Source organism: Stegodyphus dumicola, chromosome 2, assembly GCF_044657685.1.
Source record: "Stegodyphus dumicola isolate Sdum_Otavi_A_Nest chromosome 2, ASM4465768v1".
NCBI classification, from domain to species: domain Eukaryota; kingdom Metazoa; phylum Arthropoda; class Arachnida; order Araneae; family Eresidae; genus Stegodyphus; species Stegodyphus dumicola.
In genome coordinates this window covers 41,130,474-41,370,404 of record NC_140769.1, presented here as the reverse complement: position 1 = coordinate 41,370,404, position 239,931 = coordinate 41,130,474, and the positions used below count along the sequence as shown (strand labels likewise).

The 239,931-nt window shown below is 31.8% G+C and overlaps 1 protein-coding gene across 2 annotated transcripts; it reads right to left on the bottom strand.

Moving 5' to 3' along the window:
* Positions 1-11,953: 11,953 nt before the first annotated feature.
* On the bottom strand, positions 11,954-218,791 carry LOC118190972 (sodium/potassium/calcium exchanger Nckx30C-like). 2 transcript variants are annotated; one of them, XM_035361770.2, is made up of 9 exons: positions 218,577-218,791; positions 195,117-196,199; positions 79,640-79,742; positions 68,294-68,577; positions 65,345-65,542; positions 62,523-62,666; positions 55,379-55,498; positions 45,297-45,433; positions 11,954-26,828 (listed from the first exon to the last, which is right to left on the bottom strand). In XM_035361770.2, the coding sequence occupies exons 2-9, from the start codon at positions 195,960-195,962 to the stop codon at positions 26,579-26,581; spliced, it is 2,082 nt and encodes a 693-aa protein (XP_035217661.1). In that variant the 5' UTR covers positions 195,963-196,199; positions 218,577-218,791; the 3' UTR covers positions 11,954-26,578. The 2 variants fall into 2 exon arrangements, with proteins under 2 accessions (XP_035217661.1, XP_035217655.1); XM_035361764.2 differs by having other exon boundaries at positions 68,285-68,577; positions 218,577-218,789.
* Between the last annotated feature and the right edge of the window lie 21,140 nt (positions 218,792-239,931).

Genomic DNA, 239,931 nt, shown 5'->3' with positions numbered 1-239,931 from the left:
GCAAACTGTTCTGTGAAAAGTATAGCATTTAATTCCGTTCAGAATGAAATGTTGTTTTAAAATGTATTCTTTTCACATAATTAGGACTCTGAAATATTGTAGGAAAAAAATATACATTTATATGTATATTTACGACTCAATTACAAAATATTTACATCCGATCGCCTCAAAACCCACTGATCTTAATGGTAAGACACTGAATGTTTCAGTCACCACGAAGAGATAGTCAGTGCTTCAAAGCAGTGTAAGGGGGAACCCAGTTAGGGCCTCTCCTTCGTACTTCCTACCTCCATGGTACAAACAGGACACTTATAATTCCGCTGAATTACATCCAACAAAATTTCTTTCCTTCTTCCTCAACCATTTAAAAAAACACCTTTCGCTTTATTGTTCTATGCCACCAAACACCCACTTTACTATCGGCAGTCATTTTGCGATGCAAAGCACACAATACGCGACGCACTTTCTAACTGACATCCAACAAATATTTTCTCATCAGAAAAATTCACCACAATCACGCAACCAATTACGTCATAATAAGGTTTCCATAACATTCAATTCTTAGGTTACCATACATGAAACAACAGCTTAGCGACAAATGAAACAAAAACTTAGCGATAATCCAAGGGACAACACCCTTAACCTTCACCTAACTTAACCTTCACAGTTTTTTGTATTCGATCGATTAGACTACATTCCTCCCTAATTTTACGAACTTTTTGTAGAAAGCCACATTAGGTCTTGAGATTTCTAATTGTGTCTCGGTAATTAGTCCAGAAATGATCTCGAATGCGAAGCAACTTTTCATATACGGTAACAGCTCTCTCTTCAGTAATAGTTCTTATGAGCAAATTTTTGTTAGCAGTAGCATAGCTTAAATAACGGTAGATAAACACCTCCAGTAATAAGTCTCATTGTTTGATTTTGAAATTTTTCATTGTTTGATTTTGAAATTTCTTGAGAACTAGCTCACTTTTCGTTACGAGTGATTCACAACAATATAGAATCAAAGGTAATACGAATGGCTTATAGGAAATATTTAAAGTTGTTCTGGCACTTCCTCACAAGAAGCCAGCCAAGCGTTTCTATATAGCCAGTCTTTGATAGGAGCAATCTATAAGTGACTCTACATGTAGTCTCGAATTCAACTTACTATCAAAAATAACTCCTAGGTATTTAAATTAATCAGCATTTACATTCCAAGCATCTTTAAACTTCACTTCAGGGCAGAGTTCCTAATGGATCAGTGAGAAGGATTGGACGGCAGTTTTATCTAAATTTACTATTATATTATTTTCAGTGTATCAGTTTGAAAGTACTGTCATGGATTGATTCAGTCGCTCCTCCATCACAAGCTTTGCATTACTTTTGGTGCCTGAGTTCAGATGACTACGTCATCAGCAAATAGCCATGGACCTTATAAGAAATAGACTAACCCAGTGGGCGGGGCGCGCGTCACCGACATGTCGCCAAGAAAGAGTTGGGACGATCTGGTTTACTTTAACATTGAAACCTATGGCGTTTGTATCACATAACTCTTTTTAATTATTAAATATAATACGTTGTATAGTGATGAGATTATGAAAGCACAAGTTTTTTCCAAATAGGATTTAATATATCTCATTAAAGCACTTTTTATTGCATTTCGCGCATTTTTTTCACGCGTAATTCTTGTACAAACATCTTTACTTTGGTAAAACAGTATAAACTCTAAGCACAAAATTTATGAACTTAAGTTTGCGTAAAAATAAAGTAAAATTACATAAGAATGATACTACGTGATGCTTTGAAATAAATAAGGTAAAATTAAACAAGATCTGATAATTCTTTTTTTAATTTAATGAACATTTTCAGACAGTGATTTTCCAAACTATAATAACATTACAAAACGATCATATTCATTTGATTATATAATCATTAAATTATTAACATTAAAGTGGATTAGTTATTTTAATAATTCATAAAATTCGGAGCATAAAATTTTCTGAGCGTAATGAAGGAAAAAAAAAAGATAAAATAAAATCTAGAAGCACTCAAATTTTATATTACGCGCAAAAGGACTCTTTTTTTAAAGTTTCGTGTGTTACCTATAATTATTGAATATCATGTTCTTCGCCATATACATTTGAAAACAGCATATCTTTAGAATTTCCGCACTGGAGATAAAACTGTTATTTTCCGTACAGTGCTCGCTCTGAACTCGTTGAGTTTGTTAATCAAAAAGTCGCTAAAGTTTTACAAAATATGAAATAGATTAAAACAAATTCTAAATTCTGCCGCCCAGATGCCCATGTTCGAGTGGAGGATTACATTATTGAAAATTTGATGCTCTAGATACCGTCGTTTTTGTCACAGTGCGAGAAACATACATGTATTCATGCAGATTCTTCATCATTTAATTTCTTTAGATATAATACAGGGCGATAATATTTGGTAATAACAATTTGCAAGGAGACATGGACATTTATAGTAAAACAGCGCAAAATACCGCTTCGAAAGTAACAGCCTTTCTAGGCTACTGCCCCTTTGGGCTAATAAATTAAATGACCAGTAAATAAAAAAAAAATCTTATGCAGAACTAAAAATAAATTAAAAAAATAATCACTATAAAATAGAAGCAAAATTAATTATTAGGGTTAAATATAATTTTAATATTAGAATTAAATGCATAAAAATTTTTAAGGAGTCAAAAGTGTTTATCACTATGATGTATTATGAAATATAATTGAAATAAAATTCCTTTATAGAAATTGTGCTATAATACTCATCTATAATTTTAAAAAAGCAGCACAATTTAGACTTTTAAACAAAACTTTCAAAAATTCGTTTTTAAATATTTTAGTATATTTTACATAATTACACCAATAAAAAGCATAAAAATTGCAAGAGAAAATTGCTTGTTTGAAATTTTCTATTAGTTCAAATTTAAAATATTATTTTTTAAAAGAAATAGTTACAAATTTCCTTACAGGATAGGAAAAGCTAAAATAATATCCAGCCCTGAAAGCATGCAATAGCTTTATAATTATTTGGAACGTTAATTAAGCTTGATAAATATGCTACATTTTTAAAAATCAATCTCATTTTCAAAAATAAAAATATGTAGAAATCCAAATTTGTGAAATGAGACGCTACAACCAGCTTTCTCTTGACAATTATACACGCTGCAATAGGCAACCAATGTTAAATTTCTGCAAGTCGTCCCTACTCCTCATGATGTGATCAAGGTGACAGGCGGCAACGCCTCAGACGAAGGAGAAAACCCGTTTGGGTTGGTCTATTTCTTATAAGGTCCATGCATGTTGGCAAGAAAGAGTAGGGAGGTCTGGTTTACTTTAATACTGAAAATTATGGCGTCTGTATCACATAACTCTTTTTAATTATTAAATGTGATACGTTGTATAGTGATGAGACTATAAAACCCACAGGTTTTTCCAAATAGGATTTAATATATCTCATTAAAGCACTTTTTACTGCATTTCGCGCATTTTTTTCACGCGTAGTTCTTGTACAAACATCTTTACTTCAGTAAAACGGTAAAAACTCTAAGCACAAAATTTATGAAATTAATTTTGCGTAAAAATAAACTAAAATTAAATAAGATTGATAGTACGTGATGCTTTGAAATAAATAAGGTAAAATTAAACAAGATCTGATAATTTTTTTAAAAAATTTAAAGAACATTTTCAGGCGGTGATTTTCCAAGCTATAGTAACATTACAAAACGATCATATTTATTTGATTATATGATCATTAAATTATTAACATTAAAGTGGATAAGTTATTTTAATAATTCATAAATTTCGGAGCATAAAATTTTCTGAGCGTAATGAAGGGAAAGAAAAAAGATAAAATAAAACCTAGAAGTACTCAGATTTTATATTACGCCCAAAAGGAACATTTTTTTAAAGTTTTGTGTATATGTGTTTGTATAATATCGGTAACCCTTATTTATTGAATATCCTGTTCTTCGCCCGTAAACCACATACATTTGAAAACAGCATATCTTTAGAATTTCAGCACTGGAGATAAAACTGTTATTTTCCGTACAGTGCTCGCTCTGAACTCGTTGAGTTTGTTAATAAAAAATTCGTTAAAGTTTTACAAAATATGAAATAGATTAAAACAAATTCGAAATTCGGCCATACATGTATTCATGCAGATTCTTCATTATTTAATTTCTTTAAATATAATACAGGGCGATAATATTTGGTAACAACAATTTGCAAGGAGACACGGACATTTATAGTAAAACAGCGCAAAATGCCGCTTCGAAACTAGCAGCTTTTTAGGCTACCGCCGCTTTGGGCTAATAAATTAAATTAACAGTAAATAAAAAAAAATCTTATACAAAACTAAAAATAAATTTAAAAAATAATCACTATAAAATACAAGCAAAATTAATTATTACGGTTAAATACAATTTTAATATTAGAATTAAATGTATAACAAATTTTCAGGAGTCAAAAGTGTTTATCACTATGATGTATTATGAAATATAATTGAAATAAAATTCCTTTATACAAACTGTGCTATAATACTGATCTATAATTTTAAAAAAGCTTCACAATTTAGAATTTTAAACAAAACTTTCAAAAATTCGTTTTTAAATATTTTAGTATATTTCACATAATTACACCAATAAAAAGCATAAAAATTGCAAGAGAAAATTGCTTGTTTGAAATTTTCTAGTAGTTGAGATTTAAAATATTATTTTCTAAAAGAAGTAGTTACAAATTACCTTACACCATAGGAAAAGCTAAAGGAATATCCAGCCCTGAAAGCGTAAATAGCCTTATAATTATTTGGAACGTTAATTATGCTTGATAAATATGCTAAATTTTTAAAAATCAATCTCAATTTCAAAAATAAAAATATGGAGAAATTCTAATTTGTGAAATGAGGTGCTACAACCAGCTTTTTCTTGACAATTATACACGCTGCAATAGGCAACCAGTGTTAAATTTCTGCAAGTCGTCCCTACTCCTGCGGATGTGATCAAGGTGACAGCCGGCAACGCCTCAGACGAGGGAGAAAACCCGTTTGGGTTAGTCTATTTCTTATAAGGTCCATGCAAATAGCAAGCAGTGAATACCTGGAATCGCTTTAGGGCAGCAACTACATTATCGATGTAGATGTTAAATAGAGTGCTGCTGTTTATTGAGCCCTGTGGAGGGTCGATTGGTAAGTTAAAATATTTGGAATAGCAATTTTCATATTTAACTTTATAGATTCGTTAGTCTGTAAAGGACCTTATCCATTTTAGCATCTTTACCTTAGTTCTCATATCAAGGATTTCTTTAGCAAGCTTTTTTCGCTATACCGTATCATTTGCCCCTTTAAAATCAATATACACTGCTGTTAGAATATTCCTTTCATCTAAAGCATCTTTAATAATTTAGCAAAACTTAGTAACTTAGTTGAGCGATTCTTGCGAAATTCATCCTGTTTTGGAGGCATTAACCCATTTTCTTCAAGGTGCCAATTCAATCTCTTGGCTATGAGTCTTTCCATCGTTTTGTGCAAAATACTTGTACGAGAGATCGAGAGAGAGCTGGATATATGACTAGGATTCTTATATTTCTTTCTTTAATTGGTATAACAGCAACTGTTTTCCGTTGTGACGGTACTAATAACGTGTCCCAGATCCGGGCGAAGGAGAGTAAGATTTCGCTTAGATGCCTGAAGAATTCAGCATGCAGACAATCTTCTCTCTTCTTCATCCTTAAGCATTTCAATGCATAATTCAGTTCCACCTCATTGAAATGGACATTAAAATATCATGGGCATTAACGCTGGTTAATACTTTATCTTTCAATACTTTCATGATATAGCATGATATTTTTCTAGCATGTGCTCCTTTTCTCTGTGTTTCTGCGTAGGTTCGACCGAATGCGTTAGCTATGTCTCTGTCTGAAGTCAGAACTCTACAATTTTTAATAACTGATTCTTTTTTCATGTGAGACTTTTTGTTTTGTAGAATTTCCATAAATCTGTATCTATACTATCTTCTGTAAAGTTAATGTGTGAGAAGAAATTCTCAAAAGCTCTACGCTGAGGTTCCAAGACATTCTTCTTAAAATCTGCTACTTATTTTCCCCATGCTTTGATGTCGCTAGGATTTTTTGTTAGTTCAGTGTTCCTACTAAGGCGATCACGTTTTTTCCTTCTTCCTCCAGATCGCTAGTCTACAAGCTCCTAAAATGTTCCACTTCTCTCCTTGGGACACTCAATTTAACGCAGCGATAGATGACTTTATTTATTTCTGCAATTAATATGCTAGGTTTACAATTAAAGTCAAATTTACCCTCATGTATTTCATCTCTAGTTAAGTTTCGAAATTTCGTCCAATTAGCATTTTTAAAATTCCACGATTTCATAAACTGAGGGTTCTTTTGCTAGTGGTTTAGAATTAATGAAGCACTTACTTCTCTGTGACCTGACTCTGGGCCTTTAATAACTTTTCGTTTTGTAAAAAGGACCAGACCATATAGATTATAGCTACATATATGACACCCAATGAGAGTTGTAGACACAACTACTACTCCCACTGTAATAGATATAACTGTGGAGGTAGCTAGAATCATTGATTAATTCTAGCGCAATGGTATTTAAGAAGTCTTCAAGTTCTATACATGTAACATTTACATCTTGATAGCCGCGGAGAAAAGGGTATGCCATCATGTTTCCTATAATAATAGTTTATTTTTTTTTTTTTTGAAGAATATTCAAAGTAGACAGTTCTGGCTGGCTTTTTGGAGGTATATAGATTTCATAGATCGTGAAATGAAGACCTGCTTTCGAAGCATTTTTTTCAGTATTTTCACTGTTATCAATCATCTCCCCCATTGTTATATTATATTTACAAATCTAAAAGCTTGCTGTAAGATTTCTTCTCACTCCTACCAATATTCCGCTATCAACTTTCCGATATTTAGGGAGTAGATAAAAATTATAACCTGTAAAAAAAAGGGGGATAGTATTTTAAGTTACGTGTTGTGATATTTGCTTCCATAGTTGCAAATACATCTTTGTTTTCCTTATTTAATGTTTAATTTAAGTCAGTCTTCTTTGGCTGGGACATCCCATCTGTATTCCACTGTAGAGCATTCAGGGAAACTCTCCGATTACTTCGATACCTTCGTAGGAAAGATAAACGTCTATTAAACGTGCTAAAACTATAGACCATTTTGACGATAAACGTTGGCGATAAACCTAAGTTTATTTAATTTATTTTTATTTTGACGATAAACCTAAGTTTATTTAAAGTAGAATTATTTTAAAAGAGTAAATCCATTCTAGTAAGTTATATTTTGAAAGATGTTTTGAAGTAACTTGAAAGTAATATGTTAATAATGTTTTAACGGTGACTGGAATTAAATCATCATGATGAACAAAATTTCAATTGTAAAAGGAAAATTAAATTAAATGCATGTAATCATTGTCATTGATCGGAAATTAGTTGACTTTTCAAGGGGAACAAACCAACTCCCGTTCAATGAACAATAATTAATAAATAAATACGTAAATACGAAGGTGTTTCGTCTTTACTCGAGTAATAAGGTTAAGCCAAACCGGCAATTCTAGTCAGGCCAAATATTTCCGCGAATAGAAGGGATTATGAACCAATGCTGACACTCAAAGAACTTATTCCTATGAAGCATTTTAGCCAGTTCAATTTTGAGTGAAAAGCAATTTCTGCAAGGAATTCCGAAAAAATTCGAGTAACCGTCACCCGACACCCCCGTGTTTATGCATTTGAGTTCTATATTATTTGTAAAAATTAAGCATTGAAAATTGTCATTATGAAATACTAGAATTCAAAGTATAAAGTTGAAATAAACATAGAAGATTACAAAATAAGATAAATAATGCAAACTTTGTAAAAACAAATCAAATAATATAAAAATAAAAAATATAATAAGAATAGTGAATGTACATGAAGATATAAAGGCCAGAAAGAGTATTAATTAACTTACATTCTTTCTAGTGGGGAGTCGGCAAAGTGTTCTCTTCGCGTCTGACTCAGAAGTGTAGGGTGTCCGAAAAATTCTTAGCGGCAGCGGGGGCTTTGAATAATATCAGTAAGGCTTGGGTGAAGTAATTTATGGTAGTGGGTGGGACTCGGAATTCTTGAGGGATGTATTATGTGGAGTTCTTATTTGAATGAAACTGTATGTTAATATTTTTTTCAAAATACTAGTGAATGGAAATTAATTAATTTCTGGCTAATTGTCGTGTCGAAATGATTAAGAATTTAAGAAAGGAAAAAAAGGAATTTTCACTGTCTAAGAGCTATTAGACAGACTAAAGATTATGAAATAGGCCCATTTTTTAGTAACAGCATAGTATAAAAGCACGTAAGTATTGCTATTTATCGGAAATTATTTCACTTTTGATGGGGAACAAACCAGCTCCCGTTCAATGAACAATAATTGATAAATGTTAAGGTGTTTCGTCTTTTACTCAAGCAAGAATGGTGATGCCAAACTGGCAAATTAAGTTAGGCCAAAATTGTAGCTCCGTGAATTGATGGGATTTAGAACCAAAGTAGAGTACCAAAGAACTCATTCTGAATGAAGCATTTTCGCTAATACAAGATTCTTTATAAATTTTGAGTAAAAAGCAATCTATGTAGTAAAATTTACAAAATACTTGAGTAAATATCCCCGACACCTCCGATTTTATGCATGTTAATTAAAAACTATTTGTATAAAAATTAAACAGTTGTAATCTTAATTGGAATTATGAAATAAAATTCAAAGTAATTGAAATAAACATTAAAAAATTAAGAAACAGCATGCTATCTTTGCAAAAACAAATCAAATGATAAAAATTGAAAAATTAATATATATATATATATATATATATATATATAATAAGAAAAATGTGAAATGTACATGAAGATATAAAAGGCCAGAAAATGCATTAATTAACTTACGTTCTTTCTAGTGGGATGTCGGTAAAGTGTTCTCTTCAGTGTCTTACTCAGAAGGGGTGTGTGTTCGAAATTCCGTTATCGGCAGCCGGGATACTTTGAATTATTTCAAGCGGCAAAACTTGTGAGAAGTAATTTATGGGACGTGGAAGGGACTAGGAATGCTTGAGGGACGTTTGTTGTGCGTGAAAACGTCTGTGAAAACGTTTTGAATATACTAACTAGTGAATGGAAATTAATTAATTTCTGGCTAATTGTCGAGTCGGAACGAGGAAGAAAATTAGAAAAGGAGAAAAGTAATTTTCATTGTCAACGAGCTATTTGCCAGACTAAAGATTATGAAATAGGCTCATTTTTTTAGTAATAGCATAAGAAAAATCTGAAAACAATTAGCTTTTTACATTATATACAGTTTTGTAATTACACTATGTACAAATCCTCCAACTGATAGTCATCCAAGTTATACCGCCTTCCCAGGTTTAGGAACAAATTTCTCGCTGTAGATGTACCATTATCTGTGCAAATATTTTTAATACGTTGTATTTGATTTATTATTGTATTACAATAACTTTTTTGGAGATGTTGGAAGTCCAATTTATTAATTATCTTACTTTGCAGCTATTGCGCAAGTATTAGAAAAACTTGTTTTCGAACTAAGTGAATTTAAGATCATTCAACATTATATATATATAACAAATATTCTCTATTCGTGTAAAGCTAATTTAAAGTTAATTTAAATTTAAACTTTAAATTATGAAATTTTAATTGCATACAAATAAAAGATTAATTATTTGCTGCGAACTAATTTTACTTTATTTTTATATTTATTTTTATGAATACATGGAGATATGTAAAGTAAGTGAAAGCTTGTAGTCAAAGCCGATTTTAATATTTATTTACTTTTGCTGGTAAACATCTTGAAAGCCAACACAAATAAAATTGCGTCTTTACTTGGAGAACCACATTGAAATTTCCAAATCGAACTACAATTTTGAAATTAGTTTTTGAAGACAGACGAAGCAGCAAGCTATCTAGTAAGAGAAGTGAAATATGAATACTAAGAATTTAAGATGAAATAGGTTCTAACCTAGAATTTACAGCTAAATGTGTGAAACCTTGAGAACTGGTAAGCGAATAATCGCTTTAGTTCAGGAGACAGACACGTAAACTTGAGAAGGGTTAATTACCCTTTATTGCTAGAAATAAAGTTTACAGATGGTCCTCTCTCAGGACGTACATAGAAAGCCTCCACTTGGGCTTGAACTAAAGAATACTAAGAATTAAAACTTAACTAATGCTTAACTAAAAGATATAGGCGAAGCTATCAAATTTCTACAAAGTTGGTATTTCTACAAAATACTAACTAAACGGCGAAGCTATCAAGGGCCTGAAATATGGCCGAGTGTAGCAGCGATTCTTAACTTTTCGACTAACGCGAACCATCTAAATAAAAACTGAAAACCTTACATATCACCGCTAATTTTGCAATGATTATTTTTTAATTTCTCAATAGAAATATGAAAAATAAATATATTGTGCCATTGGCTATTTGTATTAAATATGCATACATAAAAATCATTTTAGATTAAAAATGGGTTACCATTTGTACAATTTGGTACCATTATCGAAATTTAAGTTATAATACTTTTATCTTAAAATTTAGTACGAAATTCGAGCCTGCTTAAAAGAGACAAATTTCTTTGTGTCTGGTCTTATTTAATTTAGTTTTAACTGTAAATTAGGATCCAATTTTAACTTTGTTCTGTATTTAATTTTTAAATATAACATCAAAGAAAACCCTTGTTCACACAAATAAGTTGTGCAAAAAGGCAATAAAAATTTAATACCTTTATTTGAAATGCCTTAAGTTATTTTTCGGTTCAGACAAAAGTTAGCAAGTATATTATTTTTTAAATCTTCTGTTCGAGTTCGATCACAGGAAATTTCCATCAATTTTTGTTTTTCTTCACGAGATTTTTGAATTTATGAATTTAAAAATACTTTTTCTTTGCGTACCACCGGTTGAGAACCCCTGGCTTAGAGAGAGTAAAGCCAAAAGGCGAAAGCGCGCTAATCAGAATCTCTGGTTCTCTAACGAAATCAGTGGAACTTCGACTTTAGTACTGCTCTTCCTTCATTTGCATTTAACTGCGATGCAACACGAAACTCCATGTTGTATTATAATTTAAATATTTTGATCACCTTTTGACCTTTAGATAATAGTTTTAATTTCAATTTTCGCAAAAATGCAGTTTAAGATTTTTTTCTGGGATTTGAGGGTCGCTTGTTTTAATTTTGTTACAGGGGAGTTAATTTTTGAAATATTAATAAGAAAATTTTTTCTGTAAGCTGACGAAGATTTTCCTTTTGTTCTAAATGTTTCGTTTCTGAAAGTTCTAATATATTACTTTTTTTTTTTTTTTTTTTTTTTCGTTTCACATTCTATGAGGATACTTCTCGAGAATTATTTTTTTTTCCTTCAAATTCTCGTTACGCACTTTATCACGTTTATAATTCATGAATTTAGTAAATTTTTGTATCATTGTTGGACAATTTGGTTTCAGAATCATTTGAAGTTAGTTCATAATTTTCATTATCACTGAAAAATCCTACATCTTAAAACTGAATTCTGAATTAATGCTCTCATTCTTTCAAAAGTAACTTTATTTAATGATTTCTCGAGTCTACCTTCTTGATGCTATTTCTTGAAGAAGAGAATATGATAAATTTATTTTAGGTTCTTTGTTTAATAATTGTCTTTTTTGCAGTCCAAGATTACGAAGTATTAGTATTAAATTAGTAATAAAATATTTATTACTAATTTAATACACTTATTAAATTAGTAATAAATGTAAATAGATCTACTTTCGCTAATTTGAAGCAGATGTACTACTGTAGTAGTTACATGTTATTGCGAATTAAATATATTCATCATCACATTTGCTAACGGATTCAGAAACTTGATTTGTTTTACGTTATAATGGTGATCATTTCAAAAAAAGAATAAGCACGTCATAAGTTTAAAAAAAAGATTTTTATTATTCTTTCCATTCTTCAGCACCAATGATAAAACTCGTGTCGTATCATTCAATAAATCTATAACATCAAGATGTTTAGAAGATTAATGAATATAAGTTTCTCAATAATGCCTATATAATAGCTGCACAGTCATGAGGAAAAATATATTTCTACACTTTTATTAAATTAGTCATGGCAAGATTCGAGGAAAAATTGAAGAAAAAAGGCCTTTAAATGACACGACTAATAAAAATATAAAATTTCATGAAATATTTACCACAGAATAAAATTTCACATCTATTAGAAATAGACTATCAGATCATGCATAAAAAGGTAAGATTTAATTAAAATGATTTAGATACTAAACTTTATAAATATTTCATGAACAATAAGAGTCATCGAATCTTACCAAGTTAATAACAATTCTGACAATTTGGAATGACCTTACACATTACACTAATGTGTTCTAAATGAATGAGGGTAAAGGTTTTCAATAACATACACTTGGAATTTTTTCAAATAACCATCAAGATATTTTTCCTTTTGTTTGATATCAGTATACAGTTAACCTAAAAACATTGCATTGAATGTACCATTTTATATATTAAATCTCAGTTTAGAAAGAGATCACGTGAAATTACAGTCTTACTCATCATATTACATAAAACTTAGTTCAGATATTTACTGTTCATTATTTTATCACTTAATATTTTTTACATGTTCTTTGCTTAATTAGATACTAGTTAGAACCTTTATGAAAGCGAAAGCATTGGGCCGAAAAACAGTCATAAAAATCTTTAAATCAAATTTGTGAAAATTATTTAAATCATATTTGTGAAAATTCTTTAAATCATATTTGTTTTATCATATTTGTGAATCTTTGAATCATATTTGTGAATTGTTTTTAAAGTTGTAGCAGATTTGGCACTAGAATCTAAGGCATTTAAAAGATATGAAGGGTGGAAAAGCTGAAGTTGTGACGAAACAAATTGTCTTTTCTTAGTATAGCATATCAGTGACCATTCTTATTATATCACGGAGATTAACTCTTTCATTGCTTTCGGCATTTAGAGAGACACTAGCATTCATTCATAAAATGCTAGAGGCCGATACTGTTGGAACTCTGTTTCGCCAATACCATTTAAATGTTCTGAAGTGTTTTAGCCATTAGATCTTTCATTTAGCAATTTATATTATTGTATTATTATTATGCATAGAAATGTAAACGAAAATATCAGTTCATTTGCAGAACAGCTATCATCTGTCATATGTATGCAGTGCGTATAAATTCTGCTGCGAAGTATTAGCGAGATACAATTTAAACGCCTTCTTTTTATATTGTTTCGACTCTTATTCATACAATGTTAAACTTTTAAGGATCGCATGTAAAGGAGCTTTCACATGTACAGCATAAACTGAATCAGACCACATAATAGCCTTTCTCAAAGAAGTTCTTGTTTTTAAGATAAGAAGCATCAGATAATTTTACATAATTTAATTAGTAAATTCAGGTTTCTGTGAGTGTTTGATGGAAGACAGACACTAAAAATATAATGCAGTTAGAATAAATGCCGACTAGTTCTTGAATAGAAAGTTAGACTTGTCAGACAGCTACAATCTGGATTCAAGCCTTCAGAGACGATTAGAATTAATAAATTGATTAAACGAATAACACTAGATGTCATACTTTTTTCCTGTAGTCAATTCTGATTAAGACAGAGACCACAAGGAGACTGCGTTTTCCGGCATTTAGAAGCCAATTTTTTGTAGAAAACCTTTCATGAAGAATATCCCTTTCAACAGTCGGTATTTGTGCACTTGCTTAGGTAAATTACCTATTTAGGACGAGAACTATCATCTTATCAAGATACTTGTATGTTCATCACGACCAGGGAAAAAAATAGAACTCCACCGATTTATATTGGATTAATACATATCTAAATCAGGAATACTAAGGCGCAGCAACTGTCAACTGAATTCGATAGTCTTGTAACTGTTTTCATTAAGGTTATGGTTTTATACTTCTTCGAAGTTTTAAATGCACTTTCCCATTTGAAAATTGTATTCGTCTTTAAACTTAAGTTTCTGAACTACTTATTTAAACTAAATGGTAACTTATTACTGGGAAAACTCTACTTTTGCTTAGTTTTGAGAAATAAATGTAGAGCTTTACAGCCAATGGGCTTGCAGAAAATGCAGTCAGTTAATGCTGTTTAGAGAGCTAACTACAGAGAGCACATGTATGCTGAAGAAGTTCTGGAAATATAAAATTCGAAATGGGGAAAGACAAATTTAAACTACAAAGGAAAAAAATAAGAACATCTTTTATAATGATATAATTTTGTAAAAAAAGTTTTAAAGTTCTAACTTTGAAATTCCGAATTCGAAATGAATGCTTTTGATAACTTCGATACAGGAGATGCACATTAAAACTCAACTTTGGTAACTGGTAAAGTTCTAACTTGCTGTATCCAAATAACAATAATAGTAATAATAGTAATAATAATAATAAAAGAAAATTTGTGAGTTATTTAAAGTAAAATCCGCATTATCAACATCAAATCATATTAACTTTTGTTTATTTCAGGTTGCGACAAATTCGAAAGCTTAAGTTCAAAAAGAGGTATTGATCAAATTAAATGCAATTTAACGAACTGAATATTTATTACAGCATTGTGTTATTACCGTCATATGGAGTCACTGCGTTTTTGAATTTGGAGTATAAAATGTTTCAAACACTATCTGATATTTTTCAAGCTCCTTCATAACTTTTGAACCTTGAAATGTGTAAATAATTTCCTTTGAATACTATAAAATTCTTTCACCATTATAACAATAGTTTAAGATTTAAACCCAAAAGTCACGATTCAAAATTGTGGTTCCTTTAGATTAAAGAGCCAAACCCTCTAATCAGTCTTAATTTGCGCTCTACAATTTAAATTGTTCAATTATATACGTGAAGCATTTGCATCAATTTATAACAAACCGAAAAAAAATTTGCATGATTCAAATCAAATTCTTTAAGTTACAACATTCCCAAAAGTATTATGTAAATAATATTCCTCTTTTCTGTAGTTAAATTCACGATTAAAATTTGCTAGAAACTTAAGAACCATAAATTTTTACTTCATTGTGAAAGCCTGTGTCATTATGAAATAAATGAGTTTTGGAAGATGAAGCTTAGACTAGATCTTCGTTTTGATTTCTGTAAAAATTAATTTAATTTTAAATAATAAACTTAATTATAGAAGTAGATTTATCATATAATGATGTTTTGTTCAGATTTAATATAGAAAACCATATTTGAAAGATTTGTAAGAAAACAAATGAATCGTTTGACTACTGAAATAAGTATGGCTAATCGGATATGTATTTTATTTATGAAACATAGTGATAATAATGTTGGAATTGCCCAATAAAGTGATGAATGTAAGATTCATTGCTTTGCTTTGTCATCAAAATCTTATTTAATGCATAGCGCATTGAATAAGTTTGAAAATTTTTTTATAATATATGACAAACATCAATAGCATTAAATTTTGAAAAATATTTACATATACATATCACGATAAAGGTTTTGATTTTTGGTAATAAAGAAGGCATTACTTTCATTCCAAACTTTTAAGAAGGTATTTAAAGGCACCTTCTTATGCATAAGATAAATTTCCATATTTTTCGGTACATATTACATAAAGTGTGCAAAATCATATACTAATTCTTGTTTATACACATAAAGTTCAAATAATGAAAATTAATTAAGAATACACACCAAAAGTTAATAAAACGAAGGACAGATTTCATTTGATTCTAATCATCTAAAATCAATTCATTAATAATTTGCATAATAGAAAGATTCACTACAATCTACTATTCAAGTGACTGTTAAACAAATATCAAATTTCAACTTCATAATGCGATAAAAATATTTAACTTTCGAGTATCAACTATCTAGAATTGGGCTACTAGACTTGTAAATGGATGCGCTAAATACATTTAAGTATATAGTAATAGACTATATTTTGTACACACGTTAAACATATTACATATTATATAACTTGAATTATAATTTATATGCAAGCTAAATCTTCTATAAATTTCAAAATAAAATATTAGTAATATCCTTAACAAGAGTCAAAAGTTTGCTAAGTAACGATGCAGTACAAAGGCGTTAAAAATTACGGTACTATGGAATAATATCTGTATGAAAATATGTGATAAAGACAAGTTCAATATATATCTGGTCAATAGACAATTCTTTTCCAGCGCATTTATAAGAGTTCAGAGAACACATACGACATATATTCACATGATATAGCTCCTGAAATTTCATTCAAAATAGCACAACAACAAGAATCCAACCATAAAGCACATTATCATATCATATCTTCACATTATCACAAAGATGTTTCTTTTATGCAAAAAAGACATTATATACGATCAGATACTCTCCTAAAACACATATCTCATAAATGTAATAGCTCATTTATATACAAAATAAATAAGTTAACGATAAAGGTGCTGGAGAGTAAGCTGTTACCGACTGGTGGCTTTATATCATTGTGTTGTGTTATACACTTTGTGGTGTTTTCGATGTTATGAAGTAGTTGCCAAAATGTTTCTAGATTTTAATGCAGTGGTTCACTTTCATACACGCATCAGTTCTTTCTTATTGCTTAACATCGTAGCAACTCTAGTTTCAATAAATAGAAGCCCAGTTTTATGCATTAGATATATTTCCTATACACTACAACGAATCTGAGTAAAATAGACATATATATATATATATGCATATATTAAAATGACTCCACATACGGCAATCTTCAGATTTGGACTTGAGTTGCTAACAGTTAGCTACATAAATGATTTTTAAAGATAATATAAAAAATCACGGAGGACAATTATAAATAAATAGACTGTAGTTTTCGATTTTAAAAATCCATAAATAAATTATTGCAAGGAAATTAGCAGAACCATAAAATGAGTAATATATAAATATGTATATACATATATGTAATATCTTGATATCCACGAATGATATTTTTTCTAGTGGCTAGACAAATATAAACGGACGTACAACATAATAATAACGCTATGATTAAACTTTAAAAGTTCGAATATCATTGAACATTTCGTTTTTCATTCTTATTCTGTTAATTTTGATTTTCCTCAATTAGAATTTCTTTTATTTGCAGTTTTTAACTTTCAAGATTTAGATTTAAGGGAAAAAAATAAAAATGATTATCAAGAAGGCACAAAATTGAAAACTTCACTAATAATTACCGAGATTATTTCGTTTTACTCACGGGTTGTGTTTTATGAAACGCAACCCACTGGTCAGAGTTTCATAAATTATAAACGTTTACGCTAGCTTTCTCAACGTCTTGCTAGAATAGATTATTTCTCATTTTCTGGGACTCGTAACGTTTAGAGATAAAGAGTGATTTAATTTTGTCGACTTGAACAGCCAAAGTTAAAAAGTATGGAGTTAAGACAATTTCTACTATGTGGGCTGCAACATCGCCAAGAATTTGCCCTGAATTTTTAGCTTTTAAATATACAATTGGATTGAGAAGCTACTAGAGTTTCCTAACCTGTTCAAAATGCAAGGGATAAATATAACTTCTCATTACACTAGAAAGACGACTTATCGACAGTGAAAAATATCGAATCACAAACTTTGAGAAAAACAACAAGAAAAACAGTGTATTTAGGCACATTTCGTTCCTTTCAAGCACATTGGAATATATGTTTTCATGATTTTCCTAAAAATATATCTATATAATAGTATGGGGTACGTTTCATAAGTTACATCCTGCATATCGCCATCATAATGTGTCACATTATTCTGTGTCATGGGTTTGATATCATAAACGTTTCATTCTTGAGTACTAATTTGTTTATGAATGTTTCCTATATAACACTAAGTATCTAATAACACATTAAGGTAATTTTCTTTAGCTCCTTAATTTGTATTTAAGATATTTTAGTATGAGAAAATGATCTCCCATTCATACTCTGTTATTTCGATTTTTATTTAGAATTTAAGAAAGTCTGATAATTGTAAGCTTTTGGGACGACTAGTTGTACAAGTTAAATTGCTTTTTTTTTTTTTGTTTGGCAACAGTATGTCTTGTCTATTTACTTATATAATAAAGTACTCATCAACATAATATTGATGAAAAATATAAGTATTTTACTCTTTCAGTTGTTTAACATGGATTAAATGAAATACATCACAGCGGAAAATATTTTAAACAGTTATTTATCTTGTGTAACGAGAAGCTTATGCACTGCCATGAAGTATCCTCAGAAGAAACTATGAAGTTTCTTTTGAATCTAAAGCATATAAATTTGTTTTATTTGCAATAATCTTTTATTCTAAATGAATTAAACGCAAATCGTACGCACAAGGACTGCAATAGTCTAACGTGATTCTAAAATTCACATAATGTACACGTCTTGCTTAGTTAAAGTGATGGTGCGTTACCGCATATTAAGATCACATATTTACACTCACTCAGAAGTAGGTTGATACTTCTTATTATAAATACAAAAATCACTGAGTACTGTTGCAGCTAAACTAATTTCTAGATGAAGGGACTGAATAAAGTTGTCTAAGCTTTACCTTTTCAAAGAGGGAAAATCAGAGATTACAGCACTATTTCTAATAAAAAGATCTGAGCTTCCTGAAAGCATTAAAACCAAACTCTGAATAAGTTTAACAATATTTTTTTTTATTTTTAGAAAGATTAGTTAAGTTTCTTTTCAAGGTTGTTAGGGTTGGATTATGAAACATTATAGTCATTTTTAGATTAACATTAGGGATTTGAAACATTTTAAAATATGATCGTTACCTAGAACGTTAACATTGCTTTTCTTTAAAGTTTTAACATTCAGGACTTTAACAGCTACTTTACTAAATTACTTTTTAATTTTTTCTACGTAGTCAAGCATTAGCTGTTTATATAATATACATATATACATAAAATGTGCCCCATAAGTCTCTATACACAGGGAAAATTAGTACTTGTTCATATCAAATTTTAAGCTGAACATATTGAGAAACAAGAACATATCGATCGAGTAAAGAGCCCGATCTAGTACGATTACTTCCTGCTAAATTAAATCCCATCTCATTATAATATATGGCTGATCTGCCCTATCGGTATTCTTGTATTGGTTGCTATGTTTCCGTTAAATGATTTTCAAAATCTGAAAATGGAATTTTACTTGCAGTGACAGTTGAAAGGGATGGAAAATTTCTTTCAAATGCAGTCCAGCTTTTTTTTTTATGTTAAATGCCTAAAACTCATCAGCAAATATTGGATTTATTAACACACTCTGTTGGATAAAATTGTTAAGCTAACTGAGTATTGCAAACTTTTGTGTTTTCACTATAAAAACTGAAGATTAGATTTAAAGCAGCAGACTTCAGCAAAATTAGATTTCTCGAATAACTAGAAATCGAAAGTGTGAGTTCTCTGCTTTTCAGCGTTTAATTTTCATGTTATACTATGAAATTGTTGCATTTACGGTGCTGTCTAACAGGTTCAAAGTTTTGAATTTACCTTAAATTACCTTTCATTACTGATATGTCCCCAACACAATAATTTCACCTTTCGTCTTGGTTTTGCATTTCTGACTTCATATATGTCACAACTTATTTTTTCCAAATCTAAAAACTTATAAGCTCCGTACGGCTTTCCTTTGAGCATCATGCAGATGTGCACTATGCGCTATGGCACGATTTTCATTTCCATGAAAAATGTAAATAAATAATATATTTTTAAAGTGAAAACGTCATATTCACTTAGTTTAACAGTTCCATTTAAGAATTTCCTTATATCGTAATTCTCAAGAATTCCAAAAGTTTTCTTCATCCTTCCTTTTGTCATCTCCAACTCTTGGCTTTTATCTTACTTTTTTCTATTTTTTCCACCGATCTTATTATGCTATTATTTTAAGTGCTTATGATTATAAGTGCTTCTTATTGTTCTACAGCATTGGCAGCAAGCGCTGGATAATCCTCAGATATTTTAATGATTTATTAGAAATATTCTTATTCTTCTTGCCAGCCTATAAAATTTAAGGTGATCCATGCATCTGGGTATATGATGTCCTGAGTAATTACAACCTAATGAAAGCGCATTGTATTAAAACATATTATTTCTCCTTGTATATGGAGACTTTTGTTACGCCTTGCCTACACACACACACACACATACACATATGTATACATATGTATTCTTCACAGAGGAATTTCTAAATATTTACTATAAAGTTTTATCAAAAATTTCATATATTTAAAGGCCACTAAACTGTTATTGCAGTGTAAATTTTGCTCCTTTTACTAACTTTTCTTCCAATTTTATTACTTTTCAGTAATAATTTTCAAGAAAAATATTTATTTTGGGGTTATACCATTTATCGATAACGGAGATAAACAATCATGAAACACAATGATGCAGTGAAATTATTCACATTAATAAAATCTAACGGCTTTTTAACTGACTGCATCACATTTTATAAAATACTGCTTTTACTCACGTATCCAGTCTATACATTACTCTGTTATAGTTTATTAATATTTTGTTACAAATTACAAAATCTGGAAGTGCAATTCCCTTTTAGAAGAGCTTTTTAATTAGCTATTTACTTATACACTTAAATTTAAATTTTGGGTTTTATAACTAAAGGTTTTTAAAACGTGCTTCAGAGGATGCAATTAACGTGAACAATTAAGATGCAAAATAAAGAATAAGAAGGGAATTTATGTTGGATATTATGTTTATAAATCGTATAGGATTAATCAATAATAAAATCTTGAAAATATATCAATATAGGTGTGCTGATGACAACTACACTAGAATAAGTTTTATCTCTAAAAAGCAATATTTTTTTATTTTAAAGTTCTAGAAGGGTATTAAAAGAACACAGCTCTGGAAAATTAAATTACTTCTCTTATTAAGAATTATGCAAAGATTTATACTAACTGGTTTATGTTTAAGCTGAGCTGTCATTTATAAATAACGAACTAATTTTTAATTTCCCTTAAGAATGATCAACTTGCCGATATTGATGATTATTGTCGATAATTTCAATTTTTAATATATTAAACGACGATTAGCAAACAACTAGTACAAAACCAAGTAAGCGCATTATTTCTAAATTTTCCGATAAGTAATCAAGAACGATAAAATATTAATAATTTTCCCCTAGCTTTGTTTTAAAATACTTAAATTCTTTGTAAATTATTTGCAAAAATTAACAATACCTATTTTAATAAGCCAAGAGATTTTCATTTGGAAATGAAGATTAACAAAGGTGCTTTACTTCATTGATAAAAAATTACTTCAAATTTCCCTGATGATAGAATAATTACAACTTTACTACCACATCGTCAGCAAACATACCAAAAACAAGAATCTGCATTATGGGCTTTCTATTCTCACTTAAATACCTGTTCGAGGTTGTTTTCGTTGTTCTATACTGAGCCAAAAGATTAGGACGCATATGAGAGAATTATTGTGTAAATAATCTTACTCGAATTTTATGAAGATTTTTAAAATTTCCACATTTAAACAACTTTCTTTTAACAACTGTTTAGCAGATTCGTGCTTTCAGCGTGCTGACATTACATCTTCAGTTAATAAGTAAACAAATAATTTAAAAATATTATACACATTCAACACACACGCATGAAGAACATGGACAGTATAAGTAAATAGAAATTTACAAATTGGGTACAGGAATTAACGCTACATGAAATATATTTTCCTATAAAGCTTTACTAAGATTTCAAAAATATGCAAAATACAAAAATCTCTATGCTTATATTTTATAAATACTATTGTATATCTAATGTAAAAGTGCTTAGATCGAACTTCAGCAGAGATTCATTTTCGAAACTAAGTGAATATTGATTCGAAACATTTCGCTAAGTAATAATTTAAATAGTAGTTTATTAATGTTAAAACAGTGTTAATTGATTATTGTGGAATTCTTTTAAGCTCTTTAAAAAAGAAAAAGATGAAAACATTTTTATTTGATTCGATTAAGGTATCAAATGGATTTAATATTTTTGAGTATTCTAAAGGCGAACGCATATTTAGGTACTTGTTTATAATTTTTGTAATTTGATATTTATTTGTAATCATTTGTTTAATGGCATCACTGCTGAAGTCGAACAAAGCTATTTAACATCAATCAGAGTTCTCACTTAAGCTAAAGGATCATAACTTTATCCCTTTCACATCTTTTGCTTTAGGATCTTCATGAAAAGGCCAATCATTTTAAGATATTTCAGCAATTTTCATATTAATAACTGATTCATGAAATAAATTAAATAATGCAATTGTTTTTAATGTTTCTATTTTTTTATTTATGTTATAGGTTAGTGATATATACATGACACATTAAGCTATAAATCCGAAGAAAGCGCTTATGTGCATCGTATTCTACTGTAGGTGCTTAAAGCTTACGTAAACAGTGGTGGCATACGAGAAACTGCTTCAAGCAGTCAAAATATTTATGGGTGTTTAAAACAATGTATAAGGCATGAAATGACCAGACTTTCCTGGAAGACCCAATATTTGTACTAAAGTATAAATGGCATATACGACATTTTTTATAACATTGATAAAAACATAAAATAATAAAATAACAGTACCTATAAACTAGAACGAAACAGCAAATATGAGGTAATACAGTAGTATGCACTAAATAAATGCAGGTATAGAGTGCTGAATAAAAGAAAGCTTTTAAATTTTATGAATATATAAAATATATAAAAGACAAATATGTGAGGCTGTGATTTAAAAATTCAATTTTCAAAGACTCTGTAACCATAACGGCATTATTTGTACCTATGTTTTAAAACATCGAATAAACAATGAAGGCATTATTTTGCTGGAATGTAAAATTTAACTTATAATGGTAAACTTATTATCAAAGGCATTAAATTTCGTCATATAGTCTTTATATAGTCTTTAAATTAATATTTTGGTAATTTTGAGCTGTTATCTTCAGAAAATAATAGCAAATTTTCTTAAGGATCTATCACTTCAAGAACTATATATATGTTGTATAATTTTTAATTCATTTCTGAGGATGCATTTAAGTACATATAGGTATCAGAAAAGGATGGTTCCAAATAACAGTGAACATAAGAGTTCTATATACCTATACAAATGTTTTATACATTTTATCTTCCTCAATTGAATGGCACAAAAGAACTGTTTATGATATATATTAAAAACACTTTAGTCCCGATGTCTAAAAGTAAGATTTTTGTCTCTTTGTGCAACAAAATGCAACAAAAATCGTTTGACCAAACGACTTTCTGTCCATTAATGGAACAAACAATATATTGTGCATCAATTCGCTCTGCAAATATTTCTTTTGGTTAATTGGTCTTTTATTTATTTAATTTTAGTTTTACACAGCTGAACATTTTCTGCTTGAATAGTTTATAAAATCGCAATTTATAGTCTTAATGATTATTAGAGTCAGTAAAATATGTTTCAGTAAAACTCAATAAAATATATCTTAATTTTAAAATTAAATTAGCATTTAACACACAGAAAAAATTAATTAATTAATTTTTCTTTCTGGAAAATAAAAGAATGTAAGAAGTGTATCTATATATGAAGATATGAAATTACAAAGCATATCGATATATGGAAATTGCTCTAATTGCTTTTGTATGTTCAAAAACGGTTAATTTGTCTTTTCAGAGAATATAAATTGATGTCCTTCTTTTCATGAATTAGGCTGATTATGGATACCTCTAATAATGTAAATAAAATTTAGGAAAGATTTAAAAAAAGTTCTGCTTGACATATATTGTGCATATGATGCTTGCTGTATTGCACACCATATGCACTTGATTCTTCCAATTTTGAAAGTGAATCACTATTTCATTCACATCATGTTTTTCATGAAATTTTCCTCAAATTAAAAATTTTTCTTTACAAAGAGCGTGTCCTTCTTATAGTGCCTTAAAGTAGAGTCAATGTCTAAGAAATCAAACGTTTCGAAATTTCATAAAATTTCTATCACATGTACCATTATAAAAAATATTCTCAAATTTAATGAGCTTTACCTTTATTACTTATATATTAAACTTCTAATTTATCATTTCTAAAAAACTAACTAAGTAAATAAAAAATACTTTTTCTTATTTTATAGTTTATCTTCCCAATAAAATCTCGAAACTATGTTTTATTGTTAATAGTTGCAAAACGATTTCTCATAAATATAGGGAATTTGCTGTATCTTAAAACAAGTGGTATTATGTTTAAGTAGAATCCTCTAGGAAATATTTTGTCCCTTGTAGAAATGAAAATAAAAGATCAAGTTAGTTAAAAAATTGAACTTTTTTTACAAAAACACATGCGGGAAAATTTATGAAATTTCAAACTGTTTGATTTCCCCGATGTCGATTATAAACTATTGCTTCTCATGATTCTTTTTTCAAACAATAAATTGATTTATACTTCATTATCTAATAATTTTCACTATTAAATAATGAAATAATTTACAGCAGCAACAATGTTTGCATGTAAAGTGTAAGCAGAAGTAAATTACACAATTCCAGCAAAGCCTCCAGAAAGACAAAATTATGGTAATAATGCAAATTCAAAATGTAGAAAAAATTAATAATAGATTGTTTATAGAAAGAATAAAAATTTTCAACGAATTTTCAACAAATTTAAAATTTAATAAAATACTTCAGGAGGCACAATTTAAGTTCGACTACTTTGATTATTAATATGAGCTTTAAACTAGGGAAATTGTTATATTTAAATTAAAGAAATGTAAAAGTAGTAAAACATGTTTCAAATGACATAAATTTCTCTCTCAGCAGAGCCATCTATTTTCAGAAAGGATAAGATCATCCAGGATTTTGTAAAAACACAAGTGTCTCCTGGAAAAGTGCTAAGGACTGAGTTTTGAGAAAATTTTTTGTTCATTACTAGGGAACAATAACAGAGTCTTTGCAATCTTGTTTTCAAGTATAATAATTATAATACAGTTATACTAAAAAGAGAACATAAAGAATTAATTATGTTCTCTACAAACATAAAATTAGTCCTTTGTTATAACGCAACAGGTCTGGATCTAGAGAACATAATCTAAGTTACCTCCTGAACAATTTAAATGCTCACGTTCATTTCATATCAGAAGACAAGAAAAACTGCTTTTATGTGTTAAGATTAATGGCTAAAAAGCAAAATACGGAATTAATAATAAACAATTGCTGGCATTAGTTCATTTAAAAATACTGCTAATTTTAGTACATGTAAATAAATGAATAATCAGATTCAAAATGAAACTCGACGTCGTAAATGCTAAAATATTCCTTGGAACTTCGTAACAGAATTATCATCTAAGCCAAATGAAGACAAAACGTTTGAAATTACTACATGTTTTAAAATAATTACAAAGAGTAGTAAAACTCATGAAACGAAATACGCTTTCTTGAGATAGAGATACTTTGCAAAATGTGCTTAGGCATTTAGCTAAAATGCAGCTAAACTGAATGCGGTTGTTCGTTGCAATGAACTGCTGAAGGCACATTTTTACAATTCTGTCTTTTTTAACTTAATATTCGTGATCCTTTATTCAAAGTTATGTTACGAGAGTTGACACGTTACTGAGCATACCATTAGTTCAAACTCACTACACTGTAACACATGGACCTCTTCTCAATACCATAAAAGGTGGAGGGGTAACTTAATATTGCGCTCTCTAAAAAGAGAGTGTAATATCAAGGGACTCCCACTAAAGTACACTCTCTGAAACATTTTACTGTATGATATAATAAAAAAATCTAACCTCAGCTTCTTCTGGTTGAATTCTCTTTTTAATAATTCTAAAACACATACACGCATATACGACTTATTATTTATAAATGCTATCCATAAATTTAAATTATCCTTCTTTACTGATAAATTACTGAATTATTACAACTGTAATCGTGAAGATAATTGCATAATTTGTTGGACAGAGTACAATGTTGAAATGTTATACGGGCTTAAAATGTCAGCCCAATAATTTTGTAATGTGAAGTTTCTCCATTAAACCCGGATATTATAAAAATTATATTTGTGTTATTTTTCAGGATTGTATAAAAATGTTAAATTTATATTGACACAAAATAGGACATTTGCTCCATATTTTAGATATTTTTGATGTAGAACATATTCACTGGCATATTTTTTAATTTTTATTTTCGATGCTTTGAAATTATAAGTTATGCTAATTATTTTCACTTCTTAATTTTCATAATTCCAGGAAAGGAAGTTAAAGATGCAGTTTCCAGTACCTGCATTTTTTAAGTGAAAATTGTTAATTTGAGAGAAAGGGATAACATATTATTTAATTATTGTACTCCAGTATAAGTGGAGTTCGATGGTTATAAGTATTTGGCAGAAAACTGCTTAGGTACGATAAGCAGAAAATATATCAGAATAAGTGAGAAATCATAATTTAAGAACAAACGGAAATCTCGAAGGTTTTTTTGGCCCGTTAATATCTAGATCCTGACCTGTACCTTTAGACCAGTATTTGAATCGTTCGACAAAGAATAATTACATAACCGGATAAGTAAAGTAGTCCTCATTTTCCAAGTAGTGCATCGCAACTAACAATACCATACTCGAGGATCAGACTGCAAGCGATGAAGACAAAATATAGCAGGAACATGACCATTGCCAGACCTACATTCATTTTCCATTTGAAGGCTGCGATGGAGATAATGACGAAGAGCAGCATCAGGAAAAGAAGGAGAAGAGAACATGCCATGCCCGAACTGCTCACATGTACAGGACCAGAAATGAGGCAAGACAAGAACCAAGGGAGTGGCAAACTGTAAGAGGAAAAAAATTCTATTTATTAAAATTTTTCATTGCATTTTAAAACCAATATTTGATAATTATGCATTTATAAACAGCCAGTCATTATTAAATATTTTGGTTCAAAATTTCAGTCGTACATTGATAAAGCTATCTTCTAAATTTTACATCGTTATAAATATAAGAAAAGATGATAGAAGTGTTTTGAAGCATACCGCCTGAATTTATAGGATTATAAAATGAACAATTTGCAGTTTTTAATAATTCTACATTTTCCATTGCTTTCAACTAATTAAATTCGGTACTTTTCCGTTTCGCCGGCGCAAATCTCGCCAAGCAGACTTTATTGGCGACAACACACAGTATACAGATAAAAAATGTTAACAAATAGTTCTAAGAAATTTTTATTTTTATTTCGAAAGCATAAACATTTTAATATCGTTTAAAATTTTGTAAAAAGGCAATAAATAAAGCCGATAAATCTGTAAAAAGACATTAATTTAAGAATTTGCTAGATGCTTTCATGATACATCATTCTGATTCGCCGTTTTATACCATGTGATCCCACGTAAACTATGCTACAAAAATCTGATTCTCTCAGTAATTATCTACTTTAATTTCAAGTTAAATCTTAATTTGGAATACACATTTAAATGCAAGAATTATTTCAATTCGTACGAATAGCTTACTCAGAAAGTATGTAAAACCGCAGTGCTTTGCTTCGCTAGTGCATTCTCATTAGAACTGATGAATTTCGACTTTTCTATATTTTCGCCTTCAGATAAGCAATGTGATTACATCCTAATCAATTAATTACCGCGAATGGCCTTAGGGCATAAAATTGAACTATCTGGGCAAAAATTCTATGTAATTGTATGCCAGTATTGAAAGAAACAATCAATCTGATATGAAATGGCTGTGACTTGTTTTAAAAATGAGGCGTAAAAGGTTACCGGCGAGGACATTCCGTTTGGCTTCGGTTGTACCATTTTTGGCGACTTTATTGCTTGCGCCGGTAAAATGCTAAAGTACCTTAAATTCTCATAGTACAAATAATGAAGTAATTGAAGAAATGTTTTGAAACTTTTTGTACTAATCACTTATGTTTAAATAAACTTATAACTATTAAATAAACACATGATCTTATGTATGACACATGACATTTATGTATATTATTAATGATCAATTAAATAAACATAACGGTATACTAAGTATTAAATTCAAATGGTTATGCCGAAACAACATTAGAAACTTATTTTACTAAACATAAAAGTTGTAAAAATATTCATAAAAATTATTATTTGAATATATTGCATATCACATAAATCAAATGTATTATAAAATTATATCACTGAGATATAAAATTAAATAAAAATTAAATAATGATGTAAATTACAAACAGTATATTTATTGCACTTAAATCGCTCAATTGTTAAAAGGTTACAGTTATAATCTGAAAGACAAAGGTCTCAAATCCCATGAAATGAGAATACTAATAATTAAATAAGTAGCGTGGAAGATAAAATTAAAAACTTTATGTCTTTTGGAATAACAACACATACTAGTTTGTAACGAATTTCTCGGCCTCGAATCCCTCAGTTGTGAAAAAGCATATTCCTTGGATTTGGAGCAGTGAAACAATGTATTTCTGTTATAACTACTTCGAAGTATTTTCTTTCTAGCCTTTGCTACTTAAGATTTCTGATTCTTGTGGCAGATTAATTAATAAGCAGTCAGATCACTACGCCTCTATCACAGAAATATTTTGTAATCCATATTGGCCTGAAAACTTGTCCGTCCATAGTTCCCAGGTATTATATCGGTGGTTGTCAATTGTTCATTTCTGTGCGGTTTAAAGAAACGTCATACAAAGCCTATTTCAATACTGTTCGAAGGAGCATCTACTGACCTTCAACTTCCGATACAGTGACTACAATTCAGGGAATAGCCTAAAATTCCTCATCTTTCCATGGAATTCAAGTTTCTGGAAAAGTATGTGAGTTCAGCAGACATTCCCATAGACTTCACGTGTTTACAGCCTTGAAGAATGAATGTAGGAAAGCTAAATGTGCATCCAAATAAAACGAAAAGTTGGTACTTTGAAATCTTCAGGCAAAAACATCCTGAAGAAAAAAGAAATCGCCTCAGAATTTGGGACACCTGCAAGTTCTCTTGCAACCATAATAAAGAACAGATAAATTAACGAAATATTGAATGTGGAAAGTAAAACGTTCAAAAATCGGATTACACAGATTTAGAAGAATGTAGGCGAAAATATTTAAGCAATGCCAGAATTAAATATTTTTAACTAGAGGATCAATGTAGCAATTAAATGCTGCAGATTTTGCTAAGGTTCAATGAATACAAATTTAGTAATGGATGGTACGAAAATTTCAAAAGAAACTAATCTTGAAACTGCATTTGAAGATTTCTTCTGCATAAACATTTCGGTTGAAGTGTGCAAGACTTTAACAGAATTCAATATTATGGCAGATGTAAAGTCTATGTCAGATTATGACCATGAAGACAAATTACAGAAAGATTATTAAAAAGGTTATGGAGAAAGAAGGAAAAGATCTTTTCAGAACCCTCTGAAAATATTGGTTCTGAATTATTCGTCTCGATTTTTATCTTACAGAACGCTATCTAATCAGCTGAAAAGTATGAAAAAGGACCCAGTATTATTAATCAGATTATTTTTGAGATGTGCTGTATCTGTACTCTTATTTTTGTTAAAGTACGTTGTACTCTGCTTTTCTTTCGCTACTTTTTATAATTAATGTCATCTGTAGCTGTTTATGTCATATACCTGACCAAAGAACTTAATTTAACCATTAAAAAGCTTGTAATTTTAATTTAAAAGCTTAATTAAAGGCATAATATTTCATATTTTTATTAAAGCATTTTCCATATTGTTGACTTTGAATGCACTATTACTCTAAATTTATCAGAAAGTAAAGCTTCATTATCTAAAAAACTCTTTTTTGGCGATTTATTTTCTTCCCGCAAGATTCGAGAAGTTAAGGCTGGACTTTGTCACAAAATATGTGAAAAAAAGGTACAATCAATTAAATATAGAGTAAAAAAGATGGTACTGTAATGCGAAATAAATTCAAATTTCAAGTTATTAGACATTTAATATAAGATTTTCAGAATTTAATCAATCAATAATTACTTAAAATACATAGTGGAGTTTAAAAGCAACAAATACATTTTTTCATAATGTAAATTTTCTGTTAATACATATAATTAAAAAATGTAAAACATAGTATATTTAAATAATAATTTTTATGACGTTTGCAGCATCGTTGTAATTAACGAAATGTCCCCAGTATTACGTATTGTGCATCTTGATACATAATTGTTTTGGTTTTGTAATAAACATTTCGTCATTAACATTTATTTCTAATGCAAAGTTTCCGTATTGCTAGCAAACCAGAAACTCAGTTTCCTTTTACTTACTTTTGTAGAGGAATTTAATTTCTTTAATTTCAGGATTTAAATAAACATAAAAGAGGAAGAAAAAATGTTGTTGTTATTTCAAAAGTAAAAATTCATTTATTCCGGATAAAAATTAATATTTTATAAACATAAAATGTATATGATACAGCTAAAAAAGAAACGGGCTTAAAGTTAATTTAAATGTTACATTTATTAAACAAATTTACTAAAGTACGTCGTGTGATTATTACTACATAGAGTTACACCAGTACATCTTATATACCCCTAAGTGTTCATGCATCATAAAATATTGCAGTTCAACAACTCTATGCATAAGAAATAGTTAATTACAAATGATAAAATAAATATTTGATCTGTAAATAAAAAATCTGCTGTGGACACTGTATGGCTTCTATGGACCCATTAAATTATACACATTTTTGCTGCACTTCATTTAAACGCATTCCTCGAACCATTCTAACTTTATTAACAGATTTCTCACCGCAAATCGAACATGCAAATTTTGAAATTAAATATCGTGGTCAGTTTTTTGTCGTACGGGAGTCAAACTTCTTCTAAATTCATTTTTTCACAACGAGTATAAAACGTTCCCAAATATAAATATAGAAAATTGTTTTAAAAAAAATCTGATTTTGTCAAAACATGAATATTTTCGTCATTTAAAACACTACTGTAACTTAGAAGTCTCATATACAAAATTTCAACATTCTACGGGTAATCGATTTTGAGTTATGCGAGATGTGAGATACATACATGCATGCATACGTACATAAGTACAGACGGAAAAAAAATGCACTTTGAATCCATGTTACAACCCATTTTGGAAAAAACAGTCTTTTGCTCTGTTCATATGTATGGATGTCAAGATTTCTGTTGAAATATAATACCCAAAACTTTTTGTGATTGCAATAATTAATTTTCTACGTAGAAAGAAGTAAAAAAAAATCTGAATTAAAGAAATATCATAAAATGTAACCTAAATCCATAAAAATCTTCTAAATATGCTGCTGTTGTGACTAATCTCGTTTGTCTGAAATTAGAGCAATCCTACAAAATTCATCATTCAAGTAGTCAACATTGCGCCTATCGTTGGGAAGAGCCCAGGGCACCATACAGGTGACCATACAGGGTTGTATGTAGGGTACCTCGTATGGTCACCATACAGGTGATATATACAATACGAATTTACATACAGGTGACAGTACGAATTTGCTCAGCTCCGACCCCCAATTCTAAAGGGCAGCACCCAGGGAGACTCCCACCCCTCTTCCGCTAACAACAACTTTTCGAGAGGACTTTCGGATCGCCGCATATTTTGAGTGCCCCCATGCCGCACAAACACTATACATCCATGCCTTCTCCGGGATTCGAGCCCGGGCCTTTTAGTACGGGAGTTAGAGTCACTAACCACTATCCGGGTAGGGCGGCCTTACTAAATATGTTTATTACTACTAAATAGCATTATTTTTTCAGTAAATAGTTGTGTAATAGTCGCGTAGTTTCAGTAAATAGTTGCGTAGTTGTCTTTCCCTTTGAACGCAGTTTTAATCAACATTTACTGCTTAGTTAGTTTAAGTCACAAAAGAAACTCTTAATTACTGTTTAGTCACGTACAATTCTATAAAAGTTCAATACTTTTGAAACATATTCTCCTAGTATTGAGGAGCAGGGGGAGCATTAAACTGCAGTTATCTTATACTTTACGCCACTTTGGTTTTACGAAACTCTTGAATTAGTAAGGTTTTTAATTAACGAAATCAGCAAATGTCTTTCACATTTACCCAAAAAAAGGTAAAAAGCAAAATTATCAGTTATCACATATTTGTATAGCAATGAATGAATTGGCGAATTGAATAGTGGAAGATATTATGTTTTCATCCATATTTTGGTTCGGTATCTTCGCCGAGGCAATTCGACAAATGCTAGTATTTTGCACAGAAGTATACAACAGAAATTTTATACAGGTCAAATAATACAGGTATGTTCGCCAATGGCAAACATACCTGTATTATTTGATAATGTTACTTTCCACTGTCAGAAAATATCTAAGCTATATATATTACAGAGGACAGCAAAATTTTAATACTATAATTTAATACTATAATTTTAATACTATCTGTATTAAACTATAATGTTAGCAGACGATTTTAAAGTAAAATATCTGCTTTGGAGTACAAAACATGCAGATAACAGAGTAGAAGTAGTTCAAGGTTGCAGAAAACTTTTCCATTTGTAGCAATCTCCAGATTTTGCCAATTTTGAGGTACAAAAGGTACTCTTATATTACTTCAACAGGTATAGTGATTGATATGAAATTCAACAGGCTTATTAATTCACGGACCATAATTATATCGTATTCAAAATTGATACCATAATTATATCGTATTCAAAACTGATACCATAATTATATCGTATTCGAATGTACTTAACGAATGTACTTAACGGTATCAAGGACCTGATATATGAAAGGGATAAGGAAAACATTAGTGATTCATGAGATTTAGATTTACAGATCATAAATATTTCGATAGAAATATCACAGTTGTGTAAAGTGACAATTCCTAAAACTCATAAATGCAATAAAAACGTCAGTAAAATAGATCCGTAGTGAAATCAATTACTTTCCACACACACACACACAAATACACACACCCACAAAAAAAAAAAAAAAAAAAAAAAAAAGGGGGGGGAAACAAAAAGAGCATTTCGCAAGCAAATTCAACGTTACTCAGGCGAAACTAAAGTTTAAGCATATTATATAAAACAGAAGCAGGGAAATATCATTTTGGAATAAGGAATTCTAGGTATATTATTCATTTATAATTGGGAGGGAATGTTCATTCAGAATCCATTAAGGACACGTTTGAAGTTGGCTAAATATCAAACCTAAGTCTACTTACGATTAGCAAATTTAAATGCCAAACAGAAGAATCATCACAAATATGCAATAAATTATTAAAATGATCACTAAACATAATTTTCTAAACGGTAATATTGAAGAGCTATAGAAGATTACAGAAAAATAACTTGTAAAACTCAGAAAAATTTAGAGACAATTGAATATAAGGTATTTACAAAAGAAACGGATATGACTGTAAGAAATCATGGGAAGAAAGGGAAAATTGAAATGACTTAATGTTAGAAATCGTAAATTAGCTAAGGGTAATAGATGAAGGTCAATTAAATCCTAAATATTTTAAATAACTCTTTAGTAAAAGACGGTTTTACAAAACCATGGAGTCTAACAACCTTTCAAAGACTTTGTAATTTAGCTTTCCTTCTGTTTAATCTGTTTCTGATGCTGCGAAGAATCTTACTGTTCTAAAAAGGAAAATAAATAGAAGCGTCTGTATATTTGTTTTATTAACTCTTGACTTCAAAATGGCATTTAATCTGTGTCGATAATTATTACCAGGCTCATTGACGTAACATTTTATTTAATAAGAATAATTTAAAATTATTTATCTCATTACAAGGTTAAATTATGATAGGGATAGATATTTGCTAAATGTATTTTCTAAAAGATACGTAGATAACTTGCTTTAATTATAGCGTGTAGTAGAAATTACACAGGGGTTTGTCTAGATAAAGTAAACAAATGGAGCTTGAAGTAAAAACTGGATTTCAGAACAAAACAAATTTGCTGTCGACATTACATGGACTTCGAATATACGGCCTATTAAACTATACATGTTTTTTGCTCCCCTTCATTTAAACTTATTTCCTCAAATTTCGTTAGAGTTTTATCATTCAATCAATTCAATTCTCACTTTGCTGCAAGACAAAAATACTCAAAACATTTTCATTAAAAATTGTAAAATACAGTAAACCCTAAAACGCTAAATGCAGTCAAAAACAGTTTAAAAGAATTTTTTGGAACTTAAATTAGAATTTCTGCGCAAAAACTGGCAATTTTGCCAACTGACAGAAAGCAAAATTTAAAGTCAACTTTCCCACTGGGCAAGATGACACTGAGGTTGATGCATCAACTGGCTTAATTCAGTATACTACTAAGAGTTCCAAATGTAAGCAAATAAGGCCTAGCGCAACTTAAACTTTTAAATTGTTGATAATTCTACAACTATTACATGCAGATTAACTAAACGTGCAAAAACCTTAAACATAACATAACAACGTTAATCAATCACTTTTAATGCGAGAAATGTACGATTGACCATCATATGAAAATTCAAAAACAGATCTCAGCAAGCCGACTAAGAGAGTGGGTATACTTCTCCGAACTACAATTTTGATACTTAATTTGCCAGTTTGGCATCATCATTCTTACTTGAGTAAAAGACGAAACACCTTCGCATTTATTAATTATTGTTCATTGAATGGAAGTTGGTTTGTTACCCTTGAAAAATCAACTAATTTCCGATCAATAGCGATAATTACTTGTTTTTTAATTTCTTTTTGAAATTTTGTTATTTATGATTTAAAATTAAGTCCCTTTAAAATGTTTTTTTCAGGAATTCTACTTCCTACATATAGGTTCCCTCTTTTTGATACATTCTAATAAATTTATAATAGGAGATAATATAAAACCATATTTCTTTAGTAAATATATATATATATATATATGTTTGGTGAGGCCGATTGCAACAAAAAAGAGAGGTGCACAACCAGATGCTACAGTAGTCCCGTATGCAAAATTTCAACTTTTTACGGTTAATCGTTTTTGAGTTATGCGAGATATATAAATACGTACATACATACGTAAGTACAGACGTAACGAAAAAAATCTCTCCTGCATCCAATTTGAATCCATTTTAAAATCTGGTTTGGGAAAAAGTGTCTTTTATTATGTCCGTATGTATAAATGTCATGGGGAAAAAATCGTTCAAATGAATATTTACTTTGAAATATGATACTCAAAGCCGATATAACTCTAATATACTTAAATAATATACTTAATGAGCTATGTGGGCTTCTTAATTAATGATAGACTGTTAGTTTATTATTAAGAAAATTTAAAGGCAAAAGAAGTGTGAACAAGTTACTTCAAAGCAAATAAAAAGATTTGCCCCAATTTTAAAAATTGTTCCAAGAATCCTGACAGAAAAATACCTAAAAACAAGTACATTTGAGAGACGGATGATTTTTCGAAGTTTTTTGTTCTCTATGATGCTCTAACATTGATTTTATTAATAATAAATTGCCGAAAATAGAAGAATCTCCTACTAGCTATTCTTGGACATGTAAAATTATGCCAATAGCGTGAATGAAAAAACGTGCGTTGGAATGTGAACACGGAAAAACATTAAGTACGGAAAGCATGAAGAACGAAACGTCATTTTAAACACGAAATATGTACTAAAAATAATGTTTGATATTTATAAAAAACTGCTCCAATGACGACGAATTTATTGACTTACCTATCGGAAGATGCCGGGATGTCACGTACTTTGTCTATGAGACGCTATTTCTGAAGATAAGTTTTTCAAGAGAGTCAATCTGAGTCTCGTAAAATGAGATCCGTCGCCGTTGCGATGCTTGTTTTGCAGGCGCCATTCATTGAAGTGATTCTTGTAAATATGAAACATGTCTCGTAAATGTCTGTGATTTAAACAAAGTTTTATTTTCTATGTTCCTCGCACTTAGTTTCCGTTCGCACTTAGTTCGTTTCCGCATTCATTTTCCCCATTCCATCACATATTGTATTTCGAAAATTGTTACTTTTGGTATGTTTTGGTAATCCTTAAAATTGTTGTCGTAAATTCTTGTATATGAGAATATTCAGTATTGTGTTTAACTAAAGCTGACTACTACCAAATGCCTTAATAATAATAATAGATACAGAAATGATTATTAATAATGACAAAAGTAGAATGGCGGTTAAAAATTGTTAAGAAAAGAGACATAATATATCCAAATAATTTTAATAATTTGAGTCAATGTAATGATATAGTAATCCGTATTTTCATAACTTATGTATGAGTTACATTGTTATACAATAATACGTTAACAATGTATATATTTAATTATTACAATTATGCTTTGTTAAATTGTTATTATGTGAAATCTTTTCAAAATATTATGAATATGTAATACTCATAAAATATACATTTTCACTATTTCGGATTAGTTTGATCTCAAAGCTATGTTTCTGCATTTATTCTTACACCCAAGTCTGCACTCTTCTTCTAGTCATGTCCAGTTGGCCTTATGTTAGTTGGCAAGGCCAAAACACCTACAACGGAAGGTGGAGTGTTCTTACATTTGCGCGGTGAGCATTTCCCTCTCAAGTGTTTTCTGTGAATATCTTACGATAGTTAGTAGGATTTCATATTTTTGACCGATTATTTTATCATTTTTGTCTTTACCGCAACTTCCACTTTCGTTGGTTCCTACTAGGATGCAAATTAGTTAATGCAGTAAATACAGAGTTCTTTGGACTGCGATCACTAACCATCTCGCAACTATATTCTTCCAGATTCTGAATTACTTGAATCGGCTTTAACTTTGCTTGCCGAAATTGATTGTGTAAGTTGAGGGCTTGAATCTTCTGTGCAGTGAAACTTTACTCTGAGATTAAGACGGGGTGTTAAATCACATTACTCTCTTCACGGAGTTAACATCAAAAGTGCAAGTTCGAACAAGCTCTTTTATGCATTCTAACTAACATCCTTATTTACTTAATTATGCAATAATTATGTGCTCTTGTGGTACATATGTTTAGAATGCCCAACTAGAAGTAGTAAATTCATGGTTCGATCCCCGGCGAAGTAGTTAATTTTTTCTGATTTCAGTTCCGAGAAACCTAATAACAGTTAATTTAGATGAAAATTTGTGCCTGAAATCTTTCATATTAACTAATAGCACTATTTTTGCACTAATTAATGTACAGCTGTATATGTAAAATTATATACAATAAAAAATAAATTTTAAAGTATATTGAGTTACCTCTAAACGCTAACAAACGTTTGAAATTTTGCATCCATTAATTTTTCAAACTTAAAAACTTTTTGAGGAGCTCAGTAACTATAAACTGGTGAAACAGTTTTTTTTACAGCCTGTCTAAGGCCCACTTTAGTAAGAAAAGGAATACTTCATTTATAGTAAATTCCGCCATTAGAGTGTGCGTTGAAAAATAATGCTCATGTCCATTAGCTTATAATTATGATACCATTACACGCCGAACAAGTACTAATTTAGAAGCCAAACAACAAAAATCAGCGTTATATTTTCAAATTTTCACAGGACTAGTTTCGATGGTTTACCGAACCATCATCCATTAGCTTATATCCATTGATCAACATGGTTAACGGATAACAAACCGCTTTTACTGTGCATATTTTGTTAAAAGAAACTTTTGATTTGAATCATGAAATTGATCAATTAGCATTTACAAACCCTTTCTTCTAGAAAATATCGTTTACCTTCTTACTTAATTAGTTATTTTCTATATTTTCAAATAAAATGAAGAGAAATAAATTACATAATTGTAGTACCTCTCTTAAATTTTCTAAAACTACATCTTACAAATTCGAAAAGAATTAATTATAAATCTGAGACATAAAAAGATAAGTCCTGGAATTTTCTCATTTCGTTGTGAGAAGACAAACGCAGGTGCTGCTGCTGACAACTTAAGCTACTTTTTTTAAAAAATCGAAATGGAAAGCAAATGATATGTTAATCTTTACGTCCGTCTGATTAAATTATATTTATTATTTATAGTTTTTAGCTGATTATTAGGAATTTTGCACCACGTTTATACTTTCTTTCCCTTTTTTAATATTAATTAATTATAAAAAGAAGAAATAGGGTAATAAAGATTTAAATATGGTAGGAATCACTCCTAAGCTTGTGTAAAAATTTAACACAGCTAAGAACATTCTTTTTGAAGAGATTAACTGGTATTTGGAATGACAACAGACCATTTTAAGAAAACTTAGATATTGTGCAATGGCATAATTCTTATTTTCACAAGAAAAGGACTGATGTGAATTTAGTTTTCATTTAACTCCTACACGATCAAAATATCAGTTTCGGAAATGGGGTACAAAAGTATAAGTTGGGAAAAAATTCCAGGCAAATGCTCTAAAGTCTAGAACATGTAAACCACAACACGGTATGGACATACTGCGTATCAGAATATACGCCAAATTTTAATAAGTTGTCAGAGAATATTAAAAATCAAATATCTCATTAATAGCAAGTTAATGACTTAATGCAGTGCTCACTTAATGAAGGGTTTGACAGTCTAACAGGTACGTTTTCTTGCATTAGTAATTAGTTTATTAGTATGTGCTCTTTTTTGCTTTCTAATTTGAAATAAAGTTAGTTTAAACCTAACCGAATTTGCGTTTAGTTATTGGATAGTCTTTAATTTTTTGTGGGTTTGTATTAATTTTCCTTAGTATTTGGAACATACAATCATCCATTAAAATCACATATGTTCATGAAATTGTTCTTTTTCCAAACATGAACTCTACCAGTCAATGCCAAGCCAAATAACAACTTGCAAACGGATACGTTAACATCTCATTGATTTATTCGCTATATATATTTATATCTACCGAATAAAACAATCAGTTCCTCTGAAATTTGAATCGTTTCTTTTTACATGCATAAACATTCCATTTACCGCATCTGAATTTCATTCTTTCGGTTAAAAAGGAGCTTTTGTTTTTAATTAACCCAAAAGGGGCTGCTAGTCTCGAAATGGGATTTTGCGTTGATTTCCTATAACCCCCGTATCTCTTTTCAAATTGATGCCACCAAATATATCGCCCTGTATTATTTTTAAAGAAATTAAATAATGAAGAATCTGCATGCATTTCCTAACACTGTGAAAAAACAACGTTGTCTAAAGCCATCAAATTTTGAATAGCGTAGTCTTCCACACGAACATATACACCTGAAAGCTCGAAATTTGAATTTAGAATCTGTTTTGATATTTTTTTACGTTGTTTAAAAGAGTGGATTTTTGATTAACAAACTCAGCAATATGAATGAGAGCAATGGCAACACTGTTGGATATAAAACTTTTTTTCCTCCAGAGTGCGAGACAGTTGCCATTTGGAAATTGTAAATATTTGTCTTTAAGTTTTAATTAACAAACTCGGCTCTTTGAAAGCAATGTGTCGCCAGTAGCCAGAAATGAAATACTTTTGTATTCTACGTACTAACGTGTTGCCATTCAGTAAAGCCTAAGAAACTTTCAAATTTAATTTGAAAGGTCATTTTGTAAGAAACTAAGTGAATTAAAAGCAATAAGCATAATTCCTAAAATATTTTTTCTAATTTTTAATGTGATTGATTTAAATAAATATGTATTAAAATCATGAGATGTTTAATCAGAAACATTAAATATTTTTATGAAATGACACTAGAAATAATTATATACTTTTATACTTTTTATTTTTTATGATAACTAATTTAGGCGGGTGGTCACGCAAACAGCTAGTTTTTAAATAAATATTATAACGAATACAAAAATACATATGACAAACTCTGACACTCTATCGGGAATTCTAATGATATGCTTGTTTATAAGTATTTTGTGATTTTGCTACTGAACTGAATTTAGTGGCATAAGTGCGAAAAACGTGAAACGTAAAAAAAGTTAACACACAAACGTTAATGATAAAAATACAGAAGAAAGTTAAGCTATTTTTCCTAAGAAAACTGAACACTGATATGATAAATTCAGAAAAGACTGGAAATTATTCTAAAATGTATGCCAATATGTAACACTGTATCGGGAACTAAACATATGCTGATATGCGTTTAAAATTTTTGTGAAATTGAATTACATGTTGCTAAGAGCCGAGAAAATGATGCTTAATAATAAAGCTAAAAAGACAATAAAAAAAGGGTTAGGAGGAGTTAGTGCAAGAGTAAACTTACAGTCGGCGAGCTCAGCGACTGAACGAGAGAGTAAGAAGCCTTAGCAAACCCTTTGAGCGACAGTTAAAATTTGAAAACTTTAATTTTTGTCTTTTTAATTTTTAGTCTTAGATTATACGGCATTTCTATTAAGCATTTGAGCTTGATTTGTTTAAATATATTTATGTTTTATCTGTCTAAGGAAACAACCGCATGAAATTTCAAAATTTCAAGAAATTATATCGAAGAAAAATGTTTAAGAAAATTGACAATAAATGGCAGCAAATGCAACAAATTACCAGTCATTGCTCCTAAATGAATACAATGATTTGAATGCCGTTGTTAGCTGTTTAAAGTACAGCCAACGTTCTAGACATCTCATAATTTTATGAGCAAGATTTAATATTCTCGAAGATATCAGAAATAAAACCAAAGCGAATTATTGATTTTAACGAATTTTTCCTGATGAAGGCAATATTACAGAGCAATAAGGGCAAAATATATTTGAGATTTACATCTAACCAACTTAATAACTGATTAAAGAACTTGCCTTAACTAACATTTCTTAAACTACTCCGATACAGCAATCCAAATAAAGTTCTGCCAAAACTTCAAAAGTAAGATAATAAATCTTCCTTCGGGAGTCATATCGGTAAGTTTCAGAAACATTTCGGAGCGACACCGCTTATTTTGTCAATCGATATCTTTCTATAGAACGTGACATCTTCCCTTGGTAGGGCTAATGGATGACGCATTTACTTGCTAGGGTCAAGGTCCATAACGAAAGCAAAATACCAACGTACAGGTTACGTTGCAGAAAAGAAATTGCGTTTGTAACTGATAAGCGGGTTTAAGCACGCTAAAACAAGTGTCTATATCTTCTCAGCTTGCAGTGAAAGAATAACAGTATTCTCTATTAATCATGACCTAAATGGTAGCTACTAAGTATTTACGGTTAAATACATTTAAACTGGGAAATAACAAAAATTTGATATTACTTTATGCATTAATTTTTTTATTTAGAAACGTGGTGTATGTAGATAGTTCTCAATTTTATGTTTAAAGTGCTTGCTAATAATATAGAATTTTTGGAGTAAAGATTGGGGATTTAAGAACATTGCTACATCGAAAGAAGCTTAATTTATTAAATTTCATAATTGAAACAAAAACCATTTTTTAGCAGTTCGGGAGAAAAAATATTACAGAGAAGCGAAGGGATAGTATTAATATTTTTCTAAATTATAGAAAACTTTTATTTTCATAACTGTTATTGAAATTAATATTATAGCAACAATTATACGAATATTTTGTATACCATGTGCATAAATTCTGTTTTGTATTCTAGTGCAGAATTTTACTTATGAATTATTCCTTGTACGAAGTAAAGCTGTTATATTTTGGTAAATTGGGCATTTTTGCTTTATTATGTTAAAAATTATTGAATTATGTTGTTCTTATCTTCTGGTTAAGGTTTTTATCTTCTGGTTTAGTTAATCTGCATGTAATAGTTGTAGAACTATCAACAACTTGAAATTTGTTTAAGTGCGTCTAAGACTAATTTTTTTTTACTATAGGATCCATATTCGTTTCCATTTGAAACTTAGCAGAATAGTTAATTCAGCTTCTGTACCTTCAGTGTCTTTTTGTCGAAGGGGACCAAAAGTAAACTTTCAGTTTTGTGCATCGAAAAATCTGACTTCTTGCCCGCTGGCCGAATTGCTTGTTTTTGCGTAGAAACTCAATTTTAATTGTAAAAAAATGTTTTAAAAATTGATTTAATGTATTTGGTGTTTCATATTTATCTGTATTTTTAAATTTTTAATGAATATATTTTGACGTTTTAAATATTTTTGTCTTACCGCGAAGTGAGAACTGAATTAATTGAATTTGAAATATATCTGTAATGAAATTCGAGGAAATAAGTTTAAATGAAATACAGGAAAAAATGTGTATAGTTTAATATTCCGTAAAAGAAAGTCATGAAGCGTATACATCAGATTTTTTATTTTTAAATATACTCCGAATTCAGCTCTTCGTTTGCCAATTTTAGTTAAATGCTGAAAACAATGAAGTGTTTAGTGTAACTAATTCGCCAAAGCTAGTGTAAATTAGCACATCATAATTATTATATCGTAATTTAGTATCTAATTTGAAATAAGGTAAAGAAATAAAAAAGTACAACTTTATCTCTTGAATTTAATGAATATTTTATTATTTTCCTGCAAGCAGTAAATACTCTGCGAGTAAGAAATTATACAAGTATTATACTTGTATTAAAGCTGCAAGCCAAATACTATAAATTTGATTGTAGCATTAAAAAGTATGTGTGTTTTATAAATATTCAAAGAACTATGTTAAAAATTAATAAAATGATTCACAAATGAGAAATTTACTTATTGGTATTATTGGATATAAATTTATGACGCAAATGCTTTTTACCTGCATGCGTTTTCTTATAGAGTAAACATTCGTTTTCAGGCGCATTTTTTCTCGTTAAAAAGCCTATTTACTTAACAATAAAATTTCATCCTTATCATAAAATGAATATTAATTCTTAGAAAATGTGCACTTAATGAAAACTTAAGAGATTTTTACCATTAAACTTAAAAATTTGGTAATGGAGAAAAAAAGTCTTTCTTGCATTCTTCTTTATGCTTCTTATATTTAAACATCACGATTCTTACCTTACTTCTTGCTTTCCTCCTTCTTTGTTTTAAAGATTATCATTCTTACCTTATTTTCTTTTCTACATCATAAGATGCCACCGCCCTTTCTATGCTATCTTCACCTAAGACAATCAATATATTTCGGACGCTTTTACACATTTTAAGTGTAATTTCTTTGCAACAAAATTGTTCGCGAGTGTTGGGCAACCTCCATTTCTCTACATGGACTCCACCATGTAAAATCAGCACCCAATAAAAGTAACCTTGAAGAATGCAAGACTTCAAGCAATGTGCTTCATCTAGCTTCATGCCATGTGCAACGAAGCTATGTGCTTGATCTGTGCTTAGCAATTAGGATATGAACATTTAACGATTGGGAATCAGCAGCTTGGTCCGGTGTGTCGCGTTTCAATTTTTTTCTGGGCTGTGAATGGAGAAAATTTGTAAATTCATGTATCCCACATGTCAACAGTCTACTGCGGTAGCTTCGTAACGATAAAAGACTAGATAGAATGTATTTGAATCTCTGATTAAAAGGTTTGTTGCAAAGTAATTGTACGTACTCAATCATTTTTATGAATGTCCTACATTGAGTGAAAGTCCTACATTCCTTCTGGTTGTAATACTCTCTTCTAACAGGACAATGCACAGTTGCACAAATCTACAGGCACCACATTATGGTTAGATGAACACTTATTTGAGCTTAGAGTTCTTTGAAGTCACCCGATGTCAATGTTGTCAAACATATATGGGATACATGCAACACGCTGTGAAACATAAAAGTCCTGCATCTCCGAATCCAATGCAGTTATGGAAAATTCTGCATAAAGTATGTCGTTCATTGTTTTTAAAATATTCCTTTTTCACGCTCAGTTCTTTAGCTGCAGTTCTATGGTCCTATGAAATCTGGTACATCAAGTACCAGTTTTTTCTTAATACTTCCCGGGGGTCGACGCAGAGCACTCTGTACAGTACTGGCTAGGATCTGTACCTGGACAGTCTCGGCCACAGGGGTATAAAATTTATGAACTTGGCGGTTCCCGATGGTCCATGGGGTAGATCCTATACTCACTCTTCATGGGCCGGGAGATATAAGTCCTCATCCAACAGGGTATTGGTAGCCAAATAGCAAACTGGACCGTTGAGAGTCTGGTCACTGTTGGCCTTGGTATTCTATGTAAAGCCTAAGGAGAAGGGCATCCCGCGTAGTGCTGAGAGGTAGCCAAAATGAATGGCCAGTCATCGTTCCAAGTTGTCATCAGCCCACCCCACCTTGGTCTCGGTCCGGCCGGGACGGTAGTTTTGACTGACCTGTGTTTAGCGCTGGGATTAGCTAAACTTGAGTGGAGCCTAAAATTGTTGGTGTCTGAAGGATGTGGGACCCTGTGCCAAGCAGAGTATCTGACCATCCTTAGGATAGCTTCTGACTGATTTATCAGTCCCTGTAGTGCTATTAAGTTAGCGAGGCAGGTATAAATGTAGTTAGATAATACACCACTGCAGTTGGTGTACTGGTGTATTAAGTATTAGTCTGATGTACTAATTTTAATGCCACTTCAGACTACTGAGATTACTTTTTTAAAATATAGAATACATATTTATTTCTGAGTAATAAATATGTAATGACAGTATGTTGACTGAAAAGCTATGAAACGGCAGTTATTGAAATCACTGATTGTATGTCATTTTCATATACAGTCCCTGTTAAGTTTCACTTAAATGTGGTTTTACTGTATATTCAAGGATGATATAAAAGGATAGGAAAGGTGCACTCATTTTTCTCTAAAAACGTAAGAAGACTCCTGCTTAAAATTTTACAGAATTATTTCTCTGAAAAAGTGAAACTGAAAAAAAAAAAATTATTTTTTAAAGAAGCATTATAATATTTAAATAAACATATGAGTTCTTTTAAATAAACATTAGAACATTAGATGGCATATTTGGAACTTTAATTTTTTTAATGATCAAAATATTGCAACAGAAATATTCTAATACACTTTTGTTGCATATAGATTTGTTTCGGTTGCAAGATTCCTCTTTTTGACAGATGCAAATGATTATAACCCTAAAGTTCCTGATTTGCACGAACATTCACTGAAAGTTTAACTTTAAATCCGCATAAAAAATGTACACAAAATGTATACAAAATTAAAATTTTCAATCAGGAATTACAAAATGCAAAAGTAAAGCAGACATGCAGCATAAAATCTGATACAAATGAAAAATCGCAGAAACAAATGGTTATAATTTGTGAAAATATGTTGCGTTCAAAATACGTGCTGTAGTTTTCATATATTTCGTAGAAAAACTGTGAATAAATGCATTACACATTGAATAAAGACGGAATAAAAACATACTTCTCTAAACATATAGTTGCTTAGAAACATGTTTTAGATTTAAGTAAAAATTTTCTTTTTAGCTGTTAGAAATCAGATTAACAGAATTTTAACATCATGCACAAAAGCTACTTGCATTTTCATTGCGGGTATGTATTTGGTCTTTAATGTTACAAAAACCTACCCAACAGCCACATCAAAGATGTTGCTTCCAACGGAACTGGATACAGCCATGTCACCAAATCCTTTGCGGGCCACTAACACACTGGTTATGAGATCCGGAATGCTGGTACCGGCTGCAAGGAATGTTAAACCCATAACCTGCGAAGGTGAACGAAGCAAAAACCAATTAATCTTTTAAAGTATCAAAACCTATTTTTATAATATTCATATGTGAATGAATTATAGTTAATAAAAACCTTCATAAACAGCAAAAATAAATATCACATTTAATGACAGTTTAATTATTAGTGCAATAAAAATTACTTCAATTCAAAAGTTATCTGTATTTTGGCACATAATGCGCTTGGAAAACCCAGCCTAAGAACTTAATATTTCGTCTTGATCTGCGTTATTCTGAGTAAAACGAAATGCGTTTTTATTTATTTATTTCGGTGCTACTTTGATAGACGGTTGCACGGATTTTGGCGATTTTTTGGCGATATTTCTTTTGACGAGTAATACAACTTATGGTAAACCTATTGCTGAATAAGTTATTTATGGTAACCGATACTTTGTTGTCATTTTATTAAAAAAATAATGCGTTTTATTATGCATAACTTCCGCGTTTTAAATATTATTTATGGCTTCTAAATATTAAAAATCAATTTAATTTTACATTTTATTTGAAATAAAAATTTTGTTGTTTATAATATTTTATATAATTTTATGTTGTGGATGATGTAATCAATGACGTCACCTTACTTAAAAAGTAATTGGTTTTATTAATATCTATAAATTTAATCTAATGTTTTAAACATTATTTATGGCTGTTAAATATTAAAATACAATTTAATTTTGCATTTGTTTTAAAAATGATTTTATTATGAATGATTATTTAAATAATTTTAATTCTATGCGTGATGTAATCAGCTCCCTGATTGGTTACTGAATATTTGTGCATTACCGCGCCATATTAAAATTTTATTATTCATCTCTTCGAATTTCTCGGATTTCAAATGGAATGGATATCTCCGTTTCGAAGACGAATGTTGTTATTGGTAATTACCAAGAATTATTGGTATTGGAATAAAAAAATTGCCCTTTGAGACTATATTTTGGCCAACCTGTCTTTCCTAATCAAAGATTTATTTATAAATTGTTAATAGCGTCAGAGGAAATTTTGGAGGAAATCTCGCTAATTGCTTCTTCAATGAAGTGCGAGATATTTGGATAACAGATGAAGATGGTTAAAAGATCCGATTCAATTATGATTTCGATTTTTTTTGTTGTACTTATCAATAAACAAGAGGTTAAATTATTCAAAAAAATGTAAGTACATATTTTTCTTTTTTTTTTTATAATTGTATACTTCAATTTTTGTTAAAAAAATTAATACCCTATTTTCAAAAATTGATGAGATAATTATTGTCACATATGTTTTAATGTTAATTATATTTTATATAACGTATTTTAAAGTATTTGAATTTAATAATATTCTAATTCTTTTAAATGTTGGTAGGATGGTTTTTAATTCGATATTAAATTTCAGTAATATTTTAATCTAATTAAACGTTGGCACAATGTTTTTATAGCGGTGTTTTTATTCTCTTTTTTGCTATATGAAAGTAATAATAGCCTCACTTTAGTACTTTATACTCATAGTAAATGTATTTATTTACACTTGCCTGCCATCTTAAAAAACGACATTTTCAACAAAAAATTAATCCATTACTTTTAACGATATTTATTTTATTTTTTAAGTTTCGAATACTTTACTATGCGTAAAAACAGCGTTTTTCAAGATGGCTGATGATTGTAAAAATCGCGCCAACAATTGCGCCAACGTAAATCGCCAAAAATCCGTGCAACCAGCTACCAAAGTAGCACCTTTATTTCCTATCGGTAGTACCCGATGGCAGTTAAGTCAACTTGAGAGTCATGTATCTAACAACAGAGAGAACGAAACCACTGTAATCTTTCTCTGATAACCATGTAAAAAATACGATTCATAGTCATACATTTTTCAGCCTGATGCGATATGGAACCCACATAAAAATTTCCATAGAAAAATAAACTAATTCACTCTCATTATATCAGCAACATTAGCCCTCAGTTTTTAATGATTTTCGTCTTTCGAATAATAAATGGTCACAAAAGTTTCTAATAATAAATGGTCAGGTTCCTTCCAATATTTCACCTATATTCAATTCTAGTCGATTAAAGTAGTGAAAAATTTATCATAATTGAATTGAAATGAATAACTCAAACAAAAAACAGACACACATTCTTCTTTATATAAATAGATTTCGTAAAACTTACAAATTTTTTATTAATAATACGATTTGAAAGCGAGCAGTAGCAAAGCTTTTATTACTTAAAGGAATTATCCAAAATATAAAGATGAACTACCGATGCCTTTTATGCGCACATGTGTGAATTATGAAAGTAGTGCCTATGATTTTTAGAAACAATTCACACGGAAGGATACCATATTTACTTTGTTTCTTTCCTGAAAGGATATAAAGAACATTATTTCACGTCGTTGTTTGTGCAAATTGTGTCCATGATCATGTTCGTAGATGATGAATGGAGTGACAAAAATTCTCTTACTTTTAAAACAAGTCTGGCGCTCGTGACAGACATCTTGCCTTTACTTACATATTCGGAGAAGATTAGTGTTTGTAAGGAGGAGATGCAAGCTTGGATGGATGTAAACAATGCTGCTCTCTTTGTAGTACATTCTCAAGATGATGATAATAGGTTATGTACTGAGAAAAGAGTAAGATGATGATGATGAGCCATGGAGATAAAAACGACATGCAGACTTTCTTGCTCTGCGTAGAAGGAAGCTGACAAAGGATCGCAGACTTTCAGAAGATTTCCCCAAAAATATTCCTCTATGTCCATACATGATGTTGTGAATGTTCATTGTAAACACAGTGAATATTTAAAACGGCAATCTTATAAGCAAGCATATATGTGAAGTTTCATGACATTATGTTAAGAAATTCATAATCTTCAAGTGATAATAAATATTGCAATTATAAATGTTTACTTTTGTTTTCCTAACGTATAAAATCATGTTCTGTGTTTTAATTTTAAATAATATGCATCATTTTCAATATTATTTACTTAATTTCGGAAGACACATCATAAACGTTACATGTCATCACAAAATGTGAGCAAGTAAGTTCTAGAAACACACATTCAGTTACCCGAAAAAAACCTCTTATCCGGAATCGGAGTGATCCTGTAGCTGCCGGTTAAAAGGGCTTCTAGAATTCCATTAGATACTTCCAAAACAATCAGAGACTGGCATTTTGAACGAAACTGAGAGACAGCTTTTGTGTGCTTTACCCTAAATTAAAAATTCAACTTTACTTTAGGTAATAAATTCAGCTTTCTTTATGATTTTAATTATACGTTTGAGTTTCATATTGTTCCGAATTTTGCATTCAGTTAGATATTTTTAATAGATTTATAATTAAAACTGTTTTACTTCCCCGTGCAAAGCAGTGCGTGATGTATTTTAAGAGAAAGCTACGCAGGAAAGTTAATACAAGAGCACGTGCCTTTAATATTGAATAAAAGTTTATCTCGGTAATTTATATTTAATTCGAATAAATGTAATTGACTAAATTATTAGCTGCAGCCGTAATTCTACTCTTTTTCCTTTCCAGAAATTGCTAGAACTATCTCGCGTGGCCGATTTAAAAGGGCTATAAAATCTGGAGAGAAACATCTCAGATCAGTAGTAGTAGTTGTTTAGATAACTGTTGTTTCTTGATTGTAAAGAATTCGCAATAAGATCGGATTAGCTTTCTATGCGCTTTGGATTGCATTCTATTTAATGTTTTAGTAGTTTAAAACAGGGTTTCTTAAACTTTTTTTCAGTCGCGACCACTTTTTATTTCTGAGACTTGTTCGCGACCCCCAGGACCCATAATATTTACAAAAATTTTGTGGGACACCATAAGTATTGCGCAAATACGACACACGCGTGAGTGAAAGTAAAAGAATGCGTCGAAACGTTTTCGTTTTTTTCTTTGTCTGTATTGTCTTATCTTTATCTATTTTCAGATACATTATGTAAAAAATATTTGACAATTGTAAAATTATTATAATAACTTAAAGAAACTTCAAAACAGCTAAAATTTTTGGCGACCTCCTGCTGCAGGTCCCACGACTCCCAAGGGGTCGCGACTCACAATTTAAGAAATCCAGGTTTAAAATATAGCTACTGATTATACTGCGAGATATTGTGATATTAAACTAATTTCTTTGAGGAAAAATCCAGCGTTTTATTATATTTCTTGTGATAAGAATAAATTTTATTTACTTCTTATCGGACTTGTGCATTCCATCTATTACGAACCCGTACGCACGTAACAATATTTAATTATTTACAGGTGTTAGTTGTACATTATTTACAAAACCGCCAACGTCTGAGCCGTAAAGTCGCTGAACACTGGTATTTTGGTCTGGTGCTCCAGCTCCGGCGAATGGGCTGGCTCTATGTGAGTTTTCGTGGCCTTCCAGATATGTAACTTGTATACGAGACAGTTTCCCTTAGAAAGTCCTCCACGAAGACATCCCTTCGCTAAGGTAGATAGCCCTCGATTGCTTTGCCATAATCAAATAAACCAAACCAAATAATTTTTTATAGGTAATGAACAGTATAGGGCTCATACTGGAATTGAAATTGGTAAGCATAATTAAAAGCATAATTTTTTTTTATTTATAAACCTCGGCTACTAATTAAAAAATTGCAAAAGAACGCGAAATTTATCTTAAGAATCGAAAGAGTAAAATTTTATAACTTTTGCAAAAATTTTCTTCATTTGTTTCATAAATTACTGGCAAAATAGAAACTTTGCTAATCTAAAACTCATACACCTATTCTTTTCATACTTGAAAAGTCTGTCTGAGTCTCTTTACGTTACATTACAATATCCTGGCGTTTATTATTTTCGCGGTTTGGCAAGTGCTACCATTAAAAAATGCAACAGATCTTAACGCTAGAAATGTTTTTGAAAGAAACTTCCAAAAACTCTAGACTGTCCAGACGAATAGCCCAATGTTTCCATTAGGTGAAACACAAGATCTTCAGTTCTTTTCGCAGGCAGTTTCGCAAATTGATAAGAATGCTTTCATTGGGTAAGACATAAAGGTATTTTTAATTTAATGAATCTGCAGCTATTTAAAAAGCAATAAATATACGTAAGTAATAATTTAAATCTTTATTTTATTTTTAACAATAAAAGCTATTATATAAAATACTTTATTACATATTATATTACTTACTTCGGTAAATAATTGTTTGATTTTTTAATGACGTAAGAAGTTTCTACGAGATAAAGTAATTTTTTAATTATTTTTAATTGTCGAGTTTTTGATATTTTAGACTAGTACTAGAAACAGGTTATGGTGTTTGGTACCGAAATGCTTTGTTCTCATTTTCTCTTTGGCTTTTGCAGCCAGAGAGAAAATGAGTGATACCAAATTAGTGAGGTTAACGATAAGAAGATGACATTAAAAAATAAATCTGAAGTTCTTTGAAGTTTGGAACTAAAACTTAACGCCTTCGGGGAATCCAACGAACTGAAATCCGTAAATAACCAGTCTAAACGGTCAGTAATTTAGAAATGAGAATTTCTTCCTTTTACAATATTAGAATAAATATTTGTACCTTTCTAGAGACTGATTTAAACTCCGATAAAATTAGATAAAATATGTGCATAGCATTAAATGTTTTAATTGTTATCATAATAGTTATTAATTCGAACTTTAGAGTGGTCGTTTCAAGATATAATGAAGCATGTCATTTCTCCGAAATCTCCTCAGAAGACCTTAATTAAAACCAGCCTCTTTTGAAATGCTGGTCTCAAATGTCGCATTAGGGACCAACCAAGTAATCTCTAATGCGACATCTGCTTCCATCGATTTTTTAAAGAGGGTCTACATCCTCTAGGTATGGAAGTAAGAGAATAATATATTTGAAGGACTTTTAAACAGCCTTTCAAAGTAGTGTCCGAAATTACAGTAGCTAATTTACCTATTATTTACAAAACGAACTGGACTTTAATCCTCCAATTGAATAAGTGTTTGGCTTCGAAAACCAAATTTTGTAAAACTGGAATAACAAAAGGATTATAATATCACACATAATTTTTTGGATTACAATATCACAATGTTCCTGTTACTTTATAACCAGATTCTCTCTCTTTGAAATATACTATCTTAATTTCTTTGAAATATTTCAAGATGAATATATATATCATAATTTATTTATTAAAGAAATATTGATTATATTATCTCCTAATATTAATTTTAGTATATCTAAAAAGAGTGAACCCATAGGTAGGAAGTTTAATTCCGAAAATTGTTTTAAAGTAACTTGAATGTAAATGGTTAAAAATGGATTACGGGGACTTGAATTAAATCATGAATAACAAAATTTCAATTGGAAAAAGAAATTAAATTAAAAGCAAGTAATTATTGCTATTGATCGGAAATTAGTTGACTTTTCAAGGGGAACAAAACAAACTCCCTTTAAAGTCGCTGCAAAAAAGTTAAGACCCCCTGAGTCCTAACTTTAAGTACTCCTAGATACGCATATGTAATGTTCCGAAGTAAAATATTTATTTTCAGCGTACGAAAAGCTAATAAGTAAGCAGTTAAACGATTTCTAAGTGATGTATTTATCTGTAGGTTATTAAAATATAATTATTAGACAATTTCAACATAATATTCCAAATATATAAAAAAAAATTAAAAATAAAATAAATAAATAAACTATTTTAAACAACATATACAAATTTATCCTTAAGACTATTAAGTAGGACCAATTAAATGGGTAGGTCGTACTAATGAGGTCCTTGTGTTGATATTTTCCCATTAACATATTAATATCTAGTTCAAATTTTGTGAAAGGAATCTGAGTATTTAATGTTTGTGCAATTATTTTTAGCTTTAAGCATCAAAAGATGACTTTAAAAAACTAAATTGTAAAATAAAAGTTTAAAAAAACAGGAAAATGGACTGAAAATTGCGAGAAAAGATAATAATTATTAGTAGTATAACTTAACAAATAATTAATAGTTTCTTTGATCATTGCATTTTAGATTGGTGATTTTGTAAGAATTATCATTTAAATTAACCAGTTATTTATGATTTAGATATTAACTGTGACTTCTCGCTTTCGTTTTCCAATAAGACTGTAAATTACTGATAAATAATAAATATTTATTTGTAACTTTAAAATATTTAATTATTTATTTAATTATTTTAATCGGAAGGGATCAACTGTACATCTGCTTAGCCCAGGTGTCGTCACTGCTCATATGTACTTATGAAAACACAGCTAGCTCAGATAAAACTGTAGTGTTTGGCTGTTCTTTTTAGTTGCAGATATTTAAATTGTTACGCCAGTGAGAAGTTTGAGACAACTTCGCTTTAAATTGAACGTGCAGCACTTGATTACTGACTTAATTTAAAATTTGAACTTATTGTTACCTTAAGTTATATCGTCACAAGTCGCTGACTGATTTGTAAGCAGCATTTATGTCAATCCAATAATTCTAATTTAATAAAAAGTTTATTAAGCCTTCTCAAGACTGTGCAGTTCCGTCTAGACATAGCAATAATTTGCTTAAAGTCTAGTTTGAGCTACCAAAACAAGTCTAACTTAAAATTATTTTTTTTAATTGGAAGGGATCAGCTGCAAATCTGCTAAACCCAGGAGTCGCCACTGCTTATAAGTACTTATAGAAACACAGCTCACTAGAACAATAAAGTTCAATAAACAGGGGCAATAAATTTCACCACAACGATACCAATTATTCACCACAAAGTGGAACGACTACCTGTGACGATTTCTAGATACTTTGGTACTCACATAATGACTTTTTCTTCGAAAATTTCTATGGAGAAAACTTTTTTTAACGTCATCTGACCAAGGTCTCAAAAAATGCCAGTATCTTCGAACACCAGATTTGTGGACATTTATATGCCACTATTTCATTTTATTGTTACTATTAAATTTTTACTATTAAAATATTTATTAATAATATTTTATCATGAGCCTTTTGATTTATATTATGGACCCCCGAAATACATTTTTGTCTTGTGGGCCACGGCTGAGAAACGCTGAGATATAGAGTTTTCAGCCGAATTTCTCAGAGAAGTAAGAAATAAAGTTAACTGAGAGTTAGCCGTTTACACAGCAGAAAAAAAAAAAAAAACAATCTAAAATAATTAATGCTCTTATTATCTCAGCATTATAAAAGCAATTTCAGATCAGCAAATTATAAATTACAGGGAAATTTTGAAATTCACATTTCATTTTGGTTATTCTTTACGAGAATTTTCAAAGAGAAACACTGCTTATCAAACTATAATTTGAATAAAAACAAATTGCCAATGACATGTCCTATTGTTGAATATCTTACATAAACTGAACAAAGTTTATAAAGTTTATAAACTGAGAAATAAAAGTTATAAAAGTAAATTGAGACATTATTGCTAGTAAAGCCACTGGAAGTTATACCTGATTTTTTTATGTCGTATTACACAACTCCCTGTTCGATATGAGTAATCGAAAACTGAAATCCGCTAACCATTTTTTGTTTGGGATTGGGATAGCAGTTTGGAGTTCAATAGTATTTAAAATATATGAATATGAAATGATATTAAGTACAAATGTCTCCGCCGTTTTTTTTTTTTATCAGAAATAGGGCATTTATTGTGAAAGAACGGCATGTTTATGTTTTATTCAAAGTATTGTTCATCTTTAGGCACTACTTTTCTCATCTTTCTGGCAGCATACGGATACCGCCTCGGAAGAACGCTTCATCTTTCGAGGCTATCCACAAATGAACCCAATTTTTGGTATCTTCATATGATGTGAAGCGCTGCTCTGACAAACCATGCGTCATCAATCGAAACTAGGAATAACCAGTAGCAATGTCTGGTGAATACAGGGGAAAGGTGAAAACTTCTCATTTGACTGTTTCCGGGTAAGTTTTCACTGGTGCTTCAAGATGTGAATGAGCATTATCGGGCACGGAGATATAATGTTGTCATGTTTGGAGTAGTAGTGGGCGTATTTTTTTTTTAGTGCTTCGCTCACTCTCATCAGTTGTGCTGGGTAGAGAGCCTCACTAATAGTTTCATTCGGTTTGAGCAACTCATAATAATACATTATACCAAAATGATCCCACTCATACACAATATGAATTTTTTTCCATGAACATTCGGCTTGGCTGTCGATACTGAAGCACGGCCAGGTAGTCCTCATGATTTTGCCTTCTTTGGGGTATCGTAGTGGATCCATGTTTCATCATCAGTGCCTATACGATGTGAAAAATCCTTTCGTTCATGCCTGGCAAGCAGCATTTTACCCGTACAAAAATCGGCGTTCAACGTTTCACGGCTTCAGTGCATACGGAACCCGATTTCTTTGCTTTTGAATCATTCGCAATGATTTTGAACGATGCGAAATTGCTTATTGAATCACTCTTAATGTAAGCGCAATTCCTACTTGCGTTCGACACGAATCTTCATGCAATTAATGTTACCATTCCGCGTATTCGTACACTTTTATCCTTCCGCTTCGTTCTTTGTATTCGACGTCAAATTAATCGTTCTTAAACTTTTGAAATCAACCTCGCCATATACTTCTACAATAAATCGATGCGCCTCAGCTGCAAATTTCTTCAAATTAAAGAAGTAAATCGAAAGTTTCCGCAAATGGAGCTCATTCGGCTAAAAACGCACGAAAAAAATATATGATGCTGATATTTCAAGGTTATTTGTTAGCAGATGTCCAACGTTACGATATAATGCTTTATACCAGACATTTTAAACATAACTTATTGGTGGCGCCATTTTTTCCGAACGGCGGAGACGTATTTGTACTCCAGATACAATTCGAAACATTTGCATTTAAACTATATTTTTACATCTGATTAGATACTAAAAGAAATAGTTTAATACAAAATGCTATCAATAGAAATATAGAAAAAAAAAAAAAAAAAAAAAAAAAAAAAAGGTAAAGAAGGGTGAATAATTTTAGTTCTTACTCAAGTTAGATAAACAGCTTACTTCATTGGGGATTGTCGCAGTTTCACCCACAAGAGATGCCCACCAGACCATAAGATACGAAAAGATGGCAATCCATAATATGCTTCCAATAAAAGAAATGTAGAAGTATTTCCTTTTTTCCTGAAACAAGACATCTCCTTTTTTATTTCGAAGACACTAACAGAGGAGTTTTTATTTCAAAGACTATTATTATTATTAAAACTTAACTTATAAGTGCAACAACTGCAAAAATTAATATAAATATCTTAGAATGAACATTGATGGAAATTAAGTACCAGCTCAGTGTTCTATGGACAACTAACATACATAATTTCATAGTAAAAATTCTGATGTGTACACCACATGACTTCCTTGTACGGAATAGTAAATTATACGCATTTTTTCGTGCATTTTCTTTAAACTTATTGGATTTAATTATATTTACTTCACCGACAGCGCATAAACCACAATAGAATAAGTGCATTCTTTAAAATTCACTCTATTTGTTTACCATAGCGACACTCTGGCGCTAGGTTCACTTAACAGTATTATATTTCGTTCATATTATAACTCAGAATGCACAAAATTTGTATCATTTCAAGAATCATCTAATCGTTGCCACATGTTCTATTCAAGTACTATAATAAAGCTAGAACGATGTATAAAAGAAATTAAGCAAACAAAACAAAAAAGAAACAGTTTTTCACAGACGATTGAGCATTTCTCATTCAATTAATTCAGTTCTCACTTCGCGACAAGGCAAAAATACATAAAAACTCAAAATATCTCTACTAAAAATGATTAATTATTAAAAGTTAAATTAATAATTAATAAAAATTAAATTATTAAAAATTAAGTAAATCTTAAACACTTATTTCCTCGAAAAAATTCCAGAAAGCATGACTTAATTAAGCATGACTTAAATCGCAATAATAAATGAAGGCGTTTATCTTTGTTGTTGCGAAGTTACGTTTCTCTAGATTGGCAACAAATTCACTACTCAGCTGTTTCAAATGTAAACAAGCAATGGCCGCCATCAAAATAGGCTTAGCGGCACTTAAACAACTTTTAAATTGTTGATAATTCTAAAAATATTGCATACAGATTTACTAAAGGCATAAAACCCTTAACCGGAAGATAAAAACAACATAATTCAATCATTTTTAAAGAAAAAAAATGTACAATTTACAAACATATAAAAGTAAAGAAACTGAGATCACTGAGCCGGGTAACAGAGTGGATATATTTATAAATATATTTATATACGTTTTGCGCGGTCGATTGAAACCAAAATACAAGGTGCACATCTACATGTTATAGTAGTCCTATATACAAAATTTCAACGTTCTGAGGCTACTCGTTTTTGAGTTATGCGAGATACGTACGTACGTACATACATAAATTCTCTTCAGAATTAATTTTAAAGCAGTTTTTTAGTTTTTTTGGAGGAAAAGAGTCTTTTATTCTGTCCTTGCGTACAAATATCACGCAAAAACATTGTTAAATTGCATTCAAAAGCGGTCCATACTTTCGTTGAAATATGCTGCCAGAAGCTTTTCGCGATTACAATACTTCCTTTTTACTTCGTACAAGGAAGTAAAAAGCTGTTAATACTTGCAAAAAACATCATATATTTCTATTGCATGAATACAGATTTTATCAAACTATCCCAAACAATTCATTTTTGGAAGTTTTTAATTTTGTAGCAACGGAGTGTTAATGGAGACGTGTGGATTTCGGTGTAGGCTGAAAAAATGTCACTGATAAGAAGTATAAAGGATACGTGAAAATAAGAAGTACTTCGCAAAATTCGATACGGATGAAATATGAAATAAAAAATACTAAATTCAAAATTCTATTCATTGATTTTTTAAATAAGCAAATATATAACAAATATTTTGCCAAAAAATAATAAACATCTTAAAAGACAAGTCAATCTGCAGCAGTTGCTGCGAATGAATGTATTTGAATATCGAAGCAAATTACTTGTCACGAAATGCGAATATTTTAGATAAGCCAGTGGCTTAATCTTTTAACAGTGTTTCATAGGATGTTTTTAATAGTAATCCTAATTTCAGTCTTTACTGTCTTATTCCGTTCTGTCTATGGCGCGGACATTCTCTCTAAAAAACACGAAACAATCCAAAGCAAAAGGACGGGAAGAAACATTGGTAAAATATAATTGCATAATTATTTGATCGTTTAAAATATAATCGCATAATTAACTCATTGTTCGCACGGCCTTGTTAATAAAATTTTTGGCACGGCCTTGCTAATAAAATTTTAAGAAATCAAGATCCACTTCTATCAAATTTCGAATCAGAAGTACAGATGGAGGACAAAATAATGCGAACACCTGTGGAAAAGTATGATGTATTTCACACCTGCAGTATAGCCGCGCCACCTGCAACAGAAATCTACCACCTAGTGAGCGTGGAGAGAAAGGTATCAGTCTCTCAACAGCAGTCACCTGCGTTGCATGCTTCGATCGAACTATCTGTGAAAAGTTGAATTGTCAGACCTGTCAGAGTTCCAAAGAGGAATGATACTTGGAGCGTATAAGTGAAGCATCGGTTACGGAAACAGCAAACCTTGTGGGTGTGCAAGGAGTATGGTATTAGCCGTTATGAGAGCGTATACGAAAGAGGGTAAGACGACGTCTTCAAAGCACAACAGTGGCCGAAAGTCAAAGCTGGCAGATAGGGATAGACGGGTCTTGAAGCGCATAGTAGCCCGAAAGCACAAGCAATTGTTATCCGAGATAAAATCCGAAATGAACAGTCATCTCCAGGACCCCATTTCAACAAAAACTGTCAAAAGGAAACTTCATGCTGCGAACATTTATGGCAGAGTGGCAATGCGTAAACCCTTGGTGACAGCGACTAATGCTTTCAAGCGACGCCAGTGATGCAGAGATCACAAAGGCTGGCCCCACAGTAGTGGCAACAGGTAATATGGTCAGATGAATCTTCATTCCCCCCCTTTCAGATGACCGGACGCGTTTATGTCTGGAGAACAACCAAAGAAGCGTTTCATCCTGACTGCCCCTTGCCGACTGTGAAGCATGGGAGAAGGCGCCATTATGGTATGGGGTGAGATAACTTGGCGCGGTCTTGGGCCACTTGTTATTCTGCATGGGAGGATCACATCCAATCACTATCTAAGAATTCCAGGGGATCATCTCTATCCTTTTGTCCAGACTGTATTCTCTGGTGAGCGACCGCTTTTTCAAACAACAACGTCCCTATCCACTTTGCTAAATGTATTCAAGAATGGTTCGAAGAGCCTGACGATCTAATCGAGCAACTCGCTTGGCCCCCTCAGTCTCCGGACTTGAATATTATTGAAGATTTATGGACATATTTGGAATCCAAACTTCGTTCCCGATTTCCACCTCCATCCGAACTTTCGGAATTAGGGACCGCTCTGCAGGAGGAATGGCTTAATATTCCTTTAAATATTGTCCATGATCTTTATGCATATATCCCACGTCATATTCAATCTGTACTTCAGTCAAAGGGTGGTCCAACCCCCTATTAATAAAGATTTTCCATTATTTCACACGTGTTCCTATTATTTTCTCCTCCATCTGTAAGCAGGGTTACCATATGTTGCTGAAAGTCCAAATTGGTGCTGTGTTTTATTCAAGCATTTTTTTATTAATACCGATAAGAGTTAAATAAGCATCTTTTCTAACAGTGTTTCGTAATATATAAATATGTAAATACATACTGCAGATTATTTTACCTTTTTTTGTACTATTTTACCGTGTTGTAGGGCTAAATTGTTTTTTTTTGTTGACTGAAGAAAAAAACTTTCCAAGGATACCAAGTAGTATTTCCTTCAGAGGTTAACAAATAGATTAGTGCAATACCTTTCAAAATGACTGAAATAGGCGCTAACAACTTTATCTCTTTTCATGTTTGAATTCCATTAGATATGAATATCAAACTTCGTTTATTTTTAATTAAGGGGACGGTGGACTTTAAAATAGATAAAAATCAACAAAAATATTGAATTTGTTTTTTTACTCCCATATACGTAACTACATCGTATGCAAAAGACTGAATTCAAATATTCTTATTTTTACAGAAGTTACAAGCATTTAAAATGTGTAAAAAACATAAACTTTGCCCTTTAAATTTTGGAGAAAAATGTAAAAAAATGTATTTCAACAGTTTTTTACTGATGTAATAATTTATATATTTGCTCAAAAGAAGTGTTTACTTCTGAGAAAAGGCTAGAAATGTCAGTATTAACAACTATTAATGAATTTAACTTTGTTTATGTGAATGCTCTACGCTTAGAACAGGAGGAAACAATCTTGTTTTTCCTACTCGTTGCAAAAAAGGGTGATCAAAATCGCTTGAACCAAAGCAAAAATAGAAGTTTACCTGCTTGGAAAAAAAAAGAAATAGTAAAAAAATATTGTAAAGTAATTAAAAGATAATGTAAATAGTAACAAATGAAGCTAAAACATATGATGCGAGTGAATTTTAAAGGTTTCATTGGATATAATGCATAAATTGTTTCTACCTCTAACTTCGAATCACGCACCAATTTGCGATATGTTTATTTTTCTCATATTAATATTATGAGACTAAAAATAGTTAAGCGATACGAAAATGTTATCTAGTGTTTACATATTCATATTTAAAGTTAATTTGCTGTTTCTCATGACCATGTATTAAAGGTAAGTTTGAAGAAAATCTTTAAACGCGATTTTCTCAAAACAAAATTTTTAGCAGTTTGTATGTCTTTAAAATGCTCCCTGAGTCTCATTTTTAGTTAAAAATGAATTATATTTGGAAGAAACTATCTTATTATATGTTACAATAGATATGTGTATGCATTTTTGGATATGAGGTTATTAAGAAGTTCAAACTTCGGATTATGTTTAACAAAAGGTGATATTTTCCCGAAAACTAGGTTTAAGGTGATGTGTTGTATATGGAGGTGTAAGTGTTATGAGCAATCTTACTGAGTTAAAAAGAATTGCTACAAATTAAATTCTCTTGTTGTTCTACACTTATAAATAATGCAGAATTCTGTTTTTACATGTAAAATTTTGTAAACGTGTTAATTATTAATATATATGTTGTAAGGACCTTATTTCATTCTAACCAATTATTTTTAGTTTGACTTTCCTTTCCCTCCTGATTTCAGTTTCCTGCTGGAACGTAAATTTTTCAGTGACGTGGTATGCTAATCTAAACGTGTTTCAGAAGCAGTATTTAAGATGCATTTCAAGAGTTCGAGATAAGTAGCAGCGGAGATAGTTCCAGATATATGCTGAATTGTTTGAATTTAGTTCTTTAGTCGGTTTAGACACCTTTCAGTTTATGCTGATATTGCTAGGCTCGGTTTTGCTATGTGCAGCCGATTTAGCGTTAAACTAAGGAGCCAGTCATTAGCCATCTTAATTTAATGCGCATTTTACATTTTTATTTTCTGTTAATTTAGTTAGTCACAAGTGGTGGTGAATTGTGAGCACCAAGTGCATTTGTTTAATTTAGTTTAAATAAAAGAGGTTATTTAAACCTTCTTCTGCAGTATTTATTCTTCAAAGATATAGCAAGTATTCGCTACTTCGTCTTCTACGTAGAGTCTACATTTTATGCTACCAAAGAGAGTGAGACTCTATAATGTGTCTGAGTTAATATTACTCAGATTATCCATATTTAAATAAAAAATAGCCTACTTCCTCGATTACGCCAAATTCTTGTTTTAATTTTGCTTGAAATATTTAGGTGCATAATTTCTGGGAATCAAATTGTTTGTTTTCAGTTTTTTTAAGATAAAAATGCAGGATGAATAATATTAAATATAAATATAAAATTTTGGAGTTTAAACATATTGACAGAACTATTATAAATATTCAGTTATTAATGATGAAACTTAATATAGTTTATATTTTCGTATTCATTTGACAATACAGGCTAATTTTAAAATAATAGGTTTTCGAAATTTATGCAGTTAAAAACGGAAACTTATTTTAGCAAAGCTTTAGAAATGCGAATACTAATTCTGAAAGTGCACTTCTAAGCGATTTTGGATTTACAGACCAGATTCAGAATTACAAAAAATATTAGTGGTATAACAAAATGCTGGTGAATGATGCATTCTCCTTTTCTTTTCAAACAACCGATAAATATCGTGGAAAAAGTATAATACTTTGATTTACTGCAAATTTCATCTTTTGCATGATTTGCTTTGGTCCATATTTATTCAAATTCAGCTGTACAATACAGTTTCCGTCATTCCATCTAGTTTTAAAGTTTCGAATGTACGTTCTTCCCCGGGCATAATGAAATACGGTATATGACTTATTAGATTTGACAACTGTTTTCAGAAACGTATTGGTGCCGGTACCGCAGATCTAGATTTGATGTTGGTTAGCTAAGTGTTGCAATAAACATCATCTGCGAAAGTGAAATGTGAAAGAAAAATGTCACCTTCAAAATGATCCTTTCTGTGCTTTGACCATGCGTGTTATTAGCTGACACACTGAGAAACCTTCACATTTAAAAACAAAATATATTTTTTTAAGATAAAAATTTATTTAAAACTTTGTTTATATGCCTATATGTTATTTCAATATTAAGGTTTAAAATTTAATTTATCAGACAGTCGTCAGTGCTTCATAAATGCTTAGAAATTTAATTATCTAAGAATTAAATAAAAAAATAAGTTAACATCATTTCTTTTTTTTAAATTTAGCCCTTTTTTATAGTTTTCCACTTTTACCATATGTAATTTTCAGCATTATTTGAGAATAAGGTTTTACTTTTGGTTTATGAACTACAGTAAGGTTTTACTTCTGGTTTATAAACCACAGAAACATATAAGTAAAACTAAATTAAAAAAAAACTTTATATAACTAGAAAATTTATAATTACAAAGCGAAAATAATAATAATTAAAAAAATACGTGACATTTTTTTTTTTTTTTAAATTAGAAAACTTGTTGCTCTCAAATTTTTCCTCTTCATTAAAACCTAATATGTCTTTTGAATATAATTAATTCAACATTTGTTTCTGAATTAATCCATTTTAAAACGTAAACCTCAAAATGCATATAAAGAAATTTTTTTTATACTTTTAAATCACCACTATTCCACAAAAGGCACAAATTTAATAAATGCTTTAAGAAATGTAAGACTTACTGGTTTTCTTGTATCAGGAAGTGTTAAATATAAAGGATATATTATAGGTGCTAGCAAAACGTAATTTAACCGTTTATGCCAAGTATCTGGCCACGAAAGGTCTAGTGGTTTCTCCCCATCCTCCTCTTCAACAGGCTCTGGAGGCTGCAATGAAGTAAACAAATGAAATTTTTAAAAATATGTATTACTGTATACACGTTATATACGTTGTTGTTAATTCATAAATTAAGGCAATATATTAGAATTTGAGTTGAAAAATAAATTTGAAATGTTTCAGATTTTACAGGTCTCCCAAAGGGATCTTTCACAGTTTAATATGGTTTTTCGGAAGAGACTATCAAGAGAGATGTACAAGGTAGTTTCGCGAACATTTTATAGGATACTAGATGAATATACATTTAGTTTAACATAAGAACATTATACATCTTCTGTATATTTGAAAAGTGAAAAATATATAACGTAATTCTGTCAAAATATTTAATGCGTTTAATTAATTGAGTCCAGAATTAAAAGCATATCTGTTTAGCTAAATCAGATTTAAAAAAAAATCTTAAGAACTACATCTATTGCTTTTTAATTAGTTTATTAAGCTATAACAAACAGATTATATTTGAAATATAAATATCTAACATTTTACCAAAAGGCAATAGACTCGGTTAAAAAGTGAAACAATGCATTTACAGCGAATCAAAGCAAAATCAAATTTTGAGACAAAAACTCTTTCGGGCTAAAAATAAAAAAAATAAAAAAAACTTATAATCAAATTTCTAATTCAGGAAATTAAAAGAAAATTGAAAATGTTTTGGTATTAAAACTGAAATTTAAAGCCCGATTTTTATGATTTTACTGCTCTCTTGCTGCCTAACCAAGATTGTGCTTAGTGACACCGACTGCCGTAAGAAGGCCTCTGGGTCGAATCTCAGAGAAGCCATGGATGTTGGTAAATGTTAAGTGTCTGTGCGCCATGGAGGCACTCTAAATTTAGGACGAGCCGAAAGTCCTCTCGAGAAATTGGTTGTAGGAGAACGGGGGGTGAGAGACCCTAGAATCCATCCCCCAGCAGTTCTTTTTCTCAAAATGGGGGGCTGAACTGATATATGGGCTGTCGGGCTGTCAGATATATGGTGTGCAAGTCTCTTGACAACACAGACGTATTTGACTCCTTGCCACGATGAATGTCGTGGGCTTGTGCTGACCATTGTCAGACAAGTGAGAGTGGTAACAACAACAAATGATTTCTTGAAAACTGTGGATGCGATTTATTTAAAATAATATTTAAGGCTACGTATCATAACCAAATCGCGAACGAATAAAAGCGCAAAATATCATTTAAAGTATTAATTCTGAATACTTAAAGCAAAATCCGGCTTCTTGGTCAATATTAATGTTCATCAAAAGCAGCTACCATGTTTATTATCGGGATTCTTACACAAAGTATACGGTACTTTGAATTTATAAATCTAAAATCATTCTGAATAGTATAGTTAATACTTGAGGAATAAGGTTACAACAAATTCAACCATGTCTGTCAAAATTTGGTCAGAAGGGTAGTTAAAATTTCTGTACTTTCGGAAAAAATTGAAAATTACTATCAAGATTACGCAATAAGCAGAAAATGTCAAATTTCTGTTGCAGAAATAAGTGTCAGGATATTCTCAACCCATTCTTCTATAACCGAAGAGTTATCGTGTACTCTAGCTAATTAATGTACTTGCCCCTTCATAGCGATCGATATTCACCTTTTAGCAGAATTTATTGCTTATATAAATCTTAGGCGTGATGTAGCGAGAAGACCACCTCTTGGACAAGTATTTTATGTCTTCCTCTTACGTTGTTCATTTCTGGGAAAATAGAGAAATGAATTACAATCCACAAGCGTTTGCCACAGACCACTCTGGTAAAGCTTTCATGCTCTTTTCTGTATAGAAATCAACATGGGAATATACTGATGTTCATTCTTGTTAATTTATTATTGCTCAAGAAAGACGATAGTCGCAAAAGTGCATTTGTTAAATGAAAAAACAAAGATGGACGTTCTGTTACTCACTTAAGGGCCTTGTATTTTTTCGAGTGGTTTGTTAAAATGCATATTTATATCCAATATTTAAAAGAAGTTCGATAGGACACTCGATTTAAGCTGTTTATACATTTGTCTCAAACATTAGTTATAATTTATGTGAATGACAAATTAAAGAAAAGTAGAGTATTTAGTGCGACAAATGACAACTAATTAAATTTGTGCTGTTTACAATTGATTTCTCTTCGTTTAAAGTAATTAATTATAGCATAGTTTCTGAAAATTTTGTGTTTCAGTTTTCAAACGCTAGACAGAAGAATAAGAAATAAAAAATATTGTTATTAGAGTAAAACGTAAAAATTTTAGATTTCAATAAACTGATGAATAATGTTTCAAAATAATTGGTTACCGGTGAAATATCCCATTACAATTAATGTATTTTGTAGCTCCTAGACAATATACAGCATACACAGCGCAAAACAGAAAATGGGACAGCTCTGTATCTCCTATTCTACTGCGCCGATTGACGAAATTTAACTTGCGTTTTTCATCTCTCGAAAGCGCGATTTACAGTATATTTAAGTATACTTCAATTTTTAATTAGAGTAAGACTCCTGAATTTTCACAGAACATGGGCATTGGTAGTATATGTTAAAAGTGCATCTGTACTGTTTGCAGTAAAATTTAACCTTGCAAACATTGTTAGGTAATAAATTATAAAACGTTTCACGTAGAAAATAATATTTTGCTGCTTCAGTATTTTGAAGTGGTAGAAGCATTTCATTAAGATTCATAATTAACTTACCTGTGATCCAACGGAGTTGGAATGGGGGATATTTTGATTTGAATTTTGCATCTGAATTTTAGATTCCGATGGCATGACAATGTTGACATTCTGGGTGGAATCTGTATGACTTTGAGGTATGCTGTTGACGGAATCTGACCTGAGGACAGCTCCATCGCCAGGGTCGCTACGAATGCTTCTCGTCATATTATTTGCTGTCTGAAATTTCAAATATGTAGAAGGGGTTTTCAAATAGACTTTGATGTAATAATGACATTGACAATAATTGTTATACACAGTTACACATCAATAAAAATGTTTATAAATATTTTTAAAAAAATTTTATAAAAATCTCTCAGAGAGAATAAATGGTGAGGGTTTTGCTCGAAATTAAAGAAAAAGATTATTTACTTATTTATATTTATTTTTTATTTCTGAATAATTAAATAATTTTTTTTGAGCAGGAGAAATATTGCTCCAACTGTCACGGATGACAGTTATGGTCATACAATTACACTGAAATTAGAATAACATTCAAAATTATTTATTCAAAATAAGAAATGCTGTTTTAATCGTCAGCGACAGTGTAGATATAGAGCAAAGCCTATGTTCCTTATAATTTAAACTAAGCATTTCTACGCCATTGAAAAATTGATAGCAGCATTGTCCTTTCAGAAAAGATTTAAAAATTGAAGAAAAATTTTGATAATATACGTTAACATATGTAAAAAATATAACGCTAAACTAAAAAAAAAATAATACATTCATGTAAAAATATAATACTATCGAAATGGAAAAAAAAAAAAAAAAAAAAAAAAAAAAAAAAAAAAAAACTGCCAGGAAACTAATTCTGCTTCTCTTGCAAGACATCACATTTAAAATAAAATCTGTAAGAAATAACAAAAGTATTCCTAAATTGAACTGATAATCAGATGAGTTAATAACTTTAAAATTAGCTTTCCATTAATCGACAGCTGTGTACATGGCAATGGATTTACTAGTTTATTATTTTATTTCATATCTATTTACATTTTACTTATTAATTTATTTTATTACGCCTCGTAGGAAGTTAATTGTTTGAAAAAATTGTTATTTATTTTTTTAACGTACGTAAAATAAAAAGTTATACACGATCAAGGCCCCCACAACCGAGAGGCAGAAGAAAGGAAAGCTAGAAGCAGTCCTAAAAGTGTTTTGCCTTTGCGTAAAAACAAATGCCTTTTATTTAGCTTTCACGTGGTCTCGCATATAAGCGATTCTCAGAGTGAGCATATTAAGCTTTGATTTGTCTTTTAAATTTAATAAATTTATTGTTTATTAAGTTAAATCCTTATTTTAATTTTCAAAAATAGAAATAAATGCTTTTCTAAATTAAAAAAGCATTTAATTTATAAATATCCAACTGATCGTTTTTTTAAACATTTTCAACTTTTTGTGATTAACAAAAGATTAGAGTTGCCATTATGCGAAAAGAAAGACGTTTAATTTATCTTGTATACTCCTTCTTGCACAGGCATATCTTAGGGTGTTGCTATTCAAAAAAGGTTAGATCTTTATTTATTTATTTAAAAAATTTAACCAGTCAGTTGATGATTAATAAGCTGAACGATTTAAAAGTAGAAAACGCATTTCTTAATAATTTGCGTTTTTCCTTCTCTTTTTAATAACTTGTATAATTCATACGGATTAAAAATTTTTTACTAATATGACATTCAACTGATAACTTTTAAGAGCTCCTGCAGCTTTTGTGTGATTATAAAAAAATATTTAAATTCAACTAGTTAAGTTAATAAGAAACATATTTAAAAATGAAATTAGTTTAAAAATTTTCTCATTTAAAAAGTTTTAAAATATTATGTTAAATATTAAAAAGCATTGTTTTTGTAAATTTTAGTAGTAAAACCTTTTTTGAGATTTAAATAATTTCAAGGATTCTTATTGCAAGTCTTTTTTTTATTTATTCAATTATTTAATTTTTTTGCTAAAGATGGTAATTTTAAGTTATATGCAGAATACTTGCAAAGACGAAATAGTATTTTACTTAATCGAAGCAAAGAATTTGACTGTAGGTTTCCAGTAACAAATATACACTTAAAAATACTCCTTTATTTTGGAACCTGAATATTTCCTTGCTCATGGACTTTATTAGATATCATAAACAAATTTATACCTTTCGGAGGATTCCAAAATAATCTGATTATTGGATTAAACATTAAAATATCAGAGAATAATCTTCATTTCGGAAACTGTTTATGATCTCAATTTATAACTTTAATAACATTTTTCCGTGACTAGCAAAACTGCTTTTGCCGTCTATCAGACAGCTCTTGAAGAGGCACGAATGTAAAGAGGAAACGAAAAAGGGTTGTTCCTAGGAGTTGTTCCGAGGAAGGCAGCAAGAAGTAGCTGAAAATATTTGTTCCATTACTGAAATTTCGCTCAGCGAATGAACATAGCAAATAATAGGAATACATGCCCTTTTTTAAATTCCTCCTATTGGCTCACACTCTCCCTATATATCTTTTTCAAATTTTCAATCGTTAATAAAATACTTTTTATTCATCCACTCAAGTTCAAATGCATTTTTTTAAACTTGTAGTGGATGACACTTGATGTTAACACAGTTTTTTTACATATTAAAGCTAATTCTTACTTATTTATTTTTGTTTATCGGAACTAAAGATATACTGTTTATATCGGCACTAATGATATATTAATATAGTTTCATAAATTAGAAACGAAAAAAATATTAAAAATCTAAATAAAATTTTTCTTTGTTGATCTAAGTAGGATTAATTTTTTTTATATTACTTGTTAATATATTAACTGAGTTTTAATAATAAGATTAAATAATATTCACATGGTTTGTGATAAAATATGCATCTAAAATATTAAAACATACAGCTATTTAGATAATTATTGAAAAGAAGAAAAGAATATATAAGTGAAACAGAAGCTGACCCAAATTACCCGGACGTTGCTCGTGGGTGACATTTCGACAGGGGGCATCTGGCCATCAGGTGCCCCCTCACCCCCACCCACATTCGATGGCATGATATGCCCACTTGCAGATTCTACCATTGAGGGATGAGCACCGTGCGTGCAGTCGGGACATTCAGAGCATGCTGGACAAGATACGCTGTTAGGAACTCCCTTGCCTGTCATTCCGACAGTCCCATTGGTCTTCTGGGCTTCCAACAGTACCCTTAAGGAAGCAATGGCATGCAACTGATTGGCTTTGTCATCCAATTTACCTGAAAGAAATTTCTCAAATTATTGGTCATAGTTTATAAAGTAAATTAATTTATACTTTGTAAAATATCTGACATCAGAATTTTGACAGAAATTTATGGACTTATCTTACTATCGGGATATTTTTATTTTCTCCCTAAATACACATTTAAATTTTAATACGAACATTTATAAGGATGTTCTGTAACTTCAATACATACCTAATCCATAGTCTTGAAAAGTAATTGTGAGGAATTTTAGTCATAGTGATTAAGCTAGATTATGAAAACACTACATACAGTATATTTCAATATTTCTGACAAAACTGCGGTAGTAAAACTGACATTTCCTCCTCTCATTAATTTTATTCATAAGATTACTGTGTGTTGCAGCAGGTGAATAATAGATAACTTTATAAGACATATTATTGCTAATTCGATAATTACTTCGGTTTTGAATAATCATACATCTAAAATATGAAAAAAAAAATAAAACTAATTTGTCACGAGCATTTGCATTCCTTTAAATATTTTCCATGTTTTCATTCATGATATTTTAGAGGGCATTTCTTATTGCCAAGTGTAGTAAATTCTTTTCTTTAAAACATCTTATACAAAAGAGAATAAGGAATAAATTTTTAAGGCTAGCACAGTTAAATAAATATTAAAGCAATAAATTGCAGATAAAGGTTTAATTAGTGCATATTTACGACAAAGGATACTAGAATTTGTCAAAATCAATACCTAGCAAGAAATTTTAGAATACTTGAACGCTTTTTATGCTTAGCTAAAAAAAGTGTTTCTAACAATTGATTAAAATTATTAACAAAAATCAAAACAAAGTACTAACAAGATAAACTTTCTTTGTAATTTATTTGCTGGTGAAATTTGTGCTTTTTGTTGAATTTATTGTATCGAATTTTTAGCATATATATTTGCGAATATTTTACTGACTTTAATGAAATTACATTACATTGATAAAAAATTATCTCGGAGCAAAGAAAAAATGCACAACTATTAATGTATAATTACTTAGATTGACATTCTTGCAAAACAATTTATGACAATTTAAGTGGGAATTTCAACTAAAACGGTTTTTTTTCTTTAAACTTCCTGTTTTTGCAAATGATAAAGATTTTAATTTGTAATTCCTTCAGTTATGCACAAGTTATATCTATTAATATAGGTCTTAGTTATTATGAATTTTCTGTTTGGTTATTGTGAAATACATTTCCATAAGTCGAAAATGTGGCCTAAATAGTGAAAACTACCCTAGTAGTGACTAAATTAGAGTGAATTACAATCTAGATCCTATAAACGTAACAGCACTTTGCTAGTTATTATTTATTTGAGAAAAATTGTACTCAGAGTGTGCATGTTATGAAATTAGACCGGCGTTTTTATTGATAGGACTAGTTAACCTGCTTTGAATCAATAATTGTTCCCAATTTATAAAACCATCATTTATTTAGAAATTTATAAAACCATCATTTATTTAATGGACACATAAATTTTAATAGCGTCTCTTTTAATAAATTCCCTTCAATAAGCATAACTTAACGTAACTTCATTAAACGTAGCAAAGCTTGTTTCGATTTCAGTACTTATTACAGTTACCGAAACTTTTAGCTAAATTATTTTAAGCAGTCTTTCGAATGCAAATCGGACTATAATGTTCTAAATCTCGTGAACATATCAAAGGGTATCCGATTTTAAGTACTACAAGCTGTTGCAAAACGAGAAGCCATTGAAGCAATCATGGCTGTAGCTCATTATAGGAATGATGTCTCTTTATGTTGCTATAAAATTCTAGAGGTTACGCTCGAGAGTTAACGAAACAGTATAGGGAGTCAATAATACAGAAGATTTCATATGCGATGAAATACAGTACCGTTTTCTTATTTGATAAAATGAACCATAGCTTTGAAGCATAATAGCTCAGTAACACCGATAAATTTGAAGTATAATAGCTTAAAATAACACCGATAAATTGAAATTCCGTATTCCACCCAGAACAGCGATTAAGTAAACAAAACTGAATTTTTTAAATTAAAACTGAATTAGACCACAAAACTGAATTTTTTAAAACATTCGTTAATTTCTTTGTTTGCTATTAATTTATTTATATTAAAAATATTTCAGAATGAAAAAATTATTTATTTATTAACGTAATACACACAGAAGAAGCTCAGAATCTGTCTTTAAAATTAATGAAACTAATCTGTATTGTATTTGAGGTCAAATGTAAAAGATCTTAACGTATGTTCACATTGAATCATATAATGTATGAGTATTTAAAGTTTAGCAATAAAGTACCTTCATAGTATTTCAGTTTATTTTGTAAAAATTTTTAATTAAATTTAAAAAAATTGTTTTAACTCTACTAACTTTTCCTAGTCGTTTCTATCTGGATCAACTCAAAATATATGCATATTTGCAAATTTAGTAAGTGCATATGAGGAGAAAGTGTCAAGATACAGAAATTAAAAACTAGGACTGCCCAGTTGCGTGATAAAATTCTTGCGACCTTCCATAATATCTTCATTTTTTAGCTGTTATTTTTAGCTGGCAAAAAATTGCTTCAAATAACTGATTTAAAGTAATAAGAAATAAACTTCTGTTATGACAACTTTTCCGTGTTTAATTTTTAATAGTTATGAGTAAAGATATAAAAAAACCATAACCATTACTCGTAAAACTGGCATAACCATTACTCGTAAAAAAAGTTTATCCAGTTACTTTGATGGAAGTTTGAATGTGCTAAAATTATGCATTGCTTATTTATTGAGAAAATATTATAACTCTCAGTTGCTTCAAGTGGCAGAGGAGCTTTAAAACATATTTAAATTTGATTTTTTTCTAAGCTCTTCTTAAAATATTTTTATTTCATTTTCTTTCCAATGCATTAATTCTTCATACTGAAAGTAATTTTTGCCTGAATAATGAATCATAAACGACAGCATACTCAGTTTGTTTAAAAGGTTCTTCCGTGGATTGGCAAAGATTGAGAATCTGCATTCTTTCCTCTGAATAACAAGTTTAATATTTGACAATTATATGGCACTAATAATCAGAGGCAGATGGGGCTACCGCAAATTTAGGGAAACGTTCCAAAGCCCCGGTGGCCCTAACGTCTCCTCACCACCTGATATCGATGGTTTAAATATGGATGAACATTAATCATAACTGTAGGATTCATGCAGCAAAAAACAATAAACTCTTTGGAAGGAAAAAAGATTTAATGGCATTCCGCCTTTCCCCCCCCCATGACAGAACACATAAACTCTTAGTAAACATACTAAAGCTATCGTCTCAACCCTGTTGTCATTACAGCTTCGGAAATTCATAACTGTTAGATCTAATGTTTTACTTCACAGCCTAACAGCAAGGAATTTTCCGATTCCAATACCCCGAAGATTTCCGTCATCCCATGGTGTTGGGGCTGGGAATTTCAGAATCGCGGATCTGCAGAAAATCAGAAATAAATTCGATGCAATAAAACATATTATACATGTTTTTATGCTTTTAATATAAACCGTATACATCCTGCATTAAGAAAAGCAATGGAATATCAGAGACCAAATATCTGCGTAGGAGAGCTGGATATATTTACTAACGATTCGGGTTATGACAATGGAATTGGTCCAAAATATGAGATTTATTTGTTTGGTATGTAGACTACGGCAAAATTAGACTTGAATCTTACAATTCGGCTACCGTATTTGCTCTTAAATAGATTGATGAAAACCTGACTGCAAAAATATTAATATATACGTATACAGACTCACTATCTGATTTGCAAGCACTAGTATATGCTGATAATAACTGATATTTTGGTCACATATATAAAAGATCTCCTTGTAAAAATTGAGAAAATATATGAAGTGAAAATGAACTGGGTGAAAACTCATACTGATGTCATAGGCAACAAGAAGGTCGACATGCTGGCCAAAGAGGCAACTATGTTTAATGCCGGGAATGCTTTCGGTATTCAAGCATAAAAAAGAATTATTATTGGCAAAATCAAGGACTTTTATTATGATTGCTGGGAAGATAAATGGAACCTTTCGGAAAAAAAAGAAAGATTATTTGTTGAAGTTTGAAGTTTCTAAAAATATGATATGCGATTTTGATTACAATCAAATAATTACTGGACACAGGTTCTTCTCGGAGTACCTGAAAACATTTAATTTCCAAAATAATAGTCCTTGTAATTTTTGTAGTGCTGAAGACAATGCACGACATTTTGTCGAAGACTGCGTATTTTTGCGACATGCTAGAAAAAAAACATGGTAACATAAAATAATTCTATTGCCACAGAAAGAATTTAGATTTTCAAAGGAGGGGTGGATTTTCTTTCTTTATTTCTTGTGAACTATGTTTGTAAGAAAAGTGAGAGTAGTATTTTAGGTTTAATACAATTTTCCTAAACTCGTGCAGCTACTTAGAGTGCTCGAAGTGTCAAAGTGACGGCTATTAACAAGCAGAAAAAAAAAAAAAAAAAAAAAAAAAAAAAAAAAAAAAAACAATGCGAGCGATTGCTTGAACAGTATTGGTCAACACTGTGTCAGCATGGAACATAATTCTTAGGTGCACTTCGGTATCGCGACCGAAGGAGAGGCTTCAAGGAGGAACGAATGGACAGCTATTGCTCTTGTGACGCTGAATCTCTGAAAGTTGCTGTTTCCATTTTATTTTGCACTTATTTAGCAGTTATCCGCAGTATCTAGCATGAAGATACATTTATTTCGAATTCCTTCAGCGAGACAATAAATGTGTAATTGTAAATTTAAAAAAAAATCCATTTATTCGTTATTTCATACATGAAATTGGTCGGCAAAACATTTTCAGTCATCTTGTTTTAAGTGCAGCAAAACTCATGTGACATAATAGAAAATACCACTGGAAGCCTATTGATTCATTCTAGAAGGACTTCCTTCGGTTTCGATACTGATGCGCAGTTATAAATTATTCCAGCAAGAATTGCTGCACATACCGCTGTAATTTCTTAACGAAAGACCTTTAGTACTTTAGTATAACCGATTTCCTGCTCTGCTCGACGTTTATCAAGGTCCTTCAAAGCCATTTTGATTTACGATCATGTATCACAAATCACATATTACATTATGAGAGTACCGAGATGTGCTAAGGAAAAACGCTATATTGCATATTGTAACGATAATTCAATTCACCTTCGGAACCAATAATCAGATATCATCTGTTAAATTGTGCATTTTCTGACGGACTGTGTATTTATATTTAATCCATTACATCTTTAATTTTCTATATTTATTTCAAAATTTAAATTCTCTAAATTTCCCATATTTACGAAAATTAGCTAGTATGTGTGCATGAATACATATATGTCTATTATAAACGCGTTAAAAAGTTTTAAAATTAATTCACAAACGAAACCTTATTAATTAACAATCAACCTCATTAAAAATGCAAAAATAATAAAGTAACTAAAATATTTCAAAAATGTGCATAATTACACTCGGTGAACATAAAATTAGCCTGCCTAAAAAAGGTGAAGGTACTTAGACAAGGTGAAGGTACTTAGACAAGTAAAACAGAGCAAGCCAGACATCATTTTCCTCAAGAGTGCAATATTATCTAATCTTATTCTGTAGTGGATAAAATTAAGCAGACAATGATAGTTACTATTAAAGTCATTTAATTAAATAACATTTAAAATTCAACAAGAAACAGTTCCAACCCTTAAACGATCGAATCCTAATTATAATGTGTACCACACTTTCCTACATTAATCATCAACTAAATTACATTTTCAAGCAGCACTCAAATTAGCAGATTAACCTAAGTCCTGTTAAAAGAAAGAAGTAAAATTTTTTCATTTCGCAGGGAAAAAATAGAGGAAACATTTTATGTATTTGCAACTAGTTTAGCTTCTAGTTGAGGCTTTGCATGTTTAGACTGCGTATTTTTAGGTTTAAAAAAGTTAAAAATTAAACATTTCATTATAAAGTGAATAAAGAAATGATGTTTTTATTATGAACGTGAATTTTAAACTTCAAGTCACATTCTCAAACGAGCCAGTGAAAAAGATCCGTACATCAGCTATGTTTTGAATAAGTAAAAGATCTCGACTGTGCTTAATTTTGTGGCAGAATAATATTACTACAAGCTCCTCATCTATTGTTTTGCAATGTTGTCCTGAACCAGATCGTTTGTAATAGGTTTTATATGCTGTATCTCTACGTTCCGAGAGTTAATTTTTAAATTATTAGGTCTGTCGTAACTCTTTATTTTTAAAGAAATCATGTTAAGCCGATAAACTGGAGGAAATTACGAAATCCAGAGATTCGTGAACAAATACACTCGTATGCAAAATAAAGAAAATTCGCACATTATATCGAATTTCTGTGAAACTAATGGACACATTTTAATGAAATTTGGTATTAATATATATTTATAACAGAGAAAGAGATGTATCATTCAAAAGCCATTTTATGTACACATAATTATCAGTAAAGCTCCTAATGCAGGGATCTCAGAAATCAATGTTGTGATATCGAACTGAAAATAAGTCTAACATGGAATGTGGTCTCCTCTCATACCCTGATAGCAGCGTGATGGAATCAGGACTTAGAGACCCAGGGCCCATAGGCACTTGACATTTGGGCCCTCCACCATCTCGAAGCTATTTTGGAAATTTAGCAAATTAAATGCACTAGTACAGAACATATAATTTTCAGAATTCAGAATAATACAGTCTATGTTACGATAGTTATGCTATTCTATAAAATTCATAGTAGTACAAGTTTTGAGACTGGTTGTTAATAATAACAATAGAGTAAACATTATTTTGTTTTTGGTCGCTATGGGTTACCAGACTAGCAGCGTTGAGTCGTAGTAGGCAAGTAGCCACATTACTCCCCCTCCAGTGCTACCGATACCTTATAAATACTTTGCGTTGATGCGAACTCGACGTCCCGAGCGTGTTCTTGTCGTAGCATCTGATAGGTCGGAAGTCGTGATTTCTGTCGAAGGCTTCGAACAGCTTGCACTGAAGTCTGTTGGAGATAGATGTGGTTCTTGAGAAGGAATTTGCGATGGTGAAGACATATTCTCTCCAGTGGCTTCTGGTGTCCAGATAAATGGCGGCTTAAGACGGTCGATACTAACGACGATTTCTTTTTCGTTGACCAAAATTTGAAATGTTTTTTCGTTTCGAGCTAGCACTTGAATGTGGCCCTGAAAATTGTGGTGCGAAAGAAGGCTTTAAAGCATCAAATCTGAGAAAACATGAGATGAGTTTCTAAGTTCTTTTATGCACGAACAGAGTTTGTTTGCAATAAGCACTGACAGGCACTGGTTTGAGGCACTGGCACAGTTTTGAGATGCAGTTCTTAAGCTCATGCATGAATGTCACAGAATCTACATTGCAGGTAGATGGATTGACTGAATGTACGAAATTCCCAGGCAAACGGAGATTAGTACCATATACCAGTTCAGCAGAAGAGGCATTCAGATCCTCTTTTAACGCTGATCGAAGATCTAGAAGTACAGTAGGTAACACATCAATCCATTGTAATGCAGTGTGACATCGAATTGATTGTTTGAAGGAGCGATAAAATCCCTCGATAATTTCATTGGAACTTGGATGGTAGAGGCTTGTTCTCACTTTATAAGTGCCCAAATACTTAGTTAGTGACATGAAGAGTTGGGACTCGAACTGACGCTCCTGGTCAGTAGAAATCTGCTCCGGAACTCCAAATCGAGAATCCAAACGGTGTAAAATGCCTTTCCCACCGCATCAGCTGAAATATGTACCAAAGGAACGGCTTCGGGCCAGCGATTAAATCGATCAATGCAAGTAAGAATATAGGAATATCCATTAGAAGGCGGCAATGGGCCGACCAAGTCGAGGTGCACGTGATTGAAAAGAGATGAGGGCAAATTAAAATTTTTAAGTTGGGTTGTGGTGTGTCTGACAATTTTAGATCTTTGGCACTCCAAGCACGAACGTGTCCAGTTGGATATGTCCTTTTGCATTCTAGGCCATACGAAATGGTGCTGTATCAGTTTCCTCGAAGCCTTGATGCCAGGATGTGACAGACGATGTAAGTGACTAAAAATGGCATGGCGAAACACGGAGGGAATATAAGGTCGAAATCTTGGATCCCGAACATCACAATAAAGTGATTTTCCAGGTGACAGCTGCATAGGATGCAAGTTGAGATTGGTGGAAGATTTGCTTTTTAAGAGGGTTTATAATTCTGAATCCCGGTATTGTTCATCCGCAAGGGCAGCAAATTTTATTGGCGACAAAAAGGCGGTGGCTTAACTGCCACTCGCGCCAATTGTGAAGCAGCATCGTTGTCAACCATTTGTTTTAACCAAACAATAGGAACCGCTCGTCCGTTGTCATGTTGTATGCGAGCTGCGAGCGAGATGAACGACCGTATCTCAACCATCGACACAAGAAGGCCAGCGAGAGGAGAGTAAACTCAGGAGGGGGTAAGCTAAAAACTTACATTCCTAAGTAGGCGAATCTCGCGTACGCACACACTGCGCAGTGAAACAAAATTTGCTTTCTGCGCAATGTTTGAAGTTGACAGTTGGCGCAGAGTACGGCTTACAAGAAAGAGGGAAAACGAAGAGGCCTAATTCTAGATTTGTTGCGCGCAGGGCTGGAAGTTATATTTTGAGCACCCTGTTTTGACAAAATGTAGTAAAAATCTTTATTACAATATTATTTTCAATAAAACTTTTTGATAATGCAAGCCAGGATTTTGAGCTTATGTAATGATTCCACCAGCGGAGCCGGGGCCTTGTAGGACTAGGCAGAAATCCCGCACTGGATGGAATACTGGACGGGAGGCAGATGAGGAGTTTCTGCAGCAGTCGATCACATTCGAGAAGTAGTTTTCAGGTCTTGGAGAAGGATGGTAAGATGCAATCACTCTCTCAAGAGCGCCCCGAACATGCATTGTAGAATTTAGGTTAGGAGATCTGGCTAGCCAATCCATGTAACGAATATCCTCACTTTTCAGGTTACAGTCGATCATTTGAGTCCCATGTGGACGAGAGTTGTCGTTCACTAACAAGAACCCAGGACCGACTGCACCCCTGAAAAGTCGAACGTAGGGGTCTAAGATCTCTACTCTATACCTCATACCAGTCGGGGAATTTTTGTCAAACACATGCAGGACAGCGTAGCTGCCGAATATATGCCTACCCAAACTATCCCTCTCTGCCCCCGTAATGATCCTTATCCCCAATAAGGAAAGATGGTATCATGTTCCAGGCCCTCTCCAGACACATTTACGGCGAGAATCAGCATCCAGGTTGAATCTCGCCTTATCTTTAAAAAGCACGGTGCTCCAATGAAATCTGGCCCAAGGCGCATATTTTCTTCACCATGTTAAAACTCGCTCTCTTGTATGCTTCAGTAAACTTCTGGCAAACAGCCCAATCTTATGAGGCCCTCGGGCAACTGCAGACCGTGAAACTAGGATTCCAGTGGCAGCATACAATACATATGAGAGCTGTAAAGCTGTAGCAATCTTGTGTCGACGAACTAAAAGTGCCAAATAACGATCCTTATTCATCGTTATGGATCTTGGTGCCGACCTGGTCCAATCTTCTCGATATGAATCAAGTGTCATGAAACTGTTCCCACAAATTGCAGATAACTTTGGGCACTACATTGAGAAGTCACCTGCGCTAGCTATTGGTCTGAATTCTCCGTCTCATTCCGTCATCCTTACATTAACGGTTGCTTGTTTCACCTGATACCTTCTAAAATTGACCAAACTCTTGCTTGAAACACAGCGAATGTCGGCACACAAATCGTCGAAACCCTCGTACAATTATATTCTCTTCACTATTATAAATCTGTAGACACGCACGTGAAAGCTCACGTATTTGAATCTGAATATTTGCATAATTTTGTTGGCGGCATAATGAATAACATTTGCTTGAATATCTTTGGTAAAAATAGACATATTTGCAAATTTTCTTAATTTTGCACCCGAGTGTAGAATTGGGTATAATTTATAATAATATTTTAAGCTTAATGTATGAAGTTCATTAAAGTTGATTTAGATTGGGTTTATTAATGGAATGTAACAAATATTTTTTAAAAAATTTCACCTACTACATACAATATTGTTAAATTCAAATAAATACTATAAAAATAATTTTAAAATTAAAATTTGAATAAATACTCTTAAATCTCATTAGCCAGGCTACAAGCAAACAAATAAATGACAACCATTTGCAAGCATATGGCTGATAACCATACCTTATGAGTATTTAGAAGTAGAAGTTTTAAATTCACACTACATTCTCTAATTACTCATAACGAAATTATGCATCCAAGCAGATATATGATTAAATTGTATTTTCACAATATATTAAGCTTACATATGCATTATTAAGTTTACTATGAAATCCGTCAGTGCTTGGGTATTTTTGAGAAATTATATTTCATTTCTACAGTTTTCTACCTATCATGCTTTCTACCCTCGTTGCCCTGATTTAAACGAAGGTAGTGTTTTGCAAATTACATTTAAAGAACATTTGGCGTTTTGTAAAATGTAAGACGAGTAGAAGTCATAGGACCGAATTATTAAAAGGAAAATTTAGTTTAGCTAATTTATTTACATAATTTAGTGGATTCCAAACTGTATTCCGAAGAAACTTGGGGCTTTTTACGCTTAAAATTATAATGGAATAATGAGTTTCATTTCATTTTAAACATAAATGTTTGCAACATTAATAAATTTTTAATGCTATTTTGACATTTATTTTTCTAAAGACGATAGAGGTTCTAACATGTTCGAGTCGAAACGTGTGAAGATAAAAAAAGACATAAAGTAACCTCATAGCTTCAGTAAAAAGACATTTGCACAATTCTTGAAGAGTGATGAAACACAACTATATTCTAAAATTATTTTAATAATTAACCACTTTTATCATGTTAACGAATTTTCATATTTCACAAAGCATTATAAGTGGTAAAATATGTATAAAGTATTGATATCATCAAAAAGGCATGTTATAAATTTTTTGGGGGATTATAAAATATTCAGGATCAAGTTTGTCTGTAACTTACCATCATGCAGAGGATCAATTGTGTGTATCATCAGTTGCAGAAGCCCCGATCGAAATTTGCTCCCTGCATGCAACATTGGTGTGCTCATCTTCCGTTTCGCCATCTGGTGAAGAAAAGGGCATAATTAATATTATATTATGCGTTAGAAACTCGGAAATTCGTGTAAATCGATGTAATACGTTGCCTGAACTGAATTAATGAAGCAAACAATTAACTCTCTTGGTACATAAATAATTTAATATTACGTTGATCAGAATGTACTGCAATATTTTCGTCTATAAAACACTCTTCTAAAATTCACACTTTCTTTTACAGGCCGTCAAATATTTGAAACTGCAGTACATCTAAAAATATCTTAACTAACTGGGATCACAACTCAGACAGATATTTGAAATATCCACATAATTTCCTTAATTTGTAGGCTAAATACATATTCACTGTAATGCAAGTTAAGATATTTTTTTCATTTATTCATTTTATTCCGAATAGATTATTGAGCTCCAAAAGAAGAACAGGAAATCTGGGTAACTATAAATTAAAATTGTTCATCTCTTAAATCTTTGTACTAAAGAAGGATATTTATTTTATTTAGTTTCTAGATATTAAATAGAGATAATTTAATAATCTTTCGTTTAGAACACTTTCGACGTATCAAGCTCATATACTGAGAAACGTTGATTTAATACTTTTGACATTGTAAGATATACATGCTAGTAGTTTGAAAGTTCTACTAGCATGTATATCTTACAATATAATAAGTTTTCTAGTAGTTTGAAAGAAACACCGTTCTTATTATTCAAATGAAAACTAATGAGCAGTTCATCTACTAATAACAAATAATGAATGCATAAAATTTGCAACGTAAGACATTGCTTTAAAGGATTTATTAGGCTTTTTGTGTTTGGAAAACAAAGAAAACATAAAGGTTTTCTCTTCGCCAGAAAATATGCTAATTATTTTGTTTCCAAAACTCCTAACATCAAAGAAATTGCATCCAAATGATCTGCAAGTAGGTAATTAATATTCTAAACAGTTTCAAGATGTTATTTTGAAATTATCTTCTCTGAAAATAAAATTTTGCTTCCTTGGGCTTTTAATCTATTAATGAAATATCAGAAATTAAGGAGAGTTCATGTACCTGTTACCAAAAAAAATTTTTATCTAAATAATTGCACGTGAAAGATAGATTATAAATATAAAATCTTTTGATGTTTTTATTTTGCATGTAAAATATTAAGCTTTGAAATAAAAATCTATAAATACAGACCTCAAAAAGATTACATTTTGCTAAAATTATGAATACGTTTCCTGATTAAAGTCAGTGACAACAGTTCAGTTTTAAATTAAAATAGTTATTAAAATATTTTATTCTATGGTACTTAGATCAAATTATGCAGTTTTGAAAGAATTTTAATCAAATAGATTCAATATTTTTGTCTAAAAAAGATAACAGATAAAGGCTAAAAATTAAAACATGCGCTTTATCATATGAACAATGGACATGGAAGATCTTATACGTTACTATCCTATATATGAATAGATGTTATTTTTAAATTAACTGTATATTAAAAAAATAATTCATGTCTAAACAAAAACAAAATTTTCTGTGATAATATATGAGGTAAGGTTTTCTCATAATTGATAATGACGATGGCTAGAAAAATAAAAATTTCAAAAATTAATGAAAAGAATGCTATAAATAAATGAATTTATCCTAAATGTGTAATGCAACTCTATAAAAATTTTCTGAAGATGAGGATTATTTAAGGAGATTGGTATCAAAGATAAAGGTTCTATGCTTTTAGAAAGATAGCATTCAGTGGTTACCCTTTGCGTACATATATATCGTATCCATAAAAGTCCTTATGCGACCTTCATATTTGCAAACATTGGTCCAGACATGTACTTCCAGTTAAAAAAATTTTTTGAATGGCAAAAATACCCATGTTTTGGCTCTCTGAAGTTTAAAATATCAGTTTTGTAAAAATTATGAAATTTTACATTTTAATGTTGTCTCCTAGTTTTTATCGTTATAGTTAATAAATGCTGACAGTCATCATAAAAAGTAAAATACAAAACGTTTGATACTTGCTTGATACAAAAATTCAACAATACATTTAATTTTTAAAATATTCAAGTAATGTTTTCTGAAAATTCAGGTACAAAACTATATAATTCTCGCACAAATGTATCTAAATTTACTAACGACATAAATTATACCTAAATTATAAATAGCAGATATCTAAATTATTTTGTAATTAAAAATGAAATATTAGTTCGGAAAAAAGGTTTTGAAGTTAAAAAAATTAAATGAAGAGTGTCAATAGGCAGACTGTTGTGAAAAGTTTTGATGAGCGCAAGCTTTTTTTCAAAATGGAGACCTTATTCACGTGCTCTTATGCAATTTATATTTTAGAAAACGGTGGCAACATTCCAGTATTGGCCCTGGCATAAATCAACTCGCATTAATTAAATATACACATATTTCAGCATAGTTTTGTTGTATTACTATTAAATTATAATCTTGCATAAGAATAAAATTGTTTGTGAATATTACTAGCTTATTCTTAGGATATGAATGCTCACTAATCATACGTGTGCAAATGCTTTAGGCATACCAAATGTAATAAAATTGTAAACTAAAGAAGATTGCATGGTATTAAATCACAAAGGAAGATATTTGAATAACATTAAATAGAAAAAAATCTGATGTGTACACCACATGATTTTCTTGTACGGAATATTAAATTATACGCATTTTTTCTTGCATTTCACTTAAACATATTGGATTGAATTAAATTTATTTCGACGCTAGCGCATAAACCACAATAGAATAAATGTACTCTTTAAAATTCACTCTATTTGTTTAGTATTCACTCTATTTGTCAATAGCGACATCATACGTGTCAACTATGATGGCCCTAGGTTCACTTAACAGTGTTCATATATATACAGTTCATTCATTTTTTAACTCAGAATGCACAAAATTTATATGATCTTAAGAATTATCTAATCATTGCCACATATTCTATTCAAATACTATAATAAATCGAAAACAATGTATAAAAGAAAGTAAGTAAACAATATCAAAAAAGAAACGTTTTTTCACAGACGATTCAGTATTTCTCATTCAATTCATTCAGTTTTCACTTCGCGACAGGCAAAAATGCATAAAACTCAAAATATCTATATTAAAAAGGGGAGTAGTATATAAGGTATTTCTCCCACTTTCCTAGCGTCCTTCGTGGTGTAGTGGTTCTGCACGCTGGGCCGGTATTCCAGAGGTCCGTAGTTCGATTCTCGGAGAAGGCGGTTGCATATTTTTTAACTTTTCTGCTTCCAATTAACCTAATGACTCTACAGATTGGCAACAAGTCTACTATTCTGTTGTTTCAAATGTAAACAAATATGTCCGCCATGTTATTTAAAAATTAGGCTTAACCGCACTTAAACGGCTTTTAAATTGTTCATAATTCTACAAATATTGCTTGCAGATTTACTAAAGGCATAAAAACCTTAACCGAAACATAAGAACAACATAATTCCATCATTTTTAAAGCAAAAAATGCACAATTTACAAACATATAAGAGTAAAGAAACTGAGATCACTGAAACGGGTAACAGAGTGGATATATATATATATAAATATATTTAGAAATTGTAGTAAGCTCGCCTAAAAGTTACCAGGAGCTGTTGCTCCAAAAAGTTCAACACGTTTTAAAAAATTAATACATACGAAAATCAAACCATTAAACGTGTAAAACATTAAAAAACAGATAAAAAATACAAATCAGATAAAAAAGTAAGCGGAAAATGGTAAATTAGCCCAACTCGACTTCCAAACTGGCTTTTCAAGGGAAATTTAATTTGTTTGAACGTCGAATTAAGCTAACCCCATTACGCGTTTCGCCAAAACAGACAATTGAAACTTTTTCGCTACAAAAATTTTTTAATTTAGACAAAGTGTCTTGGAAAATTTTATTAGTCTCAATTCTCTGTTAGAGACCACTCTGCCACCACTTGTGGCACCAAGCGCGTGCATCTGTTCATTTTTAGTCACCAACACTTGTGGCTACTAAATTAATTCATCACCACTTGTGGTTACTAAATTAACAGAAAATAAGAATGTAAAATGCACATTAACTTAAGATAGCTAATGACTGGCTCTTAGGTTAACTAACGCTAAATCGGCTGCACATAGCAAAGCCGAGTCGGTGTCGAACCCCGACTAGTTTCAAACTCGCAGAATAAACATCGAAACTAAGTCCGCTACTACCCTTTTTGAAATCTTGAAATGTACCTTCAATACTGCTTCTGAAACACATCTAAATTTGATTACTACTATAAAATTTTACATTCCAGCAGGAAACTGAAAGCAGAAAAGAAAGGAAAGTCAATTTAAAAATAATTGGTTAGAATAAATTAAATCCTTACAACAAAACTGATTTCGTTTTTAATTTAAAAAATGCCCAAACATATGCGTCATTTAAAACATTTGAATAACTGACAGTATGTGTCTAAGACTAACGATTAATAATGTAAAAGCTACTTAAAGGCTTTAATGGATACAAGACACTTTCACTGAAAGCATCGCCCGTAATTACACAGCCATCCCATGTTCAGCAGTAACTTACAAAGTACATAATTTATTCATTCACGTAGTTATTAATTCAATGAAAGCATATATAATTTACGAAGGATATGAGCTGTATCTAAATTCGCTTATACAAAGAAACGCATACGCGATACATTATTAAAGCAACAATCATTCGCCTACTCGAAAACAAAATTTATTACGCAGTACGATTGTTCAGTTTTTATTTCTTAGTAATCTACACTAAGAATTTCCATTAGATTTTGGAAAACTGAACTTGGATATGCCTTCTATTTCAACACAGTATAAGTACTGTTGGTCCTCGAAGAATTTCAGAATACTTCCTCTTTCCTATGCATTGGAACAAGAAAGGAAAAAGAAAGAAAAAAGAACTATTGAATCGAATACTAGACCATAAGAAAAGCAAAAGAAATGCCACCATTTTTTGTCTTAATTTATAGAGACAAATTTGAATTATTTTATAATAAGAATTGGAATGAAGCTAGTAAAGATATAGTTTTCAGCTAAAAAGAGATACGTAAAAGTTTCACTTTAAGGCTTTTATTAGCTCTTTTTTTAAATACTTTATACGGAAATACCTTATGCGATAATAAACGTACAGGATATCGTACAAATTTCTTCTGTCAGTATTGACAAACGTATTAAAAGAAAATCATCCAGTTTGAGTTGTTATAAAGTATGCTTTTTTTCCCTCACATGAGGGATTAAATTTATATTTTTAATAATAACCCGGTGATTATCAGCTCTGATATTACGGTTATATTTGGATTATTCAATTTATTTTAACGGCAGTTATTACAAGTAACTCAATAGATAGAAGGTTTTTAGATAGATATTGTTGAATTCATCTTGAAAATCAAAACTTTTTCCTTTCCATAAGCCTATTCCTTTCCATAAGTAGAACTGGTATTTTAAACAGTATTTCTTTAAAGTATATGCGTCGGATAATAAATGCAATTAAAGTTTAACTTCCTAAAAAATTGTAAAAATAATTAAGGCAGATATTAAGAAGTCAAGGCAAAAGCTTAAGCTTTGAATAACAGACACAGAAGAAAGAGAAAAGTTTAGCCGGATAAATAAATTTCCAGAGAGACTTAGTACGCAAATCTGTTAATCGCCTTATTTAAAACTAAGCAAATGATGGATTAACAAAAATCTCAAAAATATTTAGAGAAAAACCTTTATCAAGAACACTTTAAATGTTGTTTCGTTCAATACACAAATAAGAGGTAAAAGGATTAGGAAATTCAATAACATGGTGTTTGCAATATTTGTAGAGATTAATTAGTTAGAAGAGTTCAATAAAATCTAAAATAACCTACTTAATTTTACTTAAAAATGTAAAACCGGATAAAAACTAAGCAAAAGCAGTAGAATAAACTTAAACAATACAAATTATTCAAGGGAAAAATTACGAAGTTTTATTAAAATTTTATTTATAACTCTAGTAATGCCGACATGCTTGTTTTGATAAAAGTGATCGCAAATATTCCTGGAAAAATGTCAGAGAAATTGTCAAAAATCTAACTCTGCAACGAAGTAAAATAGAAGAAAGTTATCCAGGTTGTGTAAAACTATATGATTTACATGGACATTCATAATGCACTAATGTGAAATCATTGCTATTATAAGTTATCTGATATAAAATATAAAAAATATATTTTGCTTTGGACTGAAGTTAATTACAGATTAAGTTTTTGTTAAATGTAATGATATTACCATATCTGACGAATTTCTCTGTCAACATTTCCAGCCGCAGTGAGATATTTAATTCAAATATTTTTCTCATCACGTCTGCGTTGAGGTTTGTAAAATAGTAGCAGCATATTGTAAGACAGAGCCTGCAAAACCATTCTAATAACCGAACATCTAGGCCTACCTATGCCATATACAATTCAACGGCAACATCACAAAATTTTTAAAAACAGCATAACACAATACGTTTAAAATTCAAGATGCAATGTTAACTGTTGGTATACATTTTTACATTTTTTAAGTCTTTTCTAAGTTTATTATATCAATGTACACTTTTCTTAGTAAGATTACATACATTGAAATTTTTTTATTGTAACCTTTTGTGAGTTAACTTTATTTATTAAATTTCACGTCCTTCGCACCTTAACGCCACAGAAGTTCAATTCAATAGCAAAATCACAAAAATATGTATTTAAAAGCAACATAGCTTTAGAATTACCTGTAAAGTGTTAGAGGTTACCGCATATATTTTTATAATCGCTGTATTTTTATTTAAGAATTAGCCGTTTAAAATAGTTATCATAAAAAAAAGAAAAAATAATATAAGGATTTCAGTGCCTTCAGCCAGTTTAATTTCATGAAAATATTAAACGCTTCTATTTAGATATCTTATGATTTTAATAATTTTTTTATAAATCAATCGCATTAAATAACAAATAAAAATATTCTTATGGACTGTGCTTACTGTTTTTAAATCACTTTTTTTTTTTTACTCAATAAAATTCCAAATAAAATTTGAAAGCATCTTAGCCTTTACTGAATGGCATTATTTTGTTTTTGCCCTCCACAGCACATTGCTTTCATACAGCCGAGTTTGTTAATTAAAACTGGAAGATCTTACACTTTTCCGAATGACAACAGTTCTTCACGTCGGATATAAAAATGTTTTATTTCGAACTGTGTTACGATTGCTCTCTTTCAAATCGTTGAGTTTGTTAATAATAAAATATTCATTACGTTTTTATAACATGTGAGATAGCTAATAAACCATTTTCGAAATTCAAAATTATAACTTCCAGGTGCACACGTGTTCGGGTGGAGGGTAAAGTTTTTCAAAATTTAATGGCTACCGCCGTTTTTCACAAAGCAAAGGTCATACATACATAAAAAATCTTCATTATTTTATTTCTCAGGAAGATAATAAAATAATACAGGGCGATCATATTTGGTGGTAATAATTTGAAACGTGATGCAGTCGTTTATAGTGAACCGAAGCAAAATCCCATTTCGAAACTATTAGCCCCATTTGGGCGAAAAATGTCCTATCAAAGTATAGTAGTGTCCTATCAAAGAAACACATAGTTCACGAATTATAAGACACTAAGCATAACAAATAAAGGATGAGAGATAAGTCAACACATACAGTGTCCCGAAATGACGATAACAGTCCATTCAGTAGTCAAAGCTAAAAAAAATAAGTGTCCATGATGAAAAATCTGTAGTTATAACTGCCAGAAGGCGAATGCCATTAACAGGAGGATGTGAAGACTAGTTATCTGTTCCATGCGCAGTGTTTCAATTCTATTTGGTTTGGTGACGTCCTCAATGTATTATTGAAAATCATAAAAGAAGGTATTTCTCCCCCTTGGGTAGTATGCCTTTGTGGTGCAATGGCCAACACACTCGTCGCATATTCAAAAGGTCCAAGGTTCAAGTCCCTGCGAGGAAAATGCATATTTTTCATGTCTCCTGCTTCGAAGTAACCTAATAATAATAGTGGCCCGCGAACTAAAAACGGGGGTGGATGATAATTCTCCATTACCAGGATTTGGCGACTGGGTCCCCTAAAACCCCAGTCGCCCTTTAAAAGCAGGAGTATATAATATATTTCTTCTGTCTTCTTAGCATGCTTTCGTGGTGTAATGGTTAGCACAATAGGCGCGTATTTGAGAGGCCCGTTGTTCAAGTCCCGGCAAGGGCAGTGCTCATTTTTCATCTCTTCTGCTTCGAAATAACCTATGTCTCTATAGCATGTTTAAGCTGTGCCAGTGTTCGTCACAGAAGACTCAGTGATGAAAGAATCAAGATGCAGCTGACTTCCACGTACCCTTGTTACTAATCTCCAATATTTCGTATCTCATATACCTGCGTTTTTCAATATATGTTCGTGAGATATTTTTTGGTTATTTTCGCTTCTTCGCTTTGGCGAATTTATTTTGTGTCATCCTGTAATTTCCTGTTTTAATGTTCATGGAAAAATTGAATAATGATCATGGATCATATAATACATATAAATATGTGCTGTTTTATATCACAGGCCAGTAAATAGTCTTTATAATATCTTAATTCTACTCTACTGGCTAGGCTAAAAAAATGTAATACTGAGACTCAGATATTCTCAACATTATGATGACTGTCATTAATAAAAGTATCACTTCAGAACATAAAAGGAATGATAAGTCGTCATGAGAGATGTTTATGAGAACCAAAGTGGTATTGCCATTAGCTAGGTGAGACGTCTAGACATAGTTCGAAAGAGAAAATTGCCATTCAGCAGTAAGATATTTATAACAAAATGTAAAATATTTGAAGAACTTTGCGTTCAATGATTAATGATCTGTAATACTTTGAAAGTCACTTAAGATACTAGTCTTAGAATTAGATAAAATGCTTTAACGTATGGCTGTATTCCTCAATGACGACCTCAAGAACAAAAAACATTTCAAGAAGCAAAACGTGCCCTTTGCAGAACGCTTATATCTTAACCCAAAAGTTATAGTATTCATTTATGGCTTATTTTAAAGCTAAAAAAAACAATTACAAAACACAAAAAACGATGATTGAGCCACAGTACAGTCTTAAATTTGGGGGAAATACACAACATTTTGATAACGCCAAAGCACGAGCTAGGTTATAACACCGGTCACTTCTATGTTGTGGTCGACATCGAGCGGTTGTGAAAGCGATGTACTGGTTTTATTTGCTGAAATACCAATAAAAAATGCCGAAAAATAAAGATACACTAAGAATACAATACGAGCAGAATATTTAAAGAAAGATTTATTGAAAGAAGGTAATAAAGAACGTTTAGCTGCGAAAAGGAAAGAATACAATAAGTGATATTATGTAAGTTAATATTAAGAAAATAAAATAGACCGAAGTTGCTGTTTCTCAAATAAATCAAGGCGCTTCAACGTATTCTACTCCTGCCAATAATAAATTGTCAAATTTACTTCTACCTTTACCAGATTATAGTAGAAAGACTCTTCAGCAGTGTCTGTCAAGTAAAAAAATCTGATGCGGACACCACATGATTTCCTTGTGCGAATTATTACATTTTCAAGCACCTTTTGCTGCATTTCATTTAAAATTATTTCCTCAAAATTCATAACAGATATATTATTCATTCAATTATTTCAGTTCTCACTTCGCGGCAAGGCAAAAATACATAATACCCCAAAATATCTTGATTAAAAATTGAAAAATTTAAAAAACATAAAACACCAAATACAGTTAAAACAATGAAAAATTTTTGCAATTAAAATTACAGTTTCTACGTAAAAGCAAGCAATTCGGCCAGCATGCAAGAAGGCAGATTCTTCGGTGCACAAAACTGAAAGTTTATTTTTGGTGCCACTCAGCAAAAAGACACTGAAGGTGCAGAAACTGGCGTAATTCACTATTCTAAGTTTCAAATGTAAACAAATATGGCTGCTATGGTAAAGAAAATAGGCTTAGCCACACTTAAGCAAATTTTAAAATGTTGATAATTCTACAACTATTGCACGCAGATTAACTAAAGGCATAAAAACCTTAACCGGAAGAACAACATAATTCAATAAATTTGAAAGCAAAATGTGCACAATTAATAATATATAATAATAATAATAATAATAAAAGCTGAGCTCACGGAGTCGAGTAACAGAGTGGATACATATATATACTTTTGATGCGGCCGATTGCAACGAAAAGGGATGTGCACAAGTACTTGTTATAGCAGTACTATATAGAAAATTTCAACGCTCAGAGTCTACTCGTTTTTGAGTTATGCGAGATACATACATACATACGTACGTACAGACGTCACGAAAAATTCTCTTCTGAATGCATTTTAAATCAATTTTATAATCCGTTTGGGAAAACTTAGTCCTTTATTCTGTCCTTACATACAGATGTCACGCAAAAACGTAGTTAAATTGCATTCGACAGCGGTCAAAATTGATATTTTCGTCGAAATATGATACCCGGAATTTTTCGCGATTAGAATACTTTCTTTACTTCGTACAAAAAAGTAAAAATTAATCAGTTGCGTACACAATGTTTTGTCAAGACCTTCAAAGATAATGAATTTGAGCATGTTTGCAATGTTTGTGACATATTGTTGTTTATGAAAAGCGTAACACCGGTCAATAAAAATATTTAAAAAAAATTGTATTTACTGTAGCGGGTGTCGATAAGGCTATACCAGTGATTATTATGAATGATTTTAATATCGATGTAAAAAAAAATGATCTTAACATGTTGTCAACCAATTATCTAAGTACTTTAGAAAATTCATATCTATATCTCACTTTTACGAGAAACATCAATGTTGAACTGTTGAATTATGTTTGGTAGTTTTCGTATTATTAACCAATTTACATAAAACTTTAACTACTCTACGTTTTATTCAGGAATAAGTTTAAGAAATAAGTAATTAATACATTACTATTAGTTTCATTTCATTTCCCCCCAAATTTGTATAAGCATTTATTCTTTAAAGTAGCAAAACAGCATGTAAAATAAACAAAAAGTACACTTATCAATGAATAAAAATTAAGAAATATCAAAATTCTTTGGAAATAGTCCTACGCATCCAAACGCAACGGCCGTTTGGAACAAATGTAACAGACAGCTTCAAGTCAATTTATTTAGTCTTTTTTAGCTAAAATGAGTCTTAAATAAGCCAGAATTCTACTACATATTCAAATTCATCTATTACGAAGTCTGGGGTATTATCCGAAATCATTATGGTTAGGTTAGGTTAGGTTATTTAATTATGGCAAAGCATCGAGGGCTATCTGCCTAAGGAGAGGGATCCCTTCGTGGAGGACTTTCTAAGGGAACTGGCGCGTATACACGTTACACATGGGGAAAACCACGAAAACACCCATGCAGCCAGACCGTTCGCGGGATTCGAACCTCGATTCGAACTACCAGTGTTCAGCGACTTTACCGCGCGGCCGCTGGTGGGCTCCAAAATCATTATGTATATAACACTGAGGAACTAAAATTACATGAAAAAGTTCAGGAACATTTAAAGATGCCGGAAAAGACTTTTGTTACCCAATATAACACATAAACTGTTTATTAATAATGTTGCTTTCTATGTTGTCAATTTGTATCTGAAAGTTTAATTATATTATAATTATCGTAATACATGAATTTGTGAAAAATGTGTTACAGCTTTAAAATAACACTTTTTGGTGGATATAACAAAAATATTGTATTTTTTTTTGTTTCATATTATTACGTAATTTTTTTTTATTCTTCTGACACCAGTTGTTACGTTATTTTCTTCCTGCACTTCGCACGGGGCTCGTGTGGATTTGGAGTGAATAACGACGACACTTGATGAATTATCGAAACACACTTTATTCACCAATATTGTCAGAACAGCTCCAAAACACGTTTTACAGTCGTCGATGAACTGTTATAAACACGCTGACACGATCAGCGACACAGCCTCCAGGTTATCAGGCTATCACGGTGGAGACAGCTTCACTGCAAAGCTCCCGACTCTGCTCGGTCGTTCTCGGAACTTCACGTACTCTCAAGACTCTCCCCGCTACAACTCGCGATGCACTCGACGACACACGAGTACAGCTCCCGACTCTTCGGTTCAGTCGTTCCCGGAGCTCAACACGCTCTCTCGACGATGCACTAACCGCGATGCACTACGGGACCCTTTCGGTGCACTCGATGACCCACTCGGCACTCGCTGCCCGGCTGTCAACTCGATCGACTCCGCAGGGGTTGACTCGCTAGGCGAGACACACTCTCGATGAGAGACACACACACTGACTGACTGCGGACCAGCAGGGTTTGTATAGCTTTCGGCTTGTGTTCGGGAACATTCTGGGCTAAACCGGTAAGGATTCGTTCCAGAAGGTTCTCCAGCCGTCCATGGTATATTGCCAATTTTGTCACCAAATGTCGCCAAATGGGCGATTTCTTGCCAAATGTGGCAACCCTGCCTTCCTCGATCTTTTATGGCAACCGTAAAACTGCTTTGCGGGGAAGCCATCTCACTTGCCTTTACATTTCCTAACAATATTATAATTGAAAGGAAAGCATAAAATCGCGTTGTATTTAATATAAATTCTTTTAAAAATATGATATAAATGTCTTAGGATTTAAGAATTATGCAATTGTAATGTATAGACAGGGGTGCTTGAAAGCATTGGCAGTGACTGTAGCATAGACAGCTGTCTCAGTCAACCAATTCAGATACCTTTCTGTACCAAAAAGGATAACTGAAATATTGAAGCGAAGATATCTATGATATATTTTTATTATAAAATTAGTTCTTCAGTTTAATTCCTCAAATATTTACTTTCGTTCATGCAATGATATTAGTTGTTTTAAACATTTTATTATAAAATTACATTTTATCTGAAGATAATTTTGTTTACATTTGTGAGAATTTTAATATCAGCTGCTTTGCAAGAAACTTCAACAAAGTAAATAGGATTTTCAGTTGGATCACTGAATTATGTGAACAATTCGTTGCATTTTCCGTAATGCTTAATCTTTGCCAGAAGACGCAATATAATGATTATATCATGTGCTAATTTTTAATTGCAGGAAAAGCAAAATCAAAACCAAAGTTGTGCAAGTCTCGACCGGATAAAGAGCCTGAGAATCTTCGATTTATCAGTTACTTGGAAAACTCTACCAATTTACGCTTACCAGTAAAGCGCTTTTACTGACATAGTTATCATCATCTTACAATAATAATAATTTGTGTAATAAGATGATTTGTATCTGAATATGTGGTTTAGATGACTATATTCTCATTGACGGTGATAAATAGGATACTTTCTCTACAGTATAACTCAGGCCCACCAGCCGCTGAGTGGTAAAGTCGCGGAACACTGGTAGTTCAGTCCGAGGTTCGAATCCCGCGAACGGGCTGGCTGCATGAGGGTTTTCATGGTTTTCCCGATGTGTAACGTGTATACGAGCCAGTTTCCCTTAGAAAGTCCTCCACGAAGGCATTCCGCCCTTTAAGCAAATAGCTCTCGAGGCTTTACCGTAATTAAATAACCTAACCCACAATATAACTCTGTCTAAAGTTTTAAGTTCCGTGTGAAGGTAAGTGCAAACGATTTCTAAATATGCACTATTTTTTTTTTTGTTTGAACTATTATTTTATTTCTTACATTTATTTATTTCTCTACAGTTTATAAAATGAGAAGTAATTCATAGAATTCAAGGGAAAATACGTATAAATAAAAGCATTTAGATTAGTTAGGGCTTTAAAATATAATTTTTTTAAAAAAATCTGTGCAGAAAAAATTTCGCAAGGGGAACATTTTTTCTAGAACCAGTTTATGTTAAAAAAAACTTAAGAAAATGATTATGTTTAATAAATAATTTCTAATCTAATTTAAAACCTTGCAACTGATGGGCGCGATTATTTTACTAAAGAACATTTTTTCTAGAACCGGTTTATGTTAAAAAGTAACTTAAGACAATGATAATTAATGTTTAATAAATAACTTCTAATCTGATTTAGAACCTTGCAACTGATGGATAAGATTATTTTAGAAAAGGGCATTTTAAAGAGGCAAAACAAATTATTAGGCAACGGATATTTAACAAAAACACATTTGCAAATTAATTTCAGGGTCAGAAAGTAGGCGCAGATTGAATTCCTTAACAAATTCTTTGTAGGTTTAACGTTCTATGCTGTAGTACCACCGCTTCTGGTGGTTACAAATGTTTAAATTCTACGAAAAGGCATAAATATTAGCTTTATATATAATAATCCTGTGACTTACAGTTTTTGGTTTTATGTGTACTGAGCATGGATAGCTGATATGGAGAGAAATTTATCTTATAAATTTAGAACTCGTGATCAACAGAGCGAAAGCTGTTTCCAGTAATTAAAGAGAAGACATTAATTCTGGAAATTTGAAAGTTTTGCTTTAAGAAATGCGGTATTTAGGATAAATATAAGATTTGATCTAACTGCTAAGAAGAGAGTTGACAACGTGGTTCCACACATTCTTGGATTTCAGTTGAGTTACCTTTCTTTATGATGGATAAGAGGTAAGATTCGTTGGAATTAATGTGAACTCTTTATGAACCCCATGCTCAAAATCGTAGTAATGGCGTTCATAAATATGAACGGGATAACGGTTAGAGGAAATGTATTTTGTGCAAGGATCATCTAAGCGCAATGGAAGTATTAACATATACGCGTTGTTCAGAAAATACTAAGTATAACACAAGACACCAAATAAAACATCTACGTACAGAGATATTTGTAATCATACATTAACTACAGTGTTATTTCAGTCACAATTTTAACACGCGCACTCATTTATAAGTTTTACCGAAACAAAGCAAACAATGTTCTAATTAAGATAATCATATTGTTACGAATTTTGCGTATATGTAAACAATTTTAGTGAAATTACATGTGAAATTGTAGTATCTTTTGTATAATGTAACATGAAAATATAAAGAGAGTAAAGCTCTGCCGAAAAAATAAGATTACAAGGGCAAGTCTGTTTAACTTTGGGGTAGAAAAACTGAGGTCCAAAAAAATACACTTGCCATCTTGCTATATTGGCGAGATATCGCCAAGCTAGCAATGGTTTTGGCGGCTAATTTCTATCGCCAAATTGGGCATTAAAAGTTTCCAAACTTGGCGACATTTTGATCCGTTCGCTGTATAACTATAATTGGTACTGTAATTGAATAACTATAATGGATTCCTATATGTAACTGTAACAGTATCCGTCCCTTATATGTAACTTTAACCGTATATGCCTTCCAATAATTTGCAAAAATGGAAGGTACTAAATATTTCTCGGCCTAAATGTCCTCGGTACTAAATATCCTCGGGGGAACAAGAGATATGATCGGAGAGAGCATTAGTTCTCAGTTTTTAGTTCACAGCTGACTTCAGAGTATCGAGATCTCCGTGTGAGCTTCGCCTTTTAGATGACTTTGCATGGGTTGTGTTTAACGTTCTTAGTAATTTAAAGTGTAAATACTGATTGTGCTCTGAGATACTGAGGATAGCTGTGCGAGTGCATCTGTAAAAAGTTCCAGAACTATAAAGCGGTTTTTTTTTAATAAATTTTATCAAGCTATCATCGATTCTGTGTGCATGCAACAATATTAAATAACATTTAACTTTGCCGTTTGAATACTGCTCTCAGATGTTTAAATTGTACTATAAAGAGGAGAATGCATTAAAATAATTCTATATTTTTAATCGATTTAAACAGCTCAGGATTATTGAAAGTGCGTGAAATATTTCGAAATTTAATAAAAAGCAAACTACGCAATCGATATCAAAATGTATACCTCTAAAAGAGAGATAAATGCATTAATTTATTTTATATTGTATAAGTGCTAAACGTATTTACTTCTGCACATGCGACAACCATCTCTGTGTCACTGGTAGAAATTGTTTGGACAAATTGGCTGATGCTGCAATGAAATGAAATCAATATGATGATTACTTCTTTCAAGACGACAGTTACCAGGCTCACTACTTCAGAGACTATTGTCGAGACACTTTACGAGGATATCTCAGTCAACTATCAGGACAGTATTTGAATCAAAAGTTTTCAGTAAGCTGGATAAATAGCATAGTATGACGCAATACGGTGGCAACCCCGATCATTTAGTTCAAACTCATGTGCCTTTCGTTGTAAAAGGATTTTCAGGGTATTGTGTTTTTGCCTCATTTTCCAGTTTAATTCTCAGGACCATTACATGGATACTGCTGTGACTAATTGATTCTGATTAATATTGTGTGGGATGAAATAGTTGCCCACGTAGATGTGTCCTTCATCAACAAAGATGGACACACTGAGCATTTCTGAACTAATGTATTAAACAATTTTGCTGATATTTTACTGTAATAAATCTTGTTATCTGCTGTTTAGGTTATCCGTTATGGATTTTAAAAATATTTTATGGGGGTGTGAATAAACCTGCGTTACAGATGAAAACAACAAATATCGTGTTGTAAGATAAGAAAAGAAAAAAGAAAGAAAGAAGACATAAATAAGAAATAAAGAAAATAGACTAAAATAAGAAATAAGTTTATGAAGCTTGTGAAACAAAAGTGGCAACTGATATTATGTTTTCTGGAACATCCTAAGTAATATGTTTCTCAGAGAATTCGCCCTCTTAAACCAAAGACTTTTTTCTTGTGCCGAGGAATAGAAAATATTGTAGTAGTTTCCATTGGCAGAAGTCCAGAGTTCGTCTTGCGTCGATGGGTTATTGGTTGACAGATCGCTCGTTTTCGCTTGCAGGTTGTTCTAGAAGTTTCAGTGTAGAAAGCTCAGTTAATTAGAAGATGAAGAATAAGCTTATCGGTTTGTAAATATGCAATTTTTGGGTGCTTTTTTTGGCTTCGAAATTAGGGCGATGCTTGCTATTTTCCATAAGCGGTGGAAGTAGAGGCTTCCGAGGGAAACAGTAAGAATGCTGGTTTTAAATAACATACAGGAGTTCCAATTAGATCAGGGTTTCTTAAACTTTTTTTCCGTCATTAACTTGAATTTCTAATTTTAAGACATAGAGCACGGTGAAAATTTTAAATAAGTAACAGACGAAATGACAGCGTCACGTGCAAAGCAAGGAAAATGAACGTTTCTATAATAAAAAAAAAAAATAAATAAAAAAAAATGCGTCGAAAGATTTTCGTTTTTTTCCTTTGTCTGTATTGTCTTATCTTTATCTATTTTCAGATACATAGCGTAAAAATATTTTGTAACATGTGAAATTATTATAATAAGTTAAAGAAATATCAAAACTGCTAAAATTTGTGGCGACGCCTAGTGCAGTTGCCGCTAACCCCTTGGAGGTCGCGACCCACAGTTTAAGAAACCCTGAATTAGGTCATACTTTGTTCTGATCACAGGGTGTCCTATAGAAACCTAGACCAAATTATGAATTTACGGAAAATGGAATTGAGTGAATTTAAGATTTTCGTTTACGAAAGTATTTAAATTTTAAATTTAAGTAGTTAATTGTTTTCTTTGAACTAACACTGTACCTTTAAAATATTTTTGTTTTATAAAAAAATCTGATGTGTACACCACATGACTTCCTTGTACGGAATATTAAATTATACGCATTTTTCTTGCATTTCATTTAAACTTATTGGATCGAATTAAATCTACTTCGTCGACAGAGCATAAACCACAATAGAATAAATGCGCTCTTTAAAATTCACTATATTTGTTTACCATAGCGACACTCTGGCGCTAGGTTCACTTAATATTTCGTTCATATTATAACTTAGAATGCACAAAATTTATATCATTTGAAGAATTATCTTATCATAACCACATGTTCTATTTAAATACTATAATAAAGCTAGAACAATGTATAAAAGAAATTAAGCAAACAAAACAATAATGAAACCGTTTTTCACAGACGATTTAGTATTTCTTATTCAATTAATTCAGTTCTCACTTCTCTACAAGGCAAAAATACATAAAAACTCAAAATATCTGTATTAAAAATTACGAAGTAAATCTTAAACACTTATTTCCTCGAAAAAATTCCAGAAAGGATTAAGCATGATTTAATTCGTAATAATAAATGAAGGCGTTATTTTTGTTGTTGCGAAGCTTAGTCTCTCTAAATTGGCAACAAATCTACTATTCTGCTGTTTCAAATGTAAACAAATATTTCTGCCATGTTAGTTAAAACTTAACCGCAATCAGACAGCTTTTAAATTGTTGATAATTGTACAAATATTGCTTCCAGATTTACGAAAGGCATAAAAACCTTAACCGGAAGATAAGAACAACATAATTCAATCATTTTTAAAGCAAAAAATGTACAATTTACAAACATATAAGAGTAAAGAAACTGAGATCATTGTGCCGAGTAAAACAGTGGATATATATATAAATATATTTATATACGTTTGGTGCGGCCGATTGCAACCAAAATCCGAGGTGCACATCTACATGTTATAGCAGTCCTATATACAAAATTTCAACGTTCTGAGGCTACTTGTTTTTGAGTTATGCGAGATACGTACATACGTTCGTACAGACGCCACGAAAAATTCTCTTCAGAATTCATTTTAAAGCAGTTTTATAAATTTTTTGGAGGAAAAGAGTCTTTTATTCTGTCCTTACGTACAGATGTCACGCAAAAACATCGTTAAATAGCATTTGGTAGCGGTCAAAATGGATATTTTCGTTGAAATATGCTGCCTGAAACTTTTTGCGATTACAATACTTTCTTTTTACGTTGTACAAGAAAGTAAAAATGCATATAAAATACATTATTTTGGACCAACTTAAACAATAAAGTGTATTTCATTTGACTGCAACTGTGATTAAAATGCATCTAGAAGGATTCATGCACAACACATCGTGACACGAATCGCTTGCAAAGCTTTTCAGAAACTGTCACTAATTTCACCGAGATCAGGCAACAATCCGTATTCCATTTCCTTCTGCGTTTGCTAATTTTTAATTAATAAATAATTTTTGTTTTGTAGGTTTCCCCAAATTACAGTAACATTAAAACTTATTGCTGCAGTGCAGTTTCTTTTGACGTTTGATTATATTTCGATATTCGACGATCTTTTGATGACTGATTTCAGTTCAAAAGAAAGTTTGATAGCAATATTTTACCAAAAACAAGAGTTTCTGTGTAATATACGATGTTTAACGATGGCATAAAACTCATCTAGGAAACTATTCCTTAATAGATAATCTAACTAATGAACAAGATGTCGATCAACCCAAAGAGTTTCTTCAAGCGATCGTCGTAAAATATCTTGAGATATTGTATACTAAGCACGGATAGCATGTTTCAGAAGTGCACATCAGCGTAGCCACTGAGGGAGGGGTTTCGTAAATGGACCAATGAGCTTCTATTGCTCTTATGACGCTAAATCTTCGAGCCTGTGAGCGTATGTTGCTTACGTTTTAATTTGTATTTGCTTCGCAGTTATAAATGTATGGCGTAATAGTAGAAAATCTCGTAGTGCTTTCGTTTTATAAGTTTAATTAATCGCTGACATTTAACTTTTACACAATCGCTGACATTTCTTAGCGAATTTTACCACGCATTAATATTTGCATTGATGTTCACGGCGTATTATTGCTCTTTACATCGAGAAAATGATTCAAGCTACAATTAGCTTCGAATCTTATGCATTTCCTAACACCTGTAGATTAAGAGAATTCAAGTGTATAACGTTTTAGACTGGATGTGTTACAATGAATCTAGTGTTTTCTTATTTCAGTGCTTGCATTCTTTTGAATTTTAAAGTGTAAGTTTCAGAATACATATTGTGTATGATCTGATTATATCCATTATTAACAGTAAAAGTTAATATGTGAATAAATTGAATATATTCGTTGTGAATAAGATAAATTCATTCAGTTTGATGAGTATTTCTTATGTAGACAATACATGCAAGACCGAGCAGTTATTAAATGTGAAATTTAACACACTAAAATGTATACGAATCCAAATTAGTAAAGTTCACGTTGAATAAAATTCTGCATTGGTTATTAGAACATCTTTTTCATATAGACTGCAATAAAAAGTCCTGACTTCTATTTACGTATGTAATTGGTATAAATATTTTTCTCATATGCATAGTTTTATGCAAAAATAGCATTTGGGCTCAGATGTGTATCACATATTTCTTTCTTCATCTTATTTACCACTTATTAAGTAATATTTCACATGGATATTTTCGAGGAGTATCTAACATTTGTTTGTATATATTTAAAATTCTTTCAACCAGGTATAGAAATCTTTACAATTGCTTATATTTGATCTAATTTCGCAATGAAAAGTTTCAGAAGAAATCGACTATGCTTTAATTATTTTGTACAGAAAATTGCATGGCAGAATATTTTCAACCATCTTGCTTAAATCTTAAAGTACGCGAAAGGTCATGTGACATGACAGAAATATTACTGGTCCATCCTAGAAACCACTCCCTCGGTGGCTACACAGATGTGCACTTGTGAAATATGCGCACCGATACTATCTGGATCTTGTCAAGCATTTTCCAAAGATCGTTTTGGGCTTGTGGCGCTTTGCTTCTGTTTAAAATATCTTGAAATTCTTTCCAAAGTAAAAAGTACGATTATGTGTTCAAGGAATGTTTCGTTATTAACGCGAACGTTTCTTAAATTGCGTTGCAAATGAATCTGCGTTTTTGATACAGAAATATTTCAACAATCAAGTGAAAGGCGCTCGAAAGGTAAAGTAAGAAGGAAAACAGCATTAAATGTGATCAAAATCTAGATTAATATTGGTTGTTTTCTTCAACTTTCACACAGTTGTGTAAACCTAAATTTCTAAAGACCGATGAAACAAAGAATATTATCCGGTGTTTTCAGGCGCTTGCGAGAAACAATTAATAGAAAATGACCTGAACTGTGGCGAGATAACTCAGTAATTTTTTGTTCATGATAATGCACCTGCTCACAGTCTTATTGTTATCTAAAAACTGTGCTCAGAATATAAAAAAAATACTGCTCCGAAACTCCATCACTTGATATTGCATTCTGTGTTTCTTATTTTCACCGTTAACATTTTGAATTAATTTTCATCACTTTGAATCTATTGCCATAATGAAAAGAAAGGCTCTACGAGTCCTTAAAGAGTTTCACAAAAAAATTTTAAAGTAAGCTTCAACGGGTAGAAAAAAGTTTATCGCAGTCGGAATCAATTTCTTTAAAGAAGATGTAATAAATATTGATCACTGAACTGAAATCTTGCATTTCAGAAAAATTATTCCTTATATTTTCTGATCATAGTAGTAATTGCGCAAACATGTTTATATTTCTAGAGATGTAAGCACGTCCATGCTCAGAGACTCATGTTTGGAATTCAGAAGTGAATCTTTTCTGCGTGTGCCATTTTAAAAGGCTTTGAAATGGTCTCTGAAGTGATCCCTAAAATAAAATGTGACAAACGATGACAATAAAGTGGTGGCTAAATTTGTAACATTTCTTGAATCTATAATTTTTTCAAATCTTCAGACATTCTTCCGCTTTACATTTAACATGTACACTTTTCTAACCTGAGTGTAGCTTTTTATTTATTGACTGATCGGTTTATATTTTTTGGGAAGCATCCTTTGCAAAATAATTGCCAGATCTGGAGAAAAGGTAATGTATGATATAGAAGACGAAGAGTTTTCGGTAAGACATGGAATCAAGAATTTATGCAAACTATTTTTTAAACAATATGACAAAAAAGTTTCTCTCGTCTTTTGCCAATGTTAACAATACATCACAAAGTATCCACGAAGAGAGCGCACTTGTTCATTGCGTGAATTTTCCCACGGAACACTATTACTGCTTTTAAATCGATACTTATCAGAGTTTCAGCTTCTTGTTCTCATATGAACGTAACAAATATAATTACATCTTTTATTGACATTTCACTATACAAATAAACTCCCGAAAGTAGAATGTCAATGGACTAATTCTTAGACGCATATCATTTATAGTGATAAGAAAATATTAAATTTAGATGTACAGAAAATTGGCAAAATTATTGGCACGATATATGAAAGATAAAAATCTTTTATGCTGAATGACAACAAAACGACGATGCGATGATGTCTTCTCTTCGCGACGGCAAACACTACCTGCAATCACTTGTTCGATGAATGATCAACATTATTAAGCCTATTCAGCAATATTGGCGTAAATCAATATTTTGTGCCAGTAGCATAATTGTTTGCTGATGGATTTAAACCTTATCATCAGAGAAATATAACAGTACACAAGCTGTTTAAAAAATATGACTGTAGGCTAGATCTCCTTATATTTATTTTGGATATATACTTATGGCTGCCAAGTTCAACGTACTGAAATTCATCTTGGGCCTTTTAATGGGGGTCATCTTGGGACTATCTTAAATTCATCTTCGGATCAATCAATCACCATCTTGGGGCAAACAATGGAACTATTTTTAATTTCCAATGACTAGGCAAAAAAGTTACAAAGAACTAAAATCTTAAAAATTTAATGAAAACACTGGGAACTCTGTGTACGAAACTTAAGCTAAGAATATATTCACTTCTTTTTAATAAATTAAATAAGAAAGTTCAACGCTTGTATGCGCAAAACACAGAAAGATGGTAGAAGAATAATTTAAAAGTACAAAAGACGTTTCAATGCCTATTCCTAATAGAAATTTAAGATTTTTCGACCGATTTGAGAATATTTCAGTCTAACAATTCCGTACCAGATTAAACAACATTTTCAATTACATTTGTAGCTTGCTTCATGAAATTATTACTGTCTCTGAGAATTTCCTACATTAAGGCATAATACAAAAATATTGAGCACCTGGGAAAACGTAATGAATATTTCACAAATTAAAACCGCTGCTGTATAGGGATTATATAAAAATTCGATCGGATACTTCACATCGGATACTACACAGCCTTCCGATTCCCAGTATTAAATTTATATTCATAAAATTTCTTGATATATATTTTTTTAATTTTACAAACGGAGAAACAAGGTCTCCTCAAAGGGAAGGAAGAATATTTCTACATTCTCCGTTCTAGTGGGCCAATCTACAACGTTTTTCATGTCCTAAAAATGTAAATTAGTTGTTATATTATATTATATATGGAAATGCTGTAACATGCATATTTTGATACAAATCGGAAATTTTCTCAGGTAAAAGGCCAACTATATTACATAGTTCGACTTTAAGCCTTAGGTGACGCCACAATACTAAGTATAGCAAAGTCACAAAAAGTCTTCTTTCCTTCTTTATTTTTTTTTAATATTTTATTTTATTTTTATGCATTAAAAGCTTCGTACCGATCTAATATTTAACATAAAAGATTGATTTATATAGAAAATTTTACCAGAAGTACTATAGTATTTCACCTTTAAAACCGCAATTTATCATCCATACAATATTGAACGAAGCAAATTTGTTGTAACAAACGAGGCTAGCTTTTATTGGAAGTACACGATCTTTATAGTAGTACCAATCAATGAAAACCTTGTTTATCAGAAAGTGGAGGGCATTTAAATGATAAATGAGACTTGCTTTTGTACTTGGAAGCTCATCTACCTTCAGCCCCTGTCACGCATATTTTTGAATAATGGTTACAATATCCATCATTCGTTATCCGTATTTAAATAGGATATTTCAGAAAATTGTCATTTCTACTCTTTTTTTCCACGTATTCAGTACACACATATGCATGCATACATACATACAGGGTGATTCTAAATTGTTTTTACAAATTAAGAGAGGTTATAGTACTCATCCATATGAGCAATAATTACCACAGAACATAGGGTCGCATTTCTGAGAGCAAGAAAAGAGGAATATTAGATTTCCAACCTGAACTTACAACAGTGTTGGGAGAGCGAAGAAACGAGACCAAAAGTTGCACCATCAGTTTAGTGAAAAACTCACAGAGAGCGCACAAAGCGGATAAAACCGAAAACTTGGCGTTCGAGTATTAATTCAAGCTCAGACTTTGATGGCAAACACTCATGCACATCTTCTGTTGGCAAGGTCTCAACCTCGCAAACGATTGCTACAAGTTAATTATCTAAATTATTAGGAGGAAATTATCTATTAGGGTAAAAAACTGCTACCTTGATATCAAATATTCAAGGTAGCAGTGTTTTCCCCTTCGTCATCTTCTATCCTGTCCTCCTGGACTTACTGCGCTGATCTCATTCTACATTCATGTCCATAAATTAAGGATAATGCAAAATCAGGCAAAGGAAGAGTTAGAAACAAAACAAATTTGACTTATTTGTAAAGCTTATTTATTAAACAAAAGGTAAAGAGCAAAAAAGGATGCTATATGTTTGATATTATTAAAAAAATTAGCTATTTTTTCTCCCTGGAGCAAATTATAAACAAAAACCTATTTACAAAAATCCAATATTACATGGTTGGTATGATTGTTAATACACTGTATGTCTCCCAGCCGATGCAATACAATCCGTACAACGCCTAGACATGCTGAGTATCAAATTATCGATCTGATCTTGGGGGATATTACACCACTCAAAAAGCAATGCTCTCCGAAGTTCCGGTAGACATGTAGGAGGAGGTTGACGGGCTGCAACTCATCGGCCAAGCATGTCCCACACGTGCTCTACTGGATTCAAGTCCGGTGAGAATGCTGACCAGTCCATACGGGTCATATCCTCCGATTGAAGGCATTCGCTTACGATGTTTGCAAGGTGAGGACGGGAGTTGTCATCCATAAACACAAATTGTGCGCCCATGGCGCCCCGAAACAAACGTACATATTGTTCCAGAATGAAGTCCCGATAGATTTGGCTTGTCATGGTTCCAATTTGAACATGCAGGTCAGTTCTGGAACCCAGAATAATTCCATCCGAAACGAGCCCTCCTGCAGCACCTTAACGGTGTCGTTCAATGATGTTTTCTTGGTGGTAACGGGTACCTGGAGCTCTCCATATGAAAGTCCGGCGAGAATCAGACTGCAAGCTGAACCTGAACTCGTCGGAAAACATCACACAAGCCCACTGTTGCGGTGTCCACAATGCATGCTCTCTACTCCAGGCTAACCGCAGGCGACAGTGAGTTTCAGTAAGTGGAACGCATTTGACAGTTCTACGAGCATATAGACCAATCTGCCCTAAGCGTCTGTACACGGTCTGCCTTGAAATTGTCGTACCAGTGGCTGAAGAGAGCTGACGAGACAGGTCTGAGGCTGTGCTCCGCCTGTTTCTTTTCGCAGTAAGTGCCAAATACCGGTCCTCATTCGGCGTTGTAACTCTGGGGCTACCTGTGCTGTAACGTCTACTCACATTACCATCATCTTGGAATCGTTGCCAAAGCCTGGAGATGACACTCTGGGCAATTCCATGTTCGTCTGATACTTCCAGTTGGGTACGCCCACATTCCAGACGGCCGATAATTCTACCACGTAAAAAATCATCCAAATGCGTCCTTTGTGTCATAACTATTCGGTTATTGCACTGAAATGCTTATAAAGCGCCTGCGAACAATTTTACTTCTTTGTCTGTATTCCTTATATATAACTCTCTTACACTCTCGTCATTATGACGTACCATCGGTGACATCTGGTTACTTCCTGAAATTTGCATATGATTCTTGAAGATGTGTGTAGTGATTTTACAGGTGATATATTTAATTTAGAGTTCGATTTCCGCGTGACTTCGAATTATCCTTAATTTATGGACATGAGTGTACATGAAGCGCCCTTCTATGGAAAACGAAGTTCTGACAGCGGTAACACAACATGAACGTTTCATGCTAATTTCATGCTAATCTCTAAAACAGCGGAAGTTGGAGTTTGTTGATAATATTCAAACTTTGATTAGATATGTCTGTGTCTTAAATATATCCTATATCTATAATCTTTCCTTATATCTATTGTGTTACCCTTAGCAACTATCTGCGAATAACTCTTTGACGAAACAAATATCAACAGTTCTAAATAATTTAATACTGGATTATAGAAAGTATAGAAATAACGGCAGAATGGAAGGAAAATAGAGCTTTTGCGACAGATTATAGAAACAGTGACAGTACTAATGGGGTAGCAATTATGCCAGAATAAGACAGACAAAACATTGTGTCAAATAGAATGCCATAGACTGAAAAAAATAGTAAAATAGAACAGAAAAAAAAGTTGAAGAGATTTGTAGTCAGGATGCACAGTCATAAGAACTGATGGTAATAAATTTTAGGAGAAAAGGTTGGTTCCCTGCCAGAAATATGAAGTAAATAAATGGAAGCAAAACAGCTGCCCACGAAAAGATAAAAATGGTGCTAGTTAAAATGAGAAAGAATGGCAGAACTAAAAAATAATTTATTCATTCACTCATTACAACAATTTTAAGTTGCGTAATTTTACGATTCGGCTTAAGATTTGAATATTGGACGTCTTGCTTTGCACTATCAAGCTATCCGCGAAAGTATTTGCTATCAAAATTCAGAAAACAAATATCTGAATTAATTATATTACAAACTTCTGCTTAACATTTGGTTACATATATTTATTACCACCTTTAAAAATTAAAAATATGTTTTATAAACTATTTGAAAAAATTATTATCCGAAATGTTTCTGCTTACTTGAGCCGCCCAGACGTTAAAGTGGTTAATGACACTGACTGCCTTACTAAAGGGCCGGGTTCGAATACTGGAGAAGGCATGGATGTAAATTGTCTGTCCCTTCACAGGAGGCAACGGTGGTCAATCTATTAGGTGCCTCTATAATAAAGCGACCACAGCTTTTGACCTTTGTAGCAGCCAAAGCCTATAATGACCCATTAGGGATAAAAAAGGGTTCTACCTACTTTTGTTCTGGCGGGTTTCTGAATTTTTAATTTTCTGAACGTTTGAGCATTACAAACTGCCTTCAAACTGAAGCTCAGAATGAGTCAGAAATGTGGTTTCATATTTAATTGCATCGCGTAATCCCAATGTTAAGTTTAGGGGAAAAGAGTCAGTAAAATTCTGAAATCCCCAGACTGAAGAAGAATACAAAACGATACAGAGTCATTTTATTTCTGTATATTTCTTGCCGACTCGATCGCTTCTAATCCTTACTAAGGTTGTTATATCAGTACTACTACGAGTTCTTTCAAGAGGATTACTGTTTGTGAGCAGCCTGTTCTTCCACATGACATTAAAATCATATTTGTGTAGTCGCATGATCATTCCGGGCAATAATCAGTTACTTTCCAGGTCATTGCCCAGATGATCAGTTGCAGCATAAGTGATTGCAAATGCAAACCATGCTCCAGCTGTAACTGTTATCTTGAAATGGAAATTTCGAGGTAATTTTTCGCCTCCTGGTTCGTCGAGTAACCATGGTAACGACAACTGCGGAAGATGGTCGTACTCCCTAGCTTTGTTTCATTTCCGTTTAACGTGCTTTGCTTTGTGAAAAAACGCATGAACGAAGACTGAAATAAACTGAAGAATATCTTAAAAGAGTTGGAGAAAATAATTGTTGTGCGGTGATGATGACATTCATTAACGTGATTAATGAGGAGTAGTTGAAAATACCTTGAAATGCCTGTTTTAAAATGGTAATCTATAGTGTCATCTTCATTAGAGTAATAAGCTCGAATAGATGACTTACTTGAAATGCAAAATAAATTTCCAGTTTTAATATAGCATTAATTATTTTCTCCGCAATATAGAAATAAGTAATATTTATTTAAACTTGTCTTGTAGGAGGAATTAAACTCAATTTTGTGTGGCCTTATTTCTGATTCATCCTGTAGAAAAAGGTGATAAATATCTCATTATGCTGACTCCAAATTTTGAATTTATAATTATGAGCTCATTTTAAAGGCTCACGTTTACTCAACACATCCACCTATTTTCGGAATACAAAATGGTAAGAAAAGCTAAAATAAACTCATGAATCCTAATTAAAACGAATCACGTAAACAGTTTATTTTAGAAGTGAAAACAGTTAAAGATTTAATTTCCTTGAAGTAATAGGCTGCAATTCATCCCAGACTCAGTGTTTAAATTTATAAAAAACTACGAAACTTCTGGTTTGGATGGAACATAAACACATCCTCTGTTCTAGGGACTCTGTTCCTAAATTAGTCACTTCCGAATAATTTCCGAAGATTTAAGGAACACGGATGGGTCTGATTAATTTTGGCATTCTGTCTAATTTAACGTATGTACCCGGTAATTTAAGGGCACAACATTCTGAAAAGAGATTGGTTTTGTTTAAATTAATTAGGTAAATCGATGAGAGCAGCATTTAATTGGCGCTCTCTTCGATTACGGATAAGACATTTTGATCAGCCCATAATTCTGAATGCTTCCTGGAATTTGAATTCAATCTGTTTAATTAATCTGAAGCCTGTTGAATCATTATAAATTTGGTTTGGGAACGGTATCGGAAATCATGAATGTTAAGAGGTTTTTCTTTTGAAAACACTCGATTTGTTACATTAACATTTACTGCACGACCTTTCGGAGTCCGTATGTACATTTTTATGTGGGTTTTTATGCAATTCAGTTTTGAACGCGACCTATTCAGTTTAAGTAAAATATTGAACATTATGATCTCAATTCCAGTTTAACTAGAACAGAAATTGTTTCCGAACTTTTTTAACCATGCTCATAATTTAAAAAAAGAGCATGTTTAGAATATTTTTTAAACATTAATTCCTACCTAACATTTCAACATTTACTGTCTACAGGTCAACTAATTCATAGCTTTAGTTATTTACCTTAAATAAAATATATTCGCAGAAAAGTACTAGGCATTAAAAAGTATCTCTAGAAAATTACCGGCGTATAGATGTGAAATTGAAATTCAGAAAATTTTCGATAAGAGATGTTTGCAAAATTTATATTAAAAGTCAAAATGAAAGCAATGAATACCATACTGTTTAAAGGAATTTGTTATAGGAATGACAAAAAAGTATTTTTTCTATATTAAAGGTACAAAATTTCAAAAAGGCTATTAAAATTAAAAATTTTTATTAACATGTTAACATGAATTTACTAAAAGTAATTTATATACTTAAAAAGATAAAAGATAAATATGCTGGAATTTATACAAATAGTCCCACTGATTAATAAAGTTATGTGGAAATAAGAAATAATCTATATTTTGCCTTGTATTAAAATAAAATCAATATAATTATTTCTATTTTCATAATCACAGAAAGACATTTTCCAGTTTTATCAAGAATACCATATAGAAGACAGAGTCCATATTGTACGTTTAGGTTGTTATTCAAAGTATTCGTCTTTGTAGAGTTTTTTTTTTAACTTAAGTATATTTAGTACAACTAAAAACAAGCTTGGCACGATCATTTGAATGTAGCAAAGTCGTCTTAAGTAGTTTATGGAAGAGATTTTTCAACGCTCAGATCACAATACTGTTTTATTTCGTGCCGCTGTTTAGCGATACTATTAATGTTGTTCCATTTTTTTAACTGTAAACGTCCTTCTATGAATCATAATTTACAATTGAAACAGCTTTTAACTACTGCGCTTCCTCATATGCCAGAAAGTTTCCTCATCAGTAAAAACTGGAATGTTTAAGAAATGTGTATATCTTCACGTACCATTTATCTAATTTTATGTATTTCTTGTCATTATGTTTTACTATGTAATATTATGCATTTTGTTTTATGTATTATTATATATTTTATGTAATTTATATGTTTCGTGTTATTATGTAAAACTATTTCGTATTTTGTATGGTATTAATATGCATTTTGTGTCATTTTTCCCGTTTATATTTACGTGTATTGTATCATAGCTTGTCTTCAGATTCAAATTTGTTTTTAAGTATATATTTATTTTGATTTCTAACCGATTTTTGTTTATATATTGATGCTGAAGAGACACCAGGTTATTTCGAAGCAGGAGAGAGGAGAATTGAGCAGCAACGCCTTCGCCGAGACTCGAACCACGGGCCTCTCGAATACGAGCCGAGTCTGCTGACCACTACACTATGAAGGCATGTTAAAAAGGCGGGAGAAGCACCTTATATACTCACCCTTTTAAACGGCGACTGGGGATTAGGGGACCCAATCGCCAAATCCTGGAGGTGAAAAATCATCATTAACCACCTTTTAGTTCGGGCGCCACTGTAGAGACATTAGGTAATTTTTGAAAGCAATAATGAGCAATGATCTCGCCGGGACTCGAACCACAGACCTATCGAATGCGCGTCTAGCGTGCTGACCACTACACTACGAAAGCATGCAAAGAAGGAGGGATAAACACCTTATAATGTTAGGTTAAATATTTGTAACAAGCATGATAGTTATGTACTTACAAATATGCGTAACATGCCGGTACTGTACATGTAAACAACTGAGAGTAATGATATGGATAATAACGATTATCTTCAATTTGTAATATCGTTACTATGGAGTCGTGCAAAATAGATACATGTAATTTTTCATGCTGTTTTATGTGTCTATATTATTTTTCTTTATATATTTATATCTTATTTTTTTTCAATAAAATTTACCACTCTGATGGCATTTAATTTCCCATGGTTTAACCAAGGACGGATGTCATCTTGGAGATGTACTATGGTTAAGTTTCATTTCGCACTAAAACATGAGAATAAAATAATTTCGGAAATTTAATAATAGAAATTTAATTCGATTAAGGCATTAACTAGATGAAAGAAAATAATTTCGGAAATTTAATAATAGAAATTTAATTCGATTAAGGCATTAACTAGATGAAAGAGTAACCATATGCTATAATGTTTCAATATTTGCTGCAAGATGGCTTTTCAATCCTTCAAATAATTTTTTTTTTTCAGAAAAAAAAAGGGGGGGGGAATTTTCGTCTTGCATTAAACGGAAATTTTTCTGAATAAATTTGGGTTTGAATTCATTTTCAGTGTAATTGCCTCTATGGGAATTAAGACTCAAATAATCATCTAATGTCATAGTGAAAATATTAAAATTTTATCGCAGGAATACGAAGTTTCCTTTGTGGAGATGTTGGTAATATCAAGTCAGATGTGTTGAGCCTTTTCTTTTTCTGATTGAAATCTGAGGCTTATGATACTCACGATTTACGTTAAATCGAGGATTATAAAAATAAAAGAAATGAAAAAATTATTTCATCAGTATACGTCAAGCGCATTTGGTCTGCAACGTAACATTTATTATTAGAGCGAGCTAAATCAAAATGAATTTTCATCAAATTTCACTTTTGACAGAACTCGTGTTGTAACAATGCCGGTTACCAATGTAGCATCTGACGTACTTGCGGAATTTTAATGATTCTTCAATTCATTATTCATTGAGCTATATACTATTTACCTGTATTTATTTTGAAGAACTATGAAAACAACCAAGTGGGATAAAGGACTCCAGCAATGAAAATTCCAAATGCTGGGATATACGTATATTCAGATGTTATATGTGAAATTGACAGTCATATCTTAATAGTGTAAAATATGCATAATTCCTTAAAAAATTTGCAAGGAATCCATTATGTGCTCACATCATCTTATATATATATATATATATATATATATATACGGCTTAAGTGTCTGTTTGTCGCCGATAGTTTATTGGTTGCTTGCACCAATAAACTATCGGTTTATTGGTTATGCTAGCCAATGGAGTGATGTTCACACGGCATTCAAATAGTCCATATAGACTGATACCATACATGCAGTTATCACTGTTTTAATTAAATTATCATGGTATTTAAGAACATTTAAATATTTTTAATTCATACATTGTTGCTTATTATGCATTTAACTATATTTAAATATAAATTACCTAGAAACTTCCAAATGTTGAGAAATTAAAGGAGACGAAACCAACTAACGAGTTGTGCGTAGTACATCTCATCAGGCAGGTTTAACCAAAGTCCTATGCTAAATATCCTTTCGCGTAAAGAGTTAAAATTTTGCCGATTTTATTCCGATATTGTATTTTAAACTGAATTTTCAGCAGAACGCAAATTGAGCGTGTCAGGGGGAAAGTGAATATTTGTTTGCATTAGCAATCATCTGTTTTTGAAATGGTTTACAACTGAACGCAAGAGTTCGTGAAAGAACGGACGTAAAATTAAAAATAATTGATGATCCTCTGCAAGGCTAGCTTAAAAATGATAGAAAGATCTACACAAGAAATGCTGTATACAAAGAGATCTTTGATATGTGAATTAAAATTTTATTATTTAAATCACCTTTATTTATTGAGCTAGCGGTGGCTCTTAAGAAATGTATCGCAGTTGTTTCCTTCATTGCACTCTACTTTAAGCAATTAAGCAAGTAGAAGTGGGAAACCCTATGGGACAGTAAGCAAAGGGGCGTCCTCGCCTCCTGCCCTGGGTAATTCAGTTTGAATTAGCAGACACCTTTGCACAAATCATTTTAATGATAAATTATAGTATCTAGAACGACGGTCATTTCGTATGACCGCCGGGCTTTCTAGTAACATTATAACTTCGTATTTCAATATTCCAACGAATTTATTTATATAAAGCCATTTTTAGTAACACACTTTTAATAGCATCAGAAATGCTGCTTATTGTTTTTTTTTTTTTTTTTTTTTTTTTTTTTTTTAATTTCCATTCATCAAAAAAATAACAGTAGATTTACTATTCTTAAAAATTTCTTCATTCTTCTCTGAAAAGAGATCTATAAGAATGGGTCTATCTGAATCTGAATATATCTGAATGGGTTGTGTTTTATAAGATATAACTTACTTGAGGTTCTGTTGCTTTATTTTCATTAACAAAGCATTCTTAAACTGACACTTGTTTTATAGAAGAAATATCGTTTCCAAACTTAAATTTACATTTGAACATCATTTTTGGGGCCAAAGTACACTTGCATATTATACGCAAAATTTTATTGTTGAAAAGTAAAGGAAATCAGATTTACAAAATTGCTGAACCGTATGCAGGAGTTGTATGCAAGATAGATGAAGTATCTGCCAAAAAATATTCTCAAATGTTAGCTTAAAAGGATATTATTTCAAATTAACAAAATTTACTTGCATTTATTTACTGTCAACATTTATGGAAACGGAATTATCAATAAGGTAACTTTCCAATTAAACACATTTAAAGCACAAAAATATAGGCATGTAAGCAAGCGTTGCCGGCAAGTTAAAGATTAGAAAATACAGATATATGTGTAAAGTTTTAAAACATAAGGCAAAACTTTGTCGCCAAGTGAAAATATCTTTCTTCAGATCTGGTAGCAAAATCATTGACTTGACCACATGGACAAATAATTTAATCTTAAAAACGTGCTTACCGGAATTTTACCCACATTTTTGAACTATTGCGTTACTTTACACTGCCATGCATTTATCGGGCCCGCCAGTAACAGAGTGGTAAAGTCACTCACACTGATAGTTCGACCTGGATTCTTTTCCAAACGAACCGGCTGACTGAATGGGCGTTTTCGAGGTTCTCCTATGTGTACGAAACAGTTTCCTTTACAATGTCCTCCACGAAGGCAAAATCTTATTGTAAGCAGATAACCCTTGTGAAGTTTGTCAAAATCAAATAAACCAAGCAACCATCGTTTACAGGCTTTCGCAAATGGTTATCTTCTGTGTTGTTTTGCTGTTAGCCAGTTGTCAGTCGTCTCGTTCCGCAATGTTTACTTTAGAATTCCAGTTTAATCAAATTGTAGTTTAATGCATCTAGGTACTTTTAATTTATATATATATATACAAATTAAAAGTACCAACTGATAATTTTTATGAACACTTCCAGCATTATCGCAATTCTTTTCTGATGCTATACATTACATATCAGGCACAGAAAAGTTTCTTCCCCGCAATATCTAAGCCAAGATGGAACTTTCAGATAAATGTAGTTATGAAAACGGAATCTGAGTCATCAAGTTATAATAAGCAGTCAAAGAAATTTATCTTGACAGATGCTTAATTTTAAGCTGTAACATTTCTTTCATAAAGTCGAAGAAATAAAATCACACGATAGGACAATGGAAAATATTCAAAAATACAATGGGACCTTCATAAGCATACAAAACAAAGGACAAGAGCTTGTAGGTAATCTACAAAAGAAAATAAAGGGCAGTGGGATCTTTCCCACTTTCGTTTCTTGTTGGTATTGCTTGAGAAAAGACTATGAGATTTTCGGATACTATCTTCCCCAGGGTACAGGGTAATCTCAATCGAAATTGGAAGAAAAGCTATATGTATACAGAATGGCAATTACTAACAGAGATACTGGAGATGCTTCCTCGATGAGAAAGAAAAAAAAAAAACCCAATTGTTTGCTGCAGTTCCATAAAGGAATTATTCCGCCTTCATTTCACTGCCCAATGAACTTCAAATCACCATCAAACATCTTGCTAAAGTATGCACACCATTACATTTGAAACGGTAGGATAAAACATATTTTCCATTTCTTTCTTTATATTGCAATGTTATGCTTAAGTGCACATTATCTTAGAATATTTTTTCATCATGTTTTTAGTTTTCAAGAGTTTATTAATGAAATTTTTTCGCATATTACAAAATGTAACTACAGCATAAAAAGTGCAAACTTCTGTATACATCGCTGTTACGATGCATCTAACATATTGCGAGTATTCTTATGTAATTATAAAGTGTACTGTAGCAAACGCAAGAATTAACTGTCGAAAAAATAGAAAATTTCTAAATCACAAACGAGAAAAAAATTTCGATAGCTTGAAACTGGATTTAAATGAAAGTATGCAAATAATTAAGCGAAGTGGTCTCCTTTTTTCGAGACTATGTTTATTCTAGAATGGAAAAACGTTTTTAAAAACTTGTAACTCTTCTTGTTTTGAAAAACGGAATTTATCTTAAAGCACTTGAAAACTTCTGTCCAAGAGAAGAATGTTTTCATTGAGGGTTTTTCAGAAAGAAATGAGTATAAATTTGCCCTAGATTTCTGGAAGACCACAAAAACCCATACAAAGAGTCTATTTAGCTATTGAAAGCCAAATAGAGCCCGTAAAACTGCAAGTGGTTATTAATTTTAGTCATTCGATCATTAACAGTAGTCGAATTCTTGACAGGGATTTTTCACTTAAAATCAGTGGCCGACTGATTAATTGAATTTTTCTAAACATAAAAGTAGCCCGTATTTCTTGCATCTAGGATAAGGTGGCATAAAGGTTCTTTGTCTAGGATGATTGATTTCAGAGTGCAAATAGTTTTCATATTCAGTGGCGAAATCCTGTGCCTTTGTTAATGATTACGGTTGCAGCCTCGTGGGTCACTTCAGTGGACAAAGAGGTAAAAGAAGTATTTTCATCAGGGTCACGAGAAGGACAATTTCTTGTGTATGGATAAAAGAATCTTTTCCCTCCGAGAGCTCAGCGAAAGGGGTAAACACAAGGAGATATATAAGGTGGTTTCCTGAGAAGAGAAGACGACTTTCCTGTTTAGAACTATGGGCATGTTGGCCTGCTAAGAACGATCATTCCTCGTGTATAATGCGTTAGAGCATTTTTCCTGTAACAAAATTCTGAAATTGCGGGACTAAATAGTATATCCAAGTCCCATACTGTCAAGATATGGAACTGATACGATTTTTATCTTATTAAAATTCATGTTATTATTAAAACTTGAGTTTGAAGTTCATTTCAACCTTGTGTCACAACCCAGGGTTTGCGTAGCGGTTTCGGCCGCTACACCACAGCAGTAATATTTAAAATTGGTGGCGGCGGTGGGATTGTTCCTGAGAGTAAATTTAGGAATGGACTTTTCGCCTGTGGACTTCATTTAACATTGTGCGTTGTTTGCCGTACATCTCGTCGTGTGAGTGTTCCGTATCGTCGAATGAAAGTTCCAGAAAAGGCAGTATTGTAAAGGATTCTATGTGAGCAGTCAAGAATTTCTTCTATGCACAAGAACGATCTAATTTTGCGTGCAAGGACAGTCCACATGGTGAATCCTCTTCAGAAAGTGACAGTGAGTTAGAAGGGAACGCCGGAGTGTGATCTAGTGCAGCAAAATAGTGGACGACGGAGTGTGATCTAGTGCCGCAAAATAGTGAAATTTTCCGGAAGAGTTGGAGTATCCAAGTTATTGCCAGGAGAGTCATCGAAGGTGTCTTCAAATTGATGAGTACCATTTTTGAGATTTTGGAGAAGTTATGTAAGTTATTCGAGACTAGGTTGATTCTGGATATAGCTTTGTTATTGGGGATCAAAACTTTCTTGTGGGTATTGAAAGTTATTCTTAGTTAGTTAGTTTTCTTGTGGTTATTTTGCTAATTGGAATTCAAATGTTGCTTTATTGTTTTAGTAACTGTTTAAATTGTATGAACTATTGTAACGGTATGCTTTTAAATCAGTTCGGTGTTAGAGGACAATATTTGTATAGTTGAGAGAGTGAAGGAAAAATTTGAATCTTATTTAGCATTTGTGATTTTTGTTTTGTATGTATGCATAGGTGAATTATTTAGAGACGATTAAGTGTTGTAAGGCAATTAGTGTTCAGAATTATTAGAGTATTCCTCAGTTTTGGAGAAATAGACCTGTTGTTGTTTTTGTATATTGGGTTAGGTTATTTTGCTTTAGTTTTCCATAATGGGTGAGTTTATGAGGAAATTTACTAAAGCTCTGCTATTAGAGTTAGCGGAGGCGTTTGATACAAATGTGTCTCAGGCCAATAATGTAAGAGAAATTAGACAGGCTATTCTTAATGCCAAGGACTATGAAGAGGAAGCGGAGAAAGAATACGCGTCAAGAATTTGGGCTGCGGCTGAGCAGAAAAAAGCAGAAGAAATAGCCGAAAAAGAGAGAGTAGAGCGGGAACGGGAATGTGTACAGGAGAGAGCAGAACAGGAACGTGAACAAGAGAGATCAGAACGAGAACGGGAATGTGTACAGGAGAGAGCAGAACGGGAACGTGAACAAGAGAGAGCAAAACGAGAACGGGAGCGAGTTTTTGAATTGGAGAAGTTAAAACTGATGAATGTGGTTGAGACTAATAGCCTAGCCTCCACGGTTTTGACAGTTGAACAATCTAGAGAGAAAATGGTTAATTTGAAAGATCTACTACCACGTTTTGAACCGAGTAATATAGATATTTCATTATTCTTTATGCTATTTGAAAAACAGGCTCAAAAGGAGAACATTAATGAGATCAACTGGGTCTCGCAATTAATTCCTTTATTACCTCATGATGTAGCGCAGTTAATAATAAAAGAACCAGCGGATAAAGGGGATGATCATCAGCATGTTAAGAAATTACTCATGCATAGATTCAAGCTGAATTCTTTGACTCTAAAAACAAACTTTGAAGAACATTCGAGAAAAAAACGGAATGTTATGGGTGGATTTAGTTATGAATTGAGAGTGTATTTAGAGAATTGGCTGGATTCGATGGAAGTTCAAGATTTTGAAAGTCTTAAAAAACTTATGCTCACCGAGCAAATTCAGCGGCGAGTCCCTCTAGGAATAAGAGACTAATTAGACTATTGGGAAGAATTTAAAATAGCTTCTATTTTAGCAGAGAAATGTGACAGGTATGAGGCTTTGAGAAGAGATACGAGGTGGTTAGAACAGAAAGCGGGGTTTAAGAAACCATTTGAGAAGATTAGAGAGCGGTATGTAAATTCCAGTGGTAGTTATAATCAGAAAAGTAGTGGTCATCAAATAATTAAATCGGAGGAGCATAGAAAAGTGGAGGATTCTAAAATGATCCGGCTTTCAATGAAGCGAGATCCGAAAAACAGCGAAAAATAAAGTGTTACCAATGTGGAAAGGACGGGCATATCCGACCTAACTGTCCATTGCTGGAAAAGAATAAGGCTAGTCTGATGAATAGTTTAGGAACGGAGAGTTTAGGAAAGTGTTTTGAGCCGTATTTCAAGAAAGCAGCAGGAATAGATATGTGTAATAGTACTTGGATTAATACTAGTGACTTATTAGGAAAAATTGTTTGGGTGAAACAGCCTTTGGACATAGAATGCAAATACATGTTACATAGAATGTAACCTTTGGCGAAAGTCACCTTTGAAGGTGACTTTGGTGTGGTCACCTGTCATTTGGCAGCGTTTACTTCGGTAGAATTAGATAAAGAGTACTATTTGTTAGGAAATAAAACTGCAGAGTTGACAGAGGAAATTAGGGAACGACCGGTTCTCTTAATTGCTGTGGAAACTCGTAGTCAGGCGCATGCGCGCAGGAGTTTAGAGAGAGCGAGCGCAGAAGACTTAGATTCCAGATCGGAAGAGGAGGAAGAGATAGAAAGTAAAAGTGTTGTGAATAATGAGCTTTCGGAAGAAGGGAAGTTAAAAAGTAATACGGAGGAATCTATTGAAATTCCAGTCATCAGTTCAGAAGAAAGGTCTATCCTTGCGGAGGGTTTCACCAGCAGAATTCTTGGAAGCAAAAAACATGCGCTAGTTTAGCGCCGCTCTGGAAGAAAGGGGAAAGCGAAAATGAAAAAGAGTTTATAAATTGTAAAGAAGAGACTACTCAGAAGGGCAGGTTCTAAAAAAGGGGAAGATAAGCTTCAGCTGTGTGTGCCTCTGGTTTTTAGGAAAGGGATCTTGAAGTTATACCACGAGGAAATCTCTGGTCATTTAGGGGTAACAAAAAGCAAGGATAGAGTTTTGACACACTATTTCTGGCCAAATTGTTACCAGGAAGTTGAAGAATTTGTCAGGACCTGCGATATTTGCCAGAGTGTAGGGATAAAAGGAAAGCCCCAATGCAGATTGTGCCTGTTGTATCAGAAGTGTATAGCAGATTAAATATTGACGCAGTAAAACCTCTGATTCCTAGTTCACGTGAAAATAAATACTTAATTACGTCAATTTGTGTTGCTTCCAAATATCCAGATGCCATTCTTATACAGAATTTAAGCTCTATGTTTTGTATTAGCTGAGAAATACTTGGCGACAGTGAATCTTGTCTAATAGCGCATGCGCCACCAGAAGCGGCACTGAAATTTAGTCTGTGAGAAACTTGATTTTTGTTGTACATTCGGAGTTGCGATTAATATGTTACGCTGCAAGAAAGAAACCTAGCACCAGAGTGTCGCTCTGGAAAATAAATGTATTGAGGGTTAGAGTGTGTTATTTCTGTAATGTGTGGTGGTGTTATTTTATTGTGATATATAGCTATCGACGAGAAATAGAATAATTCAATTCACATTTTTTTTGGCCGGTCAGAGCCGGAACAGCCAATAAAATATATGAGACTGTGATATTACTCTCGGTTTTATGAAACGAAGAATAACTTAGGATACTTCCAGATTGAAGTTCTGTAGAAGCAAAAGGTTAAGTACTCTTGCCCTTTTTTGAAGCTCATTGTACCTTTTCGAAGCTCTTTATTTGTTTATTGACTTTTGCTAATTAAAATGTCACTAGAGGAGATTTTAGCGAAACAAATTACATTGAAAACACAGTTAACAAAGTTTAAAACAAAAAGCTGCGGACGAAAACGTCCAAAGAAGTGATTTGGAAGTACTGAAGAATAGGCTTAAAGTGTTTGAAACAGAGATAAATTCCAATTTCGATTTTTTGTTCGGGTTACGTACTGAAGAAAGTATTGATGCTTATGTAAAAGAGAAAGAAGAGATTGACGATATTCTCTTAGATGTAGAAGTCGAATTAAATCGTAAATTAACTAAACTTTCCAAAGAAAATAAATCGGAGCATTCGGTTTGCATGAATACTGAGAACAACAATGTTAAATTACTCAAAATTACTTTGCCAACGTTTTCGGGTAACTTACATAAGTGGCTTTCATTTAAAGATATCTTTTTAGCCAGTGTTGATTGAAATCCTAATTTAACAGATGAGGTCAAATTACAGTACTTAAAATCTGCGCTAAGAGGAGGTGCTTATCTCATTGTGCAGTCAATATCCATAGTTGATTTTAATAATAAATTAGCCTTTTCATTACTAGAAGAAAGGTTCTCTAATCACCGCGAACAAGTGTATGCTCATCTGAAACGATTTATGAATATGAATCCTATGCAAAATGAGTCTGCGTCAGCAATATTATATTAATTGACATTACAAATGAATGCGGAGATCATTAGAAGTTTTAAATCAGAGTGTTAAAGGGTTTTCTTCCAATGTATTTGCATATATTTTAGGGCAAAAATTAAATCCTAACACCAAAATATGGTGGGAAAGAAAATTGGAGAAAGAAAATTTGCATAATTTAACAGATCTTATAGAATTACTTAAAGAAATCATGCAAGAACTCTGAACGCTTCAAATAGCGTGACTAATACCAAGAAAAAAAGAAAAAGGTTACACATAGAGTTACCTCTGTCGTTTCTAATGGGAAGGAAAAACATATACAGGATTCTTGTAGATTATGTAATCTGAGCAATCAAAACCTTTTTAATTGTCCTAAATGTCAGAAATTAAGTGTAAAGCAAAGGGTAGAATTTATGAAAAAGCAGAATTTATGTTTTTGTTGTATTAATTTGCACAGTGTGAGAAATTGCCATTCTAATTACGTGTGAAAGAAGTGTAAGAAAAAACATAGCTTTCTCTTATGTTATCAAAACGAAAATAATTCCGTTGGTACCACAGTACAAAGAGCAGAAACTTCAGATCAGGAGCTGGGTGATCAAAATAGAAAAGCGTTAGATGTACAAGCACCTGCATTTCAAGCCAAAACTCAAAACGAAACCTTTACAGCCGCTACGAGTACTAATAGTGGGAAAAACGTAATTTTATCTACTGCTTTTGTATTCATTGAGATTAAAGATGGAACTTTAATTAAGGTGAAAGCGTTATGCGATGGTGGAAGTGTTTCTGGTTTTTGTACCGTTGAATTAGCGGATATGCTTAATTTAAAAAGGGAAAAGACAAATATTTCGGTTTGCAGTATATGAGGTATTTCAACTACGATAAAAAGAAAAACAGTTGCCCTTACTTGTAATCAGGAACAAACGTATAAAAGGAAACTAGAGGTTTTGCTAATTCCAAAAATAGTAGGCTTAACACTCGCAAAGTTTATCGATGTTAGTAACCTTGTGATTCCTGAGAAGATGAATTTAGAAGATCCGGAATTTTATAAACCAGAGAAAGTAAACCTGTTGCTCGGGGCGGAATTTTTTTATGATATGTTACGAGCTGGTAAAATCTATGTTCCTCACAAAGGCTTGATATTACAAAATAGTGTGTTTGGATATTTTACGTCGAAATAATTTATCGTACTCTGGGTTAATAAATGATAATTCAGAGAGTGAATTGAAAAAGTTTTTTCGAACTAGAATCATTAGGAATTAAAGATGATCCTTATTGTCATGAGGAAGACAAGGCATTGAAAATATTTAATAAGACTGTTTTAAAGCTGGTTGCTACGAAGTTACTTTACCTTCGAAAAGGGAATGGAGTGAATTAGCTGATAATTATTAAGTAGCGGAAAATAGATTAAAAACTCTTGCAAAGCGAATGAATTATGACAAAACACTGTTTTCTACATATAGTGAAATATTAGATGATTATCTCAAGCAACGTATTATTGATGAAAATATACCTATCGGTAAACCAGTATTTTACCTTTCATATCAGTTATTTAGAGAAACCAGTGCTTTAACGAAGACTAGAATAGTGTTTCATGGCAGCTCACATGAGTTCGGGTAGTTATCACTGAACGACTGTCTATGAACAGGGACAAATTTGAATCCTAACTTGTTCCATCTGCTAATTAATTTCCGATTAAATAAAGCTGCAATTTCAGCGGATGTGGAAAAGCACTTTTGCAGATTGCTTCAGAAAAGAATCAGGACGCAGAAAAGGATCAAGACGCAATGTGATTCCTGGACTGTGGAAAACATGCAATTAAATTATCTAAAACTAATGACACACAGATTCAAGCGCGTAAATTGTGGGATTAAGTCAAGTCCGTTTTCGTTGGCTGCAACAATTAAAGAACACATTAGAAAATATCGAGATGAGCAGACAGATGTATTTGAAATATTGAATTATTGTGTTTATGTTGACGATTTTATTACTGGACAGGACAGTGTAGAGGAGGCCCTATGTGTATCGTGTAAATCTAAACAAATTATGAATGAAGCAAATATGAACTTGCGTAAATGAGTATCCAATGATCCTGAGCTGATGAAAAAATGGGAAGAAGAAGAGTTCGAGATTCATCCACATAAAGTCAATGACTCAAACGAGACACTTATGTTCTTAGGAATTTTTTAGGATACCAATGAAGACAGTCTGAGTATAGACACAGCCAGTTTGACGGGATTTCTTAAGAATAGCGTAATACGAAACGATTCATCTTGAAAACTGCAAGGAAGATTTTTGATCTCTTTGGGTTAATAACTCCATTTACTGTTAGACTTGCTACAAGAACTTTCTACAAGAACTACATAATTTTCATGGCTTCGAAAATTGACATGGGATGATGAACTACTTACAGATATCTGTCAATAGTGGGCAAAGTGGTGCTGTGAGTGTTATCATCTAAGTAAAATTGCAGTTCCAAGATTCATTTTGAAACCCGAAGCCGATTGCATAGAGATCCGTTGCATTTCATATGCCAGTCAGAGGGTGTACGGTACTGTTGTCTACGTAAAACTGCGTAAACAAGAACAAATGTCTGCGAGTTTTGTTGCATCAAAATGTGTTGAACATGTGAAAAGAATATTTTATTGGACTGATGCCAAAGTAGTGCTATGCTCGATTAAAGGTACCAGTACCAAATGGAAATTTTTCATCGCCAACAGAGTTAAAAACGACAATGAACTGCATAACGATTCTAACTTAGTTTTAATTGCATATAATGAACCAAACCTCTTTAATGATATTCTTAATTTGTTTTCTAATTATACTAAACTTATTCGTATTGTAAGTTTCATTTTCAGGTTTATCCATAATCTTAAGAACCCCCAGGTAAGGAGGTATGGAGTACTTGATTTAGAAGAGATAAAGGATGCTGAGATGTATATTTTATTAGAGACCCAAAAAAAGTGAGTTTCGAGAAGAAAATCAATTGAAAAGAGGTAAGTGTGTACACCTCAAAAGTACTAGTGTAGAACTAAAAAAATTGCAAAAATTTGTTCAGTGTCCAGATGACAATTTAGCGAATGTTTATATCACTGAAGGTATAGAGTGGAAATTCATTCCTCCAAAGTCGTCAAATTTCGGTGGAATTCGGGAGGCCAAAGTTAAATCATTTAAGAGTCATTTGAAGAGAGTTATTGGTAATCAGTGCTTAACTTTAGAATTCTTAACTGTTTTAACAGAAATTGAAGGAGTATTGAACTCAAGAGCTCTTACTCCAATTTCAACTGATTACAACAATTCTGAAACTTTGACCTCAGGTCACCTTTTGGTTGGTAGACCTATCACAACTCTTGCTGAGCCAGAATAATCCAACATAAATGAAAACAGACTTTCTAAATGGCAAAGCATCACTAAGTATATACAAAAAATTTGGAAATTAGGGAAATGTGGTTATCTTAATAATTTACAAGAGCGCCTCATGTGCAAATTTTTAAAAGAAAACGTTCAGTTGGGAACTCTTATATTAATAAAAGATGAAAATTTGCCTTCAACTAAATGGTTAGTGGGGAGAATAGCTGAAGTTTTTCATGGTAGGGATAAAAAAGTAAGAGTAATAACTGTAAGATTACCTAATCAACATTACTAAAACGAAATGTTTGAGATATATGTACCTGTATACTTCCTGTAGAATGATTGTTTATGTCTATTATAAACAGGTATTTGTTGTAATGATCTGAATGTATATTCTTCAATATTGTAATTTGTTATTATGAAGTATTTTATTGTAGTGAATTTATATTTATATTTAGTGTAATAATAATTCTGAAATTGTTAATTTCATCGTCGGGAGTGTTTTGCATTAGCATAGAAATACTTGGCGACAGAGGAGAATCTTGTCTAATAGCGCATGCGCCACCAGAATCGACGCTGAAATATAGTCTGTGACAAACTTGATTTTTGTTGTACATTCGGAGTTGCGATTCATATGTTGCGCTGTAAGAAAGAAACTTAGCCCCAGAGTGTCGCTATGGAAAATAAATGAACTGAAAGTTAGAGTGTGTTATTTCTGTAATGTGCGTGGTGTTATTTTATTGTGATATACGGCTATCGACGGGAAATAGAATAATTCAATTCACTCTAACAGTGTGATTCAAGCTTGATACAAATCTTTTCTAGATCAGGTTACACTAAGGAAATTCAGTGTGATTTGGATAGATCGTTTACCAGTGAACTTGCATCTGAGTTTTTTAATAAGTTCGGAATTAAGGTGTATCATTATTGTGTCACCCCCGAAGCAATTCTGTTAAAAGGTTGCATTCCACTTTGAAAAGGGTATTGAAGGCTTTGTGCATAGAAAGCGGGAAGGACTGGGAAGAATGTTAACCATGTGCTTTGTACGTTTTCAGAACTGTTAGCCATGAGAGCGCAGGTTTTAGTCCCTGCGAGTTAGTACATGGAAAAAATTGAGAATGCTCCAAACGATCGTGTATGATCGTTTGGGGAGAAGAAAGTTTTAGAGATCTAGAAGCTGTAGAAAGACAAGAGGAAAAAAGTTCAGAGCCCGCTGTGGCCGAGTATGTTTTAGGCTTAATAAACAGATTAAAGAAGTGTTAGGAGCTGGCTGTAGAGAGGATGAAAGGCGGTCAGAGTAAAAGGAAACTCTGGTATGATCGCAACGATGTTACGAGAAGATTTAAGGTCGGAGATCTCGTGCTTGTTTTAGCCACGTCTAAGCCACACAAAATGGCGGTAAAAAGGATAGGACCAAGTAAAGTAAGTAGTGTATGTAATTTTCGAAACCAATTATAACGTAGGGATTCCGGGTAAGCGTAACAGTGACACCATTTATCATGTCAATTTGATGAAACCTTATCATCAGTGCCCCGAGTTTGTGAATCTGGTAATGGAGGAGGTCATGGAAGATATCGAGGGAGAAGTGGATATTCCTTATTCCTTGGCTGACCTGACTCAGATAAACGTTTGGAAAATAGTTGGCGATAGTAAGCTATAAGAGCTTCGACAGAGGAAATAGGAAAATTCCAGGAAGTTATAGGGAAGTATGGAGTGGTGTTTTCGTCCGATCCCGGCTGTACGTCTCTGGTCGAAATGCACATTAAATTGTTGGATGTGATTCCGGTTAGGGTCGGGCCTTACCGAATGTCGGAGAGACAAACCGACATTCTAAAGGAGGAATTAGGCGGTTGCTTGAGTTAGGAGTCACAGAAGTCGGGCAATCTGATTATGCATCTCCTATGATCTTAGTAGAAGTCCCAGGCAAAGATCCTCGTCCTTGTATAGACGACCGAAAATTGAATTCAAAAACTAGGAACCGAATTATTCCCTCTTCTCAATATTGAAGAAGTTGTAGAAAAAGTCAGCGCAGCTCCATTTATCACAATCATGGATCTAACCAAAGGATACTTCCAGATACCACTCACAGAGTGTGCACAGAGGTATGTTTCATTTGTGACGAATTTTGGATCTTTCATCCCAAAGAAAATGATGTTTGGGCTTTTAAATGCGCTTTTCTATTTCTGTAAATTGATCGCTCAAGTTTTAGAAGATTTGGACAATTTTGTTCTACCGTATATTGACGACATTGCAGTTTCGCCGACTTCGGACAGGCATATGAAGTATTTGAATGTAGTTTTAGGTCGTCTTCAGTAGGCTAAATTGACTGTTAAGCCCTCGAAATGCAAATTCGCACAAGACCATGTGAAATTTCTGGGTCATGAAGTAGGATCTGGGAAAAGGTCGCCTTGTGAGGCCAAGATTCAAGCAATCAGAGATTTTCCGATCCCCACTACTAAAACACCTTGGTACTGTGGGCTACTATGCAAGGTACATAAAAGACTACGCCAGTATTGCGGCACCTTTGACAGACGCTTTGAAGGGCAAAAACAAAAAAGAGAAAGTGATTTGGACAAAAGAGTGCGACGAGGCTTTCAATAAACTGAAGACCAAACTAGTAAAAAGTCCGGTTTTGTTTGCACCAGATTATTCTAAAGAATTTATTGTGCAGACTGATGCCAGCTTATATGGTGCGGGTATTGTGTTGTCTCAAATTCAGGATGGGGAGGAACACCCTATACTGTATCTTAGCAAAAAGTTTACTAAAGCGGAGCGAAATTATAGCACCATTGAAAGAGAACTAGCGGCCATTATTTATGGATTGAAGAAAATAATCCGTTGACTTTTTTAAACAAAATGATGGGATCAAATTCTCGTTTGACTCGCTGGGCATTGTGTCTCAACAGTACAATTTTGAAATTGTTCATTGGCCAGGCAAATTACACAGTAATGCGGATGGCTTGAGTCGGGCTTTAGTATAGTGACTGAATGTCGTTAGTGGATGCAATGTAATTGAAAATGCAATGTAGTTGAAATTGGTGAAAATGATTTTTGTAGTGTTTTGGTTTTATACGTTTGCAATTCCAAAATTGTTTGCATCGTGTGATTCATTTTCAAAATGGTTAGAATTAAATATTTTGTCACGTATTAATATTTTGTAAAACTTGAGGAATGTACTTTGTATGAGGCAGACATTAGCAATTTAAATTATTTTTGTTGTATTCTTGTTTTTATGTTTATCTGTCTCAAGGTGATGTTATCTAGAAATAAGTGCAGAATAATGTAACTGAATGTCTATCATCATTTAATGGTTACCGCTTGTGTTTTGAAAGCAGTGAAAAATATTTAGAATTTTCCCTTCCATAGTCTAGGAAAATTCTTCTATGAGGAAAGGAGTTGTGATAAGGTGGCATAAAGTTTCTTTGTCTAGGATGAGTGATTTCAGAGTGCAATAGTTTTCTTATCAATGGTGAAATCCTGTGCCTTAGTTAATCATTCAGGTTGCATACTCGTGGGTACTCCAGTGGACAAAGAGGTAAAAGAAGTCTTTTCATCAGGATCCCGAGATGGACACTTTGTTATGTATGAGTGAAAGAGTCTTTCCGGCCCCCCCGAGAGTTCAGCTCAAGTAAACACAAGGAGATATATAAGGTGGTTTCATGAGAAGAGAAGACGACTTTCCTGTTTAGAGCTATGGGCATGTTGGCCTGCTAAAAACGATCATTCCTCGTGTATAATGCGTTACAGCATTTTTCCTGTAACAAAATTCTGAAATTACGGAATTAAATATATCCAAGTCCCATACTGTCAAGATATGCAACTGTTAAGGTTTTCATCTTATTAAAATTCATGTTATTGTTAAAACTTGAGTTTGAAGTTCATTTGAACATTGTGTCGCAACCCAGGGTTTGCATAGCGGTTTTGGGCACTACACCACAGCAATAAAGGAATATAAATACATTAAAGAAGGCTTTAGGATTATAATATATTAAAGAAATCGCAAGAAAAATTAAGAAACTAAAATCTTCTACATTGTCTTCAGCATATAATGTTCATCAAAACTTATAACTCATAACGTATAGCATAAGTTGACTATTGAGTTCATGGCTGTCCTTACTGACTGTTTTCAACTTTATCTTCTTTATCACGTTCTCTTTGACTTACAGTAATAACACAGGATTGTTACTGAGTAAGCCAGGTGAACACGTGACCAGTAGGCACAACGAAAGTTCATAAATTGTACACATATTATGTTGTGACATATAATTCGAACTGTTGCTTCTGACTTACTTGATATTCATTTAGCCGAAAATATACTTTTACTATATGCTACTGAAAAAGGAAAAATAGCAATCATAATTTAGTAACATGTGATATTAATATTTGGCAACTTTCGTCTAACAGGCTGCCAAATGTAATTGTGTGCTTAGGCATCAAACGTGGCAAACTGTTTATTTCCCATCACGAATAGATATCCGTTGATGTCATTATGGCTAAGGGTCATCGATCCAGTAATTTTCCATTCGATTGTCGATAATGTTGAAATGCTGATGAACAAAAAAAAAAAAAAAAAAAAAAAAAAAAAAAAAATAAGAGATGGGGGGGGGGAGAGAATTTTGCGATATGGCAACTGAAGATAAATTGCGATCAAATATTATAGTTTAAGACAAAAGTATTATTCATACTTGAAAGGTCCTATTCGGAAAACTGTGTTTTACTACTACTGCATATCCTCCCTAATAAACGTTACAAAGAGGATGCTGATTCGAAACTTCGCGTATTCCCTTTTCTGATAGCTGATAAGTTTATGCAATTCCGGCGTTTAGAGTTCTTATTGACAGAATTCTGCTAACTGCAACTGTTGAATGAAATGATTACATAACTTCTTATTTGTGAATTTCAGCATTTGTTTTGGTTTTTAGTTTTTATTTTGGATTCAATAATTAGCCATTCTTTTCATGGATTGTATACGTCGTTAGGTTTTCCATTCCTCTTACTAGCTAGATTTCGGGCTAATATTTACCGACTGATATCAAATTTCGCTCTTTTAATCAAAATGTACCAGCACTTTTAACAAAACATTTACTAAGTAAGAGTGTAAGGCATATCCTCGATATCAGGCAAACATCACTTTAACTATTGTGAATAAACTTTTATATTATTAAAGGATCTTATTTTCTGATAAAATCCCATAGGTTAATTTTTATACCTAGTGAGTTTATTTGCAACATTTAACAGAGTTGGTTACGTTAATAGTAAAAATACTTTTTGTGCATGTTGTTTGGCTAGCACATTTAATAACTTTTCAATGGTAGAAATATTCAATATATCTTATCTTCACCGAAGAAGGAAAGCCAAGTAAATAAATGCTGTACATGTAAGTACACTCTGTATATTTCCATCTCAATGAAACAAAATCGGTATGTTAATGAATTTTCAACTATTTCTGCCTCATTTAAATGAACCGTTATGTATAGGCGAAGGTTGTCATTTAAAAATAGATCTATCTTAACCTCGTAGAGTCATTAGGTTATTTTGAAGAAAAGGTCCTGAAAAACGAGCAATGCCCTCGCCGGGACTCTGACCTGTACTGCTTGAATACGCGCCGAGTGTGCTATCGTTATATCACGAAGTCACGCTCGAAGGAGAGGGAAAATACCTTATAACCTATATAGAAAACACCATCTCGAAACAGACCAGCAATTATATATTTATAAAATACCATTCAAAAATATATCTGCCTTAAACTACTAATAAGGATTACATTTTAAAATACAGATCAACGCTGAAGCAGATGGAAAATTTTAGCTAGTTTTGTGTCACCGACACGATAATTCTTATCATCACGAAATAGAAGAAGCTTGTAATCGTCTTTTAGAAGAAAGACAATTGCAAGTATCAGATATTAAAGAAATCCCAGTTCGACAAAAACAGAAAATGAAACCTAGTACCGTTTAAAGTTTTATCAAAAATCCATCGCAGACAGAAATAACATCGTATTTTCAACCAATAGACTTTAGGACGTGATTTCCATTTAAGTTCACTACAGATGGAATAGGCTGGGTAACTGCCAACATTAATGAATCCAATAGGTTAGTTGCGTGGGTCCCTTAAAGGTCATTATGCAATCGATATCTATAAATTTTCATCGTACTCCAAGAGTGAAAAAAAGTCTCTGGAGATTTGAGAGAGAATTATTATGCAATGTACACCAATTTGAAATCTATTTTATATTTTTTAGCTGTAGGCTATTAGGTCAGCGATGAAGGTTAAGCTAACTTAAACTAACGATGAAGGTTAAGCTCATTGAAGTGTAGTATGCAAAATAGATTTTCATTTTTTCCCTCGTTTTCGTTGAATGACATTAAACAACTTTTTGCGTATAAGTTCGTATTATAAAAAGTAGCTCATCTTATAAAATAATAATAGTCTCGAACAAAAATTGCTCTTATAAATTTAAGTAAATTATGGTAAGCAACTACTAAGGTACGACGATAAAATAAAATCGTCTAGTTTTCCATGCGGTCTGAAGAAATGATTTAATTTACTTCAGACATGTAACAAAAGAAAGAAAACACAAGCAGCAGGATCTGTCTTTTACTTTCTTTCCTTTGATAGATTACCAGTTTTGACAGCGAAAAATAATTCCTCAGCCCTTTCTGTGATGATAACGAGCACACGAGGAAGCATATACTATCCCTGTTCTTTAGGCAGCTAGAAACCTTAAGCAGGTCCTGATCGATTATTTTAAACCAAAGGTTTTCAAAAGAGTCAGTAGTGACCTCCCTGGGGTCGATGAAATTTTAAAGGGGATCAGGGATGGACAAGGTGAGGACTGGGAGTCGGTAAGTGAATATGCAACGCAGTTAATCAGCGTAATCAAAATCCCATTGATTGCCAAAACAATCATAAAACTATTATTTAATTGTTTATTGATATGCAGCTCATTCTCATACAAAATCAATTCTTATTCAAATTATATAGGTAAGCTAAGTTTTAGAATATAAAATTCACCTGTGAGTAATATCCTAAAATAGAAGCGGATTTCGAACCAAGATTATTGTCTTGCCCCTCTTCTCAAACAGTAGACGCAGGCTTTATTCAAGCCAATAATTTATTATGAAAAACAAGAAACAAGTTAAATAATTTTGATCGGAACGGTTTAAGAAATAATATTAAAAACTTTATGCCAAATTACAAAGAAACTTACATCAATAAATCAAGCGCAGCTCTCAAATTGATTAAATTTGAACTCCTGTACACATACAATCTGTGATTTTGTTTCTGAAAATTTGTTTATATTTGTAAAATAAAAAATAATTAATAATAATATTAAAATGCATTAAAATATAAATCTAGTAAATCTTTTTAAAACGTTAGTTCATATTATTAGTGAAATTGTTATCTTAAATATATTGATGGGCAATTATTTATGTTACGATTATGTAGTATGTTGTATATACATTGTAGTTTTCTCTACAGGGTGTAAGGGTGTCGATGAAGAAAATCATTGTTTACATAAACCGCTCCAAAAGTTTTGTAGAATGTTTGCTAATTGCGTCCAGTGCTAGACTAAATTGTTATTGCTAAGAATAAGCTCAAATTAGAAATGTGTTAAAGAATAATTGAAGACGAAGAAAGAATTAAAAGAATAATTGCGTTAAAGAATAATAAGTATGCTTATAATTAGTATCTGTAAATTGTTGGAAAACTAAAATTTTAATTTATCATAGTCATGTTATATATTACATAGTCAATACCAGTTTTTGCAAATTTTAAATTTAGACAGTATTATCCGAAGTCAGCGGCACGAATATGTGGATATTAGATCTTCGCTGGGATACAAACACGGGCCCGAGGCTATGGTAGCCGACTTCCCCCATCACCATACCAGTAATGTGGTCATACATGGTTTCAGTACCAATAATAAATAAATATTATTCATGTGACCGACATTTTCCTTTTCAATGCTTCGTGAAACAACTGAAAAAAACTGAATAATTTTTCCAATAGAATTTACAAGAAATAGTTATAATTTTTAATGGTTCTATTTTTAAATGATTGAATATAATTGTTTTTTGTACTAAGATATGGAATCTTCCTGCATTAATGTGTCATGCAAAATGAAATAAATAACTCCCTTTGAAAATCAAACTTTCCAAAAAAATCCGACCTTAAAATGTGCTGTGTTTTTCTTTTAATTAGTCAAGTGTCAGTCTAGTGATTTTAACTTATAACAATTTGAACGATGAATGAGAAAATAGAACGGACACAAAGAATCATATGTTTGTTTAAAGAAAAGTCTGATCAACGTGTTAGAATTGACCAGTATTTTCCAGTGATATAAAAGTATATGCACCCTAACGTTTACAGCGAGGTGAATGAAATAGTTAGAAAAACATGAAAATGTCACGGACTGTTTAAATTATGCATAAAAATCAGCAATTACATAAAAATTTAAGTAATTTTAATAAAAATATTTACATAGACCTTGTTCATTTCAGCAAGTCTAAAGAAAATTATCTAACTCTTTTGAAAGTTCTCTATGAAATATACTTTTTAATCAAAACGCAAGAAAACATTTATACAAAATTTTAGTTTGTCTTTTGCGAATCAATATCTTACTTTTTAAAGCAAAAGCAAGAAAACAGTTATACGAAATTTTAGTTTGTGCTTCTGTAAATCAATATCTTTTCTAAACCATACACTTTGCGTTATCCTGAAAGTCCTGAAAGCAGTCATATGAAAGACTGAGGCCTGGCGTTACTGTTTCCTACACTTGGTGTCAAAATGACAGTCTTTGCGAACACTAACTGATAAGTTTTCTAATGACTGCTAAGATGGCTGCTATTGATAGCTAAATGCAGAAATTTATCAAGCTTTATATCGTACATTATGAGTTCCCTCCTTTTGGTGATACATAGTATAACAAACCACATGATAAATCTTATGCTCTAACAAATTTGAAAACTTAATCTACCGAATAAAGCGACACTGCAAAGACAAGCATTAAAGGAAAAACGTCCCTAATCAGAACTTCGTTTTGTGTGAAGACCATTATAAAGGTTGAATGTTCATGAAGCTTCTGATGTAACTTTTAATCAAGCTTATCAGTTGCTTTCAATCCCTTCCTATTGTACAACTATTAGTTATAAATTATTAGTCAATATACTATTTCAAAATGCTAATAGTAACACGTTCAGTGGAAATCTGCAGTAACATTCATTTTTGTTAAATTTCAGCAAAAATTTTGTTTTAAACTAAAATCGAAACTAATTCATTGTTGAGCTCCCATTATTTCTCGAAGAAAATACTAACCCTTACAACTAGAAATAATAATTGAATTCTCGATAAGTCTGTTGAAGCAAACAACACAGTGTAACGGAATTAAGTTGCTTGCAATTACATAGGAAATTAGGAAAAAATAATTAGCTAAAAGGGAAAAGAAGTACAAAGAAATGAATTTAATAATAAGAGGCTTATATATTTTACCACTGAAAAACGTTTTTTAAAAAGAATGTTTTAAGCAAAAGAACAAAAAATCTTTTCACCTTTTTCACTAATTTTCTTTCCTACCCTTATTTCTTATTTTAATACAGTTAATTCATAACTAAGTACATTGTTAAAATAAAGGACTGCGACATCATATTAAAATAAATAGGTCAGAAGAAGTTGTGAACGTTATATTCAAGAAAATGGTTTCAAAGTATTTGGGTAAAATGGTGTTCAAACACCTAACTACTTTTAAGTTTTGATTTTTATATATTTTTCTATCTATGCTATGTTTTTAATTCATTTCTCCATTTTAACTAGATGGACAACTGGGTTGAGGAATCTCTTAAACATATTTTAAAATAATTTTTTTAATATAAATTTATTTCTTGTTCTTCCTAATAACAATTCTTTTTAAAACTTTTGTTAAAAATTTTTTTTATAATGTAAATTTAGTTCTTTCTAATAATAATTCTTTTTAGCCTAAAGGTCGTTAGCCTAAAAAGGGCTATTTCAAAACGGCATTTTGCGTCGATTCACTTTTCAAACTGTTGCCACCAAATATTATCACCATGTATTATATTAAAGATTTTAGATAATGAAGAATCTGCATGAATATTTCTCGCATTGTTACGAAACAACGGTACCTAGAGCTATTCAATTTTGAATAACGTAGCCCTCCAACCGAACTTAGGTACTTGGAAGCCCGAATTTTGAATTTCGATTTTGTTTTATTATCTATTTAAATTTTTGTAAAACTTTAATGAATTTCTGATTAACAAGCTCAACGATTTCAAAGCGAGCAATAGTAACACTGCACCGAGAAAAACATTTTTATCTCTAGTGAGCGAGACTGCGTATCGGAAATTCTAAAGATATGCTGTTTTGCTCTTTTTAAATATATATTGATATTGCTCTTGAATTGCATTTTATCTGGTTTAAGTGCAAAGAAATGATATTTAATAAATAAAGGTAACACATAAAATGTTAAAAAAACGCGTAATATAAAATTTTTTATACATAAAATAATATTGGACGTAATATAAAATATGAAACCTTTCAGATCTTTTATACTTTTTTTTTTCAATATAAATTTATTGCTTCTTTTAAAAATATATGGAGGGCTCCAAATAATGAAAGCAGTTCTTTGCTAACGAAGCTCGCGTGAAAAAGTAACAAATAAAACAACGCCGAAAGAAAAAAATCGAGATCCTTTTAAGCGTCCATCATACTTTGAAAACTTCGCTTATCTATCTGAGAAAGTAAACAACCAACACTGAATTTGTAAACACTTGGCGGTTAATTGAAATGGAGTATTGGCATAATTTTAAGGGCAAGACCTAGCAGAAGAAAATGTAGGAAGCATGTTATCTTTCCTGAATCCCCCTCCCTCGGAAAAAAAAAAAAAAAAAAAAGGTTTCGCCTGCAGAAAAATAGCGTGTACTTATCCTGGTGGCTTTTTATCTTTAGAACGCTATATTAAGATTACTGTTTTGTTTTTCGTTCATGTAAGCATTTATTCAAAAACTCAATTTTTATTATTTTAATTATATAAATTCTTATAGGTTTTGTTTTCTTAATAGTCTAATTTTTATTAATTTAATTTTTTTATATAATTTGTCCTCATTATTTTTTTTAAATGGTCGTATCATTAAATTTTTTTTTTACTCTGGTTAACTTTTATTTTTAGAGCCTTTGTTCAAAAATAAAGTTTTTATTATTTTAACCATTTAAATTTTTAACGTCATCCATTTAAAATTGTTTTTACACCTTTGTTCTCTTAGCGGTACAATTCTTATTATTTTAATTTTTTTTCATAAATTGTCCTCGACATTTTTTAAATGATCATATCACTAAAATATTCATTTTATCCGTGTCCACATTTTTTTTTTTTTTTTCAGCTTCGTGGACTTTTATCTTTACAGCGCCACATTAAGATTGCTTTTTGTTTCATGTAAGCATTTGTTCAAAAATCTAGTTTTTATTTTTTTAACTATTTAAAATTTAACTTTATCCATTTAAAAGATTTTTTATAATTTTGTTCTCGTAGTAGTCTAATGTTTATTCTTTAAATTTTTTTATATAACTTGTCTTCTTTATTTTTTAAAATGATCATGTCATTGAAAAATTATTTTATGCGTATCCTACAGTTTTTTCATCTTTACGTACATTTTTATACTCCATTTTTAAAGCCTTTTCATAAGACCATCAGTGGCCGAGCGATAAAGCTGTTGAAAACTGGTAGATCGTTCCGAGGTTCGAATCCTGCGAACGGGCTGGCTGCATGGACGTTTTCGTGTTTTTTACCATGCATAAAATTGATACGAGCCAGTTTCCTTTAGAATTTGTTCCATAAAGGCATGTCTCCCCTTAAGCAGATAGCCCACGAGCTTCACCATAATCTCAATAAACCAAACTGTCCGAGGCTCGAATCCCGCGAACGGTTTGGCTGCATGAGCATTCTTGTGCTTCTCCCCATGTATAACGTGTATAGGAGCCAGTCTTCCTTAAAACGTTCTCCACGACAGCATCCCTTCCCTTAGGAGACAGCCTTCAAGGCTTTGCCTTTATCACATGAACAAAATCAAATTTTTTATAAGAAAATTAAAATTTTGTTGGGTTTCCTTTAGTTAACTAACATTTTATTCAAATATTTGTTATCGTTCCTGAGCTCCTCAACTTCTCCTCTCATTTCCTCGCCAGGATGTCAATTTAAAGTAAAGTGAAGTGAGTATTTAAACGGGTGGATCACTGAGTTTATTCAGAGTGTGTTTACGCTAGGCAGCGCAAATTTCGTTGCTTATCTCGCTGTTACGCCAATACGCCCCTTGACCATTTAGTTAGACCTGTTAGACCATTTAGTTAGACCTGTTAGGTTTTGTTGAGTCAACCCAAGTTAGCTGTAACTTAACGTGCTAACCCAGCACTATTCTCTTTAGACTTGAATTGATTTATGTCATAATGTTTAAAGCCCATCGCAAGTGGTCGGTGTTATTGTAAAGCACGAAGTACGTGCCTTTCTGTTTTGAGTTGCCGTTCTTTCTGTTCTTAATAAAGGGTTATTTTCACCCTTTTTCTAGGCTGGTATTTAATTCACGCCTGTGCGAGAACTCACCACATTCATGTGTAGGATCTAGTTAGTTTATGTGGCCTAAAAAGTCTAGATCTTATCATTTCTCTTAAAGTGTATTCATTTTCGGGAATTAATGTTTTTTTTTTTTTTTTTTTTTTTTTTTTTTTTAATATAGAATCTATTAAGAAGATTTTTTCAGATATTTTATTTTTATTAGAAACTTTGAATTTTCGGTTTGAAAGTTTGAGTCTGTAAATAAAAAGAGATTCGAAAAATTACAAAATTGCTAATTTAGATATATCTTTTTAAATCTTTAAATCTAATTTATTTTATATGCTTTTTACTAGAAAAAATTACATTTCCTTTTTATTTAACTTCAAACTGTCCTAGCGCGGTTATTTCGTATTTTATAACTACTTATGGATTATTAGAACAAAACTGAGAAGACTCAGGTAAACTACTCTTGTGTGTTTTGCTTTCCTGTTGAATAAGAAATTTGAAACTTATTCTAGTAAAGTTCTATTATTTTTCTACTTATTCTACAATTAAACTACAGTTTTTTCTTTTGAATATTGTCTCAAATTTTCACCAGGTTTTATTTTCAGTTAAGTTAAAGAAAAGAATTGATTTTTTAGAATTTATAAAACTTAGAACCTTCTTTAAAATCAATGAACACAATACCATTACCAAGATTACATAGAATTCTCTTTTGCGTTTCAACTTTGCCATCAAAATGAAAGGAATTTTCTTGTCCTAAGTTAAATGATGCACCTGCTTCTTTGAAAGGAATTCTGTGCATCGTAAACATAAAATTATTATTTTTCCTTAGGATAAATATATCGAAGAAAGAAGGTGTTTGCTATTCCAAACTTCATTTCTTATTAAGCTTGCACGCAATTGGAAATTTAAATAGGTTTTAAACTGTTTCGAAATATATTGCCTGTTTTATTTAATTTATATCTTTTTTTTTCATAAGCATTTAAAATAGAAGCTCGGAAATAACGGATACCTAAAGTGCTCCATTTAACTTCGCGAAAATGGTCGTAAACAAAATCTGATTTACTGTTCTGAATATTTAAACGAACTGCTTTAGTTGAGATAATGACTTAGGGCGCACTTCTAAGGAAATAAGGCTTTATTAAATTTTCTTAATTCATTTGCTTCGGAGTCTAAACGACTAAACAAAACACCATGCTATAAACATAGCTATTGTCAAGTGAATGAAATTCCTGAAACACTACTGTTTACTTTAAATGAGCTTTCGATGACATTTAGAAAAGGCGTTCTGGAAAAAGGGAAGGACTTTTAATCCAAACTGACATTTTCGTGATTGGTTTTTCAAATGATTAGAAATTCTTAGCTAAGGAAGAGTACATGAAGGAAGTTTAAAGAGAGAGAGAAAGAGAGTTTAATTGATGCACTTAAGGTTTGTTCCTTATTTAAAAATAATGGCTTTCTGATGTTTTAAAGTGAGCAAGGTTGTATAAGATTTTCCTCGACGTTAAACTCCCACTAATGAAGTAACCTCATTTAAGAAATGTTTCGCTGTTCATTAATGGCAATCATGCAGTTTTGGATTATCTTTCTTTTCGTTTTGACTTTCATCTTCTTATTTGTTCAACGAGATGAAAAGGACTATTTTCGAAAAATAAACAAAGTATATAAATGAAATTTCCAAAGTGGCTGTCAGATTTCAATCTAACTTATTCGAGGAGTTGACTTTAGGCACTTATGGATTTAACGGTCTCCGATTTTATGCAATCTGCCGTAAAACCATTGCGATAATTGCATTCATTTACCACAATGGTCTTATGGCAGATAGCTGACATCTGTAGTTCTTGCTATTAAGAATCAGTTCAAGAGAAAGCACTACATAATCATTTTCTTACAACTGGAAGAGACAAATAAAAGAACGCTACACTTTGAGCGCCCCCAGAATTACGAAAGTATAAGTCACATAAAATACTTTTGGCTTATTGTGCAGATACATTAGGATATTTTTGGAAGTAGGAGATGTGAAAAATGAGCAATTCTCTCGCCGGTACTCGAACCACGGACCTCTCGAATACGCGTCGAGCGTGCTGACCACTACACTTTGAAGGCATGCTAATAAGGCGGGAAAATTACCTTATAATTGAACATCTAAAGCAATTTAATTTCAAATGATTAGTCTAAGTAACGAAATTTCACATAACACAGCATTTAGTACGACAAGCGTAAAAATGTTCTTGAAGCCCAGTGCATATCTGCACGACTTGTATTTACGTGCAGTTCTTCCAAGCCTTTTTTTTTCTTTTAGTCGAGGAATGGTAATCCTCGTGATGAGCCTTCTTGAACTGACGCATATTTCTTTTAACTAAGTCTTCAGCGTCTTGTTAAAATTTTATGTCTTTTCAAGTTACGTACTAGGCTGTTGTGTGCCTGGGTACGTAACCACCAGCAGGAAAGTAATTAAGACAAGGGATTTGTGCTGCTAAAAGGCTAGAAACCAGACTTCGCGAATTTCATTTCTCTTGCATCGAAATTGATGAGCTAATTTCTCTCACTCAACTCTGTTTGAAACAAACACATTTTGTTTTCCAAAATAAATATTACAAGCAAACTGAGGGATTAGCCATGGGAAGCCCCCTCAGTCCCATCCTGGCTGATATCTACATGCATTATTATGAATCAAAATTATTTGAAACTTTAAACTTCCCGGCATGGTTCCGCTACGTAGACGATACTTTTACCCCGTTTGAAGGTAATAAAGATGATTTAAATAGAGTTCTTTCAACAATAAATTCTATTGATCCTGCTATTCAGTTCACTTTTGAACTTGAGACTTGCAATTCTCTTCCGTTTCTCGACATTCTGGTCACACGTAACACATCCAACTTCAGTATTACAGTTTACCGTAAACCTTCATCGGTTTGCCTTCCACCACACTTTAAATCATGTCATCCGACTAAACAAAAGTTAGCTTCATTTTATTCCTATGTTTTCCGTGCTCTTCAAGTTTGCTCCTCCAAACTAGCCCTTGATGAAGAACTAAATTATTTAAAAGCAATAGCTATTGACAGGGGCTTTTCACCCAACATTATTAATCAAGCAGTTAAAAAATTCTCATCTGAACACACTAAAAGCCACACTCTTATTTTAGGAGATTATAAAAATTCTGTTGTCATTCCCTTCTTTCCATCAATTAGCTATAAAGTTGCACATATTTTGCAGAAATTTAACTTTCGGGTTGTTTACTCTCCCATCAATAAAATTCCAACTTCTATACTCAAGGACCCCATTCCGGATATGAATTCCTGGGGTATTTATAGGATTCCTTGCCAGTGCGGTTTAATTTACATTGGCCAAACTAAGAGAGCCTTAAAATTTCGCGTCAAAGAACATGAGGCATATGTTAGAAAAAAGGAAACACAGAAGTCTTCTGTTGCTCAACATTGTTGGTCCGAAAATCACACTTTCAATTTTTCTGCTGCCAAAATTATTCAAAAAACATCTTCCATTGTAGAACTGGATTTTCTAGAGGCATTTCACATTCATAAAAATCTTTCTGTTCTAGTTAACGATCCTAATTCCAATCCAAATTTGCCTTCGGCTTTTAGAGAAATTATGTTTTAGTTCTGGTTTCGCCAACAGATGGCGCCACTTGCTTATTCTTGTCCAGGCTTTCTTATCTTATCTAAACATTATTTCCTATCTTGTTCATTTGCGGTTTTGCAGCTGAAGATGATGGTTCGGTAAAACCATCGAAACTAGTCCTGTGAAAATTTTGTAAATTAACGCTGATTTTTGTTGTTTGACTTCTGAATTAGTATTTGTTCGGCGTGTTATTGTGTCTTAATTATTGTGTCTTAGTTAAATGCTCCTTTTCTCTTCGTTTTTTTTTCACTTTCTTTCCGTCGGATCGGTAACCAAGCGGTTAAACACTGATGAATACTGGTAGTTCGCCCTGAATTTGAACACAGGCGAACGGGCTTGCTGCGTAATTGGTTTTTCTTAATGTAATGTGAATAGAGCCAGTTTCTCATAGAAAGGTCTCTACGAAGGCATCCCCTCCCTTAGGCAGATAGCTTTTGTAAGCTGTGCCATATTCAAGTAGCCAATAATTCCTTTCCTTTCCGTTAGCCAGTTTGCAAGCTTTCCACACTTATCAAATTGCGTGACATTATAGTATTTACGCTTTTAATTCGAGAATACCGCAGTTAAAATAGGAAATATCACATTAGTAACCACAGTGTAATTTCAAAAATATAAAAATCTGGATAAAAAATCTATTGTTTTAAAAGTCTTATGTTGCTTCATAAATAAAAATTGCATTGTTTTACATAATAAAGGCAATAAGTAGCGAGTCTTATGATTTGCAGCGAAGGGATTGGTAACAGCTTTTGTAGCTAGTTGGAAGCGATTTTATGCTTGTACTGAAACAAAGAACGTGAATTTTAGTACTCTTGTTGTCAAATGTATAGAAGTTTAAATACGTTTTATTGTTACGGCAGACAATTACGTATAGAAATTGATTTTAAGAAACTGTTTTCCTCCTACGATTTTGTTTAAATTTTATGGTAATAATTTCAGAGGCTTTAAATAGATTTCCTACAGAGCAGAAATATTCATGAAAACTATCTTATTCTCTAAATAATTTTGTTGTAGCAAACAATAAAAAAAGCTGTTGTAGCAAACAAGTTTCTGGAGAAAACAAACTCATGTAAGGATTTATTATGTAACCAATGCTCTAATTAAATACTCAAAGAATCAGATTGCATATTTATTAAGTAAACTCTTTGAAATGAAAGTAGATTTGGAGCAAAGCATCCGAGAAAACCACCCCGTTCCGTACTAAGGAAAGAGAAACATTTTTTTATTAATTACACTAAGGGCGGATATGTTCAAAAACAGTTATATTGTAATATCGTTTGTGGACCCAACTTGTCAGCAACTGTGGTAGTGACTGCTGCTAAGTGTGAATCTACACAGAAACATAGGAAGGGTTTAAAGCCCTTTTTATTCAACTTTAAAATAACAGATGCGTCCACTTGACGCTCACAAACTACGCCGACCCGGCGGTTTCACTGAAACAGAATGTAAAACTGAAAAATAATGACTGGATGAATAAATAGCGAGATCACTATCCTCGAGGCTCTGAGATCTTAAACTAACCTAACCGCGTTCTACAATACCGCTGAGATTCAGCGAGCTTACTGATTAAGCAGTTGAAAGATCAAGCAAAATCTGCCGAGATAGGCACACAGGCCGACACGCGCGGTTCTTACATTCTACCTAGCAACATTCACGTTCGCGATTCAATAAGCACACCTACAATCTCGTTTTCCTTCTATTTAAACTCAACTTAATTCCGCTAAATTTGAATGTACTGCGCGCTCTACTACAATTTACATACTCTAGCATTGGCAATTCTAGGGGAAAGTAAAGGCTAGACAGGAAAGATAACTTAAAATAAATGTTAGTTAAAATAAATATAAACCCTACAATATGTTGGGCAATTATTAGAACCTATTAAATATGCTTTAGAATAAAATAAAAGTAAATGATTAATTAGTTGAATTTGTTAAATAACAAATATAATATGGAAGATAAAACATTTCAATGAATGTAGCACTCTGGGTATTTAGTGTCTCGTATGTGTGGCTCGTATCTCATGTCTCGTATAGTAACAGTAGTTGTCAGGTGACGTACATCATTAATGTTTAGCAGTGTGTAATGTGAAGTGTCATAGGAGCCCCTGAACGTGAAAAGACTCCGCTATAATTAAGTCTAACATTAAAATTAGAGAGATCATTATTTCTAAGGACAGCTTGGGATCGGAAGGCGGAATTCGATCCGAAAACTTCAGATTACAGTCTAACATCTCGAAAAAGGTTTGTCACTAAAAGTTTAAAATCATAAAAAATATATTTTAAAAATACAAAACATCATAAAATGTTTTTTTAAAAAAATAACTATCATAAATATATGGCTAAAAATGGATTTTCTATCATTAGAAATAACTTTAGTTCGTTTCAACAACGCTCCGTAAATATTCTTTTAGGTAGTCTGACAGTTAACTAGCTCTTAGAGATGTTTATCTTTCAAAATGTAACTGTAATTGCTTAACTAAGCAATTTAAAATTAATAAAAAAATTTCTTAGTAATTTTACCTTAATTTTGTTTTTAATAATATAATAATTAATAAACTAATTTTAATATATATATATATAACTAATTTAGTTTAAATTTAGTTTTAATACACACATCTGGTAGTTTTCATATATGGCTTGTTTGAATATATAGATCCGGTAGTTTGTATTCATGAATCTTATAGTTTTAATATATAGAACTTTTATTAAAATCTGAAACATTTTTCTAATTCATTAATGATATTTATAACATCATGTGTTATGGAACTGTTTCTGTTTGCTGATATATATTACTGAATGTAATTTTAAATATTTCTTTTCTGTCGGCTTGTGAACTCTAGATTGTGAAACTCTATTTTAAATTGCAGTTTAGGACATCTTTATGTCAGAAATAACGTACATTGTCAATATATATTATAAAGTTACTAAACCAACAGCTTATTTATTAAAGTTATTATACGAAAGTTATTTACGTTATTAAAAAAACTGTTTGTTTATAAAAAAAAAACACAAAATTCAGAGCTAATTTAATGTTTTCTCAGAGTTAAAAATGCTTCCGGAATATTGCTGAAGCTTTTCAACTATAATAAAACTAAAGTTCAAATGCTTATTTTGTGGAGACATTATGTATATTTTTGGAAGCAGGAAAGATGAAAAATAGCAACCACCTTCGCCGGGAATCGAACCACGGACCTTTGGAATACCGTCACAGCATGCAGAACCACTACACCACGAAAGCATACTAGGAAAGTGGGAAAAATACCTCATAATTTATAGTAAAATTTACGAGCTATTTAAATTACTTATGCAAGGAAAAGGAGACTATAAGAGTGAAAAATGCGATTATTTGGCAGGTGTACAGTGAGATGGGAAGTTTCGCTAAAATGAAGCAGAACTCCAAGAGATTTGTAGGACACTGGTAACTTCAACCACAGCAGATTTTTTAAAGCCTGAGTTAAGTGACAATTTATGATGGTTACATTGTGAGTTTACTATGACAGCAGAGGATCCCTTCGCTTATGATTTCCTGGGAGATATCTAAAATGATCCTTCTCATATTCCCGGAAGAATGTCACTCCCTCAAGGCCAAATCATTCGTCGAGATTTGAACCTGGTGCAACTACCAACATTTAGAGATTTTTATCTTTCAGAAGTTGTTTTTACGTTGTTTTTACATAAAGTTAGGCTTAGTAAATGATTTGTATTTGATCAAAGGGAAAAGAAACATGTAGAATTTAGAAGCAGGCAAACACACACATAAAAACGTATGTTGGCAAGATTTAGCAATATAAGATTCTGCAAAATGCTGCTTAAGATTGTAAAAAATGTTTTTTAATCTGAAGTTGAAAACGAAGGACTTATGTCAGATGACCTTCAAAAGCAATGACGTGTAATTCGAAATCTACACCAATCTAAGGCGCTGAATTTAAAATTTCACCGTTGTCTGATATAATTTCCAGAAGTTTCAGATTCGAAGGGATTTAATGTAAACATACTAATTAAGGTTGGGAAGTATCATAAATACACATCGCATAAATGTGTGCTATTATGATACTAAAGTAATATATATCACTGATATTTAAGCAATATATTGTTTCTTTCATACTATCCAGTTTTTACAGCTTATTTCAGTTTCTAGCTTGCAGAAAAGAACTAGTTTAAAAATCTGAAAACCAATTTTTACTTTTGATAAAATTATCTGGTTTCGATACACTTACCAGTTGAAATAAAAGTAGAAAAATAATTATTTTAAAGCGTAAATGATTCCGTAATAGCGCAAAAATTCTTTCGAAGAGAAAATACCACTCAGTTTATCTATTTTCAGAAATTTTAAGTTTAGATTGTTGATTATTTCAAGATTTACTGAAATAAAGGAAGAATGGTAGTACTTGTTAAAGGGATATTAATGAAGAATATGTTTATATTATTATCATTACTGTAATCTGATATAACATTAGTCACCGGTAAAATAAAATGTAACTTAGTATATTTCTTTCCATATGAAATTTGTAATACTTAAACCCCGATTACTTTTCGTATTTAAAATTCGTGGTTTTTATATAATAAGCATTTTAATTGAAAAAAAGGATTTTAAAAAATTCACCCTTGAGTTGACCTATGGTGGTTGCTATTTGCTAAGAAAAATCAATTAATTTCAAGGGAGTCATGCGTAAGGTCCTTTTTTGATGCAAGCAGCAAAAGTTGTCTGGCTTATATGTCAGAATGTTTTTCTTCTTGAACTAGAGAGATTCCCTGCTTATCAGCATTGAAAGGATCATTGTTTCTTTAAAATCACAGTCATTCGGAGGATTAAATTTTTCTTGCACTTAAATTTCATGTTGGTGTCATTTCGTCTTGTACATAAAAATTTTTTTTGAAAAGTGCTAATGGGATTTTATTTTATTCAGTATCAGTTTTGTGCACAGTGTTGCAAGGAATTTTATGTGACTAAATTAGCAAGTACGTTTCTCAGTTAGTAAACCTAAAGGTTATTTTTATGATCCGAATATTTTATTATCCTAGAGGTAAATTTAATTATTTTTTTGAAGATTTACGTACAAGTTTATGGTGGAAAGAAATATAAATTTCTAATAAAAACTGCAATCGCTACTTCAAAAATTTCAGGGTTATGTTTACGAACTTAACATAAAGTGCGCAATAAAACACGGTATCAGAATTTTAAATTTATATATGGAGAGAAGGAAGTACGAAAATAAATTGCCTAAGTATTTGAGCCAAAGTCCAAGGTAATGATTCGAATAAATGTCAGATAAACACGCTAGCTTGCACTTTGGAAGGTAATATGAAATATGTTTCTCACCTAAATACTATTAGCCAGCAGTTTATTTTTGAGGTAAATGAGAGGAGAAGGAATATTATTCTTCGTTATTAGACTCAAGCCAACGGAATACAAATGTTGAGTTAGTCAACGGAACATTAATACAGTCAAAAGTCGTTAATCCGGACTCGTCGGGACTTCGGCGATTCCGGATTATCTATTTTTCCGGATTATAGATCATCAGTTTAAATCTCGTAAGATGGCATGCAGAAATTCTAAAATTAAAAATATGAAACCGTAATTTATGAAATAAAGAACAATTATTATCTAAAGGGTATCAAAATTTACAAAAAAAAAAAAAAAAAAAAAGCTTAATATTTATTTGTTTACTTTATTAAACATTTCTTTCAATGTAAGTTGTTTAAGTTGCTTCGTTTTATGTGATAACACTTTCTCTTTAATTCTATAAACAGACATAATTTCTTGTTCAGTTACAAAGTTCCGCTGTTCAAGTCCCGTAATTGCTGTGCCGAGAATACCGACTACTTTGTCAATCGAAATTTTTTCGTTTTCACTAACCTCTCTGTCACCTTCTTCATATCTTTATCCATTTTTTGCAGCAATTCCACTTTTTGTTTGATAGACATCGAAACATAATTTCGTTTTGTAGATCCTTTGGGAGCTCCAGCATGGGCAATTCTATTTGACATAATCGAAAGTTCAAGTTTTATAAAATTCCTTTTACAGTCTACAAAAAATAATAAGCCGGATCCAATTCAAAGATTAAGGAACAACGCAATCATCAACATTAACTGAAATAGATAATTAGATAATTTTAGCTTATACCCTCCGTTATACATAAAACGCGCACGCGAAAACGTATTCTGCGCTTGCGCACACGCGTATGCGCAGTCGTAGAGCTCTTACGCGCACGCGTAAACGCCTATGCGCATGTGTCAACGCGGCGCATGCGCAGAAAGTCTTTAGCTTTGAGGTCCGGATTATGGGTGCCCAAATTAACGACTTTTGACTGTAAATAATTCTAATGTTACATTTCAGAAAATTGAAATTTTCAAAAATTTCAAAAATTGAATTTTTCAAAGTTGAAATTGTCAAAAATCATCTGATTTAAATGATTTTAATAATTTTTGAACAAAGAATTGCAATTATCCTTTTGATCAACATTATAACACAAAAGCCTCTGAAGATTATTTTGAAGTATAAATATAAGCTAATAAAATTTAAAAAATGCAGACTTTAGAGATGTTAAATCATGCTCTCAGAAGATTGCCGTCAGATCTAGTTAATTTAATATTTATTATTAGTTATAATAATATATTTAAAGTAAAAATATATGTTTTGCTGCTATTCATTTCATTTCATTTAAATTGTTAGTATAGTTATTTGTTTGCACATATTTCGTATAGGAAAATAAGCGTGAGTAATAGTGTTCAAAATAGTAAATCAAAATTTTGACTTCTTAATTTTTTTCGCGGGCTATACCCATTACCATTTATATAAATATTTGTGTACGAAATCAATGAAAATCAATGTGGTAGTTTCTGATAAACTTCACTTCACTTTAAGCAGCAAATTTTGAGTCTCCCTTGAACTAAAAAGCCTTTGAGCCTTATTTAAGGTAGACAGCGCATGGAACAGGGATGTTCCCTGAAAAAATTAATAATAGTCCAGATCCCTGTAAGCCGCAAATGCTACAAACTGACTTCAATGTAATACAGCAACTAAAAATTTTAAGCTCTATTATAGTAGATAAATAAATAACGTAAACATATTACAAATAAAAATTAATTTTTAAAGTTTCCTTGAAAGCTGCACAACTACACAACACAACAATTACACAACTATAGATATGCCAATCTCTGTTACGACATAAAATTACTAAGAAAAATATTAGATCATAATTAAGGTCTTTCTAACATGAATTTAGATCTAATTCTCTGAACAGAGCACAGTATTAAACATCGACATAATTAAAACTGATCTACATATACATTTGTAACTTTAAGGTTCTAGGAACTCACTGAGCTATGTAGGAGGAGAAGATGGTACTTACACACACAGACGATTTCAGAGGAAATTTTAAACAAGACTCAAATTTACTCAAGACTTGGAATAAAACGATCAACCGCTTCTTTCGGAGCAAGGACACAAATAGATTCTGAAACACATTCCTTAATACAGTGGTTTCCAATAGCAGTAGAGCCTTTCTCTCCATCACGCTAAATATCAGTCTGAAACAAGCTCTTTTATAGTATGTCTTAGATAGGAACATATCACTTGGTTCGTGGCACAAGCATCGTAATCGGAGGCAGAGATACTACATCTTCTAAGGCTGGGATTTATATTCTCTCGTAATAAATATTTCAAACAACATTTCTGCTGATGAACATTCATGGAATTGTAAATTTAGTATTTCGTTGCGCACACATGTCATAGGTAGGAACACAGCACCCAAACTATCGCACATCGCTACAGTCGGAAGCCTACATTCTGTATCTTCTAAAGCTAGAATTTACAGGTTCAAGTCCTTCTTCCTTCATGGTACACTAAATAACAGCTTCAGATTTACATCGAAAACTATTTAATTCAGATGATCCTTCGTACCTTCGCTAGACAGCAGTGCCTCGTTTGGACCTTACGCTAGATATTAGTTTCTCCTTAACCTTCAATATCAAAACTAAATCTCATGGCTTAGACAATGCTTACTCTCAAGCAAAATTTTAGCTAACATCTATATTCCAAACTCCCTTTTTTATGTTTTCTTTTTGTCGTTTTCTATTCGTGCCAAGAATCCATCACCTTTCGTTCTCATTCTCGTTTCCTGTTTGACAATATATTCCTTACTTAATTCTCGATATAATTATAAATTTAGACTGATTGCTGAACGATCAGCCCTCGCAACTTCTTGCATTGGTCAATAGTTTGTCACACCACGTTTCTCAAACCAGTTACAAGTACGCAGCAATTAAAGTTATGCTCCACATTTTAATAAATTTCTCATGTAAGACTAACACATTTTTAAACTCTCTACACAGCGGAAATTCAAGTGCAACCGACCAAATGTCTTCTATTAAACAATAGACGTAGTAAATATACTTTCTACGATATCTTTCTTTATTCGATTGAAGGTTATTTAAACAATAAAAGTGAGTCGTGCTGAAAGTCAAGCCTTATTTCAGAGCTACCACTTACCTCGGAAACTCTATAACAAATTTCCTTTAACATATATTTCATTCTTTCATAATTTTAGCTTCTAGACTTTTCGATAATTCATACTTAAGGAAGCCTTTTCTTTCAAGGCAATATCGGATCTTCTAAGCAAGAATTTCCCAATGGCTTCGATAGGATTTAGTTTATTAAAACATCAGGTAATGTTCTCTCTTACTACGAGGAAAAAAAGTCCTTTATTTCGATATCTATCCGCTAGTGCATGTAACATATTGGCAGTGATATCTAAAACTACTTGCCTTTATTCTCATGGAACTGAAACGAACAAAAGTATTATCTAACCTTCTCTGAAGACAGATTACTATTTAGCATGTACAAAATAATTAAAAATGACTGTGCAGTGAAATATATCTTGAAATAAATCTTACATACTTGGTTAAAGTTCAGGAAATAAATCAAATAATATAAGGCTTCTATATTATTTTAAATTCGGTTATGTTACACCCGTTAATAGATTTATATATCTTAAATTTTCTTGTGCCCCAATCTTAGATTGACAAAAAGTTTTCAGTTATGTCTATGAACCTTATTAAAATTTTTTTGGAAGGTAGGTGCAAGTATTTCTTTAACACGTGACACTGAACCGCAAAAATAGTCAAAATTTGTTTTTGTTAATAATAAAGATTAAAAAACACCGACTTTGGAAGCCACATAAAAATTAATTATAGTAGTTAAAATGTTTAAGATTTTAATACATCTACCAAAGAGAATTCGAAACTCACGCTTAGACATTGGTAATTATCTAGTGAAAATGCTGGCTTCGAAATTTATGTTCGAAATTTACGTATTTAGCATTACTTAATGCGAAACCGCGAATTTTAAAAAATGGCTTATCAAATGATTCTAATAATATAAGAAAGAAGATTTTGATCCGTTTAATTTAGTTCTAAAACATTTATCTACACATATTTATTTCCTACCTCCTCCGCATAAAAAACAAAAATTTTAATTTTGAAAAGTTTTACTCGAAGGTCTTACAAGACCGAAAATGTAAATTATTTTAAAAATTTGATTCATTCGTAGAGTTATTAAGTTATATCGATGCAGAAACGAGAAAAATATGCAATGCACTCGCAATGCCACTCCGTATCGTCCAAATACGCATCAAGCGTGATTTCAGTTGCACTACGAGGTCATGCGGAAAGGGGAAAGAAAATAACGGAAGACTGGGTTTAGGGGACACGGCCATCGAATCCTGGTGTTGACGCATTATCGTCCAAGGCTTTTTAGTTAGGAAGCTATTTGAAGAGTCATTTAGAAATTTTGAAGTCAAGAAAATGAAGAAATACGAAATTCCATCACCGGGTTTCAAATTCCGGACCTCCGGAAGAAGCGTGAAGCATTTTTCCAATTAAATCACGAAGGCATGCTGAAGCAAAGGAGAAAATACCTTATATAAATATCTAACATGGCTATTTCCGTAGATCTATGGCAAATCGTTCAAAAATATTTAATTAAGCAATCTTTCTGAAGCAATCCCTGTTAGTCTGAGCAAGAATTTTTAATAGAAATATTAAGGTCATAGAAAAAATATTACAATTCTTGACGTGCAGAAAATAAAATAAACCCTGATGAGCTATCCCATTAACTGCTCCTAATAATGCCTTTCTATTTCACAGTTTAATCATCTTTGAATTAATATCGTTCTGATAACGTAAATGAGAGAATATTTTAATCTCTCATGTCCATAAATTAAGGATAATGCAAAATCAGGCAAAGGAAGAGTTAGAAGCAAAACAAATTTCTCATCTTGGAGGATATTACCCCACTCAAAAAGCAATGACCCCCGAAGTTCCGGTAGATATGTAGGAGGAGATTGACGGACTGCAACTCGTCGGCCAAACATGTCCCACACGTGCTCTACTGGATTTAAGTCCGCTGAGAATGCTGGCCAGTCCATACGGGTGATATCCTCCGATTGAAGGCATTCGCTTACGATGTTTGCACGGTGAGGACGGGTGCACGGTGAGGAGGTGCCATCCATAAACACAAATAGTGCGCCCATGGCGCCCCGAAACAAACGTACATGTTGTTCCAGAATGAAGTCCCGATAGATTTGGCTTGTCATGGTTCCAATTTGAACATGCAAAGTCAGTTCTGGAACCCAGAATAATTCCACCCGAAACGAGCCCTCCTGCACTACCGTAACGGTTGTCGTTCAATGATGTTTTCTTGGTGGTAACGGGTACCTGGAGCTCTCCATATGAAAGTCCGGCGAGAATCAGACTGCAAGCTAAACCTGAACTCGTCGGAAAACATCACACAAGCCCACTGTTGCGGTGTCCACAATGCATGCTCTCTACTCCAGGCTAACCGCAGGCGACAGTGAGTTTCAGTAAGTGGAACGCATTTGACAGTTCTACGAGCATATAGACCAATCTGCTCTAAGCGTCTGTACGGTCTGCCTTGAAATTGTCGTACCAGTGGCTGAAGAGAGCTGACGAGACAGGTCTGAGGATGTGCTCCGCCTGTTTCTTTTGGCAGTAAGTGTCAAATACCGGTCCTCATTCGGCGTTGTAACTCTGGGGCGACCTGTGCTGTAACGTCTACTCACATTACCATCATCTTGGAATGGTTGCCAAAGCCTGGAGATGACACTCTGGGCAATTCCAAGTTCGTCTGATACTTCCAGTTGGGTACGCCCACATTCCAGACGGCTGATAATTCTACCACGTAAAAAATCATCCAAATGCGTCCTTTGTGTCATAACTATTCGGTTATTGCACTGAAATGCTTATAAAGCGCCTGTGAACAATTTTACTTCTTTGCCTGTTATCCTTATAAATCACTCTCTTACATTCTCGTCATTGTGACGTGCCATCGGTGTCATCTGGTTACTTCCTGAAATTTGCATATATTATGCAATGAAGATATGTGTAGTGATTTTACAGGTGATATATTTATTTTAGATTTCGATTTCCGCGTGACTGCGAATTATCCTTAATTTATGGACATGAGTATATTTATGTTTTTTAAAATTTATAATGCGTATGAATATAGATTTCTGAAATCTAGAATAAACGCTTTCATAAGTCACTTGAAACATTCACTAATATATAGAAACGCACTTTTAAAACAGTGAAAGATAAATGGATTTACTAGCCTAGGTTATTTCAAAAGTTGTCTAAGAGAATTGGTGTTGCGAATAAAAAAACTGAAGCATTTTATGATTATGAAAATTATAGCATTACTAAGTAAATCTCAACTACCTGATAGCAATGAAATTAACTTTAAAATAGCTCAATTCCTTCCCCGTAACCGTTTTATCATCAGTTCGTTTTAATAAAAGTAAATATGATTTATGGGAAAAGTAATTTTATTTCCTTGTCAATAGACTATTCTACTTTCACAGTGCCATTGGTTATCGTTGAATAAATTTAAGAATAAGGTTATGAAAATAAAATAATACTTTTGAATAAGAATGTAATAAAATTATCAACTGTGATATACTTTTAATCACTTCACTTATTTCAGATTGTCTTTTATGGAAAAACACCCTAAGATTTTTTTGATTTATTTTATTTGATTTACTTTCGTATTAAGCGACATTTATATGTGTTCAGTGACGTCTATGCGGTGGCTGTGTGAAATCCTTTTTTAATAATCAGTATACAAGAACTGTATGTGTGTGGTTCATGTTTAACGATCAAATAGCACCTACTCTTAAATACGATGGTCAGATAATTTAAATATTATGCTCAATGACATTCTTTCCCGCATTCTCTTAGTACAGTAGTCACAACACTTAAATTTAGTAACTGGGAAATTCCAGTTCTATTTCTTAGTGAGGTTACAACTAATTTTCCAAACCCTAATGGCTCTACACCTTGGCGCCCGAAGAATTCCCTGGAAAATAAATTGTCTCTGCTTTGTTTGGTCAACTGGGTACTGCCTCCTCTTTTCCATCATCCTTTAAATAGGAAGTGATGTAAGGGCTCAAAGTGTTGTGAAGTCATGATTAGCATATCCGAAAGGTAACTGAAAGTTTCCTTTCTTATTTGATTTTAGTAGAAAGGAATTTCTGTTAAAACCAAATTAGTTTACAAAAAGTCTACAAATGAGTCAATATTCTTCCTATTTGACTTTAAATGCGATCTTGTTGCAGGCAATACGTACAGACGTCTGGAAGTTTTAAGTACGCTTGATTTAAGCCTTTGCTTGTTAGTCTAATCCATGCCTTTGTTTATTATAACTTTTTCAATGTTAGTTCTCCACAGTCCTAGTATTTTGCAAAACCATTTCTGGGATTCTCGAAAAACACCATCAAATAGCATAATTATGCAGAAAATTATTTCTGAGTCATTTTTATATTTAATTTTGTACTCTTAATTCTATTATACATATGCAATATACATATATTTGGAAAATTCCAATATATTATCACTCTTCTCAGAAAGGTTCTAGGACTAATAATGAAAAAATTAACATGTTCAAATTACGAATTAATGGTTTATTATCCTGGCAGAAAGGTGCTATATCTCCATGTGTTTTCTCACAATTGCCAGCATTTCTGGAGATCTCAGAAGCAGTGAAAATTTCATTTGCAGTGCTTGTTTCTGTTACAGCTTTTTATAATACTGGGATATCTCCACTTTGCTTCCCTTTCAGTTTCTCTGGTCCCAATAAGGTTGCTGTATATCTTCCAATATTTCTGTATATAATTTTATTAGCTTAATAATTTTTTCTTCAACTCCATCACGTCATTCATGAAGTTCGAAATTAAATACTCCAATACGATGAAAAGTGCTTTACTATGCGAAGCCCAGCTACATCGTGCACTTAGGTAGAACCATTTCCAAGGCAATCTATATTTGCCGCATATAACCAGGTAATTAAATAACACTCAGATCGTCATCCAGCTTGTGCTTCTATGTACACTTGTAGTCCTTCCTTTTATACCATTATTAAATAATTCCAAGGCAAATATTTTTCAGATGTTGTCTATTGCTTCAATTAAACAATAATGTCATAAAATTACAAAGTAAATTTATCGCAAATGATTTTCTGGTCTGAAACACTTATGATGACCTATTTTTAAAATATTTTTATATTACTTTTGGAACTTAAAATTGTCCGATAATTTAATGAGGCACAGTATGTTCAAATGCTTCCTCTATCACAGTTTTAGGTATTTATAGAATATGTGGAATGTTATTAAATGCTATAGAATATTATAGAATAGTGTATTTTATGATTTATCATTATTTATGGTTATTTATTTAAATGTTTTTTATTTATGATTTATGATTATTTATGCATGTTTATTATTTTATGATTATTATTTATAAATGATTATTATTTATATTATTAATGTTTTTATATATTATTACCATTATTATTTGCAATGTGTCTTGAGACATGACACATTGCAAATAATAATGCACAGATTGAAAACGTCCTCTTGGCATCAGTATCTTTTATGTCCTCAAATCTATGGTGAAATCGTGAAAGTGGAATCAGGAACCATCATGAATAATTTTAACAGCTAGTGCCGTGTACATTATGACGGTTTTCTAAAGGGAAATTTCATAAATATTAACCGCTTCGTGTATTTCATTGCGTCTCTTGAAAGTCTCAGAGCAATTTATAATGCAGCATGCAAGTAAATGACAATGTTGATGGATCAAATTAGGAAGGTACGTTACTCTCGTAATAGTTCTTTCCCATGTGAAATAGATCAAATCAAAACTTTCCAATAATTGCTTGTTTCCGTGCTGCTTCAGTTAAATGCATATTAAGCACGCAAAATCTTTTGACTACGTGAAGAAAAATGAAAGGTGTTGTTCTTATTGTTGTCCTTGTCGTAAAATAGTTTAAGGAACTGTTTTTGTTCTTATTAAATTTCAACATATTATATAAAGAAGTAGAATGCATTTATTTTCTTTGGCTATATTAAAATTTGCTGTACCATGGTTACTATTATAAGTTTGAGTTAAATTTTTTTCCATTTTCTGGGACTTCTAATAGTAATAGAATTTGTTTGCGATATGTAAGAGTTATTCTACCAAACCTGTGCCGTATAGTTCCGTAGTATATTCTTATTGTTAAAATTTTTAATTTCTTCCATTTACAAGTTTCCTGTAAAATTTTAATATTTATTGATTTAATATTCTTGAAACTTATTCTAAAAAGCAACTACTATTTTAAGAACATTTACTGTTCGAATTTTTTTTTCTTTATACGTATTATGTTGATTGATTCAATGACTATAAATATTTTTTATAGAATAACACGTATTTCTAAGAATGCATGCAGTTGCAAAATAATGTCTTTCATTTCTTGGACAAAAAATTAAAAACTTAAAAGTCTTAATTCAAGTTCTTTAAAAAAATTTTAATTTGATGTATTGCCCGCCCTTTTTTTAATACCTGTCATTAAACATAACTGTAAATGGAATATAGTAGGACTGTGATATATCAAAAACTTCACTTTTTTGTAATAAACGTAGTGCTCATTTAACTTTTTGACTGCTGCACCTTTGCTCGACTGCAGACCGTCAAGTCAAGAAAGAGTCACCAAAAGTTGAAACATTTGGCGTCTGAATTCTGAGAGATCCTCAATAGGAAATCGATACGTCATCAATATTAATGTCGCCGTCTTGGGCACGCCTGGAGGATATTGCTGCTCTTCGCTCAGCCGTGGAATTGAAAGATGGTGTACACATCTCTTCCAAATACTTCAACCATACGATTTAGTTGATATTAATGAGCCATATCATGATGATTGAGAAAGTCACTGAATCATTGATTCAAAGCAAATATTTCTCTGTATGCAAAACTTGTGAAACACCTTGAAAGATTTCGCGATGACATTTTACTGAAATGCACTTTGTTTTAATCATTGCTGGATTTGATTCGATCATTTTTTTGTGCTTGCTTTCAACAACTCGGATGTGATTTAAAAAGGTGGTACATCAAATGAGAAAGTTCTGAAGACTTTATATAAGTTACCACAATATTTAACAAAATTTTGTTTGAATATGATTAGATGCAAAAGTTAACATATCAAACGAATTTACAAATTAATTCAGGGTTCAATAAAATATAGTGTTTTTTAATAACAGAACGAAACTTATGACGTATGATTATTTATTTTATAATACATTTTTCTTATGTAATGTCAGAGAATTTACTTAAGTATTCGTATTCAGATTTTAATATAACAGTTAAGACAGTTTTAAGCTACTTATCAGGAGTTCTAATTTAAGAATCGGTCCTTTACCCGCTTATAGAAATTAACAGTAAAAATATAACTTCATATATTAAAAATGAAGTGTTCAAATAATATTGCCAAACAGCGAAAAAAATTTCTATAATATCCCAACATCGTAACTAAGTAATACTACGTAGAGACTTTAGATAATAAAGAAAGAAACTATTGAAGAACAAGCCATGCATTTCTTGTAGTGGATCGCCCGTGCTTACAACTTGCAAAAAATATTTTCGGTAAATGAAGAGACAGCAGTTTATGTTTTGTAGGACACGATATTGCTAAGAGAAAACTATTAATTTCTAGAATAATGCTTATCGAAATTTTAATACTTCTTTTTTTGATCCTTCTGGAGGAGGTGATCCTATTTTAAATTAATTTCACTTACTTGAAGTTATTAACGAACTTTGTTATTGAGAGCATTAAAAGTAATTTACATTATTTGCATTCAGGGCCCGATGTACTGTCTTTCAGATTGAGCAAACTGTCTTAAAAATATACTTTAGCACTCTAAACGAGCCTTCTAGCTTGGCGGGTCTGTCTGGAATCGGCCCACGTTTAACGTGGTAAGTTTATTAACTGCGGAGCAATGGCGCAATTACTATGAAAAACTGTCAGCGTGAAACAAAAACTGCTTACAGAAAATACAAATGAGATTATTTGTATTTCTCTACATTAAATTATTATGCAGATAGATTGTTAATAAAATTAATATTTTTCTATTAATAATAAAATGGGGGAGTCTTCTCTCTTGCGTTTTTTAAATAACTTCTATTCTGAGTTACCCATAGATGTTGTTCTTAGTATTACCTTTATAATGAATTAACAATTATAATACCTTTATAATGAATTTATAACGAATGTTTAATAATGAATTAACTGCAACTTTTAATTAATTTTTTTTTTGAATTCAGAGCCTGATGATTATTACTTTAGAATACAGAATTTGACAATCTCATATTTAGAACTCAAAACCTGATTATTATAATTTTAGAATTGAGACTCTGATAATCTTAGATTTTGAAATCGGTATTGATGACTTTGGTTTCAGAACTCAGAATTTGACAATTATGGTTTTGTAATTTAGAGCCTGATGATTGCCGTTTTAGAAATGAGAATTTGATGATCTCAGATTTAGAATTCAGAGTCTAAGGATTATGGTTTTAGAATTCAGAATTTTATGATCACAGATTTATAAGAGCCTTCATGATCGTAGTTTTAGAGTTCACAAATTTATGATCACAGTTGTGGTACTGAGGCCATAATGGAAGAGAAGTGAGAGTTTATTCATCACAATTTTAGATTTCCTCATTTTAACATCACAATGTGTATTTAAAATGTAGAGAATTGGTCTTATGAAACAAAGGACTTCTGTACAATTATACATTATAGAAATTAATAACAACTGCTTGCTTTGCAGAAAAGGAGTTATTTAAAAAGGAAAAATATTTTACAAAATAATTACTGTTAACATTTATGCTCATTATTTTATAATTTTCAAATTTATGACACATGACTGCGGATGATAACAGTAATTTTTTGCATATATATTTTAATATTGCTTCAATTAATGATACATTGAGAATAATAGAACTGAAGAGAAGATACCAATAAAAACATATATTTATGTAAAATATTTTGAGAAAACCGAAATGCTAGCAGATGAAAGAATTTAAGATGCTGATTAGTTTTAATCTTAGTCATTAAAAAAGTTATGAACTATTTATGAATTTGATATGTAAAATTTTACAGTAACGTTATCGTTAGTTGTCCTCTAAATATGCTATAGTGTTTATAAATCCTTGTCAAATATTTTTGTGTTTTCTTATTGTTGTCTGAAAGCACTGTGAGCGATTATTTTTATGAAACATAGTTTTAGAAAATATAAACGGTGTCGATAATAAAACTAGAAGCGCTGATGTTTTAGTATTAAAAATAAGATATATTTTAGTAAGTATTATCTGTTTGGAAATAAAATGTATGCGTCAGTTCAAAAGCAAATTCCATGAAAGGTGCAAATAAAAGAATATTCTCACTTTCCCCTGAAAGTGACAGGTACTTGTCGCTTGTCATTTTCACATTCTCCCGAGAAATTCTCCATTCAGAATTTTGAAGGACAATCGTTTTAGACTTTTCTTCATTGCATGTCACTAGCATCATTTCACTTGAGTTCTGTCAGCGAAATTTATTTTATGGAATTAGAATTTAACGATTTTCTTCTGTTTTATCAAACAAAATATTTGCTTTAAGCAAAGAAAATGTAATCGGGGATCTCAAACAATCTGAATAATTCTATTTTTAATGTTTGTTTTCTCCAATAAAACTGTAATTATTAATTGTTGTTTACATAAATTAAAATGATTAATTTTTAATAGTATTGTTACGACTAAAATTTTGTAGGTTAAGAATATAATTCTTTTGAAATGTAATGAAAATTTAGACAAACAGTAATTTTGTCACACAAAAATTAGATGTGGGGATTTCGTTAAGTGTATTTACATTAAAAATATTCAATAAAGTGAGCGCAAATACTTCTTCACATAATTCTCACAAGATACTTTCCAACCAAATTTATGGGGTAAGGATGTTCATAATATGTGCGTTTGTCAAACGAACATAGCTAACACATTAACTTTAAGTACGGTACTGTTCTGAAAAACATAAGATCTCCAAGTCTCTTTCGAATTTAATCAGTCTGTTAATGATTAACAAACTGAATGCTTTAAAACAGATAAATGCATTCAGAATAGTTTAATAGCAATTTAATAATTCTTAATTATTAAAATATTAATAATATAAGCAATGAAAATTAAACACTATTGTTATTGCACTTACTGAAAGATATTTCGAGTTTGTTTTCCCAATTGTTACGGCAACCATTTTTTTTTTGTTAAATGCCACTGCTATTCTTAAGTTCAATCAGATTGGATCTTCTTAGCTTAATGATTGAGGGATATGTGATTTGTGTTTCAAGTACTAAAAATCACATATTTTTAATTTTGACCTAATTTGAATTATTGTATTATGATTCCTGTTAATTGATTTTGGTTTTCGTTAGCTGGCTAGTTCTAATCAATTGTTATCCTGTCTCTTCCTCCAAGACGTAAGCCTGGTAAGCTAAATACTCGTAAGTAAGCTAAATACTAAGAGCGAAAGGATAAGAAAGCTATAATTGATTGGTGTATGAATGTAGGATTAATTAGCTCTCAGTAGGAATGCCTAATTCGAATAAAAGATATGCTTCTGACAACTCCTCCTCTAAAATGTCATCAATAAGACTTATATGATCTATAGATCGGAATTTAACTTATGACGTGATTGGCCGTGCGTTTCCATAATAAGTGCAATGTCAATATAACGTCCGTACAAAAACTTCTGCAATTCACTTTATCCTGTTATAAAGCTGGCAGGTATTCTACCCTGTGAACAAAATGAGTGTGTACGCTTGGTGTACTTCTTCATTGTGATAATGTTTGGTTTATCCTGATGTGAAGAGAATCTGTTAATATGGAAGGTTTGGTTTAAAAGGGTTATAACTGATTCTTTGATTAGCGTCACAAACGTTTGTAATTCCGCAAAGATTTGCTTAGCTTCATTAATTGATACTACAGCAAGACCACCAGAAAGGGCTTGAGCATAGGATTTGTTTGTAATAAACTGTCTGCATAACCTTTAGATTTAGGCAACTCATTCTGTTTGAGAATTTTAGAACCTCTGAAGTTGGTCGTAAGTCCGACTTCTTGACAATTAACACACTTTGTGTTAACTTGCAAGGTTCTGCCTTACATTTAGGGCATTTGTAAATTTCGTGATTTCCACTGCAAATTACACGGTGCGGCTCAGGGTTGCAACACCTTTGAAGGTGAAAGAATCATTGACAGAGGAAACACTGCAAGCATCCTTTGCTTCCTTTTCAGGTCTCAACTTTGATCTTCATTCTCTCAATGAATCGTTCGTCGTAGGTTTGTTTACTATAATCAGATTTCGGTAAGGTCAGAAGGAAAAGTGGTAGATTGATAACTTCTTTATTTTTTCGTCTTTCAACGGATCCACATTCAGGATGTAGTATCGTTTTCCCTTTAATCCGGGAGCTCTATCTTCAATTTTCACGTATAAAGGGAGGTGTCTAATGACCAACTTTAGGTTCTTGCTCTCTGGCAGATAGAAATAATTGTAGTGAACGCCTTCAGTGATGAAAGCAGCAGCCAGTCGTCCGTATAAGATGGGTTGCTTGAGTTACATAAATAATCGTTACATCTTTAGAATTTCTATTGTAATTGCCAATTTTGAGAAAAATAATATTTTACTTTTTACTTTAAAATAAACAGTGAAATGATCTCCAACGAAGACTACCTGCAGTTTGAGGGACGCCTTCACGAAAAATCTGAGGAAAATTGGGTCGAGTTCATGTCATAGACGGAAATAACGTTCAAACATTCATGCAACCGATAGTTATATTAAAGGCATTATGTATGTAAATAGTATATATGCACACGCAGAACGTAAAAAATGTATGACTGTAATACGTGAAATTAGTTCAACTTTAATTATGATAGTTGCATCAAGCAAATTCAGGAATTATTCATATAGATGACGGCTTCTACCTTTAATCAGATTTCTCATGCCATACTTGTTAATATTAACTAAGACAGCATTTAAATTCTGTATCCTGTTCAATAAATCATCTAAGAATTCCCTGACAGATAATATTGATTCAAGCCAATCTATAAAAGAAAAAACATTTTATAATAATTTCAAATTTATGAATATTTAGCTCGCTGGAATTTTTTTTCTTTCTTCAAAGAAAAAGTGGTTGTCTGGGTAATGGCAATAAATGCAGTCAATACGTTCATTTCATGCTTGCTATTTTTTCTAATATATTGGGAAAACTTGTTGTCCCCTTAGAAATAATCAAACTAAATATTAAATCAATAACATGAACATAAATGGTTATGTATTCCAATAAAAGGTTTTAGATAAATGCATGTACATCTCTCTTTTAAAAAGTAGAACACGTCTGAAACGAGAATAAGGAGTAAATTAAAATAATTTATCGTATATCAATATTGCATTACGAATCATTCCCTCTTTCAAAAAGTTAGACGTACGTAATTAAGGCGGGGATATCTGAATGCTCGAGTCCCATGAACCTTGAAAACGATTCAAGATTTGAAAACTCGAATGTTCGTCAATTTTTCTCGTTCAAAACTTCTGAAAAATTTAACTAAAAAATCGTTAAATATTGTTGTGTGCGTACGGGTTCGCAATTAATTGAATGCACAAGTCCGATGAAAAGTGAATAAAATTTATTCTTATCACAACAAATAAAACAAAATGCTGAAATTTCCTTAGAGATTTTCGTACATTATCGCAATATCTTTCAATAGTTATATTTTAAACTATTAAAACGTTGAACAGAACTCAATTCAAAAACGCTGAGAAAGCTAATCCAATCTCACCGCGAATTCGCTACAGTCAATGACAGTAATAAATGAACAACTGAATTGAGATGTTTTCCTCCCGCTTTTATAAGCTTTTTAATCCTGTACGAGAACATTCTCGTATTTTCTCGATTTTTCTGGATAGCAAAAGAGTACAATTACGAGATATCTATTTATTAAAATGTTAAATGCGCGTGCTCCTGTATTTCAGTTTTTCCGGCGTAGCTTTCTCTTCAAATAAGTCTCGTGCTGCATTGCACGGGAATATAAAACAATTTTAATTACAAATTCTTCTAAAAATAGCTAACTACATACAAAAACCGTAATAATATTTTAGAAGAAAAGGTTTCAAAAATTAATTGTATTTAAATCTAACGTAAGTGTTTAGTTTAAAAAACAGCGATTTTTGAAATTTTAAGAATAAGCTGGATATTTTCATCACCAATATCAATCTCAAGGTAACCAATTTGCATAATTAATGGGGCATATATAAATAGTACCACAAGGTTTGTGTGATTTATGAACACGAAATAAATTTTAAAAATACTTTAATTTGTGATAAGCGTACATTAATATGTTTGACAGTCATTGAAGCACACGAGCAGTACGAGACTGTTTGTGTACTTTACGGACCTGGAGTAAATAAAAGAGGTCTTGTTAATTTTCTGGAGAGAATTAAGCATTCCACATTTAATGCCTGTCCATCTAGAAAACCGAAACAAACTCTGAAATGTTAATCAAATACCTTTTTCAAGTCATATTCAGTAATTGAACTTAATGATTCAAGAGTTTAAATTAAGATAATATTTATTAATTTTTTCTATATATTCATAATAATGCTAGTTATTTTTAAAAACTATGTAGCTAAGTGTTGTTTTAATTAAATGTATGTTTCAAATTTCGTTTTAACTGAATACTTTGAATATTAAAATAGTCTTTAATTTTTCTTTAAGGATACGGTGGTACCGAATATATTTAATATTCATCTCACCTCAGTATGAAATATTGAATTGAATATGATATATAAGCACATACATGGAATTATTTTGGTAGCTCATTTCAAGGTTTCTTTATTTATAAACAGATTTAACAATCTTCTAATTCAAAATAGAGAGTGAAAAGATATAACGCTACAAAATATTAAGCCAAAAATATTTCCACCACTTCTCTTTCGTTCTCTGTGTGGCTGTCATATGGTGCCTATATATCTTTTATTCTACATTCAAAAAAGGCTATTCATAAAGCCCAGTATAATTACAGCAATCCAAAGAAACGTTTTATTTATTTGATAATTTATGGTCTTTCCAGCATGTCACTTGCACATGAAAATTTTCACATTACGAATAGAAATGTTTATGCATTGCACTATGCAATATTATTCACAGCATTTTTTATGTCGAACAAAGGGACCTATTTATTCAGGCTTCAACATTAATTGCGATATTCAAATTTCTTCATAATTTCAATCCAGTATTTTGTGTAAAACTGTTTATTATGCTTATATTCTTTATACAATTATTTATACAATTATTTATTATCTTTGGAAATTTCCTCTAAATAAAACTGCTTATTTTATTTATGCTTATATCGAATAATCATTTTCAGATAGTAGAATCCTTCTTTATCGGGAAGAAAAGGACTTCGCCATTTTAGAATAACTGAATCTATATTTCGAAACATTTACCGATTCATGTTCTATGCGTATTGTTAGATAGAAACATGTTAAATATGTTTTTGATATACTGGCCATAAGTAAAAAAAAGCATAAAACATCATGCACATTTTAAATTAAATACTTATGCACATAATCATATGTTTTATTAGGTCAAATATAGACAGTATTTAAGAGTTGCGGCACATGTTGTAGAGTCTATTATTCTAATTAGTTTTCGTGATTTCTACATTACGGGCTGAATAAAAGACTTGCCTTTGCAAAACGGATTCCAAAATGGATTTAAAGTGGAATCAAAGGAGATTTTTTTAATGACGTATGTACGCACCTACGTATATATGTATATATATGTATGTGTTTGGCATTGCGAGAAGAAAAACCACAAAGGTTTCCGAAAGGGAAGATCCAGATAAACGATATCATTAACAGTATCACGATATAATTGACGGTGAGCAAGCACAGAAGGGATATGCGCATTTTGATTAAATTTTCAGTACCATTGAGCAGCTTAGTATTAAAGCGAACTCAATAGAAATGTTTGGAGTATTATGTATTACTGAACAAGCAGCATGCTTCTATGTTCATTTATTTACAACGTCTACCATCCCAAATATGCTTATTGAATTCCCTTCCATTGTGTACAAAATGATGTTAAATTTTCTGTTGAACTGGAAAAGTTTCAAATGTATGTGCCCACATATATACTCTACTCGATTAAAATATAAGAAAGGTTATTGTTCTTATTCACGTCATATTGTAAGTATCTCTAATTATTCTGTGCTGTAAATCACAGAATAATTAGACATACTTACAATTTTTCATATGATATCTTGTTTTTAAATAAATTTAATTAAATTAAGAAACTCTTTTGTAAATTGTATTGTTAAATATTTTCTTAGCGTAGTATTCAGGAAGAACATTCTTGCGCGTCATGTGAAGATTTTCACAGTATACTAAATAGCATAATAAATATTCTCGTAAACTTATATGAAGTGTAAAATATTAGATGGCTTCTCGTTTGCACGAAATCCTTTCCAAATGTCATCGACCAAACAGCAAATCCTGTGCGTTTTTATCACTATCACTGGTACCTAAATCCGGGATTTACTTCTTCCAGATTCTGTCGAGTACATATACAGTAAAAATAGCACAGAAATAGTGACAGGTTGAATATTTGCAGAAAATGTTATTGAAATGCTATACTTATTGTTTTCAAAAACTATTTTTGTAAACATTTGAGAACAAAAATAATTCTTCGGGATTTCGTTTGAACTTAAATGAAGAAAATATATGTTCTCCATTGCTTCCTTGCAATTCTACGTCCTATATAAAATAAATCTCCAAAAACCGGCTAAAATAATTTATTCTAAGTACTTATGGAGCATTTCTTACAAAATATGAAACTATTCTAAGACTGAGAGAAGACGCAAATTTTGGGAGAATTTGATTGTTTCTGTACTCTGACGTTCTTTCAGGATATAAAATGAATGACAACCTAAATAATGCTTTAAAAATTTTTAGCTACTAATTGGCTAATTGAATACCCTTCTAAAATTTCGGGTGTTGAAAATAAGATCTCTTAATTTATTACTATCTTGATGGCCTGAATAAAAGTGCAAAGCTACGAAGAGCAAGTGCTCACCAAGTGCAAAACCATCTCGTAAGACTGCCTTTAGGTCCTAGATTTGGAATATTTGATGGTCTTTATAAGACATAAAAGAGGCTTACATGTATATGGTAAACTCATATACTTGAGCTACATATGCTGAAGGTGCTTTACAAGAATTATTACAGAAGCGTGGTATGTTGTAGGTATTATGCAAGAAAAATCATTAAGTAGTTTATGTCATGCTTTGGCGTAAAATCACATATCCATGTCTTCGTTTAAAGTAAACTTTAACGAATAAATAACGTATTATTTGGAATACTTATGAGTAAATTTTAGGTATAAATGTATACTATTTATGTATAAAAATATTATACTTCTTAGAGGGGAGTATTTAAACGCGTTATGGAAAAATATTGTTTCATTCTCGGGTTAACGTGATATACCTTTTGAATCACTCTGGAAACTAAACGAGAAACGGACAATAAAATTCAATATGTTAACGAATAAATAATGTGTTATTTGGAGCATTTATGCTCACAATTTTGCTATTATGCTGCATATACAACTAGTGTATCCATATTTCGAAACATTTACCTGTATGTTTTCCTGTATGTTTACCTGTTCGAAACATTTACCTGTATGTGCAGAAGGATACAATCCGCCACCTAATTACTCATAACGTTAATTTTAACAATAAATCTTTGGGTTCTAATCTTAGCAAAAAGGAAAATGAGATCTTACGTGAAATTCATTCTGATACTAATATCATTATCTCTAAAGCTGATAAGGGCGGACAGATCGTTGTTATGGACAAACACACATATATTACTGGAGTCTCTAAATTGATAAATGAAGGCCCATACTGCTCGATCCCTAAAGATCCTTCAACTTCGGACCTCATGAAAGTAAAAAGTGCTATTAAATCTTCCCACATTCTGCCAACTCAGTTGAAGAAATCACTTATTCCGCCTATTACTAATTGCGCTAGACTTCATGCTCTTCCAAAAGTCCACAAAACCGGTATTCCTTTTCGACCAATTGTTTCCAACATAGGTACTGCTTCATATCCTTTGGCCAAATATTTGGTTTCCAGATTTTCTCCTCTACTTGATAACAATATTCACACTGTAAAAAATTCTGTTGAAGTCATTGATAAACTTAAAAATATTTCCCCACTTCGTTCCATTATGGTTTCATTTGATGTCAAATCATTGTTTACTAATGTTCCGGTCGAAGGAGCACTAAATTGTCTTGAAACTAGGCTTCGGGAATTTCACTTCACACATACTGAAATTAATGAGTTGGTTTCGCTTACTAAAGTTTCTCTAAGTCAAACCCACTTTGTTTTCCAAAATGCATATTTTCGTCAAGTTGAAGGATTGGCTATGGGTAATCCTCTCAGTCCGGTACTTGCTGACATTTATATGCACTATTTTGAGATGATATTATTTGATAAATTATCTTTTCGTCTTTGGATTCGGTATGTTGACGACACTTTCGCACTTTTTGACGGTTATAAAGAGGATTTATCCTAGATTCTATCTATTATGAATTCAATTGATCCAGCCATCCAATTCACTCTTGAAATTGAATCCAACAATTCCCTCCCCTTCCTCGATATTCTTATAATCCGCAATGAAACCGATTTTAGCACCACTGTGTACCGTAAACCCTTTGCAGTTTGTTTACCACCCCATGCCAAGTCATGCCACCCTGTTAAGCAAAAAATGGCTTCTTTTTACTATTATGTTTTCCGCGCGCTAAAAGTTTGTTCCTCTGAATCTTTGCTTACCAATGAACTTAATTATTTGAGAGCAGTTGCGATTGACCGTGGATTTTCTCCCGTGATTATTGATAAAGCCGTCAAAACATTTCAGATTCCCATCAAAGAAGACATTCCACTGTTAGAAATAATATCAATGACCTTGTCGTGCTTCCATTTTATCCTTCTGTTAGCTATAAAATTGCACGGATTCTCCAGAAATTCAATTTTCAAGTCGGTTTCTCGCCTATTAATAAAATTCACCCTTCGATTCTAAAAGATTGCGTTTCTGTCTTGAATTCTTGGGGAATTTATAGTATATCATGTCAGTGTGTTTTAAGATATATTGGCCAAACAAAAAGAGCGTTGAAGTTTCGTATCAAGGAACATGAATCTTATGTCAAAAAAGGGGAAATTAACAAGTCTTCAATAGCGTATCATAGCTGGACTTTTAACCATAATTTTGATTTTGGGTCTGCAAAAATCATCCAAAAGGCTTCTTCCATAGGCGAATTGGATTTTCTTGAGGCTTTTCACATTCACAAAGATTTAGAAAGTTTAGTTAATGATTTGAAGTCCAATCCAGTCCTTCCTAATGCCTTTAAAATTCTACTGTCTTAATTCAATTATTTTTGCCGATAGATGGCGTTACCTCCTCGCACTTGGTACTACCAGAGGGTATAAAAATCTGTTCAGTGGTTGCTTTCCATTATTTGAAGTTCAGATTTTGAGCGTAATGTGCATTTGCCCCTCGCTCCCTATTTTAACTTCGCTAATATTTCTTTATGCTTGATCAGACAGCCTGGCTCAGTAAAAGTAGGCGGCCAGTGCAACTCTGATTAAAAATCTAGTTATAACCACGTGCAGTGCTGATAAGCACCACGTGTTTCTGTGATTCCTATTTTCTTTCTATGTATTTCTTTCTCCTGATGAGGAGGGACCTTTAGCTGCCCTCGAAATCGATTGAGTGTTTCATTATACCTACGCTAAATATAAGGTTGTTTTTTACGATTTTGATTGTCACATTAGCGTGTTTCTCTTCTAGTCTAGTGTACTTCTTAGAGTGGAAAGCGTAATGCCAGTATTTAGAAGCATTAGGGAAAAATATTGTTTCATTCTCAGGTGAACATGATATACTTTTGAATCATTTATACCTTTTGAATCATTTTTGAACTGAACGAGAAACGGAGAATAAAATTCAATAGAGTATGTGGTTATGGTAAAAGATGCTGAAGCAATTTGTTAGAGAAAAGTAATTTAGGTTAAGAATGCTTTATTTTTCCCTCCGTTGATGGTTAAAAAATATTGGAAAGGAATGACAGTTAGTTGTATAAATTATGATTACGTCTTTGAGATACGTATATGCGTAAAATACATTTCTCGACAATGACAAGAGAGCAAATAATTTATACAAGTATTTGTTAACAACAGCCACACAATCTTAGGTAAAACATTGCAGAGGGTGCTGTAGAGTAAAACTTCCTATTGATATAAAAATCAATGTACTTGCGTTGTTTCCTTATTCCTATTTGCAAGCAATAATTACGGTGAGAAAAACTGTTATCGCTATCTGAAAGCATCATGAATTATAGAAGCCAAATGACACACCACAAGACAATTTTAGTTTATTTGGGTTCGGTTTGTGGTAGTATTGTGGGATGATTGCACAAATACTTTGTAGATTTTTCACGTGTAACCTAAACAAAGTGTTTTCAGAATGTTTTCCATGATAGCATCCTCCTAAGGCAGATATCCTTCAAAAGTTTTAAAATAGAAGTTTTAAAATCAAACAAGAAGTTAAAACCTGCCATAAGGCAGCATATTAGAAGCAAACATATTTTACTGAAATAATCAAAAAAGAAAATTTCGCATTTCAGGAGCAGCAGAGATGCGTTGCATTGCATTTTGAGACTTGTATCTCAGAAGCTTCTTTTATACCTTAATAAAGGCACAAATTTTACCCTTTAATGTTAAAAATACCGTATGTCTAGAAAACGCTGTTGAACTTTTGATAGACATTACCTGATTCTATTGTTGCAATGACTTGTGGTGCGATGTCTAACTATCAGTGACAGTTATACGTCATTTAGCAAGCCCTATTGATTACTCTTTCTACAGCCTAGAGCTAGGATATTTGATTTGGAATTGGTAAAATTTATAATTTTAAGTTCTCCTCTTTTTTTAATTTTTTGTTTTCGAATACCTAAGTTTCAAATATGGCGTATTACACAGTAATTAACAAAAGAAACAGCAGCGCTTACTGAAAGTACAATTTATTTCAAATCCAGCCTGAAATAACAGCTAAAAATGTACTGAAAATGTTTAGAACAAATTTATTTTGTGAACCTTTTTATTTTTTAAAACAGTAAGTAATTATGCACAAATTCAATCTTAAAAGTAGGTTTTTCTAAAGAATTCCTTATAGTCGGTTTTGATGTTAAAATTTCATTCACCAATATTTCAGTGAAAATGTTTTAAATTGAGCAAAAATCAGAAAATTTCATAATTTGCAAGTCAAAACATAGGAATAAATTTGGCATTCGGGTTTATCTTAGGCTAGAACATTTTTTTTTCAAAGTACAATCATCTCCCGATTAATAGAATTTTGTCTAAAAAGGTTAAGTTCATTTATTGTGGAACGACGAAATAATTGTCATCACGAAACATGAGAAATGGAAAACTTCCAAGAGAATAGCAAAAGGAAACGAAAATGCAGCAATAAGGTAAGCAAATGATGTCACACCACTTAGCAATTGTTTTTAGCCCAGAAGGGCTATTCATTTAGCTTTAGCATTTTGCGGAGAAAATTTTAAATGTCCGTTTCTTTTTTCAAATTATTGTCACCAAATATTATCGCCCTGTGTTATATTTAAAGAAATAAACAATGAATACTCTGCATAAATGTATGTATGTTTCTGGCATTGTGATAAAACAACGGTACCTAGAGCCATCAAATTTTGAATAACGTAATCCTCCACCGAATATGGGCATCTGGATGCCCTAATTTGGAATTTGTTTAATTATCGATTTTACATTTTGTAACACTTTACCGAATTTTTGATTAACAAACTCAAATAGTTGAGTTGCGAGCTTCAAAGCGAGAAATGGCCACAGTGTACGGAAAACAAAATTACCTCCAGCGCGCGAGACCGTGTATCTGAAATTCTAAGAAATATTGGCATTTTAAAATTATTTTGCGATATTACTGTTGAATTGAATTTTATGGCTTAAGTGTGAAGAAGATGATATTTAATAAATAAAGGTCACACACAAATCGTTAAAAACGCGCCCCTAAATATACTGTAAAATCTGAAAGCATTCAGAGTTTTTTAATTCAGAATAGTACGTAATATAATTTTACGCAATCTGGAATATATAAACACTGTTAAATCGTCGGTTAAAATAAATTTCAATCACATAAAAATAAATTAAATCTGCAGTCAGTAATTGTTTGCTTCCTATTAACACCTATGTAAATACACCAGTTATATAAACCAAAACATTGTACGTTATGTTTGTTCTACTTCTTGTCTTGTTACTTTAAATTTAAACAGCCTAATGTATTTCCTTCTCCATTTATTACCCCGATTAATCTGTAGTCTGTTGCAATTATTCCCGTCGAGTATCCTCTCTGTGTTACGCTTGCGGATTTTTATATCCCATAGTTTGCACCCAAAGTAGTTAAATAATCATTTTTTTGAATGTGGATTCTTTTTGTTACATTTACCATGGTGGTGTCAAGAGTTATCCATGAATTATAATTTCTATACGTCTTATTATGCAGTTCACTTTCGAATGAAAACATTTCTTCTGCTTAAGATACTTAATGACTGTCAGTTAATTAATTATCTTAATAACTTAACAGTTAAACATAACAGTGACTTGTATTTGTACTTTAAAATCTATGAAACCGAAATACTTAAAAATGTTTGAATTTTTCGCTTGTGAACCTCGCATCTGGGGTGAACCACTTCGCACTCTAAGGTAATTGCCAATATTTCTTTTGTATTTCGATATTTAAATTACACGCAACAGTTCTTGCTTATTCTGCAGCAAAAAGATTTAAAATTTTGTCCCACGAAAACATGAACAAAATAACAAACAGAACAAGAGCAACCAGAATGAAAACAAAAACCAACGGAAATAGAATAAGGACAAAAAAACAAAAACATTTCCCAATTGGAAAATTAATATATCTTAAATGGAGTGTTTATAATAAAAAAACAAATCATTTGAAATTTACTTATTTATTTGTATTCGTAAACACGGCAATTTTACACGGCAATGAAATATAAATATGTTACATATTGTAATAAATAGCGAGTAATAATACATAATAGCCAATATTCAGATGCATTGTTGATAAAAATTAATGAGGCAAATGAGCCTGATTCATTGTAACCAATTTTCGATATATCAAGCTTTATTTTCGTCAATTTCAATCTAAGTTAGGTTCAAATTGTAACCGTTTCCTGTACTTATTTTTAATTAATAGCTTGTTTGAAGTTTGGCACAGAAATTAGGTGTTGAAAATCATTAAAACATTTATCACTTTGTTAAAAATATATTAATCTCTTCTTCTGACCTCCAAACGTTCATGTTATCTTTATGAATTCATTCATGAAATTTCGGTCTTATGAAATATCTAAAGGCTGACCTCCTTCTTGAACTCAAACATTATTCCAACAAAGTATTCGAAATAGAACACGAATCTCCTATCCAAAATACCATTTTCTAAATGTTCATGAAATTAGGAATAAAACTTGTTAACAAATCCTCTGTATGATTTTCTATATCTTCAAGAACAGTAGTGCTAAAAAAATAAGCAACAAACTTTAAAAAAAAAAGATACGAATTTATAAACGGGAATTATAACATATAGTTCATACATGAAGTAGAGATTGCATCGTCAAATGCAAATGGGCAATCTAAATTAACATAAAACGCAATCTCGAAGTTACATCGGAACGCCTTAAAAAGGGGAATTCCGGACTTGTACGTCAATTCGCAAGCAGATATAGTTCCGCGTGATCCAAGATAACGGAAGCGGAAAGATAAGCAGATGACGCGAGGGCTATCGGAATGTTAAAACTGGAGCAAGACAATCCGCTGTTGCTAGAGAGCTAATTGGCGCAACAGGGCTGCGGAATCGTTACCAAAGTGATCGAATGCCCTATATAAGACGTGGGTCTGGAAGCCGGAGGATTACCACAGTGGTAAAGGATATTTTCCTGTTGCTATGATAATAAGGAACGGCCGCACTGACCTCTATATGATTTCTGGTGGTTCCATCACAGCCGTCCGATATAGCGACGAAATTTTACACCCTCTTGTGCGTCCTTTTATCACCTCAAAATGGGTACAGATGTGATATTTATGGACGATAACTCCAGCTCTCATGGACCTCGAGTGGTGCGAAATTATCTAGAGATTGAAACCATTTCACATCTTCCATGGGCTGCTAGATCACCGGACCTCTATCCCATGTGCGGGAGATGTTGGAACGACAGATAGCAGGTTCAGTGTGCCGCCAGGCTCCCTGTACGTGTTCCGACATGCATCACTACAGAAGTGGGTGCTATTACCACAAAAAGCGATACTATTGGCCTGCTTGCCTCACCTCTGTCAAGCATACATTTCAGCCAGAGGGGATCACGCCCGTTATTAGCGTGATGTTTTCATTACATATTCTTACAATCCATTTGGTGTCTTCCGATGTGATGGTCGTAATGTTGTTGGTGTTGTTGTTCATTATTCTCACTTGTTTCACGTAGTCAGCTCAAGCCCACGAATTTCCTCGTGGCAAGGAGCGCTAGATCACGCCTGCCGTTGGCCTTGAGCACCATACAGCTTTAAGCACCATCCAAGTGACAGTAGGATTTAGCTCAGTTCCGTCCCAGTTTTGAAGGAGAGCATCCTGGGAGACGGGTCCGAGGGTTGATTCCTTCCCCTCCCCTTCCTCCAAACCACACGAGAGGACTTTCGGCTCCCCGCATATTTAGAGTGCCGCCATGCCGCACCGACCTCTATACATTTATCCATGCCTTCTCCGGGATTCGAACCCGGGCCCTTATGCACGGCAGTCAGCGATGCTAACCCCTATACCGGTAGGGCAGCTGATGGCCGTAATACATGTGCTTATGTACATCTTTGCTTTATTGTTTGTATGTGGTCTAGCAATGCAACATTAAGCTCTTGGATCAATTTCACGCTTTAAATAGTTTAAATAGTTTGTGTTTTATTCCACGTTTTGCATTTGTTGCTTATTTTTTTTAGCAATGAGTGTGATTAATCAGTGATTGATTAGTTTTTGGAAAAACTCTTCAAATATTGATAATGATTATTGTTTTTTATTCCTTTAATTATGTAATCTAGGTTTTTTTCACATTGAAAGGGAAGTTATTTTACATTCATTTAAATCTCTTGCGTAAAACTTGTACCACCAAAAATAATGCAATGTTATCATAATACCTGTAGCAGAAATTGAGAAACCATTGTTACTACTACTGAAACTCAACCTGCTTTCCTTCTAATGCCAAATTCAGCCATTTTACCAAGTAAGTGTTTTTACATCATCATTTCACAAATTCTAAAGATTTTTCTAATGTCAAATTCTACTATTTTATCAAATAAAATTTACCTTTTTACATTATCATTTTACATACACTTACGATTTATTCCTTTGAATTGTCTCTTCGCTAGGCTTACTACATTTTAGAAACCAGAACCTAGGGCCATAGATGCTTGCAGGGAAGGATGCAACATTACATTCTATAATCTATTTGTGACACCCACACCCCAAAATTGAAAAATTAAATCAAACGTTTTTGATGTAATAATTTTTCTTCAATCCTTCTTTCTCCTTTGAGCTAAAGTTGGTATGAAAGGATAAATGTAAATCATACAGCAAGCGCAATAAAATACATTCAAGATCTTAAAAAGCAGATCTTATCTTTCACACTTTAGCATGTTTCACTCTGAAGATAATGTACAGAAACCATAGTCTGGTTTCTTGCATATTTTTCATTAATAATATTTTTATCAGAAACTCTTTGCTGGATTTTTAATCCTCACAAAAATTAGTGTTGAAACCTGCAATCAACCCTCTTTTGGAGATTAAATATTGTTTATATTTCTTATGTCCTCCAATGTTGTTCAGATAAAAAAAATTCTTTCTATTATAATTGATCCATTTAGCGGCAAAGCTGATTAATTATTACATAGGCAAATACTCTCATTTAAAATTCGCGAACAGTTTCAATCCCAGACATAACCTCGCATGTAATTAAAAATATCGGATCCAGGTTAATACTGGACGTCTGGTAGCCGTACTCTTGGCCGCAACCTGAGCTATCTGGAAGCCACTGCAATTAACGAAAACTTTTCGTCTTAAATTAAAGGTCAAATGTTTAGAATGTTTCAACTTCTAGTATAACAACACTCTTTAACAAGCGATTGTAGTTGTTTCCTTCTTTTGTTCTTGTTAGTCATAAAATGGAGCGTACTTTTAGAGTTTTTACATTATTTTTACTGTGATTTGTTTCATGTATTAATGAAATTTGCAGTTTGATCTTTAAAGATTCTATTAGAAGTACGTATTCTCTGGGAAAATTTATAGTTGTCCCTGATAGAATGGCTTGTTATGCATTGATCAAACTAGGAACCCGTGCTTTAAGAATTCTATAAATAAATAATATCGTACTTTTATCCTGAACGCATGCAAAGAGGAACTGAGCCGTATATAGCATTTATTGGATAACATTGTCGGCTTACGGTTCATGTATTTCAATGCTTCTACCAAAATCACTCAGAAACGACCCAAATTCAAAGAATAGAATTTCATGGAAGAATTTTTATATGTATAAAATTCTTCCCATTTTCGTCAACAATTTAAATTCTAGTCAATGTCCTTCCCCCAGTGAAAACGCAAACCGAGTCATGGTTTCTTTTGGTTTTTAATTTCATTTTCTTCCAAGATGGTGCTTGATCTGTTTCGTTTACATTCATTATACAGATCACTCGTCGAAGAAGAATTTCTTTGAAATTTCTTTTTGATTTTTTCCCCTTATATTGAGGACTGCATTTCGTATCAGCAGAAGAGTGTACGAAAATGTTAGAACAGCTTATGCGTTATTTAATTCGTTGTTTTATTCATTTGTACGAATTTAATTCGTTGTCTTAGTTCTTCATATCTGTCGACCCTCATAAACTAGGAATACAGTATAAATGATAAGACGTCAATTTAAACTAAATAACTTAGGTCTAGAATCTATAAAAATTGATTTAAATGTTAAATGCTAAAGAAATTACTTAAACAAAACTTCTTTCATTAATAAAAGAAAATTAACGTCTGATTTAGTGAAAATCTATAAATAAAGTATAATATGTTAATCGAAGCAGGAGAATAACAATAAGAACGTGACTAACAGTTACTATTCTCACAAACAGTAAAATCTGTGAGAGAAGCATTACATTAAAATATTGAAATATCTTAGGTTCAAATACAGTATTAATATTAAAATTATTTTACTCATTGTCCAGCCAAAGTACTTGACTTAATTTTTCTCGAACGTATTTTATCTTACATTGGGTAGTTTAGAATTAAAAAAAGGCTTTTGCTTCCTAAACTACTGTTTGCAGAGTGATTAAACTGAAAGAAATTCAGTTTTATTGCAGAGTAGCTGGAAGTTCCAGCAGTTTCTTTCAAGATAAAATATTTTAGCTTGTTTCAGTTTACATTCTCAATATGTAGCAGATATGAGGCGTATAATTTTTTCAAGCAAAAAATGGTACGATCCATTTATTTTTAGTAAGATAAGGTACCATATGAAATGGCTTAGATTAGGACCATTGGAAAAGGAAAATATTTAAAACAGTACTTTTTATTTAATAGATAAGGGTCATTTAAGTATAACTGCTAGTGCTTGTTATAGTATGAGAGCATTTCGGCACATTAAAAGTACGTTTTTATTCCTAAGCTGAATTGTAAAAAAGCGTTTTCTGCAGTTGTAATAAAAAACTTACCTTTTTAACTTCTAAAACTTTTACAAAGTAATTTGTGAATATTAATTTTAAAAATTTGAATTTAAACTTATTGGTCTTAGATAAAGTGCATTAACTGCCTAAGAAAAAAATGCTTTTACGGTGAATTAATTAAGAAAAACTAGTTCACATTCATACAACATATAGAAAAACATAATAAACTCCCATTCAGCTAGTCCGTTAGCTGGGATTAAATTTAACGAAATTCTGCGTTAAATCTTATTTAAATTATAAGGTATTAAATTAAGTAAAGCTACGTTTTAAGTAGGAATCACTGGTGTCTATGAAACAAGTGATCATGTGTTTCTATTATATGAATTAAATCATGCTTAATCCTTTCTGGAATTTTTTTCGAGGAAATAAGTGTTTAAGATTTACTTCGTAATTTTTAATACAGATATTTTGAGTTTTTATGTATTTTTGCTTTGTCGCGAAGTGAAAACTGTATTAATTGAATGAGAAATGCTCAATCGTCTGTGAAAAACTGTTTCTTTTTTGTTTTGTTTGCTTAATTTATTTTATACATCGTTCTAGCTTTGTTATAGTATTTGAATAGAACATGTGACAACGATTAGATAATTATTTAAATGATATAAATTTTGTGCATTCTGAGTTATAATACTGTTAAGTGACGAATATAATTACTGTTAAGTGAACGAAATATAATACTGTTAAGTGAACCTAGCGCCAGAGTGTCACTATGGTAAACAAATAGAGTGAATTTTAATCCAATAAGTTTAAACGAAATGCATGAAAAAATGCGTATAATTTAATATTCCGTACAAGGGAGTCATGTGGTGTAGACATCAGAATTTTTATCAAATGCATCTCAACATAGAGTTTTCATTAATACGGTCTTACCTTGCATTGGTTGCTTCTCGAGCCGGCTTTTTATCTTCTCACAGAAAATTTTTCAGTCTCAAAACTTATCGGCTTGGTTTCATTTCATAAACATGCGAGCAATAGCCATATAATATTTTTTGTTTCACTTCGATCAAAAGATGTGAGAAACTGTACTGATGTGGAATGTATTGGAGTGTTAGATCGAGGACGTTTGAAATGAAATTAGAGGGGTCTATGATAAGGAAAAAAGTCTATAAGTCAATGCATTGAACACTGGCAGCAGAATAGTTTCCAGATACAGGGACTCATTTGAATCGCTGATGTTCAGTTAAAAAGAAGTCACTGTTGAAACACGTACTTATCAAGACTTCCCGAACAGAAACGTGGCAGAGAAAAAAGCATGCCAAATGCCATGTCGTTGCACATTATATGATAGAAACCGCAATGAAGCACCAATATACCAGAGGTATGGAATTTCTTTATCAAAATCTTGAAAATACATAAATATCTCTTTCATCATTGTGGAATAAATAGCATTGTATAATGGAAGTGGAATATATTTATATGCTTTTTAGGTTTTCAGTTAGTTACCATTCTCATAATTTTACAGTTCTATGTAATCTTTCATCCTTCTATCTTATTAATAGAAGAACTATACCGCAAGAATAATTAACTATACCGCAATTTTCTTATTTTTTAGATTTTTAGATAACGTCATAGATATCGAAAATTTGTAATTAAAATTTATTGTGTAAAGAAGAAATAGAGATCTCCTTGGAAAAAGAGGTATTGTTACAAAAGCGATTAAATAATCGTAACCATGCATATATGTAAGATTAAGAAGTGCATTAACACATATGTTTATTGCTTTTGTTTTTGATCTTTTCTGCTGCTTTCTTTGGCTTCAATAGTTCAATATCATAACCTTTTGCCACTTCTTAATTTTCTACTGCCATATTTTGAAAAAATGAGTTTTGCGCATTTCCTTCCCAGAGAAGGAAACGTAACGTATACTCTGCACTCACATACGCGAAAAGGACACAGTTCTGTAATCTTACTGAGCCGACTGATGAAATTTAACTTTCGTTTTTTCTGTCTTGAAAGCGCAAATTAGGATGTATATTATATAGCATTGCTCTAACATAGGTATTTTGATAAAAAAATCAAACTTTTTCTGAAATTTCATATCGATTTCTTTTTCCATATTTCGAGTCTTCGACTCAAATTAGGCTTAAATATTAAATTTTGTAAAATTTGATGAGAAAGTTATCGAAGCATTTAAAAATGTAAAATGTATCTTGACGTACTTTTTTCAATTTCCTTCAAGTATAATTAATTAAACTAAATTCTTAATTTACGGTAATATATTTTCATTTCCCTTTCATTATAAACGAGCAGTGGAAAAGAAGCACAGTTCATTGTTTTAAATAATTTTAACAAAGTTCTCAAGCCACGTTTGAGCCACGCTAATAACATATATGCCACGCTAATAACATATATGCCAAATTTCAAAACGCTACAATATTTAAATTCACGTATATCTCGAAAACATTTGAATAAAAACTCTAATTTTTTGCAGGTATGCCTAGAAATATAAACTACTTTAAGGTGATTGCATAAATGTTATAATTGAAAAAGGTTTTCGAAAAATTTATAAAAATTATTAAAAAAATACAAATTTAAAGAATAAAGAGGAAATGTCTGCGAAATCTTTTGGACTGAACCTAAGGTTCTAATTGTAAAATAAAGATTCAAATGAGTTTAATAAAAAAAGAGGTATCAATAAATATATACCGAATTAGTTAACACTGAGGAGCTAAAGTTTTGAAAGCAGCATAATTTGAGTCATAGAATTGAAATATGGAAAAAAATTTGTGTGTCATTTGAGAAAAGTCCTATTTATGCCAAAATACGTATGTTAGAACAATGTTATATATAAGTCTAATATACATCCTTTGTCGCGCTTTCGAATCATGAAAAACACATGTTAAATTTTGCCAATCGACCTATAAGAATGGAAGATATAGAGCTGTTTCATTTTTTGTGGAGAGTGTTTATTTAATCTGTTTGCATTGAAATGTTTGGTCTCATTTGAAAACTTAAAGTGCTATTTAAATTTAAATTATTCAATAATTAGAAAATGCTTAATAAATAAAATGTTTGATAAATGTAGTTCCAGGTACAAATTGTTAAGATTGCAATTAGCGGAAATTATTATATTTTGTTGTTATTTTTACAATTTACAATAAGAGTCATATTATTAAGAGAAGTTACAAAGATGTCAAACCACTAGTTAGTTTTACGTACGCGATTATTGACTTATTCAATTTAATTCATTTGGCACTTCATCTAGGACATAAAAGTTGCATTTTATGTTCGTATCTGTTACTCCTAATGTATATTCTGATGTCTAGTTTATTCAGTATAGAGTAGGTTGTTAACCCGGCTGCACAAGAGGTTATTAATAGCTCTGAAGATATAATGCGAGAAGAAAAAATAATTCTACTGACCGTTTCAACAGAAAAGTTACATCTCATATTAATTTCAAGTAAATTAGCTTATAGTACTAATTTCAGGAAGTTGAAAGTAATTTTGTTGTATATGATAAAAAATTCAGAAAAGTCTGGTATAATACACAAAACTGCAAAAAAATGCTTATTCGACTTTTTTTTTTTTTCATTTAACTAAATAGCGAAATTAAGAGACCAGCATCAACACTCTTCTAAAAATCAAATGATTCATGTATTGAAGAAAGACCCTCTTCCGACTTGAGAAGCAAAAAAAAAAAAAAAAAAAAAAAAAAAAAAAAACTATTTTTTTATATCGAATATTAGCAGCATACTGTTAAGCAAGCAGTATGTTTGATCTATCTATCTCAAAAATAATATGGTAAAACCAGATAATCTCCGCTATAAATTTGAAACAGAAATATAATCCTTGTTATTAGTTGAAAATCTGCTATGAAGAGCAACAACAGCAAATCAAAAATTTCAAATGGCAGTAAAAATGGCATTGCAAATAATAACATCTTCAAACAGGTCTGTAAATAGTGTAAGACTAGAAAAGATGCAGATAAAATACACATCATCAACTACAAGACACCGGCTAGATCTCAAAATTCTGAATATTCTTTGAACGTCATTAATTAGGAGATATTTTTAGAAATAACCAAAATGCCCAATTGCGATGGCGTCTGCATTTCTAAAGTTATTCATATGCAGACAGCTACAATTCATATGAAATTTCGTATACTTTGTCATTAGGTAATAACTGTCTACTTGTACAAGGACAAAAAACAAAGTGCGAGAATTCAATTCGCGAAGTAACTACATAAAATCTTACCTTATATTTTGCCAAAATGATATGAATGCATATGTTTGACGAGTCTATCTTATATTCAAGCGTGAATTTCATTCTGACAAAGGTATACGTAGGAACTCTTTGACGAAAAAACGATTGATGGAAATCTAGAGCAGAATCTTATTATCAAATTTCGCGAGAAAATTGAAAAACGTTCTGCTAAAATATTAGAACTACTGAAAGCAAAGTATGGTAAAGATATTGTTACGAAATGTACAGGTGCGGTAAGATAGCTTCCCCGCAAAGCAGTTTTAGAGTTCTCTTAAAATGGCAAAGGAAGGCAGGGTTGCCACTTTTGGCAAAACTCGCCCATTTAGCGACAAAATTGGCGATATACCATGGACGGATGGAGAACCTTCTAGAACGACTTCTTATCGCTTTAGCACAGAATTTTCTCTAATACAAGCCGAAAACTATATAAACCCTGCTGGTCCGCAGTCAGTTAGTGTGTGCCTCGTCTAGCGAGCTGATAGTCAGTCACTGAGCGAGTGTCTCGAAGTCTAGCGCCGAGTTGGTCGTCGAGTGCATCGAGAGAGTCTTTTCGTGTGTCGCGAATTAGTGCATCGTCAAGTTTTGCTATACTCTTATATACCGTCGAGTGCATCTCAAGTTGTAGCGTGGAGAGTCTCGAGAGTACGTAGAGTTCCGAGAACGACCAAGCAGAGTTGGAAGCTGTACTCTGGTGCTTTGCAGTGAAGCTGTCTCCAACGTGATAGCCTGACAGTGTGAAGGCTGTGTCGCTGATTGTTCCAGCGTGTTTATAGTAGATCTTCGACGACTGTAAACACGTGTTTTGGAGCTGTCCTGATAATACCGGCTAAATAAAGTGCGTTTCGATACTTCATCCAGTGTCGTCGTTATTGACTCCAAATCCACACGAACCGGTACGAACGTAACAATATCATGAAATAGTCAAATGAGTTCAAAGATGGGCAAAAGATGTGACGGGTGACGCTTCAGAAACCAAATGATGACCAAATCAAATTCGGATGACCCAAATCAACAATGATGATTATTAATATTGACAGAGTGCAAAATGCTATACATTCTGACAAATGATTGAATATAAGAGGATTAAAAGTTGAAAAATTACAAATTAATCGAGAAACTGTTAGGCTAAACCAGTGGAGGATTTACGTATAGGCTACACAATCTGTAGCTTAGGGCCCTCACTTTTTTAGGGGCCTCCCAAAATTAAAATATAGTAAAACAGACTTATAAAGGGCCCCATATCTCAAATAGCTTAGGGCCTTATCAAGTCTAAATCCGCCTCTTGACTAACCGAAGAATTAGGCATAGAAAGGATTTCTGCTAAATGTTTACCTCTTCTTGTGATAGAGGTTAAAAAATGATTAAGTAGCCAAACTAATTCAGTGCACCTTACTTTCTGAGATATCTTACTATTTCGAAAATCACAAGCGCGTTGATAGGAAAAAGAGTTTTCTGATATAACAGATATAAAAGAGAATGCAAGATAATGGGGTAGGAGTGGATAAAATAATAGGATTAAGATATAGGAATAGGATAATAGCAGAAGGGATAACAGGAGCAGGAGCGCAAGACAACAGGAAAATTCTCAAGAAAATTAGCTTCAGACCTGCCTATAGAAATAGGAAAAAATTCAGTATCATGGAAAAGATGTTAAAGATGTACTATTCGCTCGTGAGCTGATTCTAAGAGCATATTCACTTAAATGAACAAGCGGAAGTGACGCATTTTACGCAAAGTTCAAGGCATTTTAGGGGAAAAAAGTATGCTTATCCTCCCATGGTTAAAAGTGAGTTTAATTTATATCACTTCAGAATTTCTTGGAAAACTTTATTGTAGAATGTTATTGTTAGTTTTACTTAGAAAAGAGGTTTTAGGAAATCCCAAAACTATAACTGAGAGAAATTATCCCAGCAACTTAGTGATTTGATTGAGTTGATTCTTCCAATCCAAATGCCGTTCGATTATTTCCTCGCTTCGCTCGGTTCTCGATATTATTCATCAAGGTTATTTCTATTGAGTGATGAGTCATAAAAAAGTGAGTTAAGTGCTGACTGTTAAGTGCGCTGACTATTCTGATCGGATCCATAAAAGAGTAATTCTGACCACCTCGAATACATGCCCATGGATATTAAAAGCGACTCTGTTTATTAATATGGAGTTTCATATACATGTACTTTAAAGCTGCATTTCAGAAATTAAATTTTCGCACTTCGTATTGATAACTATTTATATAATTTCATGGAACTGTTACCTTTCTCATTCTTAGAATCTTTAGATATATAAAAACTTGAATAAAGAGCCATATGTTTTTCATATCATTATTAGATTTGTTAAGTGCGAGTTTTGTATTGATTTTTTATGTCGACTTTTATCTTGATTTTTTATGCGCTGCTTTATATATGTTAAGAAAGCTTCCTTATTTTTCTATTTGCTAAAATATTTTTCGCGACTTGGGAGAATTACATAAAGACCAAAATTTTATTAATATTTTAAGCAGCATATTTTTATCACAAATAAAATGAGAAAAAACACGAGAAATAAACATAGCATTCCTATTCAGTTTACAAAATGCTGTGAAGCCGAAATTAGAAACGAATATATTTTCTTGTTTTCTAAAATGTTTTGGTTCAGTTTATTAACTTGACGAGTTTAGAACGGAAATAAAGGTTAAAAACACGCAGTCCTTCTTTATGAAAGTGTATGAAAAGCCTGAAACGCATATTACAACATATAAAAAATCGAATGGCTTACCTCATTTGAACTCAGACCATTTTTCTGCTGAAAAGAACTTTTAAGCAGGGCAAAGTTTTCCTAGCTGAGACGGGAAGTAAAGATGCAATCTGCAGGCCATTAAATTTATGGATCGTAGCTCGATATTACGTACGAAGTAGTTATCTAAACATTTTGCGGAGGCAGAAAAAAAAAGGGAAGAGTTGAACGGAAGTTTATTTATCTAATAATTTGGAGTGACAGTTTGGGTAAAAATAAAGAAGGGTGAACGTCCGAAAAATAAAAGTTCTTATCTAGTTATTTTAATTCTGCCTGTAACGTTCTCTGCGGACGTACTTATAAACAATCCCATCTACTTGAAAGACAAGCCCAGAATTCTTAACGAAAGTAAAAGCACATTGGATCTGGAGCAATTTGTTTAAAAATATGTTTGTTCATATACAGAAAGTCCATATGTGCATAAAATACTAATATTTTGCTTTCTGAGACTTAAATAATGCTGAGCTTGTCTGAGCTCAGAACGTGAAAGAAGAGCAATATTTTCATTCAAAATCTAGACTAGGTTAATGCGGTACCAAAACAAAGAAGACGGTGCTAATTTCAAACCTCAACTAAAGAAATAAATTTTCGCTTCGTAAATCGGTTTACTAATCATGCAAAATAAATATTGCTATATTTTGTTTAACCATGAGAGTAAATTACTGCAAGTGTGCTGCTATGCATATTTGCTTTTAATTTAGCAAACGACATAATGAAATATCTGCACGTTATACGTGAGAGCCTTTTGCGCTAAAACGTTAATCAATATTTAATTTCGGATGTTTTAATACATTAATGTCTTTCAGTGTAAATAAAGAAAAATAACCTTTCCTAGAAGTCAAGGTTTTACAGATACTTGGATTAATATATTAAAAGTTTAAGCAGATAAATAAATAAACAAAGTATATATGATGGATGAGACTGTGCAGATCGGATTACTTATCTTGGTGAAATTACAAATATTAATTGAATTAAAATTTGTAGAAAGATTCTTAAACTTTACTTCAAGATTTCATAACTAAGTATTATTTCACAGTGAAGCATATACACATTAGAAATGTAATAGGTTATTGGTACATGTGTGTTGCCTAATGACTCTCATTAGGTAATGTTTATTTGTTTTTCATTTCCCGTCAGCCTGATATTTGTAAGGGATATAATGTTTTCTGTCCAAAAATCCAATAGAGAACTTTCAGTGAATCGGGGCAAAATTAGAAACCCAGCAGCACCCTTTTCTACTATTTTTACAATGATTGTCTGTATATATGTGTGTGTATAACGTTTCGTTCATCCAATATAATTCTAATAATTATCAGATTTCCCAAAATTTCTGTTTTCCGTGTTAAAGCTTTCTGCATTCATTCAAAGAGTTTTTTAGATTTTGGATAAAATCAAGCAATCAGAAGTAATACTTGAAATCCAAAAGAGTTTTCAATGAATAACCAAAATTGATAATTACTTGAACCCCAGAACAGTTTTGCAGCAATCAACATAACGTTCTATTGTATATATAAATCATAACATATTGTTGCAGCTGAAAAAGCATTGTTTAATGGGTACTTAGATATCGCAGGATATACGTGCATATTAAAATGAATCTACTTATATATTTGTTGATATTTTAGAAATAACATCGTATAAAATTAAATTATGCTATTCTTTTCAAACTATTTATTTTAAATATATTATAAACACTCAATTGTCTTTAATTAAAAATGAGGTAAGTTATATGTTATTCAACTGACCAATAAAATACAATTTTTAATTAAAAAGAAAAGGGTTAAATATTTGATTATGTTGGTATAATTTTAGAAAACAGTTTTGGTATATGGCCAATTAAGTCTAATAAAATATAACCCAAAATTTCGTTTCCCAGATCTTATTGGGACAAAAAATTAGATTTCATTTACAAATGATCATTCAGGTGCGATAATTTACTTGTTTCTATTTAAAACATGGGATTGGTAGAAGGTCCTGTGTTGGCCATATTACATATTTTTCCTTAAATTAGAAATGTTTCAAATTTCAAGATATATATATATATATATATATATATTCATTGTATTTCCAGGGAAACAACGCTAAGAGAAAACGCCTTTACTTTAAAATGCGGCAGCAGTGACATTTAATTGTTTTTCTTTGTCCTTTTGTTATCTCCGAGTTCTTCAGTTACGATGCATTGATTACTTGAAGATCTTTTGAAGGAATTTGCTTTTCCATATTTACACTTCAGTGCGTCAAGTGTTATTCATAAAAATATGCAAAAAATGATATGTTTCACGCTTGTTCGGCAAGTCCTCGAGAGTCACACAGAGTCGCAACGTTTCAATTCCATGTTGCCAGATTTTCCATGTAGTTTCTGTTGTCTGATATATTTTATAACAGCATCGCTTATCATCAAACTGTAGAAATCTCACAGATTCCCTTTTTCGGTTTGTGGGACACATTCCTTTATAGTCGTGACATGAAGATGAATAAATTTAGGTACATTTTCGTACAGATAAAAGTTATTATAACGCTGCCGAAGCTACTATGTTACTATAACTTTTTTTTGCAAACAACCATTTGACATCTAAAATTACACTCCTAAAATAATAATCGTCGTTCTCATATATCATAAACTGGCACTGATATGCATAGAGGGTGAACAGAAACTAAAGTGCAAAATCTAAACTAAGTCTTAATCTAAGTAAGTATCTTTATCTAAGTATGATGTGTGATAAGGTGGCATAATCTTTGTCTAGGATGAGTGATTTCAGAGTGCAATAGTTTTTATATCAATGGTGAAATTCTGTGCCTTTGTCAATGATTCCGATTGAAGGCTCGTGGATCACTCCAGTGGATAAAGAGGTAAAAGAAGTCTTCTCATCAGGGTCACGAGATGGACATTTTGTTATGTATGAGTGAAAGTATCTTACACCCCGGGAGTTCAGCGCAAGTAAACACAGGGAGATATGTAAGGTGGTTTCCTGAGAAGAGAAGAGAACTTTGCTGTTTAGAGCTATGGGCATATTGGCCTGCTAAGAACGATCATTCCTCGTGTATAATGCATTAGGGCATTTTTCCTGTAACAAAATTCTGAAATTACGGGACTGAATGTACCCAAGTCCCATATTGTCAAGATATGCAACTGTTAAGGTTTTCATCTTATTAAAATTCATGTTATTGTTAAAACTTGAGTTTGAAGTTCATTTCAACCCTGTGTCACAATCCAGGGTTTGCGTAGCGGTTTCGGCCACTACACCACAGATACAGGAAGCGAATGGGTTCCTCATAAAAATTAATAGATGACAGAAGGGAAGTTTGATGATACACCTGGACAGAAAAACAGTCGATGATACAAGATTAGCAAGAAAGGAGATGAATATAGAAACATGTCCCTCATCAGCATTTAAGAAAATACTACTACTGGCTATGAAAGATGAAATAAAATGCTCGCAATTAAGGATTTAAACACTGTAAGCAATGTGAAACATTTGGTATGTACACAGTGTTTCAAAATGCGTATATCCAAAGCAGTTTGTTGAGACATTAGAATTTTTTATGCTGAGAGACGTGAAAATGAGCAATGTCCTCGCCAGGAGTCGAAGCTCAGACATCTCAAATACGCGCTGACCACTACACCATGAAGACACGCTAAGAAGGCGGGAGAAGTGCCTTAGAAGTTTATGAATGATACGCTAAAGCATCATCCTGTAGTGTCGTATACAGGAAATTATACGCTGTAAATTAATATACTTACAGCAAGCTTTGTAGCGAAATTCGGATTGAACGTGCGCAATTGATGAACGAGCTTCTAAATTCCTTTTACCATTTATTACATCTCCACCATTAGGCACTACACGAAAAGGAGGGATACTTCGTGGGGGATTTCTTAAGGAAAACTGACTCGTTATACATGGTAAATACCACAAAAGCATCCATGCAGCCAGTCCGTTCTCTTTGAAACTACAAAATGAACTACTAGTGTTCAGCAACGTTTTCTGTTCGGTCGACAGTAGGTACTTCTAGAGTTTTTGACTGCGAAATTTTGAACTTCACAAAATTAGTTCAGAAACCATCAAGTAAGATCAAAAACTTTCAATAATAATGTCAAAGAACAATGTTTAATTCTGATTAATGCGAATGAAAATTGATGAAGCAGCAGCACTAGTCAGCTGGAGAAGATTTTCGTTACAAAAGAAATAGCAGCAACAGAAAAAATTATTGCGTGAGTTACATAGTCTTATGCTAATGAAGTGAGACCCTCACGGGAAAGTAGTTAGGAAATCTGACAACCGTACTAAAGAGCACAAGTTCGAGCTCCAGGGAAATCAAGGATGACTGTCCCTTCATAAGAGATAACGGTGCCATCTAGTTGGTACTTTCATAACCAACTACCACCACTTCTAGCCTTAGCAGTGGTCAAAGCATAAAATGGCTAGTACCCGCCATAAAAATGCTAATCTGGTTGGTTTGGTTTAATTTATTATTGCAAAGCTTACTAGGGCTGTCTGCCGAAGAGGAGGGAAACCTTCGTGAAGGATTTTCTAAAGAAGAACGTTTCGTATACACGTTACACATGGAAAAACCATGAAAACGTCTATACAGCACGTTCGCCTGGAATTGAACCTACGTCTGAACTCTCAGTATTCGGCAAATTTACCGCTCGGCCGATGGTGGGCCTATATGCTAATCTGGAATTTGTATAACATCCAAAACAGCTCACAGTCATTTTTTGAATGCTTTTAATATTTTACAATTCATTAATCGCTTGCTGTTTATAAAGATTGTACTCTAAAATTCTGAATTATGTTAACATCTTTTTAATTTACCTTTAATACCCCGTTTGCTGTATCGGGTGCTTTTACATCTAACTATAAATTGAAAACATGGTAAGTACAATTCTGTTGCTGTCATACCTTAGTGGGCGGTGATAGTTTTCCTCTGATACCAAGACATTTTGATGCCTCAGTCAGTAATTTGAACAAAATTTCTTTTTATTTTAGAGCAGAACGTTTTTGCGTATCTCTTGTTAGCTTTGGAAATTTTGAATTTTAATACTGGGGCACAAGTACGTTCAGTCATGTTTACTTTTGTTGCGCCACAAAATGCTCTGCAAAAGTTATAGATAGCTTGCAATATAAAATATTAACTTCTTAAATGCTAATTTAAGCAGTGTTTAATGCTAAGGGTATGCTAACGGTATAATAGTATATTACGGCTATGGTGAATAAAAACAGGAATAAGGAATTTAATCTTCCTTTTACAGTAATTAAAAAGTACAGGTGATATAAATAAAATGAAGTGAAATGCGAATAAATTATTTTCAATCTAAATTACCCCTCTTGTGATAGTACATTAGATTGTGGAACCAAACGACAACACGTATTGGGAACATACTAATAAAAGTCAAGAAAATATTTACTTGCATTTATTTTCCGCTGATTAGACTTTCTCCTAACCATAGAAAAATAAATACAACTAAAGATTTTAACTGCCAAAAATAAATGTCCACTACTCTAGTCACAAACAATTTCCGTGAAATGAAAACCTTAAGAGTAATTAATTAAATTACAATAACACAATTAAAATTTGCGACACAACAGTATGGCAGTATTAAAAGCCTGATTTAGAATATCTTTCTGTCACTGCAAACAGTTTTCGGTTATTTGTTATTGTAAAATGAAACAGTGGTGCTCCCAAATATATATATTTTGTATACATATATATAATTTGAGATTATTAAAAAAATCTCAAATTGTTTACGATACTTTAAAGTGAAGAAAAATCCAACGGAAAAAATAACGTGACAGTTATTAGTAAAATTAGAAATTCTAATGTAAAGCAACTTTCCAAGAAAAGCAAGGAAAAAATTCTGTTAGCGAATTAAAATTAACGCGGAGGCATGAAACTTCTAATGCCATTTAAAATGCTTGAAAACATTTGCGTTTTAGGACAGTGGTACCGCCATATACACCCATTAGATTAAGAGGCTAACAGGTTACGGTTAGGGCCACGTACAAGTTTATTTCGCCATTTCGCACCGCCCCATACCTATTAATAGTTTGTGTATGACAAACAGTATCAGGATAGATAAATTTATCTTTATAGTTTACGGCAGACTTTTAAAATCCGTCCTAATTTTATTCTTCAGTGTTATACCCTTTCCAACAGTCTAAGTATATTCTTACGAAAAGTCCAGCTGCGGTAAAATAGCTTCCTCCCAAAGCGGGTTTAGGGTTGCCAGAAAATGGCAAGGAAAGGCAGTGTTGACAGACTTTGCGCGAAATCGCTCATTTCGTGACATTTGGCGACATGCCATAGATGGAGCGAGAATATTTTAGAACGAATTCTTACCGGTTTACTCGAGAATGTTCTATGAATGAAGCTATGTAAATCTTACCTTTACGCAAAGTAACAGTGTAGCAGGAGTTTATCGTGGAGAGTAGCTCGAGTACGTTCAGTTCAGTAGTAGTATCTTTTAAGCTCCGAGAGCGATCAACCGCGTTGGGAACTGTATTTAGTGTTTTGCCGTCAAGCTGTCTTCACTGTTATAACCTGAAGTCTGAAGATTGTGTTGCTGATTGTTTCAGCGTGTTTGTCGTAGTGTTTCGACGACTGTAACCTTGTCTTTGGAACTGTCTTCTGTAACACTGACGAATAAATTGTGTTTTGATTCTTTATCAAGTGTTGTCGTCAATATCTCCAAATTCATGAAATTGTAGAACGTTAATGCCATCAATAACATTTTCTTCAATAACTTTAAGCAAAGTTCTGGCAGTGCCGTTAGTAACAGCAACTGAGAAACACTTTTTGTTTTCTCGCAAATCCTGCCGCACATCTAGGAGCAGAAAGATAGGGCCAATGTTGTTTTTTGGACGCGAAAACAGACATTTATCAACTTCGACGGTATTACCACGCCTATTTTAAGCCTATTTTAAGACATTAATGCATGGCTACAGGCTTTCCTTATATAAATATTCCTGTCAAAACCAGTGCAATGATTAAGCCGAGATTGAAAAAATTCAATGGTTAATTCTAAAGTCATGCATAAACGAAAAATTGCCGTTAAGAACCTGATTCTCTATCCTTCAAACCAATTTTGAGAACATAATCTTTCGTTTTCGGCACATCACATCTTTGCTGTAGTGTTTCCTTAAAATTGAAGTACAGCTTCAATTTGGCTTCATTTTATGCTTCATTTTGTGGTTTTCGTGCCCCATTTTGTGGAGCTTCATGGCTTCATTTTGGGATTTTTGTGCACTTTCTTTCAAAATAAATAATTCCTCATTCCTGAAGAAATTGCATGGAAGGTATTTCACTATTAGGTAAGTCCAAAACTTTTATGCCCATTTCATGGCCAGGAGCAATAAGAACACAATTGACTATTATATCTTTAAAATTTTCTCACTGCCAGTTTTGAAAAGGCATTTTTTTGCTCTTTTAAAAGAAGTGAACTTTGTAACGATTTTAAAGGTAAACATTGGCGACTTCTTATGAACCAGTCTCTTGACGGATTCAGCAAAATATCTGACATTGACTCTGGTCTCGATAACAGAACAGTACCTGATTCAGCCACCAGGAACATAATATACGCCTTATGAACATTTAGTATATTGGAAACATTTTATATTAATTGCAATTACCTTGCAAAGTGTCATAAAGTTGAAATATGGGTGCATTGAGTATTAAATATATTTTAATTTATAATATTTAGATATAGTATTAAATTCTAATAAATATTTAAATTATTAAGAATATCGTTTATAGTTTCCAGTTACTCAGTTTGTTAAGGAATTATAGTCTAATTAAATTTGAAAGATAAATTAAAGGTCGCATATTTTGTCTTAATGCAATATTAAGGGAATTATATTGTGTTTCACTTGAAAGATAGATTAAAGGCCTTATGTTTCGCACAGTGGCGTCATTTGCCAAGCTGAATGATTAATACATGGATAAATAAATATGTATGATATCAGGCATGGGTGAATAAACATACGTTGTATTACCATGTTAATACATAGTAATATAACGGTAAAAAAAACGAAAAAATGACAGTTGTAACTTATGGGTTTAAATATTTGCAACTCTACCACAGGAAGAGAAAAACATTTGTACATTTTCTTGAAGTCAGAAACATATAACAGAACAGAAGTTAAATATTTCTACAATATTATTATTTCTCAAGATTAATATCGCTACGTTTTATTGCAGCTTTTTAGTTTTTAGATATTATAAAATGATTTCGATTGTTTGACATGGTGGTGTTTGAAAGCCATCTCTTGCCATTCCCTGGCACAATGTTTTGCTTGCTTCTATTTTTATTTTCTTAGAGATACTTTCACGTAGAATATAAAATGCAAGTAGATAAATACATAAGTAGTATTCAATTGAAGTAAACGATCTGGTAAATATTTACCTTTTTCCAGATATGTTACCTGATATAAGTAATAACGATAAAAGTTTTCATTAATATGGGAATACATATTTCATTCTTCCTGAAAGCACAGAGTTCCTCAACGAATAGTTATGAGTGTTCTACTAGTATTTAGTTGCTATGGTATTGAGAATGACTTTGCATTTCTGACTGTTTACAAAATATCATCGGTAACAGTGTTTATGATGTTAAAGTCAATAAATGATTGTGGCCTAAAAAAAAAAAAAAAAAAAAAAAAGAAATTGTTAATGCTAAAAATTTTTATAAATTCATTCAAAGTCAATACATGAAAGCGAAAGATAGTACTGATATAATTGTTAACTGTAGCTGTAATAACTGTACTAGACATTATATTACTAATTACTATTAATTATGCATAGTTTAAACTTCTTATTTCTTCCTTGAATTACGTACACCTGTGCAGCTTTTTAAGTTACCTTTATGACCATTTTAATGCAGGGAAATAAAATTTAAAAAATTTAATTCTCACTAAATAGCACTGCGTAATCTTTTACCTAAAATATTCTTGGTTATCAATCATAATACTTCAAAAATTGTAATGAAATTATGCCATGTAAACAGAAACGTCTTGATGCTCGTTTCAGCGCTAAAAAAATTTCTGTATATTTCGCCTTTATTTGATATTGCTTACAGGCCATAATTACAGATAACTTGGTTTAACATACATAATTACTGATTAAATATTATGTTGGTTTATTCTTGTTTTTATAATATATTATTATATTGCTGCTCAAAGGATGCATACAACACACATAAGTAAAATTAATAATTAGCACAAATTTATAATTCATAAAGTAAAGAAAACTAATTTTTGCATCAATTTTCCTATCCTCCCCGTTTTAATAATCCCTTTTTAAGCATTAAAGCACTGGAAAGAAAAGAAGGAATCGAAGCATTAAAATATTATGCGTATTTATGTAACAATTATAATTCGTAGGACAATTTATGCGTATTTATGTAACAATTATAATTCGTAGGACAATTTAACATGTTATTTTGCAAATATTTATATTAACTGCATACAACATTTTCAAGGTAACTTCGATCAAACTTTTATCTGGAGTCCGATTTATTCAGATAGATTGATTAAAATATTTAATTACTACTTAAGAAATAGAACCGTATATTATTCAGAAAATAATGTAAATTATGCAAAAAAGGAACCACGAGCAAATATGTCACTAAAGCTCTGCAACTATACGTGGAATTGTTGTTTGTGTTATAAGTATAAATTTCGGCACATTATTAATAGGAATTATTTGGTGTTTCGGAAAATAGTAAGATTCTTTTTGAGTTTCAGATATTTACTCTACATTCAAATAGAGAAACCTTATTTGCATTTATAAAGCACAGACCATTCAAACACTTTTAAGAGTTTTTACATGTCTTAATAAGATACTCTCTATATAGACAGACAGATAGGTAGGTATACTATGTAGAAATATGTACATAGAAAAGAAAGAAATATATACAGATATATACAAAAAGAAGGAAATGTGATTAGATGTGTAAAAAAGAAAGAGAAAAAGTAATAAAAAAACTAAATCAAAAAGCTTTCATCATGATGCAACCTACTCCCACACCATTCGAAACAAGCCATGTATTTTACATGTAACAATAAATTTCAAAAGACAGTAAATTTAAGAAAAATAGTTTTTCTTAATTTTGAAACAAATTAAAGAATTATTTGGAAAAAGTTTTATTGAAAAAATATTTAATATGAAATATACGAAATAGACATGAAATACCAAGAAGATCAAATTGTTCAATAAACGAAGAAGAAGGGAGAAAAAAGATAAAAAAATATAAAGATATAAAGGGAAGAAAGTTTACACTTACATTTTTTAATAAATATGAAATTTAATAGACAGTAAAATACGTAAATAAGTGGAGAAAAATAATCGGACTTTATTCTGATTAAAATGACGATTATGTTAAAAATATATAATGGGAATTACTTTTTGTAATACAAAAGACAAACATAGAACTCCAAAAAGGTAAAACTGCCCAAGTAACTAATGGGAAAATCACCAATAAAACCCAAAATTTCCAAAGCACTGGAACCATGCAGAAAAGTCTGAAGGTTCAGCCGCTCAGACGGAAAGTGGTTAGAGACTGTGACTGCCGTACCGAAGGGCTCGGGTTCAAATTTTGGAGAAGGTATGAATGTGAATTGTGTGTCACTTCATAGGAGGTACTGGTGGTCGCCTCCTCCATAATAAAATAACCACCGTTTCTGGCTTTAATATTGACCAAAGCTTAAAATGCCTAGTGCCAGTCATAAGGAAAGGTCATAAGTTGTTTACAGCCTTAGTATTGCAGTTATGTTCTTAAATTCGTTTTTAATTATTATGTAATGATGTGGAAGATTCATTAACAATTTTGACGAGTATCAGTATTGAAAACTAAGGTCATACATTCACCATGAATTGAATATAAGGTCCTTCGATTTTTAGCTGTATGTACTAATGATAATGGCATTATAAAGATGTATAGGAGGAACCACATCAATATTTTACAAATCTCAAATTCGTGATTTAATGTAAAAATTCTAGTTGTTTCTAGAATTAAGCTATCCTTCTTATTTAAAAGATGCGGGTTTTCCGTTTTATACACCAAACTAAATAAGACATAGAATAAGCAGGAAGTACCGTTATATTATGTGCATAACAAAGCTTTCAAATATGGTATTGAATAACTGCATTAAGATTTCTCATTCTTCTGGTATATGAGCAATAAACGGTTGCCGAAAGCAGGATGCATATCATTAATACTTTACGCGTTCCGGAAAGATAACTTTCTGTGGAAAAAATAGTTAGGTGTAATTCACAAATTAATAAAGTACTTAAAATGTATACAAACCTAAATATTACTATAATTAAAAGGGAAAAATGAAGCAAATGTTAATTGAAAGGATGATGTCTGATGTAACTCATTAAACATTTTGCGGTAAGAAATGCAACGTGCTTCATTACCTATCATAAAGTATCCTATTCTTCCTTCATTTAAATATATCTCAGTTACAAAATCAGACAGATCCTGCACCCTTTTTAACAATTCGTTCAACTTCTTGCACGTTAAAGGCTCTTGATCGTTTTCACTATCGGTTAGCATTGTAAGATCATCCAGTTTTTCATTTGTCATCTGCGATCGTTCATTCTCGACTAATTCATTAAAATCTCCTTTTTTCATGTCTAAAAATCTTTCGTCACCAATTGTTTATGTATTCTGTACGATTTTCTTGGCTTCATTTTCATCGATCGAAATCCTTTAAAAAACTGTTGGAAAATTCTTGCCAGAGCTGACGCCACACTTGTTCCCATGCGAGTTAATTCGTTTTTATGCGCTATCTTATGGTGAATTGCTCCCAAAATGCCATTAGCGTGTCGTGAATTCTTTCATCTAGTACTTTATTTAAAATATGTAAATATGCCTGACACGGTTTTGAATATTTTTATGGTTTCTTGATCCCTTATTTGGATTAAAGAAGGTGTGTACGTTGGAAGGAAAGTCTCTACATTTGGATGTAATATTGTGTGGGCTTCAGTACCGTGTCCTGATGCATTATCGGGGATTACGAGACCGATACTCGGCAGTGTACCACGTATAATTGAAATTATTGCGTTGGATAAATTGAATAGAGATAACTAAGATACCGCGTACAACGTAAAATCGAATTTTGCAAGTTCCACGTTCTGCAAGGGTTTACTGTATTTGCACATTCCATTGTTCGACACCGTATCTGAATCATTAATCTTCAAAATCGTTGTCCTGAGCAAAACGTATTAAACGCTTTAAAAGAAATTAAGTTTCGTGTTCTAAATAATAATTCTAAACATAAGTGTTTTAGCATGTAAATTTAAAAATTGCCTAAAATGGTCATAAAGATGAATTCAGCAGTACAAATTTGTAGTTTGAACATAGAACCGAACCAAATCAACAGGATATATTTTTTTCCGAAGGTTCTAGCAGAGCAGATAGGTAGAGAAAGGTGACAGTATGAACTATTAAAATTATCATATTAAAATTATGAATAGAATCAAGTTTTGTAAATGCGTATTTTTTGTAAATATTTTGTCATCAAGGTTATTCGCAGTTCATAACTAACTCATAACAAACAAATTTAAATACATTTAAATTTCAATTTAAAAGAGTAGAGAAAATCGCAATTTTAAAAAAATAAATATCTTTCTTTCTTATTTTCATAAATGATTCTAGGTCTTGAGAGAAACACATCGAAGGTAAAAAATATAGAAATTAAAACTTTCTAGCTGTTATGAACGTCATAAACGCAATTACAATGAAAAGAGCAGCGATATGTCATTTGAAATCTAAATTAAACATAGTGTCAAGGAGCATAACTATGAAAATGTGAAACTGCTCTTTAAAAAAAAAAAAAAAAAAAAAAAAAAAAAAAAAAAAAAAAACACTTTTGTAATAATATTATTAGTAAGCTACATGCCTTTAAAGGAACAAAGGAAACATTAACATTTTGAAAAATTTTTGTTTTAATTATATACATAGCGTCCAAAAATATATTGAAACAAACAGGTTGGAAAATGAACAGTGTTTGTTTTATTCCTAAGAGCTTCGAAAAGGATACTATATATAAAAATTAAATTATAAATTGATGGATTATTTTCAAGTCTCCAATATTTAAAAAATAATTGTTAAATATAAAATTTACTCTAACGTATTTAAGTTAGTACAAAATATTAGTTTGTATTTTATAAGTTCTATTTTGTAATGAGAGTATAAAGCTGAATATTTCAACTAAACTCAAAATAATTAACTAATTATAGAGTGTATTCGTAGTTAATACTTTAACAAAAACCTCCATTAAATAGATTAAAACAAATTTTTAAATACTATTTAAACATGATCTTAAAACGAAAGTACCATTTTAACGTTCACATTCTGTTCTAACTGAAAATTAGTATATATAAGTTACATTCTATTCCAATTGATATTTAGTCTATAACAGCATGTGTTTAATATGTAAAACGTATAAAAATAAAGCTAATTATATATTCGTGCTGTGATAAGAGGCTTCAGTATATAACTAGTTTTATTTAACTAGTTCGAACCTCTTATCGTGACTCGGATATACAATTAGCTTTATTACGGATTTTTATGCATTTTTGTCTAGGTTCTGTTTATGTAGTTTCTAACTTATATTAAGGGTTATCTAAATTTTATGTTACAAATTGACATAAAAAAAGAAACATTACTTACGTGAGGCATAAGCTTATCAGCGCTCCCAACTCTAGTAACTTTATTGCGATTTAGGAGCTTTTTGATGAACTTTTCACATGACTCATTAAATTTCATGAATGTGACGTAACAACCGTAGCAGCAGAGGAGAACTAGAGCCTCCCACCAATAAATAACACTGTCCTGGAAGAATGTCATGAGTAATATAAGAATTATGGCATAGAATGAGACATCACGGAAGAGTGGCCACCAAGTTAGTTCGAGTACGGTTCTGCTAAAAATGGCGCACATGGAAATGACAAAGAGAATATTGAAGACAGCAGATCCAACTATGGTACCAATACCAACGTCATCATAGCTGATAAAGACACCGATGATACTGGTGAAGAGTTCAGGAGCACTGCCCCCGGCAGCCATGAAAGTGGCACCAGCAACATCTTCAGAAATACCTGCTTTCTCTGTTATCACATCTAAGGAGGGCACAAAAAATTCATCACAAACTATGGCTAGAGCAACAAACATGTAAACCAGCCCAATGACGTGAAGAATAACAGCACCGTGTTGGCGTTGCTCCAAGGTGAAGAGGTCCTCTGGGAATTGTGCCGTCTTATTGGTTATTACTTCTGATAACAAATGCCTGTTGAAGGAAGATGTCAAGGAAGTAGCTCTGTTGGAGCAAGGTCGCAATGAGATCCTTGTAAGTAAGGTCCCCAAGGTAGTAATTTGGCCCATAGAAAAGTAACCGATGACAAAGAGAGTTGACAAGAACACAAGTGCAGGATTCCTCCATCGTCTTCTGTAAAAGCGCAAGAAGGAAAACTTTTTCTTGGCTGCAGCAATTTCCTTGCTATGTAAGTTACAAACCATCTTGTCGGTTGTTAATAAGTTATAAATAAGGCAGAGGAATGGTTTAAATTATTTTAGCCTTTGTTAAATAGGTTTGCCTGAAGAACCGGCAGTGTCACTGTCCTCTGAACAGTCCATTGATGTTGAATAGTCGGGCACAGTTCGAAGTGCAGGACCTATACCCACTCGATGTGCGTAATTTCGATGATACGACATGTGAGTTGCAGATCTGAATTATCACTTGAATGCAAGAACATCCTATAAAAACGAAAAAGATTGTATTTATTATTAAGCAATTTGAAATTATCTTTCAACAAAATTATATCACATATTGGCATTAATTATTTCATAATACTAATGTTTCTTCCCAATTCAGTACTTAAGTCATATAAACTGAGATAGAAGTTTTAAAAACGATTTATAAATGAACTGAAAGGAAAACCATAAACAATCTTTAAGCAAAAACATTTAATGTATTTTATTTTTGCGTAATAAGAGGTATATATAATAAATCGAGCTCTTGCTTCGGTAACCGGCGAATCAACACGCTGGCTTTTGTGATTTCCCCAACATTTTATGGTAGCGCAAACTGGTTTCCTTACGAAGACATTCTTCAAAAGGAGATGGTCTTCACAAGCGTTTTCATAAAAAATAACAAAGATTACCAGGTAGCCCAGAGATTTGCCAAAAATTTAATAAATCTCGTATTTGTGTCATAGGAAGCAGTATCACAACAAATAGCGTAACATATATCCGCTTTATAAGCAATGTATCATTTATTTTTTAATAATACGCCCAAATGTATATTTTGCAATATACTTATTATTCATGCTGAATAATAATCAGTATATTATAACTATAGACCACTAGCGTTTCGAAGCTGGTCCATTTTCTTTATTATACAAGAAACGAATTCCCGTGGGATGCTGGGGCGTGCCTGAATAAATGAAAAGAAAAGAGCCGAAGCTGCTGCATGAACGACTCTGGTAATTCATTTAATCGACGAACTTTAGCTACCCACTCCCTCTTTTCCTACTTTTCAACCATGCAATGTACGATCTTTAAATGTTTCCCTTTGGTACAGAGGTCTTTCAAGTAGAGGTACCAAATAATGGTAATAATAGCAATGGCAGATGACGTTTTTCACGACATGCTCGGCTAGCCAAGGTTGCGCATGAAAGGAATGGCAGACGTTAAGCAGAAGGTTGTTGAGTGATTGGTAATGTTTAAAGCTTGCAAAAATGAAATATATAGGAATGTAGGTAAAGTAGTTTAATCTTGTAAAGTAAAAGTAGATTTAAACTCATGTAAATGAATTCGCACGAAAGCGATGATAAATCATAGACTGCAATCTACAGATTTATCGTTTCCGAAATGAATAAAATGGGAATTATTGATATTGTTTTAAAATTTGGAAGCATGGTTTAAAATATTCTACTCTTTTTTACTACTTTCTCTATTGCCTATTTCTATTACTATCGTAGGACAAAATTTAAAATCCATTAATAACTGTCTGTGTCTAAAATAGCATTTCTAAGTAAACTATTTTTAAGTAGTTGTTTTAAAATTTTCAATATTTTCGTGGAATTTGGTTGCTTTTACAGCTCGGACACTTTTCTTTTATAAAACGCTGGTAACTCTATTGTACCTTGTTTTCTGTTTGCTTTGTTTTAGTAGGTGTTTAGTAGTTTGATTTTATTCAGTAGGTAGCATTTTAGTGGATATTGTTAATGGTTACAGCACTCAAATTATTAATATATAGTAAAACTGGCACAATTTCTGTAAGTAAATAACCAAAGTGCCCATTTTAAGAGGATTGTTATCAACTGATAGTTACTACGATAAAGTACTATACGGCATTTTCATTAGTAAGTATTATGGCATAATCACAGAATACGGTAAGTTGGTTCATATGAATCCTTACTATATATATATATATATATATATATATATATATATATATATATATATATATAAATTAGAAAAAATCCAAATTGCTTGAGTCTTAAAATGGACACTTTGGTCTACTTTTAAAGATTTTATTCGCTATAATTTGTGCTCTGACAGTCAGTTATAGGAAGCACCTAACAGCTGTGTACCTTTTACTGTTTATTTTTTTTTCCTTATCTATTTCATTTTTGCAGATGATTGAGTCCCTTTCTTATTTGAAAATATTAGTAAATAGTAATGTAATATTTGTTTTAAAAAGGCGGTTCATCAAATGTATGAGTCCAATGTATGACCAAATGTATGACCTTGCATCAGATTTAGACATCAAAAAATGCGATTAAATTGCCTTTGTTTAATGAATAAAATTAATCTCAGTAACTACAGAATTAATAAATAAACAAAGATTTTAATTACGTCAACAGATGAAAATTAAAATAAATTGACAATTTTGTTCTTTATAAACGTGAACTTAAAATTTCTGCAATAAAGTATTTGACATAACACGATTTTCGGACGAAGTGAAGACTTGAAATTGACTGATTAGAGGAAATATCACATGAATTAGGGAATTCTGTATAACTAAATTTCATATTTGTTCTCACTGTCTTACACCGAAGTATGTAACAAGCAGAAAAGGTACATAATTTTTGAAGTAATACGTCTTGCACATTTAAAAGCTAAAGAATAACGTCACGAATTTAATAAATTATTGTACGAAGCATACTACATTTAACACCTTAACATTGACTACCTTTGTGCCTGAGGAAAAGCAAATTAGGTTTATATTAAACTATGATCTAAGAGGCTACTACATAACTATGATCAGGAATAGAGCTTCCGTCTCTCACTTACCAGCTAGATGTGCTGACCACTGCTTTCTAAGAATATATAAAGGGAATGTGTTTAACTTCTGATTACCCTCTGTTTAAAGGATAACTTAAAGAAAGGGTGACGCCCAATCATTCAGATAAAGTTAGTGTCAAATTTTCTTCACTCCCAGCTTAATTCAGACTACAATTGTAGAGTCGTTAGGTTTTTTGGAGAAATAAATCATAAAGCATATATCGTCGTGTTGCGGGGAACTGAGAATAAATCTTCCAGTTACTTTGATTTCGCTAATCACTATATCACAACAACAAAGGGGAGGAATGCCTGTAAGTCTTTGCAATATCGTGTACTGACCGTGTTGTAAATTTGTAATAATTCATAATATTAAACTAACGAAAATATGCAGATAACTCAATTATCACTTATACAGTTATTGTATTAGAACAGTTGTACCTATGAAGACATAGTTGAGAATTTCGATTGCATTACGAATGCTCGTAATTCATCAGTTAAAAAAAACTGTATTACTGTTTCAAATGCTGGATAGCCAAACCAAACACTAAAATTTGATTTTTACTCTGTGCTTATTCATATGATCATCATCAGCAATAACATTTAACGTACTTATAACAGTTCTACATTTATTTAACTGATTTTGAACCCTATTTTAATTCTTAACTAATTTAACCCTATTTTAATTCTAATTTGAGACCACCAGCGGCCGAGCGATAAAGTACCTGAACATTGAAATTCTGACCTGGGTTCGATTCCAGGCGAGCGAGCGGGTTTCATGGATGTTTCCGTAGATTTCCCCATGTGTAACGTGTATACGAGCCAGTTTATCTTAGCATGTCCTCCACGAAGGAATCCTTCCTCTTAGGCATATAGCCCTAGCATGCTTTGTCATAATTAAATAAACCAAATCAATATCTTGCATGAATCTTTAATTTAAAGGGAAATTTTATTGCTCAGTTTAAGAAAAACATAATTTCCATAACTGCTAAGTTTTTGTTTCGAGGCCTTACATAGTTTCAAGCTTCGTATAGTGTGTACCCAAAGTTTTTCCAGTTTCATATAATGTTTATGAAATACAGCAAATTATTTCGTCGCAAGAAGTATTCTATCATTATGTAAAGCGACAAAATAATTTGAATTTTGTCTTTCTTTCCTAAATTTTAGTTTTTATATATTTTTTCGTTAATATAATAATATCAATTACACTAAGTCTTTAATTATAGTACAGATTTAACAGCTAAAATTTGCAGAAATATCCAAAGCCTTGGCTTTCGAAAAATGAAAGAGGTTGCGTGTATTTTAGTGATGCTGTCAACTTTCAGAATGTAGCCTCCTGCTGCAAATTTCCTTCTTCCACTTATAAGGATTCACTTCTTTGTGAAATGTGTCTTTGAAACCTTTCAAATTTGGGTTCATACATTTGAAACCTAATCTTAAAAGACTAGATTTCTAGTATTTGAGACCTAATCTTTTACGTGATATATAGTGGCTGCTTTTCTCGGTTCTATGGGGTCATAAAAATGTAATGCTCTTTTGTGAAACAGTTTAATTCTTAGATAATAATTTGTTGTTCTTCAAAAAAAGAAAAACTGATATTGTACCCTAGCAACTGAAAATCATTTGTTTTGAAAGCGTCATTTTAAGTGCCGAAAATCAAACAACAAATGAAGTGTGGAAAATTTCATATTGTCAAAACAACAGTGTTATTTACTACTACAACTAGCTCCCTCTCTCCAAGAAGAACCTGAAAACTTTTATTTATGATCAAGATTTATATTTATTTCCTATAAAATAGAGAATAGTTTTAAATTTGAAAACAAATGTTGCTTATAGAAAGATTCTTTAGTTTCCAACAGTATATGGTTCCTGTTTATGAAACAGAAACATATTGCAGCATGTGATTTTGTTGCAGAGTATGAGACGTAAATAATGTAGTAAAATATAAGATTATATTTATTGTGATAAATGAATTTTAATTGAGCATTTTAAGTGTTATGTTTTCCTACGTTATTGGAGAGATCTCGAAAAAATGTAATAAATATTCAAAATAAAAAGTTGAATAATTATAAAACTGTTAAAAGATATATTTTATATCTCATTTCCAGACTTATAATTGAAACTTAGATATGCACTATGTACTGACTTTGCGATTATGATAAATAATCATACATATTACATATGTACACTTCTAGAACTCCAATATTTAACTTACATTGCTCATTTTTCAAGTCTCACGCATGAAAATAACCTTATGTCTCTACGGAGTGACCCAGACTTTTCATTTTCTAATTAGGGTATTTTAAAAATTGTTTGCAACACGAAAAGAAATATTTATCTCTTTCTGTGAATGGTCGGTATAATTCAATCTTAGTCAATTAAAGTAATTAAAGTCACTAAAGTCTTAAACTATAGTTTAAGATTTAAGATTGACTTTTCCCCCATTTAATGTGATTCTATGATAGATTTTGGGTATTGATTAGCATGTAACATTTTTAATTCATAATTCTTTTCCATTTGTTATGTTGAAAGCATCTTCATACAAATAAGTGATAAGTTCAAAGCTACGACAATACTAATAATACTTTAGACGCAATTTTATTTTTTTATAATCAAAGTTGGCTCTACTCTTATATACGTCCTAAGATCACCAAATGTAGCGATGTGTGTTCTGCGCTGGTTTTTGCCCCGATGGTTTTGGGGATGATGTTGTTTGTATGGCAACCCTTTTGACGTTGAAGCTTAACCCTTTTGCTGCAGTGGTTTAATTGCTCATTGGTTCGTTTTGTGCGTGTTTTGAAATGGCCTATGTTGCAATGTGGTGGGAAGATTTTAGTCGCGTATTTTAGATTGTGTTGAAAATAAATTTAGTATTAAAAGGTTCGATGTTGGAGTTGTTAACAAGTCTTTTGTTCACGGGTGTGTTTATGAGGATAGAAGTGCATTTTTGGAATTTCTGTGGGACTTTCAAAACGGAGTCCGAAATGCGGAGCTGCTATGAGATTTCGGACGAAGAAGGGCAGTTCTGATAGTTCTTGTGTAGATTTGCAGTTAAATAGTTGATGCTAAATATGTGGCTGTCAGCGGAGCTTAAGATTTGGATCGTGGTTTTCGTGTAGAAGTTTTTATCGTTACTTTCGAAATTTTGAATCGCAGAAAGACATGTGATATAGAAAATTCGTGACACTTTATTTCACAGACGTTGTGTGACTGGCGACATTTTATTAACGAATGTATTATGGTAAGTGATTTTATTTTAGTGTTTTTATTTTATAGAATGTTATGTTCATTGTTTTTTTACTATGAATTTCTGTTGTTACTGTTGTTTTTTGAATTGTTAGTAATTTTAGTTATTTTAGTTTATTTTGTTGATTTGTGCGCAATGCCTAGATTGTGCAATTCATAGATTTTTTTCAAGTTTAAACAGGATGCTGTGTACATGATATTCTTTGAAATTTATTGTTGTTATGTTAATTTATTAAAGCGAGATGTGCGTAGTTCGTAGAATCTTTCACTGCCTAGATTGTGCAATTCGTAGATGTTTTTTAAGTTAAAACATATAGCTGTGTACATGGATTCTTGTCAAATGTTTTTGGTTAGAAACTTTATGTTTTTGCTATCAAAATGTTTTGTTTTTGTTTCGGATTTTTAGCTTAAATTGTGTGTTCAAAACGTGCTTTTTGCATGTGCGAAAACCGCGTTTTTGGAGACATTTTAGCTTAAAGTCCGAAATGTAGACAAAAAATTTAGATAGTAATATGACACCGTGAAGTTTCTCGCCAAAATATTTGTCGCCAAGCGAGGGCGTATATAAGCGTAGCTCCTTAAAATTTAGTTGTCATATAAAAATTCATTAGACTAGAAATATTTTTTATTTTTGTTTAATAACATATAATGCTACGAGTTGCCTATGCTCCAATATTTGAAAACTGTCTGTGTTTATTAATTTTTTAAAAAATAAATTGTATAAAAGTATGTAAAGGAGATTTTTTGTTGAAAAAAATTGTATTTCTCAAAACATTTTACGACAGTCTGCATATCAATGTCTTGACATATAACCATCACAAAACGTTTTTTAACTGATAGATCATTTATAATTGCATTCAAATTTAAATATTTCCTTCTTCAATTTGTAGACGTCCCATGCATTTTTAGAAAACATTAACTCAAACTCTAAAATTGAGTACCATTATCGACTTTCGTTGCTTTGCAAATAAGCGTTTAGTGTTTTATCTTTTAGAATGAGTAAAAACGTTAACTGAGCTATGGACTACGAAATGTAAAAAGTTAGATTTTGTTATTTTTATAAAATTGATTGTTTTCCAAATTTAAAGATGCAAAAATACAAATATTCGCTTTATCTAAAAATTTGCACAATCGGAAAACTTTCGCAAACATAGGTCACAATTTGGAACGTTGACCAAAGGTTGCGAAAAAATATTGCCGCGTAAGAACATTTAGATAGACGTTGCTTATTCCCATATTATGTAAAGTTACGGTTCATTTATTACCACGATTTATGAAATAAGTGCAAAGCTCTCTTTTTAAAAACGTTTTTATAGTTTTATAAATAAAAGGAAAGCAGAAAAGAACTGAATGGAAAAGAGGCATAAGAAGAAGGGGATAGGAAATTACGAGAAATCTCAGTTTCGTAAAACATTTTATATCTAAAAGCTCACTGGAGTAGACGGGAAAATGAGATATATTTGGAACGTGAACCATTCACACGATCCAACATGCTTTTAGCCAAAGGAGAGAAAAAAATAAGAGCTGCATAATTTAACCCCAGAATTTTTTCCAGGAAGCCCGGAGTTTTTCTGTCGTTAGAACGTTATAAGAGAGATTTTCCGACGCTTTATTGTTTCACAGTTATAGGACAGACGTGAGTAGCATGTGAGCAGCAACTACCTAATCGGGTGATAAAATTTGAATGTACGAAAATTTTTTTTGATAGCGTGAGAATAGCTTTGCTTAGTTGTGAAGAGGAATAATTTACAGGCTTTGCCTTTCAGTGAATACTATTATTTCTTTATTTTTTACCGTCTTCCAGTCCTTATTTTTAGTTAAACTCAGAAAGTCAATATAGTGTATCATTTGTATCTCAAGAGAAAGATTTTGTGTACTAAAATTTTCTGCCTTTGTCAAAATGACTGTTTTAAATTATTTTTTCCCAGTTCGCTGAAATGTATGTTTACTATTTACATTTCTTTTAAAGCACATGATTCCAGAACGTTTTGGCTCTCGGCTTCGTTAGGAAATATTTAATTTATTGCCAATCCTTCTATTTCTTTAACTTAAAATATTTGCCAAAGTTATTAATATATGTTTTATTTTAGGGATATAAAAAATTAATGATATTGTAATAAGTTAAATAAATTAATTTTTTCTCCTCACCTCACATTTTCAGTGGCAGCTTGTTGGATTATGGCAAAGCACTCGAACGCTATCTTCCTAAGGGGAGGAATGCCTTTCTGGAGGACTTTCTAAGGTAGATTGGCTCGTAAACACGTTACTCATGAAGAAAAATACGAAACCGACCATGGAGCCAGTAGCTTTCACGGCTACAGCCACAAATCTAACTACAAACGTTCAGCGAGTTTACTGCTTAGCCACTGCTGAGCCATTTGACATCTTTGAGAACAGCGTTTATATTTGATTGCAGATTCCCTTTTCTTAGATTCTTTTTATATTTATTTTGCCTTTTCTGTTTTGTCAATTGTATTTAATTCACGGATCATATTTAATGTAGTATTGCAAGTATTTGATATATTTAAGAAGTATTATAACTATTAATAGTTACTTAATAGTAACTTATAAATAGTAATGTATTTAAGAATTATAGCAACGCATCACCAATGCATTCTAACAGCTAATTCTTATATATTAATGCAGCTAACGCATTCATGTAACATCATTCAGGTCCCTGATTGTTCATGCGACTTCACAGAGAAGCGAATGCATTCCCGAGGTAGGCCTCAAGCTGCCGGTTTAAGATAGTGGAGAGCGTGGGATATACCTGCTTACCTTTGTTAGTCACCAGGTGTCCCCTTCCTTCATCACATGTCACCTGTTTTGTCAAAACCAACACAGCAAAACCCAGCTCGTTTTACGGAGAAATTTAGTAATTAAATGAAGATTAAAGGCAAAAGTGTTATCAATAATTTGGAGCATTTATAAGATGTATTAATTCCAGAAACTGTTTAGCTGCCGACTTAAAAGCACAGATTTATTAATTATCAGTCGTCGACTGAGAAACGTTTCTCACACTGGTGTATCAAACATTTTGAAGAATAATGCTTTAAGATAAAACTGAACATTTTTGTTAGAATTATACGAGTATTACAACAAGAATTAAAATATTTAGTAATATGCAAACACTTTTTTTAAACTTCTTAAAAATATTTTTCAAATGAGTCTAAATTATAAGTACGGAAAATGGTTTTAACGTTTTATAGTATTTGTTTCCGTTTTCGTTGCAAGTATAAAGACAAATGAACACGTAAACAATTTTGAAAAAGAGTTGCTTAAAAATTTAAAATAAAATCTCTTAATGGCAGAGTCTTTCAATGATTGAGTAGCCTACCAGTTTACGCGAATTAAGTGATTAACTCTAGTGTCAAAAGAAATATGAAGTTTTGTGAATATAATACCTTTTTGGCTAAAATTATATATTCCAGCTTTATAAGGATTTGAAATTTGAACTCTTTTATGCACCTGAAAGAACCTAAGTGAACAACTTAACTATTCGGCCTATTATAAGTATATTCGTCTGATATAAAACATAGAATAGGGGATGGTTTCATAGTAAAATGATAGAGAAAATAGATTCTCTAGACAAAGTTTTGCTAGATAATTTAAACCTACCGAAAAAACAAGTTATCTGTACTACGAATTTACGTACAAAATTTAACTGCAACAATCCAAAATTCACTACGTTTCATTTAGTGAGTTATGGCAAAGCAAACTACGGCTTTCTGCCTAAAGGGAGGGGTGTCTTCGTGGAGGACTTTCAACGGGAAACTTTCTCGTATACGCCGTACACATAGGAAAAACCCGAAAATGCCCATGCAGCCAGCCCATTTGCCTGGAATCAAGCGAACAACATTAAAATGTATTAAAATATATAGGCAATAAGTTTTCAGCAGAAAGCCATTCAAACAACCTTTGCAAAGAATTATTTGAAAAGTATGGAAAGAAATATTATATTCTATGTCATAAAAAGCTTTGGGCACCACTACATTAACTTTTTCTAATTACATTTTAAAGTTTTACTAATTAATAGTCCATTAATTTACTAATTACATACTAGTTACTAGTTAAAAGTTTTACTCATTACATTTTTCAAGTGCATAGTTTTCTTCTTGCAGAAAGTTTCCACAAGTTTACAGAAATGTTCTATTACTTCGAGGATATTCTGGAAATAACTATACGAATACGGAAAAACCTCGAATGTATATTTTAGCCTTTGCCGTTCTCAGAGAGAAAAAAAATTATATTATTCCATGCTATTTATATGCAGTATATCTGTATAGGGGAAGCAGCTGTTCTCTCCATGTAAAGGGAAGATAACTAACATTGCATGAAGAGACAACTAAACTATATGCGATGCGTTCCGTGAAGACGAAAGACCTAAACACACTACAGTAAATAATAGAGTAGGAAATATTTACTTACGGAGAATGAAGTTCAGTGAACAATTAACGCTTTATATGTAATTTTAAGATCCCCTTTTCCATTGATACCATCAATTTGTAAATCAGAGTTTTGAGAAAGTATTTCGGAAATAGCAAAATTTATAGTACTGCCAAATGAAACCTGAAGATTTAAAGTTTCTGTTCCATTGTTATAAGTGAAATAAACCCGATGTAGTCACAAGTATGTTTTTATTTAGTCCCATTCATTTTAAATTAACCTTTTAATTCTGTAAGAAAATGAATACTTTTCAACACTGAGTTAGCTTTGATACATAAGCATTTCATTAACTGTTTTCCATTTACAAAGACTTTAGAAAGTTAGAGACTTAAATGATATATCGACTGGTAAGGAAGAAAGATGGGAATTTCCTACCTCTCAAACAGGTGGTGTTATTTATGCAATCATTAACAGTTCCGCGTATCCCATGGAGCGCAAAGAAAAGAAGCTTATGCGATTCGGAGGGATTTATGTCAACAGGGTATCTGCTAATGTACCGAAAAGGTAGCATTTAACTTGATGAGAAAATTAAATATTTTCGACTAAATTTTCCTCACCGCCATAGCAACGTGACTCCAACAAAAAGTGCTTCACATTTTCAAAGCTACCATCTTGGTTGAAGATAAAACGTTCCAGTAACTTCATTGAAATATCTTTTTTAAAAGAGCCTGTAAATGATTTTGGACGCAGAACCGATTTGGATGAAAAATGGTATAGTTATTTTTTCAATTTTTAGAGGGGTAGAGAGGTGAAACTGTCGGTAGTATAGTAAATACTTTACGATATGTAGTCACGGCGAAAAATGATACGATAATTATATCCTATGCTAACTATTCATTTTATTGTTATCGAGATTATACAAAATTAGATCTATTATTAAAAATTCCTTTGTACGATTTTATACAATCGGAAAGTTTCCCTTCATCAAATATTAGTAATTTAAGTATAATTATTGTAATAACCATAAAAATATATTTTTTCAATTAGATATGCATATTATTTTCCTTGCAAAATTCAAGAAAAGACAAAAGTATGCACTAAATAGGTTTTATTTAGATTATGCTTTTACCAAACGTGATTAAAAATAAAACTAATTTCAGGAAATGTGTGATCGTATAATTGGAAAATTTCTTAAAGCTTTATTTACAGTTTTCAAAATTAGCGTTTTAAGATCACAGTGAAGAAATATTAAGTACCTAAACTCAGTTTAAGAATAATAAACTATTGTGTTCTTTTTTGATACCCAGAAGTTCAACTTATTGTATTACCTCTAAACTTATTTTGACTGATATAATTGAATTGCTTGATTCGCTGATTTATTTATATTTTTATTCATAAAATACTGTTCATCTGTACGCGTTAAAAGCCTATGTTTGTGCAATAAAATTAATAGTAGATTATATCACTCTTTATAGAGAGTGCGCATTGAGTGAATTGTTATTGATTCAGAAACATGCTAAGTGTTTACCAACAACCGCAGTACAATCCCAGGTAGCTACCAGACACTGTAAAATGCAAATGAAGAGGTTAAGCAGAATTTAAAGCAGTAAAAAATAGTAAGTAGTAAGAATAGACTAAGTAAAATATGATTCAAAGGAACGAGATTCACTTTTTGTGTTCTGTCTTTTTCAGTCAAAAATGCAAAACGCAAAAAGAAAACATGATCAGTTTGAAATAAAATGGCAACAAAAAAAGTAAGAACACACACAAAGAGGCAGAACATGCACAAAAAAAACATCATTAATTTGAAACAAGAAAGACAGCAAAAAAAGTAAGAACACACAACAAACTGCTGATACACACACACAAAAAATCATTAATTTGAAACAAAAACTAAACTCTGGCAAAGAGGAGGCATTTTTACTTTGAAACAAAAAACCAACAGAAATAGAACACACACAAAAATGCAAAACGCAGAAAGTAAACATCATTACGTTGAACCACAAAGTAAAAAAAATGTAAGAACACAGGCAAAAATGCTGAACACAAAAAGGAAACATCAATAATTCGAAACGAAAAAGACAAAAAAAAGTAAAAACACATGCAAAAAGGCAGAACACAAAATGAAAACATCATTCATTTGAAACAAAAACACAGGAAAAAAAATTAAGCACACAGAAAAGTGCTGAACATACGAAGATAACATAAAACTAATCTAAGGAAAGAAAGGGAGAAATCTAGGCAAAGTTATTGCCACATACTGCTTACGTAAACTGAAGGAAGATTTAAAGAAATCTATATATATATATATATATATATATATATATAAAAAAAAAAAAAAAAAAAAAAAAAAAAAAAAAAAGATTTTTAACAACTTTTGCTAATTATTCAAATAATACAGGGTTGATTTATCTTTTAAGGATTTCCGTCTTAAAGCCTAATACTCAGGCTTGAAAACTGATTTACACATTTGTATATTGCCATCAATACGCAGAAGAAGAATGCTATTGTTTTCAAAAACAATACTTGAACACGTTGGTTAATTTAACGACTTGTATACTACCATCAACACACATAATTTAGTTTTATTAATCGTAAATCTTAAAATCGAGACTCTCGGTTAAATTTAAAAGTTGTTTACAAGTACTAAGAATCAAAAATATCAGTACATGATGAATTTAATTGAATGATGAATAAATAACTAATCTCGATGAAAATTTTTAAAGAGTGGATGTAAAGATTTTTAATTGATGCAAATTGCTTGATTGCAAATTGTAAACTGATGGAAAGGCTTTCTCGTGCAGCAAAACTGACTAAGGCTATAAGGCAGGGAAATACATGAACATTTACTTAGAATGATCGAAATAGTTTTGACGAAAGGAAGGAATGCATTAACGTAGATTTAGCTGCTAAAAAAGAATGTATTCAGACTGCCAGCGTAATTCCCCTTCCGCGTAATTTTATATTTGATGTTTTATTTCAAGAAATAGCCTAAATCTTTAAATTTCTAATTACCGTATTTCCTCGCGTATTACTTGACCCCCCCCCTTATTACTAATTTTATTTTTTAAAGATAAAATTAAGCTATTCACATAAGCTATTCATTCCTCTTAAGCTATTCACACAGTACTTAAGAGGAGAATACTATGTGAATAGCTTAATTTCCGAAGGACGCAGTTACAATAATAATGTAACAAATGAAAGGGGTAAATTACAAGTAACTATCACAGTATTGTTTCTTTAACAGAAAACTACATTCCAATAAGAATACACAATAGTATTAACATTAATTAACATTACAATATCTGATAAGATATTTTCATTTCTACTTCCCTACAACTTGAATCTATTTCATTGTTATTGTTATCTCTTCTACACTTTAGGCATCAAATCATTCTAAATAATTATCGAAGAAAAATGTGCATTAGACTCAACGAAACAATAGACTGAATGCTACTTCGCATTTGCTTCGTTGGTCGGTTCTTGTATTAGCTGAAAGTTCAACAGCTAGAAAGGAAAGATTCGCTGTGAAATCCGTAGGGAGTTTGCGAGCGTTTACCTTTATTAAAAATACAAAACCAAACACTACATCTAAGAATCCAGTTTAAAGTATATGAGAGCTCGTTCTTTGAAAGAATTAAGAAAGCAGAAAATTATGGAAAATTAAAAAAAAAATTTCAGAACTAGCCGGTAAAACTGCTAGGGGTGTAAATGTGCATTGGGGAAGAGTACACGAGGAAATACGGTATTTTACTTATTTTCATTCCACCTTCTTAATTTTAAAAATTACACTAATGACTGATTGTACTTGTAAATTTAGACAACGGAACCAAAACTAGTTGAAAAACTATAATTCAGCATTAGAATTACCTATCTATATATATTTAAATTCAAACTGGGCAGGGTCAGCAATGCTCTTCATAGTCGACTTTATTTGTCAAATTTTAATGGAATATTCAGGTTTGTGTTTTATTATGCAAATATTAAACAATATGCATTAAATATATATGTTGCTGATATATTTTTTAAAATTTCTACAATTTGTAATTTCGGATGTATAACTAAAATTGTGTTATTAGTTATTATTAGCTTAAAATTAATAAGACATTGCCATAGTATTTCAATATACTGATTATATATGTTTTACGTTTAATAAAGTTAGTTTAATTTTGCGTTTTTATACTAAATTATATTTAACTGTTTAATTCGTTATTGTTATTCTTTACTGTATTCTTCGCTTGTGTTAAAATTGAGGGTTTAGCAGTATAGTGTCTTATTCAGAATGCTATGATAACCAAGTTGTTAAGACCACTCTATACGCCTTCCTTCAATCATTTTATGCTTTTAGTGAACTGAATATCCATGTGACACCAATCTCCTATTATAAAGCGAATTGCTTTATGATCCATGTACAGTTTTGATGAGGAAGCGGGTATGCATCCCAAAAGGTTTGATTTTAGCAGAAAACGTTCTATAAGTGTTTTTCTCATCGATTAAGACACAAAGTTATGACCTCCTCTCTGTCTTCAATCGAATAATATAATCACTAAGTTGTCAAAGAGCTGAATTTCGTCTTTTTTTCCTTTTTTTAAATTCGCTAGTGGACCGGTAGACAGTGGGTTAGTATTTCTTAATAGTTTTAGACTTGATGACACTACTGTCTGTAAGTTTTAAATGAAAGAACTAAATTAAAATTTCCTATGAAAAACCTACCTGTATACTGATAATTCGAACAGTTCTTTTTGTAGGATTTATTCCCCTCCCCAAACCTATCGAACATCTAAAAATATGTTATTTTTAAAAAAAGATTGTAGACACATTAGGTTAATTGGAAAAGCCAGAGCGATGAAAAGTATGCAGAGTCTTCACCGGGAATCGAACCACGGACCTCTGAAATACCGGCTTAGTGTGCTGACCACTACACCACGAAGGCACTCTAGGAAGGCGGGAGAAATACCTTATAAGATGATGTCAGGAGCATTTTCAATGTACTCACTTTACATAATTTGAGTTGGTAGATTTACTAATTGTACGTACTTAGATATGAGTAAGTAACTTTAGAAATGGAGCTAGACAAAATTGTTTTACTTGTTTTGATGCTGAATTTTGAGAAGGAATATTCAAATTATTTTAATTAACGTTATTTTTATCTTAATAATATCAGTTACATGTTTACACTTTTTATCACTTATTCAGACCATTAAGATATGCGCCGGTAAATGTTAATAATTGTTAATAATTACTGTTTTTATTTATTTTGCATGATTTTAACACATCATTATAAAGTGAAAACTGAAAAATTTATATCATTTATCAGTTATATAAAAAGGGAAATTGCTGGGTACCTTAAATTACTTAATTGGGACAGTAATTTTATTGTAATCACGCTTTTGACATGAATCGTACAGTTTTGATAGATATTATTTGAAAACCGGTTATTGCGTTCCTGTAAAATAAAGAAACTTTAATTTGGGTGAAAAAAAAAGTTTTTTTATACCTTTTATGCAGCTATAATTGTATATTGAACAGAAATAATTCGTTAATTTAAATTTAAAAAAAAAAGGATCATGTTTAAGAATGCTATGATTTTAAGAGTAACCGTGTCTAAAATACTTATTTGGAACGTCACTTTTTTTCGTATTTTGCTTTTGAATTTGAAAGGTATTAGAATTGTGTGCCTTGTCTTCTTAATTATATATTTAAAGATATCGGATTTGTCTGTTTTGTTTCTTTCGTAATCATACGTTCTGAGATAATTTGATTTATCTTGAGAAGAAAATTACCGGTTTAAAAAATTCCTCAAATAAAATGAAAAATAAAAAATCTTATTTGCCTGCCAACTCGAAATCACAACTAAGAATAAATAGTAGTATTGCACCTTGTAATTGTGAAGGAATTTGAAAGATAGCCTGTAAATCCTACTTTTCTGAGCAGGCTTTACATAGCAAATGAAACAAACGTTAAGGCGCTGATTATAAATTTCAGATGTTTCCATCTGCTTCAAGTTTATGCTATCGAAATGTTTTTATACGAAAAGATTTTATACATGCATGAGAATAAAATGAGTTCAAAAATATGCTCTGTTAACGTTTTTGTATGATTTTAGAATTCAGTGCTGGAAGAATCTGAAATCCATGCCTCTTAGGCAGTTTCCAAAATAAAGATAATCACTTTATAATGGCTTTCCTTGAATACACTATTTTTTCGAACATATGATACAAATTTAAAAAAAAATCGCAGAAAATGGGATGCACATTAGAATAGACGGCATTTTACAATTTCAGATTTTTTCGAATTAATAAATATTGCAGATCTCTAAGAAAAATAGGAATACTACTGTTATTAACAAATAAGTGTAATTTTTAGCGTTTTGTTTCCGTCATTAGTATATTTGCTAGATAAAATGTTATTATTTCTATATCATTTATTAATTTATTACTTTAGCATTAAAGTATTTTTTTTCTGTTGGTGGTAATGAAATTAAGGAATGCGCCTTACAGTTGAATAAATACCCTAACTAGTAAAGACACAAAGTTTTAGTGGCTTGCTTAAACTTCTGTCTCTATTCTTTCTATTAAAGCACCTAATATGAAGACTAATAACTTTATGCAGTAAAATAATATTTAAATTTAAGTTTTTAATGCCATATTGTATATTTTTGTTTGATATTTGAAAAACTTATCTTTTCTGTTTCACGAGTCCCACCAGCGGCCGAATGGTAAAATTGCTGAACATTCCGACCTGGGTTCTATTCTAAGTGAACGGGATCGCTGCATGAACGTTTAAATGGTTTCCCCATGCGTCATGTTTGTACGAGCCAGGTTTCCTAAAAAATTCTTCCATGAAGGCATCCCTTCTCTTAGGCAGATAGCACTAGTTTGCTTTGTTATAATTAACTAAACCAAGCCTTCCTGTTTAACAGATGAAGATTTCAAGTTATGACTTTTAATGTTAATTTCATTACAATTTTTCTATAATGCAAGTTTGCCAAATTCTTAATAATGAAGTTGTTATAATTACTGCATTCTTTACCATATAAACATAAGCCAAGAAATATGATAATTTAAGACTGGAATTCTGAAATACATTGCAGTCTAACTGTATACTTTGAAACTTACTTTAAATTAAAGTTTCAAAATATACAGTTTATGAATGAACTTCATAAACAGGTTTCGGTGTACATTTTATTTCTCTCTTATAGATCTGACGAAGCAATAGATTCTTGCTAGTTTGGCATTACCTGCACACAGAAGGATTCACTAAAATATGGGAAGTGCATAATAAATATACACGTAACATTAAGCTATGTATTTGTGATAAAATTTTCAATGTCATAAAATCTTCATTTAATTAAACATGCTATTAATAACTGCACTGAAGTAGAATCCACAGTTACACGGACTGCGAAATGCTAAAATTTTATGCATAGTAAACAAATAGTAGACCAAGCTGGAATTTATATCACCCTAGGTAAAGCGTATTAATATATATTAACATGATTAGTCAAATCTTCAACATCGGGCAAATTCGTATAACGCTGTTTTGCAAGGTCTTAGATTAAAAGAAAATATCTCTGAGACTGGCATCACAATGTTAATACTTGCAAAGCACGTTTCAAAGTTTCGTATCTTTTATAAATTAGTGTAATTCGCTTTGCTGTTTTGATGAATTGTATTTGTAATGGCAGAATACTGTTTATGAGCTGGGATGACCAAAACTGTATAAACTAATATAGTATATAGAATTACAAAATGTATAAAATAATATTCATAGGTTGGTTACGAAGCTGTTATTGCATGGTAAGCAGTGCAGTACACTTTTTATGTTACTAATAAAGCAACATTTGTTAATATCATATGATTCATAAGTATGGGGGCCCACCAGCGGCCGAGCGGTAAAGACGCTGAACACTGGTAGTTCGGTCCGAGGTTCGAATCCCGCGAACGGGCTGGCTGCATGGGCGTTTTCGTGGTTTTCCCCATGTGTAACGTGTATACGAGCCAGTTTCCCTTAGAAAGTCCTCCACGAAAGGCATCCCTCCCCTTAGGCAGATAGCCCTAGTGTGCTTTGCCATAATTGAATACACCACCACACCACCATAAGTATGTAATCGCAGAATCTGAAAAATATTTCTGTTAAAAATCTCTGTGTATCCGTTAATGTACAAAACATTTTTATTTCTGTAAATACTTCTTCAATCTTTTATACTCAGTTTTAATCGGCGTAACTTTGGATTTGAGTGGAAATTTTAATATGCATGAAATGATTTGTACGTTGAAGAGAAATGTTGGTGACATAGCTGTTAATGATAAGTTTGATGCATAATGGTAATTGCTGTAATGCTCTATTTTAATATTTATTTATTTTCTTGAACGAAAAAGTGTCATGCATCACTGATAAACTTTGAATAAACGCTCCCAGTTGTAAAAACACTTTCCATTTTTGTTGACATTAAGGTAAGAAGAGAAGCAGCGACAGCAAATCTAGCGAAAGAAGAGAAGAGCGACTACGACATATCCAAGATAAAATATGGGTTTGGAATGATTTAGTTTCAGTTCATATTTAATCCCTTTAATTAATAAAAAGTTTCGGTTTAAATAGAAATCATTGTTAACTGAAGCCCTTATGTAAGAGCATATGTCGTGAGCTTTATATAAAAAATCATATGACATAGAATAATCTTTAAATGATGCACTCTGAAGAGATATAGTATAAGTGGTTAGTAGGTTTAGGCTAGAAATCAGAAATGCGCAAATTAAGATAAATATTTATGGGACTGCAGCAAATTAAATTTAGAAAGTTTCTGCGCACATTTTTTAGCTTATATACCTTTTCATAATGAGCTGGTAGTATGCAAACTCCCATTATTAAAATTTCAAATTTAAATAAAATTTTCATATGATAAATAAAGCAATAATTAGTATAAAATTTATAGTTTTTGCTAGTATAACTATTTGACAAAGCTAAAATGTCAATAAATAAATAAATAAAAATCTGAAAGCTTTCAGATTTTATATTACAGTGAATTTTAATTAAGTGTAAAACAAAACTAAAATGTCAATAAATAAATAAATAAAAATCTGAAGGCTTTCAGATTTTATATTACAGTGAATTTTAGTTAAGTGTAAATGAACATTTCCAATTAAGTAATCTTTTAAACCTCATAATTGTATAAAATTTGTAATTAGATTTCAGTGGCAGTCATATTTCTGTGGTATATTTTACGTTATAATGAACGATTATTACATTGCAAAACAAAAAGAAGAAATAATTAATTTATGGGCGTTTAAAATTCGTTTGTTGTTAAATTATTCCTTATTAATATTTTAGATGAATATATTTTTATTTCGTCAATAGTTTTGGGTAGGGGTGCAATTAATTTACTAATAAAAGCCTTGAGTTAGAATAACAATGCACGATCTTTTTCCCCTTTTCCTCTTATATATATATATATATATGCACGAATTTGTTTATGTTATAATTTGTTAAAAGTAGCAAACTTTCCTTCGATGCGAAGCGAACCCATTTTAGTTTTGAACTTAATGATGCATTTCTTCGCTTTCTTTTAAACTGCTTTTGAAATGAAAAGGGCTGAAATTGTTATATGCAATTATATGCAATCCATTTTAAATCTAATAATTTCTTAAATAATTTGAGAATGAAACCATGTGTATAATGCTTACATTAAAAGTAACGGTTGTATTTTCTTTATTTATAAGAAAATACACCCGTTACTAAGTACTAAAAATCCTTTCAACATTATTATAATAAGTCTCTACATAATTTAAACTATAAGCAAAATATGAGCATAACTTCTTTAATGAGGAATTTAGATTTCAACATTATCACTAATAGACCTAAAATATTATAAGGAAGTTTTGTGTGTTTAAAAGCAAATTAATTTATATTTCATGGTATATGTTCTTTTAGAGTACAAAGCAATGTGTTAAAAAAACAGACAGTTCTTTAAGAACCGCTTAACGATCAAATCAAAACTTACACAAACGATCTGGATTTTTGCCAGTATAAAATTAATTTCTCCATTTAACTGGATTCTGCTCAAATGTATCTAGAAAGTGATAAAAATATTAATGGTAAGAACTTAATAATAAATCTATGAGTTGTAGCACAGAAAAAAGCAGACCATTTCACATATGTGAAAAAATGCGTATCAGCTTTGTACGCATAAAAGGAAATTGATGTGATTATAATGAACTGGTAGTATGCCAACTTCTATCATTAAAATTTCAAATTTAAATAAAATTTTCATATTATAAATAAAGCCCACCAGCGCCGAACAGTAAAGAAGCTGAACACTGGTAGTTCGGTCCGAGGTTCAAATCCCGCGAACGGGCTGGCTGCATGGGCGTTTTCGTGGTTTTTCCCATGTGTAGCGTATATACGAGCCAGTTTCCCTTAAAAGTCCTCCACGAAGGCATCCCTTCCTTTAGGCAGATAGCCCTCGTGTGCTTTACCATAATCAAATAATCCAATCCAATCTATATCATAAATAAAGCAATAATTAGTATAAAATTTATAGTTTTCGCTAGTATAACTATTTCACAAAACCAAAATGTCAATAAATAAATAAATAAAAATCTGAAAGCTTTCAGATTTTATATTGCGCCCAAAGAGGCGGTTTTTAATGTTTTATGTGTTATCTTTATTTATTAAATATCATGTACTTCGCACTTAAGCCGTAAAATTCACTTCAACAGCAGTATCACAAAATATTAAAAAAAATCACATCTTTAGAATTTCCGATACACAATCTCTCGCGCTGAAAATATTTTTTTTTTTTTTTTTTAAATTTTCCGTGCAGTTTCGCCATTGCTCACTTTGAAATCATTGAGATTGTTAATCAAACATTTGTTACGTTTTACAATATGTGAGATAGATATTAAAACAAATTCCAGATTGGAACTTCCAGATGTCCATATTCGAGTGGTAGACTACGTTATTCAAAATTAATATTCCTGTAAAACTACCTAATGAACTGTGCTCATTATGTTATACTATTAATCAACAATATGTTATTCTTTTTGTTTCAATTAAAACTAAAACAAATTTCTATAAGGGACAATTAAGAAAATGCGACAGTAAATTCAAGTACATTATGAGTTAGAAGTTTAGAAAAATATTCAGTTTTCAGACATTACATGCAAAATAAAATTGTCTTTAAAATATCATTTTGAGTAATACAAGATTTGTTTAATCTTTTTATCAATTTTATGGTTGTTTTAAATTTATTAAACTTTATGTCTATTAAAAATTGCCTAAACACTGAGCCTAAAGGATAATTTGTTGCTATAGAAATTTTAAAATGCAATTTTGTTAAATATTTCATAAAAATACATGAAAGGAAATGCAATGAAAAGAAATATATACATAAGTTTTATAAAATGCTTAAAAATATGAAAATATTTTAGCTTATATTTCTTTTTTCCCCTTAGTGTTCCTTTTAAGCAGTTTAATATTATCAGAATTCTTTTCAATACCTGTTACATTAGCATTTATTTAAAAGATGTTAATATCATTTTGTAAAAGTTGAATTATGTGCAGTATTAGGTGCTACAAGTAAGTGCATTAAGACATCATTATTCACTCTTTCGCAATTTAATGCTTAACATGTTCTGATACAGATAGTTTAAAAAACTGATGCAGAGAAATTTGTTACTGTAAGCATTTTGTATTTTTACATAAATGATAAAATTAACTGTAAATGCATTTTAAATAAAACATCCATGGGTGTCGTAATTTATTATTTAAGAAGAAGGAATTTCATGAAGTTCCTGAATCATTTATCTCAGCAATCATCATATCCAACAGTTTCATGACCCACTGAATGAATGCTTGAATTCGGGAACATTTAATGAAATCGATACTATAAAGGAGTCTCCAAAAATACACTCTAGTATCTTATAAAATAATAAAACTTACATAACATTTTAAAATTCAAAGGTTTTTTTTCTGTTTAATAATCTGAAACAACAACTATACCTTCTCCACTCTATACCAACACTTTTGTATCAACCAACCCGAACTGGTCCTTACCATCTTCCAAACAGGAGCAAGTTTGCTAAAACTTGAAAACTGTCCCACCATGTTCCCTAAGCATCTCCGGTTATCGCATGCTGCGTTGGAGATGGTATGTATTGATTCTATCTAGAAATAAGTTAAGATAAGCAGTAAATAGAAGTCTCAAGCACTTACCCAGGAGTTCTTGTTTCACGGGACCCTTCCTTGGTATCCGGATAAAGAAGAGTGTAGCGACCGGGGGGAACGGATCTGCGGATTTGGTTTCCCAAGCACGGTCGGCCGGCGCCGAGCCAGCGGCGAAAAGGGAGAAGCTAAAATAGGGTTACCGAGGGCTTTCCCCAGTCGCCAAATGAAGTCGCCAATTTTTCACACTCCACTCTTATATCAAGTACTTAAGCCCCATGCGGTAGTTCCTGCATAAGAACGTGAGATGTTTTGGAAATGTAGAAAAGTCTGGAACTGGGGAATCATTAATTAACTTAAATATTTTAGCTCAGCATTACAAAAATAATCTGCTACGAATTTAGTAAGATAATTTTGAGTTAATAAAAATACCGAATTAAATGAAATAATTCGCAGTGTAATATAATTTTATAACTCTCATTAGTTGCTTTACTCTCCATTGCTATCTGCTTATACCGATAAAGGAAGAGAAAAACGCAATCTTGACATTTAGTAATTCTAGACATGTATTCCTTTTGTTCTCTTTTAAAAACTTCCGAGTTTTTAATATAATTTAAATACAAAATTTGTTTTTCTTTATCTTTGATAGATAATATAGTCTATACATGGAATAAAAATAATTTTTATTCCATTTTAGATTATATAATAGCCATTTTACATAGTTTCCGAAGCAAATCTTAGCTAAACACAATAACATATAGTTAATATGCATTAGGTGGAAACGGATTTAAGTTTAAAGCCCTGAAAAAATACATTGTAGAGTCATTAGCTTATCTAAGGCTGGAGACGTGAGAAATGGTTACTGTCCTCGCTGTGATTCGAACTCTGGACCTCTAGAATATGCATCGAGTGAGGCTCCAGTTACACCACGAGGGAATGTGGAAAGGAGGAAAAAAACGGCTTATAATACGATACGCATTTTCGTCAGTAATACAGGGAAGTACCAAAAAATACTGTGGCCCTATTTGGATACTTAAAAGCATATGGAGAATTTAAAAGACAAAAATTCACGAATCCATTAACTAACACTTGAACAGTATAAAGTCTCTTATCTTGAATAGCGTAATATATAGCATAAAGGCTCATATATTCCAAATTTGGGAACTGAAACTATACATAATTTTATAATGTACTCAAAAGATTAAATATACGTTTTAAAAAGTTCTTACATATATTATGGAATGTGCATTTGTTTTGGTGGGCACAAGCTCTAAGAATGGCAGTTCATCGTTATAAATATCTGTTTGGAATGGCTGTGTCATTATCATCACTGTATTGAAGCTGGATCTTTTCGTAACAGTACCTTAACTTTTTCCTTCGGCTTTGTAAGTGGTTCAAACCCCTCTTTATCTAGAGGAAAACCATTAAAATATTTCTTTTCCGCTCGAGTAAATGGAAGTTTTGTGGGTTTTTCGAAATAATGATTCAAAGAAAACCTGTTGAATTCTCGAAAAATGTTTCCGGGAAAACTACCATCTTTAAAGCAGTTGGCCCATTCATGATTTGGCGTAATGCATTTGCTCATATGGTTATAAATTATAATATATACTATTGTTTTGTTATGAAAATATGCTGTCATAATTAATTTTATTATTTCAATAATGTAAATATTTTCATGATTACGTCTATCCAATCGAGGATAGGGAATTAAAAAATAGCTACTTTTTAAATATGAACGTATCATAATGCGGGAATCTAGAATCGTGTATTACCATGGATAAGGCATAAAACAGAATTTTTATTTTCAGTCACAACTGTAATTGATATAAAGAAATAACGCAGCTTTTTTTTTTTTTTTTTTTTTTCCAAAAATTCCGAAAATTTTCTTGAATATGGCAAAAGCCTTTCATAATTACGGTTAGTGCGGTACTGTTATTTTATTATATATTGAAACGCAAGAATTATTTTAATTTTATTTATTTAAAACTGAAGTTACTTACCCTAAAGACAAGAGAAATAGTTTTCATCATAAGTATAAAATATTAGTTACTAAGGAAGAGAACACCTTAATTTATTGTTTAAGCTCTATACGACTGCGTTCAGCTTTGATGTGGCTTCAGATTACATTGAGAACTACAGCAGAAAAGTATAATAAACAAACTAATAGCAGCAATTTCATAAAGTAATTTTCATAGAATGCTAATGTTTCGTACATTTTCTTTGTTTCTTATTATTCTAAAATGTAAAGACTCTCGCTTTAAAAAACTGTACCTGAGTTTCATAGTGAGTCAGCTACTTAACGATTTAGGCATGCAAAGATATCTGGTATAATAATGATCCCTGAAGGCCGTACAGAAACTAAGAATTTACATAAGAAATGAGTTTGTGGTTTTTCTGTGATTTAACTTTATTAGTTTACATGATATCCTATTCTTTTCTCAGAAGCAATAAAAAGAATGCTTTTTGTTTATTGTTTTTACTGTACTTGTTTGCTATTTGTTTATAAATGGGTATTAGCTTCGATAATTTAATACTGAACAACATATCAATTTCTTTGGCGACAGATTTGGGTAATGTTTAAAAGAACTATAAAAACACATCTTGGTATAAGAGATATCTAACAATCCTGTCGCTAAACTCATGTGGGACATGTAACGTTTAGAGAAATATACATTATTTTAGTGGAAAATAATAATGTTTAAAAAACTGAATTTTTGCCAGTTACTGAGATTAGTATATTGTAATGATCCTACGACATCAGTAACAGTACAAAATAAATCTTCCTGAATTATCATATATATACATACAATGCGTAGTACGCCAAATGTGTAAACGACTGAAAATATATTGTTGGTATGACGCCAAATGCAAGAATCTGTAAAAATATTATTTCAAGAAAAATGTATTTGAAACTTTGTCATGTGTTCAGAGACAAATAAATTACTGATCTTTCTTTTAAAAAATTTCTAATTTTCAGCTCATATGAGCATCTCTTTTGCTTAAATTTGTGTATAATATTAATCTTTTTAAACTTCTAGAAACTCAGACGTATATATAGCACATATAAATGCATATAATAAAATTTATGAACCATAAATCTCCTACGATACAGAATCATAATATTTTTAACCATTTCTCTCATCTGTTCCTGCTAGTATTTGCTGTGAACCTAATAACTGAAAGTTTCCATTATTACACAATTTATTAATTATTATTTTCATAATAACAGCTTTCATAATATAGGCTGACTTTTCTTACTACACAAATTACGAATTATTACTTGCATAATACATGATATTAGGATTAATGCAGATTTTGAACTAAATTTCATGAATGAAATATATTAAAATCATGAAATTTATTTTGTAAATAAGGGAAAAGTATATTTTCTGAATTAATTTTATTATTATTCAAAATCTATTGCTATAACTAGTAGATTATAGAAGAAATTAAAGGAAAAAGTATTTCAGCAAGTTAACACTTGCATGATGATAGAGAGTTTAAAAAACATAAAGTTTCGAATAACGCTCTGCATTTTTTTTATTCTTCCGTCAAAATTAAATAATAATAATAATAATAATTCACATTTTAGAGTAAGAATTACCGTAACTACTCTGTTATGTTTTCCTCTGAGCAAAGTAAATTTATGGAGGCCAATAAAATTTTTTTTGGGGGAAAAAAAAAGAAAAAGAGAAAAAGACTGCATTTTGACAAAATCCGAAACAATGACCTTCTAAATGCTAGCTGGGTATGCAAAAGTGTTAGAAATATCACTTATACAACGAGAGCTCACGAGTAGAGATTCGTTAATTCCTTATAACATTACCTAAATAATAAATCAACATGATTTCCTAGTTTGAACATCTTGTATATATATATATATATAATCCAGAATTATGAGTTTAAACTAAAACAGAATATTAAAGCACAGAAGCAATTCACATGCGTTTAAAGAAGATGGAATAATATGAAGAATCCTTTGCGAAGTTACTTTTTCTTTCGCCTCCTGTATCAAAATATCTTTTCCATTTTCTTAGCCAGTTTTAATGATGTTATTAACAGATTACCCAAAATGACTTTTTGGTATCCAGAACCTCTGGATACCAAAAAGTATCCAGAGGTTTCTGAAATGAAATTCAAATTGAGTGAATAGCAACAATAGGTGAACACAATAAAGAAATTCAACTAAAATTTAATTGAATGGAATTTATAATCTGGGGATTATTATTAAAACTATTAACGGCAATTAAATCAAATACTGTATAGATGGCAGCATTTGCCTTCCTTTATGATTCTTGACGTTTAAACTATTGTACTTAGTTACTTTTTAATTTCCAATATATTTTAAAGACCTGGTGTCTTCACACTTTAAACATTCTTATTTAGAGCGGAAGAAATTCCGTTCATGGTTCCATGTTGTTTAGGGCCTCTCTATCATCAAAGACAACCGATAAATGTTGCCAGTTAACAAATTTTATTAACAAACTGGGCGATTTAAAAACACAAAAGGAATTTATTGATCATTTTTTATTTTTTTTAAACTTTTAATAATATAGAATGCTGCAATAATGAAACTGCCATAAAAGAATAACGCTTTTTTAAATTATCATTATCTATATCAAATAGCAGTAGCAGAATACTTAAAGTTATCAGTTATTGTTTGAATACAGTCATTGTCAAATGAAGAACTATAAAGCACTGTAAATTCTTCTAAGCAAAGCTGCCAGTTATTCGTTGTTGGTCATAACGTAGCGCAAGGGAAACTATGGACTTAGGTTTAGGTTATTTAATTACGGCAAAGCCTCGAGGGCTCTCTGCCTAAGGGGAGGGATGCCTTCGTGAAGGACTTTCAAAGAGAAACTTGCTCGTATACAGGTTATACATGGGGAAAACCACGAAAACACCTAATGAAAAAACTATGGACTATGTAGCCTTTTTAGTTTCGATTATGATCCAGTTTGTCTTTTAGCTTCGATGATGGTTCAGTTTGTCTGAAAACTTCTTATTTCAAGTATTGATATAGAAAACCAACGAATTACTTATGCGTTGAATAAATTTCAACAGCAAATTACTACTAGGTAGGTCAGCTGTCTATTTAACTAAGAAAATAGCAGTTCAATAGCAGCAACACTTCCATCTTACACAAATTGGGAATGAAATCCTTTACACTAAGTGAATCAAAGTATACTAAAAAAGCTACCTCGCCTACACAATTTCTGATGCAATTTGAAATGTATTTAATTATAATATATCAAGGTGGTTATTATCGATATTTGTAGCACTACTGAAATTTACAAAAGATGTTTCTTATTTTGTGTATTATGAGATTCGTAACGGTAAAGTTTTCCCTTTTACAAGTAGAATTCGATACGGTTGAAGTAGTTTATTAATTGAATATAATGAGGTGAAACGTTTTGTGTTTGTTTAGCAGCATGCGACAAAGAACACGAGGGTTAACTTCCTAGAGTAAGAAGTGCCTTCGTGGATATCTTTAAAAAGAAAGTTGTATCACACTATTTATGTTAAGTATGGGAAAACCTATGAAAACATGTGATGTCTGAAGCCCAATCAAATTAACAATATTCAGCAATTTCCACTTGATCAAATTACCATTGTTCAGCAGTTCTCTTAATCTGTGGTAGGTTGTAAACCTGGATGGACAGTTAACCGTTTTATTTCAGTTCTGTTACTCTTTGCTACTCCTTTCTACCTCATCCCTCTAGATGTATGCTAGTTTATTTGGTATTTAAGGAGATGTGTCACGCTTCCAGATTTAATTATAGAGCAATTAACCCCTTCCTTCTCACTTCTGTCAAAATTACGAGAGAAGTTCGTCCTCTATTTCTCGCGCCCTTGATATGTCCGAGCTAGAGTGTTCGAAAGAAACGCACTAAAACAAATTAAACACAAACTATTTATTATACCCATAAAAAGTTTTGTGTTCTTTATTTCAAGCAAAGAAAATTCCAAAAATTAAAAATGAGTACATATATTTTTCATACACTTATTTTAAACAATTTTCTTGAACACGAAATAGCACTGTATTTTTACTGTACTTTTGAAAATTATGCAGGATTAATACCGAAGAATGCTTTCTGAGTGAGTTCTTGTGACCTTTTTATACTTCATCTTACGACAATGGAATCCAAAGCAGATAAGGAGCAACATTTGACAGTATACCTGTCGGAACACATTTAAAAAAAACACAAAAAAATTACTGCACTCCACGGAGCATGCTTCTGTCTTAGAAATCCATGCGGAATGGCTGTTCGGTAGAAGAATCTCAGGGTAGGACCGACAGACCTAAATTTATTCGTTGTCACTGAAGAGTTACATGGAAAGGGTAGGTTATTGTTACTTAGTCACCTTGCATAGGAATGCTACGATTATTCGTGCGGGGAGGACTACTTAAGAAAATAATATGCATTCGTGTTTGAATCACTAAATGAGTCCATAGTCATAGTAATGTTCTATTTCTGCTACGGTATCTAAAGGAAAATACCGACACACAAACAGACAGGTGAAACCGTAACTAACTAAATAAATACCAAGCTGAAAATAAACTCTTGTGGGCTAGTTAATTTCAACATTTTTAGTGATCGTACCTTGGGTGGGAAAAATGACTTTTGCGTTGTGTTTTTCATGCATCCGGGACTGTGCTGTGAGTGGATCGGATAAACAAGAGGTAAATAAGATATATGAAAGAAAACCATTAAATAGATATAAAGAAAACAAAAAATAGGTTTCCAGATTAAATACAAGTTTATTCAGACTCCTCAAGATTTTTAATTAAATTTCACATCATTGGTAATAAATACTGGCCAATTCCTTATTTCAGTTCCACATCAGAATCAATCAATTTATTTATATCCTTTTTCATTTAAAATTAAGGATTTACTGGTTTCATATCAATCAACGTAAGGATTTGATACCAATGATAATTCCACATAAAAACATATTTCATACTATAATTAACTTAATAAGATTTTCTATTTAATCTGAGTAAAGGAAAAGAATCGGAAGGGAGCGAATTTTCAGGCATTCAAAATTAATTTAGAATCAGAGTTTAAATAAGAAGCATAATGTCCTAATAAATATTTCAGAACTAAATTCCAAGAAAAATTAATACACAGGAATGACTAATCTTTAAGTAGACAATTTGAAGAGGGCTCGGAAATGACTTGGCGAGACTTTGCACTCCTGGTAAACCTTGTCATCCGGAAGAGAGGTACTGAAGACTGATTTAATTCACTTTATAGGAACTCCAACCGAAGTTCGAAGAACGGTTCTTTCAACATCCCTACGATTTCGCTTCAGCTATCTCAACAAGGGAGAACGCCTACATTTGGTTTCAACTGCGGAACTCACATCATTGTCGAAAAAGTAGCCTATTAAGCTAAGAAATTAACAGAACGCTGGAGCAGAATTTCATTCTTCTACGATATTGGAAAAAGTTCTCGATTATTCAGGATGCCAAAAATCACAATTCCATACTTCGGTTCTAAATGGAAGTTCAACCGAAAAACTTTTAAGCAGCTCCTTGCCTTAGCAGTTCACGACAAGAAAAATAACTGTTTCTTGGTCCACGTGATATAACTACCTTCTACCCTGACAGTCCAAAACTCAAGTCTTTCATTTTCAGAAGAATTCGCTCAACAATTCATTCTCGCATTTTAGGGAAACACGCGGCCGGGGAGCAGTATTGCCGCTCCCCGCCGGAAGCTCTGCTAGTAGGCGAACTACATGTCATTTTTTTTCAGCTCATCACAAGAACACCAAGTACAAAGTCTAAGTGTTACTCATAAAGTGATTCCAACTCGAATTTCCTTCGCTTTCGTCACAAACACGGGCTCCCATAGTGGCTTCATTTATCGTCCCCCGTTTTGGGACTAAATTTGCGTTTCTTACCCTGAATGACCGAAATAGGTTGACCCTTCTTCACTTAGCCAAAATCGGACACCCAGATCGCCAACAAAGATGATTTACATCGAAGGTGAAGTGGCAACCTCTGACCTTTCCGTCACGTATATCCTGTCCTAAAGGTCAATTGCCCAAAAGAAATTTGTTCTAGAACTTTCCAAAGGACAAAACAACCCGCGAAAGCATGAATTAGCAAAATTCGCCTCCCATCCCGGATCCTTTTCAATGAACCGAAATCTTGGATAAAAAATTTAAAAAAAAAAAAAATCTAAAATGTTTCAGATTTTAAATTACGTCCAAAGGGGCGTTTTTTTAACGTTTTGAGTGTTACCTTTATTTATTAAATATCATGTTCTTTGCACTTAAACCATAAAATTCAGTTCAAGAGCAATATCGCAAAATAATGTTAAATTAAGCATATCTTTAGAATTTCCGATATACACAGTCTCGCGAGCTGGAGATAAAAGTATTTTTTTCTATATAACGCTGCCATTTCTCGCTTTTAAAGCATTGAGTTTGTAAATCAAAAATTCGTTAAAGTTTTACAAAATATAAAATCTATAATAAAACAAATTCCAAATTTGGGATTTCAGATGCCCATATTCGCAGTAGGATTTCGTCATTCAAAATTCGATGGCTCTATGTACCATTGTTTTATCACAATGCGAGAAATAGACAATCATTTATGCAGATTTTTCATTATTTAATTTCTTCAAATATAATGCAGGACTCTAACATTTTGTGGCAACAGTTTGAAAAGTGAACCGACGTTTATGAGTCCGACGCAAAATCGCAAAACGAAAACAATAGTCCTTCAGGGACAAAGCCCCTTTGGACTAATAAAAAAGGAAAATAAATAATATTCTTAGAAGCATCTGTTTTTCCCCAAAATTAAAGCATTAAAATACTAATTCAGAATTAAATAAAATTAAGATTTTCTTAAATCAGAAAAATAATTCACCTGGTTCATTATAACGCGATCATACAATTATCTACACAACAGTAAAATAGAAGTGGAGAGTCCAAAGTTCTAGGAAACTACAATCGTGCCTTTGTGAATATTTCCGTGGAATTATTTCTGAGAATAATGCACAATGATCAGATGTTACTAAACCGTTATGCTATTATGCATAGCTATCATATAATGTGGTTACTGGACATAGATTATACACATTATCAATGGCCTTTCCATGGGGATACATGCCTCGGTTATTAGCAAATTAATATGGATAGCCTCAGTAATGCTCTAGATTATAACAGATAGTAGAAGACTTACACTAAATACCTAAGTACCGACATGTTTGAACATAACTGCATAGAGTAAGAGCAGTATATAGTGTAACTATACACACATTCGGTATACATAGTATAAGGCAGTACATAAGAAGACTTAAACCAAGTATCTAAATACTGACTTCCTATAACATAACACGGTTACTGTACATATAGTGCATGCATTATCAATGGTCTTTCCATTCGGATACCTGCCACAGTTATTAAAAAATAAAAATGAGTAGCCTCAGTAATACTTTAAGTTATAACAGAAAATAGAAGACTTAAGCTAAAGTATGAACTTAAGTAATTAAATACGGACATGTTTGAACATAACTGTATAATAGATGAACAATATATAGTATAATAATATACACATTCTACATGCCTAGTATAAAAGCAGTACATAAGCAGAATATAAGTACTGATGGTTGTATGTAATCAGCATTACCAATACCAGTAAACTCGGTATAATGAAAAAACATTTTACAAAAATACAAAAATAATTTTACAGTAGTAAGTCACAACGATTGCAGGATGAAAACTGAATGAACTATTCAGAACAAAAAAATTACTGAGTGTAAGAAGCACTTAAAGTAAGAAAATATACCGGTTTAGATAGACCGGTAAAATTTAAAATACGTTCTGAGCAGGTCAAAATTACATCTTGACCTCTTCGGTTGATCTTGAAATTTTTGTTCTAATTCCTACAAATGACAATGCAAATGTAAGTTTTATATATGTCTACAAGACTCTGAGCTTAATAGATATTTTAGGTTATTCCTGTGTATTTCGGCATTACATCTGTCATAACACATTTTTGTGTAGGTGATAAATCGCCCATAACAGCATAGATCTGCCTGCAATTTAATAAACTAGATAGAGATTGCTAAAGGTTAGGTATTTAGAGAGATTCTACATTTCGAATAAGTGTAAAGCTATTAGAATTTATTTTGGAAGCAAGCAAGATGAAAAATGAGCAGCCGCCTTCACTGAAAATCGAACCACGGACCTCTGAAATACCGGCCCAGCGTGCTAACCACTACACTACGAAGGCATGCTAGGAAGGTAGGAGAAATACTGTTGCCTCCTACGCGGCAATATAAGTTATGTACAGCGCATTGTTTCTGCGCAACTTCAAAGTTATGTACAGCGCATTGTTTCTGCGCAATTTTTAGTTAGTTAAGATTCGAACTCCTAGCGTAGCATACATGTTTTTGATCCCGTATGGTCGGGAATTTATCATTTTCGATTTAGATTTTTAGTTATGATACAGTCCATGAAATAAAATTGTTGCTGTTGTTGTAAAGTTGTCTTTAGTATAGAGTCTAATCAGCGACCTCAAAACATTGGTCAACGTCGAGACGAAGCTGAGCTAATTAGTATAAAAAATGGCTAATGAAAACATAACTACGTTGAACAGAAAACGTGGTGGAATTAGAACTCAAATAACGAAGTTAAAGTCGTCTGTCAGTGGAAAAAGTGATGATTTTGGTTTCGAACAAATAGAAGTATTGCAAGAAAAAGTGCACAAGTTAAATAAACAAATTGATGAACTTCGCTTGGATTATTACAAAGTGTGCAAAAGATGAAGAAATATCAGACATCGAAGCTACTTTTGAAGAAATCGAGATGGATATTACCAATGTTCAGATAAGCCTGAAATGTCTTTATACTTCATTATGTAGTAAGAATGCAAATAATAGTTTCCCAGAAACAAGAAGTAATTCATTGAATTATAAATTGCCTGAAATAACATTACCTAAATTTTCTGGCAATTTCGAAGACTGGAATTTATTTAAAAACCAATTTGTAGCTTTAATTTCATCTAATAGACAATTAACAGATTCTCATAAATTGTTTTATTTACAATCTTGTTTAATTGGTGATGCAAAGCAGATACAAACAATAGATGATACATTTTCTTCCTTATTTAAGGCACTTGAAGAAAGATATTATAATAAGAGACTGGTTGTAAATTCTCATATCAATGAATTACTTTCTATTGAAAAAATAGTTCATGAAAATCCTAACGATTTACGCTCATTAATTGATAAAGTTCAGAAACATTTAAGAGCATTAAAAGTTACGGAATTAAATATGGATAAATTAAGCGAAGCTTTGCTGATTAATATTATTCTTAATAAAATAGATAAAGAATCGCGTAAGCAATTTGAAATGTCATTAAATAGTAATGATTTATGTGAATGGGATTCTTTCATGACATCTCTTCAAAAGCGATGTTAGAAAATATGCAAAACAAAATTGTATTTGCAAAAAAAAAAAAAAAAAAAAAAAAAAAAAAAGAAAAAAAAAAACATTCCTCCAAATAAAGTTCGATCGTTAGTGACAAAAACGAATAATAATAAATTTATGTGTTCGGTTTGCAAAGACAATCACGCAATTTTTAAATGCGAAACATTTCTAGCATTAAATCCAATGGAACGATACGAAATGATAAGAAAGCTTTCTTTGTGCATTAATTGTTTACAATCGAATCATAAAGTAGCTTCCTATCAGTCTAAACATTTTTGTTCGGTTTGCAAATTAAAATATAATTCACTTCTTCATCGGAATGAAGCTTCCATGTCGTCTGCAACAAGTGGGGGAAAGCAAAGTGAAACTACGCCCTCCTCAGAGAACTGCAAAAATGAGGCTGTTTTGAATAGCAATGAATCAACAGAAAAAGCCTTATCGGCGTGTCTTTTTTCGAAAAATAAAACTGTTCTCCTTTCAACTGCGATTGTTTGGGTTAGAAATATTTATGGCCAATTCGTTAAAGCAAGAACAGTTCTCGATTCAGGCTCAATGTCAAATTTTGTTACAAATGAATTCTGTGAGCGTGCAAATTTAAAAAAGGAAAGAATAAATATTCCTGTTTCTAGTTTAAATGGGCAAATTTCAAACATTAAATCTCGTACTTTTGTTTCTATTTTTAATGGAAATAATTCGTTCTCTGCTTCATTAAATTTTTTAGTTGTAAATAAAATCACAGATTTAGTACCTTCTACAAAATTAAATATTGAAAATATAGATATTCCTAATACATCAAGTTTGGCTGATCCAGAATTTGCAACTTCATCTAGTATAGATCTACTTTTGGGAGCAGAAATATTTTATGACATTTTTATTAATGGCCAAGTTAAATCTTCTACAAAATCACTCGTTTTCAGAAATTCTGTGTTTGGTTATATAGCTACTGGTTCTTTGAAAACATCCTTTGAAAATTGTCAGAATTATTGTGGACTTATTGATAATGTTGATAATATTGATAGATTGGTAGAAAAATTTTCGTTAGTGGAAAATATTGGTGAAGAAAAGCCAATGCTTAGCCAAGTAGAAGAATTCTGTGAACAACATTTCAAAGACACTTACAGACGAAATGAAGATGGCAGATTTATCGTAAAAATGCCTATGAAAGACGAACAAGTAGGAAATTCAAAGCACTTAGCCAACATTAGACTCAATCAATTAGTTAAACGTCTTAGCAAAAACGCTACATTGCAACATTTATATCAAGATTTCATAACAGAATATGAAAATTTGGACCATATGGAAAGGGTTGATGATAATTCAAAACCGGAACTTGAATATTACTTTCCTTGAACTTGAATAATACTTGAATATATGGAGTATATAGACCAGAGAAGCAAGTACAAAATCAAGAGTTGCGTTTAATACTAGTGCCCCAAGCTCAAATGGATTAAGTTTGAATGATTTACTTTTGATCAATCGATCAACTGTATACCTAATAATAAAACATTTCCTTGCATCTGGTTTTCTTTATTAAAGTACTCTTATTCTAAGAGAATTGCTATAATACGTCATCATTTGGTGTATTCTTTTGTCATGCACGCTTGGCCCTATCTATCGAGACAAGCTATGTTGTTGTTGTTGTGACTTATCCCACCTGATCGACAGTAACATCAGATCACGTCTTTGAAATCATAGCAAGCCCATGAAATTCATCGTGGTAAAAAATCAAGATTGCGCCTGTCGTTGGCAAGAGCCTTAAGCACCGTATAGGTATTAGTTCCGCTCCCAATTTCGATAGTCAATCTCTTGATAAGACGTACTATTCGCCGCATATTTAGAGTGCCCCATACAGCACAGACATTATACATTTGAAAACACCCATGCCTTCTCCGGGATTCGAAATCGGACCCTTCGGTACGGCGGTCAGAGTCTCTAACCACTATCCCGGTTGGACGGCAGTGAAGCTATTATATAATTTATATAATTATATAATTATAATCATCACTCATCAGTGATTATATGTACTGTTACTTCTAAATGTTTTACCTGACTCAAAATTTGTTTCTTCATTCCGATGTTTGTTTCGGAGCTCTTGGCATCTGAACTAATCCTTAAACTCTCGTGTATCCATTAAATGTTATGCTGTCCACATAAAAATATTATACATTTGTTAACCGTATTTTAACTCAATAAATATGTCTTATGCTTAGATATTATTGTAATTAATAACAATAATTAAACTTTTACCATTTTGGTTATTGTTAAGTTCAATTTAACTGAACTCATAATGGGTGTGTTATGAAGATCTTGTGTATAATGGAATCACATTCCAATAATGTTTGTCTAAAATAGAAGAATATAGGTGAACACCCAAATTTGTAAAATTTTAATCGCATGAAATGTTTTATTTTTTTATATGTTATTCCGAATTTACATTAAATGTTCTTAATCAGAAGCACAATGAAAAAGGACGCTTTCGTGCCAAAAATAAACAGAAAACAATTCTGTAATGCTGTTGCTCCCTTCAATTCATTTCTGTCTGTCTTAACAGTTACTAGGAGCTGATATCCCGTCTGGGAAAACAATTTCGAAAGAGATATATTTCCGTATGCATTTTTTATGATACTTTTGCCCATTGGACTGACAAGAGTGATGAGCATGCGATAGATATGAAATGATCTGAAATGCTGGAAGTTTTTTCCCAAGTCTTAAAGTGATGGTGATAAAAGCTCAGCTTTCTGAAACCTGGGCATTGCTCAGAAATCCGAGGTTTGGCAGATATCCAAATTTCGTATTCAGAAACCAGACTTCAGCTTTTCTATCGATCACTTCTTTCAGTCTCGCATGGTCTCTAACTCAACATTTTTTCAAAATTACTTCCGGTTTATAAAAACTGCTTTTCTGGTGTTAAAAAGTATTTGGTTGAAGAAACACATAATGTTGCTCACTGTAAATTATACATGAAAAAATGGTGCAATGTTCCTCAGTGAATGTAATGAATATGCTCATATTTGAGTGTCACTCATTCAATAACTACAGATTTGCTGGTGACCTTACATAGATCGTCACTATTTCAGAAACTATCATAAAGCCATCATTGACGACTGCTTTGATATTATTTACCCATGAAATTACTGATATTACATTCCTTAATAGAGCATGATATTTCATATAGAAGCTAGCTATTTCATACAAAATGCTTTTTATTTGTTCTCATTTTATTTAATGTGGCAACACATTAAGATCAGGAACAAAGTAAGAATACGATTAATCGTTTGAAAGTAGGCAAGTTTTCTTATAAACACAACAGTAGCCTATTCTGGGAATAAAAATTAATTTAAAGTAACACCTTCAAATTTTTTCTTGTTGAAAATATAAATTAAAAAATTCGCGCGATTGAAAAATTAAATAATAAAAATGTCTTTAAAAGAATGTTTGATGTAAATTGTTATTAAAGTAAAACGAGATTATTATCATGAGTAACAGTTTCAGCAGAAAATGTTGATGAAGACAGTAGTTTAGAAAGTTATTCGCAAACCGCTGTAGCATAGAATTAGATCCATACATAATTGAAGATAGATTTATTGTTTTCATGTACTTGCGCTAAATTTCCAAAATTCTTCATTTTTCAATAATCAACAACCATAACAAATGAAACAGCTACAACAGATAAGAAGTGAATTCTCAGAAATATTTATTCCAATAAATAAAAGCTCAGTGAGGTTATTTAGCCACATTTCCTTCCAATTTTATTTCCACTGGTATGAGAAATTGGTAGTCCATCTGTAATTTTAACCTTAATTTAAAATAAAAGTTATATCACAGCAACCAGCTTGAGATCTTCTGTGAAGGTATTAGGAAAATCTGTTAATACAATTTTAGATGTAATCAACAAAGGAATACAATGGGAAAAAACATACAAAACGTAAATCTCTTAAACGATAAGAAAAAATTCCTAAGAAACGATAAATTAAAAAATAAACTCATTATTCAAAGAATAAACTAAGAAGTTTATTCTTTTAATTCCATAGACTATTCTTATAAAATATAAGAAGCTTCTTGAATACATCTGAAAGTAGAAAGTATGAGACCCTTTAGAAAGATTGAGATAAATGTTATATCAAAGTTCTGTCCTAGAATGACGAATAAAAAATGTTGGGCTTTAAAATAAATCTTTTATACAAAGAAAGTTTGAAAACTGTCCAACAACAGAGCTTAATATAAACAAAAAATCTTCAAGTATATTGTTTCTACATGTATGTGAAATGATATAATGTAATATTTAATTTAAACTAAAGGGAAATAGTATTTAATCCAATCTACGCATGTTTTCGTTTCTTGTGTTTGCTTTACATCAATTTTTATCACAATATATAAAAATACAGGACATTATTATTTTAAAATTAGCTTGCTCTATTCCATTTTCTTAAGTGAATACGAGGAGCGAGTTAAAAAATCAAATAAGTAATCAGATTTATTTGAAAACTTATTCGCAGTTTTATAGTTGAGAAAAGCATGAATTTCGATTCCGAAACTTTTTACAGCTGTCCAGATTAAGCAATCGTTAAAGCTGGCAGATTAAGCAATCGTTTGGCACTTTTATGAAACACAAGTAATTTTTTTACAACACATATTAATACGTATACTAATATAGTAAATTTCTTTATGATTTAAAGCTGCTAACGTATATTTTATTAAGGAGGCTTGACATATTGAAATTTTTAATAATAAGTACGCCAATTTCATGTTCGCTTAAAAAATTTTTTATCGCGTTATAATTGGCATATATCTTTTCACGTGGGCTATAAAGACAAATTTTTATATATTGAAGCCATTTAGATAACAATTCAACAAACTCAAAAGTTTTGCCATTTCTTAATTCACATTAAGTAATAAATTATGCCTAAAATTAAATTGTCTAACAAATTAAATCTGTCGAACCTAGATTTTCAGTTTCTCATAGAGATCGCTGTTAAGTACAAGATTGAAGGGCGTTTATCATATGAATCATTTTCATCTTTCGTTTTGCTTTTTTTTTTCTCAAATAATGCAGCTGTTTTGTTACCTAAAAGGTAGCTTCCATGATCTAATTAATGTCTTAAAATGCTTTTGCTATGATACGTTGAATGCCTTTATTAGGATACAATCAAAATTAACATTCACGCTCCACCTCAACCAAAGGTAGTAAGCATACTAGATTTTCTTCCATAAGTGATCGTATCCACATGGTGTTACTGGTATCCATGGAAGACTTTACGCACGTTTTGTTTTGGCAAATGAAGTCGAAATGTGCCCCAGTATCTCGAAGTATGGGTATTTTTGTTACCTTGGCTAGTGTTTGAAGCCATAATATCCTTAAAACTCTTTTAGAAAATTTCATTTGAGGCTAACGTTTCATTTGAAACAACAGTTTCCAAATTCCTTTTGAATTCATCACCCTGAGGTCAAAGATGCGAGTAGGATTAGCATTCATAACAAAAAGGTAGTCTTCGTTTTCGAATTCACTTTAATGAAATTTAATAGCTAATTCTGTCTTAAAGACAGTGTTAGTATTAAAATATTTCAAGATTTCTTGAAGAATAAATCTATTGTGATAACTGTCTTGCATTCTGCTCCCATAATACTCTTATAAACGTTTAATTTTTCGGTTAGGTCATATGGAAAAAACATTTCTTACTTTCGCAGGAAGCCGATATTTAATTTGCTTAGTAACTGTTAAATCTTTTAGATTCCTGTTTTCTGGTGAACATAGTGTTATGGGTTTTATATTTAGTTTGCTATTTTTAGTAAAATTGTAATTACATTTTTTTCATTTCCCCGTGCAATGCTGCGCGCGACGAGTTTTTAAGAGAAATCTACGCCGAAGAAGTAAAACTACAGGACTACGGGCATTTAATAAATAGATATCTCGTAATTGTACTCTTTTGCTATTCAGAAAATTCGAGCAAATACCAGAATGTTCTCATGCATGATTAAAAAGCTCATAAACGCCGGATTAAAGCATCTCAATTGAGTTGTTTACTTAGTTCTTGTTATTGATTGTAGCGAATTCACGGTGAGATAGGGTTTGATTTCTCTGTTGTGAAAGCGTTTTATTTAACGTATTAGTAGTTCAAAATGTAACTGCTGTGAGATACTGTGATATTGTATGAATATCTCTGGGAAAATATATTAGCATTTTATTTTATTTCTTGTGAAAAGAAAAACTTTTATTAACTTTTTATCGACTTGTGCATTCAATCTATTACGATCCTGTACGCACGCAACATATTTTGGTGTCAGGAGTGCGGTTTTAATGCCAATAACAATCGCCTAGTCAAAAATCCGTTAAAGAGGAGATGAGAGTGGATTAAATATCTGTTAAAGAAAAATGCAAGCTGTTCAGGTAACTATTAAAGAAGAAATTAAAGCTATTCAGAAAAGATTGAAGCAGGTCAGGAGGAAATGAGAAGAGAAATTACCTAAGTAATAGAAAACAAGTTCAAGGCTATTGAAGGAAGATAAAGTTGGGAAAATTCAAGAAAGTGTTTCTGCGGTGGAGCAACAAGTTGAAGAAAGAGTTCTGCCGTCCAACAACAAATTGATCAAAGGGTTTCTGCTGCTGTCGCAAAGAAGTTGACATCTTGAAGAAGTACATGGTGACAGAAGGAAGCAATTCTGAGGGTTTTAGATTTTTACCGATGCCTACTTGTCCATCCCTGTAGATATGATGGAAACACATATGATGGTAAGACCTCTTCGCAAGTGTGTAAGACGCAGTTTTCAATATTGGCGGAACTGAACGGATAGGATTCCCAAGCTAAGGCCTGTCATCTCTACGCTTATCTGAGAGTAGATGCAGCGGATATCCTTCAGACTCTTCGTGAAAACAAAAGGCTAGATTTCGAACTCTGTCCGGCGCGGGAAAAAGTGTTTAAAAGACTACAGCAGGTTTCAGTTAAAATCCCGTCAGCAGAAGCCAACAGAGACACTCCAGGAGCTTGCCACGGATGTTGAAATGCTGTCCCACATTGCGTTTCCGGAGTGTCCGACAGAAACAAGAAAAGTCCTGTCCCTGCAGTACTTCATCGAAGGCATCCGGGATCATGAAATACAGAACACTCTACGAATGGCGGATGACAAGGGCGTAAAAAGCGCTGTAGTGTACGCCATAAAATCTTCGGCTACTTCTATGAAATCCTGTTTTCTGCCCTTGGCAATAAAAACATTGTTGAAACATAAAATTATTGGAGGGCGTATCAAAATTAATTTTTCAAAACTTCTAACCAATATTCAAAAATTCAAATCAACAAGCGCAAATTAGCAATTTACATTTCTGTTGAATAACTAGAAATTAAAATGAGACACAAAATATTTTATTTCAAAGAAAACATTCAATACAATAAAAGTATGTGCTTACCGTTCAATAAAATTATGCCAAGATTGTTCTTAATAAAGGAATACTAGAGTAAACCAAACATTTCAAACCTTTAACTTGATTTGTGTCACAAAATTATTGATAGGTGATTCTAACAGAAGAGCCCAAATTTCAAAATGGAAATATAGTAATATTACGTGATAAATCTGCCCCTCTAATACAGGAGCTCAAATTAATTCACACAAAAAATTATTTTTAATTTCTGACACTTATACAAGAGCTCAAATCTCAAAATTGAAATACTCCAATATTACGTAATAAATTTGTCACTCTAATACAAAAGCTTAAGTTTAAAAACGAACACTCTTATCAAACTAATGAATTCCCCATTTTAATACGATAGTTCAAATTTAAAATAGCATACTATTAGTTGAATTCAGTAATAAGATGATTTCATAGAAAAAGGCTTTGCATTAATAAAAGGCCTGGTACTCACCGTTCTGTATTCTTTCGTTTTTAAATACAAAGCTTGGTTTAATTTTTGATCCCAGTAACCGCCACTACATATCTTTTTGCCTGTAGTGATGTGTTTTTAAAAGAATTTCATCATTTTGATCTAACATCAACCCATTCTATTTTTATCTCAAAAAAAAAAAAAAAAAAAAAAAAAAAAAAAAAAAAAAAAATCCAAACCCGAGGGAAAACATTTCCATTTTGAGTATCTTCAACACATCTTTAAGTACGTATCTATTTAACCGCAAGGACTTTTAGATTTTTCACGCGATACTTAGTTTTGGTAACGTTATCAGGTTCAATGTTTCTTCTAACCTTCTTCGGAAACATACAATGACCTGACTAGAACAGAGAGCTTACTAAAGCTATGTTCACTAATTGTAGTAAGTAGACAGGATACAGACGAAGGGTATACAAAACCCTTTATTTTTTTCTTTATATACAATGACTTCCGTACTTCGGAATACAATGACCCTCCACTCGGGGTCTAACTTAAAAGATATCAAAATAAAACTAAACTCTAATTTAACTTTAGAATAAGATTGGCCTTATAATAACAGGAAGCGTATGTAGCACAGAGACTGTGAACACTACAATACGTTTAATTTATCAAGAGGATTAAAACCTCTGGCCTGGAAGGCAAAGTAGCAACTGCGTAACTTCTAAGGTAAGCGGCCTGCTTCGAACTCACGGCTTCCTCTCTTCTGCTTGGCAAAAAGGCCACACTTAAATACTTGGCGTTCGCCAGACAACTTTGCATAAACTCCTTCACGCTTATAATTCTGGCCGGAAGTAGAAAATAAGAAGTGATAGTAAAGATTTAAAATAAAATAAACGTTAGTAAAACTTAAGATCCTTACATACTTCCCGCCAGAGTTAATTAGTTTGAAACTGAGGTCTAAAACGACCTTGTTGAAAACTTTTAGCTCTAGAAACTAACGCGAGGCCAAACTTTTACAAACATAACTTAGCTAGAAACTAGAAAATTTTAAAAGAAAGAAATTTGTTACAATAGCAGCTCCCGGAATATACAACAATCTTTTTTCTTTTTCATCTGTACTGCATCAAAACAGGAGCTTTATTCAATTCTGGTTCCTTCCAGAGATCTGGAAGGAAAACTAGTTTAATGAAATGTTACAGAATGACATTGCAAATAACATATAGAATATACTTTTCTTAACATTCTTATTTCATTCATGACTATTTTAATTATCTCTCCCCGTGCTCTCTGACATGTGTTGTAAAAACACCAAACACGAATGTGTTTCTGTCTATGTGTTCAACACTTCCTCCTACAATCAAAACACTAATGTGTTAAAATTCAACATACGAGACCTCTTAACACACCCTAATTTCAACTCTAGACCCTGAGGTACTATTCTGAAAGTGGCTAACTCTAAAGTGTAGCGTCAGAGAGCCTAACTACATCATTCAACCTTTAACACATATTCACCATGATTTAATCTTTACAGTCACACGAATAACAAATTTTTTTAACATTACTTTCACTTTTACCATATCACGGTATTTCTAAACATTCAAAATAACAGTTCACATGTATACAAGAACATATCAAGATGCCGTTAATTTTACACATTTGAAAACATACATTAGTAGTACATTGTTAACTTCTATTCTTTTCAAAGCAAGTGCCAATTCTTTCTACATTGAAATAATACTACATTTCAAAAAGTCTTTCAGACTAAAACTTCTTTCTTGTTAGAATGTTTTAAATAAAATTTATACAATAACTTTTTACAATATTTAAGTCTTTATACAACGCTATTATACATCAACTTTAGTTTTACGCGCGAGTAATTGAAAAACATAATAAGAAAATCGGTCACAACTCATTTCTCGCCCTTTTGGCGATAAAGGTAGACCTCGCATGAGGTAAAACTTCTTGAAATCTGCCACTTGCAGTAAGAATGAAAGATTAACTTAAGTTTGTAAAGTAACATAAAATTTTACTTATCTTTGTAATATTCAGACATCCTTTTCTGGGCCCAGTCTTTAAAGGTGCTGCAGACCGTAGCTTGGTTGATCCTCCTTCTTGTACGGGCTCGCCCTTCAGTGCTTTCCTCTGGA

Excerpts from the sequence above, each read along its gene's own strand:
- LOC118190972 (XM_035361764.2), bottom strand. The coding sequence starts at position 195,962 with ATGGTTTGTAACTTACATAGCAAGGAAATTGCTGCAGCCAAGAAAAAG. Across the intron at positions 65,543-68,284 it reads GCAACGTCCGGGTAATTTGG|ACAGCAAATAATATGACGAG; the intron begins GTCAGCTTCTGT and ends TTGAAATTTCAG. Across the intron at positions 62,667-65,344 it reads CCAACTCCGTTGGATCACAG|CCTCCAGAGCCTGTTGAAGA; the intron begins GTAAGTTAATTA and ends ACTTCATTGCAG.